The 250,319-nt window shown below is 34.6% G+C and overlaps 1 long non-coding RNA gene across 1 annotated transcript; it reads right to left on the bottom strand.

Annotated features, from left to right (window-relative positions):
• Positions 1–6,885: 6,885 nt before the first annotated feature.
• LOC114888221 lies at positions 6,886–155,002 on the bottom strand. Its single transcript, XR_003791739.1, has 6 exons — positions 154,818–155,002; positions 114,190–114,289; positions 20,384–20,468; positions 16,063–16,163; positions 9,913–10,010; positions 6,886–6,963 (listed from the first exon to the last, which is right to left on the bottom strand). It is a non-coding gene; the product is annotated as an uncharacterized LOC114888221 (long non-coding RNA).
• Positions 155,003–250,319: the final 95,317 nt, after the last annotated feature.

The raw sequence follows: 250,319 nt of genomic DNA, 5'->3' as shown, positions 1-250,319 counted from the left end.
CCTTGACTCCTGACCCCCCTGATCCATTCTCTACATAGTCTAACCTTCCCAGATCTGTAATCCTTCACTGACTATACAGCAGACACTTGAACTGCCTCTATGTGTCAAGGTCATTCTACCTTTGTCCTCACTACCACTTTTACTTTTTTTGAGAATGTGATTCCCTCAAATTTTCCAAGGGTGGCCAGTTTGGGGTTCAGGTCTCAATTCAAATGTGCTCTCTGCAGTCAGGCTCACTCTGACTATAGGCTCAAAGACCACTTCCATGCTATAAGTCTATCATATCTTCCTTTTTGATAGCCTTCCCTTGAATTTAACACTTCTGATAATAGCTCACTTATCCAAGTGTGTACATTTACAGTGCTGTCTCTCATAGAATATAAAGGACACTCTCTTGTTTATATTCTATTCCAGTGCCTGGTCTCTAGTAGGTAATTAATATGTTTTAAGTGACTAATATATCTAAATCAGTTTAAATTCCACGATCAAGCACTATAATCAGTCACTTGCTTAAAACCCCCAGTGACTTGACCCTCTTTCCATTCATTGTTTTCATGCTTATTGTCTACAACATAATCTAATAACTCTCCACCAAGCTGGTACAAGGACTATTGTGCTTTAGCATATTGGGAGAAAAATACCTCTACATTGACTGGTCTCAGTTTAATTAACACTTTTTCCGTGTGGACCTTAGCAATGTCTAGAAAAGTACTGTATTCCTTGATCTCTATCTCCCACGCCCACCCTCACTCTCCTAGTTGACCATTTACAATCTCAGACTTTTGCACATCAAACACCACATGCCATTGTTGGCCTTTCTTTTTTCACTGAGAAAAGAGAGACAGTTAAAAGAGAGTTTCCATTAAGTTTCTACCACCATCCCTATTGTTAAAAGATAACCTGAGGCATACTGAAAACTTTAAGAGTCTATTTGAGCAAAAATTGATTTGAATCAGGCAGCATCCAACCCAGCAGACAGAAAGGAGCTTCAAGGGTCTGTCCAAGGAAAAAAAAAAAACTTTTATAAGCAGAAAGGAGCAGGGACAAATAAGTTATATTAGGTTAAAAAAAAAAAAGCAGGTTGGTTATTGCAAAGTTGCTTTCCTTTGGGAAATGGCAGAAGTCTATCAGTCAGATGACCTAACTAGTGCTGATCGAAGGATTACTCATTGACTGGTTTAAGATTCCAATTCTGGGAGAGCCAAAACTGTAATTATGTTACCTCCCATTTTGGCAATGTGGGGCTTAGCATAAACAAGTTTTGGGGGGCCTGCTATCCTGTTTTTAATACTACATACTTGTCTTCTTTGTGGCCATAGACTGTACCTTCTCCCTGTATAAAGACGAACCATCTCAGCTCCTAGTTAAGGCCAACCTCTCTATTTGGTCACTGGATACTGTTGGGAAAATATAACTAAACACAAAACTTCCTGCCAACCCAGAAAGCCACTTCACAAAAGAAGAGAAAGAAAACAGTTTTGTTATTGAATAAGAATTAAACCAGAATGTGATGTATATCAAAGGCAGTCCACTAAAGATAGACAGAAATCTCACCCTTTTATATAAGCCAAGCAGATACAACCCATTGCATACATGCTCTCAAGACAAACTATTCCTCAAGTAAGAGGACTTGATAGCACCATTGATTACACATAGTTCATTCTAAAGTCACCTGGTAATTGTGACCACCTGTGTTAGCTAATTGGCTTTATCCAAAGGAAAATAAACTTCTTATATCTTTATGACATAAGGCAGTTTTGTAATTTGGAGTGTGGCATCTACTGAAGTTAGGCACCCACCTTCCCTCAGAAAGTGGGAGATAAGAACTTTATATTCCTTGATGGTTACAATTCAAAGGGATGCCTCCTAGGTCCTTGAGAAAAACACTCCTTGGCTATAAAACCAGCAAGAGATTTATTTAGCTTTTAAAATGATTTACGTACACATCAAAGGGGTAGAGAAAGAATTTACAATGACCTAAAAAAAATTCTATCTAAAAATGTTATAAGAAAGGGGCAGAGAGAGGGAGCCTTTTTCCCTTTTATCATAAGGAAAATTATTATTTTTTCTTTCAATCTCTATTTACCCTTACAATGTCATCCCTTTATTGCTTCTGTATCATCAGATATTTCTTTTCTTCTAGATTTTTCCCATAACCATCCAAACATTCTACACTTTCTCTCACTCAATGAAAAAATAAAAAATAAATTCACTAGCAATTCCACTTTCTACGCTTTTATAGCCCCAATCCTTCTCTTTACACAAGACTCCTTAAAAGAAATTTCCATATACACTGTGTCCAATTTCTATATGAGCTATATCCAATATCTCTTTCCAGGCCCCCTTGAACCCACTCCATGTTGCTGAATACTCATCTTTCTTTACCTGAACTTGTTTTCCTTCTATCTCTAGCTAATATTCCTGGGTAAACTCTGCTGGATTACCATCATCTAAATATACCAACATACTAACACTGGAGTCTGCTCAGTCCTTAAACTGAGTATCTTTCTATCAGTATTTATATTTACTCCTTTGGTGATGTCTTACAGTTTCATCATTTCCCATTTCCCTCATTTTACATACCATATACATACTTATATTAATCATTCACAAATTTCTATTTCTAGCCTACATCTCTCCTTTGAACAACAGATTCATGAATCCAAATGAATATCAAACAAGCATCAGCAATTTAATGCACCTGGAGCTGATCTCCTGCTATTCCCCACACATCTGCTCTTTCCACAGTCTTCTATATTTTTGTAAATGGTAAACCTGATCTTCTAGTAGCTCAGGTTCCAAATTTGGAGCTATTGCAACACCTCCTCAACATCCTCCTATTCTCCTTTCCCTGCTTAACTTTTCTCCTTTGCTTTTATGACTTATGTTGTACATTTTACGTATTTATCTTGATTACTTTCAACCTCCTTCAAGAAAGTAAGCTTCATGAAAAAATATGTTTTCTTCATCACTGTATTCCTAGTGTCTGGTACAACTAGTGCTTAATAAGTATCGGTTGAATTAATAAATAAAAATGAATAACTTTTTCTATATTAGCCAACTTTTAATTTTAGCTGCCTGAATAATAGACTGTGAAGGAGTAAAGAAGAAATGTGTTGAGCTACTAAGATGGATAACTCTGAGAAATCTAATTTAGTTAGTTCAAAAGTAAATGTGTAAAGCATTCCCAGTGAAATTCATTAAGAATTAAAAATGTCCACACCTGTTCTTGTAGCTTTAACTCTAATTAGATGGATTATAATAATGACTGATCAGAAGGACTTTTTATACATAAAATTCAATTTCATCAGTAAAAATACATCATGTTTATTCAGAGATATTTATATCCTCTTTGGAGTAGGTCATTTGCAATGCTTCATAAATGTTTTTCTTTCTTCCCCTCACCCATCCCCGCTAGTTAGCTTCTCTTCTATTATAGCTTCAGGTAATCTTATTGGCTCTGACAATTAATTTTTTCCCAATTTTACCTTCCTTTGTGATAAAAAGAAATGAGCTTTCCCTGGAGTTAACTGTGAATGCTGTGGGGAGTACATACCTTTCCTTCAGACATGGGTTCGCTCTAAGCACTCTAGACTGATTTCACAATGTTTAGACATGATTGGGTGATGACTCTTTAAAAAACTGTTTATGTTCTCTGTGTCAAACAAAGCTAATGTAATCTTTAATATCTAAGTAGAAACAATAATATTTATGAGTAAATGTGTTTTTCTTTGGCTTTAACTTCAATCATTTGAGCCCACAAAGTCACACTTCTCTTGATTATAATAAGATCTAACAAGTAGTATTTTTAAGTACGTTTTAAAATTGATATCATTATAAAAAACCTAGTCATTCATTTTGCAATGAAATAGTTTCACTGATGTTATTAAATAACTATATTAAATTAATAAGAATTTAATCAATACAATAGTAACATTAAATTGAGCTATGTTTTTTGATTACTTACATGAGCTAAGCATGATAGTTTGCACATATCTAAGATATACTATGCAAGAATATCTTTTACAAGAATACTATGCAATATTACACTAATTTTATTCCCATTTTTCAAATGAATAAACTGAGCTGTAGAGATTAAACGTACTTTTGAACCCTAAGTTAGTACTAAGTAGAAGAACAGGGGTTTACAAATTATGTGATCTGACTTCCCTCTGCATGCAAAAGCAGTGTATTCTTGTGCACAACGCCTGAAGGATAGAAGCAAACACAAGACTACTGTGCACAGATGCACACTTGGTGCCTTGAAGCTCTAGACACTGCCTTCTTACAATTTAAGATGTGAAAGGTATGCAGTGAAGGTGCAATGATGCAGCCTCAAATACAATTAGAATGATCAAATTCTCTCTTTGTTCTTCCATGTGGTAGATAGGATTCACAAGCCATTATTAACTAGCATTAACAACATTGCTCATGAGTATTTATTAATTTCATTTGGTGAATACAGTACATATATAAATTATATACTTTACAAAGCTAGATTTACTGACTAGAATTATTTAGAAATGTGGTCGATCATTTTGTTTATGGCTATTTTAATTTATGTAGTTATTTGCCATGTCTATCCACATTTTATTTGCTTTGATATAAACCTATTTTTGAAATAGGTTTGGTGAAATGCAGCACACAAAGAGATATGTAGACACTTTTATTTGTGGAATACTCTAGATTTTCATATATTAGAGTTTTAAGAAAAGACAGTCAAGGCACTTGGTAAAAAATACTGCAGATGTAGATAAAGATTAATGGATTTGTTTCATTAGAAAATATTCTGTTTTATAATTTAATAATCTGTGACAATGATAAATGTCACATAAATTTTACACATTACTTTGATATATATTAATGGAACAAAAGCCAAGAAGTGCAAGAACCAAAATACCCATATTTAAATGATATAATTTAAATAATATAATTTTCCCAAACAATAATTATTCTAAAAGAAGTAGTACTCTGCTTAGAAAGTTAATAAAATCTTTAAAAATATAATATTAAAAAGTAAGCATTAAAGTGAAAATAAATATGGTTTTGAATACTGGAATTTGCATTTAAGAAATCTGAATTCCATTGAGGATTCAAAATTAGATTGTGACTCTTTTCCTCATTGTGCACTATAATCACAGTTTTTCCACTGTATATTCTAGAAATAACGAGTATGTGATTATTTTTATGAGATTTTAAACATGTTAACACTACTTAAATGGACGATAATATTTGATCAGAAAACTCTTGATTTTAATTTAAAAATTTATGTTTTAAAGTCTACTTCTGTCAGCTTTGAATCCACAGTTGAGAACGGGAAAATTCATAAATATGGTTTACATAATATACTATGATTATTTGAAACATATATTCCAGTTTCTGGTGATGCCAGCTACTATATCTCTCTGAAGGTTCATGTTGGAAGCCCTTTACCTTTTTACTGTGTTTGTATAGACAGCTGCAAGCATGTTAAAAGTTTTGCTCAGATGAAATCATTCTCCCCTGCAAAATACATAGTCTCTGTATGTTACTAATATGTTATGTTTGTATCATAGGGGATTGAGAATAGCTCTGTTAACTATTTCTCTTCAAATGATATATGTATTCTTTCTGGCCTCCAGCATAATTCATTACTTAGTAGAATTATCCTGGAAATAGAATAATCTATTCTTTTTGTTAGAGACTGAGGAGAAAGGAAATGAATAGGTTTCATATATATAATTTTATCCTGGTACTTAATGCATGCTCAAATTCAGTCATTCATTTTGCTGAATAAAGAAATAATCCTGATTTTAAAAATATTCCTATCGAATATAAAATAACCAGGCTTTAATGCACTGATACTAGCAAACCATCTAAGTTTTAGTAAGAGTAGAGCCTATATTTTATGTTTCATCATTTTCTCTTTAGTGTATACCATATTTTCTGGTGCTCAGAAGGAAGAGTTGCTAAAAACATCTGGTGAATGAATGAACATATACACATTCTTATTCAATGCTCACTAAAAATGTTAGAAATATTTCAGAGAAAAGATTAAATGGTAATTTAAGTTTAAAATAAGATAAAATAAATACAAGTTTAAATGGACAATGGTGATATTTTCTACATAGATTTTTATGATGGAGCAAAGTGATCATAGAGATTATACCTTAAATAATAAAAATTAAGTTGTCAACACTGTAATATTTGGTGGCAAACACATAATGTAATATCTATAGAGTCTTTTCACAGTTAACCATTTTTTGACTGAATGGAGTGAGATTAGATATAATGCTTAAATATTTACAAGCATAGGGACACTGAAATGATTGATAATTTGGCAAATACTAATTGCATACTGGTAAAAATTCTTTTAAGGGAGTAGAAGCAATGTTGATATCTCAAGGTAGTCATTAAGTGCTTCACAGTATCATGAAATTTCTAAACAGATATTATTAAAATTCATGTTATATCACATTTTTTAGAGGGGTAATAATTCTCAAATATCTAAAAAAATAACAACTTTTCCTCAATTTGTCTTTATGGATTGTTACAAATCTTAACTCAGTTGATAAAACCAAGTGATAAATAGGCTGCCTATTTTATCTAACTACAACATATAGCTTTAGAGATTTAGATTGAATTTTTAGTTGTACTCAGATTGATGTGTTACCAGGGTAATTTTCTCAGTAAAGAAGATTTACTTTAAAATGTGAATAGAGCTTGAAAGTTTTAATTCTAGTATTGTATAGCTTTCTTATTCAGGTTTCTATTTTTAAATTTCACATACACATATACATATATACACATGTGTTTACATATATGTGATATATATATAAAGAAAATACAAATATATTTTTTTCAAATAGATTATCCTTATATTGATAATAAAAGCCCATGACTTACTTATTTGTAGTCTCGATTGATAGTTCATCGTTGTGCAAACAAAATTGTCTGTGAGTCTAAGATCGAGTTGAATGGAAGCTGTAATACACATTTAATAACATTACAACACTAAATATATTCATTTATTTTATTCCTTTTATTTTATTTTTTTTTTACTGAAGTTGACTTGATTTACAATGCTGTGCCAATCTCTGCTGTACAGCAAAGCAGAGTTTTACACATAGAGACATTCTTTTCGTAATATTCTTTTCCATTCATTGATTTTAAAATAAAAGCTTATTAAAATATCTGCATTTCAAAGTACGAAAATATGAATACAATGAACCCAGAAATGTTTAATACTGATGGCTCTTTCTATATTGTAGTTGTTCAATAATTAACATATACCTAACACTATTACAAAATGGGAGAAAAAGCTGAAAACAAAATCCAGAATACTAGTTAATCTTGTGGAATAAGAGATATAGGCATTCAAGGCGGGGTAGTCTCCAAGAAATATTCCATTTTTAACCTATTTTTTACCTGTTAATATACATTTTACTTAACTATATTAAATATGTAGAATAGACATAACTTTTTATTTAATCATAATGCAAACTGTTTTCTCTTGTCATCCTCTAACTATATTTGTAGTAAATTTATCCTTCTCCTCCCTGGTAGTAAATTTCTGGTTGAAAACTCAGCAAGTTCCATGAGTATTCTGAGTAATAACATCATTAAAGAAACTTTAAGTTGCAATATGGTCTCTGTATAGAGATTAAAATCTGCATGTTCCAGTCTTCACAAGTAGCTAAGCCTTCCCCTCTTTTTCCTTCTGCTAAGGTCTATTGATGGCAGCTACCTATTATCTGGAAAATGTGGGTGGTCAGTTTGGCTTTTTCTTTCAGTTTAACTCAACCCCAATTTGCTACTTGATAGTTTCCCTCCAGAATGGGATGAGAGAAATTTCCTTTCAGGGGACTAGCTACTTCTTACCTAGATGAGTGGCTTCCTTGTTTCTAGGTCCCAAAGACAGTATAAAGTGCCATTTTCTTTGGGACAGTATAAAGTCCCAAAGACGGTATAAGGTGGGGGAAACTTTTAGTTGTTATTATTTTTACAACTTCTTTTATCTTTCTTTTTTATTTTTCACTTTTGGGGAGGCCCTTATCTTTGGAGACTCATCACTGCAATGCTATTGATATAACATGGGCAAAGCATACTGTCCTTTAAAATATTCCCTCGGCTTTTGGATTTCTGGAGCCACTTACCCTCAGCACAATTCTCTATTTTAAGGTTAGCTGGTTAGAAATTTAATTCCATCTGCAGCTTTAATTTCCTTTTCCTGTGTGATGTTAACATATTTGAAGGCATAACACCAGGGATTACGATGTGCACATCTTCGGTGAGCGTTAATCTAACTATCACAATCTAACTATCACAGATGTATATGGAATATTTCATAAATAAACACTATCTTTGAAGATGCTGACAACACATCAGACAAATTCAAACACAAATCAAGAGTATTAATAATGCCAGCCAGTCAAGAATTCAAGTAAAAATATATTTCTTGAAATTTTTCAGATGTAAGAGATAATTCTTAGTAACACTTTAATATTTCATCTTTTAAGTAATGAATAACTTGCTATCTCAATGATTATATAATTTTTAAAACTATAAGGCAATTGACAAAAAATTATTTTGATAGATAATCTAACTAAATACTTGAACCTATGTCAGATCAACAAACAAAAGTGTGAGGGCACTGAGAATTTGAAAAATATAGTATTTTTCTGAGGATGATCAACAACTGAAGTATCAGGAACTGCTGATGAGTTTGTTAAGAGACTTTCCTAACATGGTTCAGCTGAATTCAAATTGCATGATGAATTTAAGGAGGCTGAAAGAATGATTTCCGTAAATGGACATAAACATTTCATCCTTGGGAATTTGTTGTTCAACCACTCCAGACCACCTGATATCACAAATTAAACAATAAAGCATGGTATTTAAGATAAAGTTATGAATCGACATGCCCATTGCTCAAATCCTGGCTCTGATACTCATCACTCTAATTTTTGCCATCCCACTTAATTTCCCTTGTTTCTGTTTCTTCACATACACCCATTGTTGTGAAGACTAAACTAGTTAATATATACGGAATTTCTTAAAATTTTGTGGAAAGCCTTCAGTTTGTGGAAAGCCTTCAGCTAAGTTTGGTACTTAGGTCTAAGCTCCTGGGAGAGAGAGAATAATATGAGAAATTAAGAGAATTTCTTTTCATTCAAATTATTAACGTGTCCCAGATACCACTACTTGTTGTTAAGATGAATTATAATTATACAATATTTAGGTCTTAGTGTATCAGAATTACTGTGCCATATTCTTCATTTTATGCTGAGTCAAGATTTAGACAGAGTGGGACTCCACAGGATACAAGAGAAAACATTATCTTTTGTCATGCTTCTTGAATAAACCCATTCTGAGAGGCTAATTATTTCCCTTCTTCTGATAAAATTCAAGGAATTTTTCATTACTTTTGTGGTTTCTCAATACAACAACAAAAATTCCTCAGTTACTTTCAGCCTCACAAAAGATTTATGTCATCAATAATTAAATTATCCTGTGTAATAGTGAAACTAAATTTTGTTTAAAGATTTTCTTTTTCACTGACTTGGGCCTATTTCCAGCTGGAGATCTAAATAGGAAATAGATGTTTGGGAGACTTTTCCTCTTTCCTTACTTTGGTCTTTTATTTTTCTCCCTTGCTTATTAAGCGTGAAACATGACCTCCCTGGGGAAACAGTGAAAGAGGAGGTTAGAAAAGAAAGTTTAAAGGGCAGAAACATTTTTACTCACCTGGTTGTATAATGATTTAATTTTGGCTCCCTAAGGGCTTGGAATCTGGCCAAAGATAACTGTATATTAGGGTACATTTTAAGTTTCTTAACTTGAAACTTGACTGCTCAGAGAATATTGAAATTCCATTTTCTTGACCAAAGCAATGTATTTTCTTAGGCTGAGTGTTTATGACTTTCTCAGTACCTGGACATCCAGAGGTTTGCTTTTGTCTCTTCCAGACAATCGTCTGAAGCAGCACTTTAAATGTCATCAGCCTGGCTCCCTCTTTGCAAGGCACACATCTGGTATATGAGAAACAATCCAAAATTATACAAGTGTAGCTAGCTTCCAATGAAGTCTTTCCTTTCTCCCTATTTTGCCATCTTAGGAAGATATGAAAACCTCAGGCTACCCAGACAGGAGCTGAACATTATTTACTGTTCCCAAACTCCAGGGATATTTGTCAGCATGGTGAGAGATGTCCTATCTGTCCACTCATAAGCAGAAGAAGGAAAAAGACAGGGAACATCTAATTTTTCTTTTCAAGTGTACTTTTTTTCTTTCCTCGTTAACTTCAACTCTTTTATACCCTCAATAGGAAGATAGACTGAGGATAGAAGTAATTATGAAAACAGTACTTAAAATAAATAAATAAAAAGTTCAACCACTTCTTTCTTAAATCCCTAAAGGGTACCTAGTATTCCATTTTAGAATATAGGAATACTTGCCATATATCTTTTAGCCCAATCTTTTGATGTCTTGTTATAGATTGAATGTTTGTGTCCCCCCAAAATTCTTATATTGAAGCCCTAACCTCCAGTGTGATGGTATTTCAAGCTGGGGTCTTTGGGAGGTCATTAGGGTTAAATCTGGTCATGCGGTTGGGGCCCTCACGACACGATTAGTGGCCATATATGAAGAGGAAAAGAGAGAGCTCTTTCTCCACCACCTCTACCCTCTACTGTGCACAATAGGAAAGGAAAGGCCATACAAAGTCAGCTTTTCCTCTACAATGTTTATACATTTATTGTGACCTTATGTGAGGCAATCACAAACTCTGAATAAATTGTGAACTACTCATACATTCTTTTCACATTAAAAAAATCTGAAAACAGTCAAACTTATTTTTCACATTTTCACTCAATGTAAGATAGTTTTTTAAAATGTTCAAAAATGTTGGCATTGCCATGCTTCTGAATTTGCTGCTTTAGGTGTTTCATAAGTTGACATAATATTTTCTTTTATTTGTATTCTTATTTTGTATAATTGGTTTTTCATAATGTTATTCTCATGTACAAATTGAAATAAATTCTCCTTTGCAATGGAGATGAATTTAGCTTGTCAAAATTAAAATGCTTCTCTAGTTTATTATCAAAATATATGAGTTTTTACAAAGAAGAATTGATAAAGATTCTCTCTGATGGACTTGCTTCTGTTTCCCCAGTGGAATATGAGTGAGGGCACACTCTCAAGTGAATGCAACTGGAGTCAGCCTCATCTAAGAGAAGAAATTGATTCCAGAATTTTATTAGATGTACTAAATCCACATTAAATACTGAATCCCTCAATTCAATATAAACAGTCATAACCAAATGGAAGACTTATACAGAAGAAACATTTTTAAAAGTCTGAAATATTTCTTACTTCTTTGCATTCTTGGTAATTATTTTCTAATTAGATTTTACAGACTTCATTTTTATTTTAATGGAACAGTTTTCCCTTAAGGCCTACATGAATAATGTATGATTCAAATCCACAAGTGTGTAAACACAAGCAAAATTATTTTAGTACAGCAAATTCTTAGGAACAAAAATTAATTATTGAAGAAGACTGAAAAATATTTCCTTTTGCTGTTTTTGATTTTAAATGTAATCCTGTAGAGGGTAGTTTAACAATAGGTAGACATTATGTCTATAAAATTATAATGATTATACAGTCATTAACGATCATGGCCTTGAAAACGTTTTTGAAAATCTGAACATCACAAATAATGCATATTTATTTTTCCCCTGAGATTCAGTGGTAACTCTGAAAATTAAAACTATACTATAAAAATTGAATAAAGTTAAAAATTTGAAAACATGTTAAGCCATGACCTGGGCAGCATAAAAGATCAATGCTAGGTTAGAATGACTGACAAGTGTTATCTGATAGGAAGAACATCTGGGTTTGAACTTGGGCCTAGAAATGAGGCTAAACTTAGTGTTTTATCTATATCTATCTATCTATCGAACTTTTTCTACAAAAGTTGAACAGGATGTATTAAAAATCAAGTTTGACTCTAAGAAGCAGTGGCCTAGAATGACAAAAATCACAATTCTCTTTTTGAAAGTGGTATTAATCTTGTGTAAGAATGAGTCTAAACTCAAAAACTAAAGTAGGTTCTGTTTCTTTCCAACACTATTTGCTATTTATCCTCTTTTACTTGGCTTTTGTACCCACTGTACAATACTTCAATATCAGTATACACTATATGCCAAGATACAATATACTATTGAATACAATACTCTGATTAGTCATTAATTTTAAAAACGTCTAATTTGAGGACACTGAGGTTCAAAAAAATAAAGACGTTTCCAGGATGACATACCTAGGATAAACTTGTGTGTCTCTATACCAAAATGCAGCTTTTCTCTGCAATGTATAATCTTCCTCTTTAAGGATCACATTGTAAAATGTTGCTGTGTACATTGTTTAACTAGGAAGTTTTTTGAAACGTTATTTGATTCACCTGTTATATCTTCTTTATAATAGTCTATGCTTTTTGGTTTTTTTTAATTTGGAACTTTGTAAAATCACTGTTTTTCATTGAGGTTGAGGATTTACAAAATAATCTATGTACAATTACATAGAAGATATGATAATATTGTAATTCTCACATTATCAACACTTAAAAACAGTCTATAACTGTTCTATAAACAACTCTGGTTTGGAAATCTTCTGCCATCTTCCTAGTTGTTCATTGTTTATTTAATCTCTTTTATATTGTCCATTGTTCCCCAATAGTCTTTAGTTGTAGTTGATAGATTATTTTCAGCGCTTTTCAGTCTTCTATCTCTATTGCTACTTTAAAGTATAGGGCCTTCATAAATTCTATTTTCATAAGTGTAGCTGTTTAGTTTACTGTTTGCTACCACCTTATACAATATATACAAATGCAAGAGGTATGATCCTTCTCTAATAAATTATTTTCATCTTTTGATGCTTGTTTAATAGCTTGTCTTAATAGAAGAAATCTGCTTCCTAAATTTAGTCTGATATCACTGTGTCTTCAGGGTGGAAAAGACAAGAGAGTTCTTTGGAGTCTCTTTTATAAGGGCATTGATCCCACTTATGTGAGCTCTACACCTCCCAAAGACATCACTTCCTAATACCATCACAATGGGGGTTAAGATTTCAAGGTAGGAATTTGGAAAGAGGTCCAAACATTTCAGTTCACAATAATAACTATGCTTTGACAGGAAAGTGTTGACTGCTATGTAAAAATGATTAATTTTCTTATTCTATGGCTATTTCTAATTTATTAGAAAATCTTGCTTCAACCAGGAGCAACAAAATGAAAAATTACCCTTTTACTCCTCTTACTTTTATAGTTTAACTCTATTTGCTCAATTTATCCTTACTTTCGCCTTCCTGTATTTCACCAGTTCTAAATGGCCACAGTAATGTCTTTCCCTTTTAATAAATAATTCTCTGTCATCAACTTCCAACACAAATACCCTAATTTTTGGATCAAGCAATTCCTCAGCCCTTCAACTTGAACAGAGCTCTTCATCTTATAAATGCCAGAGGAATTACCTTCAGAAGAATAATTCGTGTGGAACTGATTTCTGGGAAATATCTTATGTGCACATTTTCCTATTGTTTTGATATGTTATGTCCCTAACTGTTCTTTAATTTTGCATATATGTCTTGTTTCCATAGTCGGACTGTGTGTTCTCTAATAAAAGAGATTAGGTTTTGTACTCTTTAGAAATCAAAGAGCACATTGCTTTTTAAAAATTATTTGTTTAAAAATATTAATTGACTATGTATGCTGTGCTAAGCATTGTTCTTCGATCCTGAAATGCGACACAGAAGTAAGCAAATGTTCTGCAGTGGGACTTTTTACATGTGATCTTTATAGTATTCATCACAATGAAAATTACATGTTTAACTGCACATTCATTTGTTTAATATTTAGGTCCCCAAATTCTGTAAGCCAAACATGGGAGTAGACCCTTTTTAATTTGTCACTGAAATATTAGTGCCTAGGCTGTATCTGATCAGTAAGTACCAATATCTGTTGAATGAACTAGATGCTTAATAAACATTCCCTCAGGAAAAAATTGTGGGGAAAAACTAGTTATAGAGAAAAAGAGAAAAATAGCAAATTAAATATATTTTTGAAGTTGAGATCCTTATGGCAAAATTTAGTCTTTATCTGAGAGGAAAAGCATTTTCTAAATATTGCATATTCTAAGAAATTTTAAAATATCATTGTAACAAATTAGAAGTGGGTGGTGCTAGATGACACCCATCTGGACAAAAAGAAAATAAAGCGGTCCAAAAAAAAGAGTCAGGGCTTCCCTGGTGGCGCAGTGGTTAAGAGTCCACCTGCCAATGCAGAGGACACGGGTTCGTGCCCCGGTCCGGGAAGATCCCACATGCCGCGGAGTGGCTAGGCCCGTGAGCCATGGCCGCTGAGCCTGCGAGTCCGGAGCCTGTGCTCCACAACGGGAGAGGCCACAACAGTGAGAGGCCCATGTACCGCAAAAAAAAAAAAAAAGAGTCAAACACTTCAGCTAAAACTATGATTCCTAAAGCTAAAATCAATATTTACTGGTAAAAACGTAGTTATATATTATTTTGCTTAAATTTTAAATAATATTCTCTTATGCTATTTTGTGTAAGCGTTTCTTGTACTGTTTATTTTACAAAAACAAAGCACTTTTATGGTTATAAAATTGTCTACTGAAGTTATTCAATGTTAAAAGAAAGCCCCCAATTTTTATTTAGCAGTGTATTTTGTGACCTTCAATTTCTTGTAGCATTTACAGAAAGGTGAGTAAACTGAATTAAGAATTTAGCTAAAAATCTCATTATCATTTACTTATAAATTGGTCTTAATTAGTTGATTTCTTTTTATTCCCATGTTTACTAGAAAATGCATTTTCTGCATTTTGGATGCAGGTATTGTTGGCAATACAGGCCATATTGGTTTCTACAGTATTTCTTTAAAGGGAGATTTTTATAGTTATTATATTTGTATTATTCAATTGAATTCAATTAATACATAAAATACCATGTTAAGTAATTTCAAGGATGGAAATATATTAATAAACAGGTCCTTGTTTCTATCATATGTACACTATACTTATAGTAATTATGATCAATTCTGGAATGTATACAATTAAAGGAAAAATGGACATTTTGCCAGAAAGGGTACCAAAATGTCTTTGTAGTTCTGCAAAACAGAATATCAAAGTTGAAGCCTCATATTCAGGCCTCAGGCTAACTCCCTTCAAGTTTGCAAAGGGTCAACAAGCACAAGAGAAAGGACATTACGACAGGGAGTGAAAAGCAAGAACAACCATAGGAACACAGGGAGCTGTGAAGATTAGCTACCGTCTGGGATGTCAGCACTGATGGAGGCAGGACAGAAATGTTTAAAATACCATGATTAATTGCTTAGTGAGATCTATACAAGTGTGGATATATGATTACATACTTTATTATTTATCTTAATGATGAAAAATCTAAGTATCTCTTTTTATATTAAAAATACTACTCTATATAATATAAATAAGTATCATTAACAAAAAAGTCTTCATGAAGAAACAAAATACTAGGTTAGATTTAAAAATAAAATATTCCTGGTCAAGCACTGATCAGTACTGGATAGGTTCAAGTCTAGTTTGCCTTTTAATGATTAGAATACAGGGAATTGGTTATACTTTTGTTGGAAAGCTGAAAGTAAGATAGAACACTGAAGCAGCAAGCAGCGACTATCCACAGTGTATGAGGAAATAGGCAAATAACCAGCACAACCCCACTTTCAGGGATTATAGGTTAACAAAATTAGGATTAATTATGTTAAGTTTTTTGGTTTTGTTTTCCCCGTAAAGACTTGCAAGTAACATAAGAATATTTTAGTACAGAAACTTGCACCACCTAACTTGTCAAGCTTCATCTATGGACCTTAATTTCTTTAAAGAGAGAATCTGTGGTAGCCTTTTCTGTTTCTAAAATGTTATGATAATATAATACCCACATATTGAATAGTAAACTATTTTCCACAAAATTTTGATGCAGGTATGTGCATTTTATGGGTAAACAAAAACACAAACAAAATATGGTATCCAGGAAACAGACCTGACTGCAGTTTTACACGCATGCATTCTATTCCTGGCTGGAGCAGTAGCAGTAATATGAAGTTAAGGACACTAAACTTCTGTGACAATCAACTGGTTCATCTAAAAAATAATAATAACAAAAATAACTACCTTGTAAGTTATAAGATTAGATAAATTAATATGAGTAGTCTAGTACATTCCTGAAACTTAGTAAGCATGTAATAAAACAGTTACAAGAGTGATGTTGGCAGTTATTTTAAGATTTCATTGATTTAACTCTAATCCATGAAATTTGTAAGGCAACAAAACAACATTACAATCAACTTATTTAATCCTGCAGCCAAATTATTGATACAATTATACAAGTTTTAATATGTAATCGGAATAATTCAGAAAAATGGCTGGATAAATGTCATTTCAAAACATTTTAATTCAGAGACACTGTAAAACGATAAAAATGTTTTCTGTTTATATGCTTTTTTTATGTGACGACTTCTAGGAATTCAGTTACTGTTTATTTATGTCTCCAGAAAAATAGTTTACAAATTATTCAATCTCTATTATATTATTTATCATTTAATTACATATTCCTGACTTAAGCAAAACTTACTAACCTAAAATGGTAATGCAACTTAGTATTATGAAAATCAAATGTTTTGTTAATATTTTAATACCCTTTTATGTACATTTAAAATGCATTTGTTTACATTTAAATACTAGCAGAAATGTGTGCAGTCCTAGTCACATATTACTTTGCACATATCTATAAGCATTCATTTATTTTGTAATTATTCAGGGCAGTTCCTAGGTGTCTGATGCTGTGCTAGTGGTACATACTTTGAAATATACAACATTAATTTCCAAAAGAAGCACAGAATGTATTGGAGATAAATGCCAGTTATCATAAAATAGGAAATATTCTATAACACAAGGATGTTGCAAAGTGAAAGAATCAGTACATATCTGTCAATATCTAGATTTCACAATGCAATACAATCTTAAAAATAAGTATGAATTCACTAAGAAAGAGTAAATGGGTATAATGATAACGGTTTAGTATGGGAAGGTATAGAGACCAAAATGATGATGAGTAGTGAGAATAGTAACTACTCTAGTATAGTAGAAGCTTATGTATATGTATATGTAGTATGGGTACCAGGATGAAAAGAGGTGAGCGGATGATAACAATGAAAGATATGGTGTGGAATTACAAGCCATTAAATTTTTCTTTTTATTGTGATAAAATATATTTTGTATTTTCCCTTTTGGTGGGCATTCAAGTTTACTTTTAACTATTTTGCTGTGTTTCTATGTTTTGGCAACACATTCATTACTACAACCAAACATCATATACAGACATACCTTGAAGATACTGCACATTTGATTCCAGACTACCACAATAAAGTGAATATCACAATAAAGCAAGTCACACAAAATTTTTGGTTTCCCAGTACATATAAAAGTTGTTTATGCTATACTGTAGTCTATTAAGTGTGCAATTTATGTCTAAAAAAAATATACATACCTTAATATAAAAATATTTGTTGCTTAAAAGATGCTAACCGTCATCTGAGCCTTCAGTGAGTCTTAGTAGTAACGTCAAAGATCACTGATCACAGATCACCACAACAAATATAATACTAATGAAAATTTTTGAAATATTGCAAAAATTACCAAATGTGACACAGAGACATGAGGTGAGCAAATGCTTATTGGAAAAATGGCACCGATAGACTTGCTTGATGCAAACCTTCTTTCTGTAAAAAAACCACTTATTTGCAAAGCTCAATAAAACAAAGTGCAATAAAATGAGGTATGCCTCTACATATAAGCATACATTTATCATTATATATTTTTAAAATAAATTTCAGGTACATATATTGCACATCATGAAATTTCTGGGTGATAAATTTTAATTTGTCTTGACACAATTTTCTTAAGGTGATGCAGGTGATCACACTTCAATTACCAACACTGGCAATAACTTATGACATTAAAGAAAATGGAGAATTACAACAACCCGATTCAGGCAGGACTACTTAAATGACCCATACATTTGAGGAATAAAAGTTTTGTTTACTGCACCACACAAAGATCAATGACCAGCTGAGGTACTCATTGAGGACAAAGAGACTATGGAATGGGTAATGAAAGAAGGTACTTATAAATACAAGTTACAGTGTGTAACTAAGCAGTTGCAGAATGAGGACTGTAATTTTCTTTTTTTTTTTTTGCGGTATGCGGGCCTCTCACTGCTTCGGCCTCTCCCATTGTGGAGCACAGGCTCCGGACGCGCAGGCCCAGCGGCCATGGCTCACGGGCCCAGCCGCTCCGCGGCATGTGGGATCTTCCTGGCCTGGGGCACGAACCCGTGTCCCCTGCATCGGCAGGCGGACTCTCAACCACTGCGCCACCAGGGAAGCCCAGGACTGTAATTATTAAAGAGTATTTCTTCCTTATGAATATAAATATATTTATTATGAATATATTTGTGTGTATATAGCATGCATTTCTGTATTCTTCCCTTTCTTATCCCCGTATAATCTAACATAACATTCATTAATAATAATTAAATTAAATGATAGTATTTTTAAGTTGCAGGATATCAGTAAGAGTGAACATCACCCAAGGACTTTAAATCCTCTCTTGGGAAAAGTGTTAGAATGTTTTCAGTTGGATCAGAATTGCTGTATCATGTTAGGTGAACTCTGACTTTGCTACTGTCTTTATTTGGAGTTTAAGTATGATTTAAAAAGATGTGTATGGTGCCAAGGTGACAAAGGGTGGACAGTGATGGTAAGTTCTGTGTGTCAACTTGGGTAGGCTACAGTATCCAGGCTTTCAATTAAATGCTAATCTAGGTATTGCTATGAAGGTAATTTGTAGATGTGGTTAACATCTACAATCAATTGCCCATATGTAAAGGAGATTATCCTCTTTTACCTGGGTGGGTCTCATTCAATCAATAGAAGGCCTTGAGAGCAAAACCAGGGTTTCCCCCGAGGAAGAAGAAAATCTGCCTCTAATATCAGCTCCTGCCTGAGAGTCTCTAGCCTGCTCTGGTCTACCCTACAGATTTTGGATTTGCCAGTCCTCACACTCATGTAAGCCAGGTCAAAAATAATAGTCTGCTGATACTTATGTAGGCATATTTTTGGAATCTTTCTCATTATTGTCGTATAATTTAAATGCGACTTTTGTTCCAAGTCTGTATGTTAATATATTTGCAGAATAAATTCAAAAGTGTCCTAATTAGGATATGAAGGTAGAAATAAATTGCATATTGTGACTTGAATTAATATTCAATTTTTAATTTAATTTTGATTCTGTAGATCTACAAAAAGCCACAAATTATTGTACAATTTTATTTCCTTTAAATCTTAGAAACAATCTATTCATACTCTAAAATTATTATTTATATTATCATTATTTAGTTCATAATGTGCAGATACCATACTGCACACAGCATTTGCCAAGCTATAATTCATTATTAACATTAAAATGCAACTTGAGAGGTCAGCTAGTTAATTCATCAAGCTTCAGGAATAAGTGGCAGATAAAAATGAAGAGTTACACTAATTTTCAAAACCTAGAAAAAAAGAATACTAACAACCCTGCTTTATAATACTGAAACATGCCATTAGAATTAATCAAATGTTCCACATAATGACAACATATAATAAACATTAATTAAGGAATACTTATCCATTTTGTTTATACAAGTGTGACCAGGGTAGGCAATACAATGGTAAATAAAAATGAAAATTATAAAGCATCTGTGATTAACTTTGACAAAGTCATCTCTACAATGCAATTTCTAAGGTTTATAAAAACTGATTAAAAGAATGTACATATTTAACAAATGCATGTATATATTTGTATGTTTGTGAGAGATATTTCTTCTGATGCCACAGGCTCATAAATTTCCCTGTAAAGAGCCATTGATCTTGGGCTGCCCTACAGAGATACATTTGCAGGGCCACCATGCCCAAGGCATTGTAGTGGTTACAGTGATTTACCTTCAGGTAGAGGTCAGGAAGAACCTAACAAGGAAGCAGGTCCCTGACCCCTTTGAGACCACTGAAGCAGGCTGTTGGAGGGAAGTGGGAAAGGATCATTGGATGATGAGAAGAAGCTCTTGTAGTCTGCTTCCAGAAGCAGTGCCTGGCAAGGAATCTAGGGTTCTATTCTACTACTAAGGGGTAGAAGGCACCCCAGAAGGTACCTAACTGCCTTGCCAGTCATAGCACCCTCCCCTGTTTGTGTGCACATTTCCCATCCTGGCCAATGACTGCTTGTCAATGCACCACCTACTGCTGCATTTACCATCCCTTACATACCTTTGGGTCCTTCTTCTTACACACCAGGAGTTTCCCGGTACTCTCTTCTTACCAAAGTATGCCACAAACTGCTTTTTTTCATAACCTGTTGAAAAAGTAGTTGATAAGCTTCTGTTTCCTGAAACATCATCTTTAGTGATCTCCCATTTCATGGGCAACACTCCTCTTCCTTCTTTAAAGAACAGAGAGAAAAGCTAACTTCTTTAATGTTTCCTCTCTCTCTCTCTCTTTCACACTTTCTCCCTTTTTGGCAAGATCATTGAAGTTACCTTCTGGTTAACCCTCAAATTTCATACTTTGGAAAGAATTACAGAAGTCATTTATTTTTCTTACTTTTATCAAACACTCAAGTGTTTAGTCAATGCTGATAATTTAGTTCCAGATCCAGATATCATTTGAAAACTTTGTTTGCAAACCTAGTAGTTATTCTTTGTACGAAAGCTCCAGGTTTTCAAGAATCAATTATTTTCAAATGCAAAATGGAAGATTGCTGTGTTTTTACATTAGGAAACCTTTTATAGTAACCTTGCAGAACTGAAATTTGTAGAGTTGGACATTAACTGTTAACTGAGAACACTCAGCTGTTGCGAACTCAAAAAAATATTTAAATAATATATGAAATGTCACAGATTTGTGTCATAGTATATGGGATGATAATTTTAAAGATGTGCTATAATTACATATTCCATGGAGAAACAGAGGTCTTCCATTTAAACATAGCAATGCCAACCCATACATTTAAAGTTCCCTGTCATATCACATTTCCATTATATTTTTGTGACAGGTGAAAAATAAGCAATAAACAAAAACGTTGATAAGGTCACACACCTGTTATGCTGTCTTCAGTCTGAGACACTTTAGTGTCATAAAGATGCTGACAAAGGGAAAGGGCTTTTAAGAAAATTCAGTAGTGTGATTAAGGAGCTAGGAAGTTAGACTTAAAATGAGGGATTAAAAGGATGAAATACGTTCACTGAGCTGAATTGTGACAAAGTAGGATGAGCCAAGTTATCTGTTTAGGAAAATCTGGAAGTTATAAATGACAAAGAGGTTGCAGTGCTATTTTGCATGCACACATATGCAGACATACATACACATGCATATTTTCTGGAATAATTGCCATCGTTCCTTTGGTAAGATTTTAATATAATAAATTTTCAAAAACTAAAAGTATTAAAAATAAATTTTCCGTAAGATTACCCATATAATTAATTGTGTTTTTAAATTATTGACTTAAAATTCTAAGAGAAAGACACCTTCCCATATTAATTGCCAATATATCTACAGTAAATTTTTTTTATGATTCAGCTTGGTGTATTAAGCAGAGCACAAGCTGTGCAAAAGATGTCCTGTTTGACAATTTCACATCTGTCACGAGCTAGCAAATAGTCTCTTAACCTCTCCCAGCCTTAGTTTCTTCATCTATATAATAAGGACATTGCATTGGATGTCTTAAAAACTTTTCTGGTGTAATATTCAAATTTTTATTAAAATAAAATTTAGAGTATTGACTATTGGTGACATTTCTTTGAATTAAAAACAATGAGTATACAAAGTATTTTAAAATGTTTTTAAAAAAGAGCTCTTTAATAAAATATCGTGATTTAGAAAGCAATAAGAAGAGAGGCCAAAAAAGATTGAAGCCTTCTCTCTTTCCCAAGTCCTTAATAAAAAGATTAAACAAATAAATTAAGAATTCTCTTTTAGGTGAAGTGGAATTTAAGCTTGTCAACAATTTCTGTAGAGTATTTATTATAGGAGTTGTTATCATTGCCTGAGAAGCCAGGGAACCCAGAAACAAGTGCGGAAAAGACACACATTTATCAGGTGACGTGAGAATTTTGACATGTGTATTGAATCCCTTCAGCGGTGTGTTGATGAGGATTGCATTGCCTATCGGCTTCATGAGTATATTTGAGGAGCTAATTTATGGGACCCTTACATTGGAAGGAGACTTTCTTTTTGAGTGAAATAAAACTTACCCTTTGTATATGGGCAATATTTGCTTTTCCTGCACTTTATTGGGGGGAGCAAAATAATTGTAATTACAAAAATAATGAGAAGTTTTGAGGACCTTATCTATTCATTTCCTGAATGACCAGTGGTACGGTTCCGAACATGACTGAAAAACTCGCTGCTCTAAGTAGCTTATATTTTGTTAGGTAAAATTTAAAAAGCAAACCAACAAATATTTAATATGGTAAGAAATATGTATAAGTGCTACTAATAAAAATAATATATAGAAATAATTGATAGCATGACTCTGGGAGAGAGGGATTGCTTTTGTAGACAAGGTGGTCAGGATAATGCCCGTCTGAGACTGTGACATTAGTAATCAGAGTTAACATAGTTAAAGTGGAAACAGGAAATTATGTTAAAATATGAGAGAAGACTATTTCAAGATAAAATGACTTTATGAAGTGAAAAATCATATCATGTCATATTTAAAACTTTAAATATAAGCAATAAAAACAAAATGGTTATTTCTTAGCAGTGAATTAAGGCTACAGATGTCAAAAAGATAAAATATCTCTCAACGAAGCAAGGATATGAAGAAATAAAATCTACAATTGAAAAGAAATGCATTTGAAGGAAAAACCCTAGAGACCTACTGTGCAAGTAGAAATTTTAGAATTGATAAAATGAACAGATGCTGGACTAATAAATCTTAATAATTAATAGAAGAAAATGTATTTTAGCTAAATAAATATTCCAGTGTTAGAATTGAAATGGATCTCTAAGTTCCTGGCATTTTAAGTAGAAAAGGCATATGCCCAGATGAATTATGGTGACATTTATGGATCAAAAGAAGAAACAGAAAATCTAATGTAAGTATATGTGTATATATATAATATAACAAGAACATATATATGTATATAACAAGAATACATGTATATATAACAAGAACAAATTACCTAGAAAAGGCAGACTAATAAGCTTTTTCATTTTCAACAGTAGAAGCTAGAAGACATTTGAACACCATTTATAGATAATTGAGGGAAAATTTATTTTGAGCTAAGAATTATATGTACCTCTTTAGAGAAGAACAAAGATGACAAGTTCAGATGTCTAATGATTCAGATAGTAGGGCTTCTATAAACTGTAGGAAACACAAAATTACTTTAGGAAAGTAAGTAAGAACAAAATCTCAAGAGAAGAAAAGACAAAAGGGAACATTAAAGTCACTAGTGATAAATCTGTGATATTTAGAATTACATCTAAATGTATCATGAGAACATGATAAGAGTTTTAGTATTGATAGTAATTTCAGATTATTGGATTAAAAGGAATAAAAAGAGCTATTGTAAAAATTTTTTAAAGTTTGGTAGCTTGATATTAGCTTTTCTAACTTATTTTTGCAAGACTTAATAGTTCATTGGGTAAAGAAAAGTGCAGAGTTGGGGTGACGGTAGTGGAAAGTCAAAATATCTTGGTGTTACCAAGGTATGTATAAATTAACTCAATTTTATATAATAATAGAGAAAATTCCATTTTTTTGATAGTTATGAGCTCAATAAACACATCTTGGTGAATTTATTTGATTATTAGAAATATAATGTGTCATATTGTGCACTATAATGTGTTCCAGGAATATTTTTAACAATATTCTATGCTCTTTATATTCAACCACTGATTTTAAGCTTTTTATCTTTCTGATCTATTGATCAGCATCTTTGTTTTATTTATCTTTCAAGAAGATCTTTCAATAAGCATCTTTGTTTTATTTCTCTTTCAAACAGATTTATTCAATCTTAGGTTAATAGACTTATTCAATCTAAAATCTTGCAATAAATATTTCTCATTTGATTTATTTTAATTTCTATTTTATTTTATTGAATGGAAAATTTATAAATATTAATATATATCATACATAATACAAATGAAGCTCTTTAGAAGAACATAAGATAATCTTTAATAAAATATTAAAAATAGTTAATTTCTTATCTCTAGAGAATTATGCTTATGAAAATCAGTTATGGCAAGCTGGAAAATAACATTTCTTCCAAGTGACTTGAATATGAACAATTTAAAAGATTCGAGTAGAAGTGAATTAAATGGGATAAACTCTTCTCATGTGAATTTGTGACTCTCTTTGATTTGCTCTAATTCTGATAAATCTAGGAGCTCCTTTATTGCCAGGTATATGTTTCAATTGATCTGACACATTTCAATAGAATGTTTGTCTAATGTGAGGACCCTAATGGTTCATGAGCAGCGTAACAATCTGACTACTAATAACTAAATGCAGTTAGAAGTGGAACATTAAAATAATCTTGTTTTGTAAAATCACTTCTCAAAGTAGGAGAGGAGAAGAAAACTTTATTTTTACTGGCTAATGTGTGAGAATTTATTTAATGTTAGTGTCTTTTGTAAGAAAATTTTATATCACCAAGTAACACAATCTTTATGCTAAGAGTGGAAAAGTAAGCTCTTAATAGTCCAGATATCTGTGTTCTAAAATTTAAATATTTAAATGATTTTATTAGGTTTTAACACATATTGAGTTAACTGCATTGAAATACCCATACTACAAAATAACAAACAAAAATATTTTCTTCTCTTGTACATTTCAGTTAAAACAACCCTCTCTCTAGCCTACTACTTTTCAGAATAAGGATTTTGCTCCAAATTACTATTTTAATAGTGAAAAGGTGAACACTAACTTCTTCAATTTCTATGTATTCCAACTTCAACAATTCAAAAGCAACTACTCCCTAGGGACTTCCCTGGTGGTCCAGTGGTAAAGAATCCGCCTTACAATGCAGGGGATGCGGGTTCAATCCCTGGTCGGGGAACTAAGATCCCACATGCTTCAGGGCAACTAAGCCCATGTGCCACAATTACTGAATTTGTGCGCTTCAACTAGAGCCCGCACGCCACAAACTAGAGCCCATGTGCTCTGGAACCCGCACGCCACAACTACAGAGCCCACATGCCCTGGAGCCTGCGTGCCACAACTAGAGAAGAGAAAACCCACATGCCACAACTAGAGAGAAACCCGCACACCACAACGAAGAGTCTATGAGCCACAATGAAAGATCCTGCGTGCCTCAACGATGATCCTGCATACCACAACTAACACCCGACACAGCCAAAAATAAATAAAAAATAATAAAACAAAACAAAAGCAACCACTCCCATCTCTACACCTCCATCTGTGAAGAGTGGTCTAGAGAGGAGGTTGTTTTAACTGAAATGTACAAGAGAAGAAAATGATATTTTTGTTTGTTATTTTGTAGTATGGGTATTTCAATGCAGTTAACTCAATATGTGTTAAAACCTAAAATTAACCTAGTAGTAATAAAATCATTTAAATATTTAATTTTTAGAACACAGATATTTCTGAAAAGTATCCCTTATTAAGAGAAAAAAATTATATTTGAATTCCCTTAGCACCAGTATATTAAGAAGAAGGCAGAGTCAACTACATCATAAAGTGTTAATTCCACACTGAAGTAAAGAGACAAAAACAGAAATGATACAGAAGGTATAGACAGCCTATTCTTTGAGAACTGCACAATTGTGAGCAGAAGAAAAGAGGTAGAGGAATTGATCATCCAACTGCCTGGCATCCTGTACATGGACTGTAGTATCAAAGTGTGAGGCCTGGGTGATAGGTTGAAGGGAACACTGAAAACCATCAACTCCACATGTAGGCTGAGAGACTAACCAATTAGGTCCTTCTGAGCCAACCTCAATTCTCTTTTGGCTTGAAGATTACCCAGAGAGACCACCCTGTCCCCATAGAGGGACAAAGAATGCCATTTAAGGTGCTACCCATGAATAAGATATAGTGGTAGCTTGAAGGAGAATCTGCTGTGTTCTGTGACCAGAGATCCTAGAGCAACATTCTCATACTGAGAGACAATGAGAGTCACTGCTAGAACACAAACATATACACCAAACTGGCAACATATTCATGGGGCTAGGTGCAAACTGAAAATGAGGTACCTCTTGCTACATTTTTAAAAGAATTTCAATATGGTGACAGCAGCATTAAACCAAGTGTAAGGCCCTTCTGAGTGTGGGCTGTGCATGACTGCACAGGTCACACACCCATGAAGCTAGCTCAGCATATACACAGAACCGGTGAGAACCCAGGTAGGACTGAGTCACTACGGAGGATAGGGATCCTATCTCGACAGCTAGGCAGTCAACAACAAAGCAGAAAAGAATATCCTAGTGGAAGCAACAGGACATGGTGGATAATACAGAGACCTGCAGATAACCTTAGGGTCCTCTTCTGCACATGAAATAGTGTAAGCCCCTTCCCCAATTTCCAGATGCCACATTAGAAAAGAAGAAATAAGAAAGAGCCAAGAAATCTAAAAGACTAGATATGTATCCTTAAAAAATGGTTTATGTTAGTTCATCACCGTATTTTGAATGGAGGGGCTGTAAGAAAAGCAATTCAATTATTTAGTAAAAAGAAACTACAATTATTTGGTTACATTTGAGTGTCGTGTGAAACTTCAATGAAATTGTTTTGTTTATCAACTTCAGTAAAAAGTTCAAATAAATTTTAAGTATGACACTATTTTTCTAATTGAAATTACATCCTTTATTTTTGAAAAAGAAAACAAAATGTTAATTTTCTTTTTCATCTGAATTGCCTTGTTGAAAGAACTTCACGACATAGTGTTTATTTAAAAACATTTAATAAGGTTTTCAGTAATGGTTAAATTAGATGACTTAGGATAAGCAGAATTAACTATGAAAAAAACCTACATTATTATCTCATGAATTTTCATAAACATTCACACATTTCTTTTATAAGACTACAGTACAAAAAATAACTCTGATTTGAATGATTTTTACTACCTTGAAGATATTACACATAAAATACTTTTCAAATTAAGTTTAAAAATCCCTGGGGAAAATTTAAAATATATGAAATTTATAGGCACTGATATTTAAAATAAAAAATGCACAAAACCATCAACAGAGAAGGGAGAAAGAATAGCATCTGGTTTCAAAGTAATTTCCCTGCATGTGCTGTACATATGTGCCAAGAATGAGATATTTTCTTATAAGACAGTTCATTTCCTTCAGAAATGTTCAGAGGAAAGAGTAATGGTAGAAAAGAAGCAGTTAGCAAGAGAAGAGGGGTTAAATGAGAATTCTTTCCAAGAATAGACTGATAGAAGCAGTTATAACATCAAATAGAGAATGGTTCAGTGTGAGTGATGGTGGTTGGTGGCTGTGATATGACAAGGATAAGGTGGCAAGAAATGAAGTTATATACTGAAATTCACTTTATATTTGACATTGTGATACGTCCTCTTTGTCCCTCACAGAAGGTTTCATATCTGTCTCTCTACACATTTCTTTAATCCTTCTATATTACTACACCTGTGACTATAATTTTTGGCCATTCAGTTAGTGACATTTCCAGCCGAAATTCAAATTCCACTGGAAATCTAAAACTACATTGGATTGTCTTTGTTTTTCTATTATACTCTTTTTTTCTTTTTTTTTTTTTTGCGGTACACGGGCCTCTCACTGTTGTGGCCTCTCCCGTTGCGGAGCACAGGCTCCGGATGTGCAGGCTCAGTGGCCATGGCTCACGGGCCTAGCCGCTCCATGGCATGTGGGATCTTCCCGGACCGAGGCATGAACCCGTGTCCCCTGCATCGGCAGGCGGACTCTCAACCACTGCACCACCAGGGAAGCCCTCTATTATACTCTTAATAAATTCCCAAAGATGAGAATTTTGTTTACCTATCAGGATATTTTTTACTCTTAAAATGTGTAGCATGTTGAAATGTTTAAAGCAAAACACATAAAAATAACATAGAACACTTGAAAATAGTGTATGATAACAACACATATTCAAGGTTCTCAATTAGAAATGCCTTATTTTCCAGAAACAAAATAAGTACGATTTTTTTTAACATCTTTATTGGAGTATAACTGCTTTACAATGGTGTGTTAGTTTCTGCTGTATAACAAAGTTATTCAGCTATGCATATAGATATATTCCCATATCTCCTCGCTCGTGTGTCTCTCTCCCTATCCTACCCCTCAAGGTAGTCACAAAGCACCAGGCTAATCTCCCTGTGCTATGTGGCTCCTTCCCACTAGCTATCTATTTTACATTTGGTAGTGTATATATGTCCAGGCAACTCTCTCACTTCGTCCCAGCTTACACTTTCCTCTTCCCATATCCTCAAGTCCATTCTCTGTGTCTCTGTCTTTATTCCTGTCCTGCCCCTAGGTTCTTCAGAACCTTTATTTATTTATGTTTTTAGATTCCATATATATGTGTTACCCTACAGATTTTGTTTTTCTCTTTCTGACTTACTTCACTCTGTATGACAGACTCTAGGTCCATCCACATCACTACAAAAAACTCAGTTTCGTTTCATTTTATCGCTGAATAATATTCCATTGTATATATGTGCCACATCTTCTTTATCCATTCATCTGTTGATGGCCACTTAGGTTGCTTCCATATCCTGGCTATTGTAAATAGAGCTGCAATGAACACTGTGGTACATGACTCTTTTTGAATTATGGTTTTCTCAGGGTATATGCCTAGTAGTGGGATTGCTGGGTCATATGGTAGTTATATTTTTAGCTTTTTAAGGAGCCTCCATACTGTTCTCCATAGTGGCTGTATCAATTTATATTCCCTCCAACAGTGCAAGAGGGTTCCCTTTTCTCCACACCCTCTCCAGCATTTATTGTTTGTAGATATTTTGATGATGGCCATTCGAACCAGTGTGAGGTGATACCTCATGGTAGTTTTGATTTGCATTTCTCTAATGATTAGTGAAGTTGAGCATCCTTTCATGTGTTTGTTGGCAATCTGTATATCTTCTTTGGAGAAATGTTTATTTAGGTCTTCTGCCCATTTTTGGATTGGGTTGTTTCTTTTTTTGATATTGAGCTGCAAGAGCTGCCTGTAAATTTTGGAGATTAATCCTTTGTCAGTTGCTTCATTTGCAAATATTTTCTCCCATTCTGAGGGTTGTCTTTTCGTCTTGTTTATGGTTTCCTTTGTTATGCAAAAGCTTTTAAGCTTCATTAGGTCCCACTTTTTTATTTTTGTTTTTATTTCCATTTCTCTAGGAGGTGGGTCAAAAAGGATCTTGCTGTGATGTATGTCACAGAGTGTTCTGCCTATGTTTTCCTCTAAGAGTTTTATAGTGTCTGGCCTTACATTTAGGTCCTTAATCCATTTTGAGTTTATTTTTGTGTATGATGTTAGGGAGTGTTCTAATTTCATTCTTTTACATGTAAAAAGCTGTCCAGTTTTTGCAGCACCATTTATTGAAGAGGCTGCATTTTCTCCATTGTGTATTCTTGCCTCCTTTATCAAAAATACGGTGACCATATGTGCGTGGGTTTATCTCTGGGCTTTCTATCCTGTTCCATTAATCTATATTTATGTTTTTGTGCCAGTACCATACTGTCTTGAACACTGTAGCTTTGTAGTATAGTCTGAAGTCTGGGAGACTAATTCCTCAGCTCTGTTTTTTCTTTCTCAAGATTGCTTTGGCTATTCGGGGCCTTTTGTCTTTCCAAACAAATTGTGAAATTTTTTGTTCTAGATCTAAGAAAAATGCCAATGGTAGTTTGATAGGGACAGCAATGAATCTGTAGATTGCTTTGGGTACTACAGTCATTTTCACAATGTTGATTCTTCCAATCCAGGAACATGGTATACCTTTCCATCTGTTTGTATCATCTTTAGTTTCTTTCATCAGTGTCATAGTTTTCTACATACATGTCTTTTGTCTCCTTAGATAGGTTTATCCCTAGGTATTTTATTGTTTATGTTGCAATGGTAAATGGGAGTGTTTAATTCCTCTTTCAGATTTTTCATCATTAGTGTATAGGAATGTCAGAGATTTCTGTGCATTACTTTTGTATCCTGCTACTGTACTGAATTCATTGATTAGCTCTGGTAGTTTTCTGGTAGCATCTTTAGGATTCTCTATGTATAGTACCATGCCATTTGAAAACAGTGACAGCTTTACTTCCTCATTTCCGATTTGGATTCCTTTTTCTTCTCTGATTGCTGTGGCTAAAACTTCCAAAACTATGTTGAGTAATAGTGGTGAGAGAGAACAACCTTGTCTTGTTCCTGATCTTAGAGGAAATAGTTTCAGTTTTTCACCATTGAGAATGATGTTGGCTGTGGGTTTGTCATATATGGCCTTTATTATGTTGAGGAATTTCCCTCTATGCCTACTTTCTGGAGGGATTTTATCATAAATGGGTGTTGAATTTTGTCGAAAGCTTTTCTGTGTCTTTTGAGATTATCATATGGTTTTTACCCCTCAGTTTGTTAATACGGTGTATCACATTGACTGATTTGCATATACCGAAGAATCCTTACATTCCTGATATAAACCCTACTTGATCATGGTGTATGATCCTTTTAATGTGCTGTTAGATTCTGTTTCCTAGTATTTTGTTGAGGATTTGTGCATCTCATCTATGTTCATCAGTGATATTGGCCTGTAGTTTTCTTTTTTTGTGACATCTTTTTCTGGTTTTGGTATCAGGGTGATGGTGGCCTTGTAGAATGAGAGTTCCTCTCTCTGCTATATTTTGGAGGAGTTTGAGAAGGATAGGTGTTAGCTGTTCCCTAAATGTTTGATAGAATTCACCTGTGAAGCCATCTGGTCTTGGGCTTTTCTTTGTTGGAAGATTTTTAATCACAGTTTCAATTTCAGTACTTGTAGTTGGTCTATTCATATTTTCTATTTCTTCCTGGTTCAGTTGGAAGTTTGTACTTTTCTAAGAATTTGTTCATTTCTTCCAGGTTGTCCATTTTATTGGTATATAGTTGCTTGCAGTAATCTCTCATGATCTTTTGTATTTCTGCAGTGTCAGCTGTTAGTTCTCCTTTTTCATGTCTAATTCTATTGATTTAAGTCTTCTCCCTTTTTTCCTTGATGACTCTGGCTAATGGTTTAACAATTTTGTTTATCTTCTCAAAGAATCAGCTTTTAGTTTTATGATCTTTGCTATTGATTTCTTTTTCATTTATTTCTGTTCTGATTTTAATAATTTCTTTCCTTCTGCTAACTTTGGATTTTTTGTTGTTCTTCCTTCTCTAATTGCTTTAGGTGTAAGTTTAGGTTGTTTATTTGAGATTTTTCTTGTTTTTTGAGGTAGGATTATATTGCTATAAACTTCCCTCTTAGAACTGCTTTTGCTGCATCCCATAGGTTTTGGGCTGTCGTATTTTCATTGTCGTTTGTTTCTAGATGTTTGTTGAGTTCCTCTTTGATTTCTTTAGTGATCTCTTGGTTATTTAGTAGTGTATTGTATAGCCTCCATTGTGTTTGTATTTTTTACAGTTTTCTTCCCTGTAATTGTTACCTAGTCTCATACTGTTGTGGTCGGAAAAGATACTTGATATGATTTCAAATTTCCTAAATTACCAGGGCTTGATTTGTGGTCCAAGATATGATCTATGCTGGAGAATGTTCCAAGAGCACTTGAGAAGAAAGTGTATTCTGTTGTTTTTGGATGGAATGTCCTATAAATATCAATGAAGTCCATCTTGTTTAATGTGTCATTTAAAGCTTGTGTTTCCTTATTTATTTTCATTTTGGATGATCTGTCCATTGGAGAAAGTGGGGTGTTAAAGCCCCTTACTATTATTGTGTTACTTTCAATTTCCCCTTTTATGGCTGGTAGCATTTGCCTTATGTATTGAAGTGCACCTATACTGGGTGCATATTTACAATTGTTATATCTTCTTGGATTGATCCCTTGATCTTTTTGTAATGTCCTTCTTTGTCTCTTGTAATACTCTTTTTTTTAAAGTCTACTTTGTCTGATATGAGTATTGCTACTCCAGCTTTCTTTTGATTTCCATTTGCATGGAATATCTTTTTCCATCCCCTCACTTTTAGTCTGCATGTGTCCCTAGGTCTGAAATGGGTCTCTTGTAGACAGCATATATATGGGTCTTGTTTTTTTTATCCATTCAGCCATATGGGTCTTTTTTTTGGAGCATTTAATCCATTTACATTTAAGGTAATTATTGATATGTATGTTCCTATTACCGTTTTCTTAATTGTTTTGGGTTTGTTATTGTAGGTCTTTTCCTTCTCTTGTCTTTCCTGCCTAGAGAAGTTCCTTTAGCATTTGTCGTAAAGCTGGTTTTGTGGTGCTGAATTCTCTTAGTTTTTGTTTGGCTGTAAAGATTTTAATTTCTCCGTCGAATCTGAATGAGATCCTTGCTGGGTAGAGTCATCTTGGTTGTATGTTTTCCCCTTTCATCACTTTAAATATGTCCTGCCACTCCCTTCTGGCTTGCAGAGTTTCTGCTGAAAGATTAGCTGTTAACCGTATGGGGTTTCCGTTGTATGTTACTTGTTGTTTTTTCCTTGCTGCTTTTAATATTTTTTCTTTGTTTTTAATTTTTGATAGTTTAATTAATATGTGTCTTGGTGTGTTTCCCCTTGGATTTATCCTGTTTGGGACTCTGTGTTTCCTGGACTTGATTGACTATTTCCTTTCACATGTTAGGGAAGTTTTCAACTATAGTCTCGTCAAATATTTTCTCAGACCCTTTCTTTTTCTCTTCTTCTTCTGGGACCCCTATAATTCAAATGTTGTGCATTTAATGTTGTCCCAGAGGTCTCTGAGACTGTCCTCAATTCTGTTAATTCTTTTTTCTTTATACTGCTCTGTGGCAGTTATTTCCACTATTTTATCTTCCAGGTCACTTATCCATTCTGCCTCAGTTAATCTGCTATTGATTCCTTCTAGAGAATTTTTAGTATCATTTATTTTGTTGTTCATCATTGTTTGCTCTTTACTGCCTCTAGGTCTTTGTTAAATATTTCTTGTATTTTCTCCTTTCTATTTCCAACATTTTGGATCATGTTTACTATCATTACTCTGAATTCTTTTTCAGGTAGACTGCCTATTTCCTCTTCATTTGTTTGGTCTGGTGGGTTTTTTACCTTACTCCTTCATCTGCTGCATATTTCTCTGTCTTCTCATTTTGTTTAACTTACTGTGTTTGGGGGTCTCCTTTTCACAGGCTGTAGGTTCGTAGTTCCTGTTATTTTTGGTGTCTGCTCCCAGTGGGTGAGGTTGATTCAGTGGCTTGTGTAGGCTCCCCAGTGTAGGGGACTGGTGCCTGTGTTCTTGTGTTTGGGGCCGTATCTTGTCTTTCTGGTGGGCAGCGCTGCGTCTGGTGGTGTGTTTTGCAGTATCTGCGAACTTAGTATGACTTTAGGCAGCCTCTCTGCTAATGGGTGGGGTTGTGTTCCTGTCTTGCTATTTGTTTGGCATGGAACGTCCAGCACTGGAACTTGTTGGCCGTTGGGTGGAGCGGGGTATTAATGTTGAGACAGATATCTCTGGGAGAGCTCTCACCAACTGATATTACTTGGGGCTGGGAGGTTTCTGTTGGTCCAATGTCCTGGACCCAGCCTTCCAACCTCTGAAGCTCAGGCCCGACACCCGACCAGAGCACCAAGACCCTACCAACCACACAGCTCAGAAGAAAACAAAGAGAGAAAAAAACAAAAACAAAAGCAAAAAACCGAACAGACAGAACTCTAGGACAAATGGTAAAAGCAAACCTATACAGACAAACTCAAACAAAGAAACATACACATACACACTCACAGAAAGAGAAAAAGGAAAAAAGTACATATATACAAAAAAAAAAAAAACAGAAAGAGAGCATCCAAACCAATAAACAGATCCACCAATGATAGTAAGCACTAAGTATTAAACTTAGATAAACATAAAACCGGAAACAAATTAGATTTAGAAAGGAAAGCCCATGTCTACAGTTGCTCCCAAAGTCCACCGCATCAATTTTGGCAACATTCGCTGTCTATTCAGGTATTCTTCAGATGCAGGGTTTATCATATTGATTGTGGGGATTTGATCTGCTGCTCCTGAGGCTGCACAGAGAACTTTCCCTTTCTCTTCTTTGTTTGCACAGATCTGGGGGTTCAGCTTGGTTTTGGCCCCACCTCTGTGTGTAGGCCACCCTTAGGGGTCTGTTCCCCACCCTGACATGAGGGGGTTAAAGGAGCCACTGGTTAGGGCTCCCTTGCACACTCAGGCTGGGGGGAGGGAAGGGTACGGTATTCATAATTGGAATGTGGGGTAAGCCTGAGGTGGCAGAGGCCAGCGTGATGTTGCAACAGCCTGAGGTGCGCTGTGTGTTCTCCTGGGGAAATTGTCCCTGGATCACGGGACCCTGGTGGTGGTGTGCTGCACAGACTCCCGGGGGTGTGTGTGGATAGTGACCTGTGATTGCACCCAGGGTTTTTGGTGGCAGTGGCATCAGCCTTAGCGGTTCATGCCAGTCTCTGGGGTCTGAGTTGATAGCTGCAGCTCATGTCCATCTCTGGAGCTCGCTTAGGCAGTGCTCTGCCTTCTGTGGGCACACTGAGAAGGAATCCCCTCTCCTTGCGCATGCCGAAACAAAGGTCTCTTGCCTCTCCGGCAGGTCCAGACTTTTTCTTGGACTCCCTCTAGCTAGCTGTGGCACACTAGCCCCCTTCAGGCTGTCTTCACGCAGCCAACCACAGTCCTCTCCCTGGGGTCTGACCTCTGACACCCGAGCCTCAGCTCAACTCCCAGCCCCCGCCTGCCCTGGCAGGTGAGCAGACAAACCTCCCAGGCTGGTGAGCACTGGTCGGCACCGATCCTCTGTGCGGGAATCTCGCCGCTTTGCCCTCTGCACCCCTGTTGCTGTGCTCTCCTCTGTGCCTCTAGAGCTTCTCCCCCGTCCCCACCTTCCCACCAGTGAAGGGGCTCCCTAGTGTGTGGAAACTTTTCTTCCTTCAGAGCTCCCTCCCAGAGATGCGGGTCCTGTTCCTATTCTTTTGTCTCTGTTTTTTCTTTTGCCCTACCCAGGTATGTGGGGAGTTTCTTGCCTTTGGGGAAGTCTGAGGTCTTCTGCCAGCGTTCAGTAGGTGTTCTGTAGGAGTTGTTCCACATGTAGATGTATTTTTTGATGTATTTATGGGGAGGAAGATGATCTCCACCTCTTAATCCTCCGCCATCTTGAAGGTCTCTGACACTTATGTCTTCTTGATGGAGACTTCTATCATTATAAAATATCCTTCCTCAACACTAATAATATTTTTTGTCTTTAGGTCTCTTTAGCTAATATTACTACTGTCACTGTAGCTTTGTTTCAGTACATATTAGCATGATGTAATTTTTTCCATATTTTTTAACCTTCAACCTATTATGTCTGAATCTAAAGGTTATCTATTAAAGATAGCATAAAATTGGATCATTTTAAAAAATCAATTGGGCAAATCTTTCTTTTATTTTCTATATTGCCCCTGTTCCCCTCTCTCTGGTAATCACTAATTTGTTCTCTATATCTGTGAGTCTGCTTCTTTTTTGTTTTATTCAGTAGTTTGTTGCATATTTTAGATTCCACATGTAAGTGTTATCATACAGTATTTGTCTTCCTCTGTCTGACTTATTTCACTTAGCATAATGTCCTCCAAGTCAATCCATGTGGCAAATGGGTGGCAAAATTTCATTCTTTTTTATGGCTGATATCCCATGTATATATGTATACCAAATCTTTACCCATTCATCTGTTAGTGGACACTTAGACTGCTTCCATACCTTGGCAATTGTAAATAATGCTGCTATGAACATTGGGGTTCATGTATCTTTTCCAATTATTTGTTTTGCTGGGTCAGATGGTAGTCCTATTTGTGGTTTTTTGAGAAACCTCCATAGTGCTTTCAGTGTGGCTGCACCAATTTACATTCCCACCAACAGTACTGAAGGAGAGTTTCCTTTTCCCCACCTCCTTGCCAACATTTGTTATCTGTGTTCTTTTTGATGATAGCCATTCTGACAGATGTGAGGTGATATCTCACTGTGGTTTTGATTTGCATTTCCCTGATGATTAGCGACGTTGTGAACCTTTTGATGTGCCTGTTGGCCATCTGCATTTCCTCTTTGGAAAATTGTCTATTCAATTCTTCTGCCCATTTTTAAATTGGGTTGTTTATTTTTTTCTGATGTTGAGTTGTATGAACTGCTTCTATATGTTGGCTAGTAACCCCTTATCAGTCACATCATTTGCAAATATCTTCTCCCATTCAGTAAGTTGTTTTTGTTTTGCCAATGGTTTCCTTTGCTATGCAAAATGCTTTTAAGTTTAATTTGTTTATTTTTGCTTTTGTTTCATTTGCTTTAGGAGATGGATCTAAAAAATATTGCTGAGGTTTATGTCAAAGAGTGTACTGCCTGTGTTTTCCTCTAGGAGTTTTATGGTATCTGGTCTTACATTTAGGTCTTTAATCCATTTTGAGTTTATTTTTATATACAGTGTTAGAGAATATTCTAATTTCATTCTTTTACAAGTAGCTGTCCAGTTTTCCCAGCACCACTTATCGAAGGGACTGTCCTTTCTCCATTGTATATTCTTGCCTCCTTTGTCATAGATTAATTGATCATAAGTGTGTGGGTTTATTTCTGGGCTTTCTATTCTGTTCCATTGATCCAAGTGTCTGTTTTTGGGCCAGTAGCATACTCTTTTGATTATTGTAGCTTTGTAGTATAGTCTGAAGTGAGGGAGCATGATTCCTCCAGTTCTGTTTTTCTTTCTCAAGATTATTTTGGCTATTCAGGGTCTTTTGTGTTTCCATACAAAAGAAGCCCTAGCCACAGAAATCAAAGAAGAAAAACAAATAAAAGGAATCCAATTGCAAAGGAAGAAGTAAAAATGTCACTGTTTGCAGATGACATAATACTATTCATAGAAAATCCTAAACATGCTACCAGGAAACTACTAGAGCTCATCAATGAATCTGGTAAAGTTGCAGGATACAAAATTAATATACAGAAATCTGTTGCAGTTCTATACAATGAAAAGAGAAATTCCCCTATTCCTCCACTACTACCTTTGTCATATTAAATAAATATGTCCTACTGCGCTATTTTAATTACCTATTTTCATTTAACATATGTTTTTTGACTTATTTTCTTAAAAGTTTTCTTGCCAATTATAAATAACATCTTAATTTTTATAAATATTTTGGATTAATATTGATACTTACATATTTCCAGTAGCATACTACAAAAATTTTGCTGCAGTATAACTCCTTCCACTCTCTTATTTTGTGTGTTATTATTTCATCATACAAATTACATCTTTACATGCTGTAAGTCTATCAAGACAGTTGTATAATTATTGCTTTATGCAGCAGTCTTTTCAAACAGATGGAAGAAGAAAAGAGTTTAAAAAATAAATTTATCATCTTTTTACTTATCCATGTAGTTAACTTTCCCAGTGGTCCTTAATTCTTCAGTTGTATGCTAGCTATTGTTTGGTGTCCTTTCATTACAGCCTGAGGGCCAAACTTAATATTTCTTGTGGGGCAGGTCCACCAGTAAAGAATTCTTCCATTTTTATTTTCCTAAGAATGCTTTAATTTCTTCTTCATTATTAAAGGATAATTTTGTTGGATATAGACTGCTCGGTTAACTTTTTTTTTTCTTTCAGTGCTTTTAATACATCATTTCATTAGCTTCTGACCTCCACAGTTTTTGAGGAGAAGTCTATTGCTAATCTATATAGGACCATGTGTACATGTGGAGTCATTCATCACTTGATATTTTCAAAAAATATCCTTGGCTTTCCACAATTTGACTATTTTGTATATGGGTGTGGATCTCACTGAGTTTTGCCAATTCTAGTTTGTTGACTTCTGGATGTGTAAATTAGTTCTTAATCAAATTTTAGGAGGTTTTCAGACATATTTTTAGCCATTACTTATTCAAATATTATTTCTATTGCTTCTCAGCTATATTCTGGGACCCCCACTCTGTGTATGTTGGTATGCTTGACAGTGTCCCCATTGGTCACTGAGACGGCTAGTTTTTCTTCATTCTTTTTTCTTTGTGTTCCTTAATCTGGATAATTTTCAGTAACCTATATTCAACTTTGATGATAATTTCTTCGGCCAGTTCCAATCTTTTCAGCCCATGTAATGATTTTTTTTTTCATTTCAGTTACTATATTGTTCAAACCAGAATTCCTGTTTGATCATTTTCATATTTTCAAATTTTTATGGATTTCTTTTTTTGGTGATATATCATTCTCATACTTTCCTTTAATTCATTAGAAAAGATCTTTTTTAAATTTTATATATTTATGACACTTGATTTAATGTATTGCTTTAGTAAGTGCAACAACATCTGAAATTTCTCAGGGATAGTTTTGTGAATACATTTTTACCCTGTGTATGAGCCATATGCCCATATTTCTTTGCATGTCTCATAATTTTCTGTTGAAAACTGGACATTTAAAATAAATAATAAGCAACTTTGGAAGTCAGATCCTCTCTCCTCTATTTGTTGTCTGCTTTTGTTGTGCTGTTACTGTTGTTTTTGCTACTGCCAATGGATTTTTTTCTTTAATTGATTTCTGCAATAATTCTGTAAAGTCTAAATTATGTGTCATGTGTGGCCACTGAAATTACTACTGCATTAACTTCTACTACTGCATTTCCTTAAATGCCTTGAATCAATGTCTCCCACCTTTTTACAAGTACTGTGTACATTTTGAAGCATGCCTTAATTCTATGGCTGTTTACAACTCTGTCTTAGCCTTCATTTCCTGTTTTTGCAGATAATCAGCCAGAGGTGAGAGATTAGGACTTACTCTTTACCTTCTTTGCCATATTCACATCTCTGCACATACGTGTGGTCTTCTAGATATTCAGGAATATGTTGGAGTTTTTCAAAGCCCTCTATGAACATATAATTTACAGATCTTCCTTTTAACCTGTTTGGGTAGCTTATTATTTGCTCTAGTTGGTATCACAGACTCAAGCAATTATTTCACAATGTTAAATAATTCTTCTGATTGTTTTTAACCAACACCATGGGTATAGAACTTCTCCCACTGAGAGTGTTCTGAGTCAGATCAAATAAAGACAAGCCCTGTAAATGGAGCTTTTCTAGGAAGTTTCCAGACATGTCAAATAGACAAATTCTCTGAGCATGGCCCTTTTGGGAAACTTCAAATTCAATTTGCTCCTTCCAGTGGCTGGTTTCACAATATCATGGTTTGAGGATGCTGGAAGTTAAAACAATCCCACAGTAAATAGGGCAAGGTAAAATGTCACAATTTCTGCTATTCTTAAAGAGGTCGGCCATTTTTCCTGAATAAATGATCACCTGATTTTTGCTAACCTTTGGTTAATTTCTTGAGTTAAGAACGTTTGATGATTTTCAATTTGTTTTGCAAGTTTTCCTTATTGCTTGTATGGAACAGCAGATTTTCAGACGGTCTTACTCTGACATTCCAGAAGTGTTTTCCCTTTGCCATGAATTCTGAGTCATATATCCCTTCTTTGTCCTGATTGGCAGCTGAATTTAACATCTGGTATGATGAGAGTTTTCATAACTCCTATCTGCTAACACTGAATTACCTAAATTACAGACATTTCTCTTTCTGTATTTTTTTTGCAGTGAATTCCCCACCTGTTCTCTCAAGAAGGACAAGTGTCTGCAAGCAATTGTCATTGAGGGATCTGATGCTAACACAAAGGTTTATTACTTTATGTGATTTTAGAATACTGCATAAGAATTTTCTATGCTTAGATTTTTCTATGAGGAAAAAAAATCACCATGTTATTTTTTAAAATTTATAAAGACTATTGCATTTTAAAAGGTAATTTTTCAATATGTTTCTAAAGATATTTGGAAAATCATAAAATTGAGTTAATCTAAATTTTCAAAATATTCATGTTTCTCAACTGAAATTTGAAGATTAACTAACATCATGGTCACACATTTTTGAAACAACAAATTTTGCAGATGAAATCTAGTTATACTTGCTTTCTGTTACCAGCTTTTAGATTTTATTATGCCCTCCACTAATTATGTAAATCAAAAATATGTATAATTATTTATATTATGAAATATGTAAAAGGCATTATACAATATTTTTGAAGCAACAGTTGTATAAATATTTGGAAATATCAATAAATTACATCAGATATTATAAACTTATGATATAATTGCAAGAATTAAAGATGATTAACCCTATAATTAGGACATTTATATTTAATGTGAATGGATCAAAAACTCATATCTTTTATATCATTTTAGGATTCTTATGACTGTGAAGTTTTAAGTTTCTATAACATGTTGAGTCTAATTATGTATCTTTAATATTAAAATTATATACATTTATAACATTATATTTTTACACTATATCCCTACTTTAATTAAAAGGCTCATCTTACTATTACATCTATCATTATGGCATATTTTATGTTTATCACTTATAAGCTACAGCTAAAGCAAAATTTAAAAACATAAAAATAGTTCTTTAAGATTCATTATTGAATTCCCAATTTTCACAACATGGTTTCCAAGGACATTTACAATCTGTATATATCAGCCTTTCTGATAAAATCTCATTTCATTAAGAACTATATATATATATATATATATATATATATATATATATAAAAGAACTCCTAGTTTCTCTGTTTTGCATTTCCATGTCCCATGTTTATTGGTTTAATGTCTGTGCTGCATGATAAACCATAAATATGATATCTGGGGTTTTACCTATTTTATACATTCTCAAATTTTTGGAATCCAACTATTCGTGCCATATAGTATATACTTATTCCTAGTAGTAGCTGAATAAGGACTAACTGATATCACTTCATTAAAATTTCTTTTTTGCTTTTTTTGTATTTTTCTCATCAAAATTGTTTTCAGTGTACCAGTTTCTCTTTCACACTCCATTGCATTCTTGTCATGGAAAGATATTAGTTGAATTCTGTGATGTAGGGCTATAGAATAATACAGCAAAATATCAATTCTGGTTTAATATTGTAAAATGACATCAAGTAATTTTAGAGGGATTCTTTCAGAGAGAAAAAAATTTACAATGAAATATAACCAGCCTGAACTGCTAAACATATCAAGTAAAAATATTGTACCATCACTTTTCCCCCAGTTAATTGCTTGAGCTTCCACCTGCCCCATTAACAGGAAATATATCCCTCTAGGGATACAAAGTCTTCAAAATATCTCAATAATGCTAGGGGCTGGTAATGTTCAAAGACATGTCAGAATCTGTTTTCCACTTCTAAGTGAAGAGAAAACAAAAGTTTCATCAGGTTGATAATGCCATGGATTTTGAAAAAGAATTAGAGAGAATCATAATGTTTTACTTTACTATTTCTACTTTTTGAAATGTGAACATTTTAAAAACACACACAAAAGTACAGAGAATGGCATAATGAGAACTTGTGTATGCATAATTCTGTTTTAACAATCATCAACAGTCTGCCATGCTTATTTCATTGATCTCCCCCTTTCTGCAGGAGGCAGGTGGCTAGAGTGTTTTAAAGTAAACCCAAGACATCAAATCATTTAACTATTAAATGCCTCATTAGACATCTTTTGTAGGTAATGACATTTAGTAATTCTATAATACTGGTATCACATTTAATAAAAATAAATATCACTACTGACTATTCTATTTCAATTTTTTTCTGATTGACTAAAAATGTGTATTTACAACCAGTTTGTCCTAATCAAGATCCAAATGAGATCTGCTTTTAACAATACATGTTATTGTTTTACGCTGTTACATATTAAAATTATTGGAGATTGATCTAAAATAGTACAGGTGAGTTGTAAACCAAACCTCATTGCACCAGCTTGCCTCATAATCCATGGAATGCATCAGTAGCCTGATGCATGATGCTACTGATGCATGATGCTTTTCATCATAGGCTGGCCATTAGACAGGGTGATCAGAAAAAATGAGCCATCTGTGTCTGTCTTTCATTACACATTCAAGCTTGGGTTTCATTATATGGTGGCAATTGAAGGGTTTTCATTATGCAAACATTTTTCACCTTCCTGCTTGCAACACGTTAGCTATTGCTCTATTGGTCAAAACAAGCAATGTGACCAAGGTCAGAATCAGAGTAGTAAGATACCACACAAAGGTAGACTAGGCTAAATGCAATGGAGAGAAATATTCTGATACTCTACCACATATTTCAACCTTCTAAATAACTATATTTAGAGTATATTTTGGCACCTTCTTCATGAAAGAAAAGGAAAACAATCTCATAAATTTAATTCCAGTTAAGCATTCCTCTGTAAGATGACTTGATTAATATAACTTTGTTTTGAGAAAAGCAATATAATAACATTATATTCACAACACTAATCATTTGTCCCAGCTTATAATTAACATTGATAAAGCCCCTTAATGCCTTTGCTTGGTTTCCTTCAAATTGGAAGAGATTGTATCTGTCTATTCTTCATCAAAATGGCATTTTCAATTGCATCACCTGAAGCAGATAACCACAAGCCTCAAATCTGACAGGACTGTCTTTCAATACAGTGGTGGAAACTGACAATGAAGCCCTGGGAGACTGATGCATTTTCAACAATGCAGGGATTTTTTTTTTTTTTTTTCTTAAAACCTGCCTTTTTCCCCCAACAGGGAACAGGTTTAAAACATTCAGTGAAGGATAAAAGCTATTCTACTGTTTTTTTTTAACGGTTATTTCTAAAAACTTGAAAAGTTTCATGTCACTTTCAAGTACACTATTAAGAGAGGCAGACCAGATCAGATTCAAACTTTCGTCTCTCACAGCCAAACTCCTGCAATTGAAAATGCCAGGGTGACAAAGGAAGCTGCCGTGTAAGAAAAAACTGTTCTGGCTGAAAGAACCTAACTCTCCCGATCATCCTGATGCTACCTGTGTTATTTCATAGGTGTCACACTTTGATTAGATAAAAACACTACAATTGAAAACTAATGACACTACAGGAAAAATGTCAAGCAAGTATTATTTTTCAATAATCCACGTTATTGTTTGTGAGAACCTAATGTGAGGCTTCTAGTATGGTGTGCAGGAAGGCTGTCATGCATGCCATAAGCTGAGCTGAGTGGCATTATAAGCTTGATCTGGAAATTAAATGTCTTATAAATGATATGACAGAAAAATCACTATGACCCAATTGCAGTTGGCTATGGGTCACCTGTTTTCCTTTTGGCTTCAGTTATTAAAGCCAGTATCTATCTCCCTGTATCCTGTAGGATTATGTTAGTTTATACAGACTTATAATTATAAGGAAACTGGAGAGGAATTGGAAGAACAAAATAGTGTTTCACCGATGGCTCAGTTCTTGTCTCTTCCTGAAGAGATCAGCTACCCTTCTGAAATGCTCTAAAAATACAATACAATCATTAAAATTAAAAAAAAAAATTTCTACTCATATTAACTGCTAGATTTCATAAAAACAGTATTAAGGATCTTTTTGAAAAGTAAAATTTAAATGATGTAATCTAGAAAGCATAGAGCGAACGTGTTTGAGTATATTTATTTTTCAAAGTCCGCAGCTTTAATTTGGCAGTTATTTTTAAGATAATTATTGACTTAAAAAAGGGTTGCACAAGAATACTACAGAGAGTTTCTGAATGACTTTCACAGCTATCCCTGTGTTAACACCTGTCAAAACTAAGCATTTAACCTTGGAACACTACTATTAAGTAAAGACATTAACAAATGTTGATGAGGATGTGAAGAAATTGGAACCCCTGTGCACTGTTGGTGAAGATTCTTCAAAAAACTTAAAATTAGAACTACCATATTATCCAGCAATCCTTCTTCTGGGTATTTATCCAAAAGAATGGAAAACAGGATCTCAAGGAGATATTTGCAATTTCATGTTCATTACAGCATTAATCACAGTACCCAGGAAGTGGAAACAACCTAAATGTTCTTTGATGATGAATGAAGAAAATGTGGCATATACATAACACAGATTATTATTGTCATAAAAAATGAAGGAAATCGTGTTATATACTACATCATGAATGAACCTTGAGGAGATTATGCTAAGTGAAATAAGTCAGCCACAGAAGGACAAAAACTGCATGATTCCACTTACATGAAGTTTGTAAAGTAGTCAAACTCATTGAAGCAGAAAGTGGAATGGTGTTTGCCAGGGCCTGAGGGGAGTGGGAGATGGGCAGTTGCTGTTCAGTGTGTAAAAAGTTGCAGTCATTCATGTTGAAAAAGCTCTACTGTACAACATTGTACTCTACACTTGAAAATTTAACAGGTTAGATCTCATATTATGTGTTTTTTCACCACAATTTAAAAAATGCAGTGATAACTGTAGGTTGACTTTGTCTCCTGTGATACTTCTGAACTATTTTATTAGTTCATATAGTGTATTGGTAGGTCTTCTTTCTTTTTTGGTATTTTTATACAGTCATTTATGCCATATGCAAATAGAAACAATTTTATTTTGTCTTATCTAGTGCTTCTGTCCATTTGTTTTGCTATAACAAAAATACCATATATTGAATGGCTTATACACTACAGAAATTAACTTCTCACAATTCTGAAGGCTGTAAGTGTAAGAACAGGGTAAGTCCAATTGTGGTGAAGGTCCTCTTTCAGGTTGCAAACTGAAGACTTCCCACTGTATCCTCACATGGTGGGAGGGGTGAGGGATATCTGTGGGAACACTAATCCCATTTATGAGGACTCCACTCTCCTGACCTAATCACCCAAAGCCCCACTTCCTAATATATCACTTTGGGGGTTAGTGTTTCAACACGTGAATTGGTGGGGGGGACATAAATATTCAGTTCCTAGTATACAGTCTGTTTTCCATCTATCCCTTATTCATTGTCTAGGAATTCAAGTATGGTGAAGGGGTAAGAGAAGACAATCTTTGCCTATATTCCAATCATAGGGGCAACACTTTCAATCTTTTACCATTGAATATGATGTTAGTGCTATGGTTTCTCATAGAGGCCCTCTATCAAGTGAAGGAAGTTCCCTTCTATTCCTATTTTGCTGAGAGTTTTTATCATGAATGAACATTAAATTTTGTCAAATGCTTTTTCCACATCATTCTGTTGATAAACATTTTTTTTCTTGTTTAGTCTACTATTAGGGTGAAATTAATTGATTTCCAAACAGTGAAACAGTCTTTCACTCTTGAGGCAAGTCTCTACTTTGTCTTGATGTATTATTCTTTTTATATACTGTTGGATTCAATTTGCTAATAATTTGTTGAAAAGAATTTTATCTATGTTCATAAATTATATTGGTTTAGGTTTTCTTTTCTTGTAATATCTTTGTCTGTTTTTCATTTTATAATAAGCTGAGCTCAGCAATGATTTGGCAAATGTTTCCCTCTGTTCTGTTTTCTGGAAGAAACTGTGTAGAATTTATATTATTTCTTCTTTATACTCACTAATAAAATCACCTGGGTCCAGGATTTACTTTTTTTGCAAAGTTTTTAAATAGAAATTCAATTTCTTTTATAAGTATAGGGCTATTTGGGTTATTTATTTTGCAAGATTTTGTCTTTAGAAATATTTGTCAATTCCAAGGTTTTGAATTTATGTGCATAAAATTGTTTTTTATTTCCTTATTATCCTTTTAATACCTTTTTTATATAAATTTATTTATTTATCTTTGGCTGCGTTGGGTTTTCATTGCTGCATGCAGGCTTTCTCTAGTTGCGGTGTGTGGGCTTCTCATGGCAGTGGCTTCTCTTGTTGCAGAGTACGGGCTGTAGGTGCGGGCTCCAGTACTTGTGGCTCTCAGGCTGTAGAGCACAGGTTCAGTAGTTGTGGCACACGGGGCTTAGCTGCTCTGCAGCACGTGGGATCTTCCCGGAGCAGAGATCGAACCCGTGTCCCCGGAACTGGCAGGCAGATTCTTAACCACTGTGCCACCAGTGAAGTCCCATATCCTTTTGATATCTATAAAGACTGTGACAGTATTCTTTCTTTTCTTCCTGATATCGACAACTTGAATTTTCTCTTTTTTATTCTTGGTTAGACGGGCTTGAGATTTATCTGTTTTATTGAGTCTTCCAAGAACTGAAACAGCATTTGATTTTCCTCTACTATTCTTTCTGTTTTCAAGTTCATCGATTTCTACTCTGGTCTTTATTATTTCTTTCTTCTGCTTGCTCTGGGTTATGAGTTGACCTTTAACATTGAAGAATATGGACATTACTTTTGCCTTAAATTCAAAATGTTCCTTGAGTTCCTATCAGAGCAAATTCATGGAAAAAAACTGGTTTTATTTAATTTTTTTTCAGTTTTAGAATATGTTCCCTTGGTTGCTTATGATATGATGATGTGCGTCTTTCCCTATAGCTATAGAAGAAAAGAGATGCCATTCTGAGAGTTTTCATTATAATCCCTATTGTGTAAAAGTGGGCTGTGTCTTTACAAATCAAAAACATTTAGTGACAAAACCTTTTATATTAGTACATGATGATAAAACTTACTTTTGCACTGCAAAGATAAAATGTGCACTATTGTGCATTTAGCTATGAGCCTATAATACCTCTTTTATTTCTCTAATCTCTTGAATTAATTTAACAAACCAAGAGTATTAGTAGGCTTAATATCTGCTCACATAAATGAATAATCAAAATAAAGAGTTCAGTAAGGAGAGTTGTAGCAAATGGAATCATGGTGAATATTACATCTTTTGCGGAGCACAGGCTCCGGACGCGCAGGCTCCGCGGCCATGGCTCACGGGCCCAGCCGCTCCGCGGCATGTGGGATCTTCCCGGACCGGGGCACGAACCCGTGTCCCCTGCATCGACAGGCGGACTCTCAACCACTGCGCCACCAGGGAAGCCCGAATATTACATCTTTTAACATGTAGACTAAGACCTATATGACTGGAGAGATTAAATTATATTCACAGCATGAAATGCAAATGTTGTAACCTACTTAGGTTTAAAGCAACAAAAGTTCATATAAGAATGCTGATCTCCCTCATCTTTATTAGTTAGTAAATTTATACTTCCTAAGTGAGATCCACAAAGTCCAAATATTTCAATAACTAAAACATTCTAATAGTTGTTATAAAACTTTTTCTCAAAATTTAAGACCAATTTAGGTATTAATATCATTTGTGAAATGTCTTCATTTTCATTTGTTTTCTTCCATTTCCTATAAAAATGAATTCAGTTATTTGTTAAAACGACAACACTAGCATTATATTCTTAAGAAGTATTTGTCTATTTGTCTCTAGAGCATTGTTTTTTCTTTTAGATTGGAGTTTAATAATTTAATATGCTTCAGTAGGTACTGAGTTTTAAGAGATAAAATTTTCCTTATGCGAGTTAGGGAACTCTTAGACCAACAAGTAGTTGATTAGCAAGATTTGCAGTAACCTCCAGGCCAGAAAAACACAACTACATTTAGAGACAAAGAGGCAGTTATTGCCAGTAGCATGAAAGGGCTCTACAAAGAAAAGGTAGTCTTCCTCATTCAGCTTTATTTACACTTTCTTATTCTTAATATAGAGGTGAATATAGAGAGGCATAGGCCAACAGACTTCAATCATCTCCAATCAACAATATCAGTGCTGTTGTATGCCCTCTTTCACTCTCAGAAGAGTGCTACTTCAGCTGGGTGTTATTTTCTCTTTCATTGAGTGCTTCCATTGTTCCCCTATGTATCATCTTCCTTTTTTAGGCACCATAGATTTTATTCTCCATAAACTTGTTCCCAAAAGGTACCAAAAAAAGCCAGAAATATAATCTTAACTGTACCTTGCATATTTTTGTGCCACAGATTATATAAGAGATAGAAAAACAGGATTTTATATCTTGAGGACTTAAATGTGTTTAGTTTTAAATACACATCTGCCCATCTCAACCTGTCTTTAATTAGACATGGGTTTGATTACTTTTGTAGCTGTTCCTGGAGATAGAGATGAAAATGTTGATGTGCTCAAAGTTAATCTTCTTCCTAACACCAAAAATGTTTATTTACTATGTTAAGTTTGTCTCTTATCATTTTATCATTTAGGAAAAAGAAATAAGTCCCCTTTCAAAAGAATGTTGAATAGGCTTTTTCCTCTTTTAACCATATAGGTCCAGACATATGAGTTTCGACTCAAGCTCTTGTCTATTTCCCCTGGCTTACCTGCATTATACCACTAATTACTACCTCATATAACTAACAGATTTTGACTTATAAAAAACAAACACATTAAGTAACTCCCACATGCATTTAAATAATTTAATGTGCAATGCAAAATTCCAAGATATAAATAAATTTCATATTCCATGAAATTTCTGAGAAGGAAAGACATAATCACATGTGCATATATCAAATCACTCCCATTCTGTGGTTAAAAAAGTATTGCCTAAAGCACTATAAAATGATTTTTAAATGCTTATGGTATTCAATAAGAATAAAATATTTATATCATATTATGAGGAAAATCATGTTTTAATATGAGGTATGAATGTACTTGTAGTAATTAGGGCTTATTAATTATTAAACTTTCTACTATCATATATGAAAAACTTTGGTGAATTACTTTTCAATATTCGAAGTGATGTAAAAATCTGTGGCTATATCATTAATTAGTGATATATCCAGGTCATTAATTTGCTTCTCCAAGTTTCACTAATGCTCTAGGCATGGATTTGAATGAATTGATGTCTAATACAACATGATGTTCATTAGCCATATTAAAGAAATTCTGGCATATCCTTTATATGAAATATCCTAAAACTAGTGCAGATCTCAGTCTCCTCTTGGAAAGAGAGGCAAATTCTGGCCTTCAGATATAAAATCTCTATGCCCTTATACCTGAATAGCTTCAGAGCATATGTAAAATGCGATTTCAATGGTATATTTAGAAACACAAACATAGTAAGCCTTTTATACAAAGAAAATAGGAAATACTTCTTAAATACTTTATTAAATGTACAATTGTTGGTAATATAAGGCATCAGGAAACTTTAACTGAAATTTATAGTAATCAATCTTTCTATGAAAAATTTTCCTACATTAAGAAACCATTTAAATGTATGTTTTGAAATTTCATATTTTAAATGATTTAGTAAAGATGATGGTTTCCTCTTTCTCCTCTTAGAAAACATTCAAATACATCAGGGAGAATGTAAAACAGGAATGCAAGCTCTACTTTTACTTAAAATAGGAAATATCTGAGACTGAATGACTTTAAGAGAAGGTGATGTCAACTGGGGGAGAGTTTATATGATGTGTATGATGGCTCTCACAAATAACACTAAAAGCTGCAGAGCACAGACAAATATTGCAAAAAGCAATGCTCCAGGGTAAATGATGCACTACAAGAAGGAAAAAGGAGCAGAGATGCTGCCTGCAGGATCTATTCTACTCTTATTTTCACTGCTAAAATAATTCACTGACATGCAAAACTCTGTACTAACCATTCCTATAAGTCTGGATCACGGTTTGGACTTCCATGTCATAAAATATCTCTGAAAATAGGTGGTCAAATTAAATGAACACCGTTTCAGGGTAAATAATGGTAAAAAAGAAACCTGTCTAGGAGTTGCACAAAGATGCTACAAGAAAAATGAGAAAAGAAAAATAAAAGAATAGAAAGAAATGAAAGAATATCCTTAGAAAAAATTTACTACAGGGCAAATGAAGTTATGACTAAACAGAATGCCATGAATTAATAAAACAAGACCTCAAAGCAGAGTTTCAAAAACTCAAAGACTATGATAAAAAAAAAAAGAGATGAGAATATTGTAGAGACCGTGGACTTCACTCTGAGTGGCCTGAAAGACATTGGATAGTAGATAGACACCAATAGTATCCCTAGAAAGGAAGGCAATGTTAAAGGGTCAGATCAGATAAGTGGGTTAACATGGGGAGTGGTGGTGGAATTTCCCTAATGATTGTTTCTATTTATGAAGAAGGGAGTGGAGGTATTGAAAATTGAAGAGAATAGGGAAGATATGAAATATTAATCAATCTAAGAGTATGGTTAGTGAATGGCCTAGATTGGTGGTTCTCAAACCTGACTGCACACTGAAATTATCTATGAAATTGAAAAAAAACAGAATTGTGCAATTATACAATTCTGATTTAACTGATCTGGAGTGTGTCTCTGTATCACAATGCACAGACAAGTATGAGAATCACTGACCTAAGGAAGTATGGTAGGTGTTATATATATCAATATATGACACAGAAGGGTCATCTAGAGGTGGGTGGTCCATTTTTTTAACTTTTTTATTGAGGTATAGTTGATTTACAATATTACGTTAGTTTTAAGGGTACAACATGGTGATTCAATATCTTTATAGATAGTATTTCATTTAAATTTATTATACAATAATGGCCATATTTCCCATAGCTTATTTATTTTACACATAGTAGTTTGTACCTCTTAATCCCCTACCCCTATCTTGCCTGTTCTTTCTCTCTCTCCCCTCTGTTAACTACTAGTTTGTTCTCTATAACTGTGTCTGCTTCTACTTTGTTATATTCATTTTTTTAATTTTTCAGATTCTGCATATAAGTGATAACATATAGTATTTGTCTTTTTCTGTGTGACTTATTTTATCAAGAATTATACCCTCTAGGTCCATTCATGTTGTTGCAAATGGCAGAGTTTCATTCTTTCTATGGCTGATTAATACACATCTTCTTTATCATCTTTTTCCATTCATCTCTTGATGGGTACTTAGGTTGCTTCCATACCCTGGCTATTATAAATAATGCTGAAATAAGCATTGGGATGTATGATCTTTTCAAATTCGTGTTTTCCTTTCTTTGGATATATACTCACGAGTAGAACTGCTGGATCGTATGGTAGTTCTATTTTTAGGTTTTGGAGGAAACTCCATACTGTATTCCATAGTGGCTGCACCAATTAACATTCTCACAGACAGTGTACTAGGGTTCCCTTTCCTCCACAGGTGGTCCATATTTTTAAAGTGAGACTGGTCAGCACGCTCGCGTGTTTTTCCCCATTCCTTTGTTTTTATTTTGTTGGTACAGAGTAGGTCAAGAGTGCCTTTAACAAGCATTAAACTTGGGCAGGTTTGTATGAGAAAAGGGAAAAGAGCAAAGGATAGTAGACAAAGAAATAGTTTTAATTAAGACCTATTAGAATCTAAAATAGAAAGGAAGTGAGGTAATTAGGGATGTTATGGACTGAATTGTGTCCCTCACCAAAATTCATATGTTGAAGTCTAAAGCCCAAGTACCTCAGAATGTGACCATATTTGGAGATAGTGTCTTTACAGAAGTAATTAAAGTGAGTTGTAGTGTCTTTACAGAAGTAATTAAAGTGAGTTATTGGGGTGGGCTCTAATCAAATATGACTGGTACCCTTATAAGAAGAGGAAATTTGGATACAGACACAGAGGGAAAATAATGTGAAGACACAGGCAAAATATGGCCATCTACAAACCAAAGATAGGTCTAGAATAGATCCTTTCCTCACAACTCTTGGAAGGAACCAACCCTGCCAACACCTTGATCTTGTACTTCTAGCCTTCAGAACTGTGAGAAAATAATTTTTTGTTTTAAGCTACCAGTATGTGATACATTTTTGTGGCATCCTTAGCATACTAATACAAGGAGCATGAGATAAACTAAAAAAATGTAAAATTTTAGGTTTTAGTGAAGTCACAATTATTTAGAGTAGAAGTAGGATTGAAATAAAGTGACATTAGTAAATGGGTGCTCGAAATTATGATTATGGAAGAGTTTCTCTTTCAGGAAATAACAAGAACTAAGGAGTATGGCAATGGAGAATCAGTGATTGTGATTAAGTGGAAAACAATATTCATGGAAAAGAGATTAAGGGGTAGGATGTCCTGGTATTGCAAAGATGAATTAATTGATTATTAAATTCATCAGTAATTATGATAGGACTAATTCTTGGAAATAGCGATGCTGAGCCAAAAGCTAAATTTTTTAAGGAATTAGAGTGGGTGCTGCCTAGTAGTAAATTCTAATGATATTCAGTGTTGTGTGTTTTTAGAGAAAAGGAGAGAGAATGATCTGGATATTTTAAGAAGAGGTCCAGTTGGGATAAATTATTTACCACTTGAAACATTGGCAAGGGATGCAACATTTTAAGGGAAATCCTGGTTTCATTTAGAATAAAAAGGGAGGAAGCATTGAAAAAGTAAAAGGATATAACTGTAAACTATGATCATTTTTAGAGATAATATTGGGAAGATTTCAACAGCTAGAGGGGAATGGAACATGTGATGGAAAGTAGACGTACAGAGCTACATGGAGTTATAGGATATGGTGCAGGAAATGACTTGAACACCCTAGGTTCCTTGTGGTGACTCATGTAAACAGGTATTCAAGGCATAAATAGATTAGATCTGATTGTATAAGGCAGGTGTTAAACTATTATTTCATTTTTAAATGTACGATTTACACACACACATACACATTTCTGAGTATATTTTACAGAGTATTGCTGCTTGTCATGTAATTTCCCTGGGTGCTGGGTGTTAAGTTAGATTGATATCATGTTTTTCTATATGAGTTTCTATATGCTTAAATGTTTTTCAGCATGCGTTTATCATCAGAAATTAACATAATATACAACAGCCTGGATATAGATCCACAGTTTGTATAGAATATGATAATGCGTAAAAAATAAAATTGTTCAGATTTCCTTTCCTGGATTTGTTGAAATAACTGAAGACAGTGTTTAATAGGGGACTATTTTAAAAGTTATTTCCAAATCAGCTATTGGAAGAATGCATCCTTAGCTTTTAATTAAAAAGAAAGTGAAATTATTTTTAAAAACATACCCAAAAAGGAATAGGTTTGTAACTGGAAGAAATTCAGGGTTACCCTTTTGCAAATAAACTGAGCTCAGTTTGCCTCTTTTGGTTAACAAGGATAAAAGCCCTCCACTCAGAACATGATTTATATAGAGTTCCATAATAAAACGTATTATTCAAGGCCCTACTTGAACTTTAAGTGATTTATTAGACTAGATATAAAACTGGGTTAATGAATCATGGCTAGGTGGAGTCTTGGGGTCTTCAAAATTAATGGTAAATATGACAGAGCTTTAAAATGAAAAGATATATAAACCATCTAATCTTTAATGGCAGTTTATATCCCTGCAATGCCTATATGTTCTGCATTAATTCCTACTTTCATTCTGAGAGCAGTATTGTTAAGCTTCTAAGAATTGGTTGCTATCATAACTGGAACGAATGATTGAATGCATGAAGAAATGAATTAAAGCAGTTACCTTCCAATCCATTATTGCAGTTATAATTTCAGTATGATATGCTATGATTATGCAAACATAGGAAATATACAAGATACAAAACATGGCTTTCATGGAAGCATTGTTCCTGAAATTTATGACTGCTTGATTTCCCCAGCTGTGTAACAACTCTTTATAAATAATGGAGGGATGATATAATCTGACAAACTTTATAATATAAATCATGTGCTAATTGTACTACTTTTGCTCTGTTTATTTCCTTCATTCCCTTATTTAACAAGGATTTCTGTTTAATAATAGAAATATAAAACTATTTAAAATGAATTTAACTGTAACCATTTAATATAATCTATTGTTGGCATAATTAGTCATGGATTATTATAAATAATACTTGACTTTGATAAGAGTAGCCAATGAATCAAAACATGGTCATATGAATATTATTTTTTCTAATCAAAAATAAGTAGCTATTATAAACTTCTTGAATCTTTTATTTAAAGGATAATATAACTACCTAGTTGGAAAAGCCATGTTATTTAATTTACTTTTTGTTTCCCTAGTTTCTTAAGAGAAATATGTGTAGAACATGTGCAGTAATATCCAGTAGACTAGCCTAGCATGTCATTACTCCCATTGTTTTACAATGTAAAGAATTTGAATTAGTATAGTGAATGTTAAAAGAGTCCTACTGAGAGAAGGAATTTAAGCACAGCAAGCAACCCAGGCCAAATGGATAAACCCCTGCTGACATTTTCAAACCTGAGCCAGAATCCAAGGAGGGTGTTAGTACCAAATCACCTAATTCACACTTATTTATGATGCCAGATATTCATTTTTCTTAGCCTTTGTGATAATGATTTGTTCTTGTGTTTTTGTTGGAGGATTAATCTTATGTTTGTCAGTTACTGATTGTTCCTTCATATTAAAACTTTCTGAATATTTTATAAAACAATAATCACCAAACAACAATGAAAACCTATGCAAAACTAAGTTGGAATGTTTATATTGTGTTCTAGAAAAATTTCCAAGTAACTTAAACTCTTATTTTCTTTCCTGATTATCCAGGGTATCATGTAAAAAATACTAGTTATATCAGTTCTTTTTTTCCCCTCTGTTTACCTCAATCTCACAGTCCAGTGGGCTCATGGTTGGAAAACATACTTTAAATACATATATTAATATGTATTAATACAATGTTTATTAAATATGTATAACATATTGACACACAATAAACAGTACAATGAATTATAAAGGTTTTTTACTTCACTCTTCTTGTGATACCTACTTTTAAAATGGAACCTGAAATCTTATCAATAGAATTCATGAACTATGAAAATTAGAAGAAAAACTATTTTCTAGATGAGAGTTCCAAAGTTTCCTCTCTAATCACATTATGTACTTAGTTATTAATTTGATGATGAAAATAACTTAATAAGTGTTTCTAATCCTCAAATATCTCATTTCTTCCATTTAACTAATGGCATAAATGGCTAAATTAAAATATATTTTACATGTATACTTTATGACATATCATCAATTATTAGTAGAGACTATAATGTAGTAGATAATTAATAAAAAGCATACTGACATTTTGAGAACATTATTTTACTACTTTCAAGTACACTTTGTTATTTGCTTATTTACAGTAAGTTTGGTATATATCAACAATTGTAAAGGAACACAGTAGGCTGAACCATCCTCTTAGAATGCGTGGATACATCCAGAGAAACTACTTTGTGTGAAATTTTAAATTCCTACATTAGTAAAATACAGCAAATGGACCAAGCGATTTTTACTCTATCTTAAAATAGACCTAGAGACAGAAGAGTAATATAGTCATGTATTTTCAATTAGTACTATAAGTTCAGTTAAATAGATTAATATTATGAGCTACTAATTTTTTTCCTCAGGGCATTAGGCTATCTAAATTCTTTCATTGTCAATTGAAAAGTAAACACCATTTTAAATATGATATTCCTTTAATTCTCTGTCACTAATAGGTTTTTTGGTTTGTTTTATTTGTTTGTTTTCCATTTTATTTCTCCCCTACCTTAGCTTTTCTCACTCTTGCTTTGGATGGTGTGCAATGACATCTAATGTTAAATGATAATCTTCAAGTCTATCAAATTAACTAATTGGTTTTCTAATTTTGATAACATACAATGTCCTGTCCAACCAAGGTTTCAGTCACATCAAAGTAAATCTGCAGTACAGCTTGAGACAGAGAGGCCTTGAGGTTTAGCTTTCCTGACTGCTTACTGTGTTGTGTATGGATCCCCCAAACAGTTGAAAGTCCCACTGGGTGGTATTCTGGAGTATAAAAGCATGGAGACACAGAGGTAGCACTCAGCAAAGGGAACACAAGTGAGCCACCTGGGCCAGGACAATAGAGCCAATCTCAGAAGGACAACAGATCAAAGCTAAGAGCTGTTAAACTGGTTAAATCACCAGGAAGAATTACTGTACTGGGTTCCAACCAAGCTCAGTGAACCAGATCATGGTTAATACCCACTAATAACTTTGAGCACCCTTAGCCTGGTCAACACCAGAAAAACAGAGGATTCAAATGAAAGGCCATGTAGAACCACACAGAGCCATGTAGATCCAAAGAAACCCTCCCCAAATCATGAGGCAGTATGAGTCCTTATTTACCTTATCATCAAGAGACCATCAAGCTCCACAGAGAGGAGCTGTGGACAGCGGTGTGGATGAAACTCTGAGAAACTTATCATTTTTACCTAGGAAGATTACGTTACATAAAGGGCTTTAAACCTAATTACATTGATGATGATGAACTACACTGAATGAAACTGCTTTTCCATTGTTGATAACTTTTGAAGGAGGACTAATCAGTTATAAACAAAACAGCATAGCTCCATTTTCTTGCACTTCAGAGCTGTACTTGAATATATTTTATGATACCACTATATATCGATATGCCATACTGATCATATCTTTCAAATGTGGCAGAATTAATTTAGATGCTAAAGGAGAACAATCATGGCAAGTACATTTCATCATTTAGTAAAGACTCAAGTATAAGGACCTAATTACATGGACGCAAGCAGTGACTACACTGTTAATATGTATTATATATAATATATAATTATATATGTATATGTATAAAATAATAATATAATGTGTAGGGAGATAATTACATGGAGACAAGCAGCTACTACATTACTACATCTTGATATATATATATATACGTGTGTGTGTGTGTATATATACACACACACACACACACACATATATTCTAACCAAGATAATCATCACCCGTTTCTATACATGTTAGACTGCTCTATGCTTAATGAGATATAGAGTCTATTTGTAAGCTAATGCACATACTTATTTTTAGTCCTTTGTTATTCAAATAGGTACTTCAAAATAACTAGTCTTATTCTATTATTTATCTTAATTCTTTTTAGGAAAGATTTCAACACATTTCCTGTTTTGTATTTATTGCCACTACAAAAAATTAATAACCTTAATATGACTCACAAGAGAACACAAACATTGTGCACAAGCATTCAGAAAGTGCAAGTTTAATCATGAATAATTTGAGGAGACCTAGAGAAACTAACCTCTGCTTCTTGTTTGTGAGCTTAGACTAATTTGATTTGAAATCAGAAATGTCCTCATTACTGTGGTACACAGAAACTTCTGAGTATATGGAATGATGGGGGCAGATAGTAGCAGTAACCGTAACAGGCTTATCAACAATAAGATACTTTTTCATTGCCATTCCCCAGAGATGAAAAGTTTCAAGCATATACATCTATCTGTAAATACATATGATGGTATATAAAATATAGACATGTAAATTATTATGTCATCTATCTATCAATTTATCTCTCTATCCAATAAATAATTGAACACTGCACAAAGTCGGTGGGAAAATGAAAGAATATGGCCCTGTTATTGAAGAAGCTCATAAGTTATTCACGAAGTAAAAAGATATGCCTACAAGAAGGAGTAGAAAATGATGTACGAGATTATAGAATAAAGAACATATTGTTGGAGTTGTACCATAGGATTTCAAATAAAGGATAATAAAATAAAACTTAAAGGGGGATAAGTAAACATCATGGATAATTTAGTTTATACTCATTTTTTCTTTATAGATAACTGAAGGTTATGAACATATGTACACTTTTGCCTCCTCATGTTAACACATCCCTCTTCCTTCTTGCTGGGTGATTATTTCTACTAAGTTACTTACTATATCTGTAGGCATTAATATTCTTTAAGTGTTTATTCTTTCAATACAAGGAACGTTAGGGTCTAGGAGTTGTAGTAGGAAGGTCGTTCCTATTTCTTTGGGTAATTTTTCTAATTATAAACATTTTTATTACTTCTTTATGAAACATAAAGTCATGATTTTCCCATTAAAAATATATTTAAAATATTGCTTAGGGTTTTGGACAAGTAGTCTTCAAGAGAAGACTTATTTTTATCAAGGATCTTTTGCAAAACACTGATTAAACAAGTGCTAGGTTCAAATGATTTCATATAATATAAACCTTCGCAAGCATTAAAATTCTGAAATATAATTTGGGAAAGGAAATTCTACCTATTTCAGAGTCAACTAAAAACCATAAAATATGAATCAAGGAAAATAATATCAATTACATATCTTTCATTTGCAGAAAGTTAAGATATGCCATAACAACCTCAAACAGCTGTAAAATCCATCCGTATGTGTCTCAGAAAGTTATATGATTTCTAGATATATATGTTAATTAGTTTGTGAAATAGTCTAAAAGTAATTACAGAAAAATAAATACAAAACCAAATATATATTTACAATTAAGTGAACTAAAAATATGTTTTGGTTTATTAATCTTTTTATTTTACTTTCAAGGGCTAATAAACTAGAGCATTAACTACATATTTTATTTTATTTATTTTTTTTGCGGTACGCGGGCCTCTCACTGTTGTGGCCTCTCCCGTTGCGGAGCACAGGCTCCGGACGCGCAGGCCCAGCGGCCATGGCTCACGGGCCCAGCCGCTCCGCGGCATGTGGGATCTTCTCGGACCGGGGCACGAACCTGTGTCCCCTGCATTGGCAGGTGGACTCTCAACCACTGCGCCACCAGGGAAGCCCAACTACATATTTTAGAGTAAGAAATATTATTTAATCTAACTCTATAATTTAATAACATTTCAGTCTTGCTTGTAGTTTCCAATTTCTTCATCTGTAAAATATGTATAACAATTTCCTGCCTGAAAATAACTGTAGCTTAGGTTTGCATGGTAGTAAATACATCATTCTAGTCATTGTCAATTTGCTCTTTTTCATATTTATGCTTATTTGAAGGCATCTGATGATATTTTAATTGAAGTTTGATTACAGTTATTTTTGCACTTGATAAAGTACATAAAAATAAAATATTCATTTAAAAGATCGTTTTTGTTGGAGTCGCTTGAGTTGTGTGCCCTTATCATTTACATTTTAGAGGTATGTACTTGCTTTGCTTGTAAGAATGAAAAGTTATTCCAAATGATTTAGCTGAATCTTTTTTGAGACAACAATGCAGTCAAAAAGTTATGTATTTACCTATTAAGAGAGGTTTTTATACTGTATTATGGAAGTTTTGAGGAGCACAGATTTATTCACCCAATTCTTGAAACAGGCAACTGACAGAGAATAGTTACACTTAATTGGGACATAACATGATATGTAAAAGTTTGAGAGTGTTTATTAACCTTAATTAACTTAGTGCTAAGTAACTTAAGTAGCTTAATCTTGAGCAATTTATCACTGATAACCTCAGTTATTTCACATACAAAGCTATTCATCATGTACAGATTGTGATGGTTAACTTTATGTGTCATCCTTACTGTGCCACAGAATGCCCAGAGAGCTGGGTAAACATTTTTTTCTGGGTTTGTCTATGAGAGTATTTCTGACAGAAATTAGCATTTGAATTGGTGGGCTGAATAAAGCAGATGGTCCTCCCCAATGTGGGCATTGCCCAATCCATTGAGTGGCCTGAATAGAACAAAAAGGTGGGGAAGACTGAATTATCTCTGGCTAACTGCTGAGCTGGATATCAATCATCTCCTGCCTTTGGCACTCCTGTTTATTAGGGCTTTAGATTCCGACTGGAATCTATACCATCAGCTGTCTCTTAGGCCTTCAAACTACATCAGTAGCTTTCCTGGGTCTCCAGCTTGCAGATGGTGGACTGTGGGACTTCTCTGCCTCCATATTCATGTGAGATAATACCTTATGATAAATATTTTATAATCTTCAGCTATCTGACTATAGAGCATTCCTATGAAACCTTTCGTAAGTGAAATGACATAAAGCAAAGAAACAATTATCTTAGGACATATCTTGTTATTGGATGAACAAAATAAATGGAGCTAAAGCACAGATGCTCTCAGAGTTTAAAGCTATGGCAACTTGATGCTGAGATGCTGAGTATTAGTTCCCAGAGAAGGAGCTTTGCAGTGCCACTTTCACTGCTCAGGGGATATGTTGCCTCTAAAATCCGTCACTGCAAAACAAATGCTAAACACTATTTCACATTTTACCTTTTCTGTAAAATCAAAAATCTTCTTCTGATTTCTTTCAGTTAGTGAAAACAGGTACTAATGTAAGTCTTTCATAAAAGCGAAGTGGTGTAAAGTGAACTTTCAAAAAGTAGGGGATACCAGTATATATAACCTATTGATTCTGTTTCGCTGGAGAACCTTACTAATACACAGGTACAGCTTCCATATTTAGGATATCAAAATTTTTTTCATATAGGCTTATTTATAACACAAAGGTTTTCATAATCAATCCATGCAAAATTATTACTAGATTGTTATTTAGCACACCCAATCTTTCTACATGAAATATGTGTAAAATTTTGAAAACAAAAGTGAAATTATTGTTTTATGAAATGACCATAACAGCTAAGACTTGGCAAAGTCAGAAACCGTATCACGGCTCTACATCGTGGAAATGAATCTGTTTCTACAAAATATTTCATATATGCTGATTAAATTACATTTGCTTTAACAATGAAAAATACTACATGAAGAACAATCACTTTTTCATTGATACCATGATATTTCCTGCATTAAAATTTTGGAATAAAACATATTTATTTTTTTAATTGAAAAAAATTTTGGAATAAACAGCCCTTGAATTTTTATCATCTCTAGTTTTAAACCTGCCCATTTCCCTGAAGGAAACCATAATATACCACCCCAAAATATGACATAAAAATTGACATATTGATAAAATCATTTTGAGCTGAAGGCAATTAAGAAGAATCAAATACATTAAAAGCTTTCCCCCTTCTACCTAAGACAAGACATAAATCCTTCTTTTACTGGAGATAGCCTCTTGTTAGCCCAGAGATAGCACCAGAAAAATCTGCAAGCAAAACTTACTCCATTAGTTTCCTCCCATATATTTAGTTTCCCATTTGCTGCCCAAGGAAGCCTGGACTGCTATGTTGTCCTATCATTTCTCTATGAATTTATTGTTCTTTTTTTAAAGAAGCTATATAAGTTGGAATTCTCAGCCACAACTTTGAGTTACCTTTTTATTAAGGTTTTTTCTTGTGTGATATGTGCTGTACACATTAATAAACTGTTTGGGTTTTTGTTGTTGTTGCTAATCTATCTTTTTGTTACAGAGTCCCAGCTGAGAACCTAGATGAAAAGAGGTCAAGTTTTCTTTGTATAGAATTAAATAGGGGACAAGGTTCATTTCTATAAATACAGATATCAAATTGATCTAATATCATTTATTGAAAAAACATCATGTGCATATAAAAAAATATCTAGCAAAGGGACAGATATGCAATATTCATAACTTGGAAGACAATATATTGTTGAGATTTCAATTAAATTGTCTCTAGATGTGATGCTATACCAATCAAAATTTTAGAATTGTGTGTGTATATTCCTGTGTGTGTGTGTGTGTGTGTGTAAATGGACAAGATATTTTTTAAATGTTTATGAAATTCTGCAAGGTACATAGTTAAGAGAATCTTGAAGGAAAGTTAAGGTTCAAAGGTTTACCTCTTTGTTGCTAGTATATAGAAAATAGTGATTTTTTTTGTGTTGCACTTAAATCCAATGACCTCACTAAATATACTTATTAAATCTAGTTAGTTGTTTTTAATGAGGAATATGTTTCTAGATACCAAAAAAATCAACTGTGAGTAATGAAAGTTTTACTTTTTCTTTTCCAAACTTTAAAACTCTTTTTATTGCTTTATTGCAATTGTTAGGACCTCCAGTACAATGTGAATAAAGCAGAGGAAATGGATGTCATTATTTTTGCTTCTAATATCAAGGGAAAGGTGGTTCAAAATTTTACCCTGAATAGGATGTCAGCTGCACTTTAAAAAATTACCCATAATCAATTAAGGGAGTTCTCTCTCTTCTTGCTTTGAGAGTTTTTAGGTTTTTTTTTTTTTAAATAATGCACATGTGTTGAATTTTAGCAAATGCTTTTCTGTATATATTGAGATGATCATACGATTCTTTGCTTTTATTCTGTTTGTCTATTATGTTGGTTGATTTTAAAGTGTAAAACTATGCTTGCATTTCCTAAATATACTATATGAATATAAGAAGTATCAGCTTATAATTTTCTTTTATTGCAATGCCCCATCTGGTATTTATAAAATGATTATGCCACTCTCTTACAAAAAGTTGAGAAACATGTTTTTTCCCTTTTTATCTCTTTTATCTAAGTGATGTGAAGATTAACATTTCTTACATTAAGGTTTGTAAGATATCACCAGTGATACCATTCTGTAGTTAAACATATCCAATGTCTTCTTAATTTCAGATGTATTTTTTAAGTTCTAGATGCACATTTAATTTTTTTCTTAGAGATTAGAATTCTGTTGAAATTTTCCATCTTGTCTATTTTGTTCATTTTTTTTCTTTGCCTTATTTAGCATATTAATCACAGTTAATTTAAAAGTCTTGCCAGCTACCTTCAATATCTTGATGGCTTTGAGTTTTTTTCTACTGTTTTAGTTTTTCTCACTTAAATATCAGTAACAGTTTTCTGCCTCTTCACATATCTATTAACTGTTTTCTCCTACTCTGGACCTTGTATGTAATAGAATTTTAGTGACTTCAGAAAGAGGAACTCTTTTCCATAGAAGGTTGGGTGAGGCCAGATCACATTAATCCACTAAGAACTTAGCCAACACTGGACTGGTTCACAGCTTTAGTGTTACTATATATATCTCTGATTCTTGTGCATTGATCTCTCTCTTTGTCTCTCTGTCTCTATCTCTTGCTATAGCCCTGACAAACTGAAGAAATCAGTCTGTCAGAATTTTTGTACTTAGTTCTTACTCTCTGCCCCACATATATTGAAAATGTGACAAATGCATTGCAAAGGGAGGCCAGCCACAAGTTTGTAGCACACTGCTTTCCCCTAACAGGTTCTCATCTGTAGCTTGGTGAAATGCTGAGAAATGTTACTCAATCTTTCTGCTTCCAGCAGAAGCCCCCTGCCCTTCTCATCCCCAGCCTCCTGCCTCTTCTGAGAATTCAGCAGATATCCTGTGGGACAAGCTAGCTGTGTATTTTGGGGATATTTCATTTTCCCATGTGTAATGACCACCCCATAAAACTACAAAAGTTCTGTTGCTTTATCTTTCCTACAATAAAGGCCTTCTGCCCTGACCACATCCAGAATTAACAAATATCCCTAGGGAAGTAAAAGGTCAAAGATTCTCAGCTCACTCTGGAAGAAATCATTCATCTCCGGAATTTTAATTACTTTTTTATTACTTCTACCACTCACCGTTCCTTTTATCTATATTATTATTTGACAATCTATCTGGTATATGTCATTTAATCTATAAAACAAAGACTTTTTTTCAGTAAAACGACTCTATGTATTATGATATTCACAGATATTTTATTAGAAATATTACACTATCATTCCAAATATAAACTTCCCTTAAGATTACGTTTTGCTGCTCCTAAGATTTTTATTTTTTTAATACCTGCTATACTTTCCAATGGATTGTAACTAAGCAGGATCCCATTGGGCCTTCCTGGGACAGAACCCCCACGTCCTCTGCCTGCCTCTTTGTTGAAAAGCTTTAGCTTTTTATTTTATTAGAAATAATAAATTTTTATTTTATTAGAAATATTTTATTAGAAATAAAATTTTTTTTTATTAGAAATATTTTTTATTAGAAATATTACACTATCATTCCAAATATAAACTTCCCTTAAGATTACATTTTGCTGCTCCTAAGATTTTTATTTTTTTAATACCTGCTATACTTTCCAATGGATTGTAACCAAGCAGGATCCCATTGGGCCTTCCTGGGACAGAACCCCCACGTCCTCTGCCTGCATCTTTGTTGAAAAGCTTTAGCCTCTTAGGCCTTCCCCAATTCCAAAGAGCGAATTTAATCAGAGATGTGAGAAAATGCACAAACAAAGAAAAACAGTCAAGCAACTTAAAATAATGATAGGGACTTCCCTGGTGGTCCAGTAATAAAGAATCCACCTTCTAATACAGGGGATGTGGGTTCAATCCCTGGTCAGGGAACTAAGATCCCACATGCCGCAGGGCAACTAAGCCCACGCACAACTACTGAGTCCAGGTGCCTCAACTAGAGAGAAGCCCACGTGCCACAAACTACAGAGCCCACTCTCCCTGGAGCCCATGTGCCACAACTAGAGAGAGAAAACCTGCATGCCACAACTAGAGAGAGAAAACCTGCATGCCACAACTAGAGAGAAGCCCGTGCACTGCAACGAGGAGTCCATGCACCACAACAAAAGACCTGCATGCCTCAACAAAGATCCCGCATACTGCAACTAAGACCCAACGCTGCCAAAAAAATAGATAAAATAAATAAATATTTTTTTAAAAAAAGACAAAGTAACAATAGTTTAGCCATTAAACAAAGTCAAGGACCTTTAGTTCCTCCTCAGGGGCCATAGATAATATGCTGAGCCATATCCTTGAGTTGTTTTTCAGTTACTGGAACCCCCATGAGGTGGACGAAGTCAACTATAAGCGTATAGACCCTAGACTAGTTGGAACCAGAAGGCTGATGATGTTGACTCCCGATTCCTTCATCATCAACCAATCAGAAGAATGTCCAGGAGCTGATCAGGCACCCTGAGTCCCTCTCCCCTACCCTACATTTAAAAACCCATCCTTGAAATCCATAGTGTAGTTCAGATCTTTTGAGCATTAGCCATCTGTACTCCTTGCTCAGTCTTGCAATAAATGCTGCACTTTTCCTTCACCACAACTGGTGTCAGTAAATTGGCTTTACTACACATGGTCAAGGAGACAAGTTGGGTTTGGTAACAAGATGACAAAACATTATTCAATAGCAGGAGTCAGCAAATTTTTATGTAAAAATCCAGATAGTAAACAGCCAATCTAATAATTCAAGACTGATAAATAGCCACTCACAAATAATACATAAATTAATAGGCATCGCTGTATTCAAATAAAACTGTATTTACAAAAACAAGTGGTAGGTCAGATTTGAACTGTTGGCAGTACCTTCCTATCACCTATTCCACAGCATGAAAAATACCAAAATACTTACTTTATGAAAATCAACTGACTTTCAGTCTCTGATCTGACATCTGAAGAGTTTGGAAGTATCACTTCTGCCCTTACAAGTAGAAAACCTGGAAATACTGAAAATCAATGACTTTTCTTGGACTCATTGGAGAATTGAAGTCACAAGGAAAATCTCCACTTTGAAATCTGGAGAGACAGGTGCAGCAAGACAGATGTAGCAACTAAATCTGGAGCTGGAGCAATAAACTGAAAAGAGAAATTAAATAGCAATTTTGATGAATTGTTGGAGATGGAGTGTGAACTATTAAGAGAATGAGAACTCCTGTGGACTGCAGGTTTTTCGAGGGGGTTCTCTAGAAACCCCACCAGCTTCTCACAGTGAGGATCCAAGGAAGATCCCTTCATGACTCTGGCAGAGGCAGAAGATGAGTAAGCATTTGCAACATGCCCAGGGACTTCACCTTAAAAAACGTTACTCTCCAAGAAAAAAAGACTTGCCAGAGCACAGCTGTAAAAGGAATTCCTCAACCTTTGACATCCTTCAGCTTTCCTATCCTACTTAAGGGAGAAAAATAACTTAGTCGAGACAAGCCTTCAGGAAAATATATTGAGAATGCTGCAACTAGGCTAAAGAAGAAAAATCTTATAATCTAATCAATAGATGCAGAAAAATGATTTGACAAAGATTCAATACCCATTCATGATAAAAATTCCCAAAAAACTCTCAGTAGAGGGCAACTTCCTCAGCTTGATAAAGAACATCTATATCTTCGGTTAACATCATACTTAACAGTGAGTCACTAGAAAATTTTAGCTGAAGATCAATAAAAATGCAAGGATATCTCACCACTCTTATTCAACATTGCAGTGAATGTCCTAGCCAGTGCAAAAGACAAGTGAAAAAAAGAAGGTATATGGATTGAAAAGGAAAAAATAAATCTCTCTTTACTTACAAATAGCATGATTACCCATTTAGAAAACCCCAAAGAAATTACAAAAAAAAAAAAAAAACCTGCTGGAATTAATAAGAAGGTATAGCAATGTTATAAGATACAAGTTAAAACACAAAACTCATTTGCCTTTCCATATATACCAGCCATGAAGAATTGAAAATGTAAATATATATTTAAGCAGATGAAATAAATAGAAGATCTAAATAAATGAATGCATATTTCTTTGTCTTTTGTTTTCAGCATTTTTATTTTATTGTGCCTTGGTGTTATTTAAATTCAACTTGCTTGGATTAGGTAGTATCTCACAACTTTGGGTTTATCTTTTTCATCAGTTTTGAAAAATTCTCAGCCATTACTGCTTCATACTTCTACTTCTGTACATTCTTTCTCTGTCTTCATTTCCTTGCACTTCAATTAAGTGTATATATTTTTGCCAATTTTCACTTTTTAATGCTTTTAGTTGCTGTTTTTCTTCATTTCCCCCTACTGTGCTGTAATATGTATATTTTCCCATTAGCAGAACCCATTCATTTTCTTCTTAAGTGGATTCTATTAAAGAATGCCCATTTTATCACTATATAGACTAAAAAAAAATTGTCCACATTTTTATTTTCTTGAGTGTGGGTGTGTGTATATATATTTTTTCCAGCAATTTTCAATATGGGACATAATTGATGTATAACATTGTGTAAGTTCAAGGTGCAAATTCTGTTGATTTAATACATTTATATATTGCAATACCATCTACTACTGCAGCGTTAACTAACACTTCCATCATGTCATACAATTATAATTTCTTTTTTGTGGTGAGAAAATCTAAGATCTTGTCTCTTAACAACTTTGAAGTATATAACACAGCATTGTTAACTATAATTACACAATGCCCTGCATTAGATCTCCAGAACATACATTCATCTTCTAATTGGAAGTTTGTACTCTTTGACTCATATCTCCCCATTGCCCCACCTCCCAGCACTTGGTAACCACCATTCTACTTTGTTTCTATGAGTTTGGCTTTTTTAGATTCCACATATAAGTGAGTTTATACAGTATCTGTCTGTCTCTGTCAGACTTATCCCACTTAGCATGATTCCCTCAAGGTCCATACATGTTGCAAATGGCAGGATTTCTTTCTTCCTCATGGCTGAGTAGTATTTCCAGCAATTTAAATATCTAGGTTACCTCTTAGTTCAGTCTACTGTGTTATTTTTCGTGGTTTATGGCCAACGTATTTTTGTTTTTCTGCATGGCTATTATTTTTAATAAAATATAGAAACTCCAAAATATAACAATGTAGAGTCTGGGTGATTATCTTCTTCCAAAAGGTTGACCCTCTCCTTGCTAGGGAGGTCTAATGGGCATTAATCTCCTTAGTCTAATAAGATACTGAGCTACTCAAGTCCTACTTACAATAATTGTAAGGGTCCATATGCCTCTGTGTCTTACTATTACCTAGGAAATAGGCCTCTGGTATGTTTTAAACTGAGAGTCTAGGGTGAATGCTGCGGCTCTTCCTGCTTGATTCCTACTAAGGGTGATCTTTGTCTCTTCAGAATTACAAGATTCTTAAGAACACTGCTTTAGTTTTCAAATATTTCTAGCATACCTTCCTAGTATATTCCCCATGCTGAATATGGGAAAATGTCCTAAGTAGATATTTGGCCGAGTGTGTGATTCACTTCTCCTATCCTTCCTTCTAACCTGAATCCTAGCCCCTCAAGAATATGATTTCAGTCTGCCTTGCCCCCAAGAGGTTACCTAAATATCTGTTCACATTTCTACTTCTTAGAGCTATCCTCAGTATGTACTCTGACTCTTACTCCACACCTAAATGCCATGAACAAATAAACAGTTTTAGATGACTGATGCCTCTTTTCTGGAATTTTGTCCCCTGAAGTCCTGATTACTTTAGCAGTTCTCTTCAAAGCTTTTTCTTTTCCTTTTTTTTTTCTGTCTGTTTGTAATTTATCAGGCTTTTCTAGTTGTTCTCCTTGCAATTAACAATAATCTGCCTCCAACTATGACATCATATCCATAAGCAATAGTCTTGAATGACATTTTAAAAAAGAAAAAGATGATCAGATACAATTTGAAAGTGATACTTTATGTTTTAAAAACTAAATGACTATTTACTGTTAAAAATTTTGAAGATTAAACTCATTTGATATTGTATTCTTATTTAATTTTTTTCATCTGTTCCATAATTTATATTTGGTAGGCCAGGGCAAACCTCACACAAAGTTTAAAGAAACAAAGTTTAACAGAAATGACTGGTAGAAGGCAATTGAGCGCAGAGGGAAAGACTAGGAAAGAAGATTATCATTTTTGAAAAATAACAAAACAACTTCTGGCATTTGGTCTTTAGAAATTATTAGTAAATAAAAATAATTAGTGAGGCACAGTGACCAAAAAACATGTAATAGTAGTCCAAACTTTTCGAGAATGATTTTTACTTCAGAACATATAAACAACTGAATTTCTTTTTATCTCTCAGTGATGGACGAATAAAGCACCAATCATTAAAATATCATTTTAATATACAAAAAATAATATGACTGAGTGAAATAGAGTTTTGATAATCTGCATAGAACTGTGGCTAATTAAAATTGGATGAGAAATAAAATAACAAAAAAATGCGCTTAGCTTGAGAAGTAGTTACACTTTGTTCCTGTCTTTAGAATATTTGTGTCCATAGAAGAAAAAATTAACTTGATGGGAAGCAAAATTAATGCAATATCTAGTACACAAAGCTAAGTTTGCATTATTAAAACCAATACTACAACAAAAAGGACAAAAGTGAGGTGTTTGAAATACGCAAAACTTAAATAGGCAAGAAACAAAGGATTTGGAAGTTACAATTTGTGGGTTCTTTAAAACTTTTTTATTTTATTTATTTATTTTTGGCTGTGTTGGGTCCTTGATGCTGCGAACAGGCTTTCTCTAGTTGCGGCAAGTGGGGGCTACTCTTCGTTGTGGTGAAGGCTTTTCATTGCGATGGCTTCTCTTGTTGCGGATCAAGGGCTCTTGGTGCACAGGCTTCAGTAGTTCTGCCTCGTGGGCTGTGGAGTGCAGGCTCAGTAGTTGTGGCGCACAGGCTTAGTTGCTCCATAGCATGTGGGAATCCCCCCAGACCAGGGATCGAACCCATGTCCCCTGCACTGGCAGGCGGACTCACAACCCCTGTGCCACCAGGGAAGTCCCACAATTTATGTGTTTCTATAAATGACTGATAATTAAAAACAACAGATGCCTATAATTCCATCTTGTTTTATAACCATTAGCATTTGGAATAATAATATATATATCATTGTTTTTTAAGGAATTTAAAAAAGAACATATTTTTAAGTACTATATGGAGCCTCTGAAATATATTCACTACAAATATTATTTTTTTCCAAGGATCTTACATAAGATTTTGATAATTTCCGAGAAGAGAATAATGTATGTTATGATGATCAGAGTATGAAAATTATACAGTAATTCAAAAATGCTGCTCAAGGTGTATGCTAGTCTATTTCAACAATGTACAGCATGGTTTGGTAACAGATACGGAGATGAAGATTAATTTTATTAAAAATTTAGAGTGCATCTGAAATTATTTAAAACATAAACTCTAGTACCTCAAGCCACAGGAGGGTCAGTCCTGACTATATTGTTAAAAACAGATACTTAAAAAATAAATGTCCGTGCTTACTTTTTTTTTTTTTTTAATTTTGCTGCAAGTTAACATTTCTGGCCAGAAGCAATGTGTACTGAAATGACATAACAGGATATGAGCATTTGGTGAGTGCCAGCAGAGCATGCAATTCTGCCCTTAAATTTTCTAATGCACAAATAGAACCACTTATCTTTTGCTATGGCTCAAGCTTCCTCAAACCCTTGAAATATGTCTATCATATGGTTAGTAGGAACCTCTGGCTGTTTTCTCAATCCTGGCCTAATACCACACATAACACCAAGGATATCTTATCTGCACACTCTAAATCAAATTCTTTCTTATTGCATATTTATTATTTTTATTAGTTTTCTCTGATCTCAAGTAACAATAACTGAGTAATTAAGAAAGTAATATTTATTGAAAAATAGGAGTTTAACAAACAAAAGCCTAGGTCAAAGTCAGACCTCAAGAAAGTAAAATACCAGTGTAACTGATGATCAGCAAGTGCTTGTGTCCCTGAAGTGAATAAAATGGCCAAATAATTGTTTTTACTTTTAGTTATATTTACTTTTAGCTAATAAAAATATATCTATTTTGCAAATATTTAAAAATACGTGTATGTTTTATGAATATATTAAAATATATATCACTTATACATGAATGTGTAAATGGGGAATTGGCATGAGATGGGGTTTTCTATTAACAGGAAGAAAAGAAAGAAATTTGCTAGGCAAAAACATAGATAGTTGTTAGAAGTGAAACAATAAATTGTTAATCATCATGCACTAATTAGTATTATATTGAAAGGGCTAAATTAGTAGAAATGCTAGTAGAAAGAAAATATATGTATGTAACTGGAGACTTTAACATAACTCAATAAGAGAAAAAAATAAGCAAAGATCTATGATTAGGAAATACAGTACATCCAGGTTTTTGCCATTGCCAGTGACATTAAAAAAAAATAAATGAAAGGACCACAAAGAAAATCTAACTCAATTTAACCAATTTTTACTGGGTAGGTTTTATGTTCCAGGCACCCTGCTAGGTAAAGGTAATGTAATGTTGAATGAGACATATATATAAGATTCTTAAGATCCATATATATATATATGAACAATTAATATAAAATGTAATATATATTCTAAGAAATCTGCACAAGACTAAGTAAATTAGTATGTCAGGTGATTCATTCATTCAACGATTAATTCACTCAATATATTGAAAGTTTACAATGTGATACACTTAAGGAATAATTTAATTACAAAATTAAAAGATGAATTAAAGTAGACACGAAAAAAACAATGAAGTTAACACATACACATATAATACCTTAAGAAATAGAAATAAAAAATCTACTGAGTATAGTGGGATTATAAAAGAGAGAGAGAGAAAGCACATATATAGAGAGACATCAGACAGACACTCTTAGCCTGTAATTTCCCCCATGTGGGAGAACTTATGAATGAAACTTTTAAAATTAAGAAAATTTCATTGAACACTTTATGCCAAGAAATATGAATATTTAAAGGAAAGTATAGAATCCTTTGCATAACTGACTCAAGAGAGAAAATAAGAATAAACCAATATAGGTGAAATTTTATCTATCTATCTATATCTATCTATATATCTATCTCTAGAAAGCTTTCTTTTAAAAAGCTTGAGCATTGAGTTCAGCTCCCCTTGAGTGTTTCATCCTACATTTTTTCAAAACTTAGAAAAAGATGGTGAATGTTTTAAATACTTGTTGCTAGGATAACACAACTGGTGACAAAAACAAGGTTTACAAAGTCAAAGAAATTAGTGATCAGTCACATATTAAATGATATGATTCATGAATGCAGAGTAAAAATAAAAGCTTTTAGTTTCACTACAATGATAAAAAGATCAAGAAAGCTTCCTTTTCACTTGAAATATAAAAATTACAAAATGACCACAAAAGCATTTAAGGTTGGAAAAAATCTAAATTAAATAATTTCAAGGAACCATTTTGTACTATGTAAGAAATAATTTTGAAGATTAGAAATAAAACTAAATGGCAAATCACTGAACATCTTGGGGGTTTTAGTTTCCTCATTTGTAAATTAGGAATAACTATAGTAACTTTGCCTATAATTATTGTGAGGTTTAGCTCAATTAAAACCTAGAAGGCACTGAGAATAATGCTTAACACCTAGTAAGTGCTCAAAAACTTTAGCAATCCTTTATCATTGTTATTAATAATAAAATAATGCAATCATAAAAAGTAGACATTCTAAAAGAGTAAATATTCTAAAACATGTCAAATTATACTGTTTGTACACATATATGTGTATAATTAAGTCTTTATTAAAGTTAATTATTTTATATTTCAAATATAATGATTATACCTTTTTACATATGCCATCTTTCTCAATGGAAAATTATCATTTTTTTTCAATCCAGTTTATATAGGTGACAGACCCTGAGAGAGTAACTTAATAGAGCAAAAAAATGAAAAAAAAACTATACAATTTTTTTAACAATATTGGTACAAAGATTTTAGATAAAGGTATTAAATTCTCAAGGTCATTTTTGTTAGTTATTTTCATGATAACTCTAGCATTTATATCCAATAGTAGAAAGCTCATTAGCATAAAAAGAAATTTAAAACATGTAATTATAATAACATCAAAGTTATTAGACATTTGTTAATAACTGGTGAGAGCCTGGCATCATTTGTGTGTGTGTATATCTCTTCCTATTTATTTTTGTATATTAGTTATCCATGGAAACTTACTGAGAAACACATGGGATCAGATCTACAAATATCCTATTGCTGTTGTAATGTCACTCAGTCAAACTTTATCAATGGCATGACGAAAAATAATTAATCCTCACTCGTGCTATATGTTCTTTCAGACTCTACTCCCTATCATCACAACTTAGGGTTTTAAACTAAAAAATTCTTCACTTTGTGGCATGCCAGTGGTCTCTTTGGCAGGTGAATAGAATTTGGCAAACTGCATAAATACCGCATATTGGCTCTTAAAGTCTCACTTATTAAGTGTTTTGAAGTGCTTGAAATAGATATTTTAAATTTGTAATTGTAATCTGAAGTGTCATGAGAATGTAATGAAGTTTATAAATGGTGTTAGATGGCTAGGAACATTTAATCTGTCAAATTTACAAGTTAATTGAGCATAAACCAAAGAACAAGTGAAGACTTAAGTGTACTTAATTCTACCAAAAAACTTTTTTCATTTATAAATAGAATGAGATGTGTAGATTGAGTATAAGGCTTAAGAAATACTATCTATTAATTACAACTGTGAGAAAATAAATATTATTAAAATACATGTAAGTGGAAACATTATTTTCCTTGAATAATAAGCCTTGTCAATTAAAAAAAAATGTCTATTTACTTAAGTATCTTTGGGCTCCAGGAGGAAACATTTGGAGAACATGAGACTATCTTCACATTCAAGAAATAACAGTGCAATCAAGTTAGAATGTATATAAAATAGCAGAATTGCTATTGTTCTGTTCCAACACTGAACTCATTCATACTCAGCATTTGGTCATATACCTCAAAACAGATAGAGACATTACTGAAAATCTCATAGGAACACAGAACAGAGTATCATAATGGTATTCATCAAAGCAAAAACTGAATTTACTGTTCATTATGTAACTTTTTAAAATCACGATCTCTTATTTTTCCCAACCTATAATATTTCTCTTCTGTCTCCAATAGACTATAAAATTTCACTCTTATCAGGAAAATGTAAAGTTTTCCTTTATCCAAGATTATCCTCCTTTTAAAACTTAGGCCAGCACCTGACAGAACAACAAAAACATTTTTAAATTAAAATAGCCTTTGGAGAGATTATCCTCATGCCATTATGCAGATCAAAGCATTTACCTCACAAAACTCTTCCTGTACGGAGGACAGAGGATGTAGCTGCTGTTAAAAGATGACTTTTCTATATCATGAGATATTTGAATGCCCATTCTATAGAGTGATGGGCCTCAATGTCAGACTTTGATGGGAAATTCTTGAGAAATATTTGCTTTCATGGCTAATACAAGTCTAGATTACTTTAAATTAGTTCTGTGAAATATATATTAAAATCTATAGTAGCTACTTGATACCACATTGGTTGAAGACAGGAGCTGATGAGGAGTTTGGAGAGTACTGATTAGATTCAGAATAAATACAGCTGTCAAGAGAGGCCACAAGTGGTAGTCACCAGTGGAAGTAAACTTTGCTTACCACCTACAGGTGGTCTGAGGTTATATTTCTATGAAAAATGAATGTTATGAAGTTTGAATGATATATCACTGATCAGAAACAAATACCTGGTACATATTTTTGACAGTAGATTAGTGAAACTGGGTACATACATTGAAAATTAAATGTACCCAAATTATATGGTATAATGGAAAGTGCTTATAATATTCTAAATAAAAACAAGGCACTAATATATGTGATATGATAATACTATTATATATTTAACTTGTTTACCTAGACACTTCTCTATTATCCCAAATTATTTATACATATAATTACAAATAATTTATAGTTTATAAATCTCTTGTAAATGCATATGCATGTGCACGATGCAACAGATTGTATGTAAATATAATGCAACAGATTAAAAATGAATTAATAACAAAAGCAGGTTGAAGGGAAAATAAGAGAAAGTAAAATACAGAAAATGTAAATCCACAAAATGCACACAAATTCTATCAATTAATGAGAATGAAAGAAGAATGATTTGGATGAAATATTTTTCCTTGTCCTTAATTCTTACAGTTCACTCCAGGGCAAACTAGAAGATGAAGCAGGCCCCAGTGAATACTTTGTATAAAAATAATTAGAGCAAGTCATATGAATACATTTTGTAAAGGGGAAAATAATGTTTTCTAAATATTCAGCTCATTGATGGTACAGTTTGATCCAGGGTTATTATTTAATATATCAGGAGAAAGGAGTAAACTGTGCCAACAACTCTGTTTAAAATAACCTCACATTATGTCTCCTAAATAATAAAAAAATAAAATATAATTAAAAGCAATAAACCAGACTACTGACAGCAGTGTGTTTGAGCATTTAGATGGCTGCATATGAGTGTTCTTCTGAATTTGTAACCATGTGTTGTAACTAAGATAAAGCAAGAATCTTTATGAAATAATTTGCTGTCTTTGAGTGTATATCATAAAAAATCTGATTCACTGAAAATTAATACAAATGATGGCTTTTTTGAATAATTAACACAAAATTTTTATGGCAGTAATTTGATAGTTTGGCTAGTTGTAAATTAGACCTCTCAACATTCGTGGTTATCAAATCCTATCATCTGTGTGTAAGCATATTAGAATGGTGTGTAAAAACTCAGCTGAGAGACTATGGCCGCAGTCTCACCTCTTACTATCGTTATAACTTTCTGGAACATCAGTTGCTTTCATTGTCTTAGTTTCTTTTTCTGTAAAAATGAGTTCCTTTATCTTTGATTCCTTATAATAGTTACAATAAATCAAAGATTTATTATAAGGATTACATCAGTCAATGTTTGTAAAGCTACTGAAATAGTATGTAGCACATAGTAGGCACTATGTTCATCTTAGTTATTATCTAACGATGATATTAATGAGGAATATCATGGAAGGGGGGCAGACAATATGCTTATTTTATCCCAAAAGTATCTTCATGAAATAAATCTTACTGTAACACTGCTAGCATTAAAAGAATAAATGATTGTATAAAAATGCATCTTATTAACATCTTTAAAGGTACTTAAAATGATCCCTATTTTAAGGAACATTTATTAATCAATATCTATTAAAACCTGATTAATGATTACATTTGGAGACAAGGATTGGAATGTGTTTGAGGAACGGTAGTTTTTTCACTTCTTGACATATGCCTCAAAAAGTATTTTAGTTCTGATTAATTTTTACTTATATTTTGTGTATATTCCTAAATTTTTCTAGTCAAAATTATTATACCTGTGTGTGTGTGTGTGTGTGTGTGTGTGTGTGTGTGTGTGTGTTTGCAGAGAAAGAGATAGAGTGAGAGAGAGATCTCAGACCTTGTGCCAGTTATTAGGAAAACAATGAATAAAGAGGTATTCTATTCTGGCTTTAAGTAACACAAACCTAATTATGTAAAATTTAGATTCTTTGCAGCAATTTTCTTTCTCTGTCTTTTTATACACACCCAAACATACAAACTGCTATCATAACTTCAGTAGATTCATCTGGATCTACAGTCAGTGCTTCATTCCATTTATCTGTCTTTATTTCCTAACCTCAGGTTTATCTCAATACTCTTCTGTAAGTATAGTTAGATAATCTGAGCAAATATTAGAAGAAATGTTTTACTGGCTGGTAATATGTTCAGGTGTTGCCCTCACACAAATAGCACTGAATACATAATTTGTCTTTCAATTACTAAGGCAGCATCAGCATGGAATTTTTCCCTGAAGGAAGTCTGCATTTGTTTCCTGTCTCTGAAAGCACATCATATAGCTAGGCTGAATAATATTTATCCCCAAGGAAGCTCACAATGAAAATGATTAGGTGACATGTTCAGTGTCTTACTAAGTTGGAGTCAAGAAGAGAATGCAGATATTCTAAAATCCAGTTCAGTATTGAAGGTCACTTTGTCATGATGACTGCTCATATGCAAGTGAGGAACAGATCCCACTCATTTTTTTTGAGTTCTGAGTAAAAGTGTTTGAAATAGAAGAAATACATATAGCTCATACCTGTGAATTTTTGTTGTTGTTGTTCTTTTGTTTTTGGCAAGAATTTCCCTTTATTTAGACCTCTAATAAAGAATATTCTCACTTGTATAAATCATTTTCTGTCAAGTTCATATAGCCACCTTGTGAAACTAGGATAAAGAAAACTCATTCTGAGATATTGTTATGTTTTCAAATTCAATATTATGGCTGTCTTCATCACTAAGAGATAATGGATTTCACACTTTTAAAAAAGTTTTTATTCATAATTAGTTTCTACTTGTTTAAATGTGAATAAAAGATAGGTGTTTGTTCAAAGATTCATGTAATAATCTATACAACAGACATCAGCCACACTCAGAACTTTCAAATATTCTGACAGGCAAAGGTGCCATAAAGGAAATCCAACACAATAAAAACCTAGTTCTGGAGAATAATTACTTCTATTACTTGATTTTATTTTATTGAATGTAGGACAATGGGAAGGATGATGCATTCTAGAATACTTACTGAAAAGTATTAGGAAGTATGCTACTTTTCCCCATGTCAGATAGTGATAACACATATTTAATGTTAGATATTACAACTATGTATGATAAACACCACAGACTCCAGGTTATTCATTTATTTATAATGCAGTGCAATTCTCAATCTCCTCTAAGGTATCTGAATATCCTTTATCTTACGTTTGTGTAGAGAGAAAGATGATCACTTTTTATGCTCCTATTCCAGCTCTTTATTTATAAAGAAAAATTTCACAGAACTCTGTCTACCTAACAGGAAAAATTCAGTATCTATTTGCTGATGTTTCCAGTGATTTTTTTAATTTCTTTATTCTTATGCCATAACACTGTTCTTCATAAACTACAAAGTTTACAAACTGAACAAGAAATTATGAATTTCAGATTATTGGTTTTGATATAATATTATCCTTTTTTATTGAATTATCTGTATTGCAAAAATACTAGCAAATTAAAATTATGTGCTGCTGTTTACCTCGTTTTAATTTATTACTTTATTTTCTTCAAGATATATGCCTTTGGTCTTTTATGTAATATTACCTTTTGAAATTAGAATATATTGCAATTTTATGCACTCCACATTTATAATTATTTTTCACATATGAAATGTCTTTAACACCAAATGATCTAATCTTTGGTTGAATATTTAATTTATCTTCTCTTTCAAAAACTTATTATTATTACCCCCTACTTTAGTTCTCCATCATCTCTTGCTAAACCACTGAAATATCTGGCCCACTGGCCAATATTCTTTCTCAAAGTTTGTATGTAGACTTGGTTGATGGAGTGACTAGTTAAACAGATAAAATAAGGTCACACCCATGCTTTAAAATATTTCAGTAATGCTCATTTGTTTCTCTATAAAATCCCAAATTCTATAAATTATCAATATATAAAGTCTCTGTCAAACTCTGAGGCCATGTCTCTTCATATACCTGGCTTCGCTCCAGAAATAATAAAATGTTTGCAGTTTCCAACAAACAACCCACAGCATCTTTGAAAGCTTTGCTCTCCCCTCTGTCCTTACTACCTTTGACACTACTTTGTCACAGTATTGCCAAATTTAGCAGACATTAATTACTTCCTCAGGAAACCCTCTGCATTTACCTACTTCTGTATAAAAACTCATCTTCAAACTTATTAGGTTAAAACAACCACTGTCTTTAATTGCTCCCAATTCAGTGGGTTAGCAATTGAACTTGAGTCGGCTGGATACTACTTCTGCTGGTCTTCTCTGAAATCACTTGCGAGGATGCATTCCTATGGTGCCTTGAGACTTGAGCTTTATGATCTAAGATGGTCTCACTCTCATGCCTGGAAGTGGCACTGTCTATTGGCTTGGAAACCTTAGCTCTTCTCCATAAGCCTTACATCCTCCAGTAGGCTAGACCTCACCTCTTCAAATGGCCACTTCAGGACTGTGTTCCCAGAGGGCAAAAGTAGAAGCTATAAGGGCTTCTTGAGGCCTAGGCTTTGGACTTATAAAACCTCACTCCTTCCACATTCTATTGATCAAGACAAGACACAAGGCCAGTCCAGAATGCAGAGGTGAGGAAATTGTCTCCACTGTTAATAAGAGGAGCGGCCAAATCACACTGCAAAGGAGCTTGCATAGAACCATTTTGCAAACAAATCATGTTACCGCTTGCCTACTCAGTCTAGTTGGAACTTCTTTTATTTTTTAAAATTACCCATAACTTTTTTCTTTTAATAATTAGAATTTACACTGTTTCATAACATTTATAATTCCTTTTTCTCCTATATAGATTGGGAATTCTGATGACTAGTTTTCATAGGAAAATATATTTATATATTATTTGTAATATATTACATATATATAATATGTCTTTACTTTTTCGCCTGATAGTCTCCAGAGAGATCAGATTTATTTCAGGTATACATGTTGGATACAAACTTGTAGTAACTTTATATTTGTCTAATCAGTATATGGATTTTAAAATAGATGACTCAATAAATAAATGCATTCTTATTTAATAAACATATGTAATATTCCCCATTTTAAATTGTATCATTTACTTATTTTTTAACATCTTTATTGGAGTATAATTGCTTTACAATGGTGTGTTAGTTTCTGCTGTATCACAAAGTGAATCAGCTATACGTATACATATATCCCCATATCCCCTACCTCTTGCATCTCCCTCCCATCCTCTCTATCCCACCCCTCTAGGTAGTCACAAAGCACCGAGCTGATCTCTAAAATGTATCATTTTAAAATGTATCACTAACTTTCATTTTTGTAGTTAACTAATATACTGAAATATTAATAAAATTTAGCTACAGCATATTACGAAAAACAACAATCATTCAATCTCAATTTAAAAGAATTTTATTTATTGTTATTATTTGTTTGCTCTATGACAAGCCTTGGTAAATCAGTCCAATTCCTTGAAACTCATTTTATTTATTGATTAACTGCAAGTAGTAAGAGCTGGCATTCATGTTACAAGGCCAAATTAGGTTAATGTACATGGAAATGCTTTATAACATCCTTGATAAAGTTATAGACATTAGATATTTCATGGATAGAGTTTTAGTAATAAAAATATAAAAGTATTATATTTAAATATTTATCTGAGTTGAAACTTGTGCACTTTCATTTTTTTAACAAACATTTAACTCGAATGGGAAAAGCGCAAGGTCACAATGTCCCTGTTCCCAAAAGAGCTTCAATTTACTGAATGACTACTATTTTTCTATTTTGTTCTGCCTTTTTAAAAGTACTCTATTACAGTTCGAAAATGAAAACATCTTGGACACTCAGTGAAGCAGAGTACATTATGGCTGTTTTGAGCACATCTGGCAGCAAAAACATTAAAATCATATATAGCCACTGAATCAAACTGTGATAATCAGTTTACATGCAATTGCTTATTATATGTTATTTATGGATTCTTCTACTAAGAGGATACACATTTCTGAGCTGTTTTGCTAAAAGTTATATCTGGTATAGAGTGTGATATATTAAGTGGACATAGCCTGTATGATAACCAAATGAAAAACTGTACTCCTAACTTTCAGCCTATTTACTAAATAAATGTTGTACTATGAAAGTGAAAGTAATGAAACTAGTTTTAACCATTATGTACTACACAACATAAAGAAATGAATGACTCACTGCTGTTATATCATGTCTTGGTGGAATGTGAAATTTTTTGATACATTTTAGATAGATGGGGATTATTTTTATCTTTGCATTTTTATATTTTAAAAAACTAAAATTATACCTAATCAAACTCTCAGTGACACCAGAAAGTCATTATTATTAGTATATTTATTGGATAAAATAGTGGATTGATGTTAATATAGAATATCTTTGATGTTTAACAATATTTTTGGTACTAGATTTATTAATCTTTTATCATTATAAATACAATATGACTTTTAAAATGTACCATTTCCTGTATTTTTTGTGATTCAAAAACTTTCTGTGCAAATATTCAAATCTTAGAAAATTTACCTATACAAGAGATGCGTACAGGATGAATATTCCTTTGCTCCGGAGGGTCGTAGCATATGTTTATCAGCACACCTGGACTCTATCAATTAGATGCTAATAGCACTGCCCCCTTTAGTGTGACATCCACAAATGTCTCCAGATATTGCCAAATAGCTCTTGCGCTGTAAAGTCACCCCTGGTTGAAAACCTCTGAGTTGGGTCATACACAGGGTCTTCTCTCTTTAATGCCTATAGAACTTCTCTCAGCAACTCTATTAAGGGACTGTGCATTTATATGAGTACTGCAACAGTACCATGAGTGTACTCTGACACATTAATTAAGTGAATTAAGCCTGTCACAAAAGGACAAATAATGTATAACTAAACTTATATGAGGTAATTGGAATTGTCAGCTCACAGACAGAATATAGAATGATGACTGCCCAGGACTGGAGTGGAGGGAGATGGGGAGTTATTATTTAACGGGTATATGGTATGGAATCTAAAAAAAAAAAAAAGTACTGATGAATCTAGGGGCAGTGCAAGAATAAAGATGCAGATGTAGAGAACGGACTTGAGAACACGGTGGGGGAAGGGGTAGCTGGCACGAAGTGAGAGGGTGGCATTGACATATGTACATTACCAAATGTAAAATAGATAGCTAGTGGGAAGCAGCCGCATAGCACAGGGAGATCAGCTCCTTGCTTTGTGACCACCTGGAGGGGTGGGATAGGGAGGGTGGGAGGGAGACTCAAGAGGGAGGGAATACGAGGATATAAGTATACATATAGCTGATTCACGTTGCTGCACAGCAGGAACGAATACAACATTGTAAAGCAATTATACTCCAATAAAGATATATATATAAAAAATAATGGGTATATGGTTTCTATTTGGGAAGATAAAAAGTTTTAGAGATGGTTGTTAGTAGATTGTGCATGTGAATGTGAATGTGTTTGCTATCACAGAACTGTACTCTTAAAAATGGTTAAATCTGTAAATTTTATGTCACATTTTACCACACAAACACAAAATTATGATCAGAATACAGTGGGATTATATATTTATATTCACAAAAGATAATATTATCAACCAAGTGTTCTAAATCCAGTAATACTCTTAATCAAACATAAAGGAGAAATACAAATATTTTAATGGAAAAAAATAAGAAAATCACCTCTGCATTATGTCATTAAGCCATCAAGGATGGCTGAGAGGAGCTAGAATAAAAGTAAAACTTTATTTTCTGCTACTGCTGAAACAAATATATGTAAGTGGGTCACACTTTCTCAAAGCTTAAGTTATTGATAAATCCATTGAGCATTCTCCAATTGGCACATGAAATGTTTAAATGACAATTATTTATAGAATATTTTTTCTGTTTAGTCAGCCCTACTTAGCACAATTTTCAATCTACTCCTAGGATTTGTGTGGATAGTGACACAGCTTCACAATATCAAATGACACTTCTAATGGAAAGCAACTTAAGTTATTGCCTGGTTTGTATACCAGATACCATTATTAATCCTTTATTGAATTTGTGTATAGCTAGTCATTTTCTTTATAATATATTGGCAGAAAATTTCACTTTTTCTAGCACATATGATTTTTGCTTTGAGAAATAGGATTTTGCTTTACATGCAATTATTCACTATCACCATACTCAGTTATTCTTTGCAAAAAAAACAGAAGCTTTAATTCTAGAGTCTAATTCTGTGTTTTCAGATTTCATTTATGGTACATTGACTGTGAACAAAGTTTCATGTTATAATTTGTGATTCTTTTAACAGGACACTTTTTGCAACTTTTCAAAACAAATCCTGTTTGGAAATTATAAATTTTCTTTATTGATTTTCTCTAACAATATGGGTATGTTCCATAAACAATTTTTCATCCTTAATTCATCTGTTAACATGAAAATTTGGTAGTCATTTAGATATTTTATATTTATTTTAGTTTTCTATAAAAAGTCCATTTAAAAACTTTATATTTTAGACTTATTACATGATGTTCTTATTTGCTTTGAGTAATTTCTAAAATTGTGTGATTATCTAATCTCTGCTCGAGTGGAAGATTGACTTTTCATTGGAACAAGTTAAAAGTTATGTCATTTTTACCCTCAAAGGAACCACATATTGGAGAACCTATTTTTTAATGAAATCAAGTTTCAAGGTGTCTCATGTTATATAGATAGAAAGTAAAGAGGCTAGGAAGCTAACCCAGGCCCAGGCAGAAATGTTTAGTAATTTAAAAAATCATTTTTGGGGCTTCCCTGGTGGCACAGTGGTTGAGAGTCCACCTGCCGATGCAGGGGACACGGGTTCGTGCCCCAGTCCGGGAAGATCCCACATGCCGCGGAGCGGCTGGGCCCGTGAGCCATGGCCGCTGAGCCTGCGCGTCCGGAGCCTGTGCTCCGCAATGGGAGAGGCCACAACAGTGAGAGTCCGCATACCACACACACACACACACAAAAATCATTTTTGTAGGCTTTTTTATTAGTCTTATGTGGTACATATCAGAATAAGAATGAAACATTTAGAATTAAGGAAAGATTGCTACTCACTGATGTGACATTTTCAATGCATACTTATAACCATCTTCATACAAAAACAACAAACTAAAACGATCCCTCATGTTGCTATGTGGGGTGGAGGTTGGGATGCCACATGATGATAGGAGTGGATGTGACGAGAAGTGGTCTGGTCTGAGATATATTTTAGAGGTAGAACTAACAGAACTCGCTAATAGTCTGCAGGCGTGTAAAAATATCTATTCAAGTTCCTGCTTTCAATTATTTTGGCTATATAACCAGAAGTGACATTGCTGGATCATACAGAAATTCTATTTTTAATTTTTTGAAGACATTTCGCACTGTCTTCCATAACAGCTGCACCATTTTACATTCCCATCAATAGTGCACAGGGTTTCAATTTCCACACATCCTTGCCAACACTTGTTATTTTGTTTTTTTTTTAAATTAAATAATAGCCATCCTGATGAATATGAAATGATACTTTATTGTGGTTTTGATATGCATTTCTGAAATGATTAGTGGTGTTGAGTATGTATTCATATGCTTGTTAGCCATGTGTATATCTTCACTGAAGAAATGTCTGTTCAAATCCTTTGCCCTTTATAAAATAGGCTATTAGTTTTTTTCATTGTTGAGTGGCAGGAGTTATTTATGTATTCTGGATATTAGTCCCCTATTAGATATTTGACTTGCAAATATTTTCTCCCATTCAGTAGGCTGCCTTTTCACTCTGTTGAATGTTTCCTTTGATGCACAGAATTTCAAAAATTTGATGCACTCCCATTTTCCATTTTTGCTTTTATTGCCTGTGCTTTTGATGTCATACCCAAGAAATCAAAGCCAAATCCAATGTAATGAAGCTTTTCCCCTATATTGTCTTCTAGAAATGTTATAGTTTTAAGTATTTCATTTTGAGTTAATTTTTATATATGGTGTAAGGTAATGGTCCAACCTCATTATTTTGCATGTGTCTATACAGTTTTCCCAATACCAGTTGTGGGGGATGAAAATGCTGAAGGCCAGCCTCTCCCTGAGAAATTCTGTAACTCTTGACTGAAGCTGAGGGGAGAGGAAGACACATCTTCCTGGCCATACCTACCAGGATGAGTAAGAGTTAGTCTATCCAGAACCATGCTTATTTGTTCATATAAGAGATACTCATTAAAACCTTCATTGTTCACTTTACTTCTGGTAGAAATATTTTTACAATATTAATTGGAGAAATAGCAGGTAAAATTTTTTAGTGTACACTACATTATCACGTTAATAATAACAATAATTTAAAATAACAGTAGAAAATGCTTATATAGTGCTTACAACATGGAAGATATATCTCTGTAACTCCCAATTTATTAACACATTGTATCCTTTTAACACTTGTATGATATAGGAATGGTTACTATCCTTATATTATATTAAAAAGTAATGAGGTAGGAGAAATGTAAGTAATTTACTCACAGCCATGCAAATCCTAGGTCAGACAGGAATTTTGTACATGCAAACTGTCTCCAGAGCCGGTGATGTTAACCACCACAAAGTTACTTCCGTAATAATGAACATTTAATGAGCACTTACTCTATCCTCAGTACTGTTCTAGGCACTTTACTTTGTATTATCTTACTGAACTTTCACAACATTTTTAAAAGCTAGATAATATTATTATCTTCAAATATAGAGGAGAAAAATCATCTAGAAGCTTGAAATATGATCAGTACACAGTATACAATTTTATTCACCAAGCTGATGAACATTAACTATAATTTTGTGTCACTGTTATTGTACTAGGTGAAACCACCATGCTCTGGGACGAATTTTCATATCTTAAAGGCTTGAGAGAAGACTGCAGTAAACAAAGAAGGGATTTGTCCCAGATAAGCCTAGACAAGTAATTGTGATCTAGAAGATATAGGGCTTTATAACACAAGCCTTTATTTTGGAGCAAATAAGATGGTAAGCAGCAGGTATTGGTGACACAGTCTGATTTCTCTCTCCACTTCCCAACAAATAAATAATAAAAGCAAAAAATAAAAAAGCGCCATGACTGTATCATGATGAACAATTGTGGCACCCACTATACATGTATGCAGATCAATTAGATCATTATTACAATACCCAAGATAGGGTATGATAGAAATGTAAGCCAATATTTTTTTCAAAGGGACACAGAGGAGTGATTGATTCAAGAAAAAAATGAAGTTAGTATGTTTTAGTGAAGAATTGGATTTGGAGGTATGTAGGATGAGGGAGAACAAAGTGTGAAGGACTGTGACTTCTAAAAAACACGGTAAGTGATTTTTCCATTCCTGAGAGAGAAAACAGTAGAAGGGGTGCTTTTTGAAGAGAAAGTCAGAAAATCATTTAAAGTACTTGGTACACACTAGACACTGAGAGAAATTAATTCTGTTTCATAATTTCATATAAGTTTTTCCTATGATTGAAAGAAGAGAAAACAGGTACTTCTTAAAGTCTTAAAAGAAATTCTAACGTATAATAGGGAAAACCAATTTCATAGGTTGTTTCACAAAATGTATTGTAAAGAAGATTTATACTGCCTAAATATTTTATATTATTCTTTGGAACTCTTTGTTTCATAAACAAAATATCTTATGACAACAAAAACATTTCCTGCTTATCAGTGTTCCATTTCATGATTTCTGTTGTATTATGGCTTACATATGAGGTATGACATATTTTATTCAGAGTCATTCTTCACATTTCCAAAATTTATCCCTTGCAAAGCATTTCATCAAAATATATCTATTTTCGTTTACAATTCTTTTTCAACCTTGAAAAATATGTTTTACTTTAGAGCTTAGGTAATCTCCATTCTAGACATATTTGATATTGTGTGTTGTTACTATCATATGTAAACTCAGACATCTATTTGATTTTCAGATATTGTTTCATAAATTAGTACCTATTTGACTGGTACATTATGTCCTCAATGCTCACTTATTTATTTATTTTTATTATTCCCTAAAGTATTTTGTTAAATGTCAATGTTTTATAATTAAGTTTCTGGGTTTTTTTTAAAACAGAGACAGAGAAATGAATGAGACTGAGAACAATAGTGAGAGAGAACGAGATAATTTATTGCATCAGTAAGCAAATAATCTTGAATATATTTCAAAGCAAAGTATATATGTATATATATATATATATATACACATATATATATATATAAAACTTACAAGAACTTTTCATTAGGGGAATTCCTATTGCATTAGCAAAATCATTTTAGCCACTCCATGGTGATATTACTACAAGGCTTGCAGTATTATCTTTAAATATATTCATCCACTTTGACAGATCATTTTTATTACTTACAATGTATAACTAAAATGTGTTAATACTACTGCTAATCATCAATCAATGGGAACAAAAGCCAGTGGAAAAATATATCTTCCTGTCAGGTACTCAAGTATACACTTCTGAGAAGAAGTTTCCATCTACCTTAAATGGTCTCAGGTAAGAGCTGGTCTCACTTGATTGATCCCCAGTTTTCCAGTGACCCTGACAACATGCTCAATAACACAACTAATAGTAACTTTTTCTCATTCCTTCATTCTCACAAGTCCCTCATTCCTCTTCTCTGAAGTGTGTACAAGCCCTAATCTCAGGCTCTAGTTTTGGGGGAATCCCAGGCTAAAACTATAACCTTGGGTGAGTATTCGCTGCATTGAAACTAAGCTAATCAGGAATCAGTTGTGATAAGAAGGTGTGAAGTTTCAGTAGAAAATGCTATATGATGCCAAGGTCCAGGCTTCACCCTTGGAGAGATACACTAGTGTGGATACAGGTAAGCCAAGGTTGCTGTGGCCCATAAGTACATGCAACACTAGGACATTGGCAAAAGTGACCAATCTTCTATGGAGTCATCTTTTAATATCTACACCAAAGCAAACAGACAGCAAAACCCTTCAAAAATGGCCTCCCTCTTAGTTTTCTTTAGTACAAACGGGAACATTTTATAAATTTCTCTGGAATTCTATGTGGTATAGGGTTCCTCTAATGTCTCACTTTAAGAATTAACCTTTCTCTTTCCTGGATATGTATGTTAGGCTAAACAAGGCCCAAGAGCCATAGTATTAATAAAAACAAACAAGACAACCAACAAGAGTACTAATACTTCCCCAGTTAGTTTCATTTCAAATGACCACCTAATCGAGTAGTTGTAAAGGAAAACAGTTCCAGAAAGTTCCAAAAAGCAAAACTTGAATTTTCTGCATGCCAACAACTATTTTTTTTTAAATAATCTATTTTTGGCTGCATTGGGTCTTCGTTGCTGCGTGTGGGCTTTTTCTTGTTGCGGCGAGTGGGGTCTACTCTTTGTTGAGGTGCGTGTGCTTCTTATTGTGGTGGCTTCTCTTGTTGCAGAGCACATGCTCTAGGTGCATGGGCTTCAGTAGTTGTGGCACGTGGGATCAGTAGTTGTGGCGCACGGGCTTAGTTGCTCCACGGCATGTGGGATCTTCCTGGACCAGGGCTTGAACCTGTGTCCCCTGCATTGGCAGGAGGATTCTTAACCACTGCGCCACCAGGAAAGTCCTGGCCAAAAACTATTTACATAGTATTTACATTGTATTAGGTGTCATAAGTAATCTAGAGATTATTTAAAGTATATAGGAGAATGTATGCAGGTTATATGTAAATACCACGCCATATTATATAATGGACTTGAGCATCCACAAATTTCGGTATCTTTGGGGAGTTCCTGGAATCTATTCCCTATGGATATCAAGGGATGACTGCATCATATTTTGTTTGTTTGTTTGTTTGTTTTCGGTACGCGGGCCTCTCACTATTGCGGCCTCTCCCATTGCGGAGCACAGGCTCCAGACGCGCAGGCTCAGCGGCCATGGCTCACGGTCCCAGTCGCTCCGCGGCATGTCAGATCTTTCCGGACCGGGGCATGAACCCTTGTCCCCTGCATCGGCAGGCAGACTCTCAACCACTGCGCCACCAGGGAAGCCCTGCATCATATTTTTATAAAATTTAAAGTAAAAATACTTATATCACTATTTTTAATATTATGGATTAATCTAGAGATTTAATAGATTTTAAACTATTGATAAACAACTAATAAAAATTTCAGAGAAATTTTAATAAATTTTTATTCCTTTGTATAGCTCTAAATGGTGCAAATTTAGAATTCTTTGGTGAGTTTTTTATATCTTAGTATTTTAAATCAAATGCTAAAGTTTATTTTCATTAATTAAACTACATTTATTAATCATCTTAAAAATTGTGGTGGTAAGGAATTGGAGTCAATTCATTTATTTTGTATATAGTAAATCATCACATGCCCTGCAAACTCTTTTCGGTTTTCTTCTGAACATTCAATCTAATTCTGAAGTCATTATAACACAAGCTGACTTAATATCAAAATTAAAATATATATGTGAATATATATGTATCTGAGAAGTACTCTCTGCCTGTGTTAAATGGTGCGTAAAATACCTTTATGTAATTATTCCTTTTATTTTTTGTTTCAGAGATTTCATTGGAAATGTATATGCATTATACTCATACACAGTAAAAACAAATCATTCTTTTTATGAACTAAGACAAAAATTTACTAGAATTTTACATTTTAAGCAAGGATTTTATGTAATAATAGAAGTTCTTTACTAATACTATTTGAATTACTTTACTTCAATTTAAGAAAATAAAAATATTAATACAGATTATATAATTGAGATTTACTCATAATTTGAGTTAATAGAATGTATATATATATACTCCATTTTATTTATTCTCTAATCATTCTTCTTGCTTTTCATGTCTATTTTATGAAGACTTTTTAATGGAGTTCAATTAAAAAACTGAACACGTGCCATGACAATGCATGCTGTAAGACTGTGCTTTCTTATTTAAAGCAACATGTTTACTGAGATTTAGGCTTGTCTTTTCTTAAGGAGAAAGAAAATAATTCGTGTATTACTAACTATATTCTTGTCAGTAGAAAGCGACTGTATTTTATTCATTCTCCTAAGAACATTTGATACATAAAGATACATTTTATTATTTTTTTTAGAACAGATATGGCACCTAGGGCATAGTGATGGTAGCCATACCAACAACAACAACCCTCAGCCCTAGTCAAATTTCTACCTGGATTATCTCAAAAGTCCACAATAAAGTCCTATCAGAAGGAAAGCCATGCCCATTGTGGGGCATAATAGCTTTTGAAGTCATCACTACTATCCTGAAGAGGATATCTGGATTCAAGAAAATTGCAAGGCATATGAAAAGGCAAGGAAAGACCCACTCTAAAAAGACAAGGGAATCATTAGAACCATACTTAATTATGACAAAGATAAAGGAACTGTCCAACAAAAAATATAAAACAACTATTATTAGTAATGTGTTAGTAGGTCTACGTCTTTATCCCTGTCTTGCCCCTAGGATCTTCATGACGATTTTTTTTTTTTTTTAGATTCCATATATATGTGTTAGCATACGGTATTTGTTTTTCTCTTTCTGACTTACTTCACTCTGTATGACAGACTCTTAGGTCCATCCACCTCACTACAAATAACTCAATTTTGTTTCTTTTTATGGTTGAGTAATATTCCATAGTATATATGTGCCACATCTTCTTTAGCCATTCATCTGTCGATGGACACTTAGGTTGCTTCCATGTCCTGGCTATCGTAAACAGAGCTGCAATGAACATTGTGGTACATGACTCTTTTTGAATTACGGTTTTCTCAGGGTATATGCCCAGTAGTGGGATTGCTGGGTCGTATGGTAGTCCTATTTTTAGTTTTTTAAGGAACCTCCATACTGTTCTCCATAGTGCCATATCAATTTACATTCCCACCAACAGTGCAAGAGGGCTCCCTTTTCTCCACACCCTCTCCAGCATTTATTGTTTGTAGATTTTTTGATGATGGCCATTCTGACTGGTGTGAGGTGATATCTCATTGTAATTTTGATTTTCATTTCTCTAGTGATTAATGATGTTGAGCATTCTTTCATGTGTTTATTGGCAATCTGTATATCTTCTTTGAAGAAATGTCTATTTAGGTCTTCTACCCATTTTTGGATTGGGTTGTTTGTTTTTTTGATATTGAGCTACTAAAGAATGGACTTGAGGACACGGGGAGGGGGAAGGGTAAGCTGGGACAAAGTGAGAGAGTGGCATGGACTTATATATACTACCAAATGTAAAATAGATAGCTAGTGGGAAGCAGCTGCATAGCACAGGGAGATCAGCTCGGTGCTTTGTGACCACCTAGAGGGGTGGGATAGGGAGAGTGTGAGACACAAGAGGGAAGAGATATGGGGATATATGTATATATATAGCTGATTCACTTTTTTATAAAGCAGAAACGAACACACCATTGTAAAGCAATTATACTCCAATAAAGATGTTAAAAAAATGTGTTAATGCTCTATTGTAAAAGGTGATCAATAGGCAAATTCAAATGGGCCATTTAACCAGAGAAATAAAAATTACAGGAAAGACTAAAATGGAAATGCTAGAAATAATAACCAGAGTAAGAGACATGAGAGGTGCTTTGGATGTGCTCATCTATACCCTAAACACTGTTGACAAAAGATTCAGTGAACTTGAAGATTGGTCAATAGAAATTGTTCAAACAGAAACACAAGGAGAAAAGTGAGTGAAAAAGTACCAGAAGACACTATCCAAAAGTCATGGGACATTGTCAACCCATCTAATATATGTGTAATTTGAATCTCAGAAGTGTGGGGGAGAGAAAGAGAGACAGAGAGAGAGAGAGAGAAGGGAATAGAAGAGATATATGAAGAAACAACGGCTACAAACTTCTTAAAATTAATTACACACATCAAACCACAAATCCAAGATCATAGAAAACTAATGAAATGAATATACAAACTAGCACATCCATGCAATTGAATGAATGAATAAATAAATAAAACGTCATAATAGCTAAACTGAATGAGCCCAAAATATGATTCCATACTTGCATAAATAAAAACTGGATAAATAAATACATGGAGAAGTGGCAACTCTTTCTTACAGAAGAATTTTGCCTCTTAGATATAGATGAAAACAGAAAACCCCCTTTAGAATAACTTAAGAAAAACTGTTGCAGGCAAGATCCACTGGTGGATGATAAATTTAGGGGATGAATGTGTAAGCAGAAATAGAGTATTTGCATAATCTCAAAATCTCTCTCCAAAACACTTAATAAGTTCCAAGGAAAACAGTAAGTTTATATCATGGCAGATACCACCTTAAACAAATTACTGAGATTAATATCACCAGTAACATATATAGACATAATGTAGCCCCTGATAGGACACAATAATGAAACACAACCTTCCTGCTATCTTTCTTAAATTATACATAGCCTCAATTTAAAAATAAGAAAGTAGTGAGACAAATTCAAATTGAGGGACATTCTATATAATAACTGGCCCATATATTTCAAAAGTTTCAAGGTTGTGTAAGACAAGAGAAGACTGAAAGCTGTCAAGACTGGAGGAAGTTAAGGAAGTGTGACACTAAATGCAATGTGGGATTCTGGGTTGGATCTTGGCCAGAAAAGATTATTAATGGAAAAAACCTGGCAAAATATGAATAAATTCTCTAGTTTAGTTTATGGCATTATACCAAAGGTAATTTCTTAATTTTGATAATTGATCTACAGATAGGCAAGATACTAACATAAAGGGAGTTGGGTTAAAGGTTTGTGAAAACTCCTTGTATGTATATTTTTACAACTCTCTGTAAGTCTAAAATTATCTCAATATAAAAAGTTTAATGTATATTTTTATATTAGTCAAAAATATATACATTTCACTAAGTAAATAGAACACTATATGAACAATGAGTCAAACAAATAATGACAACATCAACAATAATGAAATTTAACACTGGAACTTAAATAACAGATTTTGGTAAATAATTGGTGTTCAAGAAATGGAAAAAAAAAAAAGAAAAACACTTATAATCATGATTAAATATACTAAGCTTTGACTCGGCCAGACATGAAACTATCTCCTTAAAATAAGTTTTTCTCCCTTACAAGGAAAAAGCTTAATTTGGATAAGTAGATAACATTTATTTGAGGATGATGCTATTTGGTGATAACTCCATATGAGACACAATTTCAAGTATTAAAAAAGATAGATAGTAAAAGGTATTCAGAGGAACAAAAAATCTTAATGCTGATCCACAGGTAGAGATATATCACTTATAAGAATCAAAAATTAAGGGAGCCAGAACAAAAAATATATAAAACTATAACTGCAGAGATGAAAATCTATGTACCTAGCTAAAGAAAAGGTGGGAGAATACTTTTATTATATACGAAAACAGATATATTTACTTTTATAATTCAAGAATTAGAAAAGTGAATGTGTGGGTAACCATCAAGATAAACTACGATGCTAAATCAACATTTCAAATTCATTGTAATGTGAATTCTAAGTATCAACTTGTTTCACTGTTCCCAGAAAATAGATTATTGCCACTTGCTTACAAACACTGATGGATCTGTTTCAGTGTTCAACAAACACTTGGAGTTCAGTTCAGTGCACTGTGTAATGTGAGAAGTTAGAAAGCATGACTTGTCATAATGTAACAGAGATTTACAAGAAAAAATGTTTAGTGTATTTAGAGATATTTTATCAGAATTGATTTTTAAAAATGGACCTGCTCAGAAATGGACAATGTCTCGTATACTGAGCTAACAGGTGAACTGTGCTTGTTTATACTACAGCTGTTTGTCAGTACCTGGAAATAAAATACTAGATATGCAAACTGCCTAGAAATAAAGTGAATCTACATGAAACTTAAACTGGAAATAATGTGGCGCAATTTCAGATTTTTATTTTCTTTTGTGGAAAAACTACAAGCAGAAAATAAATCTAATTAAAATGAGGGAAAATGTATAGCTGCCCCAGTAAATATTTCTACACATTTTGGAATAACAAATAAATGATACTGGATTTATCTCATGACAGTATCAAAAGCCAATCTGGAAATATGTCCTCAAAATGAAACAAGGGCACCTGAATGAGGGGAAAAATTAAGAGTATGATGTTTCTGTGTCAAGTATTGCCTGGCTTTTCTTCTATTGCTTTTGTATGTCAGCGCGTTTTTAAAAAAATGGGGAAAAGAGATCAATTGGAATGAGTCATTAGTTCTTTAAATGAATCATCGCAAATTTCATTCATTAAAATATTCCCAACATTTCAAACACCAGACACTTTGAAGACAGTCAGTAACTATGAATCGAATGGTCAGTTTCCCTTTTTGACTAGATTTATATTAACTCTTCTTGCATATTAAAATATTGTTTCTAAATTATCTACCCCAAACTTCAGGGTTGACGGTACTCAAGCCTTCCTATTCCTGATATTAGTTTATCTTTGCTTTCCTTAATTCCCTCTGTTAGAGTTCTAATTGGGGGAAACATGCTTTAAGAGGCTAATGCAAAGAAGAAATATATAAAAAAATATAGGAGCAAGAGGGAGGAGATATGCGGATATATGTATACATATAGCTGATTCACTTTGTTTCAAAGCAGAAACTAACACACCATTGTAAAGCAATTATACTCCAATAAAGATGTTAAAAAATATATAGGAAATATAGAGAACTGATGGTGTTTGGTAAAGATTTTAAAAATCACTGATTTTTAAGATGTAATACTAATAGCTGTGCAGTCATAATTAAACAGAAGTAGGATATTATCTACTATTTATGCAAATATTCTATAAGCAGCACTAACAAGAATTTCACTATTTTCTAATATTTGCATTCTAAATTTGAAAACTGTTCATGGTTTATGATTAGGTGACACCAGTATATGCAATATTAGTCACACAAAGAAGAGAGGCTGTCTTTGAGGGGGTGGAGTAGAAGGAGGGTGGAATGCATCCACCATGTTGAAATTAACAATCAATGATTCATGCCTTAAGCCCCAGAGAATGGCGTTAGCTCAGACTTTGCAGATAGGGAAAGCAAACCTGTTCCCAGAATAGGTATCCATCCTCTTCAAAGATGAGAGAGGCTCACTATGGTCAATTTTTCAAGTGGTCTTTTGGTCTCTTTTTAGGGATAGTGCCATATTAGGGTCTGACCAGTTAATTATTCAGAGGCAGCAGCAGCTAGGTCGGATATTCTGGAGTCCAAGCCTTTGGGTCCAAATGTAGGCTCCAACCTTGCCATTCTGTTTATGTAAGAAATGAGCCAGTTTTGGCTTAACTGATATCAAAGCCTGGTTAAAATCTACTGGCAGAGCAATTGAGCTGCAACCTTGTGCCAAGAACAATCTGGGCTTCACCTATGAACAGGGATGGCATCCTTTTCACCCACCAGGAAGGGAGTGGACAAGTCCCAAATCCCCACTTTACCACTGATTTTCTTAGAACATCCTTTGTACCACTTGTTTTAGTTGGGTAATACGAGAAACAGGTATCAAGATGGCATTAGACACTCAAGAGGTACAAGAGATTTACTGGGGTAAATGCCTCTGAAGGAAAAGAAGAGAGGGCTTAAGGAGGTTGGGAGAGCCATGAGACTACAATGAAGATCTGATCTTTGTGAAGGAGAGGGAAAAAGGAAAGGAAGCTTTTAGACTACAAAATTGATAAATCTTGGGGCAGGCCACCCCAAAATATGCCAAGGTGGCATATTGATTATTTTTTTTACCATCTTTATTAGAGTAAAATTGCTTTACCCTTGTTAGTTTCTGCTATATAACAAAGTGAATCAGCTATACATATACATACATCCCCGTATCTCCTCCCTCTTGCGTCTCCCTTCCACCCTCCCTATCCCACCCCTCTAGGTGGACACAAAGCACTGAGCTGATCTCCCTGTGCTATGCGGCTGCTTCCCACTAGCTATCTATTTTACATTTGGTAGTGTGTATATGTCCATGCCACTCTCTCACTTCGTCCCAGTTTACCCTTCCCCCTCCCTGTGTGCTCAAGTCCATTCTCTATGTCTGCATCTTTATTCCTGTCCTGCCCCTAGGTTCATCAGAACCATTTTTTTTTTTAGATTCCATATATATGTGTTAGCATATGGTATTTATTTTTCTTTTTCTGACTTACTTCACTCTGTATGACAGTCTCTAGGTCCATCCACCTCACTACAAATAACTCAATTTCATTTCTTTTTATGTCTGAGTAATAGCCAGGACGTGGAAGCAACCTAAGTGTCCATCGACAGATGAATGGATAAAGAAGATGTGGCACATATATACAATGGAATATTACTCAGCCATATTGATTACTGTGAATTAAAGTTACTTGAGAAAAAGCTGGTACAAGAAGAAAACTCTGACCCCCCTCTGTTCTCTTTGACAGCAGGAAACAAAGCTCCAATGGGAAAGTGTCCTCCCTATGCTGGGAAGATGGATGGCATCCTTATCATCAGCAAGAGGGAATTCAAGGCCAAGAAAGCTGTATAAACAAATTTTGTTACTTCTTCATTAATTTGCTACCCCAAGAAAAACCCCTTTGTTTTGTCAAATCTTCACAAACAATTGATTCTTTGTCTAAAAAGACATATAAACAGCCTGCTTTAGTCACTTCTTAGGTTCTATACCTATGGGGTCTCTGAATGTACGAAGTTAAATTTATTTATTTTTCTCCTGTTAATCTGTCAATTTGATTATGAGATCAGCCAAAAGAACCTAAAAGCATAGAGGAAAAATTTTCCTCCCCTACACAATGCAATATGAAGAAAATTTGGCAAGGCTTATATAGGGAGTCCTCGAGCAAAAATCACCTATCAGAGGAAGCCCACAGCTCACAGGAATAGACATACGATACCATCCCGCTGTGCTTGGTCACTGGTTGGAACAACCATGGGAAGCATGTTCTAAGCACCACCACAGTGAAGAATTCACATTATGGCAGCAGGGCCCATTGATCCATATTTCTCCTCACAGTAGGATAAATAAGACTACCATGGACTAGCTCATTTGAAGCCACCAGAACTGATGATGGCAAACAGAAGCAACAAAAAACAGAAAAAAAAAATATATGTTAGGAAGTATAAGAATCTTCAAAGCAAAAAGGACTTATACGGTCAAGATCCCAGAGAGAAACGAAGCAGAGAGGGGAGTACAAACTTCGATTCTGATTCTGCCCTCAGGGTACCTCCTAATATAAAGCAGCTCTTTCATTCTCAGTGCACCTGAGAAAAAGCAGCTGTTACAAGTTTAAGAGGTGGAACAAAAGTGACAAATCTGGTGCATGGGGGATTTTGAATATCAGTGCCTGCCAAGAGATGTTTATAAAATAGAAAACCAGCGGTAAAAAAGGGATATTTTGAACAACTGCATGCCAAAAAGTTTGAAAATGTAGATGATATGGACAATCCTTGAAATAACACATGTACTTATCTTTCCAAAACTGACACAAGTAGAAACTGAAAATCTGTATTCTCCTAAATATATATAACATATTTCATCCTTAATTTAAAACTTTCCCACAAATTTCAGGACCAGATGTCTTTCACTGGTGAAATTTTCCCTATGATCTGGTTTATGGGAAAAGACACTTTGAACTTTAAAATCCAGAGACATCTGTGCCTACTCTAAAAGAAACAGCTCTGTTTTAGAACAATATACGCCTGTATGTTTAAGAATTCTGATTACTGATTACAGAGGCTCTGTATCTCAGGAAAAATAATAAACAAATATAACACTTCAAAGGTCCATATACTCCGTGCCAGACACTTATGAAATAACAATAAGAGTATTATAATATGTAAGGAATCTACCTAAATTCAATTAAAAAATAGACATCACGCATATATCTGTATCAATTAAAGAAACTGAACCTATAGTTAAAATCTTTCCTGTAAATAAAACTGCAGACCCAGATGACTTCAACAGTGAATTCTACCATTTAATGAAGAAATAATAAATACCAGTTCTTCAAAAATTCTTCCAGAAAATAGATGGGGTAGAACTATTTCCCAAATATTTTTACAAAAGCAGTAATATTCTGATATTACACTGGTAGAGGAACATATCATGAGCAGAAAGACCTCATCAGGAAAAATAAAGAAACAAAAACTACAGCAAAATATTCCTGGTGGTCATAATATGAATTAAAATATGGTTTTATCCAAACAATAATCTAAATCTGTAATGTCCAAAATCTGGAATAAACAAATGTCTAACACAAAAGAATGAACTACTGATACATGCAACAACATGGATGAATCTCAAAAGCATTAAGATATGTGAAATAATTTAGATACAAAAGACTGCAAATGGATTGACTGTATTTTTATGACATTCTAAGAAAGGCAAAGTCTATGAAGTAAGATCAGATGTGAAAGGACAGACTTGGAAGGGGAGACATGACTGCAAAGAAGCAGGAGTGGACATTTTAACTTGATGGAAATGGTCCAATTATAGTGATGTAAAATTATAGTGATGGTTGCATGACTATATATATTTTTCAAAACTTTTTAAATTGTACAAATATAATTGATAAATTTTGCATGTTTTTACATCTAAAATAAATATATTTTTAAAGCATAATGCCTTTAAGGGTTTGCTTGAACAAACTTTTAATTTTATACATAATATGACTTGGGAAAACATAAATCTAAGCATTCTAAATTAAAAACAGCATCATAGATCAGGCTACTTAATACAGCTAGGTTAGCAGTTTCTCCATTTCTCCAGACCCAGTGTATACTAGCCTGACATTCTAAAACCTACTCAAAATAGTTTTTCGGAACATAGTGAAGGGCTTTTTTATTTCATTCGTAGAAGAAATATGGTTCTTAGCTAAAGAAATAATTCTGAACATTTAGTCTAAGGAATGAAACAAGGGATTTTCCAGGAGACCATATCAAAGGATAGGAAAAGCTAATACAACTTAAATGGGGAGAACTAAGTGAGTTTGAACATTATAGCTTCTCTCTCTCTCTCTCTTTCTCTCTCTCTCTCTATATAGCCTCTATATATGTGTATGTGTGTGTATATATATAGCCCCTCTCTATATATATATCATGAATATAATATAATCAAATCTTTTTGTAATTTTCCTGAAAGCAAGTTAGTTAATTTATGCTGACAGAATGTCAAAACAAAGTCTGTAGTAAACAGATACAATTCTCACTGTGCTTTGGTATTCTTCCACATTTTATCATTTCAAATATGTTTTTTAACATTCTAATTATAAGACATTTTTTTAAAAAACTACTGAAATTAGAATTTCCTATGTGGAAGAACAGTGTGGATTTGACAAGAAGAAAACTATGAACTCTGAGCTGAAGCTCATTCTGTATTTGGATTTCTGTTCCCAATGCAAGTGGTAAATTTCTTCTGCCTTTCTCACATAACAATTAGTGTTGTTATTGGATGCTTTATCATAAGCTATGTACATCAATTATCATCCAAACCATCTAAAACTGCAAAATGAATGACTGTAGTATACTGTAATTTATTGATTAAAATTTTCATTTTGTGTGTCCTACTGCTGAATATAGGATGAATTCATCCTACTTATGATATTTATTCTACTGGTGAATGCAGTCCTTTGCTCCACTGAGATGTCACATCCTGCAGGATATCATGTTGAGCTGGAAAAATCTAAGAATAGAGATGATTTGAGTGAACGTAGCATTGTAATTCTTGCACATTCTTCTTTGCCAATACCATGCATGAGGATTTAGAGTTAATAAAATAAAGAAAAACCATTTGTCAGTTTAAAAAGAATAAGATGGAATGTACTGTTAATATCACACTGACATGATAAAAAGTCCTCAGTCAAAGATCTAAACACTAGGAAACCTAAAAGTTATATATAGTGTTCTTTAAATGTGCATTTTTGGAGATAAATATATAAAAATATAATCTTCAAAAATCAAACAACCCATATGCTAAGTGAATGAAGAATAATGCTGATAATATACTTGTGCAAAGGATTTAACTGGTTAAAGAGAGCAGACAAAAAGAAATATGAGCATTGTATAGGACTATGTATGAGTTAAGTACAGCAAAAATTTACTAGAGCAAGCAGCATGGAATCCTCTCCTTCTGTTTTGCTCCCATTATAATAATAAGGATACAGCTGGGTTTTAGAATCCAATTTTTTTGCTGATGAATGTAGAAAGGCAGTATTTAAATATTGATACACAATGAAGTGGACCAGTATTAAGAAGGAGAAGGAGAAGGAGAAAAAGAAGGAAAAGAAGAGAAGGAAGAGAAGGAGGAGGAAGAAAAAGGAGAAAAAGAAAGAAAAATCACCATAGGCGTCCTATGTTAAGATTATTGGGCATTTGCTACAGACCTGTGCAAGAAATGCTGGTAATACACAGGTCTGTTGATCTTACTTATGAATGAGAAAATAAAATGCTTTTATTTGTTCTATATTTCTCTTCCTCTTTCTCTTTCTATCTCTCTCTTTCTATATGCTCCCCCTCTTCTTACAAACCCTTATTATCACACGATGGCTGCAAAATTGCCAGGCATCATACCCTCACAATGTAATGTCTAAATGTTGAAAGGGGCATTTTTAAAATTCTCTTTTAAATGTCAAATGTTATTCATAGAGTATGTTGGAAGGTTATTTTATCCTAGATTCTAAAAGCTTTTGAATGTCAAGTGTTTTGCTTTCAGAATATGAGCTAAGTAAGTATTCACACATTTCAAAGAACTGAGATATCCACAAAACTAGAACAACAAAGTAGTAGTCATCATGAAAAATTTGTTTTTAAATCATTGGTAGGGTTTCAGAATGTGAATCATACAGAAAATATGTTCTATATCATTTTCAGTACAAGAGGAGAAATAACTGTAAACTAGTTTTCTCCAAATTTAAGTTTTAATAAATATACGGCCCAGTAAATGTGCCTGGAAAAATACTTCATTGCCAGTGAAGCTTGAGAAATATAATTCATATTCACTTATTTAGAATTCCTGGCAGCCGTGCTATAGAAAACATTTTAATGTTTTCAACCCACAGAAATAGTGTATTTATGTATGTGATAATTGTTAACAAAATATTCCTTTAATTTATGAAATAATAATCTTTAAGAATAAAATTTCTACCAAACTTTGAATTAAATATGAAATTGTCTTATGATGATGATGATTCACTAAATATTGCATGTTTTCCACCCTCATTACATATTTGCTGACAGTCATAACTAGATTGACGATAATATATTAACAAATGGTCTAAACCTAAATGTCCATTGACAGATGATGGATAAAGTAGATGTACATATACACAATGGAATATTTCTCACCATTAAAAAGAATGAAATAATGCCATTTTCAGCAACATGGATGGACCTGGAGATTATCATACTAAGTGAAGTAAGTCACAGAGAAAGACAAATATCATATGACATCACTTATACGCAGAATCTAAAACAATGATACAAATGAACTTATTTACAAAACAGAAACAGACTTACAGAATGAACTTACAGTTACCGGGGGGTAAAAAAAGAATAGATACATGTATATGTATAACTGAATCACTTTGCTGTACACCTGAAACTAACACAACATTGTTAATCAACTATGCTCCAATATAAAGTAAAAAATAAATAAGATTAAAACATTAATAAATGACTTGTTAGTGGACTAGACTATGTTGCTAAGAATTTTTCTATTTTGTTAATATTTAAACAAATCAATGTATAAAAGCACCTATTCATGATCTCTTCTGGAGACCATATTTTAATGAGTGCTTTAAGGTCTTTCATTTTTAAAAAAATAGGAAAGTTAAAAATTAGATTTTTTCACTTGTTGAATCAAATTAAGTACTTTATATTTTCTCTAAAATATAAATAAGAAATGGAAACCCTAGAAGTGAGAAAAAGAATTTCTGAAAATAAAAATTTATTGGGTAGGCTTAGCCAGAAAAACATGACAGAAGAAAGAATAAATGAACTTGATGATAGAACAATAGAAATTACCCAAGAGAAATAACAGAAAGAAACAATATTGCAAATAATAATAACTGGAGCCTCAAGGACAAGTTAGATGGCATCATATGGTCAAAAGTGCACGGAACTAACACAGCATTGTAAAGCAATTATACTCCAATAAAGATGTTAAAAAAAAAAACAGTGCATGGAATGGGAATGACAGATGAGTGAATAGGACAGGAAAAAAAAAACAGAACAAAAACACCTTGAAGATGTCATGGCTGAAAATTTCCCAAATTCTTAGGAGAAAAATTTTTATATAGAAGTTTTAAAAATGCAAATAAAACCGAAGGAGACCACCATAGTCTGGGTGTTTAAAGTCAGAGAGAAAGAACAAATTATGATAGCAGCAAAAGACAAATGACATATACAGTGAAACAACAATCCAATTAATGAGTGAATCAAAAATGATGGAAGCTAGAAGGGAGCAGACATCTTTAAACTGATGAAAGAAAAAAAATAATGTCAACCCCAAATTCTAATTTCAGTGACAATATAATTCATGACTGAGAGTAAAATAAAGACATTTTTTGATAAAAAGAAAACCAAGAGAGTCAGTTACCAGAAGAACTGAACTAAAAGAAAGGTAAAGGAAGTTGTTCAGCTAAAAGGCAAATGGTATCAGATGGTTTAAATCCCCAGGAAAGAACAAGGAGCATAAGAAATGGTAAATACATGGATAAATGCAAAAACCCTTCTTTATTTGGACAATTTCTATTTTTATAACACATATAATTGACAAAACTTAAAATTATAACACTGTCTTGTGAGCTTTATCATGTAAGCTTATGGGTTACACATGATGATGATTATAATGTAAAGATAGGTTGTAGTTTTGCCAAGTTTTAAAATAAAATTATGGTTACTGGGGGGTAAGGTGGGGAGGGATAAATTGGAAGATTAGGGCTGACACATACATACTATTATATGTAGAATAGATAACTAATAATGACCTACTGTATAGCACAGGGAACTCTACTCAATACTCTGTAATGGCCTATATGGGAAAAGAAGCTAAAATAGAGTGGATATATGTATATGTATAACGGATTCACTTCACTGTACACCTGAAACTAACACAACAGTGTAAATCAATTATACCCCAATAAAACTGAGTCAGAGCACGGAATAAAATAAAAACTCTCCAAATAATTTTATGGAGTTTGTAATAAAAATACTCAAAAATGAAATTATATTTAAAGGGTGTCTCTTATAGACCATACAAAAGTGGGCTTTGTTTTATTTATCCACTCTGAAAATCTCTGCCTTTGATCAGAATGTGTAGTCCATCATTACATGTATGTAATAACACATACATATATATGGGTAACTATTGATATGGTTGGGCTTATGCCTACTATTTTAGATCTGTTTTCAATTTTTTCTCCTCTGTTTCTTTCTTTTTTGCTGTTTCTCTGCTGTCCCTTTCCAGTCTGGTTTTGATTATTTGAAAATTTTCTTAAGTAGAACTTTAATTTGCATGTTGTATTTTGGGAGTGGTTACTCCAGGGTCTATATAGTATATCCCCAGGAGGTCTCAGAACTGAAGATATTCTGTCTACCAAGATATAATAAAATAAACTAAATTTCCTAATTTTGTTTCACATGCACAATCATACACAAAATGTGAGGGAAATGTATATCCCATAATAATATTTATTAAAATTATTTTTTTCCCATCAACATTCTGTACCCACCATATTTCTCTTATAACTTTCCTTTTACATACCAAAATTTTTTCTCTTCCCTTCGATTTTACCTGGTATCTATCTAGCCCCCCCACTTCTTCTGATTCTATCTCATAAAGTCCCCAAACAATTTTGCACTTCAAGGATTCTCCTAGAGTGGATTATAGTGAGGGAATAAAGAATAGAAGGGAATAGAGGCTGTTCTCCTTAGTGGACAAGTAAAGGAGAAAACAGCTAAAAACAACTGTGCATTCATTACTTTGCATTCATTTCCAATAAACATTTTTATAAAATAATACAGAATTATTTTATATGTAGGTAGTTTCAGTTCTTACTTAACTTAAATTTTACTTCTATGGATGTAATTTTACCTGCGTGAGTTGTTATTATTGTTATGGATGTAAGTTTATCTGCGTGAGTTGTTGTTATTGTTACGGTTATAATCCAGTCATATTTCTAGGGTATGTCTATTTTTGGCCTTTTAATTATCATAGTTGCTTGGATTGTAGTTGCTTGGATTATAGTGATTTGACACACAGTGGTCTGCACACAATTTTTATCTTACATATGAGAACGATTCAAACTAAGTATGTTGTGAATTTTTACTTTATTTTGAGTTCTCCTATTACAAATTTTTCTGTATATTGGCTCTTTTTCCTATTCTTATAAGTCATTTTTTCCTCATATGTTTATCCCCTTGAACTTCTTTTCTATATTCTGGTAATGCTATTCAAGTTTGTCTTACATATTATTGATTTGATTTTTCCACAAAATCACCTCTCTTCTACCCAAAGACTAATTTTCTCAGTTCTAGTTTTTCCATTGACCTCTACTATTGCTCAGTTCACTTGCAAGCCTTCCTCATTACTTCCTAGTCTTGCTTTCTCAGCTTACTGTCTTTTTACAGAGGCAAGTTATTTTATACTGATTTGAGAGTGACAGTCTCCTGAAATGTCTTCCTGCTTCTAAATGATTCTGTTTTAGAAGTATCTGCTTCTTCTGGGTCTCCTAGATTTATTTGGCCTTCCCTTTTATTTATTAAATGTTTCTAATTAGCTTTCTTCTAACCTCATTACAAATTTTGTGAAATGGTGATGTATGTCTAAATAATTAAACCACATTTCATTTTGAATTATAGAACATGTAATACAGGAAAATGATATAAGGCCATGATTACAAAAATAGACAACTGTGTGAAAGATGTGGGAAAGGAAAACTCTACTAAACTTTTTGTATCATAAAATTCATATTGTATGTGACTTGGACATTTAAATCAATGCAGGAGGAGCAGTTCTGCTCAGTGTTATCTGGTATATTCTTTAAAGTATACTTTCACCTTGACAGTAGATTCGAATATTTCCTAGTCTAATGCCTATTATACCGCAGTTTTCACCCACTCTCTTCCATTCGTGTCTTGTTTTTGTCCCCTCTTCATGGGTCTTTTTTACTCTACATAAGCAAAACATGTAGAAAATATTAATATATAACTTCTGCTGTTCTTGAATTACTCTTCTTCCTTACATCATAGGTTACCTACAATCCCTTTCCCTAAAAATACCCCTATAATCCACACACATTGCTGTTTATTGCTATAAATTCCCATAATGCACAGTGTTTTAATCAGTGTTTCATTAACTGATTAAGTGAAGTTATTTTCTTTTATTTCAATATTTTGATTATCAAATATTATGGTAGAATTTGAGGTGGTGAAGAAAGCAGTTCTTTGCCTCACAGAGTAATGAAGGAGACTAGATTTTCTACACAAAAGTAGACTGGATTTTAAAGTCAGGGACCAGATGGTAGGAGAGACATTAAGTACCTTCTTACCTATTTAATATGGTATCTCTTTCATAGAGTAAAGCCTGGGTATGGCAAAAGCAAATGCCTAGGTTGACTTTACCTCCATCCCATTCCATCTGCTTTTTAATTAGTGTCAATCCCATCTAGATTTTGGTATTAATTGCTTATGAGTATTGGCTTCTAATGCTATTGAGAGTGTTGGCCTTCTTCTGTATTTGCATAGATTTTTTTAATGATAAGTCAGTAGTGGATGAATTAGTTAAATTCCATTTTAAACCTGAGAAGGATGCCTGTTAGATTTTAAAGGTTGGATAATAAATTATTCAGTGAAGTAGTACAAATTATTAATTAAAAATCCATGTGAGATAAAGGTAACTTCGTATATTCTTCCAACTAACAGTTTAAGTGCCTACCATATGCCGGGCATGTTTTGATTTTTATGGTGGACCAAGAACACATGTTTTTAGCTTCATGACATGTAATATTTATGGGGAAGCAGATAAAATATAATCACACAAAAGGAAAAATTTAACTCTGGTTAGTACAATAAAAAGTGTGGTGTATGGTAGCATATTATGAGTGGATATGGTCTAGTTGGGGATCTCAGAGAGAGTAAACTGACATATAAAGGATGAATTGGGGCCAATTATCACAGGAAAGAGGAAATCGCGACAAGTATGGATGCACAAAGGTCTGGGGTGGAATGTAGCATGGTATACTAAAACTGGTAGAAAGAGAGTGAGGTGGATTACTACTGACAAAGGGGATACCCGCTAAAAATGCTTGGGGAGTCTTATTGGTTATGTTAAATACTTTAATTATTTTAAGAGAAACTTGATGCCATGACATTAAAAATTTAGTTTTTAATATGACTATATTATCTAGAACTGTGGTTTCCAATATATTAGCTACTGTGCTTGTCAATAAAGTTGCACTAGTTGTTTCTAACTGTTCAATAGCTACATGAGGCTGTTGGCTACCATACTGGACGGCACAAATATAGAATATTTTCACTATGGTGAAGGTTCTACTGGACACTGCTAGTCTAGAGAATACAGTGTGAAGTACATAGGAACCCAGATGGGTAGAGTGAACCCAGCAGCAAGGTGTGTGGTTCCCCAGGTAAGAGACAGTAGGAGTTTAGTGTGTGTATTAGTTTACTAGGGCTGCTGTAACAAAGTAGCACAAACTGCGTGGCTTAAAACATCAAAAATTTAGTGTCTCAAAGTTCTGGAGGCTATAAGTCTTAAATCAAGGTATAGGCAGGATCATGCTCTCTCTGAAGGCTCTAGCAGAGAATCTGTTCCATGCCTTTCACTTAGCTTCCAGGGTTGCCAGCAAGTTTTGGCATTCCTTGACTTACAGACATATCACTTCAATCTCTGCCTCTGTCATTGCATGACCTCTTCTCTGGGAGTCTATGTGTTTTTGTCTCTTCTCTTCTTATTAGAACCCCAGTAATACTGGATTAGAGCCCACCATAATGACCTCATCTTAATTTAGTTACATTTACAAAGACACTGTTCTCAAATAAGATCACATTTATAGGTACACAACATTAGGACTTAAGCACCTCTTTTGGTGTGGGCAGAATCCAACCCATAACAGTATGGAGTGAAGAGAAGTCGACAGATATGAAGAATATTTAAGAAGCAGATTAAATATAGAGAGGAGTCAACGAAAAGTATATTTTAAAGAAAGTTATTAGAAGGACTTATTCATAAGAGTTGCTCAAAGATCATCAGTTCTATCCCTTATACAAATAACAAAATTTAGCCTATATATATAGGTCACTGGTCAGAAGATGATCAGGACACTTTTTAAAGAGCTCCAGACCTTGGAGGCTGGGGGTGGAGGGGTTGTAAAACATTGTGTTCTTTTCTTTCACCTAAATTTCTAACTCTCTGAAGTTGGAGACAGAAAAATCAAAGAATCCTATGCCTGACTCTTTCCTGGGAAATTCTGAAAATCAGAGGCCAGTTTCATCTCCCTGTAACAGAGATGGGAGAGTTAATGTGAGATGACCAACATGGGGCAAAGCTATGTGTTTTCTGTGGGCTTACCTAGGTCCTCTGGAAAGAACTCAAGTTAGAAATTTTTTGAAAAACCCTACCCAAGAGGACTGGCTTTGGAAAAGAGGCATCAAAAGGAAGGGTTGATCTCAGATCAGGACATGAGGGAGACATATATGATCTACAGGGGAATTAACAACAAACAGTAAGTTTAGCTCCCAGATAACAAAGTTCCAAAGAACCTACAAAAGTAACCCACAAGAGAAAAATGTATTTGAACATTTGCAATTCAGGATGTATGAATGGATATCTGATGTGAAATATGCAGGACACTCTCTAATATAAAAATATTAGAAAATATGCACTGATAGTGTGTAGGTACTATAGAGATCTTCCATGTTAGACTTGAAGTCCATCTCTCTCTTGCCTTAACAAATATACATCTTCTACCCAGCTGGAAAAAGGAATTCTACTTGCTAGGGTCATTTCAAGTTTTGGAAATTATGAACATTTGTCCATAAAATACAATGAATTTGATAACATCCTTCATCAAGTTCTGAAAATTTAATGTGGAGACCCAATGTGCATTGGGTGTTAAGGACTGGAAAAGTCACTCATAACTTGTGAACTTTAATATGTAGTGCATGAAATAGATGTGATGCAGGAGATATTTAAGCTACCATAACTTCCATTCAATAATCTGCCCAAGACATGTCTATATATCTGGATAACTCAAAATAAAACAAACATAGCAAAACTAGCAAACATCAGGAATACTTTCAACATTTGCATATCATCTGGAGTGATTTGAAACAGGATAATATTCTATTTCTTATGAAAACTTTTATGGCAGTCAGTTCTACTATTCATTTGTTTAATTATTATCTAACAAATATTAATCAACTATAATGTGTCAAGCACCTGTTTATTCAGTGCATTCTCCATGGACCTGCTGATTACAGGGACTTTTTAAAAAATTCTCAGTGACTTTCATGCAAGAGTCTGGCATCCTGCTGTAATTTGTTTCTTTATTTCTAGCTAACACGTGTTCACTTCCATAATTTTAGTTTTAGTTCCTTGTCCATTACATTCATATCATATTTAATTCTTACATCAAAACCATTTGATAAAAAATATTATAATCTCATTTAGAGATGGGCAAACATATGTTCAGAAAGGCAGGTGACTTTCTAAACGCTGTTAAGTAAAACAGGGATTAGATACAACACAGATTCATTCCGTAGTCTTACTTCTTAATTTCACGTGCAATATCTTGTTTTTGATCTATTCTAATTCTGACTCTATCTTGGATATGTTCCAACTTTTGTGACAATAACTCTCCCATCTAAGCTCATATCTGATCCCTGTTTTCACATTCAGAACCAATCTGTGTGGGTTTGCTTCTTTGTTTTCAGAACTTGGATAGACTGCTCCCTTACTTCTCATGCCTCTTCTTGTCTTCGATGCTCATTTCCATGACTACATTCTGCCATTGTCCTATGAAATTCTAATGAAAGCAGCTGAAGGCATGAGGGACAATCAGTTCTTACAGATCATTTTTGACATCTGCTATGATGAAAAAGAAAATGTCCCATCTTAAAGAATACACCATTTATCAAGGAAGATAACTGTTAAATCAAAAATAATACAATGAAGCAAAATATGGTAGGACTAAAAAAGATACATACACGTGTTATTGTTTTCTCTGGATATGTGCTCAGGAGTGGGATTGCTGGATCATATGGTAGCTCTATTTTTAGTTTTTTAAGGAACCTCTATACTGTTCTCCACAGTGGCTGTACCAATTTACATTCCCACCAACAGTGTAGGAGGGTTCCCTTTTCTCCACACCCTCTCCAGCATTTATTGTTTGTATACTTTTTAATGATGGCCATTCTGATGGGTGTGAGGTGATACCTCATTGTAGTTTTGATTTGCACTTCCCTAATAATTAGTGATGTTGAGCATCTTTTGATGTGCCTCGTGTCCATCCATATGTGTTCTCTGGAGAAATGTCTGTTTACATCTTCCACCCATTTTTTTAATTGGGTTGTCTGTTTTTTTGATATTGAGCTTCAGCAATCTTACTCCTGGGCATATATCCAAAAAAAATGATAATTCAAAAAGATACATGTACCCCAATGCTCATTGCAGCACTATTTACAATAGCCAGGACACAGAAGCAACCTAAATGTCCATCGACGGAGGAATGGATAAAGAAGATGTGGTACATATACACAATGGAATGTTACACAGCTATAAAAAAGAATGAAATAATGCCATTTACAGCGACATGGATGGACCCAGAGATTGTCATATTGAGTGAAGTAAGTCAGACAAAGACACATATCATATCGCTTATGTGTGGAATCTGAAAAAATGGTACAAATGAATCTATTTACAAAACAGAAATAGAGTCACAGATGTAGAAAACAAACTTATGGTTACCAAAAGGGAAAGTGGTGGTGGGGAGATAAATTGAGAGATTGGGATTGACATATACACACTACTATATATAAAATAGATAACTAATAAGAACCTACTGCATAGCACAGGAAACTCTACTTAATACTCTGTAATGAACTATATGGGAACAGAATCTAAAAAAGAGTGGATATATGTATATGTATAACTGATTCACTTTGCTGTAGAGCAGAAACTAACACAACATTGTAAATCAACTATACTCCAATAAAAATTAATTTAAAAAGACACACATGTGAAAGAAATTTTTAGAAGTTACATCACCATACTTTCTCATTATTTCTTTTATTCTTTGTACCATACAATTTAGAACTTAATATATGCTGCTTAGAGTTATTTTCTTTTGTATTATTGTTACTCTTGTCTTCCTAACTAAATTACAAATAAAGTGAGACTTTTAACCTAACTACATACCTAAGATAGTGCTAGATAACTATGAAACACTCACTGTACATTTGTTGATTGATCATCACAATTAAGTGTTAATGATATATTCTTTGGAATCAAATTTTCACAACAGACTAATGTAATCTTTAAATATTAAGTAAATATTCTTAAACCAAGTGAGTATTTAAAAATGAATTCCATATCCACAGATTTGAATTTCACATAGAAATATAAAATATTTTTGGCATATTTTGTTAACTTAAAATTATCAAAAGTTATAAAATAAATGATATAAGATCCACATGTTTAGAAAGAAAAATTTTGGAAGCCAACATTGTAGAAATTAAGATGCCTGATTTATAAAAGTATTTAGAACATTAGAAGAATACTTTTAAGTCATGAATAATAATGAATAATGTGAAACTTATTATCTTTCACAAAAGTATAAGCCAAAGAGCAGCTGCTCTAGTCAGAGTCATCAACATGCCATGAAATTTATAAAAGAGGGGACTTGTCAACAGTATGTGTCATGGTCTGTTTGAACACAGCTGCAGTTGGGATTTTCAAGCTGACGCCCATCTGGATAGGACTATGATGCCTTCCTGAAAGATTTTCAACAGAGCCCAAATGACCAACAGAGTAGGTCAAAATAGAAGGACAGATGGTAAAATAACTGAAAAAGACTTGACAATTTTCAACTGCAAAAAAAAATCTTACTCCAATGATTTCCTAAAATTACCCTAGTATATGAATTTAATGCCCCATAATAAAGAACTTGCTTGAGGTTTTGAGGAAAAGGGAGCTATAGGTGAATAATAGACGGAAGTGTTCTTTTTTTAATAATATTTAGAGTCCATAGCACTATTCCTGACTTTAGGATCTGCAGAGTCATTAAGAAGATCCCCTTAGGAGCCAATTGTTTAGTCTCTGCTTTCAGCTAAAATTTATCTTTAATGTGATTGCAGACTAGACACATATTTAACATTTTAAGTGATAGTTTCTAAACAAAATGTGCAAATTTAAATCTCTGACTTTCACATTCTAACACAAAACCAATATTTTGTAAATATTCTAGGTATCAGATTTGAATTGAAAGCTCATATTATATATTGAATACATACTGCATAATAAAATAACTTAGCACACATTTTTAAACCACTAAAAAATGCATGTTATAACTATATGTTTTATATATATAGAAAATACATGAATTTTCTCTGCTATAAATTATGAGATAAAAAATGTATACTTCATGGTTTTTGTGTGTGATTATACAGTATAAGCTTATTTTTTTGTTAAGGCAACTAGAATCTACCTAGAAAACTGCTGGAGCATTCATATATTATTAGCATAATTCAAAATATTATAATTTTTCTATTTAAAATACTGCATTTGAATCCCATCTTATATGTACATTATGCTATACAATTTACATATTAAAAATTCCAAAATTACTAAAATAAACAATTTTCCTAAATATAAAAGTTTCTTTCATAATTTTACACATTGTAAACCCATTTATTTACGATATAGTTTCATAGCATTCACTGAATTTACACACTTTAATACTTGTCGGGCATTTTGTCATCTGCACTGAAACAATGTTTGTATTTATGTAAATTTAGAATAAGCTATAACTCTACTGATTACTATTTTTATTATTTTTTGAAATAGCACTAGAACTTATGAAGCTGTGTATCTGTTTCAACAATATTACTATTTCTCAAATTGTGACAACCTTTAGTGCTTGCACAATATTTTCTGACCTTCCTCAATAGTTGCAAACATTTACCTTTTGAGGGAGCAAAAGGCTTTGGAGAGAAAAAAAAACCATAAACCAACTAATCTATACATTCAAATCAACAAGTAAACATTTGGTAAAGCATGGAATTGAGAACTTTTAGCTGTTCCTCTATCAGATTATTTAGGTTATTCACTTGAAGGTCCTGAATTTCTGTTTCATTATTAATGCAGAAGGAACAATCTGTGTTGTTTAAAAAACTCAAAATAGCAGATTTATGTAAACTACTACAAAGTACTTTGGAAACTGCTGTTATTTTAGTTTGTATCATGATGTGATTGCAAGTTAACGGGAAATATGTTTTAGATAGTATAAAATAAACTTGGAAGACAAATAATCTGAAGATAACGTGAAAAGGAAAATTCCAAAACGTATTGATCAAAAAAGGATGTGTGACCTAAAGTTCTGTCATAATTATCAAAGGAAATTTAAAGGATTAATATAACAAGGGATTAAATAAATGAAAGAGAGGCAGAAACAGACCATCTAAAGACAGTTGAAGGAATACAAAGTATAGCAATAAGTTCTGTGCTAATTATTAAACCCTGGCATTTTAGCATCTAGTTGCTAATGCAAAATAAAATATACATTTTTTATTCTCTCACCCAAGAAAATATATGAATTAATTGCAGTAGCAAACTTAAATAAAAATTTATCATGCATATGTTGTATAGAAAAAATAGCTTAAATATATGTTTATAAAGAGTTATGTAAATAACCATTATTAAAAATCAGTATAAAACAAATCCTACTGACTTATTTTTCTTGGTACTTAGTAAAATATATTACTCAAGCCCCACATTATATGTGAAATATTCCTACATAATTTACACTTACACCTTTCTTGTTAGCATTTTCACAGATGGGTAAAGAAAACACACTACCTAAGTATTTTCCACATACTCAGTGCTTTTGCATCATGCTTCAGGACAATCATTTTCCATTATCTTGGTACAAGGTATATACAGATCTTAAGCACTGAAAAATGCCTTTAGAGTGCATATTCTGTTCACCACACACAGAATTGCTTAATTCTACACCAAAAGTTTTTACCGATACCTAAAATCACTTCCATGTACAAAAGCAAACAATTAGCACTTTATTCCACTGTCTGGAATATTTAAACTCAAATTCTCTGAAGTATGTAAAACAACTCTTCAGGATCTGGCCCTTTCCTTCCTCTCCAAACTTTCTTGCATATTATACTCCAGTACCAGAACTACTTCCAGTTCCCCAAACTATAGTATTTATCTTGCCTCACTGCTTTTGCACATGAGAAAAGGCCATATTTGTCATGTACATTCTTGTTCTCCAGAGTTCAATGTAGAACTTAGCAAAGAGAAAGTACTTTATAAAATTTACTAAAAGAAAAAATGATTTCTGATAAAATATATTAAATGGAGATTTACCCAACATTTAATTTGGAGAAGTATTTTGATTAAATGAAATTAAAAATAAGTGAAATGACAGAAGTGGTCATTTGATAAGCAAACAAATGCATGCTAAATGTTTTTGTTACCACTCTTTATAAATTCCATTCATTTGTTTTTGTTTTTGTTTCTGCATCTGTGTATGTTTGCTTGCTCAGCACTCAGAAATCTATTTGATATATTGTAAAGTGATAATGTTTTCTGAGTAACTATTTCATATTTGTCATTTCCTGAAAAGGCTCTTTCAGAACATTATTACAGGGTTGTATTTATATTATGCACATGGCATTATATGTGAAACTCCGCTGATTAATCATTAATAGTGGAAATAAAAGGTAAGAATGAAAAAATAACATGAGGAGCTTATTACCTATTTTAAAAAATGAGCAAGATCACCATTCTATTAAAACATATTCTATCATAAAAATTTAAATAATATTCTACATGAATACCATGGATAGTTCTCTTAACACACGAACTCTCACACAACATAACCCAATATATTTATTGTTTGGTGGTCAGAAATTAATGCCCAGCATCTCCTATCTTATACTTGTCCTACTCAGTGGCCCTCAACCCCCACTCAAAAATAAATTAATCCAGCAAATGATCAGGAGGATAAATGTAATACATGAGAGTGGATGTGCTTCTTCATTTTAATTAGTTCTATATTTGAAAATTCCTTGTTTTGGTACTCTAAACCTTCAAACATACTACAATTTTGTTGTGTATGTTTGTGATTTTAATTATCATATGCCTAACTAATGCATTATCATTTATTGTGGGCAACATTATATCCAAATACTATAGGATTTGTCAAAATACGAAAAAAGAAAGCACAGTAATAAAGTTTTCTAACAACTGGGTGGATTGCCAATGAGTACATAACTCTCTAAACTAACATAAGAATACTAATGTACTAAACTAGTGTAAGAAAAAGTGAATTGCTTAATATATATTAAGATATTCAAGTTCATGTAAGTAGCTTCCAAATTGATCTAGTTTATAGAAGCACGGTCAGAAAATACATTATTAGAAGTTTAAAACATGCTACATAATCACTTTTGTCATCCTAGTCTATGAAACGTCCCAATATATTGATTATCATGACTGTCATTTTTCATTAAGGAAATAGAGATATAACCATATTAAATAATTTCCCCAGTTTCAAACAGAGAAGTTTAGCCGAGCAAACACGGGAATACTACTTTTTCTGAGTTTAACTTACTTGTTCTTTCTCTTATATGATGCTGCCTAAACTGTGTGTTTTATATAATTTTGGCTTTGGAGCAGTTTGCCGAAGAACTAGAGAAGGTTAAATTTCTGGCAATTATGAGATTAAATATTTTACTGTTTCACTTATTAGTAGAAGTTACTCTAGCCAGAAGTTGTGATAAACATTTAAGCTCTTTTCAATGTTGAATATACATGAGTAACTAATTTACTGTGTGATATAAAATATTTTATAAAAAGAGTAAGTTTACTGAATACAAATATTATAGAATTGGCACTTGGCAATGGGCAAAAGGAAAAAAATGCTATTTTATCTATAAAATCTTCAAAAGAAAGAAGCTTCAGAAAGGGATTGCATTTTCTTATGAGTTACTGAACTTGGCTTTTAATTTGATGAACCATGGCAGAAAATACTTTGATGTAAAAGTATAATCACTAACCCTTAGGCAACCAGCCCATAGTACTTTCCCTTTCAGAAGTGTTCCAATAAACTAAACATATTTAAGTAATCTCAAGTTTATATAAATTTCACTCCAATGGGAAAAAACATAATAGACTCTGCTTATCGTTAGGATGTAGAAAGAACATGGCTATTCTAACTAAACAACCCGTTGGTGAAAAACAAATTGAAAAATTATTTACCTTGATTCGAGTTTTTGGTGATAAGTTTCTATATTTTCATCCATTTCATCCATCAACTCCTATTTATTGAAGGTATATTTTTCATCAGGCACTATGCTACCTGTTGGGGATACGAACATGTTTAGGACACAACTTCTTTTCACATAGAAACTGAAAGTAACTGAGCAGAAAGGCAGAGGGATGGTATTTAAAACTGAATAGCCTGCAGATACAAGGATAATATGGCCCAGGAGTGAAATCAAAAATGATATATGCTTATCTTAAAACTTACATTTTAATTTAAACAATCTTCTACAATCCTCACTCAGTCCAGCGACACTGGTCTCTTTGTTATTACTCAACACCAGGCATTGCGTCTTTCTCTCCATAATTCCAAAATATTGGCAATAATTTTGCTTGAATCACCGTCTCAGTGAAATCTACCTTCTCCAGAGTGTTTTAAGTTTTAACCCCAAAGTTATGCTCCTCATCTCATGTCTAATTTCTTGACCCACTCTCTTCACGGCAGTTATTTTAATAACAAAAAATATTTATTTTGTTTACTTCCTCTGAATAACTCAGTAGGATATAAGCTACAGAAATGAAGGGATCCTTGCCTTTCATTTTCACTTTTTATAACAAATTGTTAGAACAGTGATGACCTAATGAATGAAGTCATACAATTATACACTCGTTTGTCAATCTTTGTATGGAAGACAGAGGCCTCTTCCTTAAATATAGCTTTATCTAAAATATAGCTCTTCCTTAAGTATAGACTTAAGTGTAAAAATAAATATGACTAGTATTCTGCATAATCTTTGTTGAATCAAGCTTGTCTATTTTGTCTCATTTAAAATGCTGGGGGACTTCCCTGGTGCCACAGTGGTTGAGATTCCACCTGACAATGCAGGGGACATGGGTTCAAGCCTTGGTCGGGGAGGATCCCACATGCTGCAGAGCAACTTGGCCCATGTGCCACAGCTACTGAGCCTTTGCTCTGGTGCCCGTGAGCCACAGCTACTGAAGCCCGTGTGCCTAGAGCCCATGCTCCCCAACAAGGAGGGGCCACCGCAATGAGAGGCCTGCGCAACGCAACTAGAGAAAAGCCTGTGTGTAGCAATGAAGACCCAACACAGCCAAAAAAATAAATTAAAATAAATAAAATAAAATAAAATGCTGGAGACTTCCCTGGTGGCTCAGGGGTTAAGAATCCTCCTGTCAATGCAGGGGACACGGGTTCAATCCCTGGTCTGGGAAGCTCCCACATGCCAGAGAGCAACTAAGCCTGTGCACCACAACTACTGAGCCTGCACTCTAGAGCCCGTGAGCCACAACTACTGAGCCCGCATGCCACAACTACTGAAGCTCGTGAGCCTAGGGCCCAAGCTCCGGAACAAGAGAAGCCACCACAATGAGAAGCCTGTGCACCACAACGAAGAGCAGCCCCCTCTTGCTGCAACTAGAGAAAGCCTGCTTGCAGCAACAAAGACCCAATGCAGTCAAAAATAAATAAATAAATTTATTTTTTAAAAAATGCTGGGTTTTAATTTCATTGCAGAGAAGTGAGAATGCAAAGATCTTCTACAGTAATATATCTATGTGGAAAATACACAGGAGGCCTGAAGAATCTCGAATTGTGGGCATATTACATTATTATTTAGATTTGGGGGGAAACAGGCCTTGGCCTTAGGGTGTACTGGTTTCAAGACATTTGTACACATCAAGCAGAGGAGAATATAGCTTTTATAGAGTCAAAGAATCCCACATAAAATGAATGGGAAACAATAAACGAATTACTTCCTATTTTTCAGGCTTTGGAAACATTCTGCAATTGTCATAAGCACATCCAATGTGACACATATTCCTCACTTATTGTTTTTACAGAGCATACAGGTCAGATTTTTATGGGGAAAATATTCTCTTTACATTTATAATGCATTCATAATGTATATCTAACTGTATTTTAGCTTATTAGATAAATGTTTTTGTCCTTTTTTCTATGATCTTCTGCTTTTACAGTGTTGTAATAAATACAGCTATTTACTTTTATATACCTCAGTAGAATGTCTATTATATTGACAGTCAGAAAAAGTAAGTATTATTAAATTAGATTTAACTAAGCATCCATTCCAAGGTTAAAAGTATATGGCCATAGTTTTGGACAGAACACTTTATATCTTCTCTACTATAGTACACATAATTTTTCTGGAAGAATTCATCAAAATCTATCTTTGAATTAAGCCAAAACAGAAGAGAATAATTTATCAAGATTGAAACCTTTAGTATGACTTTTTAAAACTATCGTTTTTGACCTTCAAGATGGCGGAGGAGTAAGACGCGGAGATCACCTTCCTCCCCACAAACACATCAAAAATACATCTACACGTGGAACAACTCCTACAGAACACCTACTGAATGCTGGCAGAAGACCTCAGACCTCCCAAAAGGCAAGAAATTCCCCACGTACCTGGGTAGGGCAAAAGAGAAAAGAAAAAACAGAGACAAAAGAATACGGATGGGACCTACAACTTGGGGAGGGAGCTGTGAAGGAGGAAAAGTTTCCACACACTAGGAAGCCCCTTCACTGGCAGAGACAGGGAGTGGGCGGGGGTGTGTGTGTTAGTTTTGGAGCCACGGAGGACAGCTTAGCAACAGGGGTGCGGAGGGCAAAGCGGAGAGATTCCCACACAGAGGATCGGTGCCGACCAGCACTCACCAGCCTGGGAGGCTTGTCTGCTCACCTACTGGGGCGGGTGGGGGCTGGGAGCTGAGCTGAGGCTCTAGCTTCGGAGGTCAGACCCCAGGAAGAGGACTGTGGTTGGCTGCGTGAACACAGCCTGAAGGGGGCTTGGGTGTCACAGCTAGCCAGGAGGGAGTCTGGGAAAAACTCCAGACCTGCCTAAGAGACAAGAGACCATTGTTTCAGAGCGCGTGAGGAGAGGGAATTCCTTCTCTGTCTGCCCACAGAAGGCAGAGTACCGCCTAAACGAGCTCCAGAGATGGACGCAAGCCGCGGCCATCAGCTCTGACACCAGAGATGGGCATGAACTGCTAATACAGCTGCTGCAGCCACCAAGAATCCTCTGTGCAAACAGAGGTCACTATCCACACACCCTTCTCCTCCTGAACCCCCCCTCCTGGAGCCTGTGCAGCACGCCACTGCCAGGGTCCCATGATCCAGGGACAACTTCCTCAGGAGAACACACTGTGCGCGCCTCAGGCTGTTGCAACGTCACACCGGCCTCTGCCACCACAGGCTCGCCCTGCATTACAATTATAACTACTGTACCCTACCCTCCTGCCAGCATGAGTGAGTCAGAGCCACCTAATCAGTCACTGCTTTAAACCCCACCTGTCTGGGCAGGAGCAGAAGCCTGAGGGCAACCTACACGCAGAGGTGGGGCCAAAACCAAAGCTGAACCACAGGAGCTGTGCCAACAAAGAAGAGAAATGGAAAATTCTCCATGCAGCCTCAGTAGCAGTGAATTAAATCCCCACAATCAGCTTGAGGTACCCTGCATGTGTGGAATACCTGAATAGATAATGAATCAACCCAAAATTAAGGCAGTGGACTTTGAGAGCAACTGTAGACTTGGAGTTTGCTGTCTGCGACTGATTTTTTTCTGATTTTTATGTTTATCTTAGTAAAACTTTTAGCGCTTGTTATCATTGGTGGATTTGTTTATTCGTTTGGTTGCTCTCTTCTTTTTTATTACTTTTTAATTTTAATAATTTTTTAATCTTTTTATATTACTTATTTTATTTTATTTTTAAAATTTAATTTTATTATTATTATGTAGAAATTTTTTTTTCTTTCTTTTTTTCTCCCTTTTCTTCTGAGCCATGTGGCTGACAGGGTCTTGGTGCTCCGGTCTGGTGTCAGGCCTGAGTCTCTGAAGTGGGAGAGCCGAGCTCAGGACATTGAACCACCAGAGACCTCCTGGCCCCAGGTAATATCAATTGGCGAGAGCTTCCCCAGAGATCTCCGTCTCAAAGCTAAGACCCGGTTCCACCCAATGGCCAGCAAGCTCCAGTGCTGAATGCCCCATGCCAATCAACTAGCAAGACAGGAACACAACCCCACCCATTAGCAGAGATGCTGCCTAAAGTAATACTAAGTTCATAGATACCCAACACACACCACCAGATGCAGCCCTGCCCACCAGAAACACAAGATCCAGCCTAACCCACCAGAACACAGGTACCATTCCCCTACACCAAGAAGCCTCCACAAGCCACTAAACCAACCTTACCCACTGGGGGCAGACACTAAAAACAATGGGAACTACGAACCTGCAGTCTGTGAAAAGGAGACCCCAAACACAGTAAGTCAAGAAAAAAGCGAGGGCAGAGAAATATGCAGCAGATGAAGGAGCAAGGTAAAAACCCACCAGACCAAACAAATGAAGAGAAAATAGGCAGTCTACCTGAAAAAGCATTCAGAGTAATGATAGTAAAGATGATGCAAAATCTTGTAAATAGAATGGAGAAAATAAAAGAAACGTTTAACAAGGACCTAGAAGTAAAGAGCAAACAAACAATGATGAATAACACAATAAATGAAATTAAAAATTCTCTAGAAAGAATCAATAGCAGAATAACTGAGGCAAAAGAACGGATACGTGACCTCAAAGATAAAATAGTGGAAATAACTACTGCAGAGCAAAATAAAGAATAAAGAATGAAAAGAATTGAGGACAGTCTCAGAAACTTCTGGGACAACATTAAACATACCAACATTCGAGTTATAGGAGTCCCAGAAGAAGAAGAGAAAAAGGGTCTGAGAAAATATTTGAAGAGACTATAGTTGAAAACTTTGCGAACATGAGAAAGGGAATAGCCACCGAATTCCAGGAGGCACAGAGAGTCCAATAGAGGATAAATCCAAGGAGAAACATGCCAGGACATATATTAATCAAACTATTAAAAATTAAATACAAAGAAAAAATATTAAAAGCGCACCGGAAAAGCAACAAATAACATACAAAGGAATCCAGATAAGGTTAACAGTTGATCTTTCAGCAGAAACTCTGCAAGCTAAAAGGGAGTGGCAGGACATATTTAAACTGATGAAAGAGAAAAACCTACAATCAAGATTACTCTGCCCAGCAAGGATCTCATTCAGATTTGACGGAGAAATTAAAACCTTTAGCCAAGCAAAAGTTAAGAGAATTCAGCACCACAAAACCAGCTTTACAACAATGCTAAAGGAGCTTCTCTAGGCAGGAAACACAAGGGAAGGAAAAAAACCTACAAAAACAAAACAATTAAGAAAATGGTAATAGGAACATACATATTGATAATGACCTTAAATGTAAATGGATTAAATGCTCCAACCAAAAGACACAGACTGGCTGAATGGATACAAAAACAAGACCTGTCCTCTATATATGCTGCTACAAGAGGCACACTTCAGACCTAGAGACACATACAGACTGAAAGTAAGGGGATGGAAAAAGATATCCCATGCAAATGGAAATCAAAAGAAACCTGAACTAGCAATGCTCATATCAGACAAAATGGACTTTAAAATAAAGACTATTACAAGAGACAAAGAAGGACATTACAAAATGATCAAGGGATCAATCCAAGAAGACATAACAATTGTAAATATTTATGCACCCAACAGAGGAGCACCTCAAAACACAAGGAAAATGCTAACAGCCATAAAAGGGGAAATCGACAGTAACACAATAATAGTAGGGGACTTTAACACCCCACTTTCTCCAATGGACAGATCATCCAAAATGAAAATAAATAAGGAAACAAAAGCTTTAAATGACAAATAAAACAAGATGGACTTCATTGATATTTAGAGGACATTCCATCCAAAAACAACAGAATAAACTTTCTTCTCAAGTGCTCTTGGAACATTCTCCAGCATAGATCATATCTTGGGTCACAGATCAAGCCTTGGTAAATCTAAGAAAATTGAAATTGTATTAAGTATCTTTTCCAACCACAATGCTATGAGACTAGATATCAATTACAGGAAATAAACTGTAAAAAATACAAACACATGGAGGCTAAGCAATACACTACTAAGAAACCAAGAGATCACTGAAGAAATCAAAGAGGAAATCAAAAAAAGAAATCAAGAGGAAATTAAAAAATACCTAGAAACAAATGATGATGAAAACATCACGACCCAAAACTTACGGGATGCAGCAAAACCAGTCTAAGAGGGAAGTTTATGGCAATACAATCCTACCTCAAGAAACAAGAAAAATCTCAAATAAACAAGCTAACCTTACACCTAAAGCAATTAGAGAAAAAGAACAGAAAAACCCCCAAAGTTACCAGAAGTAAAGAAATCATAAAGATCAGATCAGAAACAAATGAAAAAGGAATGAAGGAAACAATAGCAAAGATAAATAAAACTAAAAGCTGGTTCTTTGAGAAGGTAAACAAAATTGATAAATCATTAGCCAGACTCATCAAGAAAAAAAGGGAGAAGACTCAAAATCAACAGAATTAGAAATGAAAAAGGAGAAGTAACAACTGACATTGCAGAAATACAAAGAATCATGAGAGATTACTACAAGCAACTATATGCCAATAAAATGGACAATCTGGAAGAAATGGACAAATTCTTAGAAGAGCACAATCTTCTGAGACAACCAGGAGGAAATAGAAAATATAAACAGACTAAACACAAGCACTGTAATTGAAACTGGGATTGAAAATTTTCTAGCAAACAAAAGCCCAGGACTGGTTGGCTTCACAGGCGAATTCTATCAAACATTTAGAAAAGAGTTAACATCTATCCTTCTCAAACTCTTCCAAAATATATCAGAGGGAGGAACACTCATTCTACGAGGCCACCGCCACGCTGATATCAGAACCAGACAAAGATGTTACCAAAAAAGAAAACTACAGGCCAATATCACTGCTGAACAAAGATGCAAATATCCTCAACAAAATACCACCATACAGATCCAACAGCACATTAAAAGGATCATACACCCTGATCAAGTGGGGTTTATCCCAGGAATGCAAGGATTCTTCAATATACACAAATCAATCAATGTGATACATCATATTAACAAACTGAAGGATAAAAACCACATGATAATCTCAATAGATGCAGAAAAAGCTTTTGACAAAATTCAACACCCATTTATGATAAAAACTCTCCAGAGAGTAGGCATAGAAGGAACTTACCTCAACATAATAAAGGCCATATATGACAAACCCACAGCGAACGTCGTTCTCAATGGTGAAAACCTGAAACCATTTCCACTAAGATCAAGAACAAGACAAGGTTGCCTGCCCACTCTCACCACTATTATTCAACATAGTTTTGGAAGTTTTAGCCAAAGCGATCAGAGAAGAAAAAGGAATAAAAGGAATCCAAATCGGAAAATGAGAAGCAAAGCTGTCACTGTTTGCAGATGACATTACACTATACATAGAGAATCCTGAAGCTGCTACCAGAGAACTACTAGAGCTAATCAATGAATTTGGTAAAGTAGCAGGATACAAAATTAATGCACAGAAATCTCTTGCATTCCTATATACTAATGATAAAACATCTGAAAGAGAAATTAAGGAAACACTCCCATTTACCATTGAAACAAATAGAATAAAATACCTAGGAATAAACCTACCGAAGGAGACAAAAGACCTGTTTGAAGAAAACTATAAGACACTGATGAAAGAAATTTAAGGTGATACAAACAGATGGAGAGATATACCATGTTCTTGGTTTGGAAGAATCAAAATTGTGAAAATGACTGTACTACCCAGAGCAATCTAGAGATTCAATGCAATCCCTCTCAAACTACCAATGACATTTTTCACAGAACTAGAACAAAAAATTGTACAATTTGTATGGAAACACAAAAGACCCCCAATAGCCAAAGCAATCTTGAGAAAGAAAAATGGAGCTGGAGGAATCAGCTTCCCTGACTTCAGACTATACTACAAAGCTACAGTGATCAAGACAGTATAGTACTGGCAAAAGAAACCCCAGAAATATAGATCAATGGAACAGGATAGAAAGCCAGAGATAAACCCATGCACATATGGTCACCTTATCTTTGATAAAGGAAGCAAGAATATACAATGGAGAAAAGACAGCTTCTTCAATAAGTGGTGATGGGAAAACTGGACAGCTTTTTACATGTAAAAGAATGAAATTGGAACACTCCTTAACACCATAAACAAAAGTAAACTCTAAATGGATTAAGGACCTAAATGTAAGGCCAGACACTGTAAAACTCTTAGAGGAAAACATAGGAAGAGCACTTTTTGACATAAATCATAGCAAGATCCTTTTTGACCCACCTCTTAGAGAAATGGAAATCAAAACAAAAATAAACAAATGGGACCTAATGAAACTTAAAGGCTTTTGCACAGCAAAGGAAACCATAAACAAGACAAAAAGACGACCCTCAGAATGGGAGAAAGTATTTGCAAACGAAGCAACTGAGAAAGGATTAATCTCCAAAATATACAAGCAGCTCATGCAGCTTAATATCAAAAAAACAAACAACCCAATCCAAAAATGGGCAGAAGATCTAAACAGACATTTCTCCTAAGAAGATATACAGATTGCCAACAAACACATGAAAGGATTATCAACGTCACTAATCATTAGAGAAATGCAAATCAAAAGTACAATGATGTATCACCTCACACTAGTCAGAAGGGCCATTATCAAAAAATCTACAAACAATAAATGCTGGAGAAGGTGTGGATAAAAGGTAACCACCTTGCACTGTTGGTGGGGATATAAGTTGATACAGCCACTATGGAGAGCAGTATGGAGGTTCCTTAAAAAACTAAAAAGAGAACTACCATATGACCCAGCAATCCCACTACTGGGCATATACCCTGAGATAACCATAATTCAAAAAGTGTCATGTACCACAATGTTCATTGCAGCACTCCTTACAATAGCCAGGACATGGAAGCAACATAAGTGTCCATCAACAGATGAATGGATAAAGAAGATGTGGCACATATATACAATGAAATATTACTCAGCCATAAAAAGAAATGAAATTGAGTTATTTGTAGTGAGCCGGATGGACCTAGAATCTGTCATACAGACTCAAGTAAGTCAGAAAGAGAAAAACAAATACTGTATGCTAATACATATATATGGAATCTAAAAAAAAAATAAGAAAATATGGTTCTGATGAACCTAGGGGCAAGACAGGAATAAAGACCTAGATGTAGAGAATGGACTTGAGGATACGGGGAGGGGGAAGGGTAAGTTGGGACTAAGTGAGAGAGAGGCATTGACATATATACATTACCAAATGTAAAAGAGATAGCTAGTGGGAAGCACCTGCATCGCACGGGGAGATCAGCTCGGTGCTTTGTGACCACCTAGAGTGGTGGGATTCAGAGGGTGGGATATATTTATATGTATAGCTGATTCACTTTGTTATACAGCAGAAACTAACAGAACATTGTAAAGCAATTATACTCCAATAAAGTTGTTAAAAATAAAGATTACATTTAAATCTTTTTTATTATAGTTAATGCTTTGTTAATTATGTTTAAGCACCTCAAAGTTTTGCTATAAATAAATTTTTTGGTATATATTTTTTCCAGGGAAAAATAAGCAGCTCTATATAATGTTCCCTACATATAAATAATACCACACAGCTAATTAAAATAAAAGTGAACCAAAAGGTTTTTAACGAATTAAATTTTAGATAATATAAAAGTGAAAAAAAGAAACAACTACAGTTTTCTTTAATATTCTATAGTCATTGTACCATAAAATCACTTTAGAAAAGAGGTCAATGCTATCATTTGGATTTTATTCTTTGGATGATTTCCATGTCAGAGATCATTATATTTTTTATCATGTCTTCCTTATGTAGAATGGCAAAAATGTAATCTTTTTTTTCTCTTGAGTAAATGATTTTGTTTTGGAATTGTTGTAAGCTGAATAATGACCCCCAATGATATCTAGATTCTAATTCCTAGAACCTGTACATATTACCTGATATAGCAGAGGGGATCTTAAAGATGTGAGTAAAAATTCTGAATTGAGGAGATTTTCCTGCATTATCCCAGTGGGTCCTTGTAAGAGAGACACAGAGGGAAATATGACCATGAAAGAGAAGAAAGAGAGATTATCCCAGAAGCAAAGGGTCAGAGAGAGATTTGAAGATGCTATACTGATGGCTTTGAAGATGTTCAAGAAAGGGGCCCTGAGCAAGGATCGCAGCTTTAGAAGCTGGAAATGATAAGAATGTGGATTTTCCCCTAGAGCCTCCAAAAGGATTTCAGGCCTGCCAATACTTTGTTCAGAGCAGTAAAACCCATTTGGGACTTCTGACTTCCATAACTGTAAGACAACAGATTTGTGTTATTTTAAACCACTAAGTTTGTGGTAATTTGTTAAAGTAGCAGTAGGAAAGTAATGAACATGGTGAATCATGTAACTATTCATGTAGATCTTTTGTCTTTGTCTTTACAATGCTAGGATCAAATTGCTATCAAAATTTTAATCATCACAGTTGGTTGGTCTTAATGGCATGCATTTTACCCATGGACGTTATCCTCAGTTTCATCTCATTTTCCCTTCATCATTTATCACTTCTCCAGCCCTTATAGTATTTGGTTGCATTGTGTACATTATATAAGTTCAGCCAAAAACATCCAACAATTTCATTTACTTTTTTCCTTGATTTCCTTTCTTACCATTTTCAACTTAAGTATTTGTAATTCTGGAATGGATTTCTTAAAATATGAGGGTTCTTAGTGACATTTGCAGTATCACCAAGGGGATTTTTATCTCCCTGTGGCCCAAGGCACTGCCTGGTAGTAAGTTAAGGACTTAAGAAGACACTCTAAATCTTACATATTCTAGAGTACCATTAATGACAACGAAGCAGTAGTACACTAAATATACTGTTATATATTCAGCACAACACAAGCTTCGCAGCAGGTTTCATGATCTATATGTTTTACTCTTCCTGAAAATCATATTAAAAACATTTTAATATATTTTCTTTAAAAATAATTTTGAGTTTGAACACTATCACAGCTACCAAGAACTCATTAATATTTTGAATTTGATATTGGAATTTAAAAATATGTTTGTTTTGGGGCTTCCCTGGTGGCGCAGTGGTTGAGAGTCCGCCTGCCGACGCAGGGGACACGGGTTCGTGCCCCGGTCCGGGAAAATCCCACATGCCGCGGAGCGGCTAGGCCCAGTAAGCCATGGCCGCTGAGCCTGCGCGTCTGGAGCCTGTGCTCCGCAACGGGAGAGGCCACGACGGTGAGAGGCCCGCGTACCGCAACAAAAAAAAAAAAAAAAAAAGTTTGTTTTGAAATATATGGATGGATTTGTTAAAAAAGCAATAGTTTAACATGTTATTAAGGTTCACATGATTTTACAATTTTAAGAAAAAATTGTCTTTTAAATTCAAATCAGTATAATAAAATTACGTATTTTCCGTTTATTTCACACATAATCTCTCAAAATGACATGTTATATCTCTAATTAAAGAGAAAGCATGGGAGTAATGCCACTTTTTCTGTTTTAAAAAATACTATCTTATGGGCTTCCCTGGTGGCGCAGTGGTTGAGAGTCTGCCTGCCGATGCAGGGGACACGGGTTCGTGCCCTGGTCCGGGAAAATCCCACATGCCGTGGAGCGGCTGGGCCCGTGAGCCATGGCCGCTGAGCCTGCGTGCCCGGAGCCTGTGCTCCGCAACGGGAGAGGCCACAACAGTGAGAGGCCCGCATACCACAAAAAATATAAATAAATACTATCTTATATATCAATAAATGTTTATTATAATCTATTTTATTTTACACTATTTACTTAGAAGATATCTCTCACTTTAATACAGGTAAAAATTGAGCTTTAAATCATGAAGTATACTATCAATGAAAGAGCATTTAATATTAAATTTTATTCATCAGCATTTAATTATAGGCATTATATGTAATTTTTAGTAGCATAAGACTAATTATTAATTTTGAAAATTTCATGAAATGGTAATGTTTAATCTTCTCACTCAGGAAAGCACAAAATTTTGCTTATCTTGTGCAAGAAAATAACTGGACATTTACTTTATGGTACTTATAAAAATATGGTAGTAGCTTTAAGAATAGTGGGAAGGTAAAGTGTGGAATTTCTTTCATTAGCACACTTTCAGATTCTATAAGCCAATATTAAAATCTTAAATTGAATCCAGGGTACAAAAAAACAACAACATACTGACCAAGAAATATTGAGTCAACAGAAGGGAACATCTTAACAAAGTTCTAGTCTTCTACAAAAAATTCTCCACTGGGGTAATCAGAAGTTAATAGTGAAGAAGTTAAACGTCCCTGGTAGGGTAAGTCATCACTGAGTTCCCTCACTTGCCTGCTCTGACCAGTACTCTGCTGAGTACTTGAAGAGGATGCTATGCAGATCCAGAATTTTCTCTCATGTAGCTCTCTTCTCTTCATAATTCTGTTTTATGAACTCTAGCCACTTTAGTGTCCCTGGCTAACTCCACCTGTTTAACTCAGGGAATATGCCAAGCTTTGCTGGATCCTCCTCCACTTCACCTATGGCCTGGAAGCCACCTTATGGCTCTCTCAATGCTGTCAGCTAGGACAACTGTAGTACTCACCTTGTAGGTTTCCTTTCTTTCAGTCTCACTGCCCTTTGTTGCCTGATGTTAAGTGTCTTGAAGGTTGTTGTTTCAAGTGTTTTTGCATTTTTTTAAGTTGGTTCATACAGTAGTATGTATCCTGTCCCTCATATTCCATCTTGGCCAGAAGTAGAAGACCTATTTGCCTATTTTTTTTTTTCAATCTCCAAGAGAATATTTTGAGAAAAAAATTTGGAAATGCAGGAAAAAACAAAAAAGAAGGAAATAACCCCAGTAACATTTCTGTGTAAAGATCATGTCATGATTTTCTCACTTCCTTGACCATGGCATTATCCAGGAAAGGGCTGAAGCATTTCTTACTTCTTCCAACTACTTCATCTTCTTTTACTTTGGTGTTCATTTACTCATTCATTCATTCACGCATTCATTTGTTTATTCTACAAATACTTTTTGAATCTCCATCATGTATTTGGCAATGTGATAGGAGCATTTCTTCAGGTGATTACCCTGATAATCTTACGTACTCTCCCAGATGATGCTGAGATAATAATCTATGTGTTTATGACTCCTTTTGGGATAGAAAGGGGCACTGAAGTATTACAACTAAATATTTAAGTGTCAAATTTGCATTATAGAAAGATGACAATGGCTACAATGTAAAGGGTGGACTAAACAAGTCAAATATGCTTAGAAAAGAAACCAATTAGGGAATTGAATAAGGTGATCCAGGCAAGAAATGTTGAAGGCCTGTACTTGGGTAGTAATGATAAAAATGGATTACTATGGTACAGAAAAATATATTGAGAAGGTAAAATTTAAAATATTCGCTGATTTTTTTGTATGTAGCATATGAAGGAGAAAAAGCTTTCACTGGTGGCATTGACTGATGCCTAGAAATTTAGAAAGATGGGCCATTTAGAGATGAGAGAACATGAATGGAGTATTTACCAGGCTCTTTTCAGGAGAAAGGTTTCCTTAATACAAGTGTGTGTGTATTTGCCAGACATGGTCCTCTAAAAACAGCAAATTGAAGTGGATACTATTAGCCAAAGAAAGGCAAATCAGGGTTTCAATCACTAGTAGGCTATCAAATATCTAACTACACAGGAGAGTTTTTTAATCTCTCTGACTCTTCAGTTCCCTTTTTCTATAAGTGGCAATAATTATTATAAACATTATGTGAAGATTTGGGAGAATACACAGGATAATAGAAAAAAATTTAGTATAGTACCTAGACATAAAAAGTGATATAACCTTTATTTTTAATATTGTTAAGAGTTATTATTTCTCTTGTTAATCAAACAGTATTATAACTATATTTTTGGATATACTTTTAGGAACTCACAAGCTATATTGATGATTTGAATATTTAGGCTCCTCTATAAGGTATATTGACCAATGTAAATTATATTAATATTTGCACTTTACACTTTTCTTCAGATTTGTTAGTTTGAATCAGTTCCTCTGAGTTGAACTATCTCTATATATTCTGCTCCATTTGGGTTTTAGAACTATAAGTTGAAGCTAAAATGGACTAAGATGACCCTCCAAGGTTCAATCACCCTGAAAGTTTGGTTCTGTAAAATAAATAATAGCTTTTTCAAAAGATGTATCTATTTACTGCTCCCTAAATGTAACTATAATTACCTTAAATCCTCCTAGAGAACCCTACAAAATATGGAATCAAGACTCATTTGCTCCACTGAAGAATTAAAAGAACTTTCTCCTCATAAATATTAGTATTGTTCAATAATCTTACATATAGTTCTGGAATGGCAGAGTGAAGACCTCAGGAACTTTTCCATCTCTCCCTAAAACAGTGAAAAATCACTCCTCCTTTCTCCAGCTCAGTGGCATAGTAGCTTAAGGTCAACAACATTTCAGGCAATGGAGAGATTTGACCTCTTTTGGAGCTCCCTTAAAAGCACCACACCCAGAACACAGCCAATACTTCATCTGAACTTGCAATTTCCTACAAAATCTCTATTCTCAGACTGTGGTGATTTTTTGAAAATTTAACTCAGAGAGCTGAGCTCAGCTGGGGGGTGGGCTACACGAACCAACCATTAAACAGTAACAGTTGGAGACTTCAATACCCCACTTTCAATAACAAAAGGAATAACTAAGGAAAAGATCAACAAAGAAATAGAAGACTTGAGCAATATTATATAGATCTAACAGACATTTATAGAACACTCCACCCTACAATAGCAGACATTTATAGAACTAGATCTAACAGACATTTATAGAACACTCAACTCTACAATAGCAAAATATACATTCTCCTCAAGTACACAAAATCATACAAACATACAACAAATTATACTAATCAAGGCTGTATGGTACTGGTATAAGAATATACAATAGAACAATGGAATAGAATTGAGGTTACAGAAGTTTTTATATTTATGGTCAATTGATAGTCAACAAAGGTGCCAAGACTATGCAATGGAGGAATGAATAGTCTTTTCACACAAAGTGATAGGACAACTGAATATCCACATTCAAAGAATGAATTTGGATGCCTTCTTTAAACCATACACAAATATTAACTCAAAAATGGTCCCAGATCTAAACTTAAAGTTAAAATAAAATTCACAGAAGAAAACATCAGAGTAAATCTTCATGACCTTGGGTTAGGCAATGGTCTCATAAATACCACATACACTAAAAGCATAACTGGCATAGAAATAAAATAGATAATTTGGATTTAATCAAAATTAAAAACTTTGTGCACCAAAAAACATTAAGAAAGTGAAAAGTCAGATTGAAAAATGAGAGACAACATTTTCAAATCAAATATCTGACAAGGGCCTTGTATCCAGACAATCTTACAACTCAACAATAATTAGTAAAGTGTTGGTTCACAACCTCAGGAGTTCCATGGATGAAATTCGAAACTGGCCCATACACAGAGGGCAAGGAGAAACCAGAGAAAGAAACAGACCACTCCTGATTGGTAGGCAGCAATTTTAATAAGCAAGGGAACTTACATATGAGGCTTCTCTTGGGTGGAAGTAAGAAGAGTAGCTCTCCACATCTCCCTGCCAGAATCTTAGAAGTTTATATACAGGCCATAATGGGGTTCAGTCACTATACAGTCCAGATGATCTCAGTAACACATTTCTCTCTCAAGGCTGCATCCTTGAAGTAGCTCCTAGTATGGGAACATTGGGCAAAATGTACATTCCTGGGACAGAGGAGGGGTAAGAAACCTCCAAATGCCTGGGTCCAGTTATCAGGTCAACTGGCAGTCATATATCCTAGATAACCTCTTCCAACATCAAGTGACCAAATGGGTAAACGATTTGAATAGACGTTGCTCAAAAAGTACACAATTATGCAATAAATGTATGAAAAGATGCTCAACCTCATTAATCATTAGGAAAATGCAAATCAAAACTACAATGAGACACTACTTAGTATGCACTAGGATGCCTAAAAGAAAAGAGACAGACAATAATAAGTGTTGTTGAAGATGTGGAGAAATTGGAAACTTGATATGCTGCTGGCAGAATATGAAATGGCACAGCCATTTGGAAAATTGCTTGGCAGTTCCTCAAAAAGTTAAATATAGTTACCATAAAAACCAGCAATCCCACCCTTAAATATAGACCCAAGAGAAATGAAAACCTAAGTCTACACAAAATCTGGTAAATGAATTCATCATGAAAATGTAAAAGCAATCAAAGTGATTACCTATTCATGGATAAACATATGTGATATATCCATAAACTGGAATATCATTTAGCAGAGGAAAAGAATGAAGCGCTAATACATGTTACAATATGGAAGAACCTTGAAAACACTATGCTAAGTGAAAGAAGCCAGTCACAATACTGAATGATTCCATTTACGTAAAATATCAGATTAAGCAAATACAAAGAGAGAAAGCTTATTAGTGGTTGCCTGGGGCTGCGATGAGGAGTAGGGTCTGGGGTGGCAAGGGTGCAGGGTGGGAAACTGGAATAACGTGTGGCTGCTAATGTTTATGAGATTTGGGGGGTTAGGTGATGAAAATATTCTAAAACTAGGTTGTGATGATGGTTGCAAACCTTGAAAATACTAAAAATCACTCAACTACACATTTTAAATTGGTGAAATTTATGATATATATATGTGTGTGTATATATATATATATATATATATAAAATCTCAACAAAGCTGTAAAATAAAGATATTTATTAAGCAACTAATTGGGCATGCCTTTTTATGATTCCCTTGTATGTTATTTGTTGCTCTTCCCTTGCTGCTTTTAATATTTTTTCTTTGTTTTTAATTTTTGATAGTTTGAGTAATATGTATCTTGGCACGTTTCTCCTTGGATTTATCCTGGGAGATAAATCCCAGGATAAATCTCTGCACTTCCTGGATTTGGGTGGCTATTTCCTTTCCCATATTAGGGAAGTTTTCAACTTCCTATTGAAGTTGAACTTCAACTTCCTATTTCAACTTCCTATTCCTATTGAAGTTTTCAACTTCAATAATCTCTTCAAATATTTTCTCAGTCCCTTTCTTGTTCTCTTCTTCTTCAGGGACGCCTATAACTCGAGTGGTGGTGCATTTAATGTTTTCCCAGAGTTTTCTGAGACTGTCAATTCTTTTCATTCTTTTTTCTTTATTCTGCTCTGCATTAGTTATTTCCACTATTTTATCTTCCAGGACACTTATCCGTTCTTCTGCCTCAGTTATTCTGCTATTCATTCCTTCTAGAGAATTTTTAACTTCATTTATTGTGTTGTCCATCATTGTCTGCTTGCTGTTTAGTTCTTCTGGGCCTTTGTTATACGTTTCTTTTATTTTCTCCATTCTATCTCCAAGATTTTGGATCATCTTTACTATCACTACTCTGAATTCTTTTTCAGATAAACCGCCTATTTCCTCTTCATTTGTTTGGCCTGGTGGGTTTTTACCTTGCTCCTTCATCTGCTGAGTATTTCTCTATCTTCTCATTTTGCTTAACTTACTGTGTTTGGGGTTTCCTTTTTGCAGGCTGCAGATTTGTTGTTCCTGTTGTTTTCTTGTGTCTGCCCCCAGTGGGTAAGGTTGGTTCAGTGGCTTGTGCAGGCTTCCTGGTGGGGGGGACTGGTGCTTGTGTTCTGGTGGATGAGGTTGGATCTTGTCTTTCTGGTGGGCAGGATGGCGTCCATTTGTGTGTTTTGGGGTGTCTGTGAACTTAGTATGACTTTAGGCAGCCTCTCTGCTAATGGGTGGGGTTGTGTTCCTGTCTTGTTAGTTGTTTGGCATGGGGTGTCCAGCACTGGAACTTGCTGGTCATTGAGTGGAGCTGGGTCTTAGCATTGAGATGGAGATTCTGGGAGAGCTCTCGCTGACTGATATTACATGGGTCAGGAGGTCTCTGGTAGTCCAATATCCTGAACTCAGCTCTCCCACCTCAGAGGCTCAGGCCTGACACCCGGCCGGAGCACCAAGACCCTGTCAGCCACACGACTCAGAATAAAAGGGAGAAAAAAAAGGAAAGAAAGAAAAAGGAAAAGAATAATAAAAAATTTTTTTTTAATTATTAAATTTAAAAAAATTTTAAAGAGAAAAAAGAAGATAGTAACCAAACCAATAAACAAATCCGCCAATGATAACAGGAGCTAATAACTAAACTAAGATAACCATATAAATCAGAAATCAGAAACTAGTCAGTCACATACAGCCTGAGGCGTGCCTTGTGTTCTCCTAGGGAGGCTGACCCTGGATGACGGGACCCTGGTAGTGGCAGGCTGCACAGGCTCCCCAGAAGGAAGGTGTGGATAGTGACCTTTGCTTGCACACAGGATTCTTGGTGGCTGCAGCAGCAGCATTAGCATTTCATGCCCATCTCTGTTGTCCACGCTGATAGCTGTGGCCTGCACCCGTCTCTGAAGCTCATTTAGGCGGTGCTCTGAATCACCTCTCCTCGCGCACCCCAAAACAATGGTCTCTTGACTCGTAAGTAGTTCCAGACTTTTTCCTGGATTCCTTCCTGGCTAGCTGTGGCGCACTAGCCCCCTTCAGGCTGTGTTCATGCAGCCAACCCCAAACCTCTTCCTGGGATCTGACCTCCGACACCCGAGCCTCAGCTCCCAGCCCCCACCTGCCTCAGCGGGTGAGCAGACAAGCCTCTCAGGTTGGTGAGTGCTGGTTGGCACCAATCCTCTGTGCATTAATCTCTCCGCTTTGCCCTCTGCACCCCTGTTGCTATGCTCTCCTCTGTGGCTCTGACTTGCTTGCTCTTTTACAATCTGGAGCAGGTTTACAGTGACGCTCAGAGGATATTATATGCTGTAAATCGCATGCTTCCTGTATTAAATAATTCCTTAAGCTCCATTTTTCGTTGTCTATTAAATTTCTATTCTTCCAGGTACCTCTAAAGGATAAGCATTCCAGGTTATACTTGCAGTGTTCTTTCTCCTTCTAGCCTGATTGATGCCACGTGAGGCTTCTGATCTACAGTCCCTTCTAACCAAGCTATTCAAATCAATAAACTTAATTTTATGAGCAATTCTAAAATCCCATATATCTAAGGCAGTTCTGTCACTCTCCCTTTAAGTTTGTAAACCATGGGACCGTCAATGCCCTACCAAGCCACTTTCCCTTATTTCTGGCCATGTACCTGTGCTCTAAATACCAAGTGTAAAGGAAATCTTTCTTTTGGTTAAGTGGAAGGCACTGCTTTATTCTTTCAAATCAGCAAAAATAAAAATACTATCCATAAGGCATTTAAAGTATGCAAAACACCGTAATGATTTTGAAGCATAAAATTATGGTAGTATTAGGGTGTTTTTTCCCACTAATAATTTAACACTTGTGAGAATTTATAAGTGTCCTTGAGAACTCTAGATGAATAAAATGCAGAAATTAAAAATAATAATAGATATAAATCATATTCAGATAAAATAGATGTAGAACACTGATATTATCTTTAAAAAATGAGTAACTATTCTTAAAGAAAAAATGTTTATAAATCCTAAAAAGGTGTTATTACTGATTAAAATTGTCTTAAAAATATTTTAAGTATATGATTTTTTTTATGAAGTAAGACTGCTAATTTTTCTTTAAATTTTTTTAAGGTGATTTATGGTATGTTCAATCAAACTAAACGATATAATCTTAGAATAGTCTGACTTTAGAATTGTCTGACTCAGTCGTTTGGCACACTAGGAGCATTCACTCATAGTTACAAGAGTTTTCAAATGTATGTAATTAAGGTCTTTTCCTTCTTAAGTTGAAAGTTCTTTTTGTTTTACTTCAGAATTAAAATGGTTTGTTTTGAACACTATGACAATTCCAAGAAACTTCTGCTGACATCTTTATTTTCTCCTGTGTTTAAATATATTTATTTATTTATTTATTTTGCTCAAGCAGAAATACTTCCACTTCTAAAAACGGGAGGAAGTGAAAATTCCTTAGAAAAGAATAAGATCAGTTTATTTATTCTTAGTGGAACGTTTAACAATCAAACTGTAGTCCTGTACTCTAATTTATTGTTAGTACTATGTTTAGGAGATTGACAAATTTAGGAGATGTTAGAATGAGGAAGAAAAGCATACAGATATTTTTAATGTAAATGCGGAAACATGTCAACCATGGCTATACACTCTGTGGGATATATTCTTTGGTATACAGCTTCCATTTACTGGTGTACAGAGATTCATGCCAGGACTTAAAAATAAATTGGATTGATTATCCCCTGAAGTTATTTATGAATTCATAATGTTGATATTGAAGACAGTTCTTCCCTAATATATGTCAGTTAGCATGATGTTTATATATTAGTTTCATAAAAATTGAAATGCTAATTTTCTATCTTATGTATCTATGACAAAACTAACTTGATTCTAAACTCTCATTGAGATGGGCATATACGATTGTTTAAAGGATTTCTATTTTTCCAAAAGGACCTGCCATTAGGTCACTGCCATCACTGATTCCTAGGGTTCATTCAAGTTCTTACCTTTTCTTGATATACTAAACCTTCCTGAAATGTAGGTCGATTTTCTTTTTCTTTTGTATTTTTGCTTTCTTATCAGTGAAAATGAAGAACAGCTGTCACAATCCTTTCTCTAAAAATGTATTTATAGCCTGAGAAGGGCCCTGCAACATCACTGATCCTCTCCACTTATGGGTAAGGTGTTGGGTAACAACGAGGGGTCACCCAGCAAATTCATGGTGAGGTTGGACGGAAGAAGCAATCTTTTGGCATGCCTGAGATCTCTCTAGTCTTCAAAGCTTAAGCACATTACTGAATCACTCCAGAGCTTTTTTCTTTCTAGTCTAAAGAAAAAGAAGTCACTTTATAATTTTCTTTAAAGCTAACTTATAGAACCATTGGATAGACAAGCAGAAAATACATCAATGTAGTCAAATTTCATAAACTGTGAAAGAAAAAAGCTTAACCCCTTTCAAGTTGGTTACCTCCTCCACCGAAGTCTAATTTGGAAGAATCATGACATATAGTCTAAGAATCCCTTCCAAAATAAAGAGTTTGTATTGATATTGTAGTTCATGTATTTAAGGTTTATTGAAATAAAGACATTATAAATTATCAGGAAATTATGAAATTGTTTGTGTACTATGTGTGTTGGTGTTGGTTATGAAGGAGACAATAATATTTTTAAACATTTTCTCTTTTTTCACTAAAGAAAATGAGATAGTTAAGTCTTATCACTTCAAGCATTATTTGCTTATCATGTAGGCAGAATTTCTAGAATTAAACAGAGGAAAACATAATAGATGCATTCTTAATAAACAGGCATATTTAGTTCTTGTATTTATACTAAGTTACTAGATAGTATATGACTACGCTGACAATAAAAACCACTAGTTTTATACATTTTTCCTTGTGGTAAAAGATATGTATTAAACCTGATTAACACATTTTCTGGTTAGGAATTTGTTTCAATGCTATGCACAATGCAATATTTTTAGACTTATTTTAATTCAGAATTCATCATTTTTTTCATAATTACTGTGATAATTTATCACATTATGTACAGTTGAGCTGATTTATCTGTAGATATTGTAATTGCAGCAGTTAGACACCTGAGCTTTCCAGAAGTTAATAAGTATAAACCATAAGGAGAATATATCTCCTATCTAGATTTTATTAAAGAAAAATAAACAAAAATGATGCCGAGGTCCATTGCATTTTTTAATTAAGATAATAGTAGGTTAAATTTTGAAAGTCTATTGGTAGAAGTCTATACAAGAAATCATAGGTATGATGGATAAATAATAACACTTGGCTACAAACGAAAAATAGTTTTAATTTTGTTGTTTTTCAGATTCCCATAGCATCTCTCTCAGTCTCTCTCTTATCTCTCTCTCTCCACCCACCCACCCACCCACCCACCCACCCACACGCATGCTCACTATATATATATAACTTATATACATATATACATATATATATGCAATTTATACTATTCTTAAATGTCCTGCTTGTAAGATTTTCTTCTGTGTCTTGAGACTCATATCCTAGAATCATCCAGTCTAAACTGTGAAAATCCTCATTTCCACTGGGAATTTTATTTTTAGATTTTCACTCTCCATCTACCTGCCTTTGAGCAATTTTCTGTGCTTCAAGCATGAGCAAGCAGTATTAATCCAATTTCTAGTTTTTGTGAAGCACATTATGTTAGATCATATGCACTTCGGTGCTTCTTCTTAGAAACTTTGTGTTTACTTAACTGTTTCACTATCAACCTTTATCAACAAGAGCAGCAAAGAAATACAACAAACTAGGTTAAAATGTGATTAAGTTTATTTTCCATCTAAAATAAACTCTACTGACTCAAGAACAATGGAGTCTCATAATATGATGATATACTCTCTGACAGAACAAAATTACACATTGATAGTTGAGCAAATATCAATACTACAAAAGCTAGCTGTGGTTCTAATGCTCATATACTTCAATTATGTTAGAGGGAGCATATGAGAATTTCTTCAGTATTAATAAGACAACACCATTTTATATGAGCTCATTATGATTTATATGCATTTATTTCCTTCACTTAAACTATTTTGAGATATTAGAAAATACAGTTCACCCTATGTGTACAATTTAGCCTTTAATATTTTCCAAATAAGTCACAGCACTCACAAAACGGATTTAGTATGCCTGCATATGAATTATTGAATATTAAAAATTTGATTAAACATTAAATTGTACTGGTTAAAAATCTGAAATGAATGAGCTTTTCATTATTCCCAAATTTCCTGGGTAATTCCAGAGATATTAACAAGGTTTATTGTTTTATCTAAGGGTAGTGCAATTTGAGCATATGGTATCAATCTATCAATATACTTAGTAGTGGTACAAATAAACAGTTGGTCCCTGAGAATTTCATGCTAGGAATTACAGAACATATGTTCTTCAACTTAAAACAATCTGCACAAAATTTAATTCAATTTCACACATATTTAGGTAACGACTAAGTAATAGACACTGTAGTGTAAGCTGTGTTAGTCAAATCCCTCAAAAAAAAAAAAAAATCACTGCATGGAAATAGAATGAAAATAAAGTCTAACACAAAAGGAAAATAATAAAACGAAATCATATGCTCATTTTTTCTAGTTTACTGAGGGCTAATTGACAAAAAATGTGTATACATTTAGGTATACAATTTGATGTTTTGATACATGTATACATTGTGAAATAAATGATCACCACAAGCAAGCTAATTAAATATCCATCACTTCAGGTAGTTATTTGTGTGTGTGTGGTGAGAGCACTTAAGATCTACCCTCTTAGCAAATGTCAAGTATACAATACAGTATTGTTAAGGTTCCCACTCTATACTATATATTTGATCTCCAGAACATATTAATCTTTTTTTTTTTTTTCCGTATGCGGGCCTCTCACTGTTGTGGCCTCTCCCGTTGCAGAGCACAAGCTCCGGACGCGCAGGCTCAGCGGCCATGGCTCACGGGCGCAGCCGCTCCGCGGCATGTGGGATCTTCCCGGACGGGGACACGAACCCGTGTCCTCTGCATCGGCAAGCGGACTCTCAACCACTGCGCCACCAGGAAAGCCCAAATCTTACATAAGTAAATCACTGTAACCTTCGGCCAGCATCCCCCCATTTCCCCCTCCCCCCCAGACCCTGGTAACTACCTTTCTGGTCTCTGCTTCTGAGTCTGACTATATTAGATCCCACATATAAGTGAGATCATACAGTGTTTGCCTTTCTGTGTTCAACTTATTTCACTTAGCATAATATTCTCTAGGTTCATCCATGTTGTCACAAACGCCAGAATTTCCTTGTTTTTAAAGACTGAATAATATTCTATTATGTGTGTATACCTTTATAAATATATAAACATATATGTACATATGATAACACAATAAGTGTTGGCAAGAATGTAAAGATATAGAAATACCATTTTATTTAGAAATGTATCTGTCAACAGACATTTAGATTGTTTCCACATCCTGGCTACTGTGAATAATACTGCAAGGAACAATAGAGCGCAAGTATCTTAAATATTGATTTCATTTCCTTTGGATGAATACCAAGAAGTGGGATTGCCTGATCATATGGTACTGCTATTTTAATTTTTTGAGGAACTTTAGTACTGTTTTCCATAATGGCAATTTACATTCCTATCAGCAGTGTACAAGTGCTCCCTTTTCTCCACATCCTCACTAACATTTATCACTTGTCTTTTTGATAACAACGATCTTAACAGGTGTGACATGATAGCTCATTATTGCTTTGACTTGCATTTCCGTGATGATTAGCAATGTTGAGACCTTTTAATATACCTGCTGTTCATTTGTATGTCTTCTTTTAAGAAAAGTATATTCAGATCCTTTGCCCGTTTTTAATTGAATTTTTTTTTTTTTTTTTTGCTGTTGAGTTGTGTGACTTCCTTACATATTTTTGATATTAAGCCCTTATCAGATGTATGGCTTGAAAATATTGGGGTGGCCAAAAAGTTCAGTCGGGTTTTTCTGTACGATGCTATGGAAAAGCCCGAACGAACTTTTTGGCCAACCCAAAATTTCCTACCATTCTATAGGTTGCCTTTTCACTCTGTTGATTGTTTTCTTTGCTGTGCATAAGCTTTTCAGTTTAATATAGCCCCATTTGTCTATTTTTACTTTTGTTACCTATGTTTTTGGGATCATATCCAAAAAGCTACTTCCCAGACCAATGTCAAGAAGCATTTTCCCTATGTTTTTTCCTAGCAGTTTTATGGTTTCAGGTCTTACATTGAAATCATTAATCAATATTGTGAGCTGATTTACATTTGTACATGCATACCTCTGAGATAATGCAGGTTCAGTTCCAGATGATCACAATAAAGCAAATATTGCAATAAACAGTCACACACATTTTTTGCTTTCCCAGTGCACACAAAAGTTATGCTTACACTGTACTATGGTCTATTAAGTGTGTAACAGCATTATGTCTAAAAAACAATGTACATACCTTAATTTAAAAATACTTTATTGGTAAAACATCTGAGCCCTCAGTAAGTCATAGTAATAACATCAAAAATCACTGATCACAGATCACCATAACCAATATATTAATAACAAAAAAGTTTGAAATATTGCAAGAATTGCCAAAATGTGACACAGAGGTACGAAGTAAGCAAACACTGTTGGAAAATGGTGCCAACAGACTTACATGATGGAGGGTTGCCACAAACCTTCAATTGTAAAAAACACAGTATCTGTGAAGCACAATAAAGCAAAGTCCAATAAAACTAGTTATGTCTATATATATGGGCGTGAGACAATGATCCAAGTTAATTCTTCTGCATGTGAATGTCCAATTTTTCCAGCACCATTTACTGAACAGATTATTTTTCCCTCATGTGTACTTTTGACACCCTTGTTGAATACCAATTTAAAGAAAATTCATGGATTTATTCCTGAGCTCTCTGTTCTGTTCCATTGGTCTAGTGCTATATTGTTTATTACTTGGTTTTGCAATGTATTTTGAAATCAGGAAGTGTGATGCCTGTGGCTTTTTTTTTTTTTTAAACATCTTTATTGGGGTATAATTGCTTTACAATGGTGTGTTAGTTTATGCTTTATAACAAAGTGAATCAGTTATACATATACATATGTTCCCATATGTATGTTTTTTCTTCCTCAAGATTGCTTTGGCTATTTGGGTCATCTGTAGTTCCATATGAACTCTAGGATTGTTTTCTCTATTTCTATAAAGAATGCTATTGTTTGAGATTTTCATAAGGATTGCACTGAGTCTGTATATAGTTTTGGGTAGTTAAGGACATTTTAATAATATTAATTCTTCCAATCCATAAATATGGGATGTCTTTCCATTTACCTGTGTCTTCTTGAATATCCTTTATCAATGCTTACAATTTGTAGTTACAAGTCTTTTACCTCTTTGGTTAAGTTTATTCCTAGGTATTTTATTCTTTTCATTGTTATGTGTGATATGATTATTTTCTCATTTGCCTTTGTGGATAGTTTGTTGTTGTATATAAAAACACAAGGATTTTGTATGTTGATTTTGTATACTGCAACTTTACTGAATTCATTTATTAGTTCTAACAATTCTTTTGTTGAGTCTTTAGAATTTTCCACAAATGTTTTTTAGTGGTTAGAAACTACCTGCTCTATCCTCACAACGTCCTTATTCTGCTATGTATTATCCATTCAAAGCATACTTTAAATTAAGGTGATTAATCATTTTTGAGATCTCAGATCAACAAGTGCTTGTTCTTAACATAAAAGTTTAGGCGTTTAATAGGTCCTTGCAATATGAGATAATCAAAGACAGAACTCAGGTCAGGTGCTGATCTTCTTTCTTAAATTGCAGGGCTCTTTCCAGCACAATACCACTGCTCAGTAGACATATTAGGATATTACCTGGGAGGGAGTACTTTGATCTATTTATGAGCTATTGTCACTCATTTTAACCCTGTGGGGGTATTCATATAACATAAAATTAAAATAATTTCTAGTGAAAACCACTTTTAAAGTGGAGGAAGGAGGATGAAAGGGATGAGAAGGACAAACTGAATACAATGTCCTTGACAATCAAGGATACAGTGTGGACTAGAGATACTAAACCAAGGCCATAAAAACAAAACAAAATAACAAGAATTAAAAAATAAAAACTCACACCATCAAAAACAAGGACACAATGTGGATTGGTGACAGCCGTGGAAGAAAATAAAAATTGCTTCATATAATTAATATAAAGAGATTGATTAAGAGTTACAGGCAGGGTTAAAGAAGCAAATAAGATACAGTGAGACATCCAGATACTAGCAATGTTAGGGAGCCATTACTATCTGTACACTTGAACGGAGGAGGACAGAAAATAACTTTAAAACTCCTCAGTGAGAACTTGAACTAGTGGAGGAAGGGCTACCCAGCTCCAGTTGCGGAGAGAAGCAGCTGCACAGAGAAAAAAGTGTACTCAAAGCAAAGAAGAATGAAGAATCTGTCTTTACTCTCGCCTTCTAATCTCATGTTAGTGCTTTCTATTTGTTAAACTTAATCAGAATCCAGTGAGCAAGGAGCCCCTGGTGATGCTGTCCACAGTGGCTGGCCCCTGACGCTTAAGTGGCTAAGAACCAAATGTGTGGGGTGGGCAAGTAGAAAATCACGTAAATCTTTTTATTGCTCACATTTTCAAGGTTTACCATGAAGAAAAAAAAAGAGGACTTTGTTGGTCTTTTATAGTTACATTTTTATGAATTCATTAGGGTAACTACAAGTGGTCTAGAATGCCCATTTCCAGTTTAGCAGGCAACATGCTAAATTTCCAATGTTGAGAGGGGAGAGACAGATACATAAATCAAACACATTTGGCATCTTTGTTGATGTTTCCATTGCTTTTTTACATTGGTTTTAGCAAAAATTACTCCTTCCACAGTCAATCTACAAAGGTTGACCTCCTCTCAGATTAAATGTCACTATCCTAGTCATAGTCAGGTTAGAGTAACAAGTGGGCCTAAAGGGACTACTAGGGAATTATCTATTTTTCACAGGATTCCTTCATGCAAACCAAGAGGGGCCCTAGGCACTTTAACATTGTACCCTTAAGTTGTTTTCCAAAATTCAGATGGCATCACAAACATTCTGTTCCTCCAATTTTCCAACTATTACATGTTGAAAATCTCACTCTCATATGCGCCTATACACATACATATTCCTCTAGAACAGTGCTAACTCTATAGAGGAAAAAATAAACACTTTCCCAATTACTTCATAACTTACAAGTTCACATAACTGTAATGGAGTCAGTATGGCCTCATTATTATGCATTGCCATGATGCTTTCTCTCCTTCATCTTTCCAAACCACACCCCCTTTTCAAATGTGCTATTTCAGATCTACCTGGAATAATAAATTGGCTAATGCTGACCCATAAATCTCTACAGCATGCTACCTTAGCAACACTAAGACCAGGTGGAGGCTTTGAAATTACTTCTTATTCGTACTTGATTAAATTCTTAGCCAAGGGCCATTCTTCTCCCCTATCTCTCTAAGGGGAAGAGAGAGTCATTTTCTTCTTCCAGTTATAAAAGCTTTTCAAGAAGGAACAAGTGGTCTGTGATTTTGATTGCTATGGAGAGGTCTAGTCAAGTAAGGACTTAGAAGAGACTGCTGAATTTGTTAATTAGTAGGTCGTTGGTGAATTGAGCTCTCAAAGACAGTAGTTTCAGAAAATTAGTAGGAGAAAAAATAACAAAGAGTAAGTTCAGACTGGAAGAAAAAGCAGTGGAGGCAATAGTACTGTTCTGAGAATTTTTCCAGGGAACAAATTTAAAGAGAGAGAATGGAGATTGGGGAAATACTGGTCTCAAAAGTCGACATTTTAAGATATCAAATTTGAGAATGTTTAGTATTCATGACTAATGAGCCATTATAGGTCTTTGTTTTTTGAAAGAGCCTGAACTTTAAAAAAATATAAACAGAGGTAATTTGTATAGAAACCAACTTCTCTTTTGGAATGGTTAGACAATTGGTATATCCTTGTTGGAGACTGTGTACAAAGTATTTTGAATGTTGGTCTGATTTTCTCTTGGAACTTGTTTGTCAAAACCATCTTCTCTTTTGGAATGGTTAGACAATTGGTATATCCTTGTTGGAGAGTGTGTACAAAGTATTTTGAATGTTGGTCTGATTTTCTCTTGGAACTTGTTTGTCAAAACCATTATCAAACTCCTAGGACTGGTTGGGATGTCTGCCACACCATTATCCCTTCACCTTTAGGGGTGGAAGAAGTACTCCTTAGGTCTCTGTGAGGGTACTGGGGCAGCCCCGTAGAAAAGATGAAAAAAATTGAAAGCTTTCACAGTTTTGGTAATGTCCCAATGGCCTGAGAGATGAGGTTATTAACAGGACACCCCAAGTCTCATAGAATAGGGACTCTATGTTACTCTCATCTCCACTGAAACTGCATTCCATATGTCAAGGATTCCTCCTCAGCAGGACATGGAAACAAACTGGTAACTCAGGAGAGCTTCCTTTCCTCATATCAAGGATAGTGGCAATGAACTGAGCAGCAGGCATCTTCTCTCATCTCTTCTGTGGTTTTCCACTGACTTGGACCTCTACAAAACCTTGCTCATTGCTGAAGTCCTAAAGCAATCATTCCTGCCTATAAGCATTGCATAATGAAGGCTGACGTGGGACAATGCAGCCACTGATTACCAGAGAATGTGAGCTCCAGGGTCAGTTTGCCTCAGTTCTGGTCCTGCTCTGTTGCTTGCTGGGAAATTATAGTCAAGTACCTAACTATAGAATTTTAAGTCTCCTCATCTATGACATGGAGGTAATGGTGATTTCCTCGTCCTAGGGTTCTTGTGGAAAATAAATGATACCTATTAGTGATGTCCCTAGTGCAGCCAATGGCACGGAGTAAAAAATAAATTAAAAGCTATTAAAATTGTCTGCCCTCTTATTTTCTTTTTTCTATCCTCTATCTATATTAAAATAAATTAATATATATTTTTTCTAACGTTCACCAAAGTGTACTTCGTATCCGATCACCGACCAATTGTGCATTCATTGCTCAGACCACAAGAAAGGCGAGTTCCAAAGTCTTTGGGCAAGTCTATAGAAAAATAAGCCTGGCCAAGATTAAGAATAACCATGAACAATAGAAAAATATATCTGTGTGTGTCTATGTGTATAGAGTACTGCATATCATATTTATCCTTTTGTTAGATACATTTCTAAAAATAAAAATTACAGAAGGTGAAAAAATGAGAGGAAGTCATCATTATTAAATACTAAAAGATGAGATGCGTTTTTTTTTTGTTTTTTGTTTTTTTTTGAGGTACGCGGGCCTCTCACTGTTGTGGCCTCTCCCGTTGCGGAGCACAGGTTCCGGATATGCAGCCTCAGTGGCCATGGCTCACGGGCCCAGCCGCTCTGCGGCATGTGGGATTTTCCCGGACCGGGGCACGAACCCGTGTCCCCTGCATCAGCAGGCGGACTCACAACCACTGCGCCACCAGGGAAGCCCGAGATGCGTTTTGATTATGTTTGTTTTCAAAACAAGATTATATGAGTAGAGTATCATTTCCTATTACATTCTATAAACTATGTTTGTCTGGAATTGCTTCTTAAGGAAAGGGCTGCATCATCAAATGTGACTGAAAAGAGAGTTGTGCTCTTTGCTCCCGTGGAGACTTGGAAAGCACATTATATTAAATAACCTGAAAAAAAATAACCTTTAAAAAAGGAACCTGATTAATTTTATCAAAAATTTACTCCCAAATATTGAAATCTCACAATACTAATGTTTTGTGCTACATACTCCATAAAATGCTGAACTAGTTAGAAATAGGATTTCTTATTCCATCTCTGACCACTCTAAAAAATTTCTGAATGTACAAAACCTATGCTCCTACTGAAAACTCACATGGATGAAGTAGGTACTTGACTGTAACAGCAAAGATAATGGAGAAAAAGACAAAAAGAACAAGATCAAACTGTGCTATGTGCAGGTCAGAGGTCAGGGCTATGAGGAAAAGGCAACTTGTTAGAAAAGTTTAGTTTCTTTTTTTATAATATACAAATAAATCCTGTCATTCTGCCTCAGGGAGTGTTTCATTTTCTGTAAAATTTGTTTATACTCTGCAATCTTTCCACAATTTCTAAGAGAAATGAGTTAGGAGGAGCCAAAGTCATCTGCTAGTTCTTATAGCTCTGACTCCATAACCCTGGTGAAATTCACCATTGGAGATATCTCCATGCTGAGCTATTACACTGCAATTTGACACTACTTTGTTGAAAAAGAAAAACAAATTACATGACTATGCTGTTTAGAAAGCAGCATTTCCAGACAAAATCTCCGATGTCTTCTATTCCACAGTGATTGAAACATTTATGATATCCATTTTAAGCAAAAAGCTGTTGGTCATGGTTTGGCACCAATTACAACCTTGAACCCCATACATGGATTTCTTTCACCATTATGGTTTTTGAGATTGAAAATGCTTTTGAAACCTCAAGAAATTTAGTTGAATTTTTATCTTCCCCCTCATATATTGTCCTGAAGGAGACTTTTATTCTCCAACAGAAGGTGAATCTAGATAGTTCTCTTATTTATTTATTTACTTATTTATTTTCGGTACGCGGGCCTCTCACTGCCATGGCCTCTCCCGTTGCGGAGCACAGGCTCTGACGCGCAGGCTCAGCGGCCAGCCGTGGCTCACAGGCCCAGCTGCTCCGCGGCATGTGGGATCCTCCCGGACTGGGGCACGAACCCGTGTCCCCTGCATCAGCAGGTGGACTCTCAACCACTGCGCCACCAGGGAAGCCCAGTTCTCTTTTTTAAAAGGAAGAGGAATTGGTTTATTTGTACATTATTCATTATTTTATTGATTTATTTAGTGTTAGCAAACTGAGTTTCAAAGATAAAAGGTGTACGTTTTCTATCTCCTCAAATATTACAGATTAATAAGACGTTTTCTATCTCCTCAAATATTACAGATTAATAAGACAGACTTTTATCAAAATAATTCCAGTGAAGCATGTGAAATATCATAGTAGAGGAATGTATCAAGTGCTAAATATTGTGGTAGCACAAAGGTTGAAATAAGCAGTTCTTACTCTGGAAGGGACTGAAGAATGGATTGTAAGATGGAGTTGACAGAAGACAGTCTTCACAGAGGAGAGTACTGAGATGGAGCTTAACAGGTCAATAGGATGTCTGACGTTATAAGATGTGAAAAGTGGAAAATCACAGAATCATGTGTAACATATAGATAGGGGTTTCACAGTTATTAAGATATAAATGGTGGGTGATATGATATAAAAGTATTAAATCTATAAATTGAAAATAACTTATAAATTAACTATATCTGTATGACTGAGATGCCAGGTACATAGTTCCAGGATGACATATAGATTTTAATCTTGGGAATCTAGATACTTTGTTGAATTGTTAATTCAATCTAGGCCACAAAATCATTAACTGCTCTGGAATATTGAAGAAATATGTAGTTTCATGAAAATATGATATGTTTTGATATCATGTTTGTGATGCCTGTGTGTATGCAGATGGACTATCTACTGGAGGAATTAGATATTTTGGCTTAAATCTCAAAAAAGAGGTATGGTCTATAGTTGAAAATTTAGGGGAGATAATCTAATTTTTAATGAACAATTTTATATCTATTATAAGGTAGATACTTTAATAGATTCTAGGAAAATATTTTGTGGACAAAGCAGACAGCTTATCTATCTCTTTGGATTTGACAATATACTGGGTGCAGAGAAAAATTTTGCTTCCATGTGCATTGTACAATACACTCTTCAAGGCTATTCAATTCTAAGCTTTCCTTTCTTTGGAGCTATTTTACAACTCTGTAAGTTGTAGGTATGTGACAGCAGTGAAAAAAATATTACTGCTGATATGCAAAATTCTTTCCAATTCAGTCTATTCAATTGACTTCCATGCAGCACCATGTAAACATCCTTCATTGCTTCCATATGCACACTCATTTTGAAATTCCTGAACAATAAATGTGTCTGTTCTTTGGAGTCTCCATTAACCTGGTTAAAACATCATCTTAATAATTCATTACATAACATCCTAAACAAATCTATATTTTATATTCATATGACACCTTCTTTTGAAAATTATCTTTTAATACAGAGACTATAAACACTGAATATACCTTGACATACGATGCATCCTTTGAAATGAACCACAAGTCTAATTTGGTAGTATACCATATGGACACGAGCCTTTGTCCTCCTTATGAGACAGTACAAAGATGATGACGAAAAGGTTTGGTAGCAATTAGCCAGATGAATTATGGGAGGGTTCAAACAGAAGAAACAAACAGTTTAAGGATCTAGAGGCAAATAAAGAACGTGTTGAATTTAAAGAATGGATTCCAACTTGGATGGAAGAAAGAAAGGGGGAGAGTTTCAAATCTAAAAAGGCAGTCAAAACCAGACACTCAAGCTCTTCCAAGGATATATACTTGTTCTCAAAGGAAATAAAATGACATTCAAAATAGAATGTAATGATGAATTTTATCTTTTTCTTTCCACTCTAGAGGCAGATAGGAAAAAAAATTAACGGTGACAAGGTGGATACATGGAAACTGATTAGGAGTAAGTAGAAAAGAAACACTACACAGATATTTATAAGAACAGCATGTTGAACATATAGTTTAATATATGTTTATTAAATGAATGAATGTAAAATGAGGAATCCAATATAATTCCTAGAACTCTGGATCATGCAATTGAGTGATGGGCAGTGTTATTTACTGAGCTAGGTTTTATGATATAAGAAAGCCTTAAATTTACTTAAATGGTGATAGTATAAAATAAAAAGTTAAGGGAAGATGAAGAGACTGCATCCCTTTCCCACTGTGAAAGGAGGGAGACAGCGTATGGTACAAATTTATTTAGGTCGGTGCATTTAACATGTGAAGATGTTGCTATATAATTGCCTCTATTTCATCTGAGAAACAGAGGCAAAGTCATGTCTCAAGAGAGAGAGAAAGGGTGTGGCAGAGTCAGAACAATTTGAGACAAGTACAGAAGATTAAAACGGACATTGTGAAAACTATAATGGAGAATCAACAGAGAAAAACTGAATAACATGTGGCATTGCTGAGATCTAGTTGTGGCTGGTGATCATTATGGATCCTACGCTGCAAGTAGCATTAATTACCCCCAGCATTGTCAAGCTGCCCAGGTGCACTCACAATAGCTGCTGATATTCAGGTATACGTGACTTGGGAGTTTAACCAATGAGATATCACACAAGGAAAATCAAGTAAGCGACGTTAGGAAATTAGAAAGAAAGCAGTTGAAATGACTCACCATGGATCTAAACTTCAAAGAGAAGGAAGTAAAATTAGAAGTTCTGTTCAATAAGGAGGAAGTAGGGAGATCAATATTTTGATGGGGCTGATGAGGTCAAAGAAAAGGTGAAATGAGAGAGACTCAGCAGGCAGGCTGGTTACAGAAATGATTTATGAATTAGTGAATTAAAGATACAGGAGCATCCGATGAAAAGAGGGAGTCTGATCATTTCAGTACCCACTCCCATTCTACAACTCACTAGCTGTATGACATCGGGCTGATTGCTTAATATTTCTGACCCTTTTCTTTTCAGTACAATGGCATAAATCAGAGTTTTTCAAATTTTAGTTTTATAAGAATCACCTGGATAGGTTGTTAAGCTACAGATTCCAGAGACTGATTTTTTTTGATCTGGGATAGGGCCTCATAATATATATTTTCAATTAGTTTCCAAATAATGTCAGGCCACAATTTTAGTAGCACTGCTATGAACAGTGTGATCTCACAGATATCATAACCTAAAGAGATAATGTATATAAATGTTACTTGGTATAGAGCAGGTAATCAAGTCATCAATTACTTTTCTCTTCTCAATGAATATTTACTTGTTGCTATGATATGAAAAGGTGAAGTATAAAAATGTACAGAAATGTAATAAGAGGATTAGTAGAAGGAATGCCAATTACCCAAATAAGTTGTCTGAGTCATTTTCAAGTTCTTACTTTTGACATTCCCAATCTCTTAGACAAGTGATGAGAGCCCAGACTATGACAATAGTGCAAAAGGAGACTTCACAAATATTTCTGAGGCGTTTTGATATAAGCACTGATTTTGTGTATCATTGAGATAATATGGTTTTTGGAATTATTCATTTATTCCCTAACCATTTATCTTATATTCCTTTGCCAAATACCTCTTCACTCTGGTAATTCCTATATAGCCATTGTCACCAAAAGTTACATAATTCTTGTTCTGCTATCGTGGCCCCCCCTACAGACCCAATTCAAAATTCTTTATAGTTCATAAATAAATTATTTCAACAAATATGAGTTAAGCTTTAAGGAAGCAACAAAAAGCTGATTAGCCCTAGTTTTCATTGAGCTATGAGTAGTGCTTCTATGTTGTTTCCTTCCAAAAAGATATGGGTGATGGTAAAAAATACATTAAAATAATAAAACTGCTAATATAGAGTACTTATGAATAATACTATGGAAATAATGGAGAACAATACATACTATCGGACATATATATATAGTCACTGTAATTGAGTATTCAATTTAGCTCTCAGATTAGCTACAGACAAAACTATATTGGTTTCATATAACTTCCATTACATAATAAAAGGAAAAAAAATTAATTCCTCAGGATAATTAGTATTATTTCTTAGAAATGTCTTTTAAAAGGAATTTATCACTTGGGACCTTATTCAGTGGGTATTGAACAAAACAACAGACAATGCAGTTAAAAGTACTTTTGCTGTTGAACAGAGGTCATATAAAATGAATGTGGAATTTAACCTGGGCTCTATGTTCCCAGAGATGAGTGATGCTTAAGAACTCCCGACCCCATCCAACACTTTCGCGTTGAAGAAGGAGCTAATCTCAGAAGAACCGCCCTTCACAGTGTGACTTACTGTCCATTCATGCTCACAACTCCTGTAAATTAAAATATGATTTCTTTGTTTATCTGCCTCTACAAAACCCCAAACCCTCTTCCTTTTCTTTGAGATCTTCCTCATTAATGATCATCTTCCTATACAATAATCTGCATAAAATCATCCCCTTAATCATGTGGGTCATATGGCTCATCACATATCTTGGTGCTGCATAGGAACTGGGAATAAAATATTAAAGCATTTTTCTGTTCAGGGTCTTAACCTTGTTCACTTGGCTAACTTCTCTTCCCTATTAAAAAAGTTTAGAAAATAGGTCAAACATCGAATTCCCATTACTTTAAAAAAGTTTAATTTTTACACATCTATTTCATGAGTCTTGAGGCCTTAAACATTCTGAAGGCCTCATGTTTCCATCTGTACATACTTACTATTCTGAGAAAATAGCAAATAATTTTTGGACAGGTGAAGGAATAATGAGGTCAAATTGAAGAAAGAAAAAAGAATAAAAGAATAGCTTCAGGTTTTTGTTCTCTCCAGGTCTTCAGGCTTGAATTGCTAATTTTTACAGAATTTTCCATCTATGAGCTAAATATTTTATAGTAGCCATCTCCACAGAAATGAGTTCATCATGAGGCTTCTATTTGCGTATCCTGGTATACTGCCCGTACTGCCTGTACTTTTCTGGTGATAATGAATTATGAAACAAAAAGTTCTGCTCCCAACGTTTATAAATTTGGGTGTTGGCACTTCCTGTCCTTAGGTTTACTTTTGAATTCTCTTTTTTACTTCGTTGTCCAACTTACATATTTTACACACTTCTTCCCTTCAGAAAATATCAAAGATTTTCTTCACTCTGTTTTCCTTTCAATCTGAAACTAAAATGAGGTATTATAGAAAACAGAAACAATACTCTGTTCACATGAGAAATGCTTTAGCCTTGCAGCCTTAGCTGGACTTCTGCTCAGGTGCCTTAACCAAGACCTCTATAGGTCAGTCCCAAACAGTCCTCATGTTTTCTCCTCATTCAGCCTCCAATCCCAGTTCCAAATATTTGATACTCAGTCTCAAAATTTTACATAGCAACTATATAAGCTAAGAGAATGTGACACCATTGCACAATAAGGAGCATTCCACTTGTTTACTGATACAGAAATTGATCTGTCACCAACACATAAAATTCTGGCTGGCATAGGAGTCAGAATTTTTTTTTAACTTCCCATACAGTATTTAATGTTAATCATTACTATACATTCTTATTCTCACAATTTGTTGCATGACAGCAGGTTTATTTTTTATTAAACTTGGTGAATTGTATTTGCTGGGAGCAAAGGAGACATGGCCTCTGTTTCAACCTAACAATTATTCTTGCTCTGCCATAGTAACTGTTATTGTAAGTGATCCTTAAACAGCTTTGAAAGAACAAAATAAATAAATCATGCATTATATTATCTTTTCAAATGTTATCTCCATTCATATTACAACTGGATCTCAAGAATGGCATTTTCATACTGTTTAATTATATTAAAATAACAGAAAAAAGAGGTGTATAAAGGGAGATGGAAGTTTTAGCAAAATATTCCAAAACAAAACATTTATAACACTGCATGAAAATACCCTAATGAAAATTGCTACATATTTAATATAAACATTTCATAAAAATTCTGAAAGAAATGTGAAAATATTTTACCACTCTAACTGCAGGCACTTTTACTAGCCACTTCACCATAAACCAATGCTCATTTTAGGTCTAATATTTACTTGTCAAGTTGATAATCAAGTGGAAATTATTCTTATGTAAAATACATCATCATGTTACAAATATTTAGTTAAATTTGAGTTAGTCATAGTCTTGATGTGCACAGTGATGCAGGAGGAAGCATCTGAAACATTAGATAGCTGCCATTTATAAGTATTCCTTTTACACTATAAATTTTTACTAAAGTCAAATTAAGTGTTTGTGCTGAGAACTTATTGTTCAAGTTGTTCATAGTCAATCTATCTCCTTAGGAAGTATTATTTAGGCTGCTAAAGATCTCAATGAAAAATAAAAGGATATGTAATTAGTATAATGACCTGGGAAAAACATTATTATGAATAAAAATCTGTCATTAGGGAACTCCATTTACTGATGGGCTTATTAGTAACCTTAATTTTAAAACTCAATAATAAAAAAAAGACCAAAAACAAGCTATTAAAAAAGAGCACAGTACCTGAAAATATAAACGTTCCCCCTTATTTTATTTAGGCAGACTGAAATTTAAAACAATTACACCCATATATATAACTTGGTTTGGATTTCACGTAGCTTATTTTTGACTACAGAAAAATAAGTAAAAATGAATGTCTTCAAGAAATTTTGGAAAGCAATCATGAGTTGTTTATTGAATCTACTAGGCTATCTTACAGTGATAAATGCATATCCTCTTTGGCCAGTTATTCACTTTTCCCACAGAAGTAAAAGGAATAGTTACTAAGGATCTCACAATATTGTTTTTGATACAAAAAGAGGAAATGCTCCTAGTACCCATCCCTACGGAGATGGTTAGATAAATTATACTCTACCTATGCTATAAAATACTTTGAAGCATTTCAAATGAATAAAGTAGATATATATGTACCAAAATGCAAATGGAAACATGATACATTTAAAAAAGATATGAATACTATATTCAATATTCATAAGAAAAATCAAGTGTGTGTGTGTATGTGTGTGTAGAGTGGATACAAATCTCTCCTTCAAACTCCCGCATTCAAAAATATAACTTAAACTCTTTTCTGTAATTCAATTTAATCTTTACATTGTCAGTTGGCAAAAAATTAATCTCAGTCAATTTGAGAGTTCATCAGTCTATGTAGCCTACCCTCTCTCTTTTATGGGTCCCATATAATCCTGGGATCTTCCATAGTGCTAAGGCAGTGAAAAAAAGTGAACATCTAACCCTTATTCCTTGGCAGGTATCCATGATGGAACCTACTAGGATTTATTCATCATTTATTTGATCTTCCGTTGTCACTCCACATGGCTGGAATATATGGTTCACTTGACTATGAAAGCAAAGCTCTTACAAATAAACAACTTTTGAGTAAGGAAGTTTGGGAATGCTTATGCAGCAAAGTTATCCGTGTGGGACATGGACAGGTAGTCACACTCCTCCCAGGATTAAAAAACAAAACCAAAGTGGCAGGGGGTAGGGGGTATATCAAATTTGTCTTTCCTCCCTCAATTTAACATCAGCCAAAATTAGTTTAAGCCAAGGTAGCTTCAGGGTAGAAATATAGACACATTCCAACTAAATTTGCTACTGAAAAATTCTCTGTAAACAATACACCCTTTTAACATAAGGTAGAATTTTATTTTATTTTATTTTTTTCATTTAGAGCTCAAGAGAGAATGTGGCAAAGAAATTCTTTCAAAGCACCTGCCAAATTTAAGTGGAAGCTGGAAAGTCCAGCACAAAATATCTAATCATGAGCTAAGAAGCTGATCACCAATTTTGGCTGTCACAGATTTTAGGCCTGGGAGGTAAAAATGAGAAAACATTCCAAACAGAATAAAAAATAGAAAAGCTGAATAGTTCCATATCAACTAAAATACAAATATGTGATTAAAATATTTACAAGTTATCAAATCCCAGATGTTTTCTCTGCCAAATTTTATGTATATATAAAACCACAGTTTTTGTACATGTACATAAAGACACACACACATATATATTTCCTTCTCACTTGGTTTTATGAGGTCAGCAAATTCTCAATTCCAAAATCTTACTAGGATATCAAAAGAACAACAATCAGAGGCAACCTCTCTCATAATCACAGTCGAAAATTTTAACCAATATATTATCAAATTGAATCTATCTATATATAAAAAGAATAATATATGCATCATGACCAAATGCCGTGTATACCAAGAGAATGCAAGAGTAAAAATCATTTAATTCACCACAGAAACAGAAAAATGGGGGAAAAACCCAATTACTTCAATAAATACAAAAAACTAATATGATTTAACACCCGTTAATGATAAAATCTGCCATTTGCGACAAGGGCATTACGCTAAGTGAAATAAGAGAAGACAAATTATGGATGATCTCTCTCATATGTGGAATCTTAAAAATAAATAAATAAATAAACCACACTCATGGATACAGAGAAAAGATTGGTGGGTACCAGAAGCAAAGGAGGTGGAAGAAATGGGTGAACTGTTTTTGTTTTTTCCTTTTTATTAGTTTAAATTAACTGAAAAAAAAAGTGCTCAATGGTCCAAAGGGGATTAATAAGCTTTATGAGATATGGGGTCTCTCTATAGTCAAATATCTAAAAACAAAGCTGCTAGCAAAGTAGACTAAAACTAAGTTAGTTTTTGTTTTGTAAGACGTGTGTGTTTATTAGGGACCAGAAATCTTGCAGCAACTTTAGAACTCTGCTTTTAACTTTAGAACTCTACTTAAAACAGTTTTAAGTATATTTTTAAACTATATATTTTATTTGATATTTACAAACACATGCTTCTGAAATCTCCTAAAAGGATGGAAAACCCAGCTAAAAGCAGACAATCCCACACAGTAACTGCTGGCCAAGGGCTGAACAAAAGCTACCTAGTAGGACACACACACCCCAGTTAACAGAATCCCTTCTTGACATAATGATTGCATAAGTATTTATTCTTGCCACATCTCATTTATTTATTTCATGGCCACAATGGGGCATTTGAACTAGTAACTCCTATTAAAATTCCTAACGAGGTACCCAACAGCTCTTGCAATTTCCCTTACTGAGAGAAACTTAGAAATTTCTCTTGCTTCTGAAACTAACTCCTTATAAAGGCAAGAAATGGTTTGTCAATTAGCTATTAAAACCTGCTTCCCTTTCCTGGTTGGGCTGAAGATGTGTCATCTCTCCCAGGTTGATTTTCCATGATCCTCTTATGTGAGAGTAATTTGATAGCAACTAAGGTGTCGATTACTTCTTTTAAACCTCTTTTCCTTCACTGAAACCTGTCATTGAGGATATGTGCTACACAGTATTTTAGAAAGTTGCCTTTCCATTTTCCGCCTGAAATCAGTTTTATATTAGTTTTCTATTCTGGCATAACAAATTACCAAAAACTCAGCAACTGCAAACAGCATACATTTATTATCTTACAATTTCTGCAGATCAGCCGGCCAGGCAAGGCTTACCTGTGTCTTCTGCTTAGGGTCTCACAAAGCTGCAATCGAGGTAACCTCCCAACTGTGGCTCCATGGTTAGAAGAGTCCACTCCCAGACTCATGGAGATGGCTGGCCCCAGCTTCTTTTTTTTCAAATTATTTATTTTTGGCTGCGTTGGGTCTTCATTGCTGTGCATAGGCTTTCTCAAGCTGCGGTGAGCGGGGGCTACTGTTTGTTATGGTGCACAGGCTTCTGATTGTGGTGGCTTCTCTTGTTGCAGAGCACGGGCTCTAGGCGTATGGGCTTCCATAGTTGTGGCTCACGGGCTCTAAAGCGCAGGCTCAGTAGTTGTGGTGCACAGGCTTAGTTGCCCTGGGGCATGTGGGAACTTCCCGGACCGAAGCTCGAACCCGTATCCCCTGCATTGGCAGGCGGATTCTTAACCACTGCGCCATCAGGGAAGCCCAGGCCCCACCTTCTTGCCGGCTACTGACTGGAGGCACCTTCCGCCCATAGTGAGCCCTTAGCTCCTGGAGGCCACCAGCCTTTCCCGAAGGCAGCCCACACTTCCTGGCCACATGGTCTTTCCCCACACGGCCACCGCTTCTTTAAGCCCCCCAAGATTTTCTAGAGCAGTCTGCTAACAAGATGGAGTCTGAGGTGACGTATTAGCACTGAGCAGCGTCCGTCGCTTTGCTACAGCCCACGGTTAATAAGCAAGCCAAGCAGCCACCAAGCGCTCCCTCCGGTGCTGCCGGCCTGGCGCCTCACGGAGAACGCTGCCTGCGCAGAGGCTGGGCGCTCGGAAAAGACGCCACACCCCGCGCGCCTGGAAGCTTCCTTTCCCGGAAGTGCTGCGTCCACTTCCTGGACCTGAACCTTGAGGGGAAGCAGGTCCGCGAGGGCCAGTGGGTGGTGCTCTTCCGTGGCGTCGCCGGCTGGTGGCCCTTCAGCCTCAGCCATCACAGCTTTGGTCACCACAGCCTCAGCCGGCCCCGGGGAAGGCTTTTAGTTCGGCTCCGAGGTGGAGCGGAGATGCTCCTGAGATGACGGACCGGGACTGCTGGGGCGTGTCCTCCACCGACAGACCGAGCCACACACAGGGACACGGTGTGAGCCGAGAACACCCGGCTCCTCTCAGGGCTCAGCGCCCGCCCGCCTCCCACTCCCAACGCGCCACAGGCTGAGACCCGCGCTCCTGGCCGGGACTTCCGGCGCCTGGGCCGAAGGTTCTCACACGAAGGTAGGAAACCAAAATCCGTTTTCATTTCTTAAAGGGTTGAGAACTGCGTTCCAAAACGTGTTAGACAGTAAAAGGGTGAATAAACTTACAGGTGTAAACGCAGACCGTTTTCCAATTCAAGGCAAGTAACAGCCCACAGGGTTCTGGCGGGAAAACCTCCGGCGGGAAAGGAAACCGAGTCCTAAGGCTCAGCTGTGAGGGCGGTCATGGGATTCCACAAGGAGGTGAACACCAGGAACCTGAGAAGTCCCTTCAGAGTCACAACATAGGGCATAGTGTTTCCCCAGCTTTATTGAGGTATACTTGTCAAATAAAAATTGCATGTATTTAAGGTGTACAATGTGATGCTTTGGTACAGGTATACATTGTGAAAGTATTACCATAATCAAACTAATTAACGTAACATGTCCATCACGTCACAGAGTTATATTTGTGTGTGTGTGTGTGTGTGTGTGTGTGAGGTAAGAACACTGAAGATCAACTTGCTTAGCAAATTTCAAGTGTACAATACAGGGTTATTAACTAGAGTCAATATGTTTCTTGATCTGTTCTCTTTTAGCCTTAAAATTAAGGCTACTGCATTAGTTACATTGACTTCCCACAGTATTGAAGAAACCAATTAATGAATGACATTTGGTGTAAACAATCCGATTTCTTGATCTCTCTCTTTTTAAAATTAAAACCAATGATTGCAATTTAGGGAATAAAAATATGACCTTCTAGATAAATTAAGTGACACACTGTTTTCCACATATAATATGCCAACATTAATTTGTGTAAATAGTAATAAATGGAGTAACTGGAAATAATGATTGACTTAGATGCCGTTATAAAAGAAACACGATTCCTCTTGTCTTTCACATAGATGAATAAATGTAAATATATAATTTGTAATCAGTAGAGTCAGGAGAGTTAAATAAGGAAAAGCTGAAGCTATATATAGTTTCACTGAAAAATAAAGAATTATGTAATGTACTAGTCTGGATTTATGCATAGAAATTCAAGAAGTTTGAAAGCAGGAATTTGGGGCAGTAGATTTTTATCATCAAGTTTTTATAAATAACCAGAATCTATAATGATAAATAATATAGAGGAACCACAAGTATAAATGCTTTCAAGAAGCACTATAAAAGTCTTTTAGATTCTGTTCAGAAAATCATTCAAAGTGTGTGTGAGTTTGGAGGTGGAGGGGATGTCAACCAATCTATCAAAGCTGCAAGGCTTTTTAAATGGTTCAATTTAATACGCCTTTGAACTTAGTGTCTAATTTATTCAGATCTGTTTTCTTTCTCCCTGTCTCTCTCTCTCTCTCCCTGTTGAAGTTAATAGACTATCATGTAGTGGATAATAATGTAGCCTCTAGGTTCAAACTTAGCAAGTCTGAGTCTTCACTTTAAAATATATTGTATGATGGTTTGGTAATTAATGGGATAGTATGCCTGTTAAGTTGTATAACAATGCCTAGTACATAAAAAGTGCCCAATATATCTTGACTATTTTTATTGAGGAAAAAATGTGCACATACACATACACATATGAATGTATGTGCATTATACATATAGGTATATACACATATGCTATCATATGTAATATTCAACAATATATGTACACATACCCATTTTGTCACATAAAAATTAATGAAAAAATATAGGCCAATATATTCTTAGTTGACTGTAGCATTTCACAGTAACTGAACACACAAAATGTTGAAATGAATTAAGTGTTTAAGCAGCAGTAGGACTTGAAAACTTCCAAAAGGCAAAGTGAAAGAGAAAAGTGTCATTGGTGGAAACCACATTGTGGACTACTTAATGCACTTTGACTATTAGCTAAGGAATTCTTAAACTGTCAAAGATGATAATTGTCAAATGCTTCCCTATCCAACCAAATTTATAACTTACTTTAGTATTATCTCTTAGCTTAGTATTCTTCCATTATTGATACTATGACATTTCATTATAAACTTTCCAAATAACAGCAGTTTTATTCCTTCTCATGCAGTTCTGCAGATTTTGTCTGTGTTCTGTCAATTATGTCAAAAGCATATGCAGCAACACATTACAATGTGAAAAATAACATTTTTTACTTAAATATACTATATTTGCAAATTTGAGTACCTTAAATTTATCATTTATATAAATATCTACTCCAGTAATATAATGTGCTGTTAATATGACCTGTCTCACCAAGATAAGCTAATTACTCCACAGTAAAATGCAATATGTCACCAAATGGTGGTAAGGATAGAGAGAAACGATTTCTCATACATTGGTGGTGAGAATGTAAAATGGCACAACCACTCCGGAAAATATTTTGGCAGTTTTTAAAAAAAAAACAACGGAAACTAAAAATGCTCTTAACATATGACAACGATCTCACTACTAGCCTTTTATCCCAGAGAAAACTTACACCTGCATGTGACACTATTTGTAATAGCCACAAACTGAAAACAACCAAAATGTCCTTCACTGGATTAATGTTTAAACAAACTGTGGTGCATCCATATCATGAAACACTATTTGACAATAATCAGGAACTAACTGTTTGTACCCAGAACAATTTAGAGTAATCTCAAAGGAATTTTGCTGAAAGAAAAAAAAGCCTTACTCAAAAAGAATATGTATTGTGTGATTGCATTTATGTGACATTCTTTAAATGGCAAAATTATAAGGATAGGCTGGAAGGAGATGTGAATGAAAGGTATAAACTATGAAAAGGTAGCAAGAGGAATCTTGTGGTGATAGAACAGTTCTGTATCTTGAGTGTGGTATAAATTACATCAAACTACAAGTGTGTGCATGCACTCACACACACACACTCCAACATACACACACACAAGTGCAGGTAAAACTGGTGAAATCTGAATAAGGTCTGTGGATTGTACCAATGTCACTTTTCTGGTTTTGACTATGTCAAAGATGGACAAACCTGGATACTAGTTAAGATGGTGAGGACAGATTTTAATTAGTGTATACTATTGCAATAGGGAAAAGAGTACAGCATGAACTGAACTTTTGTTCTTTTCATAAATGACTGGGTATTTTAAAGAGAAAATGAAGGATTATGGAGGGAGATGAACAGGGGCTCAGTAGGGTCAGGAAAGTGAAAAATTACAAAAGTCTGGAAATGGGGGTTAGTCCCTGTGAAACACATTTGGGTTTGCTAAGTGATCTTTATCAATGTTAGGCTCCTATCTTCCCACAGAGACTGGGAGACAGGGGCCCTACCTTCAGCTGTTGACTGGAAGAAACAGTAATTTCTTTTGGCAACCTTGAGTTTGCTCAGGCAGGCATTTTATGAGAGACTATGGTCAACCTAGCGATGAGGCCTTTCTCTGTTAGAATCTAGTGTTTGTTCAAGTCTTTATAGGCCAAGATTGAGGCCTAGTAGAGAAGAAGGCTCAGAGGAGCCTGGCTAGAGTTTGATCAATGAGAGAATGTTTGTCAACTGCATTTACGTAAGATGTCACCAACCGGGAAAAACTGAGTTAATGGTACACTATCTCTTTACTATCTTTACAACTTCCTGTGAATCTATAATTATTTCAAATTAAAAAGTTAAGGGACTTCCCTAGTGGTGCAGTGGTTAAGAATCTTCCTGCCAACACAGGGGACACGGGTTCAAGCCCTGGTCCGGGATGATCCCACATGCCGCAGAGCACCTAAGCCCGTGTGCCTGCACTTACTGAGCCTTGCACTCTAGAGCCTGTGAGCCACAACTACTGGAGCCTGCACACGTAGAGCCCATGCTCTGCAACAAGAGAAGCCACCGCAGTGAGAAGCCTGCACACCACAACGAAGAGTAGCCTCCGCTCGCCGCAACTAGAGAAAGCCCACACGCAGCAACAAAGACCCAATGCAGCCAAAAATAAATAAATAAGTAAAATAAAAATAAATTTTAAAAAAATTAAAAAAAATAAAAAGGTAAAAATATGCAATGTGTTATATGTTTATAATTTAAGATTGATAACCTTAAGGTGTTTAGAATGTGCCATAATCATTAGCAATAAAAAGGATAGAGAATTTTATGATCTGCCATTATTCATTTAGGATTCATAGTCTTTTTTTAACCAGTATATTTGTAGCATTAGTCAGTGTGCCTTCCACCTTTTAGGTGCTTAGTTAATTTTGCATAGTAAATGAATATATGGATGGTAAACTTACTAGTATTTATTAGGATTGTCCATTTCTCTTTAACATGACTTTATATTCACCAAGAATTTTATATTAGCCTTATTTGGTAAGAAGCAGAGCTTCTTTCTTATATTCTGAGAGAGTACACTCTTCACATCATAGTCTAGGAAAATAATGCTCCACACTGTATTTGCTATTTTTCATTTATTTTTCATTTCATTTTCATTTATTTTTCAATGTAAATCAATAAATTGGTATTAGGTTTCATTCAGTGGTCACCTTTTTTTTTTTTAATTTATTTATTTTTGGCTGTGTTGGATCTTTGTTGCAGTGCGCGGGCTTCTCATTACGGTGCTTTCTCTTGTTGCAGAGCCCAGGCTCTAAGACCGCGAGCTTCAGTAGTTGTGGCTCACGGGGTCTAGAGCACAGGCTCAGCAGTTGTGGCGCAAGGGCTTAGTTACCCCGCGGCATGTGGGATCTTCCCAAACCAGGGCTCGAACGCGTGTCTCCTGCATTGGCAGGCAGATCTTAACCACTGCACCACCAGGGAAGCCCAGTGGTCACCTTTGAGTTACAATACAGCAAGTCAGTGTTCTGGATTAGGTTCCTACATTAATGGAATCAGCATTCCATACAAGAAAACTCAAAAGTCATATCGTAGGCTAATGATAATGACTTACAATCCTGTGAAGACATACAAGAAGCTCCTTCTATTTTTTATTTCTTGTCTTTAAAAAATAAATGTATATTGTTCTTATTAACAACTTTTTTAAGGTGAATTGCTTGTGGAAAACAGTATTCAACAGCAATCTGCATATTGCTGAAGTAGGGTTGGCAGTCAAGGTATGGTGACCAAGAGAAGGAGAGTAAGATGAAGGAAAAAGCTAAGTTATTTGAGAGTTCCCTCTCACCAGGAATTTCGCTAAAGTCAGACTTGACCTCAAACCACTCAAACAGGAGACTCAAATATAGAATTTCTAGTCTGCTGTGAAATATTCCTGAATAAAGCTTACAACTTTTACAGTCTTCTCTCTTGCATATTTTTATTGTCTGATGTACAAGCACAGTGGTGTAGGGTGTCCCAGCCCCTCAAGGGGCAGAGCCACATGTACAGTGCAAGGTCTGTATGTTGGCTCAACTCCATGTTAGCACACTGTCAAAATAAGGGATGATGTATAAATCTATATACTCTGCCAACAACAGCATATAAACTACCTGGAGTTCATCCAGCTCTACATAGAGGGCACCTTTATTCAGCAGGCCCAGAATATTCTTAAGATGTCATGTTGGTGAAGGATGCTATCAAGGGTAGAAATTTGTGGAATTTTCAACAGTAATATACAGCATATCTTTCCAATTGTTTACATTCTATGTATCCTTTGTATTACAAAAATAAGTATTTTGTGTTTGTTATATAGTTTATTCATACAATTGTATGTGTTTTAAATATAAATTCATAATGCATGGAGATATATTATGTGTCAGAAATATTAAAAAGCATTTGATGTAGGTGAAAACCAGGCTTCTGTAAATGGAGATAGATTATCACAAGAAGAATTGTAAGAGAATAAAGAATGAGTTGAGAGGGAGACAAAAGATTGATACAGTTAAACTCAGGTGATTTCTAGTTTTCCAGTACATGGAGTGTAGCTACAGTCTTGGGTTACTAGAAACTGTCATTTGAGAAACTTCTACTCTTTACTTCGAAGTATTTCATTAAAATATAAATTGAGGTAGCTCTGGAAAGATGAACACTCTATCAAGCATTGGATCTACTTGCAACTGAGAAATGACAGCAACCCAAATATTGCAAAAAGCCGGTTGGAGAAGTTAATGATATAGCTGTTCAGAGCTGACCTCCGTAACCATGATTGTGACGAGATTTTTCACACTGTAATAAAATCTGATGCCATTTCTGTATGGACCAGATATCTACTTCCCTAGGCAGTGATACCCAGGTGCGGGTAGGAGGATGCGAGAGGAAAGGTGCATGGAGTGCATAGAACTGTACTGAATAAGGAGCAAAAGTAAATTTAAGGGTTATAGTCATAAAGATGGAAAAAACCTTTATTAGTGAAGTTGCTACTGGTGGTAAGAAAATCAAAAAGAGAGCTTCCTATCTAAAATGTCCTTCCTGTTTTCCTCATAATAACTTTTTATGATTCTGAATCTGAGACAAGTTAAAAATACTAGAGTTGCTGATTCCTTTAAACAATTTTCAAAAATGAAGGGTGATCCTGGGCTGTTCTGACCCTATCCATAAAGTCGAGAAGCATTTCTCTTTCTGATATTTTAAGAAGGGAACTTTAAAAACCAGGTTTTCAGATATTTTAAATATGAAAAAATGGAGGAGATATAGATCTAAAACTGCACACTTTATTACGTACAGTGAAATGCCACACCCCATGCTATTCTCCATTTCCAAAAATATTATTACTAATAGGAACAGATAGAACAACAGGACCATTTGTAGCTCTTTGCCTTTAAAATTGGTAGAAAATAACACCTTTTTAAAAGGAAAGTTGTATAAAATATAATATTATTATCGTTTCCAAACCACAAATTTATAAGTAGTATACATTGTGATACTTGTAGGGGAGAAAAACTTTTCCTTTCTTCTCAGCAAGGTTCTTTGATTGGTCTAACAATTAAATTGACATAAAACATTAACAAGAGAAAAACAAATTTAATTTCATATGTACGGGACCCCCAAATATATGAGACTCAAAGAAGTAACCAAAGCAGGTGGCTTGTATACCTTTTAGACAAAGAAACACTAAATTTGTGAATAATTGACAAGACAAAAGTTTGGGCTCGGGATAGTAAATTAGTGAAGAAGTAACATGTTTATTTATGTAGCCTTCTCAGCCCTAAATTCCCTGTCCCTGGTGATAAGGATGCCTTCTACCCTTCTGGTATAGGGAGGGTATCTTTCACAAGGGAGATTTATTTCCTGCTTTCGGGGGATAAAGGAAGGTCAAAGTGTCCTTCTTGTACCAGCTGTTTCTTAAATAACTTTAATTCAAAATAATCGATATGCCAGAGTTGCACACTGTCATGTTAAATTATTGAGTACTTTTTAGCATATCCAAATATTAATTGATTAATCATTTCTATAGTTAAAACTTCTTAGTTTAAAGCACTAATTTTGCTTCAAAAAAGTTATTGCTCCTGCTTTGTCAGAAATAAAATGGAAAAGAATAATCTCCCTTATAAATTGAAAATCCCTTTTCTTTGAATTCAAATGAGGCTTCATCCACAATCCAGAATTTGAATTCTCTGAAACATTTAGATGTGTTACTTGAAAAATATCCTTGACTTAAAAACAGCTACTGAACTGTTTAGTTATAAACAAGCAAATTGTATATTTAGTTTAAATATTTAAAACTAACTTATGTATTAATCATAAAATGAGGACAGAAGTGCAATCTCATTACATGCTTGAAAAAATACTGATCATTTACCTTAAGAAAATTTACGTTTAAATTGTGTTTCTATCCATGCAATTCAAATAAATGGTCTTAAATTTCACAAAAGTATTTTTGTATAGTCTAAAAATCTACCTTAAGCAAACAAGAAATCCTTCTTATTTTTATTCCACAGCTATTGAACTGTAAGATACAAATAAACTCATTATCACACTTCAGTTTGTTTTGGAGAACTGTTATAATTTAGTGGAGTGAAGAGTTTCAGTAGAAGGATAATGTGTAACTACCAAATGTAGCATAGAATATTTAGGTTGTAAATAGTAAAATATAAATGATAGGTTACTGCTGTCTATGCAACTTTTAACTCAAGAGAAGTTTGGTGTGTAATTTCAAACTCTATAAATTCCTGCAGTTTATTACTTATTACTTATGGATTCAGCCCAGAAAACGTGCTGCATTCTGTTAAGTCATTACAGGTTTCCTTCTAAGAACTTTTAAGTACATAATACTGTTTTTGCAGATAGATGAACTAAATAAAGATTTATTGCTATGTTTACTTTGCCTGAGGCTAAAAACTCTGATTGGATGAAACAAAGTTCTTTTCCTGGTGCAAAATTTTATTGCTCTGATTGAAAGTGTTTCTTCTTTTCATTATAGTAGCATAAGGTAAGGCAGTTATTAAGCACCAGCTCTCTTACAGATACTCTAATAGGCAGTTTTATAAATGTCTTCTCAATTTATATTAATGAAAACAGTCATTTATTACAAAAGCACTGCATGTTAATTTCTATTTATTTTGCTGAATATAATATGGGCTAATAGGAAGCATAGTTTTTCACATATTTACTGCAGAACCCAGATTCTGTCCAATAAATCTGAGTATGTTTTGGGAACTGTTTATACAGTGTAGCATTGCAGGGAATAAATGCTCATACACAAATTAGTAAAAAGTATAACACTTTAAAAACATTTTCTACATATTAGAATGCATTGAAAACTTTTAAATGCAATAGGCAGTATATATAATGTCCCCAAATCAAGGAGCATCACTGCTATAAACTTTGCCATAAACTTCAAACATCATTTTGCACACAAGTTATTTTTAATACCTGCCATTTCTTTACTTTGGTAGTTCTTCTTAGATAATAGATTCTAGCCTTAGGTACAGTTCTACTTTTAATTTAAGTGGAAATATAAAAGCATGAAATTCTCCTTTGTAGACAGTGTTTTGCTACTGGACATTATCATTAGAGGGATGAGCCATGACTGACCTTGCAGTCTTCATGATAAAAGACCTCATTCACGGTTATTCACCTCACACCAGAGAAGAATAACACCCCTTCAAAATTTGAAGATATACACAATATTTTTATATAAATCAAAAATACTTTTAAAAATGGAAACATTTAAAAATGGGGAAATGGTGTGGGGTTAGCAACCCTTAACACGTTTCTCCTAAATTATCATAATATATCTGTGACAACTCGGAAAAGATGTATCTCATGAAATACATAAAAAATTTAGACTAATAATAACTGTTGCTAGAATCTGAGAGCTTTCTGAGCTATAATCAGAAAATGACTGGAGCAATTCTCAAAATTTCAACTATTAGCTCGCAAAATTTTGGCATTTGAAACATTTGTCATTTTCTATACAGAAAGGTAGATACAAAGAGATTTCACCACCGCTAAGGGGCTCAGTTTCTACGCCAATCTGGAAATTAGACAGGGAGCTCTCTTCTAAAAACAGTCTGTTCAGTACCCTGGTACACTTCTCCCCAGCAGCTCTCCTTGGGCAGCTGGGGTTTTTGTTTGTGGACCAATTCTAGAATATAAAATAGTGTTTCTCATTCAGTGTTGTAATGACAGACACCATCCCACCCATCTTCTGGTCCTTTGTGATCTCAAGCCTAATTCTCCAGGGAGGAAAAAGACAACGAATTAACAACCGAAATTGAAAAATAAGTAAACACAGCCAAACAAATCTATGAAGAGTGGTTTTTGTTTGTTTGGGTTTTTTTTTACAATTTACACTGAAGATACTACATATCTCATCCAGCAGTGTCTTAAACACAAATCTTTGGATGACATTTTACAACAGATTTAGAGTGCAATCAATCTAAAATTCACTATTTAATAATTAGTAGAACAAAACGACTTGATGATCTCAGAGATGTGGTGAAGAAAGTCTTACATGCTTCAGTCAACAATAGAAATGAAAAATGTTATGGAAAAAATTCGGCAATGTAACTTGTGGTCTAGATGTGAAGGAAATTAAAAGGTTACCTGGCTTTATGCAGTTAATACAATATTTAAAAAGTGATTAAACTAATCTCCTTAGAACGAGTAAGTTTTAGAGAAAGCTGATTTTGTGTCCTCTATAAGTCCAATAATACTGTTATTCAGCAGGTAATATTTACATCACTACATTGTAATAAAAAGTGTTCATGACCTTTTGTTTTTCAGAATCAAAGACAGAGTATGAAAGAATTATAGCCATGTAATGAAATGTAAATGTTATAAATACTGACATTGTGAAAGAAATGATGTCATTCAGGAGCTGAGAGGAAGAGGGGCAGAGAGGTTGGAGAGATACAGAAGTGCTAGTTGTAGCATTTCATATAAAGAGAAGTAAAAATATACTATGTAAACTTGATGGTTCAAATTACATTGTAACACAGTATTCAGATTTATAAGAGTGATAAAAAGGAAAAACAAAATAAAAATAAATCTAACAAAGATTGGAAGTAATGGGCAAGTGGGAAGAGAAGATTATGCAGGTCAGCTACCTATCTCATCTCTTGTAGTAGAGTGTAAAAAGATAGGCTTGATGTTGATAGATAGGAAATTGTAAACATATTACTTACAATTAAAAAGGTGATTACCAGAAGAATAAATAACAGAAATTATCAAATATCATGATTTCCAAGAAATAGGATTAGGGATTAGGAGAAGTTTTTCAACACTGTTCTTTAATTTTTAAATGCTTATATCAATTTTGGAATTTACAAGAGAAATGAAGAAAAAAATAAGTTCTGAGTTAAATCACAGGCCCATAAGAAGCTGAGATGAGTAAGTACTAAATTAATGTTTTAGTTGAATTTATCCACTCCATAGCAATAAAGTGGAGTGTGTAAATAGTGAATAGTCATTTAAAAAAGCATTTAGCTCATGTTATTTATTTCTCCCTATAATCATTAGCTATTGAAAGCTGCTAGATAGGGCATGCTTCTCTAGGCCAGGATTACATTTGTAAAAATCTACAACCAAGAAGGACAGCAGAATACAGAAGTGCACATAGGACAGTGAAACTGCAACACCCAGATGGCTGCAGTCAGCAGGAGTGTTAAATTCTGGGACAAAACAGTTATACATAGATAGAATAAATGTTTTCTGCACTTTGTGAAATACTTTCCAGGTATGACTTAGCCTAGATGTTGTTTTCTTTCCCCTAAAACTAGGTCAATCTTTATAACTCCCCTCTTGGCATTGGAGTACGAAGATGAAATTTTTCCTTTGAGGTCAAAGGCAGTTGTGACAGGCACAGTTTTATCAAAACTGAGAGAAAGAAATATCCCCCTTTCAGTTTCCAGATAAGATGATATTGTGCATCAGATAATAGGGGAAAAAAGGGGGGATATAGTCAGAGCTCTAGAAAATCAGATGATGAAGAACCTGTAGCCAGCACCTGACTTTCTTATAAGTATAGGCAAATACATTGAGAAAGCTTGGTAAAACATTTGCTGTAAAAAGAAAATGATTACTGATGAAGACTGATTTGAGACAAATAAACATGTCAAAATTTAGAACCAAGAAACAAAAGAGAACAATAAATATCAGATGCAAATAGAATTGTGAAGTTACCCTTGCTCACATCCCTCAAGAAGAGAAATGTTGATTCCCAGATGAGGCTGAAAGAGTTAAAAATCATCTTGTACTTAGATCTGTGTATTAATTTTAAGCATGGATGGATGGATGTGAATATATGTGTGTGTTTGAATCTTCTAATATGTGTTTTAATTCTGATACTAAATTATATATTGTTCATTGCTTAGTATTAATGTAGTCAATCTCCAGTGATGCTTGTGTGTACATGATTCTATAACTGAGTACAAAGTTAGTTATTAGAGATATGGAAAGTTGGAAAATATTTTAAACTGATATTTTAAGTCAGATTCTGTATAAAATACCTTTGCAGCATTCTTAAAGAATGTTGACTATGACAGGCAGAATAATGCCCACCTAAAGATCTCTACATTCTAATCCCTAGAAACTGAGAATGTGTTAATATAAATGAAAAAAAAAAAAAGACCTTACAAATGGAATCAAGGTTAAAGACCTTAAAACATGCAAAATATTCTGGATTATCTAGGCGGACCCAATGTAATCATGTGGGCCTTTACAAGTGTTAGAGGAAGGCAGAAGAGTGGGTCAAAGAAATGCGGCAGAAGAAGAGGTAGAAGAGATTGAAAGGGGAATAGAGGAAAGGGCCACGAACCAAGAAATATAGGCAGCTTCTAGAAGCAGAGAGCACAACTCAGCTGAGAGGGAAATGGGGACCTCCATCCTACAGCCTCAGTGAACTGAATTCTGTCAAAAACTCAAATAAGTAAGGAAATAGATTCTCTCCTAGAGCCTCTAGGAAGTAACTCTATCTTCCCAACATATGTATTTTAGCCTAGAGAAACCCGTTAGGCTTCTGACATAGAGAACTACAAGATAGTAAACGTGTGTTGTTTTAAGATGCTAAATGTGTGATAATTTGTTGTGGCATCAGTAGAAAACTAACTGCTTCCAAACCATTACTCTGTTATAATTATATGCCTGACTATATGCTTACTATGAATTTACTATGTGAACAGTGCTAGTAAAGGACATCACATAAGTCTAATCTCCACAAAATTCTGTTTTAGACATTATTATTTCTGTCTAACAGATGAGAAAACTGAAGTCTAAAAAGGAAAAGTAACTTTTTAAGAGCTACACAGCTGGTACACTCTGTGACTTGTATTCAAAAACAAGACTTGAAATCAGATTGTGTTTTAAACCTCTGTGATCTACATTTATACTTTTATGTACACATACTTCCACACATACCGACAAATTCCTACTGCATTTACAGAAATTCATCATAAGAATCTGTAAGTAACATAATGGTTTATGGAATATTGATCAAGTATTTTATTAGAGTGCTTCTCCATTTGAATAAAAACTTATCTTGCAATGTGTATTTAAATAAGTGTAAATTACTTTTCTTAATCCCTTTGAATACATTTACCTTAAAAAGTTTGTAAGCATTTTTACTGTATTTAAGGGTAAACATTTACTTACATAAATTTTGAAACTACCTCAGGTTGCTAAAAGTAATTTTAGCAATGTAAATAAAATATGTGCATTTAAATATATGCAGCATAATCCCCCAAATTAAATGAAGTTTAACAATGTGACAAGCTAAAAGTAAAACTAATTCTGGGTCACAAAAATCATAGAAATAACAGAGACAAACAACTTTCATATAACATATCTGAGGCATAGTTTACATATTAGACAAAAAGTTGCGTTAACATTTCATTATCTAATTTTTCCTGAGGTTTATCTTAGCATTACCATTGCACTGCTTCCATCATTACCCGCTTCCCCTCAAAGAGGACTGAATAGTTCAACTCATGCGAGGGGCAGAGTCTCAGTGTGGACTGAAATCTTGAGAGCCAGAGCTGAAGCAAACATTGGCTCCTTGAGATAGGGTGAGACACCAGGTGCAGGGATGAACTGAGCCCTCTGTGGTAATAGAGGTAACACTGAAAGTGAGAGTAGAAGTTAGGGACATATAGAGAAGAATTATTTTTTTCAGAAAGAGACAAGACAAAATAAATGCTAGTTACTTGTATCAGAAAGAGTGTAAATGAGAGTTTGCAATTTAGGTAGAATGGTCAGAGAACACACTAGAATGATTTAAAAAAAAGTCATGCCACTATCAAGGTGGTGAGTTTTTATATGAAAAGAAAAATATGCACCCCTGTATCATTGCAGCATTATTTACAACAGCCAACATATGGAAGCAACCAAAGTGCTCATCAATAGATGAATGGATAAATAAGATGTGATATATATATGAATATCACTTAGCCTTAAAAAATGAAATCTTGCCATTTGCAACAACATAGATGGACCTAGAGGGTATTAAGCTAAGTGAAGTAAGTCAGAGAAAAACAAATACTGTATAATTTCACTTATACGTAGAATCTAAAAAACAAAACAAACGAATAAACATAACTAAACAGAAACAGTCATAGATACAGAAAACAATCAGATGGTTGCCACAGGGAGGGGGCAGGGGAGAAGAGAGAAACAGGTGAAGGAGATTAAGACTTCCAAACTTTGTTACCAAAAAAAAAAAGTCACAGGCATGAAATGTACAGTGTAGGGAATATAGTTAATAATGATGTAATATATTTGGTGACAAATGACAATTAGCTTACCATGGTGATCATTTTGAACTGTGTAGAATATTAAAGCACTATGGTGTGTGCCAGGAGCTAGCATATTGTTGTAGGTCAATTATACCTTAAAAAAAGGGCTTCTCTGGTGGCGCAGTGGTTGAGGGTCCGCCTGCCGATGCAGGGGCCGCGGGTTCATGCCCCGGTCCGGGAGGATCCCACATGCCGCGGAGCAGCTGGGCCCATGAGCCATGGCCACTGAGCCTGCGCGTCCGGAGCCTGTGCTCCACAATGGGAGAGGCCACAACAGTGAGAGGCCCGCATAACGCAAAAAAAACAACAAAACAAAACTGAAAGAAAAAATATCCTAATGCAGAAATGAAAAATGTGACTGGAAATGGGTGAATGAATTGGGTGGGGAGAGTAATAAGAGACGACATTGGAGATTATGTAGACAGGGATTAGACCATATACTGACTTGTGGAACATGATACATAGTTTGGACTTTATTCTGAGTTCAACTGATAGTAATTGAAAATGTTTACTTAAAAAATTTAATTTCTTTTATTTACATGATCTGATTATATTTTAATATACATGGGAGTGGTTTCAGAAGATAATACTGGCTACAGTATGAAGAGTAGATTGTAAGGAGTCCGGAGTAGAAGCAGTAGACCTTCCTGCTACTGCAAGTGCCATGAGGGATGCTGCTGCTGTTTGGATTAGGAGTTGAAGACAGGGCCTGTTAACATATGACATAGTGGATGTGAGAAAAAGAGAGGTATTGAGAGTGACTTTTTTTGGTGTGGACCAATAAACTGGATAGGGCCATTTGTTTAGTTGAAAATGACTGGGATAAAGAACAGACATTTAATAGATATCAATAATATTGACTTTACAGTAAAATCCCCACTTAAGGAAGCAGTAATGCCCTTGGAAGGGAGGGTGTGAATAATTGCTTCTGTCTCCATCTGGGTAGGAAGAGTTCTAAGAAGGCCCCCAATATTCCCATTCTAATAATTCCCTCCCCTTCAGTGTGGGTGAGAGCAGTGAGTATAATGGGATATCACTTACATAATTAGGTCACTAAGCCATTGACTTTGAGGGTAGCCCTGACCTACCCAGGTGAGATCTTTAAACGACGAAGATGATGATGACGTATCATTGAAAAGATCTCCTGTAGGCCTGAAAGAAAGCAAATAACCATGTATGTTGTAAACTACCTATGGAGGAGGCCCCAAGGCTAAGATCTGAAGGAAGCCTCTAGAATCCTCTAGGAGCCAAAAGCTAGCAAGATGGGGATCTCAGTGCTAGTGCCACAAGGAACTGAATTCTGCGATTCATCTGAATGAAATTTGATGAGGACCCAAAGTTCCAGATGAGAAAAGTACCCCAGCTGGCACTTTGATTTCTGTTTCATGAGGTCCTAAAAAGACAACCCAGTTATGTTATTCTTGGAACTTCTGATCTACAGATACTGGGACAATAATTTTGTGTTCATTTAAGCTGATAAATTTGTGGTAATTTGTTTTAACATTAAAATAAAACTAATACAAGTGTTGGTATTTTGGAAGTGGGGTGCTGCTAATACAAACACTTAAAATTTGGGAGCAGCTTTGGAATCAGACAATAGGTGGGGAGTAGAATAATTTTGATGAGCATAAGAGAGAAAGCCTATATTGCTTGAACAGACTACTAGTAGAAATTGGTGCTCTAAGGATGCTGCCTGAGAAGGCTCAAATTGAAGTCAAAAACATGTTATTGGAATTTGGAAGAAGGGGTATCCTTATCATGTAGTGGCAGAGAACTTAGCAAAACTGCGCTCATGTTGAAAGAATTTTGAAGTGATGAACTAAGGTAGGTAAAGAGATTCTACTAGGGATGTAATGTAAAACATGATGACTATAGTTAAGGCAGCTGTAAGGGATATTTGGAAGTTGTTAAGAGAGTAAATCCTAAGAGTTCTCATGGTAAGGAAATTTTTTTTTCTTTTTTTTGTGTCTATATGAGATGATTGATGTTAATTAAGCTTACTGTTGTAATCAGTTCACAGTATATGTAAGTCTAATCAGTATGCTGTATACCTTAAACTTAGTGCTGTATATCAATTATATCTCAGTAAAACTGAAAAAAAGATAAATTTCCATCAAGATCAGAAAATAAATACATTAAGTATTAAAAAATAAATTATAATTTTTGGTTAAAAAAAAAGAAATTTCTAACCAAAGTGTCAGTGGTGCTGTTTGGTTTCTTCTTGCTACTTAGAATAAAATGCATGAGAGGAGATATAAATTGAGGCAAGACCTGTTAAAAAGGAGCCAGGGATGTATGATTTTGAAACTTCTAATTTCTTTGAATGGCAGAAGATTCTAAAATTCAGAAATGGCTACTAGAAATTCGCCATAGAGAAAAAGCTGATGTGTCACTGTATAACCTTTTGCTAACATCTCAGAAGGACCAAAACTCAAAGTATTCAATAACATAACTGGACTTTTCAAGAGATTAAGGATGTGCTTTACAAATCCTCTCAATCAAACTAGAGGTTCTCTAGGAAGCTTAAGGGTGTTGTACCTCAACCATCCACTAAAAAGCAAAGATAGAGAAGAGATTATCTCAGAAAGTCTCATAAGTATGCCTCTGACTAATGGAGCAAAACCTGGGGAAATTCATACAAGATCCAGAAAGCTTTTGAGAAAAATTGTTCTAGCAGAAATACCAGCTTAGACTGAAAGGACAGAATAAAGATGAAATTAAAGTAAGCTTTTGGCTGAATAATATTCCATTGTATCTATATATACCACATTGTCTTTATTTATTTTTTGATGGACACTTGTGTTGTTCCCATATCTTGCCTAAGGTGAATAATGCTGTAATATATTCAGATATCTTTTCAATATCTTGTTTGCATTCCCTTTGCATATATACCCAGAAGTTTGACCATATGGTAGTTTTATTTTTAATTTTTGCATACTGTTTTCCGGTGTCTGCACCAATTTGCATTTCTACCAGCAGTGCATAAGGGTTCCCGTTTTCTCCACATCCTTTCCAACAGTTGTGATTTCTTGCCTTCTTGATGATAGCCATTCTGACAGGTGTGAGGTAATGTCTTATTGTGGTTTTGATTTTCATTTCCTTGGTGATTAATGCTGTTGAGCATCTTTCCATGCATCTGTTGGCCACATAGATGTCTTCTGTGGAAAAATGACTATTCAGTTCCTCTGCCCATTTATTTTAAATTGGATTGTTTGTTTGTTTTTTGTTATTGAGTTATATTGTTTAAGAGTACAAACTTGCAACTAGTAGATAAGTTCTGGAGATCGAATGCACAGTATAGTGATTGTATTCAACAAAACCATATTATAAACTTGAAAGGTGTTAAGATATTAGATCTTAATTTTTCTCACCACAAAACACCAATAATGTGATGTGATAGAGGTGTTAGATAACACTATGGTGGTAATCATATTGCAGTATGTAAGGTATCAAATCAATAAGTTGTACACCTTAAACTAATGTAATGTTATATGTCAGTTATATCTCAGTTTTAAAAAATAAGCTGTTGGACTCCCAAATTTCTAAGGAGAAGAACACAAGTAGAACTAAGCCTCAAACACATGCTGCCTTCCATGAAAAAGGAAGGAAAAGTGGAGTCAAGAGCTCAGAGACCTACAGCAAAGGCTATGGATAATTACTCCCATGCCTTTGAACCTAGTGATGACACTGTTGGGTTTTCCTGGCTGGATTTCACAACTGACTCGTACCAATAGTCCTTCTTACTTTCCTTTTCCCACTTTTTGGAACCAGAATGTGTGTAACTGTTAATCTATGTCTGTCCTGCTATTGTACATTAGGATCATTGAGAACATATAATCTGTCTCTTTAGTTTCACATGCCCACAGATGGCGAGGGCTTGTGCCTAGCAGCTGTACTTAATGAATTACATGTAGATGCCTCATCCACACCTGATTTAGATGATTTAGATGATGAGAGTTTAGACTTTCAGCTTATGTTATAATAGGATGAGACTCTTTGGGGGTGTTGGGAGTGGGTGTGAATGAATATGAATGGGGGTGAATGAATTTGCTTATGTGAGTGACATGAATCATTGGAGGCCAGGAGTTGGACTCTAGTAGGCAGAATTCGAAGATGGCCCCCAGGGTTCCCACCCCCTGATGTATGTGTTCTGTATATCCTCCTCTTCAATGTGGGTGGCACCACAGAAAATGATGGACTATTACTCCCATGATTAATCAATAGAATATGGAAAAGGGTTTTTTAGATTTAATCAAGATCCCTACTCAGTTGACTTTCAGTTAATCATATGAAAGACTCTCCTAAATATGCCTAAGTTACTCTGTGAGCTCTTGAAAAGAAGGTAAAGCATTGTTGAGTTATTCTGCTAGCCTAGAAACAAACAACCATATTGTAAACTGCCTATGGGAGAGGCCACATATCTAGGACCTAATGGTGGCCTCTAGAAGTGGAGAGTGGCCCACAGCTGACAGCCAGCAAGAAAACAGGAATTTCATTCCTACACCTGCAAGGAACTGGATTCTTGAAGACAAACAAGCACAAACAGAGATTAGGGGAAGACCCTGAGCTCCAGTGGAGCATTGAGGCTTAGCTGGCACTTTGCTGTCAGTGCTAAGACCCTGTGCAGATAACCTAGCTAGACAGTACCTGAACTTCTGAGCTACAAAGACTATGAGATAATGAATTTGTGTTGTTTTAAGGACCAAGTTTGTGGTCATTTGTTTCACAACCATTAGAAACTAGTACACCATCAATGGATGTTTTGAGTGGGAATTGCAATTTTCCTACATTTCCACATCATGGGCCATTGACCCAAACTGAGCTATCACTCAACCTAATCCCAAGGCACAGTGATTGCTGAAGGTCATATATCTCAGTCAGGCAGGCTACCTGCCATCTTTTACTTGGGTTTCTTACATTGAAATAGTTGTCTCTTTTATATCTGGAAAAGAGACATATGACCTTGGAGCTTCCTGTGGCCATGTTTCCTGCTGGATGAACAAAGCTTATCACAGAGATAGAGTAAATGGAGCCAGGAGTCAGAGAGAAGCATAAATAAATGACATAGAAAATAAGAAGAATAATGGTGTCTGTGTTGCTGTTCTAACCCTTGTCAACCTGTGAGTTTCCCTAGATCATAAGTTCCCAAGACTTTCCCTTTAACTTAAAAGCTCCTCTAACATTCAACCAATAAGTTTATTGTTTTATCATTGTTTTTGATCAAATTGGGTCTCTTTTACTTGAAACTGAAAGTGTCCTGGCTAATATAATTTAAACTATTATAATTTTGGCTGTTGATGACCACACCTGGCTATCCAAATTTTTACTTCTCTTTCAGATTCCTTTGTTTTATTAATTTTGGCAGATGTTCACCACCTCGTTTAATGAGAATTAAATTTCTCAATCTCTCTCTCTCTTTTATCCCTGTGTTTTTCTTTCTCCCTTGAAAACTTTCCTATAACATTAAACTGCTTTTTACCTGAGGTTTTTTTTTTTTCCTGCTTATAAGGAATATGTCACTTTCCTCTGTTTTCAGACTAATGACATTTTTTTATCTATTAAACTAAATGACTTCTATTGCCTCTGGGGCCTTCAGCCTCATTAATTCCCCCAGCCTCATTCATTCCCCCTCATCAGTTCTCAAGCTTTCCCATTCCACTAGCATTTCCTTTCTGTCCCCATACATCCTCAGATCTTCCCTATGCCTTACATCAATTATTTTAAGTCAAGCCTGTCTCTCTTCTCCTTATTGTCAAGTCACTTCTATCAAACTATATTCAGTCTCTACTTATTTCCTCAATACATACTCCCCCTCTATCAGAGTTCCATCAAAGAACTGAAGTTACCCAGTTATTGTAACTGAGAGAACTTGATGTAGAAATTTTTACCTAGGTATAAAGCTAAAAAGGTAGACAGAAAACTCCAAGGTAGTGTGGACGTAGCAGCTGTAGAAAGTAACTATCACCCCCAGGGCTAGGGGAACCAAGGAAAGATGTTGGAGTTATTAAAACTTAAAAACTTGAAGAGTTTGTCTGCAGAGGTGAAAGTTAAGACCTCTGAGGTTGGAGTAGCTGTTCCGCTGGTGTTGCTGGACCTGAGCTTGGAGGAGGGCCCTGTGGGAGGGGGCTCTGCTTAGTTGTTTGTTGCATACCAGCTACAAAGCTGGTATGGCACATTTTAGGAAAACTGGTAACTGGATTCAGCTGCTGCTACAAAACAAAATACTTGCTGCAGGGGTGAACAGGCTATATTGGGGTGATGCTCATGTGAACTGGAAGCCGAGAAGAATCCCCCGATTAGAATCCAGGCAGGACAAATCCTTTCTTTCTCTTCCATCCACAGAACCTCCTTCGAGCACTCATTGTTCGCAAACCCTAATTAGAGGTATCCAAGATCCCAGCTCCAGCACCACAAAGCCAATATTGAAGGCTGATTTTGGTGCTGACAGTAGCTTATTTATCACTTGTTGGCTTTAGTGATTATACTTCCACAACAATATCTTTCTAACTACAATTGCTGCATTTTTAGAGATTGCTTATAAGCTCAAAATGCCTACATCCAATGACATTTTATCTGAATTTTCTCTTGTCTGATTACTGATCTTTTTTTTTTTTTGCGGTACGCGGGCCTCTCACTGTTGCGGCCTCTCCTGTTGCGGAGCACAGGCTCTGGACGCACAGGCCCAGTGGCCATGGCTCACGGGCCCAGCCGCTCCGCGGCATGTGGGATCTTACTGGACCGGGGCAAGAACCTGTGTCCCCTGCATCGGCAGGCGGACTCTCAACCACTGCGCCACCAGGGAAACCCCCTGATTACTGATCTTCTTGAAAGAGTTCATAATTGTCCTCTCTGATATTTGACTTACAGTTTACATACTGTAAATCTAGGTATAAGTTTTCTAGGTTCTTAAGTGATTTACCATTACCTTTTACCACTTTAATATATAATATGTATTTATTCTTTCAACAAATATTACCTCTAACAAATACTAATTCGAAGCTCATCATTGACCAGCCACTGTGCTACTTGCCAGGAAGAAAATGATCAAGATTACTATAGTTCTGCCCCTGAGGATTTTACCTGAAGAAACAATTACATCAGTAATATTCAACTGCAGTTTGCAATAAGGACTAAAAAGCTAAAGCACAGTGTTAGTGAGAGATGACAGGCACATATATACACATATATACATCTCTCTAGTGTGCATGTATACATGTGTATATGTATCTATATACACACATATATACTATCTGTGTGTATATGCATATGCATGTATAAACACATATATACATATCTCTGTGTATGTATGTGTGTATACACACACACGTATGTGTATATATGTATGTTCATTAATATATATTCCAGGACAGTGTGTTTGTATGTGTGTATGTGTTGTAATAAAATTACCTGAATATTTAAGGATCAGACAGGGCTTCCTTGTAGCAATTTTATTTTTAACTTGAAGAAGAGTTAACTTTGTAAAATAATGTATGGAGTTGAGAAGAGTTTCCAAGAAGTGGGTAAAACAATGAAGTGGTGAGTGGTTAATGGCATAAACATCCTAAGTATTTAGTTTATTATTTTATTTTTCTGTCAGTTGCCTGCATCCACTGTAATTCTTCAGGAGCTTAATTCTAGGTTTTTGTTTTTCAATTTTGCATTAGGCTTTGATGCTGTTCACTCCTTTCTTTCTTTGAGGATCCTTAATTTTCTGTTATAACAATACAAGAGACCAGAAAAATACCTGTGCCCAGTCAGCTAATTAAAGCTACAAAATTCATTTTGATAACTGATATGTTTATCCCTGATCATGTATCTATTCTAGCATTTTCAGGTATCTATTTTCTCCTAATTTTAAAAAAGCTTATAAGTGATTTTTTTTTTTTTTTTTTTGCGGTGCGCGGGCCTCTCACTGTTGTGGCCTCTCCCACTGCGGAGCACAGGCTCCGGACGCCCAGGCTCAGCGGCCATGGCTCACGGGCCCAGCCGCTCCGCGGCATGTGGGATCTTCCCGGACCGGGGCACGAACGCGTGTCCCCTGCATCGGCAGGCAGACTGTCAACCACTGCGCCACCAGGGAAGCCCATAAGTGATTTTTCATGTAAGAGAAAAAAACAAAAAAACCCCACATTTTTCAGTGTGTAGTAAATAATTTAACCTTGCCCAAAGAGAAGTCTGACCTTTGCCCTTGGTTCCTGAGACGTAAACTCTATGGCCTTGGAATGTCCTGCCTAATAAAAGTGTCTTTGTTTGCCAGGATCCTTGGGCCATGCCAGCTAATCTAACAATGTGATTTATGGTGGGAGGATTTGAGGGACAAAGTATCAACTCAGTAACTCCAGAGGGGCTGGGGGCCAGGGTCAGTCTTGTGGGCTGTCCACCGTGTCTACCTGAGAGAACCCAATAAAGACTCAGGACACCAAGGCTTGAGAGGACTTCCCTGGTTGGCAGTGCTCTGTGCATATGGCCATGCATCATTGCTAAGAGGAGTTAATGTTGTCCACAACTCTATGGAAAGAGCAAAACTGAATGTTGCACTTTTGTAATCCTCCTCCACGTGTATCTCTTCCCTTGACTGATTTTGATCTGTGTATTTTCACTGTAGTAAATTGTAATCATGAACATAATAGCTTTCAATGAGTTCTGTGAGCCCTTCTAAAAAATTACCAAAAATGAGGGTGATATTAGGAACCCCCAAACTTGCTATTAATGGCAGAAGTGAGGGCCATCTTGGAGAGTGTTCACTAATTTGTGCTCAGTTTATGGAAAAATATTTCATATACTTTTAAATACAAGAAAAAATAACATTTAACTTACAGTGGCACTATTTTAGAGTGGCAGTATTTTAGTATTTCTATTATGATAAAGGAATTAAAGAGAACCATATCATTTATGTCTCTATTGATGTCATTTCAAATATTACTTTCAGGAATTATTGAAATATAACTTTAAAAGAAACATCATTGCTATTTTAGATACTCCAGAAATTTTTTAAACATTTCATTATTCTAATATTACTAACAAAAGGTAGGAAATCAAAGACCATATCAATGAGAACACTAGACACTGCACAGAATATCAAGGTGTGTGAATTTCAGACCTAACTCTTCTACATATGAATTCACAATTCCTTCAGCATATCACTTAAACATTTTTCCCTCTTCTATTATAATTTTTTTGAAGGCTCAGTGGTATGCGACAGTATAAAGGCATGGGAAAACTATTTTTTCAGGGACATTTTCACTGTAACGCTTTTCACTTCTATGAATTTATCTTTTTCAACCAAGTCAGATTTTATGCAGAAAAACATTAAGTAGAAATGACTGATTCTTATAAAGTCTAGAAAGTACAAGTTGCCTATAGAATAAAATGACTCAAAAGCATCTGAGAATTTATTGTTTTTCATGTAGAAATACCCACTATTATTAAGAATGTCTTTCTAAGCCAGATAATCATTTGCATTACCTTCAAGCACTTCCACAAAATTTCGCTCAAGTTATATATCCTGTTTTTAGGTAATAAACCACCACTATGCTCTTCCCCTAGTGTTTTGGCCTTTGCTAGTAAGAAATATTTTTATCATTTTTTAAATAATAGAACAGATCTCAATTCCTTTCCAATAGGTTATAGACTACTCCTCGTCAAGGCTTTAGAAGTAAAAGGACCCATTTTCATCATTTTCAGAATGGAGAGAAGTTGGGTGATCCAATAACTACTGAACATTCACGCTATGAACAGGGATTGTTCTTGAGCAAAATTCTCCGTTCAGTTCACTAACAATGCCACATCCTGACAGTAACTACAGTGTTCTGTAGTTGGACCCGATAGTGCCCTTGTCAAATCTCTGAAACAGCTTGAGAAAGGCCAATTCAAACTACTGATTCCCTAATTAATTTAATACATGCGTTGTGTTGACCAAGCACTTTCACTTAAGTAACAATGAGTAAATCTCTCCCACATGCCCTGGTCCACAGTGGTGTCCTGATTCTCCATTCTGATTCTAGTAACCTGTTCAGTTCCCCAGTCTTTTCCCAGAACTTGTTTCCTATCTTGCTTTCTCCAATTCATTCTCTAGAAATTGAAGTTCATTCCCAAATACTAACTTGTAGTTATCTGTAGGAAGACAAAATGAATGACAAATAACAGTTTTTCGGCACTTATAATAATATATCTTATGTTTTACTTGCCAGATTGGACACCACTGTCTTGCATCAGATTCCTTGATGTTGAATATTTTCATATTGGGTCCTCTGTTATATTGTACTCTGCTTCCCAAATATAACCTGCCCTTACTACCTGAAATCTAGATGGTTTCCCTAACATTTTTCCTGCTCTTTTAGGCAGGATGTTGCGACTATTGATTTAGGAGACCATTAACACACTCCCACCCGCCACATATAGATTTAACTGCCACATGAAACTGATAAATCCTGAATTGTGGCTACACTTCATTAAAGGTGCAAGTATTTCTATAAATCACAATAAAATAAAATTTAATGTAACACTTTCAGTATTCAATAAAGTCTATGAATATATCATATCATAATAATTCTTTAGGAATTTTCTTTACTCTCATTTCACTCTCAGCAGTGATCAGTGTGAAATCTCAGTTCTCCTAGAAATAACTGAAAATTCAATTTAAGATACAGAATTTAGCTAGATCAAACCCAACAGAGGTTATAATACTTATACTGAACATGGGGAAAAATCAGTCCAAAAAGATGTAATGCTCATATATACAGATACAGATCTCTGGGAACACCAGAGGAAAGTTGGATGATGAATTAGTTTGATTAAAGTAACATGAAAAAGTTTGAGTAGGAAGATACCAATGAAATTGATAGATAATCCACTATCATGCTCACTGGCAAACATGTTTCAAGAACACTGATGCTGAGTAAAGTGAAAACAAATAAAATGCCCTCAGTCAGATGCAGACTCTCCCTCATTTGCAATAAAAGTGCCCCTGAATATATGTTTGAAAACCAAACATTAAAAGTGTAAAAGTTAGACTACAGAGTAAATGGGGTCCTCTTTCCAGGATGCCAATAAACAGTTCTAAAAATTACTGTAATATTTGCCTCTCCTTCTTAAGCATATTCAGCAGGTGAGAGATAAAATTTATGAGAACTCATATCATGGAAGCAAAGACATTTCTCCATCTTTAAATCCTCATTGGCCATAATCCTTTAAATATCTGGAGTGAAATCGGGTAGAGTAAATTTCTCCTTCCACTGGACAGCATATTTGGCTTGTTGCCTTCCTGTTCCTATATGGCCAGAAACTCAAGGAGAGGCTCCCTGAATTCTTTACCCACAATCCCTGAAAGAATGGTAGGAGAAGATAAAGACCTATAAGAACCAACCAACTCTGGATACCTATTACAGGAGATCCATGTGGTGCAGAGCTCTGAAGCACACTGAAAAGAAAAGGGCAAGTAAGATTTAAGGCCAGTTTGTGGTAAGGCTGGTGAGAAGTCTGCACATCAAGAATCCTCTTCCTTAAGCTCCATTGTATAAACATTCTTTATATCTCAGTAGAAGCCATTTCTCCTACTTTAACTAGACAAGAGAACCATCACAAAATAGGTCCAAATTACCTTTTGACAACTGAGACATGAAAGACCAAACTGAACATAAAAATAATAGTTAGATAATATTAACGAAAAGTTATATAAAACTGAAGTTATACAGACTGCATCAAAGTTAAATATAAAATATATTAGAGTTAAATTTCAGGAAATGAGATGCAGAGGATGTACAATATGCATTTTAGAAAAAAAATCTGATATGACTTATTTGGTCAGAAAATAAATAACAGCCTGAAGAAATGTAAGAGGGTTTTATGAACATAATAGTCAGCAGAGCCGTAGATCTGCAGTAAAGCCATCTTGTCATGTACATATTAAATTGTTGAACAAAGTGAGTAGGATTTTCAATATTCTGTGAGAATGCAGTTTTCCTTAAGGGATAGGGTAAAATTAAATTGAATTTAATGCCTTTTCTTGAAACTTAATGCCTAAATGAATGTTATCATCCATGGGGATCATGATTGGAATGGGATGACCCCAACTTTGGAACTACTACTACATGTTGTAATAATTAAAAAAATAAAGGACAAACCCTGTGGGTTTGATTCTACATTTATATTAACCATATCGCGATGTCAAACCTAACTAAAAGATACAATTGAAGATGCAGCTAAGGGTCATGAAATAAATTAAAACAAAATAAAATATTAAAAACAAACACAAAAGCAAAGAAAAGGGAGAAAAAGGAAGAACTCTGAACAGGGTAAATGATTACCAAAATATCTCTGCTTCAATGTTGTGACATTTAACTCTATGAAAGGCCTTGTACACATACAGGGCTAGTCTCTCTTTCAGAATGTTTACTAACCTACTACAGGTGAGTCACTGTAAACTAAGAGAGAAACAAAGACTATTAATTTGAGGTTACCTAGACAGAAAAGCCAGAAGTGTAAAAAACAATGGGTGAGCTAATGGAGAAAACAGAAAATCAGAGATGAGATTAAGAGTTATATGTTATGATAATGAATGTTCCCATTTATAAGATATCAACAATTACATTTTGTCTCAGTAACCTCTGATTTATTAAACATATATATCTGTGCACATCTAACTGTTAATATGTTTAGCTACCTATCTATAATAATATTTATACTAACTATTTATACTAACTTTTTGAGCTTTGCTTTAAAATGATTAAAATGAGTCTACCCCAGCACACAGATCTTGGTTTCTAATACCATTTTCAAATAATAGAAAAAAGTGGCTGATTTTAGAACAGGGACAGGGAACATACAAGATGATCCTGGAGTATCTTTCAGTGCCAAGAAATAAGGAAGTGCTCAGAGAAAATGAAATGATTGGGGCATGTAAAAGTGACACATGTGCCAACCTGAAGCAGCTCCCAATGACCAATGTTGGAACAGTTTTGAGAAACAAAATAAATAGCATAGTATTGAATTATAATCCAGTGTATACAATTAGTATTTGTGAGTCTATACTGATATAAATAAATTATTAACTAAATAAATGAGGCAGCATGGGAAAATTTCTAGTGCAGAAAAATTATACTCCATGAAGGTGGGATATAACTCTTAAGCCCTTAAGTGTGGTCTGGGCATAGTGACTTCATTCTAAGGGGTGCTGTTTGTAAAGAGCGGGGAGTAACTTTATAGTAGAGAAACCTGACAAAGACGCCCTTAGCGAGGTGGTCAAGGTTAACAACAGTTGTAATGCATGTCAGTAGCATATACCCTTTATATGATGCCAGGAGGATGGCACTTCTCCTCTGTGGTCTTCTTCCCCAAACCCCATAATCATAGTCTTAGTATGAGAAAAGCATCAGATCAATCCCAATTACGGGTATTCTAGAAGATACCTGATCAGTATTCCTGAAAACTGCCAAGGTCATCAAAAAACAAGGAAGATTTGAGAAACTGTCGCAACAAAGAGAAATCAACCTAAAGAGTTATGATTACTAAAAGTAACGTGGTGAAATCTAGATGTGGTTCTGGGTCACATACAGACATCAACGGAAAAAAATGAGGAAATATGAATACAGTATTGACTTTAGGTAGTAACAGTGTACCAACATCATTGCATTAATTTTGACAAATATACTGTAGCGATGTTAACAATAGGAGAAATGAGGTGTGGCACGTACGAGAATTCTTTGTAAAATTCTTGCAACATTTTTGTAAAGCTAAAACTATTCTAAAAATGAAGTTTATTAAGCACTTAAATAATAAATAAAATAAAATAGAAGACAAAATGTTTAAAACCAATGAAACAAACTAATTTTATATTCCACTGAAGTGCAAGAGTCATATTCTGTCAGATGTCTACAGTGCTTACTATGATATAATGCACTTAATGTCAGTTAGAGAGACACTGTGAAGAAAGTAATAGCAAGGAATTAGAATGAGAACTACACTAGGTAAGTCTTTTTATTTACAAGCAACTGAGCATCAACTCAGGATGCCTTAAGCAAAATGTTTAATTAATTGAATAGCATAGCCAAACCACAGCAAGAACAGGGCTGGAGATAGCCTTAGGAATTACTGCAATCAATGATTCTAGTACCATCTGCACTCAATCTCTCACCTCTGTTGTTTTCTAGTTACCGATCTTATTATTTTAGTTAATCATTCTCTATGACTGTTAGCGTTTTCATTCACAACTGCAGAGCCCCAGAAGAAGAACAAAGAGGACTCCTTCCTTCCAGTCATAGTTGAACAATCTTAGGCAAGATCACTGGTTGGCAAGTCTTGGGTCACATGTGTAGCAGAACCACTCACTGTGTCCAGAGTGGTGAGCATGTGTCTATGTATCAGCCTGTTACTGCAGCCCGGAGAGTAGGGTCATGAAAGAAAAAGTAGCTGCTAATCAAATATGGCTCTGTGGAGGGAGAAGGAAGTGGGGGGACAGTTTCTCAAAGGAAGGAGGGGGTGGCACTGGCAAGTGGCTGTAGCTGAGGCCAAACTTTTAAACCAGGTATGAAATCTGTATAATTTATTATATTTATCATTTTACCCAAATGCTAGAAAATTCAGAGTGAAATTGGAAAGTTATACTTTAAAAATATTTGTATGGTTTCCATTTAAAATATTTTACTGGTTTGTAATTGTTTATTAGCCAGAGTCTCCTTGGTCAGTATCTATATATCTCCTTGGTCTTTCAGATCTGTCTCTCACATTTTCTTTTTTTAAACCTGATTCTGTATGTGTTGATTTTCTTCTCTTTTTGACGACCCATATCAACTGCTTTTCAGGATTAGGGAATCCATCAGTTGGGATTCTCCAAGAAGCAGATGCCAAGACAGGATTAGAAATGCAAGCAACTTACTAGGGGAACTGGCTGTGAAGGAGAGAACAGAGGAAGCAGGCCTTGGCAGAGAGAGCCTGCAGACTATAATACAGGGCTGGCCTGTGACAGGACAGGGTAGGGGAAGAGGATCTTGCAGTTACAGCGTCTCAGCACAGTTTCTGCCATGACGGTGAGGAGTTCGCAGCCAGGGCTACCTGTTAGAGCACTTCCTGTTAGCGCTACAGGAGTGGGCCAGCACTCCCACAGGGACCCTGCCCAGGCATTGGCTGGGAGTAATCTCAGGTAGTGGGACCTGAGCAGAAATGTGCCTGATCCCAAGGGTGACAGCTGGTACTGTCAGTTAGCCACATCCTATCCCTAATGGGGTTTGAGTGGTACATTTTTATGGCTTCCACCATCAGGGGAAAAAAATTATAAACAAGTAAAGTATAGACTCCCCCAAATTCAATAGTACTATAATTAAAAGTCATCAAGCAAAGGACAAAATAAATACCAATGCATGGGCTTGGGGGACAGGCTGGGAGTCTCCCAGAGAGATAAGCACAGGTGGTGGAAGCTGTGTTCACAGGGGTAGATCTGGGGTCTCAGTGGGGCTGGGCTCCAGCCTTGCCAACAGGTGACAGATGATGCAGGTTCGTGCGCTGGCTGTTTAACGGGGTTCCAGGCACCTGAAGGCCTCAGGGCTTTCCTCTCTGCACTGTTTGGAAGAGAACTTTTCTCCTCTTCTTAGCAGCTAGACAGACAAGCAGAAAGACTGCCTGGGTTGTTCACCAAGCACCCTCTTTTCTCTTCCCAGGTGTGAACTCTTCAAATGTGTAAACCATGGGATTAAGACAAATAAAAGAAAGTATATTACTCTCACAATAACAAATGTCAATCCAGACCTTCCTAGAAAGCAGGGTTTGGAGAGTTTCTGAGTGTCCTTTGAGAACAGAACATAGATGTTTTAATATAAGTACAGTAAAGTTCATGTCTGTGCTCTTTGAGAGAACACATCACCCATTTTCAACATTCTGTTATCAGAATGCTGGTTATGTGATTTTTCAAGGTGACTTTCTTAATAACCTGATTGGCAAGGTTCTCCAGAAAAATAGAACCAATAGGCTATATATAGAAATATGTAACAGGAAATTTAATTTAGGAATTGGCTTCTGTGGTTATGGACCCTAAGAAATCCTAGGATATGCTGGCTGAAAGCTGAGAACTAGGAAACAGGAAGGTACAATATAACTCAGTCCTAGTCTAAAAGCCTGAAAAGCAGAGAGGGTCACTGATGTAAGTCCTGGAGCCTGAGGGCCAAAGAAAGAATCAGGAACTCCAATATAGGAGGGTATGCCAACTCAAAAAAGAGAGAAATTTCACCCTTCCTTTGCCTTTTTGTTCCATTTTGTGCCCAGTGGATTGGATGACAAGGGGAATCCACATTAGTCAGGGGAATCTCTTTATTCAGTCTACTGATTCAAATGCTAATCTCTTCCAGAAACACCCTCACAGACATACCCAGAAATAATGTTTTACCAGCTACCCGGGCATCCCTTAGAACAGTAAATTGACATATAAAATTAATCAACACTGATTATGATATACTTGTGAGTTTCAGGAGTGTAAGAGGCAGTAATGAATGATTAGATGAATCATCTTCTGAAGGACAGAGTACAGATTGTTGGACCCTGGGCTCTACACAACAAAGAATGACAGCCAGGCAGTGCTCACTTTGCAGGAATGTTGTTACCATTATAATAAAAAAATCACATTCTGATCTTTCATTCCAGTTCTGAAAATCATATTTTTATGGCCCTGTGGTTTTCAAAAGGAAGGACAAATGAAGGAGAATAGTGGTTGGGGGTATGGGTGGTTTATTTCTTTCTGTACCTGCAGACACCATGACAACATCACAGCCATTTCAGAATGAGCAAAAAATATACAGTACAGACAGCAGATGGTATCACATGTGTCAAATTAACTTTGCCCAAATAAATATTTTCTCTACAATTCCCAACTGTGTAGAAAAGTAGAAACCTATGAGTCTCCCCATGATGACATTTAAAAAGAAGATGCTCTGGGTGGTGCCTTGAGATATAGCAATGAGTTTATGTTTGAGTGTTTAAGGAACTTTTCCTTTTTTCTCTCTCCTTTATTTATGCCACAACATCTGCTGTGATTTCTTTCATCCTTACTATTAAAATTCCATGCTGGTAGTTATAGTATAATCAGGATCAATGATGGACAATTTTCTGCCTTCCTTGCTATTATTTCTTAAGATGGAACAGAAGCAGAGATATATTTAGAAAATAAAATGTTAAGAATTGGGAGGGACTTAAGGTTTATATATATAAACACCCTGTGCAATATTCTCAGAGGCCTTTGTTGATTACCCAAAGTGACAGCTATTGGGAGCCAGGGTTGGATATAGTATCTTCGTATTTTCTGCCCAGTGGCTCCATTCCTCTACCCAATATAGATGTCTTCACTCTTTCTGTTATGTCCCCATTAATCTTTTCAGTAACTCCCTCTTCCTCTGAATACTCACACTTATGCAGAGGTATGACTGACTTCCCCAAGTAGGCCTGGCTACATAGACAGTTATCAGGGAAAACTTTCTCCACTAAGCATGAGCAAGTTTCTCACAAATTACCTTAGGTCCCTGCTCACATCTGCATGGAATAATCTCAGTGACTTGGCACTCATAATTTCCATGGAAATGGTTGTCTTGAGTGTCTAAATCAAAAAAACATGATAGGAAATGAAGATGTATGTTTGGGTCTGAGAGAGAAATGTTTAGGAATGTATGTATATGGTGGGTGTAGAATGAATTAGATGGTGAGGCTTTTCTAGGATACTTCTCCAATCAGACAGAAGTGTTGGTTTGACCCAAGCCTAAAGTCATCCACAATTAGGAAGCAAAAATGTTCTGAAACAGGAATGAGGTTCCTTAAAGTTGGAAAAATCAATTTAGTACAATGTCCAATTTGTGTTTTCTTCTCTAGGCAAACATTTTTAAAATGTGTCAAGAGAACCAGTTTAGTACAGTTTAGAAGCTGAAGAAAATGAACATTAATTCTAGAAAATAACATAGAATTGTAATCCAGTACAAGACATGTCTTATATTCCAAAAAACATGGAATAATCCTTTACATTTAAATAATAACTTACAAAATATCAACGTGAAAATTAGATATATTTCTTAGAGTTGATTATTTGTGTGGAAGAAAATCAGGCTACAGTCAAGCCTCTTTTGCACACAGGAAGCACTCTGTAGATTTGTTAAATTGAATTACATTGAACCAATTAATATTGTGAGTCAAAGTAAGAGTACCTTGGTAGGAATAACTAAAATACTTTGGAAGTAGTTTCACTAACCAACACAATGATTTAGTCCTGTAGTGATCACTGTTTGCCCCTTTTACTGTAAGAAATGAAGAACAAGGCAATTATAAGAATATCATGGCAACCATTATGGAGTCCACATGAATTTAAGCCTCCCTTAGAATGAAAAAGAGGAATATAGTTCAGCAGAGCTGCTATGTTCTCAGAAAGCAAAAACACGTGCACATGCATATGCATACACAGGTACAGTGAGAATAGTGAATTTGGCATATGGTCCAGTTGTCTATTCTTTGGCTCCTAAAACTTTCACAGGAATTTAATGGGGTTGCTGAGGATCATGAACTTGTAGTCATTTAAAAACCTTTCCCTTCTATCACGAATCTCAGTACTATTGAAATAATCATATTTTGAGTGTATACATTTTAAATTCTGTTCTGTAGGGAAAAATTGCCAAAATATATTTACCAGGAAATTAAATGGAGATACAGGTATTTATTTTTTTAATCCATTTCCTACTCTCCAAGCCCCAGATTTTTCTTTTGTTTCACTCATGCAAATAAAAGAGAAAACTACAGTTAAAATCAATTAAGGTATCTAAATTATACAAGTTCATTGCAGTATATATGGTAGATTTTGAAATTTTAATTGAGGATAGTATGACTTAAATCGTGAGGAAGAAAGATGTCGATTCATATTTTCTGTTATGCTTATATATAAACAGTAATGCCATTATAGGTCAATATATTTGCTTTTTAAAATTAAATGACAGGTAAGTCATCCAGGAAAACAGCAGAAAGAGCAAACTTTTTCCCTTTGACACTTCAAATGGCATTTGCAAGTGTGACTGATCATAATGTGATAAAATGACTTCCTTCTGTCCGTCTCTATGTGAGAAGTACAATTGGAAATAGTGTGAAAAATTTCTCCTGTGTTATTTATGTTTCAATTCAAAATCAGAAAACAATGGAACAGCATTTTCTATGCATGAAAATGTGTTGAAAGAAAAAGGTAAGTGCAGTCCTGAGAATAGGCATTATTAGCTGCCTAACATTCAGCAGAACACATGGTTTAGAGCATCACAGTGAGACGGCTTGGATTCCCACCACAGCCTCACCACTTCTAGCTGTGCCACCTCCCGCGAATTACTTACCTTTTTAAGACTCAGTTTTATGATGATAAAAATTAGATAATAAGTGCTTCTTAAAAATTTATTATAAACGTAAATGATGTAATAAGCTTAGCATGGACTTGCATATTTTATTGAATTAATGTTATTTTTAACTTGCTTTCATGAAATTAAAAGACAGAACTTTCTGTGTTTTTCTCTAGCAATGTTCATTGCTCGCTGTGGGTATTATTTATATGAGCTTTTTTTTAATGCTTATATGAATAATGTTTAAGAATATATCTAAAAGTTCTTACAAAAGATGATTCTTAGCTGTTAATTCACATACTCCTGCTTTAAGAAAGAGTCAGGCACCTTTGGAAAATCTAATGCAGTTTTACACAGAACAGTTAAATGTGAGCAGCAAAATCCTTCCTTCTCATTAACAATGTTTTTTATATGTGAAACTATCTCCTAACTTGCAGATCCAGTATCATGTTTTTAACATGTAACAATTTAATATTTAAGAAATACTGAGTTAAAAAAAGTGGGGCGAAGCATTGAAAAACTCCCTACTTACTATGAGTTAACTTCTTAATTTACGAACATGCTAAAGCATACAAAGAGGTGATTTATAAGAAATGGGGGAAAAAAGCTAATATGGTGAGTACTTCAGATATCATTAAAGTTATATACATGTATTTAAGATTCTTTAATATGATGTAAAAATAAGCTACTTGAGATCAACTTAAAAATATACTGATCGTTTTTGTTTGTTTTAAACGCAATTATCTCCACACAGAAACCTAAACAAGTCATAATATACCTGAATGGCATTATACACCAATCAGGACTTTGTGGATCTGTCGTGATTCCTACTATATTAAGATAGAATTTCCTTGCATTAGGACCAACACGTTCCACAAAACCACCATTATGTGTTTAGTCTTACTGGGTCCTTGCTGCACGAAGGCAGATTTCATATGGATTTAAACATTCATAGCACAGATGTTCTGTGGCTTATACATCACACTCCTGGACTACCCGGTGCTGTTTGTTTTGTCTAGCTGTTCAGGCATTTATAATCATTTTTATAATTTTCACAAAGGTCATAAGGAACTTCCAGCATTTGCAAATATACAGTTATGGGGGCTCAGCAATATTAAAATGCCTTTGACTACATATTAACAGAATGTTCAGTTGACTGACTAGGTTATATAAAGATTTTTGAAAGTATAAAGCATAACATGAATGAAAGTTTGGTTATATTTATGTTTAGTCAATTAGAAAGCACACAGTAAAAAGACAAGTAAATTAGATTTCCCTAAATTCAAAGATCAAAAATAAATGTAAGAAAAATACTGTATTTTATGCAGAAATATTTATTAATGAAATAGCTTTTAGGCTACCCCAGATATCAAAACCATGCTTAGATTGTTAAAAGAAATCAATTTCTTCAAGTCTTAAAATATTTAAAAGCAAATTTTTATTAAAGTAACCTCGTGCACTGTGGAAGTATATACTGAGGAGATGAACACTTGTGTAAGTGTATAAGTAATGTAAATAATCAGTAATTAGCATCCTCCCTGAAATTTCCTTTAAGGTCTGGAATAATATATTTTCCAAATAATCTATCATATTTCCATGTTATTATTTTTCTTCCACAAATTCTACTTTTATCAAAGATAAAAAAAACATGCTTTTCAGGCTGATATTATAATTTTATATTTGTCTTCATTTTCCACTCATTGTATAAAGTTATATGAGAAGAATGATATATGTCATTCAAAAATACACATATACTCATATACTAAGTTGGTGATCTTGACGAAACTGAATTGTTACAGCCAGCAGGCAGCAACATATAATAGCTCAAAATGTTCTTTCACTAGCTGAGGTATGAAAATCCGAATCTGGCATACAAAAGGAGATAAGGGGCCAATGTGCAATGCATGAATGTTGGAAGGATGGGAATGAAGTACATTTTACTAGACAAGCTCATCCCATCTCTTAAAGGAGTGGAAAAAACGTACTCACACTTATAAAGAAAAAAAAATGTTAATCTGAATTAGTACATGTGAGAACAGAATATGTCAAGAAAGAAATAATTCCAAATGGTTTAAAACCCATTTTCCTCCCCCTGTTTTCTTGTCTTTTGCATTTGCTATGGATGTTTACCATTTAGAAACTCATATGAATTAATATTTAACTCTGATGTATACTACATATGTCAGTTCCCTTGCTACATTCTTTCTTTATATACAATGTAAGTTGACTATAGTTTGCATGTAGGTGTTTGACTCTAGTTAAAAAATGAAATTCTTCCCTATCTATTATTATCTTTCTATATTTTTCTGATTTTTCACAGTTCCTTATAATATATGGAAATCACTTTTATTTGAAAGATACCTCAGTGCTTTGAGGTATAATGTTTTTGTAGAATAGGAGACGAACCCAAATACAAATTTAAAGCCATTTTTGTGTTCTTAAAATATTTTGAACAATTAGGCAATAAGCTAGGAAATTATAATACATGTTTGAGGGACAAAGACCAGTCAGATTACAAGGAATATAGAATTTATATGAAGAAGTAATAACCGACAATGTTAAAAGGAAAAGCTGAGGAGTGTATAATGGCAAACCTTAAATAGAAAACAAAGGAGCTTGGTTTTGTCACCCTTAAGTAAAATAATTGACAAATTATAAAAATGCAAAATTGAGTTTATTCGGGAATGGCAGAGGAATTGTAACCCAGCACAAGCAAGCTATGGCAAACCACAGGCAAGTCCGAAGAAACAAAGAGAAGATCAGTTTTATAAGGTATTAGGAGGAAATTGGAGAGGGTTGTTTTAAATTTTATTGGAGCAGAACAAGAGTTAGAATTTGTTGCCATTTCTCATTGTCTTCAAGTAGTGGTTAGGGCATTGTCACTGGGGTAGGGAGGGATCTTTCTTTCTTTCTTAAAAGCAGGAGATAGAATTCCTAGGTGAAAAAGTCTTCGCTTCAGGGCTTCCCCACTTCATTTTAAGTGAGGTTTCTTTTATCTTCACAGCTTAATTCAGTAAACAATAGAGAATCACTGAAAGTTTGTTGGGCAAGAGTTGATGTGATTATGGAAGTTGAATGTGACACAAATGATTGAGAGTCAAGAAGAAGCAAGTTAGAACTATTTGTAGTAATTATGGAACAAAATGAAACATGTATAAATTACGTTGATACAATTAAGAATGTATAAGATGAAAAAGAGAAAACAGCACTTTTGCACAGATTAATAATGATTTCAATGACATTCACTTAAGGCTTTATATGTTTACTCTTTCTATGTAAGTGAAGGAAATTCTGTATTTTCATAAGTTCCCAGAAGGTAATGATGATGCTGTTTCAAGAACCACACATTGGTTAACATGGCTTTGAATTTTAACCATATGAGCATATAATCATGTGTTTCACTTACTTTGAATAAAAAGTCAAAGCATTTAAACAAGATCTCCTGAAAATTTGTTTGCACATTGAAGAGGAATATTTTCAAGAAAAATCAACTTTTTTTGACAAAGATATTTGTACTTCTCCTAAACAACACGATAATAATTTGTGTGATTTCAAAATTCAGAATTCATTATCTGTCTGTTATCTATCTATCTATCATCATTTATCTCTCTCTGTTTATTACTCCATTTCAGAATTGGGGTTTACTTTTTCTTTACTGATGATTGAGAGAGGGTTTGGAAAGAAAGGTGAATAGCCAATCATCTATTTTAAATTGGATGAAATGTACAAATGGAAGTTAAAAGATAAATATCTCACTAAAAAATGTTGAAAATTGATTATAAGCTGTGAAATAGGCAAACAAAATTGCTCACAAAAACAAAGATAACATTCAAAGGCAGCAATGAAAAAGTCATTCCAGAGGTATTATAATTGAATGAAAAGGGAAGCCTATTTGAATCAGAAGAAAATTTTGAAGTTGGGACTTTTGAAGTTTAACGAGCTTGAATTACTTGAAGGTGATTACAAATATGGAAGTCATTACACTGAGAAGCTTGTTCTAATAATCTGATCTCATACTTTTAAAACTACATTGTTTATTTAGCAGGACATTTTATATTTGCATTTCTCATAAAATCAAGGTAGCGTCTAACATGATTTATCTTTCCAAGAAACTGATGGTCTAATAAGGGAGAGAAAAGTCACAAATATGAAATATAGACATTAAAAGTTACACAATGAAATACACTCCAGAAGGTTAGTAAAAGTGGGTTTAGTCCTTCAAATTCCTTGTATTTGAGGACCCAGAACGCTGTTTGTCAAAGAAAAGTACTTCTTCTGTTTTTAGATATTTGTTCTTACTAAAAAATTGTTTGGAGATTAAGAAATATAAAATAGAATTTGGAAAAACAGAATTTTACTATTATGAGTATACTTTATTATGAATACACTTTTATTCTGAGCATCAAATTAATCCTATTATCATTGTTATGAAGTCCAATTAAATACTTTGAAGTCCAAGATAGGAGCATGATTATTTCAAAAACAGAGACATTTTAAAATATACTGTAGAATTCTATGACTTTTCAAAGATAGGTATATATAAAGAAGATTCCAATATCAAGGTAATATTAGACTCAGAAAGTCTTTATATAAAATAAAAATGTTCTATTTCTTGAATTTTGGAACAACCTACTATGAAATTTGGTGGTTTTATAGATATCATTCCTAACTTATATCTTTTTTTTTAAAGTTTATTTTTATTGTTTTATAACAAGTAGCCAGTTTATCTTGAATTAATTTTAAAAATTTATATCTTCCTAGAAAATTGTGTGTTTTACCTAGGAGTTTAAATTTGTTGGTTAAAAATATTCTCTCATGATTTTCAGTTTATGTCATATTAGCTTATATTATTGAGCACTCACATCAGGTTTATTTTTATGAGGTAAGTATTAAGCACTTAGATGATGTGATATTCACATAAGTTTTAAGAGCTAGGTAATGTTAATAAGTACAATTTACTCATGAGGAGGTTAGCACATGGAGTATTAAAAGGTTGAATTGAAAGTCAAATCCAGGAGGAAACCACCAAAAACAAATCTCTCAACTCTTCTCACCTGCTTTCATTCAATTAGCCTTGCTGTTTTTATATAAAATATTGCCTAAATGTGCATTAAATTAAAAAAATATTTTGAGCACACTTTTTAGAGTATATATGTATGTATATATTTTTGAAAAAGCAAGAAGAAACAAAAATAAATTACAAAACTAAAGTATGTGTATGATCGGAAGGAATATAATACATTTTAAAAGCATAGATTATTAAAAGGAGAAATTCATTACTTTGAAAGTTTCATAAAATGATTCCAAATGATTACTAAAGAGACAAAATAAAAATCAATACTGCAACTTATCCAAAAGTTAGTTAAAAGTAGAGTACTTCATATGACAGCAAGATCTGTAAGAAAGAAAAATAAAATTAACCCAAAAACAATAGAATGTGGGAATTGTTAATTATAAAATTAATGAAACTGAAAAAAAAACACACATAGTAATAAAGAAGAATAAAGCTAAACCCAATTCTTGGAAAATATCAATAATAGAGATAAAAATGTATTTAGTATTGAGAAATACTAAAATATAAATAAAAATTAGTATTAGTAAGGAAGATATAACCACAAATAAGAAATCAAAATGATAGTAAAATGAATTTCAAAGAAAATTTGTTGTAATTCTGTCAGTCTATTTGAAATCTAGTGGCAATCAGTAATTTTCTAGTAAAATGTAATATACCCAAATGTACCTATAAAATGTTACAAAACACGAACTGAAAAATAATCATGAAAGAAAAAGGATAATAATAGATTGGCCATTTAAAAAGTTTCCAAACTCTATTGATAAAGTAAATGCTTCCTTTGGATAGCAGATAATTTCTGTTCATTTACAATAGTCTGGATAACGGGAAAATGTAAGCATTTGCAATTGTTTTCTGAACCTAACATTAATTAATATAAAAATTTAGTAAAATAAAATGAAGATTTTCAAATAAAATTAATATAAATTCACATACAAATGTTATATATAAAACATTAAGAATTGAATCCAGTAGAGATTCAAAATAAGGCACCGTGAAAACTTATTCCCCCCTTTCCCCAACATTCAGACCAAAATTAAGATCCTAGTAACATAATTCATTACATGAACAAACAATGTCATCAATACAAAATATTTGATAAAATTTAGGAGTGAAATGTAATATAATGTCTAAGCCAAATGGAAAAAGCAAGAAACCACTTAATTATCATTAGGCTTACACAGCAATAAATAAACATTTGGACAAAACTTCTGAGCCATTTCTCCATTAAAATAAGAGAAGAGTCAGAGTTGCATCTTAGTCATTATTATTCAAAACTATTTCTTTTTGATTTTCTCATGGTTAATATAATAAGATTTTTAAAAACATAGCCAATATATATATTGAAAAGAAGAAATGCCATTATGTGAAGAAAATAATTCTGAATATCTAAAACCTACAATAAACAATTTTAAAAAACCACAAATATAAAGAGAATCTGAGATGGTTGTATCACACATAGTAGCTTTCCCTATACTACCAACAAATACTAGCTTTTCTATATGCCAATTATGAATAGAAATTTATCTTCTCAGTAGTAACTAAAAGCATGTTAAAGAATTAAGTATGAGTCCAATGTGAACAAAAGTCTGTGGTCTTAATTAAAGACAAAAAATGGGACCTGAAAGTGTGGAGAGATGTCAGGCTGTCAGATGAGAACATTTACATGTCAACCTTTCAATAATTAATATAAACTTGAAATGTAATTCCAATCAATAACAGAATGGAATATTTTGAAAACTGGATAAAATTGCTTTCAGGTTACTATGGAATGGAAAATGTCTGAATATCTTGGAAAATATTGGAAGAATAATAGTAAAGGTGTACTTGACTCACAAGCATTTAAAAATTTTTAAATGCCTTTATAGTTAAAGCAGCTGGTAGTGAACTTGAAGAGATAGCAGAACAAAACATACAGGCTAAGTCCATGTGATTATAGAAACTAAACAAATAGCATGAATAAAACAAAAAAGGAATAATTAATTCAATGAAAAAAAGATGGTCGATTTAATAAGTGGTCCAGGCAAAACTGTCCCTCATCTGGAGGAAAACCCAAGTAAATCCCTACTTTGCTGTATACATAAATTCATACCTGGTGGATAAAGCTTTAAACATGAAATATTAATCACTGAAAAATTAGAAGGATATTCAGTAGTGTTGGGATGAACTCACCTCCACAAGCAAGAGTAAAACTATAGAAGCCCAGAAGGAAAAGATGCATATATAGACCATATGAAAATCAAACATTTCTATGAGCCAAACTAAATCATAACTAAATTCAAAAGAGAAAATTAAACAATAATCACAACCCATTATATACATCATAAAGGGTTAATAAAAAATCAGTATTTTTACACATTAATACAAAAAATATAAACAACACAGTAAACAATGTTTAATACATATGTATAAACAATTTACAGAGGAAAACAAGTGTGCACCCCCACCTCATGAAAGAGGAAAGATGTCTTATTTCTCTAGAAGTTATGATCGGCATATTATAACAAGCAAAAATTATATAGCTTACCTTTCGTTCATAAGAATACAAACGTTATTTGCAGAGTGATAATATCCAATATTTGTAAAGATTCAGAGAGCAACATACTGATATCAAGAGCTAAGAGTGATTGTTAATTTCAAGAGAAATCTAGCAAGATCTTTTATAACCTAAGACATAAAGCAGGTTTTGAGTGACAGTTTTTCTTTTGGAGATTTTTCCTATCACTACACAACCCCACACCAATATTTAAGGACATGATCATAAGGCTATATATTACATCACTGTTTTGGAATTGTTAAACAGACATAAATTTTAATGGCCACATCAGTTCAAGAATGAATAAGTTAATTGTCATTCATTCAATACAGAAATCTACACGTCTACAATTAACTTGAAAGAATGACCATGGCAGTTTATCAAATGAGAAAAGCAAGTTCTAAAGTTGGTATTGAATTTGAGATCTGGAAAATTTATTTAATATAAGCCTACTCCTTTACCTCTAATGAACAAACACCCTATTATACACTTAATCATAATCATATTTCTCCACTATTCAAGATATTAAATTCTAAACCTGAAAACTAGATTATCCACTTCTATTAATAGTGCAGAAACCTACACTACAATAGGTATTTCTGTACAGAATTAGTTAAACCATTTGCCTTCCAAAACTTAAAAAATAGAGGAATATGACACATATCAAAAGGTAAATCTACCAGGCAGGTGTTAGTTTTCTGTCTGATCAGCAATTATATGAAATAAATGTATGAGATTCAGCCATTGATTTTTGCATCATTTATTTATTACTCAAGCAGTACCACCGTAGAGACAAATGACTTTCACCTAAGCATAAAATCACCATCTCACAAAAAACTTGTTCTTAAAACATTCCTCACAAAGAATGTCTAGAGTATTTTTAAGGAAGGAATGTTTCTTTCCCAGTGAACTTCCCCCCACTCCCCCAAAATGGCTTTCTTTTCAGTTCTACCTATTAAAATTCCAAGTATCCTTCATTGTCCATTCTGCCAATCAGCAACTCGTAAACCTTTTTCAATCATCATGGTGCCAAGTTTTCTCTGTTCTCTCTGAAGACAAATAGATTTTTCCTTGTGCTTATCTTGTACTCTAAATATCTGTTTCTATGTCTTAATGCTTTTACCTTGTAGATATATGGACCTTGCTTTCCTGGATAGTTATGTGATGCATTACTGAGAACATATGCCTTAGAGCCAGGCACATATGGGTTCAACTTCTGTTTCCATATTTTCACTTCAAATGGGATTTTGAATAAATCAGTTACTTGATCTGAGGATAATTTTTCTCAGCTATTATTAGAATTAGAATAAATATACATTTAGCATTAAATGAGAACATGGAATATAATAAGATGGTGTTCGTTCTGTTTCTGTACTTTTGTACTAGACTCATTTCATTGATGTTGGGGACATGTTTTATTCATATTCATATCTATCACAGTGTTTATAGCACAACTATTTTCAAACACTTCTCAGTAAATATTTCCTTAAAAATAAATTTAATAGTTTATTTTATCTGAATAATGTGAATTCATAGCCATCGATCTCCTTCCACATCTCTCTCTTTCTCTATTTAGTAACATTTTCACTGTTCTACTAAAGGGTTTTTAATTTTGCTAAGAGTTATCTTTAGCTGTTTGCAACCTTTACATAAATCCTTGCTTTTAAAAAATCATCTCAGATAAGACCTAATTTATTCTCATATGAGTATCTGAAAGAATTGTTTCAGAGAAAAAATGGTAGGGTAAACTGTTGTGAGAGAAGGAGCATTTTTCTGATTTAGGGAAGATATTTAAGAATGACTTTAAATAACGCAAGAAGAGAAGCCTTAACTACCCCTCCTCACATATCCAATGCCATTCTGCTCTGTTCCCTGAAAAGACCAAGGTGATGTGAACACTTACTCTTAACTCCACACAGGAGAAATCACACATCTGACAATTCACATGGGTATTTATACTGATAGTTGGGGTTGAGATGGCAAAGGATCGATAATTCATTAATTTTCATCATATCACCTCTTGGACCTGGTTGAGCCTAGAGAGGTGGAACTCATTTTCTTGTTTCTATGTAATGAGCAGCCTCATTTAGACCTGTTCTGCAAACCAATGATTGATTTTCTAGAATCTACTCATTCTAGGTTTTGCCTGCAAGTGGGTAGATACATGAGGTTGACACTGCCTTATGAACCCAGGTATCATCAATTCACGGTGGGAGAATGAGGACTTATACACTAATACTATCTGTTTATTACCAGATTCTCAGATTTGTGATGCTAACAGGTTACTTCTTGCCTATCTATTGAAACAAAGCATTGGCATTCACTTGGCAATTAATGTACTACACAGAGACCTAGGAGGGATATCAAATATTGTATTCTGAATACAATTACCAAGTTTATGCATTACATCAATAGTTTGACTCTCATGAGATGATCAGTAGCAATATTTCCTTATAAAAAAGATATCGAACCTCAAATCCAAGAGTTGGCTGCATGTGTGTGAAAAAGAGATTTTGACTCAGAATAAACTATGAGTAAATACTCAAGAACTGTTATTTTAAGTGTTACTATACAAAAATAATATGAAGAATGACTGAAATGTTTTTAGTACCACTCTCTTGTGTTCTGGTCGTGGTATACTTAAAATGTTAGGTTAATAAGTAGTCATTAATTTATGCTTGCATTGAGCAGTTCAATGCATTTTTATTGTTATCTCTTATATAAGAGGCATCCAGGACTAGATGTGAACAAGAGAAAACAGCAGACAATTAACAAGAAGATAGACAAATAATTATACTAATAATGATTAGGAAGCAATCAATTGAAATAAAATTATAGGGCCTGACAGATGGAAACCCAGAGGTTTGGGGGACAGTTATTTAGAAGGTGACAGTCAGCCAAACAAGGCTGAGAAACAGCCTTGCCAGCATGGAAAACACAGGGAAGAGCATTTCAGGCTCTGAGTGAAAATCCAGAACTAGGAAAAAATGCGGCAGCTTAGAAAAATTAAACAGAGAGTATGCATTGAGTCTGGAATGCAGTGAATGAGCAAGAAAGTAAGAGGAAGCAGAGAAGGTAGAGTCCAGTTTATGCTGTCTTTTTCAGTCCTGAAAGAATAATATTAAACATTTACTGAGCAATTACTGTGTGCCAGGAACCATTCTAAGTGCTGCATGTGAATTAATTTGTGTATCCCTCACAACAGTCTTTTGAGAAAGGAACTATTCCTATCTGTATTTAACAATGAGGAAATGAAACACAGTTTAAGTAAATTATTTAAAACCGCATCATGAGTAAGCCTGTGAGTCAGGATCCTAAACTAGCAGACTTACTTACAGAGAGCCTTCTTTCTTAACCACTATGGTATGCTTACTGCAAGTAGAAGATTTCATAGGTTTTATTAAAGGCATTATGTAATACGCTTCAAAGGTCATAAACAATGGATTATACAGGGCACAAGGATCATGCAGGTTATGACTCTTTTATCTTTAATATTTACCAGAGCTAATATGCAAAGAAAAATGGTTTAGAGGACGAGAGTACAAGCAGGGAGATCAAAAAATGAGCTGTCGTATTCATTCAGACCTGATGCTGGCTTATGTAGACATTAGGAAGGATAGACCTCATATTTGAGAATAGAAATGATAGGACTTCTCAATAGAGGGAAAGTGAGCAATAAAGAATGTTACTGAAGATTATAGCTGGAGCAACTGTATGAATGATGTTTCCACTGACTGAGATAACAAAGACTAGAAGCATTCCAGGGTTGTGGAGGTGTTCGTTTGAACTCCCTATGAGGTATTCAAGTTGTCAGTGGTTTATGAGAAATATATTTATAAATGAGCTGCTGATAGTTGAGGGAAAAAGAAATAGCCAAAAAAAAAATCACGAGGCTTAAGCTGAAAAAGTAAAGATGAAGGGGAACTATAAAAACAGTATAAGAAGGCAGGAGCAGGGAGAGGGGGAACTGGATGAAGGTGGTCAAAAAGGTACAGACTTCCAGTTATAAGATAAGTAAGTACTAGGGATGTAATGTACAACATGATTAATATAACTAACACTGCTGTATGGTATATATATATATATATATATGAAAGTTGTTAAGAGAGGAAATCCTAAGAGTTCTCATCACGAGGAAAATATTTTTTTTCTTCTTCTTTTATTTTGTATGTATACGAGATGATGGATGCTCAGTAAACTTTTTGTGGTAATCATTCATAATGTATATAACTCAAATTATTATGCTGTATACCTTAAACTTATACAGTGCTTTATGTCAATTATCTCAACTAAAGTGGAAGAAAAAAAAACAGTATGAAAAGATTTAATATAAAATAATAATTCTTCCATATCAGCATTGTTCAATATGGTAGCACTAGCTGCATGTAGCTATTGTACCCTTGAAAGTAGCCTAGTTTGACAAAGGAACTGAATTTTTAATTTAATTTCATTTTGATTTATTGAATAATTTAGATAGCAACATGTGGCCAGAGGCAACTGTATGAACAGTAAAGACATATATAATTTTAAAAAGTAAAAATTTAGATGTTTTCTCAGCCTAAGGTAGACATTTCTAGGGAACAGGCAGGGGTGTCTGAAAAGATAATGAATAATCTTCCTACTTAAGATTTCCTCACATACTGAAATTTGCGTACTGTGGGACAGTCTCTAACTCTTGAAGCTGATATGGGCCTCTTGTGTGAACTGCTGCCACTTTTTTTTGTTTGTTTTGTTTTTTTTTTTTTTTGCGGTACGCGGCCTCTCACTGCTGTGCCCTCTCCCGTTGCAGAGCACAGGTTCTGGACGCGCAGGCTCAGCGGCCATGGCTTACGGGCCCAGCCACTCTGCGGCATGTGGGATCCTCCCGGACCGGGGCACGAACCCGTGTCCCCTGCATCGGCAGGCTGACTCTCAACCACTGCACCACCAGGGAAGCCCTGCTGCCACTTTTATAATCTGTTCATTTATCTTAGCATAGTCATTAGCCCAATCATGATGAAATTCTTAAGCAGAAAAATTCAATGGTTGGGTAATCCTTACTGAGTCATACATTATTGTTAAGATGCGGAGATTAAAATGATTACAATGGGGGGAAGGGAGGTGACTGTGAGATCTACTATAAAGGACACTGGATCATTGCCTTTCATCCTATTCTCTGGTACCTGAGTCCACTTTATGCAATAGAGAGGAGCACTGCAAATTCTATCCAAATACATGACTAATCTGTGATTACCTATCCTAAACATTCTAAGCAAGTTACAACTTCAAATTATTCATTTTGCTCAAAGTTTAAAAACTTAATCTTCAAGGAAGGCCCATACATTATTATTATAAACGTTTATTTAATATAATTATTTATTGCCCATTTATATTATTTGAGTACACATTTGCTTAAATTTATTGTATTTGCCTATTTTGATTAAAAGGATGTATATAACTGTAATAGTCTTAATTTTAGCATATTTGAGAGTGATTTATTTTTCTACAATCAAGCTGATTCTTAGCGCCACAGTGAATCTGTAGTGCAGAAACGTATTACCCACATAAAAGAGGACATTTTTTTACTACAGCCTCATTTTCCTAAATGTGATCAGGCTCTTGGTGGCAGAGTTGATAAACAGTCCAGAGACAACACAGATGGAAACAAAGACACATTGATTTGCCACCATATATTGCCCATGTGGACTGCAGTTAAAATGTCTACTACATAAAAATCCCGGCAGTAAGGTCATTTCTAATCATATATATCCTGAATAATATTATTAATCTGCCCTGAAAAATCTACGACTTTCCTTCATACATCCACTGGTGTTGATAGCATCTTTCATTAACCAGAATATATTGATACCATATAAATGTCTGGTCATAGGTCGATAACCTCTTAGGCTCCTTTATCATGATATGTTCCTGTCCTTTAGGACCTCAAGCACCCATTTGAATTTTAGGTAAATAATCTATCAGTTTGTTCATGACAACATCTAGCCTTAATAGTGTATTCAACCAGGGCTATTGAGACAAATTTATAATTTATAATTAACTACATAGGTAAAAATATAGAAATGACTCTGTATTATTCTGACACCAAATAAATATTTTTCATTCTAGGAAATAATGGAGTTATAATATCTAAAAAGTTAACCAAGTGATTGGGCTCAAAAGGTGAAATATAAAAAATAATAATAATAAATTTTAACAAGGAGAAACTCTCTGCAACTATAGGAAGTAATAAAAACCCATATAAGGCTACAAAGCTTTGTGCAGTTAGAATGACTCTAAGGAGATAATAGTCAAATAACAAGATTATTTAGAGTTTAATGGCAGACTTTATTTTATAATTCAGGCATACCTTGCAGATATTGCAAGTTGGTTCCAGACCACCTCAATAAAAGCAAATTTTGCATTAAAGCAAGTCACAAAAAAGTTTGGTTTCCCGTGAATGTAAAAGTAGTGTTTATACTCTGCTGTATTCTATTAAGTGTGCAATAGCATTTTGTCTAAAAAACAATATACGTACCTTAATTAAGAATACTTTATTGCTAAAAAATGCTAACCACCATCTGAGCCTTCAGTGAGTCACCACCTTTTGGCTGGTGGTGGCTCTTAGCTTGATTTGATGACTGTTGACTGGTGAGGGTGGTGTTTGTTGAAGCTTGTGGTGACTGTGGCAATTTCTTAAAGTAAGGCAATGAAGTGTGCCTCATCCATTGACTCTTTCACAAACGACTTCTCTGTACCACGCAATGCTGTTTGATGGCATTTTACCCACTGTAGAACTTCTTTTAAAATTGGAGTCAAGGGACTTCCCTGGTGGCGCAGTGGTAAATCCGCCTGCCAATGCAGGGGACATGGGTTCGAGCCCTGGTCCGGGAAGATCCCACAGGCCACGGAGCAACTAAGCCCATGTGCCACAACTACTGAGCCTGCGCTCTAGAGCCCGTGAGCCACAACTACTGAGCCCACGTGCCACAACTACTAAAGCCTGCACACGTAGAGCCCATGCTCTGCAACAAGAGAAGCCACCGCAATGAGAAGCCTGCGCATCACAATGAAGAGTAACTCCGGCTCACCACGACTAGAGAAAGCCCCTGTACAGCAACGAAGACACAATGCAGCCCAAAAAACCCCACAAAAAATTGGAGTCAATACTTTCAGACCCTGCCACTGTTTTATCAACTAAATTTATGTACTATTCTATATCCATTGTTCTCATTTCAGCAATCTTGACAGCCATCTTAACCAAGAGTAGATTTCATCTCAAGAAACCATTTTCTTTGCTCATCCATAAGAAGCAACTCCTCATCTGTGGAAGTTTTATCATGAGATGGCAGCAATTCAGTCACATCTTCAGGCTCCACTTTTAATTTTAATTCTCTTGCTATTTCTACAACATCTGCAGTTACTTCCTCCACTCCACGGAAGTCCTGAACACCTCAAAGTCATCCCTGAGGGTTGGAATCACTTCTTCCAAACTCCTGTTACTGTTGACATTTTGACCTCTTCCCACGAATCATGAATGTCCTTAATGGCATCTAAAACGGTGAATCTGTTTTAGAGGTTCTTAATTTATTTTATCCTGATCCATCAGAATAATCACTCTCTATTGCAGATCTAGCCTTACAAAATATATTTCTTAAACAATAAAACTTGGAAATCAAAATCACTCCTTGATCCACGGGCTACAGAAGGGAAGTTGTGTAAGCAGGCATGAAAACAATGTTAATCTCACTGTGTATCTCCATCAGAGCTCTTGTGTGACCAGGTACATTAGCAGTGAGTAATATTTTGAAAGGGACCCTTTTTTTTTTCTTTTTTAAAATTTATTTATTTATTTATTTTTGGCTGCATTGGGTCTTCGTTGCTGCATGCGGGCTTTCTCTAGTTGCCGCGAGAGGGGGCTACTCTGTTTTGCGGTGCGCGGGCTTCTTATTGTGGTGGCTTCTCGTGTTGCAGAGCACGGGCTCTAGACGCAAGGGCTTCAGTAGTTGTAGCACTCAGCCTCAGTAGTTGTGGCTTGCGTGCTATAGAGCGCAGGCTCAGTAGTTTTGGCGCACGGGCTTAGTTGCTCCGTAGCATGTGGGATCTTCCCAGACCAGGGATCGAAACCATGTCCCCTGCATTGGCAAGTAGATTCTTAACCACTGCACCACCAGAGAAGCCCTTTTTATTTTTCTTTTTTTGAGCAGTAGGTCTCAACAGTGGGCTCAAAATATTCAGTAAACCATGTTGTAAGAAGACATGCTGTCATCCAGGCTTTGTTGTTCCTTTTATAGAATATAGGCACAGTAGATTGAGCATAATTCTTAAGGGCTCTCAGGTTTTTAGAATGGTAAGTAAACATTGGTTTCAACTTAAAGTCACCAGCTGCATTAGCCCCTAACAAGAAAGTCAGCCTGTCCTTTGAAACTTCAAAGCCAGGCATTGAATTCTCCTTTGTAACTCTGTAAGCCCTAGATGGCATATTCTTCCAAGAGAAGGCTGTTTTGTCTACATTGAAAATCTTTTGTTTAGTGTAGTCCCCTTCATTAATTATCTTAGCTTGATCTTCAGGATAACTTGCTGCAGCTTCTACATCAGCATTTGCTGCTTCACCTTGCATTGTTATGTTATGGAGATGACTTTCCTCTTTAAACCTCATTAACCAACCTCTGCTAGCTTCAGACTTTTCTTCTGCAGCTTCCTCACCTTTCTCAGCCTTCACAGAATTGAAGAGAGTTAGAAATTTGCTCTGGATGAGGCTTTGTCTTAAGGGAATGTTGTGGCTGGTTTGATCTTCTACTCAGACCACTAAAACTTTCTCGATATCAGCAATTAGGCTGCTTTGCTTTCTTATCATTTGTGTGTTCACTGAAGTAGCACTTTGAATTGCCTTCAAGAACTTTTTCTTTGCATTCACAACCTGCCTTTCTCACAAAGCTTTATCTTTTCTAGCTTCTGATTTAAGCTGAGAAACGTGCAACTCTTCCTTTCACTTGAACACTTAGAGGCCATTGTAGGGTTAATTGGCCTAATTTCAGTATCTTCATGTTTCAGGAAATAGGGAGGCCAGAGGAAAGGGAGAGAGATGGGGTAATAGCTGGTTGTTAGAGCAGTCAGAACACACACATTTATAGATTAAGTTCACCATCTTATATGGGAGAGTCTCGTGGCACCCCAAAACAATTACAATAGTAACATCAAAGATCACTGATCACAAATCACCATAACAAACATAATAGTAATGAAAAAATCTGAAATATTGTGAGAATGAACAAAATGCGACACACAGACACGAAGTGAGCAAACACTTTTGGAAAAATGGTGCCAATAGACTTTCTCAGTGCAGGGTTGCCACAAAACTTCACTTTGTAAAAAATGACATATCTGCAAAGGGCAATAAAGCAAAGTGTAAGAAATGAGGTATGCCTGTTTATATTCTTATTATCATGTATTACACAGGGATCTATACCCATGAGTAATCATTTTGTCATAAAAGAACCATTGATCCCATTACTTTATTTATTTAAAAAAAGGCAAAACAAACAGTTTATGGCAAAGTTTTCAATTTTATAATGAAAAATAAGAATTTGCCCAAAAGATCAATAGCTCAAAGTAAATATGAGCATTCTCTTCAGTGCTCACTTAATCAATGCTATAAACTTTTGTAATGTACATTTTTGTACGTTTTATTCTTTTTAAACTAACAACAGTGATAGCTTTCAAGGTTAAATAACATAACACTAGTAGATTAATAAGGATTTGATCATAAAGAAATGGCACAAGCAAGTGTAAGGTTGTAAGCATTAGTCATTTGCGTTGGGAATTCAATGTATTTAGGTTTGTTAGGGATTTCAAGGTTGACATTTCTTCCAAGAAAATTTATTTAAATTAATTAAATTCTTTGTTTCCAAATTATAATGCAAGGGAGAGCCCTGCTGGCAGACTTTTATAGATACAGCAAGTGGACTCATAGTTGGTGCAAACTATCTTGGGAAACATAACAGTAAAATATATCATACATTTTATTGTTTTTTGGCTCTGTATCTTTTATATTCTAGAATTGAATCTCACTAACTTTTAACTCAGCGTGCACCTTGCTTTTGAAGCTATGTAGCATATTTCCTGCAGTTTGCCTATTGGAATAGTCTGGAAATGTGGAGTTAACTTTCCATGTGGATTTTATACATTTAGGGATACATGGTCTATTTTTAAGTATGACAAAGCAATTCTACTGAAACACTGAATTTCTTAATATCTATGTTACTCACTAAATGCTTTTAAAACATCTTGACTTTTTGATTTACTCATTTTATTTCCTGAACTTAACAGCTCTTTATAACTAGCCCTAGAGAACATTCTTAAAAGAGAGAACTTTGGGGCTTCCCTGGTGGCGCAGTGGTTGAGAGTCCGCCTGCCGATGCAGGGGACACGGGTTTGTGCCCCGGTCCGGGAAAATCCCACATGCCGCGGAGCGGCTGAGACCGTGAGCCATGGCCGCTGAGCCTGCGCGTCCGGAGCCTGTGCTCCGCAGCAGGAGAGACCATAACAGTGAGAGGCCCGCGTACCGCAAAAAAAAAAAAGAGAGAACTTTGCACTAGACTGAGAGAAAATAGCTGATTTTCTATTTAAAATTGCATTTAGATAGGAGCTGACTAAAGAAGAGCAACAGAAAACTGGATAGAGTATAATAAATTTTCTATTAGTTCTTCAGTGTGGATTACTTGTTATTTGTTTGGAGTGAACATGCAGAAACAGAAAAATATACATAAATTAAATATAAATGGAAAAGCTTTCCTAGTCAGGTGTTTAATATTATTTAAAACATTGCATTGCACACCTCACTGCTCTTTATATTTGAGTGAATATTTGAGAGTTAACTATATATTTAGGAAAATGGTGGTAGCAAAACTTTATACTTGAAGATATAAAGCTGAATAATGTATTAATGCTTGAGGCATTGTCCTGAAAAATGGAGAATTGAAAGCTAGCAAATATATTAATACAAAATCAAAAAAAGGAAATAAGTTTTTTATCATTAATCAAAATTTTGTAGTTGCTGGTATGGCAACATAGTAAGCAGAATTTTACCATAAAGGAACTGATGAGCTATAGTATTCATTTTTTCTATTATTTTAAAATGTTGACCTATGGAAATTTTGAAACAAGGTGCTTAGGGCAAAATAGTTTCTTTTAAAATGGAGGGACTAAGATCACAAGGGAAACTTGAGAATTATTTTTATTTATACTCAATATTTATTAAAATAAAAATTGTATATTATGTAGTAAAATCAATATGATAATAAATAAGCAGAAGAATTTATCATATATTTATAGTTATGAATGATCCAATATAATAGTTATATGTCTTCAAGGTCTATGATTCTATGTGTGCAATAATCAGGCTTTAGCATATGCATAAGGTTGGTTTGATAAGAGAGAAGCGACCCTTCTGGTTCCAGAAGTTGCTTTAGTTTAGTGTTATACATGAAAACCTGGCCTGAATTGGGGCACTAAGAGCTTCAGAGTCTCTGAGGGGGCGGGAGGGAGTTGGAGGAAAGTTCTTATTTCAAAAACACAGCAGAGCTTCTTAGTACTCAATTTAGAGAATATTGAGTTTCTTTATCGTCAGTTCTTGTCATTTGAGCTTTGGGTTTTAATATTCAGATATCCAAGCTTTGGCTTGTAATTACTTAGACTTCATTCCTTCATCTCTTCCAAAGATAAAAGATAAAACAGAGGAAAGGGAAGAGAAAGAGAAGATGGAGGAGGAAGAGGGAGAAGAAAAGGAAAAGAGGAGAAGAAAGAGGGGAAGGGGAAGAAGAAAGTTATAAAATAGCAATCAACCTCTTAAGAGCAGCTGTGAATGGTCAGTTCATGCTGTACCAATCCACCTTATTACATAGTTTTATCTCCTTGCTGTTGCTCTGTGCATGTGTGTATATGTGTGTATATGTGTGTGTACGTTGTGCAAGCATGGGTGATAGACATTGTGTTAGAAGGAAGGGGCTGTGTTTATGGGAAATGAATCAGATTTTCTCTTTACACCTTCTGTGGCTTGAACTTGAACTTGAACCAACATCATACCAGATACAAATATCTGAGGAATGAGATAAATTATAACATTTTTGCAATATAATGCCTGTGCAATTTTGGCTTTACCTTTATAAAATTTCAGAGCTCTCCAGCAATATGCTTTATGTATATATAGTGACTTTCCTCATAGTTTCTAGCTTCTTTTCCTTGATGATTGTCACAGACTTTTTTATTTCTACTTGCCCTTTAATGGTAGTAATGCCCCTCTCACCACCCTGCCCTTATCATTCTGTGATCTCTCCACAACCCCTTAATGGAGTAGCTGAAACTGCTTAAAATACTCATATATTTACAAAAACATGGAGCAAAGTAGTTAAGACTCCTTTAACTCTTGTTTTAAAAAACATCAACAGGGCTTCCCTGGTGGCGCAGTGGTTGAGAGTCCGCCTGCCGATGCAGGGGACACGGGTTCGTGCCCCGGTCCAGGAAGATCTCACATGCCGTGGAGCGGCTAGGCCCGTGAGCCATGGCCGCTGAGCCTGTGCATCCGGAGCCTGTGCTCCGCAACGGGAGAGACCGCAGAAATGTGCGGTCCACTATATGTGCAGTTAAAGCTTTCATCAAAACTACAGATCTACATAGCCAACCTCCTACCAAATAAGTGCAAAGTAACTTTATCTAAACACTAACGGACAATTAAAGCCAGCTTTCCAAAAAATAATTAATCCTCTCTCCCAAACCCCAAACTGGAACTCCTCTTTGTTCTCTTTAAATTGCAGTATCTATCACAGCATGAGGCACAGCCATCCACTTGTCATTTAAGCCTGATGCCTATAGTCATTCTGTGCTCCACATTTTCACTACAGTTCATTCATGCACAGAGTCCCTTGATCTTTCTTACCACAACTATTACATAATGCCCTAATCACTTTTTGCTGATACCCCTTCAATAACCACAGTGCTTCTAGAGTTGCCTGACTCCATTTCATCTCCCATTATGTTATTAGCATGATACCCCTAAAAAACAAACCCGATCATGTTGCTCATTTTTTTAAAGCATCTAGATCAAGCTTAGTCACAGAGCCCTTTATTTGTAGCATGTCCCTTACTTCTGTTCCAGTCTCATATAGTGAGCCTCTCTCTGCCATTTACAGGACATCTCATCACCCAACCAAAACAAAATGGTGCTTCACCAATCTCAGTGCTCTTCAATTCCATCAAACATCATGTTTTCTTTGCTCAGAATGCCTACCTTCCTTTCCTTTGTAACTAATCTCTATGTGTCTTTTGAAGTTAAACTCCCTTGGACAGTAAACAGTTTTCAATTTACCAGTTTTGTGTTCTAGAACACGTTTAATTCTCTGAGATTCAGTTATGTCTTGTGTAAAATGGGGATAATTACAATATTCTCACAGAGCAAAGGTCAGCAAAATTTTCCTATAGAGGAACACGTGGTAAATATTTTAGGTTTTGCAAACTATACAGTGTCTGTCACAACCACTCAACTCGGCTATTATAGGATGAAAGCAGTCATAAATAATAAGAAAACTAATAGGCCTGGCTGTGTTTCACTAAGATTTACAAAAACAGCTGAGGGCCAGATTTGACCTGAAAGACTTAGCTTGCCTACTTCTCTCATAAAGTCATAACACTTAGTGTCCTTTTCATGATATAACTAGTCACAGTTGTTAAATGCAAATCCATAAGCCAAACTTTGTATGTGAAAGTCAGGCAGCAAAATGAGTTCAGAAAAATATACTAATATCAATTTTCCAAAACCTAAAGTATTTCCAAATATTATGGTTAAAACATTTTTTCTTTGTATTTAAAAATGTGGAATACATTTGGAACATAACACAACAATTTGTGGGATGAACAAAAATGAAACATGTCTGCTTTTTTCTTTGAAGGAAATCTTCTGCCATATGTATATCTAAGAATACTTGAAACAAGTATCAAATATTCTGAATGAATAAAAAAATGACATCTTGCATGACAGAATATATTCAACCTGGGTCACATTTACATTTTACATTGATATTTTAAATTATTTTTTATTCCAGTTTTATTGAGGTATAATTGAGATACAGCAACTTAAACTGTATAAGTTTCAGGTATACAGCATAATGATTGGATTACATGCATCATGAAGTGATTATCATAAGTGTAGTGAACTTTCATTGTCTCATATAGATACAAAATTAAAGAAATAGAAAAAGATATTTTTCCTCGTGATGAGAACTTTAGGATTTACTGTCTTAACAACTTCCATTTATTATAACACTCAACAAGTTAATTATATTTATCATGTTGTACATTCCATTCTTGGTGCTTACTTATCTTATAAGTGGAAATTTGTACCTTGTAACTGCCTTCATTCCTCATCCCTCAACCCCCGACCTCTGGAATCACAAATCTGATTTCTTTTCCTATGAGTTTGTTTGTTTTTGAAGTATAATTGACCTATAACACTATGTTAGCTCCTGTTATGCAACCTTGTGATTCAATATTTTCATGCATTTCAAAATGATCACCATGATTAGCCTAGATAGGTCACAATACAAAGATATCACGTAATTATTGACTATATTCCCCATGCTGTATATTTCATACCCATGACTCTCTTATTTTACCACTGGAAGTTTGTACCTCTTTATCTCCCTCATCTCTTTCTTTCTTCCCCCACCCCCTCCCCTCTGGCAACAACCTATTTGTTCTCTCTATCTATAACTGCGTTTCTGTTTTCTTATGTTTGTTCACTCGTTTTGAATTATTTTGAGTTATTGATGGGAATGAGTCTTGAAAAACTGGCTTTATATTATATTTGACTCTTCCTTTATAAGTTGCCTATATTTTAGTTAGAAGTAACTTTAGATCAGTTCTTTTATTATGGAAAAACAATACATGTAGTTGGCTTGGGACTCATGTAAACGTTAGGTAGGTTTGAGAGTTAGCAATCATACGTTGCTTCTAATCTACTTAAAATTTGTTAGATTTAACCTGTGTCTCACAATTTCATACTCTCTTGGTAATTAATCTGCTTGCAAATGTAGATTAATCATTTTACTAATCTGCAAAATCCAAGGGAGCAAATGGCATTGGAAATAGCTACAGTTGTACATTCAGTAAAGGGAAAAAGTAACTGAGATATATGAGGTGAGGTGATCTGTGAGTGTGGAAAGGCCATTAGAATTATAAAATCCCCTTATTTTTCTAGAACTCACTATATACTGAGGGCAACCAACTCCTTCTACTTGCCGACAGGTGCCATTTTAACAGAACCTGAATAACAAAACATCTCCACCTCACCACTGTGAGAGGGGCTAAGCCTGTTTTGAAGAAGAGAGCGTGTTTTTTTAATAGAACCCAACTTTTTTCCTCATCTTTCCTAGTAATGGAGAAAGGATGTGGTAAGCTTTCTTCCTTAATCCAGGGCAGAAGCCCTAAGAGAATCATTCAAAACTGTAGGGCAGATGTAAAGAGGGAGGCTTGCTTACCTGGCCATTAATATAGAAAATATTGGAGGAAGACAACTTGAAGAGATGGACAGGCAGAGAGGGATAAGGACCATCCTTTTGTTTAACTAGTGTTTGTGTTGTGTGGAAAATAGGACATTCTCATACCTCCAGAACCCAGAGTGGAAACACTGGAAACTCTGAGCTTGCCAGCAACGCGGTGTGAGGCAAAGAAGTTCATCAATCAGAAGTACATTAGTATGAGATCAACAGCTGCGGAACGTTCAGAGGGAATTTCCAAATTTTTCCTAAGACCACCAGTATCTAGAGAGGCTGCTTTGGACTATACCTTCATCAGCAAGGCTAGTTAAAGCAACCATTTATTCACATTAAGTCCATAGACAATGGGATAAATGCTTGTGAAATGGAATCCTTTACTGTTGCACTTTTCAGAACTATTAATGTAATATATACTGTGACACTTGAATGGAGAGAAATTACATACAACATTCCCTAAACTTGCTTTGGTAAACATAATTTGTGCTGCATTGATGCTGATATGATTGAAAATCAAGATTAGAGCAGGGCTTCCCTGGTGGCGCAGTGGTTGAGAGTCTGCTTGCCGATTCAGGGGACACGAGTTCGTGCCCCGGTCCGGGAAGATCCCACATCCCACATCCCACATCCCACGTGCCGCAGAGCAGCTGGGCCCGTGAGCCATGGCCACTGAGCCTGCGCGTCCAGAGCCTGTGCTCCACAACGGGGGAGGCCACAACAGTGAGAGGCCCGTGTACCGCAAAAAAAAAAAAAAAAAATCTATGTTTATTTCTGCTTTCTTTCCTTATCAGTATAACATGTATTTTAATATTACTTTTGCTATTGCCATACCTTGCTTTTACCTTTACCTTCACGTCGGGACTTTCAGATTTGTTCCTATTAAGCCATAAGAAAATAGTTACCTGGTATTCTGCCATAAGAGGATTGAAACTTCTTTTTTTTTTTTTTATAATTCTATTTGAATTTCTTTAGAAATATGGATGCAGATATCTGTGAGTTTATTTCATATATGGAAAGGGTTTGAGTTTTGTTTCATCCATGAAGTCATTTCTGTAGAGTTTTTTGATTATCACAGTAGAATTTTAACAAACTTCTTCTATAATTGTAAATATAATAGGTATAATTGTAAATACTTAAAAAAACCTGATATGTAGTCAAAAATTATTTACCTATTTATTGATTCATAATAATAAAATTGGTAAATTTTCAATGTCAACTATTTTTCTTAATCCAAGATAAACTGATTTCATGAGAAAAAATCTTTTTTCTGCATTTTTCCCCTGAGATCGCACTGTTATTATTACGTCGATTGGTTAGAATTTTACAACCTCATGTCCCAGATTTTCCCAAAGAGTTTACCAAAAGGAATGCGTGTATTTAATATTTATGTTTAAATATTTATATTATCATAAACTTTATTTTATAACACTCCATTCACTAAATAAAAAATTAGCAATACTATATCTCCTAAATAATTTATATTGGTACACAATTTCTGAGTAATTAATCATCCTAAAATTTAGGCGTTTAAAAATTTTCCTTATACTGCACACTTTCTATGGGTCAGAAATCCAGGAGAAACTTTTCTGGATAGTCTTGCTCATAGTCGAGCATCAGGCTGTGATCAAGCTGCTGTCCAGGCAGCAGTCATCATAGCCTTTGCTGGAATTGGAGAATTCACTTCCAGGCTGACTTCCATGGTTGTTGTAAAGACCTCAGTTTTTCTCTAGCTGTTGGCTGAAGACCTTTATTTCTTGCCATATAGGCCTTTCCATAGACTGTCCTGATGGTGTCGCAGCTGGCCTCTCCCAGAGTGTCAGATAAAATTTGGGTCTCTTGTAATTTAATCATGAATGTGGTATATCTTCACTCTTGCCGTATTCAATTGGTTATCCAGACAAACTGTTATACAATGTTGGAGGCAACTAAAGAAGATTATGAATGGCAAAAAAGGTTTCATGACCAATTGTAACAAGCAGCCATTGCATCATTTAATTTTAGTCTATTGCATATCATGTCTACTTTTAATAAGAATACTAGTAAAATATTGTCTTCTAAAATTTAATATCAACAAAATTCTCTAAAGTAAAAATTGATTTAAATATTTCATATGATACCTTCACTACCTTCTACTTACTTAGCAGACATATAAAATTTTAGTGGAAAATTTAAATTTGAGTAAATAATATTTAGCTTGGTCTGAAAAAATATGTGGTACAGTTTCATGCAGTTCGAGCCAATTGTACCATTTTTATCATCATTTTTATCATGAGAAATGACTGAATTTATACTGTTTCACTTTAAATGTCATAAACACACAGGAAATATGCAGTATCTTTGAGAATTTGGCTCAAGATCGTTTGAGTATTATTCTTAAAACCAATTCAAAATGTTATATATCCTTAGAAAAGCAAATTTATATTTACATAATATTTTACTTAACATAAATTTTATTCTTGAAAGACATTGACTATTTAGAAAGAAAAGATTTTATTAATGGTACAACAACCTGTACATAGTCCCTCCTTATCTACTTAGCTGGTGGTTGGAAGTATCTCAGTTCTCTTATGTTCACTTCTGCTTTTTGCTCCTAGTGTAACATATCCTGTTCTACTATTAAAGACTACCATTAGAATATTCAGTGGAGTCTTGAGAGTACTGTGAAAATCACTGGTTCTAAATATTATTATTTGTGAAGAATTTATACAAATTGTTTATAGTGTTATCAGACCAGAAACTATGTCAAAAATTCATGCCGAGGGAACTTTATTCAATATCTTGTAATAACCTATAATGGAAAATAATCAGAAAAAAACATACATACATATATATATATGTCAAACTGAATCACTTTGCTGTACACCTGAAACTAACACAATATAGTAAATCAACTGTACTTCAATGAAAAATTTTAATGCATGCTTATACAATTATATAGGTAAATTTAAAGACACCCACACACACACATACACATTTCAGTCTTCCTGAAAGTGGACTGTCTGCTCTCTCTGCAGTGAGGCAGAGTATCTTCATGATTCATCAGCATTTGGTCAGTTTTTGAGCCATCTTCCAGCTAGAATTCACAAAGGCTTTACTAAATAGAAGAAAATTCTCAGTTCAGAAACATATGTATCACACTTTAAAATATGATCACTTTGAAGTAACATCCATACAAAGTCAGTGTAGAGGTAATATTTTGATTATAAGATTCTGTGTAAAATCATTTTATTATTTAATAATAAATTATGTATAACATTAAATTAGTACTATTTTCATGCTTTCAGCCTTATTATGCACAAATTAAATTTCAACTAATCAAGTGAACCATTTAATGACTATTAGAGATAGCATCAGCATCTTCTATGTCATGCTAAGAAGTATCTAATTCTTCTGGGAGATTTGCTAATGGAAAGTATAGACATTCACTGGAAAACTGTGAAGTGCAGATATCAGATATATTTGTACTGTAAGTCATAAAAATTACCATGAACTTCTGTGTATGTTGAAAAACGGGTTCATAGTATATGTACCCTTTGATCATCATTCAAAATACTGGTATTAGTCATATTCCCATTGCCATCTCTGCTGTTTTGACCAGAGCATAGTGAATGATTAGAAAAAGCCATCTCATTTCTAATTCTGAAGTCTCATAACATGAATTACTTAATTTTCTTTCAGCTGCTTGGCATCACTTATTTTGTAAATTTTGCATTTACAGCAATTATTCCAACAAGGTATCTGCAAGAAGCCATTTTTAATTTATTTCTTAATTAGAACTACTCTGGCAGAAGAACAAGGAAAATGGCAGATTGGAGTTTTAACATGATTTCATATTCATCTTGGCTGCCAAGGCTAAACTTGTAATTAAGGGATAATACCACAGCCAGACCAGACACATAAGCAAGTAAACACAACACAAGCCTATGTTTATGGGGCATCTTTATTTAGTTCTTGATTCAGAGAAATATTTTTACAGGGTTATGAAAATAATTACCATAATAACACACTGTACTTTAAGAAGCCCCTTTTATGCTGAATCCTAATATATTACTTGATTCATTCTAAGAGGAATCTTTTTTTTAAATGAGAAACTGTTCCTAAATCATAACTACAGTTTTAAAAAAAAGTAAACTAATACTAACTTCACTAAAAGCTAGGCTTCGCAAGTTTTAGAATTGGACAAAAGTTGGCTCAGTCACTAACCCTCTTACATAACTTCTTTCTTAATTTTTCTTAACCTGCTCTAAAAAGGGGATGCAGTATAAAGATTAAATAAGAGATAACGTACTTAGTTTCAGTTATGACTTAAATGTATCTGACTTAGTCTCCTAACATAAATGATTATAGAACAGGAAAATATATATGAAGTAATGTTTATGGTATTGAACGCTTCAGAGATGTGATGTTTTATATAAAAACAAATAAGGCAAACGCCATATCCATTCCAATACTCTAAGTGGGGGTACTTTCCAAAGTACAGCTTAAAGAGATATGACCTCAAACAGAAAGCAGTGTTCTAGCTGGATGGAAGTAATAGAGAACAGAGAGTGGACTGCTGATTTGACTGGAATTCAGGCTAGTTTCTGGGAAGAATACCATCACTTCTGGGGATTAGGATTTCAACATATGAATTTTGGGGAGACACAGACATTCAGACCATAGCACTGACATGATAGGAGATTGTCATAAAAGTATAGGAAGAAGTTCTAAGAGGAATGGGAAGATTTTGAACATAGGCAAAAGGAGTAACTTCTGATCATATGGTAATAATGTAAGGGCTGAAAAACATAATTTTGTGGAGAAATGACATGGGTTAAAGCGACTATGAAAATGAATTCAGAAGTGTTATGGCCAAGATGGTCTTCATGTTCCTCTCAGCTTGACTTAACTTTAGACAGTTTCTTCCTACCCTTTAAATCCCTTTTCTTAGAGCATTTACTTTAGAAAACTTGTAATTGCAAATTTTTTCTCTAGCCCCTTTGAAAAATGTTTATAAATCTTACAGTTTCTTGCCAACTTTAAGACCCAGAAATGTCTTTCTCAAAGACCTGAGAACTGTCTCTTTTAAACGTAAACCTTGAAGGAGATAAATTCCTATCTCCAGTCTCTTTGGGAGAGTAGGAGCCTATCTTCAGTAGGTGCATTGCTCCGTAATGTCAAACTACCTCCTGTCATGAAGATAGGAGAAAGTTTACTTTTTCTTTGATTAAAGCCAACTAACAAATGAAGGTGGCCTATGATCCCATCACCACCACCTCAGCTATTAAAAACTCTCCAGCCCATTGTTTCAAGGAGTTCATTTCAGACTCCTTCCCCTGTTGCAATAGTCTTGAATGGTCTTTCTTGCCTGTTTAACTTTGTTCAGTCCAGTTTTTACTTAGGTAACTGCTTATCTTCCTTGCATTCTTCTGGAGAGTTGTACATCACCTAACGCAACTTTATGCCCAGGGAGGTCTAGCTTGCTTTCATTAACCATAGGGAGACTCCCTAAACAGTGCTCCTTGAAGCACAACATTGATGTGCTTATAGAGAGGAGTGATAAGTTGGTTTGGGGCAGTTACCTAGAGAAGAGGCACGCTATCCATCGGGAGTCAAAATCTGTCTTAAGATAAATGATTCTTAAGTAACGGTCTCTGTTTCATCAATACTATAAGAAATCTTTTCTTCCCAGATGCTGACAGGTCCTATTTGAGTAATCGTATAAACATGTGTGACTGACATTTAATGAGGCTGCTTCTACAAGTCACATATATACAGTACTTATTTCTTTGAGTATAGCTTCATAGTCATAGAAATCCTAGAGACTCATATCTGCTTTATCTATCCAGGCAGTGGGAGATTGACTGCTTCATTAGCAAGTCAGTGCATGTCCAAGATTCCTACTGATGCTGTTTCTATCAGTGCAGATTGTTCTCTAATTGTAGCTGAAGTATGCTGTTTAAATGTTCCAAAGTAGAATATTACCAGTTATGTCAATAGATATACTTTGCAAGTGTGTATATTTGCAAATGTATGTGTCTTTATCTATCTTTCCTTTTTCAAGATTTCCAAATTTGCGATCAAGCACACCAGAGAGCAAAAGTTCTAAATGGTTTAATTATTCTATCTGCTTTGAAGAAATAGAAAGAGACAGTGCTTCAGATAATCAACATTCAAGTTACTTAGAAATATACAGGCTGGGTTTATCATTTTGAATTGCTCTTGACATCTAATAATTTTTAGCTTGAAATAATTTTATTTGCTTTGATTTTCATGCTTTTCGGCCTTTTCAGAAGTATAGTTTATTCAATTATATCAGATAATCTCTATTATTAGAATGGTTTACAATTTTCAGATTCTCTTTTTCTAACTTTTATGTTTTCTTTTTGCTATTTATTATATATTTTTTTACTTGAGAACTCTTTTTCTGTTTACTTTAGGCCTACAATCTACCTGCTAAATGACCATCAGGTTATTATATGCACATATAAGGCTGCCAGGTACAATTAAAATACTGTTAAAAAATAATATTTTGATATAATTGTTTTTCAACTATTTACTTACAATACATTTTATTATAATTTTTAGTAAACTGGATAAATTTAAAACATACTTGTCAAAATCTTATCTAGCCTCTTACAAGGTCCAACTGAATTAACAAGTCTCCATCCTGGATACTCAAAGAAAGGATACCTATATGTTTAAGCATTGTGAAAAAAATACATGTTTAAACAAGAAAGGAAATTATTAACCCTCTATCCTCCCACCCTTAATCCTAAAGTAAAAGGATATGGTGATTTGGGTTTGGTTTTTGTTTTTTTTTTTTTCCTTATGATGTATGTTACCAGCAAATAATGTGGTGTGAATAGCCCCTTCAGGAACCTAAACTGAGTGCTTTGGGTCCCACACAAATGGATTAGTAGGTTGTTGACTTGTACTCATGGGAGAGGGTGTGTATTGCTGAGTTCTGTTTCAGAGCATTACCTGAAAAAACAAGGATTCTGTCTTTCAACTGGGACTTAATCCTTTTGTATTACTTTCTTTAGTACTCACCCATGTTATCAGTTCATTACATCAAAAGTCAGAACCTGTCTTTTGTTGGCTTATTTCACACAAGACCTGATCATAGGAATGGAGGAAGTCATCTAATCATTGACCTTAATATTACAGGAAATTAGTTTGGTCTGATGTCAGACATAGAATGCACAGGGCAATTAAAGAGATGCTTTTACACAGTCCGCCGCAATAAAGAGAATGTTCGTTAATGAGGAACATCTCTAAGAAAAAGGAGTCCTAAGGCTTTATAGAGGCAAGCAACAGGGGAGTCATCAAGAAGTCTTAGGATAGTCATGTGGAACGATGGAAGTGGGTATTAGATTGTGCAGCGTTGGGGGAACAGTGTGGTCCTCTGTGGTTAGCTATTTCCTAGAACACAAATGAGTGGGGGGATTTCTTAACTCCTTCCCTTTTCTAGGACCAAAACTCAAATAAAGTTTAACATTGTCAAGGGAAATATCTGTAAGATCATTCTAGAGCGCAAAGTTTTCTCCTCCTCATAATGTATATAAAGCCTAAAATTATTCACTCTCTGAATCATTAACTTAAGGTGATTTTTTTCCCAATGGAAGTAAGTATAATTCCCCAACCTCCCTCATTTGGGTTAATGACACAGGCTTTTTCTCTTTCCAGTAGAAATATTAAGAAACAACAAGCACAATTCATTTCTTAGAGACATATACACAGTTTGTGGGAGAATATCTCGGCTTTTGTCAATTCCTTTTTTACAAGCAATATAAATGATTTTAGGCGAATGGAGTAGCTCACATTCTGTAGTAACATATTTTGGGAAAACTAATGCCAAGTTTATAGGCTCTATATCTTGCAGATGACAGAAAGACTCTCATATGGAAGACAGCCAATACCTTTTTCATAAGATGCAGGATTTTCAAAGGGTCTCTGGCTATAGGTAGTCTCCCCTACTCATATATAGTTCTTTCTCTTCCTCCTGTTTATACTGATGACTTGTTTATTCTTAATGATTAATATTTATTGAGTCTTTCCTATGTATTAAATTGGTACCAGCAGAAATATATACTCCTGAAATTTATACTTTTTCCCTTCCATCACTGATATTTTATTTTCCTGAAACCATTAAAATATTTTTTTCTTTCTGAAACATCCTTTCTTTTCTGTTTGTTTATTTATTTTTGCTGCTGTTGTTCTTTGAATATCTGGTGATCTCTTGATGACAGTTCATTTTTAGGAATGAGGAACTAAGTCAATTTATTAACATTGCTGTAATGGATTTCCTGTTTTTGTCAGCTTTCCCATGAATGAAAGAATTAGCAATGTATTTATATTATATTAAAATAGGGGCACAATTGATATACTTACTTTTAGGGTATGGATAAGAAACTGGCAAACAGGCTGTTACTTACCTTATGCTGAAAGAAGAAGGGCTTATGCTAGAGACAGCTCAATCCTTAAAGCCAATCCCTAGCTTCGCTCTGACAGCCCACCAATTTCAAGGATTTTTTTTCCCCTCCCACTTAGGGAGAAAACTCTACATCTACTTCTGTTGAGGAAGGAGAGGTAAATGGTTAAAGTTTCAAACATCACTTTAATTCATCATGTTCTCTCCTTCCAGATTCATTTGTTAAAACAATTAATTTGATGACTAATGTTTTATTAACTTTGACACTTCAGTAATTCAACATATATTTATTGACCAGAACTGTTCTAGTTCTGAAAACCTTATCACTGAAGAAATTGTACATAAGTCCAAACCTCGTAGTAGGGTTCCTCTCTGGTGGGGTTCAGAAGAGTAAACAGGTTTTAGCAATAGAATGGGGTAAGTTCTTCAGCAGGTGAAGTGAAGGATGTTATGGAAGCAATAGGAAACATTTCTGGTGCCAGCTCTGGGGACAAGGTCATAGAAAGCCGAGACATAGGGTAATCAGGAGTCAGCAGGGCAAAGGGGGTAGGCTGGGAGAGGAAGAGTAATAATGAACAGAAAAGGAACTGCATGCACATGTGAGGAACTTTCCACAGCCAAGTGGAGTAGGTAAGAGTAAGCTCAGGGAGCAGTGTGGGCAAAAGCCAGACTGAGTCTTTAAGAAGTAGGATTTGAAGATAACTCAATGAGTTGGTTGTGATGAGGAGCATAGTGACCTATTGGCATTGGATTATAGAAAATGAATTCTCTTAAGTCCTCTGTAAGCCCCTCAATTCTGGTTATGGATCTACATGCAAATAAAAAATTTTAGACCTATTAAAATATGACCAGTAATTTCATAGGATATGCCTTGATAAGATAAAGAGAAACAGCTTAGGGAGATTATATTATATATTAAAATGAATTAGATTTAGTAAAAGCCGATTTATGTTCTATAAGCAAACATATAGTGGGGGATAGCCTTGAGACAAATATCAGAGTGAGATGGCAGACTGTTTGCCAACATGCCTTTTTTCCTAAATGGAAAGGGTTGTGGGATGGAGGGATGGAAGGGAACCCCACTGAAAATTTGGCTCAAATGTTGAGACAGAGAACATCAAACATGTGTGATGAAGGTAGGAAAAGTCTTATTACTCATCTAATAAGGCTTTCTGGAGAAGGCAAATAGGTCTACAGCAGGTCTAATAAGGCTTTCCGGAGAAGGCAAATAGGTCTAAAAATGACTTGAGAAGGCAAGAAGAGGTGATGGACTTGGGTTTTATTCTTGGGTGGGGTCAGAGTGAGAATTTCTTCTCATAGGACCATGGCCTCCTGCTTGTGCCAAAGGAAGAAGTGTGCGGGCTTTCTTATCAGCTTGCCCACTGTGGTGCAGAAGGGGCTAGGAGAGTGCTGGTCTTGAAAACTGCCAGTACTCAACATTAAAAATGAAGTCAAATTTTTATGCAGAGAGAAATCTCTCTAAAGTTCTAAATGTGACAAAATGCTTTTTCTCGTTCCATGCTGATGCATAAGACTGAAATAAACTTTAAAATAACAGAAATTTTAGCCTTTAGTTCTTCAACCATTTTCTGGTGGGGGAAAAGGAATCGCATTTCACGTAATCACCTCAATCTAAATGTATTCAACTATTAACTTTTTTGACAGAATAGTTTTAGTTGAAACAGCAGCTGTCTGCTGAGACTAGCAGCCTGAGCTCTTCCCAAGATATAACTTTTGAAGTTTGAGGTAAGACAACAACCAGTCCATAGCAAGTCATTGGCATTGGATTATAGTTTTCTGATATTCAGGACTAAGTCAACACGAGGATCAGGACTAGAAAGGGTAGAGTTGGACCATAAAGGAAAGTAGCTGAGAGTCTAAATTCACAAACAAAGAGACTTACTGTGAATGGCGTACAAGTGAATGAGAAGTAGAGTTGACTTAGCTCTAGAAAATCAAGGAAGCTTTGTTTAGATTATTCCAAAGGGAAAAGCGAAAATCTTTTTGGAGAAGACATCATAAAAGTGACATAATTTTCTTGATCTAACATCTAAAGTTTGATAAAGTCATCTTTCAAAAACTCTCAACTAAGCAAAGATTATACCCTTGACACCATTCCTCCTTATTGAGTTGGACAATCTTAGAATAACCATAAAAGAAAACTGTTGCCTATATGATCACCATATCTTTAACACAAGGATCTTTAAATCACTAGAGGAAAGGAACACCCCAGTTTTGATAGTTTTCAACAGCACATGTTGCTTTAAACACATCAAAATTGCCTGCCTTATCTGGATTAAAAACTTCGGCAAAGACAGAATTGATACCATTTTGGAAAGTATTTTTGGATTTAAACTCTCATCTCCTATTGAATTTTTAAAAATTTGCTTCTTGACTTTAGCATCTTCAAGAACTCTTACATAGAATTAATTTATAGTAAGTGAATTATTTAAGAAAGAGAAGTGGAGAAGTATTAATTCAGACCCACTACTTATTTGTATGCAATAAGTAATATATTAGTAATAAGTTAGTGTGGTTACAGGTGGTTAATGATTTGAATACACCTTCATTCCTAAAGAAGAGTAAACACTTGGGAAACCAGAGAATCAGCCACACTCAGAAAAGGTGAGACTTAAGACATCTCATTGTTGTTAATTGCATTAAAAAATTAATTGCTGCTAAGCACAGACATTATTTGGAAAGTAGAAATATCTCAATGTGTTTTGTTATGGATAATGATGAAAAATCACCTTAAAAATCAACCATACCTATCAAAATTAGAAGCCAAAATCAATAACTTCCTCTAAAAATATGGTAGACAAATTAATTACCTGTACTTGGATTGGCTAATTTATGGACTTGACACTAGCATATGTTTATTCTGACATTTTTCTTAAATTGCATTATATTATTCTACATGAGAAGTATTAATTCCAGTGGATTTGTTATGAGTGTACACCACGGGTCAGGGACGAAGATTTTATGTCTACTGCTGCTACTTGCTAGCTATATGAAATTGGCAGCTTAATTAATCTCTTTGTGCCTCAGTTTCTTTATCAGTAACATGGGAGTGATGTTATACTTATTTTATTGCTGAGAGGACTAAATGTGTACTAAATTCAAGCAAAATGTCTCCCACCCATAAACATCAAAATATTATGTCTTTTTAAAAGGATGTTTTCCCTCTGTTTAACATGAAAAAGACTCTTAAGATGAAAATACTGACTCTTCTTATTATAATGTTTATCTTCACTGTTTCCCATGATTCAAATAAATGTCTTTAGGTTTGTATAGTCTTTTTGCTATTTAATAATATGTTTAAGCTCATGGATGCTTCCCAAGAAAGTTGATCTTGTCAAAAGGAAGAAATAAACCCCCTATTTGATTAAAAAAATAAGTAATAATAAAAAAGAATATAATCTGTAACTAATGATAGATCTTTCAGCCTCAGAACTTCATTTGGCACATGGAAAGTACTTAAAAATAGTTGCCTATTACTATCAATATTATTTGATCATAGGTATTAATTTTATTTATGATTATACAATTAATTTTAACTACTTGACACGTGGCAGTCTTAAACTGGCATGCTAAAGACTATGGTTATATGTTTTGTTTCTTTCATTTTCTCCTTTTTTCTGACAATTATTTACATGCTTTATTTCTAAATTCTTTGGTTCAGAGTTATGACTGCCAATTTTTTATGCTGAGACTTAATTAGCATAATAAAATGTCCCTCTATGTTCATGTAATATTTCATTTATTTGCTTCTACTTGTGTATGCTCCTTTTCACATTCCTACATTGTTTTTAATGTAGGAGTTGTGTGATATACATTTTATTATCTTTAATTTCCAATCCCTAAGTTTTTATACTTGCATATTTACTTTTGTCGTTCATCTGTCAACTACCTTGAATTCACAATTTTATTCCTTATTATTTTTCCTTAATTTTCATTTTCTTAATATAATCTATAAGTTGAGACCCATAATATTATTGCTTTATATTACACCTTTTAAATTTCCATGTTGAAATTTATGTTTTATAATTAAATTGAAATAGCCATATATCCTGCATTGCTCATTAGTCGGAGTGTTTTTAATACAAATTCACTACATGTATATACTCTAGCACATGAAAAGTAACTGTCATATGGAATTATTGGATGAAAACTTTAGTCCTTGAAATCTTCTGTTCCTAGCACCACTGCCTTTTGTCATTTATTGATGCAAAAGATAAGTTGAAAGGGAACTTGGTTTTTGTCCAGTTACAGATTATTCAATATTGCTCTGACTCTCTTTGTTTGATGAACTGCTGTGCACCAGGGAAGCATTCCATTTCTTGCTTTGTGTTTGACCTCAGTTCTGTTCCAGGAAGAAAGTGTGGTTGTGTCTGGTCTCCTTGTTGCTCTGACTCTCCATGTCATTGAAGAACATCTAGTAAAGTCCAATGAACCTGCTTTTCTGTTGTTTTGCCCACCTCTGCCCTTTGGTGTCCCAGTACTATGTCAGGTGACTGTAATTAATCTACAGTGACAAAGGCAGTTTCAAGTGGCCTATTTCCTGTTTGACCTTTTGTCTACCTGGAGTTTTTGCAATAGTGGGTGATATTTAGATTTGTAGCAAACACCTTTTATGTCCTATGTCATGACCCCTCAATTCACTAGAATTTCAGTACAACTGTGGTAAAGAACTTTAAACACTTTGACCCACACTCCAGCTCAAGTGCCCTCCACATTGTCTCTCCACTTTCACACCTCAGATTTCTCTCTAAAGTTAAAGAGAGAGCACTAAGCCCTTCAAAACCCAAAGTTAACACTCCTGGGAAGCAGTTCTCAACAGATGGGGAGAAGGAGTTGATTCATAAATGCCTCAAGTTCCAAATCCCTTGCATAATTTTGATAGTTATTCTGTAAGGTTTCATTTTGGGTTTTCTTCCTTCTGTGTCTACTCATGCCACTCCTTCCCTCAACTCTATGGGATTTACTCTCAAATAAATTACTAGCTCTGAGGTGTATGTGTCAGGAACTGCTTTTGAGAGAACCCAATTTAAAACCAGGCCCTTGCAGTTTTCTCTTTCAATTTCTGCAACACCATTCTACTTTGAGTTAGGAGAGGTTTGAATTAGGCTCTATCTTTTTCCTTCAATATAGTATTAAATGTACCCTACATAGCAGAGATTCATTGATGTTTCTGGCATGTAGCAAATATGAAGGTGCATTATTTTTATTATTATCATTTTCAGTTTATTTGGTCATATTCAGTATCGAGGTGGGAAATTCTGCTTCCACCCAAGATATAGGAACGAGTATCATATTTATCATCCACCCTTAAAAAAATAAAAAAGTTGAAAAAATAAATAATGGTTCTTAGACATTTGATAACAGGCAGTACAGAGCAGTGATCTCTGAGAAATGGGAAACATGAAAACCCTATGATTGCCCATAATTTGATGGCTAGAAAGAAGGGTGGCATAGGCAGAGCCAGGGGTATCCCTGAGTTGAGGATTTTAAAAGGCTATGATAACTACAATCCACAAAGGTAGAGAATCAGAGAGGAGGAACTTGCACAGAGAGAAGACTCTGGAGATTTTCAGAGTATCCATTTCATCAGAGTGGTGATCAGCTAATGCATGTGAAGAGATTAAGCTGGGGCAATATTGCAAGAAAGAGAAATTAACAACATATGGCTACATATAGAATCTCTAAGAACCTCCAAAAAAAAGTTAATAGAACTAATAAGTTTAGTAAAGATGTAGGATACAACATCAATATACAAAAATCTATTATATTCCTATAAGTAATGGATAATTGGAAGTTAAACTTGAAAAGTTAAAACGTTTTGCAATAGCATTGGGAAACATGAAATATTAGGTATATATCAATAAAATATGTGCAAGAACTGTATGCTGAAAACTGAAAAGCACTGATGAAAGAAACCAAAGAAGACATGAAGAAATGGAAAAGTATGTCATGTTTATGGACTGGAAGACTCAATACTTAAGATGTAAATTCTCCCAAACATGGTATGTAAAGTGAATGCAACTCAAATCAAAATCACAGCAAGATTTTGGCAGAAATGAACAGATTGATTCTACAATTTATGGGAAAAGGCAAAAGAACTAGACAAGTCAAAAAATTTGAAAATGAAGAATGAAGTTGAAAGACTCACAGTATAAATCCATAGTAGTCAAGACAGCATAGTACTGGTAAAAGAGATAGACATATAAATCAATGGAACAGAATAAAGATTCCAGAATACACCCACACATATAAGGGCAATAAATTTCTGACAATTCAATGCAGAGAAGGTTGTTTTTCAACAGATTGTTTTCATATAATTAGAATTCCATGTTAAAAATAAATAAACTTTATCTATATCTTGCATAATATTAAAAATTAACTCAAAGAGGATCATAAGCCTAAATGTAATACCATAAAGCTTCTGGAAAAATACAAAACAAAATTTTTGTGACTTTGGGTTAGGCAAAAATTTCTTAGATATGATACCAAAAACACAGTACCATAGCCCCTCTTTATCAACAGGGGATACGTTCCAAGCCTGCCCCAGTGGATACCTGAAACCATGGATAGTACCGGACTGTACATATGCTATGTTTTTTCCTGTATATACATATTTATGATTAAGTTTAATTTATAAATTAGGAACAGTAAAGATATTAACAATAACTAATAATAAAGTTGAACATTAATAACAATATACTGTAATAAAAGTTATGTGAATGTGTTTTCTCCCTCAAAATATCTTATTGTACTGTACTTTTTTTCTTATGATAATGTGATCTGATAGAATGCCTGTGTAATGAGATAAAATGAAGTGAATAAAACAGGTATTGTGATGTAGCATTAGGCTAATTTTGACCTTCTAACAATATGTCAGAAAGAGAATCATCTGCTTCAGGTGATCCTGGATCATCAAGTCATGACGGAGTAGGATAATGTGAGATCGCATCACACTACTCAGAAAGGTGTGCCCTTTAAAACTTATGAATTGTTTATTTCTGTAATTTTCCATTTATTATTTCCTGATCTCAGGTAACTGAAACCACAGAAGTCAAAATCTCAGATAAGAGGACACTACTATACATAAAACAAAAAAAAAAATGACAGGTAGTTCTTTAGAATAGTATAGCCCTTAATCCTTAGCTGTTGCCTAGCGTCTCAACAATTTAAGTTGCAAGAAGAAGCTTGTGTAGTGTTTGCACTGAATTATTTTTACACTCTTATGCAAAGTTGTCAATTAATTAGAAATTGCAGGATATTCATTCCATTGTGTACTGCTATTATCCAATTTAATACAGTTGGCTTTTATAGTTTTTCTAAGCTGAGTTATAGCTTTATAATTTTAATTATTTTTTGTTTTTAATAATTTCTTAATATCAACAAATGTATTATAATATGAGGATCAGCTCAGTTATACATTACAAATGGAGACAGAGGAAGCATATATAGTCAATTTGATTAAATTAATGACACTGGTACCTGAAATGCCCTGTGACTTATTGCAGTGCACCCCTCCCTTTTAACCTGCTCCTTTCTGGAATTTCGCAAGTACAATTCATTCTCATTGTTCAAAGTGTGGAGAAATGAATCTCATAAATTATTATAAGCAAATTACTTTCCTTTCGTTTATTACGCCTTGTACATTCCACAGGAAGTAGTACACACAAGGTCATTGCCAGCAGAAAAAATCACTTTGAACTCCACTTGTATTTACCAGATTCTCCTAATTTACTCCAAAGAAAGGGCAAGCAATTTTCACTGTCCTTTCAGAAAATATTGCAATTCTATATATCATTATTTAATTTTATTCTGTATGTGACTATTTAAACACACACCTTTCCAAATAATAGTAAGATCCTGTAGTTACATGTTTGAACCATATTCCCTTGAGTGACATATGGTGAGGCTAGATGCAGATCAAGAGAGAGAAATTGGAGTTTTATAGTTTTATTTTACTCACAGTTCCCTGGGGAGAGCATAGCATGCCACACAGAATCACTCAGGGAAGCATAGTGGTTGATCTCAAGGTAGAAAGAATGGAACTGTAAGCAAAGTACTTTTATTGTGGTTTCCACAGGAAGGAAGGGTGAGGCAGAGTGAGTACGTTTAGTATTGGCTAGCTGTGTTTGAAAGTGGCACCCCTGCAAAATTCATGTTTACTGAGACCATTAGACCATATGGTTTTGGACTGTCTAAAGTCTCCACGTTTTTGGGTGATCCCGGGTTTACTGGGGAAGACCTTGTGGCCATTTTATAGATGTTAAAACATAAATTTACAGAAATTAAAAGTAAATTAAATACATTAAGCCCACGAGAAAATGGAAAACAATAAGATACTTATCTGTAGTATTTATAACATAATGATTTATTATTTACAATTTAATGGTTATTTATATATTATATTCTGGTAAATTCAATAGTAAAATATTAATTTCCACATTTTCAGATTTGTGCCTTTTGACTTACTTAACATTTTTTGTATTATAATGTTGATATCCTAAGATCATGTGAATAAAACTATGTATTTTTGTGTTCATGTTTTAAAATTAATATTTGCATCCAAATAAAAATGTATAAGTGAATAGATAATATTATAACATATAATGTCTAAGACTATCCTGTCTGGAAAATAGGTAAAACTTCATAATAGAGCTTATCAAGATAGATGCATGTTGACCGATGTCTTAAAAATCATTAATCTAAATGTATCAGATCTTGTAAAAAGAAAACCAAGAAGCCATACCAATGTAAATATTTGGCTTGTAGGCTTTTAAATTAAAAACATTTCAGCTTAATCTTTATAACTGAACACTTGAATCCAATCCAACACAATAATAAGAATAAAAGGCAATATACACATAATGTGGGCAGTCTCATTATTGAGGAATAATTTATCATGTAATATTAAATATTCAAGAATTTTCTGAATAGAAAAATTTTAGAGTGAGTTTGGAAACAAACAGAATTACGTCTGTTGAATATCTAAACACCCAGGAACTGTACTAACTACATTATTTTTCTATAGCATTCATTTTTTTAGTATGTAATATGCAGTTATTCAGAATTTTCAAAAAATCTGACTAAAGTATAATTGAAGAAGGAGAACACCAAAGAAAGACAAAGTTAATGTCTGTCTAGCCCTTCCTTCTCCCTCTCCATCTATATACATATAAGTTCCAGCTACTCTTGTTAAGTCATCTTTACTGATCAAATCACAGAAATAGGGCTCTTTCCCTGCATTCATACTTCCTTACTTTCCACAACTTCCACTTTACTCTGTCCTCACTCCCCATCGTTCTCCACACACAATGTTTCTATATATAGGCACTTTCATATGGACAGTACATTGTGAGATTGCCTGCCTAAAAATATTTCGTCCGCAGTTTTGGTATCATTCTACTCCTCTAATTCAGATGAAGTATATTACCCGGAAGAGACACCTCTTTAAGTCCAGTGCGATCATTAGAAGATTGATAGGGAATAAGCTCTTGGATAGCACAAAGGACAGGCAATATTCATAATTAGGGATGAAGCTGGACAAAGCAAAAATTTGAAAGAAGGGACTTAAGAGATTGGAAGAAAGTATGATGTCAGCTCAGGGATAACTTAAGAGGTTAAGAATCAATTCAGTGAAACTTGAGTACATAGAAATGAAGGAAGAGCCTTCACATTTTTCAGTAATATATCCTTTCTTCCTTATTGGAGCACAGATTTCTCTAAGTCTACATTGATAGTGCAGAGTGATAAGTGAAATACTGATACCAGGAAGTAACCCCTCTCATTTGCACAATCATAAGATACAGATATAGACAGTGCTATCCTAGCATCTAGAACCAGAAATAGGAAGGTAAAATACAGTCCAACCTAGACTGAAACTACAGTATCCTATCCACTCTTCACTTAAGGATTATCTTTGGTGAGAGAAGCATATAGTTACCTCCAGAATGGCATGATAATTTTAACCCTAAATTCTTGCAGTGTACTATCATGTAAAAGGCTAAGATGAACTATTAGTAAATTACATTTAACGTGACTTTAAAAGAGAATATAAAAATGCAAAGGACTGTCAGACAAACGACTGTGATCTGAATAAATAATATGGTGTGTGGAACTGAAGGCAACATTCTGGCAATCAAATGAAGTGACTAATGGCATGTAGTGGGGAGATGAAATATATGAGGGGACTCCAATTAGGAGCCTTCCAATCAAAACTGGAGAAGAGTTTGTGAGCAATACCACGGCTATGGGGTGTGGTGTGGTCTGCAGGTTTTAGGATGGTTAGCTGGACAGGCGTGGAGCAGCATGGCATCGGAGAGGTTGGCTATAGAAGCAAGTACTCACAGATAAAGGAATTTTCCATATACTCAGGCATCCTTTATATATTATAAGACACAGGAAAAAAAAACCTAAAATCTTGGTATAATAGTAAATGGGACTAGAATTTGCAACTTTATAACTTTCATTGTGTTATAAATTATTTTGCTGTTTTATCATACTGTGTTCTACTAATACTAGAAAAATAATCTTTTGAAGAAAAAACAAAATTGAGTTTATTGTAATATTATGTGTACCAACACAACACTTATAAGCACAAAAATTACTAATAAGGTGCTCTTTTTCATCTAAGTAATTGGAAACACAGCTAATGTATCTCCAACCCAGTGTCTGCCAAGCTCATCACTCATTTGAAGTTTAGTCCATTCACCTCAAATTAATCCTGGAGTTCTCAAAGAGATGCTCACATTTTCTCCCAAGCAAGACTGCTGCCTATACCAGTTTCCTCTTCTGAACATTTGCAGGTAGGAAAGCTCCTTAGAGAAGCTTTACTTCTACCACAATCCCTTATAAGAATGCTGGTATCTTGGATAACCATACCATATCTGGAGATTTACAGACTTGAATGTTCAGAGCATGAGAACAGGACTCTATGGAGTGGTGAAGAGAGTTCCTCCTCACAGCCATGGCATGTGTTGTCACCAGGAGATGCGTTTTGGTCCAGAGTCACTGGAAGTGCCTCATGAACACAGTTCCATCAGAATCTCTCTCCCCCCATAGGCAACAAAAAACAGTCTAGGAGACAAGCAGATATATAAGCAGATATCATTCCATTCCTCTTATCCCTCTGAAGAATAACACATCTAAACTGGAGTATTTCTTAGTGACACTTTAAGTAATTCATGAATCTATTAAAAATTTTAATGTACTAATAGCTGTGGTAGCACAGCATGGGAATAAAGAGAAAGGCAAAATCTAAATATAAAAAGGTCATAATTCAAATACTTGTTAAATGAATATACTTTAATTTTGAGTTGTCTAAATTGTGATTCCTCGTCAATATTGCATAAGTGGTGGGGGTCTTCCTCTCTTATTTAATCTGCTTTTAAACTATCTCTCCCTATGACCCCCTATTGCTTTTGCTAAGGAACTTGCTCTTCCTCATTGGGAATCTTATTCCCTCACCTATCAAACTGTTTTTCTTTGCAGAAGCTTCTGCCCTCACACATTTTTGTCATTTCTGACCTTGGGAATGGGACAGGAGTTTCTCAAGTGGTTCATGTGAGATCTGGAAAGGAAAAGGTGTGATTCAAAATTAGGCAAAGTAGATACACACACACACACACACACACACACCTGCCCTACGAAAGGTTGGGTTTTATATGGTATATATATTGGACTCTTTCACTGATCTGTTTAAATGACAGGTGGGCAGGATTTTACTTTTGTTTTCTATGAGTCTATATAGAGGAAAAATAGGTTAAATGGAAAAAAAGAAAATAATAAGACAGAATTATACTCTTAGCAGCTGGGCATGGGATGAAGATTTCTTTGCTTCCATTAGAGATACATTCAATGAGTGCATGCTTTTCATCCAGGAGAATTGTATTGACAAAGTGGCCAGCTTAAATATCATTTACATTTTATAGGACAATTCAATGATCGGACACTTTTTTTAAAAATAGGCTTGCTTATTTATGCTGAAAAGAACCATGCCATTTTATCCCACACATCCTTTGTCCTTTGAGATCTTATGAAAGATGATATACAAAATTAAATTCAAGAGACTTACCAAAAATTTAACACAATAGAAAAAATCAGTTCCTGCCTATTTGTCCATACATATTTTCAAACTCTCTTGAGGCAAAATGCTATTGGCCCAGTGTTTTACACATTTGTCCTTATTTAACCTACATCATAATTTGGTTTTATTAAAAAATGTGCTGCTCTTTTAAAGTACTTATTTTCAATTCATTGCTGTACTACGCATACACACACACATAATAGGTATCTTTATATATTATATATACATGTAATCAATCTATGTAAAAATTATTCCAACTTAATGAAAAAATCTTTAACATATATTTTCTTAATTGTGATTTAAAACAGTCCTGTGATTTATATATTATTATCTTTCTCTCAAAGCTTAGGAAACTAAAATTCTGAGAGTTTAAAACTACTTGCTCAAATTAAAACCAGTCCAAACAACTTGCAGATGCCAGCCTCAGAACTTAAACCTAGTCTTTTGCACTGAAACAGAGCATTTTCATTGCTTAAGTTGCTTAAAGTTTTTTTAGGTCAGTCTTCCCATAGAGGAATAAAGTAAATCTTTCCTGATCCTTGAATGTGTAGCTGGTTGTGCTACCAGTGGGTTCTGCTTACATGGATTAAATAGTATTTTTTAGAATTTCCTGTCGTAGTTAGGTGCAAACTAATCTACAGTATACCCCAAGACAGAAATGCAGCCTGGACTTAACCAAGAATAGCTTTCTTTAGAAGGGTTAATCACATTAGAATCCCTCTATGTAGGCTCTATTATTAAGGCTTTTAGGTAAATAACCCAGTGAAGGAAGATGGGAATAGCTTATGTATTGTATTTCAAGGTTTTAAACAGAGAAGAAACTTTCCCTCTAAAGAATAATTGGCCACTGAGACCCTTTTATTGAAATAAAATGTTTATTTACCTAGAGGGTAGCTTGACCTGTAAACCAAAATATCTAATTTCTGGGAAGTTTGAATGCTTTGGGTTGTGGATAAATGGGACGTAAAGTCTTTGTAAATTTCGGATGCAGAGTGTAGAGTTAATTAAATTCCAAAGCTAGCACACTATCAACGGAATCCATGTTTAGCTCCTCTCTTATTTTATTTAAATACTACTGCATATCCTTATTTTTGACTCCCATTTTTGTGTATGTTTAGTAATTCAAGAAAATGCTATTATACTTTGATTTCATTCTGTTTTTTCCTTATTTTTACCTGAGACTCTACATTTTAAGATCCATCCATGTTATCCTGTGTATATCCTAACATATTACTTCTAATCGCTTTGTGTTACATTTTTTGTGTGTCCACCATTTTTTACCTGTCCACCACCTGTCAAAGAACCAAACATTCTCTAAGTGAAAACTGCAGCCATTTGGAAGGCCTGCAAGTCAGCCATAGATTTGTCCAGTAAGGAGAGGGTATGGTAAGCCCAAATACAGCAGCATGAACAGAATCAGTTACTTGTGGCCCACAGATGTCACTGAAGTGGAGAGGCAAGATGATAGATGACACAAGCAGTGGGTCACTTGATCATGGAGGATCAAATCCTAGATGATAGGTGATTTTATAGCCTGCAGATACACTTAAGGGCAGTGGCAAGGTGCCTACGTATGCCTCACTAGAACCAGAGAAATGCGTAAGAAACTGAACCTTCTGCAAAGTAGGGTACCTCTCTGGCATACATAGGGCCTTGTAGTAACTGCTTACAACACTGCTTATCTCCCTCTCTTCTGGGAAAGACCAAAAGACATTCTGCTAAGGCCTGGATCAGCCTGTGGTTTAGCTTGTGAACACTGCCTATGTGGAGACATGCAAGTTCAAGAGGATGACATGGCAGTGTTTCTCCCCATGCCATCCTCCTGATCGATGCTCAGCTTGCCTACAGTTCCCCACATCCTTGCTCAGGAATGTTTGAGACTCTCCCTGGAAAAAAACACAGATATATATACTTAATTTGACTGACCTGAATCAAATTGCTCTGCAAAATGGTTGTAGCAGTTTGCATGCTCAGCATCAATGTGTAAAAGTTTCATATCTCTGCTATACTCCTGTCAACACCCAGCATTGCTCGATTTCTAATTATTGCCAGTTTAACAGGTATAAAATGATAATTTGCATGTCATTCATTACTAATGAGTGTGTATATCTCTTCATATGCTTGTTACCCTGTCTGTCCCTAAACACACTATTTTGTTCAATTCAGTTATTTATCTTTTCTTGTGCCATTACCACGTATTCTTTCCAATGGCTTTGTTTTTCCTTCCAATAATGTTAGTTTTCCTTCTTTTCTCCTCTTTTATAAGGTTGAATTCTCTAGTGAAAAACACTTCTATCAGATTCTACCTGTAACACCTCACTCCACAGCTGCTTCAGACCAGTCCAAGGAACAGATGGGACAGATGCCAGACTCATGTATCCAGCTTCTTACTCATCGTTTCCACAAAGCTAAATACCTAGCATCTCAAACATACCAAGTCTAATACCATCCTCCGAATACTTCCCATCATAAATATGGTCAACCTGCAGTCCTCATATTAGCAAATGACAGTTCTATCCTTCAGTTGCCAAGGCAAAACACTTTCAAGTTATCTTTGTCTTCCCTCTTTCTCTCACAGCAAGCAGTTGTTTTATCAGCAAGTTCCATTAGTTATATGTTCTATCAGGTATACAGCCAGTTCTTCACAACCCACTGTGACCATGCCTAGCTGGTCTCTTACATTTTAACTTTATTTATGATATCTGATACATATTGTCCTAATAACTTACTTTATTTTGTTTCATTTTTGTTCTTTCTTTAAGTTATTGCTATCCTATACTAAGTAGAAGATAATTCCTTATACTTAATGGAGAAAGTTTTGATACATTCCCTTTAAAATCAGGAACAAGAAAAGAATATCAGCTATCACCACAACCATTCAACGTATCATTTGTGGGTTTTGATCAATATTCTGAGAAAAAAAATAATGGCTGCAAATATTGAAAGAAAAGAAAAAAATTGTCATTATTTGTAGATGTTATGATCACCTAATTAGGAAAAACAGCAGAATCTATAATAAATAGCAGTAACAAAAATACAAAGAAAGGTCCTGCTGGAGGTTTAAATTAGAGAGTTTTTTTATTGTGAAAGTTACTTCATCATGGAATTGGATGTTCACCAAGGGAATGATACAAATATAAAAGAAGTGCAAAACTGAGCCCTGAACACTCAAACCTTTAAAAGTAGAGAACATTATAAAGAACTGTGAAAGGAGTCTAAAAACAAATGCCCAGAAAGTTGGGAGAAAAGTACTTGAATGCAGTCCCCAAAACAAGGAAAATAAAGTCAATATCAATTGATAATTGATCAATTGTGTCATATGTTACTGCTAGAGTCAAAGAAAATGGAGACTGAGGATTGACATTGGATGACCTATGACACCACTGCTGACCTTGCGAGGAGCCATTTGGTTAATGGTGGGAGAACAAACCTAATTGAAGTAATTATGAGAAATAGAATTATAGACATACGTGTAGTAACTGCTTTGATGAGTTTCATTTGTTTTTAGGATGAAATAAAAGCAAGTTTATTTATTTGCCCATGAGAATAATGCAGGGAAGGAAAATTTTGATATTCAGAAGATAGTAAAGAGAAATACTGGAGATATGTCCTTGTTGCAGACTGGTTTCTCAGAGAAACGGATACTGAAATATGTACTTTTATCCATATTTTTTTTCTTTAGGGAGTTTACTGGAGAGTGTTCTCAGGATTAAGGCCTGTGTATAAGGTGGACTTCCTGTACGTGTGACCTGTGTGTAATTGTACAGAGCCCCATGCTTATAAGGGCCCCACTCTTGGTTTGACACTCTACCGTCATCATTTGAAATTGTTAATAATTTTTGAACAAAGGTCTCCACAATTTCAGTTTGCACTGGGCCCTGCAAATTATATAGCCAGTCCTGTCTATGAGAGAACAAAAGATGCAGGATTGGGCAAGGCCAATCCAATAGGGACCTCTAAATTTGTGGTAAATTGGAGTGAGGGAGCCAGACTTTATACCCTCTATTGAACTCACTGAAAGCTGACTGCCCTGGAAAAGGGGCACGGCCTTGGGTAAAACACCTCTCTTCAGACGCAGGCAAACTCTGGAGAGAGACACAGATGAAGGAAGTCAGCCGTCAAGACTACCAGCAGGGGCTTCCCTGGTGGTGCAGTTGTTGAGAGTCCGCCTGCCGATGCAGGGTACACAGGTTCGTGCCCCGGTCTGGTAAGATCCCACATGCCGCGGAGCAGCTGGGCCCGTGAGCCATGGCCGCTGAGCCTGCGCATCCGGAGCCTGTGCTCAGCAACGGGAGAGGCCACAATACTGAGAGGCCTGCGTACCGCAAAAAAAAAAAAAAAAAAAAGACTACCAGCAAATGAGGAAATAGAGCTTCAGCCTTGGAGGGGGTGTTCAGGGCAGGAATCAATGAAATCTATAACAGTGCTTGAGGAAGAGAATGTGGGGGAGGGTATAATGCACAAGGTCATGACCTTGACTAGGAGTACAGAAAGTTAATCATTGCAATAGGAGAGATGCCAATGATATGTGATAGTAAATGGGTAGAACTAGGGGTGGCAATTTATGGAAGGATTTTTATTTTTCTGGTTTCTTCACTGTATTTAGTAAAGTATTCAATAGTAAGCAAAGTCATCAGCTGAGAGTAGAGTAGTGAGTTGGATTTGGAGTTAAGAGAGAATAGTAGCAAAAATTATTTGAGGAATACTAGATCAATCTTGAGAATCCAATATTTTTCTAATAGAATTTCTAAAAATTGAGGCTGAGAAATATTAGGTGGATATTTTATGGGATGAGGGAATAAAGAAAACAGTCAAAAAATTCTAAGAAAAGTTTAACTGAGCTTAAGAAGTATATGGGTTTTCATACTGGAAAATTCTGCTGAATTGTAAACATGGTAAACTTAAAAAAAAAATCCTCCCTCTGTAACATGCTTGTATTAAAGCTTGTATTAAAGCTTCTATGCTTTAAGAATGGGGTAAAATCATAAAAACATGGAAGGAGTAATAAAAGAGCTCACCTACAAAGATACTGTGAACAGAGGGCAATGCTAATTCTAATTAGCATTATGAAACTCTAAAAGATGTTGGACAAGTGTCTCAAATATCTGAGGAGACATTTTTTCAAATCTAGAATTACATATTCAAAAGTATTTTTAATCAGTGAAATAAATACACTTTAAACTATTTAATTACTGAGCTATTTTTACTCACATACAATTTTCTATGAAAGTTACTTAAGAAAAACCTGCAATAAATGGAGAAGTCTAAGAATGAGGAAGCCACAGCACTCAGGAAACAGAGATTCTAAGTCCAGAGAACATCTCAGATGACAGTGGGAAAAGAAGCCTAGAAAACAAGTGGTTCATTTTGGAATAGTAGTCCAAGGAATTCTAGAAGAAAATCCCTGGGGAGAAGCATTGATTGATTGCTATTATTGAAAGCCTAAGTAGTTTAAAATAATGTGAAAATTCACTATTCTTTTACAGATGAGGAAAAAGAAAAAAGTATGACAAAGTCCAAATAAAAAATCCTTTACAAGAATTACATGTATCAAATATGAAGCAAATAATTTTGGGACACAATTTGAGCAGCTGATGATCAAATGAATCCATATTACTTTGATGATGTGGACAACCTCCACTGGGAAGCACAGATATCTTGATTTTAATACCCAGGTAAAGCAGAGAAGGAAATGCAATTGTAAAACATTATTTGATTCCACAGCAAAAAATAAAAATAAATTGCATAGTCTCAAATTCTGCTTAAAGATTTCCAATTTTTAGAATCAAGCAATGGCCAAAGAATGAAAGCATAAGCAGAATTACCAATAAGAATATCAACATAATGCATCTTAATAACATAAAAGTAGTGGTACAGCTGCCAAAGTCAGGAGGCACAAAACAGTAGGAGAGGTGGAAGAAGGGATTGGAATATGACTATGTATATAGTTGTGAGTCAGAAGACAGATACAGGAAATGAAAAGTTAAAAGTTAAAACCAATGTAACAAAAAATGGGAAGTTGAATCTGGAGACAGAAGAAAAATCATGAGTAAGGAAGGTAAGTCTTATCTACAATTGGAAAAATCAATGAATAAAGGTACAAATGGAATATTCAGAATTATATCAGCTATACAAAGTAAAAATCCATTCTGAATAATGATAATTGGAGGAAGGAAGGTGAGGAGGGCAGCTCTTCTGTATTAAAAACATTTATAACATTTGTTTTTATAAAACATTATTTTTATAAAATATATAAAATATATAAAATAAAATATAAAATATATAAAATAAAAACTATATTATTTTTATAAAATAGTTTATTAATTGAAAAGAGCAAAGTAAGCAAATGCATAATAGAAAAGATCAAGTAATTATTCTGATTGGAAGGAACTATTTCATATTCAAGAAAAGTTAGAGAAAGCTGTGTAAAATATAAACCAATTCTTTAAAAAAAACTACTAGTTTTTTAAATACAACATACAGTGTAACTGCATAAATAAAATTCTGGCAAAACATACTTTTTTGAATGATGATTACTAATACAAAAAATATGAAAATGGAGCAGAAAAGTTCTTACTGATACTTTCTGAGTTAATATCAGATATTCTTGGGCTTAGTAGGTGCCTATAGGTGACAATCTCAGAATTTTTTTGTCATTTATTCAGGAGTCGCACCTCTCTCATTTGGCATATTCTTTGAGATTCATCCATGTTGTAGCATATTTCAGTATACAGTCCTTTCTACTGCTGAGTAGTAATCCATTGTATGGATATACTACATGTATTGTTTATCTTTTAACCAGTTGATGGACTTTTGGATTGTTTCCAGTTTTTAGCTATTATGATTAAAGCTGCTGTGAACATTCATGTACACATCTTTGTGACAACATGCTTTCATCATCTTGGAAAGATCACAGAGAGTGGAGTTACTAAACCATATGCTAAATTCACATATAACTGTTTGAGAAACTGACAAACTCTTTTCTAAAGTTCGGTATCATTGTACATCCCACCAGCAATATATGAGTGCTTCCATTTCTCCTAATCTCTATCAACACTTGTTATTGTCTATCTTTTTAATTATAGCCATTCTACTGGGTATGAAGTGGAATCTCATTATTGTCTTAATTTTTATTTTCCTAATGACTGATATTGAGCATTGAATATTAGCCATTTAAATATCTTACTGATATCTCTGCAGAGATATTTTGCCAAATCTTTATTTCTTTTTTGAATTTTATTTTATTTATTTCTTATACAGCAGGTTCTTATTAGTTATCCATTTTATACATATTAGTGTATATATGCTAATCTGAATCTCCCCACTCAACACACCACCACCACCCCCTGCCACTTTTCCCCCTTGGTGGCCTACATTTGGTCTACATCTGCTTCTCTATTTCTGCTCTGCAGACTGGTTCATCTGTACCATTTTTCTAGGTTCCACATATATGCATTAATATACGATATTTGTTTTTCTCTTTCTGACTTACTTCACACTGTATGACAGTCTCTAGATCCATCCACGTCTCTACAAATGACCCAGTTTCGTTCCTTTTTATGGCTGAGTAATATTCCACTGTATATAGGTACCACATCTTCTTTATCCATTTGTCTGTCGATGGGCATTTAGGTTGCTTCTGTGACCTGGCTGTTGTAAATAGTGCTGCAATGAACATTGGGGTGCATGTTTCTTTTTGAACTATGATTTTCTGGGTATATGCCCAGTAGTGGGATTGCTGGGTCATATGGTTATTCTGTTTTTAGTTTTTTAAGGAACCTCCATACTGTTCTCCATAGTGGCTGTATCAATTTACATTCCCACCAACAGTGCAAGAGGGTGCCCTTTTCTCCACACCCTCTCCAGCATTTGTTGTTTGTAGATTTTCTGATGATGCCCATTCTAACTGGTGTGAGGTGATACCTCATTGTAGTTTTGATTTGCATTTCTCTATTACTTAGTGATGTTGAGCAGCTTTTCATGTGCTTCTTGGCCATCTGTATGTTTTCCTTGCAGAAATGTCAATTTCAGTCTGTTGCCCATTTTTTGATTGGGTTGTTTGTTTTTTTAATATTGAGATCCATGAGCTGTTTGTATATTTTGAAGATTAATCCTTTGTCCATTGATTGGTTAGTGAATATTTTCTCCCATTCTGAGGGTTGTCTTTTTGTCTTGTTTGTTGCCTTTGCTTTGCAAAAGCTTTTAAGCTTCATTAGGTCCTATTTGTTTATTTTTGTTTGTATTTCCTTTACTCTAGGAGGTGGATCAAAAAAGATCTTGCTGTGTTTATGTCATAGAGTGTTCTTTCTATCTTTTCCTCTAAGAGTTTTATAGTGTCCAGTCTTACATTTAGGTCTCTAATCCATTTTGAGTTTATTTTTGTGCATGGTGAGTATTCTAATTTCATTCCTTTACATGTAGCTGTCCAGTTTTCCCAGCACACTTATTGAAGAGACTGTCTTTTCTCCATTGTATATCCTTGCCTTCTTTGTCATAGATTAGTTGACCATAGGTGCATGGGTTTATCTCTGGGCTTTCTATCCTGTGTCATTGATCTATATTTCTGTTTTTGTGCCAGTACCATACTGTCTTGATTACTGTAGCTTTGTAATATAGTCTGAAGTCAGGAAGTCTGATTCCTCCAGCTCCGTTTTTCTCACTTAAGACTGCTTTGGCTGTTTGTGGTCTTTTGTGTCTCCATACAAATTTTAATATTTCTTGTTCCAGCTCTGTAAAAAAATGCTATTGGTAATTTGATAGGAATTACATTGAATCTGTAGATTGCTTTGGGTAGTGTAGTCATTTTCACAATATTGATTCTTCCAATCCAGGAACATGGTATATCTCTCCATCTGTTTGTATAATCTTTAATTTCTTTCATCAGTGTCTTACAGTTTTCTGCATACAGGTCTTTTGTCTCCCTAGGTGGGTTTATTCCTAGGTATTTTATTCTTTTTGTTGCAGTGGTAAATGGGATTGTTTCCTTAATTTCTCTTTCTGATCTTTTGTTGTTAGTGTATATAGATGCCTGAGATTTCTGTGCATTAATTTTGTATCCTACAACTTTACCAAATTCATTGATTAGCTCTAGTAGTTTTCTGGTGGCATCTTTAGGATTTTCTACGTATAGTATCATGTCATCTGCACACAGTGACACTTTTGCTTCTTCTTTTCCAATTTGTATTCCTTTTATTTCTTTTTCTTCTCTGATTGCCATGGCTCGGACTTCCAAAACTATGCTGAATAATAGTGGTGAGAGTGGACATCCTTGTCTTGTTCCTGATCTTAATGGAAATGATTTCAGTTTTTCACCATCGAGAATGATGCTTGCTGTGGGTTTGTCGTATATGGGCTTTATTATGTTGAGGTAGGTTCCCTCTGTGTCCACCTTCTGGAGAGTTTTTATCATAAAAGGGTGTTGAATTTTGTCAAAAGTTTTTCTGCATCTATTGAGATGATCATATGGTTTTTATTCTTCAGTTTGTTATTATGGTGTATCACATTGATTGATTTTCGTATATTGAAGAATCCTTGCATCCCTGGGATAAATCCCACTTGATCACGGTGAATGATCCTTTTAAAGTGTTGTTGGATTCTGTTTACTAGTATTTTGTTGAGGATTTTTGCATCTATATTCATCAGTGATATCGGTCTATAATTTTCTCTTTTTGTAGTATCTTTGTCTGGTTTTGGTATCAGGGTGATGGTGGCCTCATAGAATGAGTTTGGGAGTGTTCCTTCCTCTGCAATTTTTTGGAAGAGTTTGAAAAGGGTGGGTATTAGCTCCTCTCTAAATGTTTGATAGAATTCACCTGTGAAGCCATCTGATCCTGGACTTTTGTTTGTTGGAAGATTTTTAATCACAGTTTCAATATCATTACTTGTGATTGGTCTGTTTTATTTTCCATTTCTTCCTGGTTCAATCTTGGAAGGTTATACCTTTCTAAGAATTTGTCCATTTCTTGCAGGTTGTCCATTTTATTGGCATAGAATTGCTTGTAGTAGTCTGCTATGTTGCTTTGTATTTCTGCGGTGTCTGTTGTAACTTCTCGTTTTTAATTTATAATTTTCTTGATTTGAGCCTTCTCCCTCTTTTTCTTGATGAGTCTAGCTAATGGCTTATCAATTTTGTTTATCTTCTCAAAGAACCAGCTTTTAGTTTTATTGATGTTTGCTATTGTTTTCTTTGTTTCTATTTCATTTATTTCTTCTCTGATCTTTATGATTTCTTTCCTGCTACTAACTTTGGGTTTTTGTTTGTTCTTCTTTCTCTAGTTCCTTTAGGTTTAAGGTTAGATTGTTTATTTGAGATTTTTCTTGTTTCTTGAGGTAGGCTTGTATTGCTATAAACTTCCTTCTCAGAACTGCTTTTGCTGCATCCCATACGTTTTGGATCGTCGTGTTTTTGTTGTACTTTGTCTCTAGGTATTTTCTGATTTCCTCTTTGATTTCTTCAGTGATCTCTTGGTTATTTAGTAATGTTTTGTGTAGCCTACATGTGTTTGTGTTTTTTACTTTTTTTTCCCCTGTAATTGATTTCTAATCTCATAACATTGTGGTCAGAAAAGATGCTTAATATGATTTCAATTTCCTTAAATTTACTGAGGCTTTGTTTTTGACCCAAGTTGTGATCTATCCTGGAGAACATTCCATGTGCACTTGAGAAGAAAGTGTAGCACTTGAGAGGAAAGTGTAATCTGCTGTTTTTGGATGGAATGTCCTATAAATATCAGTTAAATGCATCTGATCTACTGTGTCATTTAAAGCTTGTGTATCCTTATTAATTTTCTGTTTGGATGATCTGTCCATTGGTGTAAGTGAGGTGTTAAACTCCCCCATTATTATTGTATTACTGTCGATTCCCTCTTTTATAGCTGTTAGCAGTCGCCTTATGTATTGAAGTGCTCCTATGTTTGGTGCATATATATTTATAATTGTTATATCTTCTTCTTGAATTGAACCCTTGATCATTATGTAGTGACCTTCCTTGTCTCTTGTAACATTCTTTATTTTAAAGTCTATTTTATCTGATATGAGTATTGCTACTCCAGCTCTCTTTTGATTTCCATTTGCATGGTATATCTTTTTCCATCCCCTCACTTTCAGTCTGTATGTGTCCCTAGGTCTGAAGTGGTTCTCTTGTAGACAGCATATATATGGGTCTTGTTTTTGTATCCATTCAGTGAACCTGTGTCTTTTGGTTGGAGCATATAATCCATTCACGTTTAAGGTAATTATCGGTATGTATGTTCCTATGACCATTTTCTTAATTGTTTTGTTTTTGTTTTTGTAAGTTCTTGTCTTGTGGTTCCCACTTAGAGAAGTTCCTTTAGCATTTGTTGTAGAGCTGGTTTGGTAGTGCTGAATTCTCTTAGCTTTTGCTTGTCTGTAAAGCTTTTGATTTCTCCATCGAATCTGAATGAGATCCTTGCCGGGTAGAGTAATCTTGGTTGTAGGTTCTTCCCTTTCATTACTTTAAATATATCATACCCCTCCCTTCTGGCTTGTAGAGTTTCTGCTGAGAAATCAGCTGTTAACCTTATGGGAGTTCCACTGTATGTTATTTGTCATTTTTCCCTTGTTGCTTTCAATAATTTGTCTTTAATTTTTGTCAATTTGATTACTGTGTGTCTCTGCGTGTTTCTCCTTGGGTTTACTCTGCCTGGGACTCTCTGCACTTCCTGGACTTGGGTGGCTATTTCCTTTCCCATATTAGGGAAGTTTTCGATTATAGTCTCTTCACATATTTTCTTGAGTCCTTTCTCTTTCTCTTCTCCTTCTGGGACCCCTATAATGCGAATGTTGTTGCATTTAATGTTGTCCCAGGGCTCTCTTAGGCTGTCCTCATTTCTTTTCATTCTTTTTTCTTTATTCTGTTCCACGGTAGTGAATTCCAGGATTCTTGTCTTCCAGGTCACTTATCCGTTCTTCTGCCTCAGTTATTCTGCTATTTTTTCCTTCTAGTGTGTTTTTCATTTCAGTTATTGTATTGTTCATCTCTGTTTTTTTGTTCTTTAATTCTTCTAGTTGTTTGTTCTTTAATTCTTCGAGGTCTTTGTTAAGCATTTCTTGCATCGTCTCGATCTTTGCCTCCATTCTTTTATGAGGTCCTGGATCATCTTCACTATCATTATTCTGAATTCTTTTTCTGGAAGGTTGCCTATCTCCACTTCATTTAGTTATTTTTCTTGGGTTTTATCTTGTTCCTTCATCTGGTACAGCGCCCTCTGCCTTTTCATTGTGTCTGTCTTTCTGTGGATGTGGTTTTTGTTCCAGAGGCTGCAGGATTGTAGTTCTTCTTGCCTTTGCTGTCTGCCCTCTGGTCCCAAATCTTTAATTGAGATGTTTATCTTTCTTATTATCAAGTTGTAAGAGTTCTATATACATTGTTAATATGTCTTTATCAAATATATTAGCTGCAAATGTTTGCTCCCAAGCTGTTTCTTGTCATTTCATTTTCGTAGTATTCTTTTGAAGTACAGAAGTTGTAATTTTGAGGTAGTACAATTTATCGTGTTTTTTTCTGGATTGGACTTTTGTGTTGTATCAAGAGTTTTTTGCTACCCAAGGTCACAAATATTTTATCCAATGTTTTCTTCTGGAATTTTTATACTTTTCATCTTATATTTAGTCCTATTAGGTCTATTTTGAGTTACTTTTTATGTATGGTGTGAGGTGCAGGTCTAAGTATTCTTCTCTGTATGTGGATATCCAATTGTCTCAACATTAATTTTAGAAAAAAAGAAACCCTAATCCTTTCTCCATCAGATTATCTTGGCCCTATTGTCAAAAATAAATGTATGGAATTGTTTTAGAATTGTCAATTCTGTTCCACTTATCTACGTGCCCATCATTGTAGCAATACTATATCTTTTTACTGCAGCTTTATAGTAAGTTTTGAAATTAGGTGCTGTACATCCTCCAACTTTGTTCTTATTTTTCAAAATAATTTTGGTTACTGTAAATTGCTTGGATTACCATATACATTTTAAGGTGATTCTGATAATTTCTACAAAAATTCTGCTGGAATTTTCATAGAGAATGTGTTGAATCTGTCAATAAATTTGAGAATTGCCATCTTGATTATAATGAGTTTTCCAATCCATGAAGGTAATTTCTTCTGTAACCTCATTTTACTCATTCATTAGTTTTAGTAGGAGTGTGTGTAAGAGTGTGTATGCATTACTTTGGGATTTTCTAAGAACAAGATCATGTCATCTGTAAATAAAGAATTATCCTTTCTTTCCAAACTAGATAACTGGATGTCTTTATTTGGTCTAAACCCTCCAGTAAAATTTCTAATTAATCATATTTCACTTTATCATTTGAACTATCATAAGAAAATATCCTGCCCTCAAATACTAAATCCCCTATCACATTTGCCAAACTGTGAATATTTGTCATATGGGGAGCTGACAAGGTTATTGCTGAAATGATAATAACCTGTCTTGGTCCAGAAATAACATGTTAAATTTCAAGATAATATTTATATCTATATAGATATTATATCTGTATGAATATATATAGATATATAAAAATTAACAATTTATCAATTACATGCCATTTCAATCCAAACCCATAGCATATCTAAGATATTGAATATATATAACATATTTGAAATTGATTTGAAATCTGTCAGGTACATCGCAATTATATAGTAATTTCTATTTTTATTGATATGCACATCATAGGCAGAAACATTTTGAAATTCACTATGCCAACATACACGTTTTTAGCATTGCTATGACAGGACCTGGACTGGGCCCTTATCATCTCTCACATATATCACTGCAATGATTTTCTAACTTGTTTCCCTAATTACAGTCTTTCTCTTATATGATCAATCTTCAACATGCATTCCAAAGTCATCTTTTTTTTTTTTTTTTTTTTTTGCGGTACGCGGGCCTCTCACTATTGTGGCCTCTCCCGTTGCGGAGCACAGGCTCTGGACGCGCAGGCTCAGCGGCCATGGCTCACGGGCCCAGCCGCTCCACAGCACGTGGGATCTTCCTGGACCGGGGCACAAACGCGTGTTCCCTGCATCGGCAGGCGGACTCTCAACCACTGTGCCACCAGGGAAGCCCTCCAAATTCATCTTTAAAAAATATATATATATATGATCATACCGCTCCCTTGATTAAAAGTTCTATAAGAAATTGAATATTTTGACCATTCCCTTAATCATAGACATTTAGATAATTTCCAAATTCTTGCTATCATGACCACTGCAAATTATATAGCAATGACATTCTTTTCTTTTCTTTTCTTTTGTGGTACGCAGGCCTCTCACTGTTGTGGCCTCTCGCGCTGCGGAGCACAGGCTCCAGACGCGCAGGCCCAGCGGCCATGGCTCACGGGCCCAGCCGCTCTGTGGCATGCAGGATCTTCCCAGACCGGGGCACGAACCTGCATCCCCTGCATCGGCAGGCGGACTCCCAACCACCGCGCCACCAGGGAAGCCCAGCAATGACCTTCTTAATTCAGGTCTGTTTTGCACAAGGACACTTCTATTTCCAGGTTGTATATTATAAGAGACTTACCAGATTATGTCACACACACAAATGTTTAAACTTTAGGAAGTGTTTACAAAGTGTGTGTGTGTGTTGGAGGGTGTGCACAGATGTTTGTATGTGTGTGTATGTAAAATTAGAAATAAATATGAAAAGATATCTACCAAAATAAGAAATAAGATTATCTCCGGGTAGGTGGTCAGGGGGTCCTATCAGGAATGGTGATCAAAGGAATTTTAGCCTTGTCTAATGTATATTTATATTTACATTTCTAAATTTCATACAAGTTTACATTTGTACACAGGTCTATGTAAGAATCTGTTCTTTGTGGAAATAGTTTTAAAACAGGTAATAAGATATAAAAATGTGACTTTAAGCATCTATAATCTTAAAGGAAAACAAAAGCTATTTATTACAAAATTTTTGCTACTATGATTATCTAATGGAGTAAGTAATCTAATATGGGGCATATTAGATTTGCCAACTTTGAGAAAAAGAATTGACCAATCATAACTAAATGGTGGCCGCCAGAAATAGTCTCCACTAACTTTCCTGTGTCTAATGGTATTTTTTATCACAGTTTTCTTAAGGGTTCAGGAAGCTGGTCATAACACTGACCAGTAACAGTTTGTTATTAAACCCTTTTTTTGGTGGTTAATGAGTTTAATATTCATGAAGCCTTCATTACATTGCACTGATTTAAAGGCACACCATTGCCAATAAAAGTGTTGAACTGAACTCAGATATAAAGCAGTGCATATCTTTAACCTCAATATAAATGACAAGAATTTCTTTAAACCAACTGCCTAGTCTTTTTAGATAGTTGAGAATGAATGTGAACCTAGTAAAGAAATGCATATTAATATTGTTATAAAATAATAGTTCAATAACTAGAGTTATTAGGCTATTTATTTCAAAGAACAATATACATGTAGGAAATGAGAATTTTGTCCTCAAGTGTTTTCTTTCTGGACCAGTGCTTGGATACAGATTACTGCCAATTACACATATAATGGAGTACATTTGCAGTTATTACTGGATTAAGATTTGTTATTACTGTTAGCAAATGACCAATTTCCCTTCAAAATCGTGTAGTAATTATTGTCAAAACGGAACATCAGCACAACCACTTAAACATTGTATATATATTTTTTCCTTTTCACAGAAAACAAATGAACTCTAAAATCGGCTATTACCATGGCTAATGAACATGTTGTCACAACATAAAGATTCCCTGAATTTCCCTCTGGACCAATCCCATTAAGTCCAAAGCATAACATAATTTAAATATCAGAGTTATGATCCACCAGCATTACTTTATACATAGAAGGCCTGTCAGGAAACAGTGAAGGACAGAAAATCAATTCCTTCACATCACTATTTCTCTCACTCTCACTCTCCATATTTACTAAGTTACCAAATGCTGCCCATTATTTTCCCCTTTTCCATCTTCCCTGAACCTACTTTTAATATCATTGCTCATACCCTTCCCTTCTCTTGAGTGCAGAGGCCTCTTAGTTTTTCTGTTTATTCTTAGTCTTCCCTTATCCCGTTACAAATGTGCTTAAATATCTTTTCATTAGTGTTTTCCCAATAATTAGTGGATGGTATTGTCAAACTAGAATCACAAGGTAGGATGTTTATTTATTCATCCAATCAGTATTTATTAAATATCCTTCCTGGCTAATTTTCTGTATAAATTTAATCCATGACTTATTGTGTTTACACATTATGGTTAATAGGTGGCCTTCCTAAAATAAAACATGTTTTATTGAGAGGTAAGATTTGAATTTGATCTTGTCTTGATTGACCCATTGTGAGCTTCAGAATTTTCACTTAAGAGACCCAGAATCTTCACCAATGTGTGCATCTGTAGCTACGGATATTTATATCGCTCCTTGTCACTGCACAGATTCCTATAAATATTTGAAATGCAACTATGGTTCAGTTATGATAAAGCTGATTGCTTCACCTTCCTTTGACTGCTTTGGCAATGCTGCCCTCAAGTATCTCCATCTATGCCATGAAGCAAGAGCCAATTCTTCCATGAAAATGGGTGAGAAGTTAAGAGGAGTGGGTGGTTGGTCTTCCATCTGTCCTTTAGCATCTTGAACTACTTTATTTTTTAAAATTTTATTTATAGATTTACAGGATTATTGTGAAGATAATACAGAGAGTCTTCATATACCATATATCCAGCATCCTCTATTATTAACATCATTATATTAAAATGGTATTAGGATGGTACATTTAATTATGATTATTTTAGTATTGCTTGGGTTTTATTTAATATCTTTGAATATTATGGATATATGTCCTTTATTAGACATGTATTTTACAGTATTTTCTCCCAGTTTGTGACTTATTCTTCCATTCTATTAATGGTGTCTTTTACAGACCAGAAGTTTAAATTTTAACAAAATTCAGCCTATCAATTTTTCTTTCATGGATTGTGCTATTGGTATTGTATCTATGACCTTATAACCAAACTCAAGATAATGTAAGTTTTCCAAGAATTTTAATACTTGTGCATTTTACATTTAAGTTTATGATCCATTTTGAGTTAATGTTTATGAAAGATGTGAGGTCTATGTCAAGTTTCCTTTGTTTTTTCCATAAAAAAGTTCACTTTTTCTAACACCACTTGGGAAGAATTGAAATGTTAACAATATTGATCTTCCAATTGATAAACACAGAATCTCTTGATTTCTTTAAATCTTCTTTGATATTTTTCATCAGTGTTTTACAGCTTTTCATATCCAGATACCAGGCA

This window comes from Monodon monoceros, unplaced genomic scaffold (genome assembly GCF_005190385.1).
Source record: "Monodon monoceros isolate NGI ecotype Baffin Bay Population unplaced genomic scaffold, NGI_Narwhal_1 Super_Scaffold_8, whole genome shotgun sequence".
Lineage (NCBI taxonomy): Eukaryota > Metazoa > Chordata > Mammalia > Artiodactyla > Monodontidae > Monodon > Monodon monoceros.
This window is presented reverse-complemented; position numbering and strand designations above follow the sequence as displayed.